At 49.0% G+C, this 220,213-nt stretch overlaps 3 protein-coding genes, 1 long non-coding RNA gene and 1 other non-coding gene across 8 annotated transcripts; 4 read left to right on the forward strand and 1 right to left on the reverse strand.

Annotated features, from left to right (window-relative positions):
- The first annotated feature begins 39,597 nt into the window (after positions 1-39,597).
- ERGIC1 (endoplasmic reticulum-golgi intermediate compartment 1) lies at positions 39,598-153,976 on the forward strand. Of its 3 annotated transcripts, none has more exons than XM_059878792.1 (10): positions 39,598-39,641; positions 94,380-94,441; positions 101,584-101,656; positions 112,062-112,156; positions 116,328-116,452; positions 128,749-128,853; positions 133,551-133,611; positions 138,302-138,402; positions 141,131-141,253; positions 152,097-153,976. In XM_059878792.1, exons 1-10 carry the CDS (start codon positions 39,613-39,615, stop codon positions 152,202-152,204), a joined length of 882 nt encoding a protein of 293 aa, XP_059734775.1. In that variant the 5' UTR covers positions 39,598-39,612; the 3' UTR covers positions 152,205-153,976.
- On the reverse strand, positions 71,835-71,907 carry TRNAG-CCC (transfer RNA glycine (anticodon CCC)). The gene has a single exon. It is a non-coding gene; the product is annotated as a tRNA-Gly (tRNA).
- Positions 101,663-104,920, forward strand: LOC112442979 (uncharacterized). Its single transcript, XR_009491907.1, has 2 exons — positions 101,663-104,154; positions 104,354-104,920. It is a non-coding gene; the product is annotated as an uncharacterized lncRNA (long non-coding RNA).
- A 7,522-nt stretch (positions 153,977-161,498) lies between the features above and the next one.
- Positions 161,499-168,167, forward strand: RPL26L1 (ribosomal protein L26 like 1). Of its 2 annotated transcripts, NM_001192837.2 has the most exons (4): positions 161,499-161,554; positions 161,943-162,119; positions 166,983-167,122; positions 167,841-168,167. In NM_001192837.2, exons 2-4 carry the CDS (start codon positions 161,952-161,954, stop codon positions 167,857-167,859), a joined length of 327 nt encoding a protein of 108 aa, NP_001179766.2. In that variant the 5' UTR covers positions 161,499-161,554; positions 161,943-161,951; the 3' UTR covers positions 167,860-168,167. The 2 variants fall into 2 exon arrangements, with proteins under 2 accessions (NP_001179766.2, XP_059734739.1); XM_059878756.1 differs by lacking the exon at positions 166,983-167,122 and having other exon boundaries at positions 161,516-161,554; positions 167,841-168,159.
- Positions 168,168-177,037: 8,870 nt separating this feature from the next.
- ATP6V0E1 (ATPase H+ transporting V0 subunit e1) lies at positions 177,038-207,051 on the forward strand. Its single transcript, NM_001034050.2, is given in 4 exon segments — positions 177,038-177,195; positions 183,923-183,970; positions 199,115-199,244; positions 206,565-207,051. Coding segments are annotated over 3 exon segments (246 nt in total). The 5' UTR covers positions 177,038-177,091; the 3' UTR covers positions 199,209-199,244; positions 206,565-207,051.
- Positions 207,052-220,213: the final 13,162 nt, after the last annotated feature.

The raw sequence follows: 220,213 nt of genomic DNA on the forward strand, positions 1-220,213 counted from the left end.
CCTCAAGTCTATCTGATGGAGATGGAAACCCACCCAAGGCTTGACTCTCTGGCCTCAAGTCGACTCTGCTGCAAAGACAGAGCAGAATAGGACCGCTTGACGTCCAGCTGTGGGCCCCCACCCACAAACGCCTAGACTGGGCCCTGGAATCACCCCCACCTAGCCCCTGTCCTAGTTCTGGGACAAGCTCCAGACAAGGGAAAGGGTGTAAAGAGATCCTATTCCTTAATCCCGTGTAGAGAGGGAATGTGTTTTCCTGGTCGCCAGGGGCAGAGGATGGTCTCCAAAGGGTCAGCGGCTGGAGGAGTCACTGGGCTCCCATCTCTAGTCTCCCCATCTCCTGAGTGCCCGAATTTTCTGTTCTGGTGAAATCAAGCTTCAGGTAGAACCCTTGTCTAAGTGAGGCCTTGTCTGAGTGTGGCTGGGGTGTTCAGGCAGGCATGGATATATATGAGCCTCCCTGGGTACCCCCACCCGCTGCCTCCTTAATATCTGTGTAGAGATCCTTCCCCTCCCAGCCACGAAGGGTGGGGCAGGAATGTGAGAGCCCCAGAGGCACGCTTTCTATACCTTCCTTCATCCCCCAGTGGCTGAGACCAACTCAGGCCCTCCTTCCAGGCACATTATTCCTTCTTGGAACTCTCAGGACCATCTTGAGAGGGGAGAGAGATAAAGTCTGAAACAGTCAGTGCTGTAGAGAAATATTGATACAAAGGAAGAAAAGGGTTAGAAGTAGGAGTGGGTTGGGGGAGGGGCTCAGTGTAAGTAGGGTGTTCCAAGAAGGCCTTGGCAAGAAGTTGACATTTGAGTTAAGACTTAAGGGGGTGAGGGAGTGAGCCATGGAGCATCTAGGGGAAGAACCATTCAGGCAGACACCCCCAAACAGAAACAAGCCTCGCAAGAACAGGAAACAGGCCAGAGGCATCCAGACTGGAAAGGAAGAAGGACACTGGCTTCATTCTCAGATGACGTAATCCCATACGGAGAAAATCCTATGGAATCTGAAAGAAAAGTTTGACACTATGAGAACTAGTAAACAAGGACAAGGTCACAGGATACAGGATCAATACATAGAAGTCAATTTTATTTCCACGTAGCAAACAATGAGCAAGCCAAAAATGAAATTAGGAGTATAATTCCAGGGAATTCCCTGGCAGTTCAGTGGTTGGGACTCTGCACTTCCACTGCAGGGGGAACAGGTTCAATCCCTAGTCAGGGAACTAGGATCTTGCAGGCTACGTGTGACACACCACCACCACCACTCCCACCCCAATTCCTAATAGTGTCAACTAGAATAAAATATTTAGGAATTAATTTAACAAAAGAAATACGAGACATACACTATTACAATATTTCACTGAGGGAAATTAAACTGTAAGTAATTGGAGAGACATTCCATGTTCTTAGATTGGAAGACAATGTCGGTCTTCCAAGTTGATATATAGATTCAACATCGCTCTCTCAGTCACTTCAGTTGTGTTCGATCTTTGCGAGCCTATGGACTGTAGCCTGCAAGACTCCTCTGTCCATGGGATTCTCCAGGCAAGAACACTGGAGGGGGTTGCCGTTTCCTCCTCCAGGGGATCTTCCCCAACCAGGGATTGAACACAGGTCTCCTACATCGCAGGTAGATTCTTTACCGCTGAGCCACTGGGGAAGCCCTTAGATTCAACATAATCACTATCAAAATTCCAGCAGGCATTTTTTTCCCAGAAATTTGCAAACTGATCCTAAAATTTATATGGTAATGAAAAATACCTAGAATAGCCAAAACATTCCTGAAAGAGAAGAACAAATTTGTAGGATCTTCACTTCCTGATTTCAAGACTCACTATAAAGTTACTGTCAAGATGTTGTGGTACTGGCATATGGGTCAATGGAACAGAATTGAGAGTTCAGAAATAAATCCTTACATTTGTGGTTGATTGATTTTTGACAACAATGCCAAGGCAGTTCATTGGAAGAAAGGATAGTCTGCTTAACAAATAGTGATGGAATAACCGGCTCTCTGTCCGCTTGCAAAAGGAAGAACTTACCCTTACCTCACACCACATACAAAAATTAACTCAAAATGGATCATTAACTTAAATGTAAGAACTAAAACTATACAACTTTTAAAAGGATACACGGGGGGGAAAATCTTATAAACTTCGTGTCAGGCAAAGCTTTCTTAGCTTGGTTTATAAAATAAAAAAAAAATCAATAAGCTGAAATTCATCAAGGTTCAAAATTTTTGTGCTTAAGAGCCACCACTAAGAAAATGAAAAGGTAAACAGTAAGCTAGGGCAAAATATTTGCAAAACCGAATCTCTTAAAGGACTCATGATCTGGTTTCTACAAAGAACTTCTGTGGCTCAACGATATGTCACACAACCCAATCAAAAGATAAGCAAGATGAACAGATATTTCTCCAAAGAAGACATACCCATAGGTGATAAGCACTTGAACAGATGCTCATTAGTCATTAAGGAAGCACAAATGTCAAATGAGATCTATATCATACCCACTAGAATGACTGTGATCAAAATGACATATAATAACAAATGCTGGCTAAGATGTGGAGAAACGGAACATTCATACCATGCAGGTAGAAACATAAAACGGGGCAACATCTTTGGAAAATAGTTTGATGGCTCCTCAAAAAGGTAAACATAAACCTCCCACGTGACCCAGCAATTCCACTCCTAGGTCTCCACCTTAGAGAAACAAAAACATATGTCCACACAAAGAGGTGTGAGTCAGTGTTCATAGAAGTGTTATTCATAATAGCCCCAAACTGGAAACAACCTAAATGTCCATCAACCGATAAATGAATGAATAGGCCAAATGTGGCCGATCCACACACCAGAACCGTCAGCAATAAAAAGGGACAGACAGATGACAGACACTGCCACACAGATAAACCTCAGAGATGTTATGATGAACGAACGAAGCCAGACATAAGGGACTAAACAGTGTATGACTCTGCTTTAATAAGATGTCCAGAAAAGGCGAATCGGCAGAGACAGGGAGCAGATTAGCAGTTGTGTAGGGCGGGGTGGGAACAGGGACTACCTGTAAATGGGCATGGAAAAGGCTTCTGACTGGGGACTATCCAAATGTTCTAAAAGTGATTTATGGTGATGGTTGTACCAGTGGGTGAAACTACCCCCAAAAGCACTGAATTGTACTCTTAAGTGTCAGGATATTTAAAGTATACCTCAATAAAGCAGTTTTTTTAAAAAGGCTCTGTTCAAGGTTCGGGTTGAGGTTGACTTTACACCTGGCCCAGGCGTCCTTCCTGGGCTGCGGTAGGCTGGGACAGCGATCACCCTGTGGCCTCGGAGTGCCGTGGGTCATAGCTCCATAGCACAGCCCCAGTGCAGCGTGACTACTGGTTTACACATCGGGCTCTTCACTTCCGTATAAGCTTCTTGAGAACAAATATTTAGTGTTTATTCTCAGAATCCTAGTAATCCTGGGGAGGGAGCTGGGGAAGAAGGAAGCAGAGTGGCCAGACCCTGCAGGGCTTCACAGCAGGACCTTGGAGGCTGTGGGCAGAGCAGTGACCAGGAGGGTGTGTGTCAACAGGGTAATAAGGACTCACTTCAGCTGGGAGTGTGAGGATGAGATGAGCTCACAGTGCAAAGTCATAGCACAGTGACACAGAGTACACACCAAACTCACTAGTTGGTGTCACGATCACCGTCTCATCCCCAGTACTGGGCCCAGGGAGATGAAGCACAGCTCATGGAGGTCACGACCGTCTGTCTCATGACCTGCAGGAAGCCAGGTTCAGCAAACGCCCGTCCCTCAGGGGAAGCCCCGGGGCTGGTGGTCAGCTCCCAGAGGGCGCGGTGCCATGCAGTGAAGACAGGCGGAGTACAGAGTAACCATGACCGTGTCACCCACCACCACCTCGGCTCCTAACCTGGAGATGGGCAAATAGCAGCAACACCTCCTACAGGAGTCATTGAGGGTAAGGCCCAGCCAGTGAAGTTGAAGTCCAGGGCCAGGAGTCAGCATCTCGCAAACAGCGCCACCTATTCAGAGGCCTTTATTTGGCAGATATTTACTGACACACCGCAGACCATGCCAGCCAGGACACAGGGTGAATGAGACATACTTCCCCAGACCACACACACACACACAGATGTACACAGACACACACAGAAGCACAAACACACACACACACATAGACATACACATACGTACATGGAGACACACATACATAGAGACACAAATACACAGATGTATACACACAGATGCACATGTGAACACACACAGACCCAGATACACATACCATTCACTTCAGTTCAGTCGCTCAGTCATGTCTGACTCTTTGCCTGTGGACTGCAGCACACCAGCTTTCCCTGTCCATCACCAACTCCCGGAGCTTGCTCAAACTCATGTCCATTGAGTTGGTGATGCCATCCAACCATCTCATCCTCTGTTGTTCCCTTCTCCTCCTGCCTTCAATCTTTCCCAGCATCAGGGTCTTTTTAAATTAGTCAGTTCTTCACATCAGGTGGCCAAAGTATTGGAGTTTCAGCTTCAGCATAAGTCCTTCCAATGAATATTCAGGACTGAGTTCCTTTAGGATGGACTGGTTGGATCTCCTTGCAGTCCAAGGGACTCTCAAAAGTCTTCTCCAACACCACAGTTCAAAAGCATCAATTACTAACATATACCATTCAGTTCAGTTCAGTTCAGTTCAGTCACTCAGTCGTGTCCGACTCTTTGCGACCCCATGAATTGCAGCACGCCAGGCCTCCCTGTCCATCACCAACTCCTGGAGTTCACTCAGACTCACATCCATCGAGTCAGTGATGCCATCCAGCCATCTCCTCCTCTGTTGTCCCCTTCTCCTCCTGCCCCCAATCCCTCCCAGCATCAGGGTCTTTTCCAATGAGTCAACTCTTCGCATGAGGTGGCCAAAGTACTGGAGTTTCAGCTTTAGCATCATTCCTCCCAAAGAAATCCCAGGGCTGATCTCCTTCACAATGGACTGGTTGGATCTCCTTGCAGTCCAAGGGACTCTCAAGAGTCTTCTCCAACACTACAGTTCAAAAGCATCAATTCTTTGGTGCTCAGCTTTCTTCACAGTCCAACTCTCACATCCATATATGACCACTGGAAAAACCATAGCCTTGATTAGACAGACCTTTGTTGGCAAAGTATGTCTCTGCTTTTCAATATGCTATCTAGGTTGGTCATAACTTTCCTTCCAAGGAGTAAGCGTCTTTTAATTTCATGGCTGCAGTCACCATCTGCAGTGATTTTGGAGCCCAAAAAAATAAAGTCTGACGCTGTTTCCAGTGTTTCCCCATCTATTTCCCATGAAATGATGGGATCAGATGCCATGATCTTCGTTTTCTGAATGTTGAGCTTTAAGCCAACTTTTTCACTCTCCACTTTCACTTTCATCAAGAGGCTTTTTAGTTCCTCTTCACTTTCTGCCATAAGGGTGGTACCACTAATAAGTTCCAATTGTCAAAGCATCAAATTCCAGAATAGGGGTAGTGTTTATAAAATGCCTTCTGTAGAAATGAACACAGTAGGTGTCCCATGGGGCTTACTTGGTCAAGGATAAGCTGGGTGGCTCTTCCAGGTCCTAACTGACAGGTTTCTTTGATGAAGAGGCAGGAGAACCTTCAACCCACTTGGTCCTAGCCCTGGCAAAGTAACCATCCCAAAGAGAAACAGAGACTACGACACTGGGGATATTTCTCTGACTTTATAAAATAAAAAATTTTTTTTCATTTTCCCAGACAGAACTCAGCACTGTCAGCTCTAAAAAGCAGAGAGTCCTGGAACTGCCCTGACAGTCCAGGTTAAGAATCCTCACTTCCAGTGCCGGGGGGCAGAGGTTCGATCCCTGGTCAAGGAACTAAGATCCCATAAATTGACTGGCTTGGCCTTAAATAAATAAATAAAATAAAATCAGAGAGTCCTGGTCACATTAGCTCCCACCCCACATACTGCGAGGCAGGTTGGTTCCTGTTCCCGGGTGCTGGCGGGGAGCCCAGAGCAGCGTTCTCAGTCCTGGCCACACACTGGAGTCCCTGGGTTCAAAGTCCTGATACCTGGGTCCTATCCCCAGTGCTTCTAATGTAACTCACTTAGAGTGGGGCCTCAGCGCTGAGACTTTCCATATCTGCCCAGGGGCTCTGAAGTCCAGCCAGGGCTGAAAACTACAGCCCTAAAGGATTATCTCTGAGGTCCAGCATCTGTTGCTGAGGGAAAAAGCAGATAGTGGTTTACTGCATGTTCATTCAGTGTGATATATTCATTCAGTATACTCAGTGTATATTTATTCAATGTCAGTGTTAGTTAGATGCTCAGTCGTGTCCGACTCTGCAATTCCATGGACTGTAGCCGGCCAGGCTCTTCTGCCCATGGAATTCTCCAGGCAAGAATACTGGAATGAGCAGGGGATCTTCCCGATTCAGAGATCGAACCCAGGTCTCCTGCATTGCAGGCAGATTCTCTACCATCTGAATCTCCAGGGAAGCCCCATATGTATACAGATTGTATGTAGATGTATATAGAGTGGCTTCCCTGCTTTTATTTTTTCAAAGATAGTGTATATGTGTGTGGGGTGTGGGATGGGGGCGCTACAATCAATCCCTCAGGACAGAGCTGGTGGGGCTCCAGCCAAACCGACACAACAAACCGACACCGTCCTTCTGGATGGGGAGGTGGGGCACTTTCAATTTTCAGAGTGTGTGCTTCTCAAGCAGTGACATTTTTCACTCCAAGCACGTGTCATTTTTAAAATTATTAATAAAGACAAAGCCACCATGCCTTGAGCTTCTCTCACTTCCCTTTTCTTTACCTATTCAGGGGACAGGAAACACCCATAAATAGCTGGTGAGAAGGAAAGGTCAAGGTGAGGATTGAGTCAGTGAGCCAAAGCCAGCTGGGCTGAGTTGTCTGGCTCAGCCCTCCAAAACCCCTTCCAAAGTGCCCGGGTCCCTTCCAAGGCCAGCAGGTTGGACACCGCAAAGGGTCAGGGCATCCCAGGAGCAGGGAGTTCCCGGAGCAGACCCCGAGAGCCAGGAAGGGGCCTGGGTTCCAGCTCTCGAGCCAGCTGGCCCTTGGAGACCGGGCTCGGGGCTCCACTGGGTCACGGTCCTGGGGCCAAGTCATCCTGGTGACCTCCCTCTGACACAGTCACCTGGCCCTGCCTCTGGTCATTTCAGAGGAAACTCCAGACAGGGCTGCAGAGAGCCCAGAAGGGCCGTATTATCTAATGAGACCTCCACACAGCCCGGGGCCAGAGCTCCAAGGGCTCCAGCAGGAGCCCCCCAGCTGCTGCTAGGGCACTGAGGCCAGGCTCAGGGTATCCGGGTGCTGGTCCTAAGCCACACAGGTCCCTGGTTTCAGGACCCACAGCACCTTGTGGCCCACAAAGGCTGGCTGAGGTCCGTTCCCCACTCACACTGTCCCAGGGACTCTGCCTGGTGGTCTCTCCACTGCTAGACAGAGAACAGGGGCCCTGGTAATGCGATCCCCTGGAGACCTAGAGCACTGAGAAACCCCAGGCCCAGCCCCAGGAATGCCAAGGCCCTATCACCTGTTGCCCGGCCTACAAGAACAGGAAATGACATCACTGAGTCACCTGCTCCAGGCCAGCTGCTTAGAGAAAGGAAAGCGTCACCTGCCTTCCGGGTGACAGTGCTATCATTTCCCCATTTACAGTCAAGAAAACTGGGGCTGTCATTTGGGTACATGACCTGTGTCCCCACAAACAGGGTGAAGCCAGACTGAGCTCAAGACCACTATGCTGAAGGGCAGGCCCTACAGTGCTCTCAGAGCGCCTGGATGCAGCAGGGGCAGAGGGCTTCCCTCCAGCCCTGGCCGCCTCCCCCCAGTCCTCAGCCTCAGGCATCCACCAGGAAGGCCAGGAGAAGGCGCTGGATGCGGGCAGATTGCAGCTGGCCTCAGCCTTGCAGAGCATGTGTGTGGGCTGAGCCAGACTGGACCGGAGGAAGGGCCCCTGGAGAGCCAGCCTCCGGGCCAGGAGCCAGGCGGACCTCTGGCTCTCAGGCCAGGACAAGGGCGTCCCTTCCCGCCTCCCTCTTTCTTAGAAGTCCTCTCAGTGCTGCGCTTCCTGAAGTTTCTGCTGTGATGCCAGCAGACTGCCTAAGCCCTCATCCCCTGGGCCTCCTTTCCAGAACCCAGAGGGGAGGGGACACAAGAGGCTGGTACCATGGGTTCAGGGGAAGAGAACATGCATCCAGGACCCTCCAGGGTTCTGTCTCAGCTTCACCTATTGGTTGGTGTAAAGCCACAGACTTGGCCCCTCAGAGCCTTGGTTTCTTCAGCTGTCAGTGGAGTTGGTGACAGCAGCTTTGCAATGCATGCTTGCAGACTGAATGATGACAGGCTTTGACAGGGAATCGAGCACCTTCCTTGAGCCACTTATTGTTGTAACTGCTGGGCATGGATGAGCATTTCCTAATGAATTCTTCCCAACAGCCAGATGGAGTAGAAATTGATATGTTCCCCATTTTATAGCCATGGCACAGAGATGCAGGGAGAGAAGGCAGTGGTCACAAGTGGAGTAGTGTCATTGGCAACAACATGGATGGGCCTAGAGGTTGTCATCCTAAGTGAAGTCAGACAGAGAAAGACAAATATCATGACATCGCTTATATGTAGAATCTAAAAAAATGTCACAAATGAACTTACAAAATAACAGGACTCACAGACTTTGAAGATAAACATGTGGTTAAAAGGGAAAGGTTGGGGGGTGCATAAACTAGGAGTTTGTGATTAACATATACACCCTACTGTATATAAGATAGATAACCAACAAGGCCCTCCTATACAGCACAGGGAACTCTCCTCAATAGTCTGTAATAACCTATGCGGGAAAAAACTTGAAAAAGAATAGATACATGTACATGTACAACTGAGTCACTTTGCTGTACATCTGAAACTAACACACATTGTAAATCGACTATATTCCAATATAAAATAAAAATTAAATTAAAAAAAAGTTTTAAAGGCTTGTGGTAGAGCTGGGAGGAGTTGAGCTGAGGGGACAGAGCTTTTTTTGCCTCCAACGAGTAATAACACTACCTCACAGACTTCTCGTGGACTGTGATCCACGCAGGGACAGACCTGGCCCATCACTGTACACCTGTCCCAGCACCCAGGAGGGCACGTATCACAGAGTAGGCACTCTGGATACAAGAAGGTTCTGGAGGGACAGTGCCGATGTTCGGAGAGGAGGTAACCTGGGCTGTGGAATGAAACACCCCCGTTTGCCAGCCCTGTCACTCCCAGCTCTGTGACTTCACATACCGCTCAGAGCCTCAGTCTCTGCACTGCAAAATGCAGTGATAATCACGATAATACCATGAAAGGGTCACTGTGAAGATTAGAGGCACATAGCAAGGCCCCTTTCATAAGGCTGAAGGGCTGCATGGGAGTTGACCGTGAGATCACAGAGGTGAAAACCCGGTGAAACGGTGTGAAGGGTGACACAGGTGTGAGTCATGGCACATCTGGGCTGCGTGCGGGCCACAGGCTCCAGGCCACAGGGCCTAGGCTTGAGTCCCCTCCACCATGGACCAGCAGGGGGGCCCTTGAACCAGTGTCCTCCCTCTCTGTGCCTCAGCTTGCTGGGTAAAAGAGTACTCGTCCCACGGAAGATCCGTGAGATGTACACACTTGGCCCAGGGCCCAGCCGACAGTCAGCATCACCAAGTCATGGCCATCATTATTGTCTAGAATAGTTGTCTCTGAGCCACACACTTGCACACGCACCCCACTCCTGGATTGCTTCTAGAAGCAGGGCTGTCACCTTGAGTCAACTGGGACAGAACTTTCTGGAAAGTCATCAGCATTTCCCTGCGCTACCGTTGATGCTCTCCAGTTCTTTCTGGCTGACTCCAGCCACCCTAAAGCCCTCCATTCCTTCCCTGGCCATGACACAGCAAATCCTAGGGAGAGACCAAGGCTCGTGAGTGTCTTCATTCCAAATGGCCCCAGCCTGTGGGGTTAAGTGGGATCTTCCAAGAGCTCTGATTGGGGAAAGTGAGCTTGCGGTAACCTCAGGCTGGGTGTTCCTCCTGCATGGGCCTCCTCATCCTCTGTGGTAAAATAAGAGATGATCTAAAATAAGATTGTAATCGCCCTCTGGTGTTGCTTTGACGGCTGATATGCTATTTTTTGTCTTCTCTGTTAATAGCATCATCATTGCCACAATAGCTAGCACTGATTGAACAGCTGGCATATGCCAGGAACTAAACGCAGTGATGGAGATAACAGCAACTATCAGGTATTGAATGCTGACATCCACCAGCTGTGGCCAGTCTACTGATTATCTCATTTAATCCCCACAGCAACCTGACCATCCCCACCAAAAGGATGAGCAAGTAGGTTCCATGCAGTAAGATGGCCTCATTCACCTGGGATCTGAATCCAAGAGCCAGGCTCCTGATCAGTCGGTCATGTCCAAGTCCCTACAGACCTAAGAGGTGAGAATTATTATCTGTCTCACTGATTTAAGAAAACCAAAAACCTGTGGCCCAGAAGGGAAGTGAGTCAGCCCACGTCATACTGTGTGAAATGATGGCCTCTGAGGATATCCTGCTTCTATCTTCTTTTACTCTGATCGACTCAGCTGAGGCTTTAAAGAAACACGCTTGGACTTTGTGACTCTCACTCCCGACTCAGAATTCCTGTCCTGTTACTCTGGGCCTGTAGCTGAGCTTCAGATAACCAAGGGCTCAGCCTCAGGCAGAAGGTCTGACCTCCAGATAAGCGGAGCCCTAGGGTGGAACAAAGACAGGAGTCACAGGAGAAGCTCACATCACACCCACTTCCTGGTTCCTCATTGAAACTGGGGAGGGGGGGAAGGGGGGCATTTATTCTACCAGGGCACACGCACCATGTTTCACGCTCATCATCTTCTTTTCGGTCCATGACAACTTTGTCAGCTCCATGTGGCAATCCTCATTTTGTGGGAAATGGAGCTCATGTGATTTACCGAAGCAGGGACCCAGTGACCAGTGTCCTCGGCAAACTATCATCTAGGATACTTGGAAATTCCAGCAGGTCGTAGCGGGCGGGTTGTTTTTCACTTTGAGGGAGAGAGTCTGGAGGTGGAGGCTGCAGGCCCTGCCTCCAGCCAGGCAGGAACGAGGTTGTGAGACACAGCAAGGCTGCACCTACAAGCTCCTTCCCGAGATGTGATCCCTTTCGGGGGCTGCCCTGGAACCAATGGCAGCTTAGTTCCTCTTGTCAGTCCTCCCTCTTTATACTCCTCTTATCCCCTCCAAAAGTCAAGAAAAGAGGAATTGGCTGTTTGATTTCTGAAGGCCCAGGCTAAGTGAAAATAGCAGCAGTCCTGAGGGGTGTGTGTGTGACTCACCCCTCGACCAAAGGACCAGGCTGACCAGAGCAGAGGGGCCCTTGTTGGGACCTGGGCTTTTGTTCCCTGTGGGCCCGAATGAATCACAGCTCCCAACAAGCCACACTGGCCAGTCCCAAACTTTCCCACACAGAATCGCAAATGAGTCCCAAGCATCACAAATGAGTCAGGGGGGCCCCATCAAGCGCAAAAAGGCTATGCTCTTCCTTACTCTTCACCTTCAACTTGGCCCCTGAAAGAAGCCAGACTGGACTTGGCGCTCTTTGGGGGCAAAGTGGAAACTGCAACCAGAAAAAGGTCGGCCACAAGGCCACTATGGAGACCAGCCACAAGGTGGTGACCCACCTCTCTGAGGTGGTTGTTTGGACATCACGCAAGCTTGCTCACTTGTTCACTGACTCGGGCAGGTCAGGAGCATTGATGGGGTGGCCAGCAGCCTCCAGGCTTTCTGCAGACTCCTGCTCCTGCAGACCCTGCCGAACGTGACGCTCCTGCGAGGATGCGGAAACCAAGACACTGGCCAGGGTCGCCTAGCCAGGAATTGGTTCCAGAGCCGTCTGACTCTGGTGCCTTGCTTCTTCTGATCCTGTGTCTATAGAAACCCAGTCTCCATCAGTGGGCAAAGAATGCCCCCTTTATAGGTCACCAGATGAGTTGGGCCAGGAGAGTCTAGAAAGCCCGAGACTTTTCTCCACCCAGCAGCCTGGGTTATTTCGGAGGAGGAGCCTGCCCCAAAGAGCAGCAAAACCCCAGGCCTGTCCCCTGGGGTCTCAGCATTCCAGAGGCCAGATGTGCGGGCCTGAGGCGATTCACCAGGTCATGGCCCGCTCCAGGCTGCGCTCCGCTGGCTTGTGACCTGCGTTCCTCCACGTTCCTCTCCTCCCTTTCCTCAGCATGAAGGAGACGGAGCTGCTGGCAGAGTCTCCTCAGCATCTGGCGGAACATTCTGGCCCACTGCTGAGCGCCTCTCACTCCCTAGCTGTCCCCGGGGATGGCCGGTGACTCATGTTTCCATTTTCAACACCGGGCCAGGGACCAGATTTTTCCATGACCACCAGGGTGGGCCATACGGCGTTGGAACCAAGGACAGGAGCTGTGACATCAGACAGGCCTGAGTTCAAATCCTCCTGGTGCTGGTGTGTGATTTCAGGCAACTGACTTACCAACCTTCTGAGCCTGCTTCCCCGTTCATAAACGGTGATTGCAGCAAATGACTCTAATATCTTTATTGAAAAAATCTCTTCCCTTTTGCTTGCAATTCTAAAAAATGAACCCTTCCCTTCTATCAGTTTTCTTTTTTATATACTTGCCATTCATAAGCCAAGGAGAGAGGAAATCGATATTCTTAAAATGGAACAGTAATATTTATCTACCATTTACTATGTGCGAGGAATCTATTATAACATGCTATCACCAACCCCATTTGATAGATGAGGCAACTAAGGCCCAGGGAGATAAAGTAACTTGCTTAAGCTCACACAGCCAGTAAGTGGCAAAGCTGAGATGCACACCCAGGCTGTCAGGCTGCAGAGTCTTGGCTCTTAATCATTATGCTGAGAAAAGTAAAGATGAAGCACATCAAGCGAGTGGCATGATGCTGGGCACATAGTGGATTCTGAATGCTTGCTGGCACTATTATTACCACTATTGCTTTTGCTTTGCCATCAACATGTCTGAGTCCATTTTTGTTTGTTTTTTTGGCCATGCCAAGTGGCGTGTGGGATCCTAGTTCCCTGACCAAGGGTGGAACCTGTGCCCGCTTTGTTGGAAGCACAGAGTTTTAACCACTGGACTTCCAGGGAAGTCCTTGAGTCTCATTCTTGACCATGAAAAGAAGTGAGCGAGAGCTCCTTGCCCTTCCAGCTAAATCTAAGAAGCTCAAAGACAGTCATTGGCTCACCCAAATGTGTAGGTCCCTGAGTAGGCCAAGTCAGCATTCCTGCTGGGTGGCCTCGAGCAACTGACTTCATGTCTCTGGGCCCCGGTGTCCTTATCTGTCGAGTGGAGATGCTCTGTTCTAACTCATCTTGGGTTGGGAACAGGTGAGACAGTGCTAGGAGTGCACTGCGTGCCCTGCTGAATATTGGCAGGCCATCGACAGGCCCTCCAGCCCAGCCCCTGCTGAATATTGGCAGGCCGTCAGCAGGCCCTCCAGCCCAGCAGCCCATGGTAGCCACTGGGCTCCGTTGCTTCCCAGGAAGAATGCTCCTGTCAAAAGACGAGGCTTGCAATTTGGCCCCCAAACCTCCAAATCAAATGACCAATGAAATGCTGGTAACAGAAGACTCACCAAGTCCAAGCATCCCTGGGAGGTTATAGCTGAAAGACATGATAATCAGGAAAAGATGAACAAAAGAAAGCAGGGCTGACAATGTTGATAACAGAGCATGATTTGAAGAAAAAAGCATTCAGTTGGATAGTAAGGGGAGCCTTAACTCTCTTTGCCGCCACGTGCTATCCTCAACTGGCTTTTTTAATTGATTTTTTTGGTTGCACCAGGTCTTGGTCGTGGCACACAGGATTTTTGATCTTCATTGCCTCATGTGGGATCTAGTTCCCCGACCAGGGATCAAGCCTGGACCCGCTGCATTGGGAATGCAGAGTCTTAGCCACGGGACCACCAGGGAAGTCCCGTGGCTTCTTATTTTTAATGTCCTTCCCAGACCTTTCAACCTCATCCAGGTCTTCATTATTGCTTCCTGGTCCAAAACCTGTCTTCATATTACTTGAAGCATGGAGCCAGTCTCCTCCAGGTCTCCACACTGCTGCTCACATCCACTTCTTGGAGGCTGTTGTCTTGTTGAGATCTTTCCTGCCTGGTTCCTCTTGGACCAGACAGAGCCACTGCCCATCTGTCCCCCTGTTTCCAAGGCCCCACCATTGCCTGATCTCAAGATAGTAGGGAGTTTGCATCGCAGAGGAGTGGAGGGGGAGTGGGCATCCAGAAGACCTCCACCTGGTGAGTTGCTCACAGAGCCAACTTCAGCACTTGTCTATGAGTGAGCATGGGGCCTGGCTGAGTAGACATCCATTAAAGATGGGTGGAGTGAGCTTAAATCGAACCCTTAGTCTGTTAAATGTTAGTTCAACCCGAAAAAGTGATGAGGAGGAGGTCTTGTCTGGCAGCATGGGTCCTGAGCTACAGAGAGAATTTTTTAAATTTCTGATTGAAATTTTTCAACTGGAAAATATGTCCACTGGACTCTTCCAAGCCCATGCCTTTCTCTTACTTCCTTCGGTCAATATGTATTGATTGTTTTGGCTACCAGGCTATTGATGTTGTAAGCATGCAAAGATTGTGTAAAGGTTGGAGCAGCTAACTCTATAGAAGGGACAGGAAGTCTCCTAGCCATTGGTCAACATCTATGGAACATCAGCTATTTATTGCAGATATTTACTGCGTACAATGCAATAGGGAACAAGGGCTTCACAGAGCTTACCGTCTGGGGAGCAGGGAGATGGTGGCGACAGGCATCGCAGTAAGAGGCAGGCACCCACACACAAAGAGTTACATTTCAAGACACTCCCTCTACAGTCGTGCTGGGCTTAGCATCTTGGCTTCGTCACTAATTTCATGTGACCTGGAGCAGGAGGCTTAGTAAGCTCCCTGAGGTTCAATTTCACTACATTTAGATGGAAATGATAATTACTTTCTTTCTAGAGTCACCATGAGAATGATAAGAAACAGTTCAAATAGCCGGCATATCATTTTTATTTTTAGGACAAGGATGATAGGGCAATATAATAAAGGCCAGATGAATGGTTCAGAAAGAGAGGGAGGGCAATATCTCTTCCTGGAGAGGGATGGTATAGATGAAGAGGGTTTTCATGAGAAGGGGGTGTTGGTGCTGAGTCTTAAAGGAGGGGTTGGATTTCTATACAAGGAAGTGGCCAGGAATGAATCAGTTCAAAAGAAGAAAAATGAATGATTCAGAAGGTCATTAAAATAAAACAACTAAAGAATCTAAACCAAATGACTAGGTTCCTTAAAAATAGGACATTGCATTGCCAAGTTAAGAGAGTGTTAGTCAGGCAGGGGAGGAGGTTACTGGGAAATTTCACCCAGTTCAGCATTATTGAGAAGTTGCGGGTTCTTGGAGCCCTTACAGAGTGTTGCACAATCTTGTGGGGTCAGGAGTACCCAAACTGTGGGCCAGAGATTGAGAGGGAAGTGTTTAGGACAGGACTGATGTTAGAAAAAAAAAGAAGCTACTTGTGAAGAGGAGCTGTCTCAACTCACAGACACTGAGAGCAGACTTGTGGTTGCCAGGGGACTGCAAGGAGATCCAACCAGTCCACCCTAAAGTAGATCAGTCCTGGGTGTTCACTGGAAGGACTGATGTTGAAGCTGAAACTCCAATACTTTGACCACCTGATACGAAGAACTGACTCCTTGGAAAATACCCTGATGCTGGGAAAGATTGAAGGCGGGAGGAGAAGGGGATGACAGAGGATGAGACAGTTGGATGGCATCACCGACTCGATGGACATGAGTTTGAGTAAACTCTGGGAGTTGGTGATGGACAGGGAGGCCTGGTGTGCTGCAGTCCATGGGGTCACAAAGAGTCGGACACGACGGAGCGACTGAACTGAACTGAACTGAACTGAAGTGTTAGGGGAGACGGAGGGATGGACTGGGAGTTGGGGATTGGCAGATGCAAACTATCGCATATAGAATGGATGGACAACAAAGTCCTACCGTATAGCACAGAGAATGCTCATTAATGTCCTGGGATAAACCAGAATGGAAAAGAATATGAAAAAGAATGTATATGTGTGTATACCTGAGTCACTTTGCTGCAGCAGAAATTAACACAACATTGTAAATCAACTGTACTTCAATTTTTTTTTTATAAAGAACTGTCTCAAGGGAAAGCGGTTAAATGTATTGGAGGAGTCTGGGTGGGTCCACAGGCCAGCAAATGTCTGTTCTGGGGAATTCAGGCAAGGACGATGCATACTCAGGAGTCTGGGTCTGACCCACAGGACAGACGTATCCCATTCCTTCTCCGCCAGAGTCCTGCAGGCCCTTCTCACTTTCCCCCACCCTCTCATACTTGAGGACCACCCAAACTTCTCCATCCAGCTGGTGGAACTAGGCAGGCAGATGGGCTCAAATCCCAGCTCTGCCACTTGCCAGCTGTGTGACCTTAGGCAGATCACTTCACCCCTTTGTGCCCTCGTTTTTTTGTCTATACAAAGGAGATTGTAATACTCACTTCACTGGATTACAGTGGAGAGTTAATGAAACACATCCCTGGCACCTTTAGGTGCTCAGAAAATGCTAGTTCAGTACTTTCTCCCATTCTCTTCCTTCTTCTGACTTCCTCTTTCCCTATCTATTCTGATGATTTCTTGCTAAAGGTAACCAAGCAGTCTACAGCAAAATAATTCAACACTTCCTATCTGGTACCCTGAAACAAGATCATAGTATCATTTATGTCATTCAACTTACATTTATAAATACCTAGGAAATGGCAACCCACTCCAGTATTCTTGCCTGGAGAATCCCAGGGATGGGGGAGCCTGGAGGGCTGCAGTCCATGGGGTTGCTAAGAGTCGGACACGACTGAAGCAACTTAACAGCAGCAGCAGCATCGTGTAATAAGCATTGTACTTGGAATAAAGACAAAGTGATGAGGGGCATACAAAGGACAGAGATGATGAGCCAAGGAATTGAAAAAGGAGGGACCAACATTTCCAGTGCCCCAGTTGGATGCGGAGGTGGACACGGAGGATAGGGAGGCGAACGTGGCAGCCCGTAGCATCTGGGGAGCCACACCTCAGGGGGAGAGAGACACACACACCCAGATGATGACTGTGGAGACCCACGGGAGGCTGGGACTTTATTGTCTCGGGCAAGCTAAGAAAGCTTCCAGCAGGAAGAGACAGAGAGTGCTGGGTGCTGAAGAGTGAGTATTCACCAGGCAGATAAAATGAGGAAGTGCCTTTCAAACCGAGGAACAGCCTGTGCCAAGGCCCAGATGCATCAAAGGACAGAATGTTTGGAGAACAGTTGGGTGTCTCTTTAGAGGAAATGAAATAAAATCTTTTTATTTAGTGTAGGACTTGGCACAGAGTAAGTGCTCCATTAAAGTTGGCCATTAGTATTGACAAATGGTCCACGAACTTGACCTTCAGAGGTTAGCTAAGACTCCAACAGAGAGCCCAATCATCTTCCAGGGTGAAGGCAGGCTCGGGGTCAGAGGAGGGAGGGAAGTAAGCTTCTGAGAGGGGCCGTGGTGAGAGACACTTCCTGCTTCAGGGGGCCTGCGCTCGTCGCTTCCCCACACAGAACCTCCAGATCAGCCTGCTGACAGAGAAGGCAGACCACGCTGGGTCCCAGTCATCGGCTTGTCCCGATGAGCCAGGCCCTGGGGATTCCTCGGCCCCTGGGAGCAGTTAGAAAAGTACCCTGCGAGTCATGTGCCCCAGGCAATCACTGCGTTGTCAGAGCTGCGCAGAGCAGCTGGGGAAATGGCAGATTGCAGCACCAAGAGCGGTGGGAACGAGTGCGGGGGCCCAGAGCTGACCCTGTTGCCGGAAGGCGGTTAGGTAACCCGCCTTTGACATCTGTGTGCTGAGTGCCCACTGTGTGCAAGGTGCTCTGGGAACACTGCAGAGGCAGACGTCCTATCCCCACTTCAGGGGGCTGCCGTTCTGGAGGAAAAATACACTCTAACCATGCCCTCCCGTGTTTGTTGAGGGTTTACTATTCATATATGCCAAGCCCAGTACCCCACATCGCGCCAGCAGGATCTCATCTCAACTCTTTAACTGCTTCACAAGACAAATCTTGCCCCGTGATTGTTATCCTATTTTACAGATGACATTCTCCCGCTTTAGAAACCTACCCACAGGACTTCTCTGGCAGTCCAGTGGCTAAGACTCAGCGCTTCCAATGCAGGCGACACTGGCTTGATCCATGGTCAGGGAAAATAAGATCCCACTTGCCAGTTAGGGGTGGCCAGTACTAATACTAATACTAAAACCTACCCACAGGGACCTTCTGCAAACCTGCCCATGATCGCCTTTCAAAAGAGGGTGAGGTAAGGCGAAGTGCAAACAATGACACGGAGCCTTGCTCTCAGCTCACAGTGACCTAGCGGGGCAGGAATGAGGGGTCTGGCATCTTCTGATAAGAGTCCAGCCCCGCCTGCCCAAACCACTCTCCTGAACTCTCCTGAAGAGCTTTCGAATGCTTTTGGAGCCATGTAATGATGCCTTTTCCCAGCATTCCTTAATCATCATTACTCCGTGCTCAGGCATTTGATTGCTCATCTGTTTCTCAATCCTTTCATGAGTGGAGACTTTCTTTCGTGATTGGATCAGGGCTAGAGCAGCCTTCAACCCAATGGTGCCAGAGGTGAGTCCCCCCCTGCTCACCCTCCCATCCCCTGTAATTGCCACTTCACTCTGCCTTTCACCCTCTCTCCCGGTACCCATGTACGACCCCTTCGGTGTGCCAGGCACTTGGGTCGGGAGCCCCTAGGGAGGCAGAGGAAGATGCAGGCCTCTGGGAGAAGGGTGACAGATAGGAACCAGAGAGGGGAGCCCAGGAGACTGCAGGAGCCCAGGGGTCCTATCACCTGGCCAGGGGAGAAAATACCCCCTGCAGGAGTGAGCATTTACAGCTGTGCCTGGAGGCCAGTAAAAGCTATCCAGGGTAGGGTAGAGATGCAGGACATCCAGCTCTGGGGGGCTGGATGCCAACCAGGGTGTACCATGGCATCTGGAGGATAAGTCCACGTAGCAAAAGGCCAGTGAAGACATGAGTGGTCGGAAGGCAAATTCATGAAGGGTCTTCAGAGCTGGGTTAAAGAAAGTGCTTCTTCCCTCTTCAGCAAGCAAGGATGCAGCACACCCACCGAAATCAACTTCCATATTGGATTCAATTCAACCAATATTTAGTGAGCATCTCTGATTAACCAGGTTTCTCAGGTGGTACTAGTGGTAAAGAACCTGCCTGCCAATGCAGGTTAATGTAAGAGATGTGGGTTTGATCCCTGGGTCAGAAAGGTCCCCATGGAGGAGGATCACACAGAGTCAGACACGACTGCAGCAACTTAGCTCGCACACACGCCACGACTGGCCTTGTTCTGGGAATGTGTGTGCGCCGGGTGGTTTCAGTCGTGTCTGATACTTTGCGACCTACGGACAGTAGCCCGCCAGGCTCTTCTGCCCATGGGATTCTCCAGGCAAGAATACTGGAGTGGGTTGCCATGCCCTCCTCCAGGGGATCTTCCCCACCCAGAGGTTGAACCTGCGTCTCTTATGTCTCCGGCACTGGGAGATAGGTTCTTTACCACTAACGCCACCTGGGAATAATAGAGACTAAAAAGCAGCACGTAATAGTGATTAAAATAATAGAGATTAAAAACGCACTCATGGAGCTGGCATTCTAGTGGGAGGAAGAGGGGGAGACAGCCAGTAAAGAAATAAGCAAAAGGCATGACGTGTCAGCTAGGGGTGGAAATAAAGCAGGGAAGGAGAGTGGAGGGCGCCTGGGGCAGACAGTGAGGACTTCAGTGTGAATGCGACGCTGGGGCACAGACCCCAGGAAGGTGAAGAAGGAGCTGCTGATGTTGGGGGCGAGCTGTCCCAAGCTCAGTACAGCACAAGTGCTCAGGCCAAGAGGTGCAGGCCGATCTGAAGAGCAGGGGCCGGTCAGGGAAGCTGAGTGAGACAGGAGGGAGGGTGAGAATGTGAAAGGGCCTTCTTCACCTATGAGCCCAGAGAGATGGGGGCTCTGGAAGCTTGGCTACGGTGAGAAGCCAATAAAGGCATCTGAGAAAATAGAATGGGTGAATGGCAGGCCCGCCAGCAGCAGAAGCTGGTGGAGGATATGATATCTCTTCCAGACAAGCTCTGGAAGACATGAGACCTCTCTAACCTTAGAGAATGTTGCTCCTAAAACTGACAGCCTTTGTATAAGACGATCATGGGCTGGCATAGCTGTCCACGAGATGGTACTGAATTTTTAAAAAGTAGTTTGCAGCAGAATATAATCCACTTTGTGTGGGAAAAGTGAGTAAATGATAAATAGACGATAAATTGATAGGTAGAGATAGATACAGTGAAAGGAGAGGAGGAAATGGCCAGAGAGAAAGAGGAAGAAAGGGAGGAAATTGCACAGACTTGTTACCCAGTGGGAACCAACCCTGCAGCTGCCCTGCTCTTGAACTGAGGCTAGACTCAGCATAGCCTGACTACCTCCCTCCACAAACCCAATCCTGAACTGTTACCAAGGGTGTACATTTTGCTTTTGATTTTCTTTACTTTCTTTTTTTGGCCACACTGCACAGCATATGGGATCTTAGTTCCCTGGCCAGGGATCGAACCTACGCCCCTTGCACTGGGAGTGCGGAGTCTTAGCCACTGGACCGCCAGGGAAGTCCCTGTTTTTTCACTTTCTTTATCATGAAATATATGAATAAAGAATATGCACAGTCTGGCCCACTGTATTGCCAGAAATGGAAGTTTCAATAATAGATTTTACTTCTGGTTTCCCATAGAGATAGAGAAGGGGGTTACAGGATGTAGGGCTTGTGGAGGCTTCTGGAAACTCCATATAAGTACCCTGCTCTTTTCCCAAAGCCCCTCTCTCCACCTCACCCCCAACTTTCCACTCAGCCTCCTTCTCCAAGCACCTTGGCTTCCTTTCCCTTCTTCTTGCTCTTCCTGGCATTTCCTGCTTGGCAAGACCAAAGCTCAGCGCCCTGAGCGCTTGACACCGCAAACAGTAGGCTGCTGGTCAGGCTGGGACCTGCTGCCCTTTGGCGTCCCGGGGTCCCACTTGAAACTGTTTAGAGTGGTCTCTTCTGTAGAGGCTTGGCATGCCATTTTCCACTCTTCTGAACAATTAAGTTCTTCTCTGAAAGTGAAAGTGTTGGCTGCTCAGTCATGTCCGACTCTTTGTGACCCCAAGGACTGTAGCCTGCCAGGCTCTTCTGTCCGTGGGATTCTCCAGGCAAGAACACTGGAGCGGGTTGCCATTTCCTTCTCCAGGAGATCTTCCTGACTCAGGGATCAAACCCGGGTCTCCTGCTTTGCAGGCGAATTCTTTACTGTCTGGGCCACCAGGGAAGCCCTTCTCTACACTAATTTTATGTTTTTTAAAAAATAATTATACTGCCATCTAGACCTGCCCTTATCATTACAGAGTTCAGATAAAGAGAGCAGAAAGAGGCTTCTGACCATTGCTTGCCCCTGCCCCTTCCCTTCCCATCCCAGATCCAGCCTCTGGGCAGCCGTGGGAGGACAGCCTAGCTCACATTTGCTCGGCTCACTCCCCACACTCGAAAGCAGATCCTTGGTCACTCCTCTGCACTAGGCCTACCCTTGTCAGGTAGGACCAGACACAGGCCTCTGCAGGCTCTGGAAGTGGACCTGGGAACGTTCAGGCTGGAATTGCACAGATCCGGCTGCCCAGACACGCAGGAAGTCTTAATACCGCATCCACCCAATGGCAGGATTACGACCGTCTTCCTCTGACATTCTTTGGTATTGCTGGAACCTTTACATCTAGCAAAACATGTATGATCTCTGTGGCCCCCAGAGTACTTGGCCACATTCTGGGGAATCTATTTGACTGCAGGATGGCACAGTGGAGGGCTGGGGCACCAGGCAGATCTGTAGGGTATTCTCGGTTTTTTCACTTTCTTGCTGAGAGACCTTGAGCAGGTTCTCTCAGCTGTCTGAGCTTCAGTTCCTACTCTGTAAAAAGGTAAGAGGAATGACCACTTTTCAGAGTCACTGAAAGGATTGAGTGGCCAGGCAAATGAGTGGCACATCTTAAAAATGTAACTATTACTATTTTTTAAATGCCATTTGATGCCAGGAATATTTTGACGATCTTCCTAGGGTGGTTTCAGAAAGCTTATTTCCTGGTCATAATCACTTCCTCCATCACCCCCTACGTCATTCTCAGTCCTTACTTCACTCACTGTCCCCGCCCTGCCTCTCCCACGAGCCACATCACCGCTCCCTGCCCCAGGCTTAGCCGACTCCCCACCCCACCACCAACTTCAAGGTTCAGCTTGAGAAAAAAAAGTGCCGAGAGGGCACACTTTCTCTTTTTCTTCAGGATGCTCTTTTGACCTTTTCCCTCTCCTTGACCCATTTCAGACCCTTTTACTCACTTCTGCAGAAACGCTGTGAGTGAGCAAAAATCAACCCTCCCAGGGTTATTTGCAGGTTATACTGGATAAGCTGAGGCTTTGCCACTCACTCAGGGGAAAAAAGCTGTCTGGGAGCCAGAGACTTGGATTCAAATTTTTGTGTCTGTGCTGCCTAGTTGTGGGGTCTCTGATGAGGTCATTTTTACCTCTCTGAGCCTCAGTGCTCTCACGTACAAAATGGAAGAAGGATTCCTACCCAGCAGTTTTGTAGCACAGATCACTGACATGTGTCAGGTACGGAGAAATAGGAGTTTGGTCAACATTAGCAGTTAGGTGGAGGTCAGATCATGCAGGGCCTTGAAAAGTAACTAATGGACTTGGGCTTCATCCTGAGGGCACTGGGGGAGCGATGATGACTCTCAGCATGTGGTGGTCATACTCGGTGCTGGAGCTGTGGCGGGGGACGTCTTGCTCAGTGTGACAAGACGGGGAGAGGCAAGAGGTAGCGGAGCAGCTGTGAGACCCGAACTCAGGCAGTGGCTGGAGAATGAAGAGGAGGAACAGATTCGAGAGCTGGCCTGGAATTGGCATTCCCTTGGGAGGAGGTGTCCTCTTTCTCCACTCCTGTCAACTAGAGGGTCTGAGAGCCTCCTTGCAGCACTGGTCTCCTGGATTTAACCCTGGACGGGGGGACAAGAGGAGCAGAAGGAGGGAGATCCTGAGAGGGGGGCAAGGTGAAGTCAGGGGACACCTGACTTTTTTCTTCCCCAATTTTTCAAACACTGATTTTTAGCTAGAACAGTCAAAACCTGGCAAAAAATGAAGGAAAACAAATATTTTACTGAGAAATAATCATATCTAATTTTCACTGAACTCTTACTGTATGCCAGGTTCCACGACAGTCATTTTACTCCATATGCTCACCTGGCGGCTCAGACCGTGAAACGTCTCCCTACAATGTGGGAGACCCGAATTCAATCCCAGGGTTGGGAAGATCTCCTGGAAAAGGAAATGGCAACCCACTCCAGTACTCTTGCCTGGAAAATCCCACGGACGGAGGAGCCTGGTAGGCCACAGTCTATGGGATCGCAAAGAATTGGACATGACTGAGCGACTTCACTTTCTTTCTTTCTCATATAATCATCACGATTAGCCCATGGAGCAGGTATCATCTGTGATCTCACTCTTAGAGATGAGGAACACAGGAACAGAGAGGTTGAGGATGTTTTCTAAGGTGAGAGAGGACAAGGACCGTGATTCAAGGTCGTCAGACCTCACACCTCCCAAGTGTATAGAGGACAGTAAACCATCTATTGAGACCAGAGCAAAAATAAAAGCAGAAGTCTGGCATGTTCGGTAACAGTGGGGTAGTCACTCTTCCCTACGAATAGTCAGCAACCCTTAGAAAAAATTGTGCAATATGATATAAGTGGGAAAAGCACATTATATGCAGTGTGACTACAAGTACATTTTATAAGTCCATGAACACAAAATACTATTCACAAAAGCAATAAAAAATATAAGGTACCTAGGATAAGCTGTGAAAGCCTTTTAAAGAAAGTTATAAAATTTCATCAGAGAAGGCAATGGAACCCCACTCCAGTACTCATGCCTGGAAAATCCCATGGACAGAGGGGCCTGGTGGGCTGCAGTCCATGGGGTCGCTAGGAGTCAGACACAACTGAGCGACTTCACTTTATTTTTTCACTTTCATGCATTGGAGAAGGAAATGGCAACCCACTCCAGTGTTCTTGCCAAGAGAATCCCAGGGATGGGGGAGCCTGGTGGGCTGCCATCTATGGGGTCGCACAGATTCGGACACGACTGAAGCGACGCAGCAGCAGCAGCAGCAGCAGCATAAAATTTCATTAAATGACCTTAAAGAAAACCTAAATGGAGACACATGCTATGTTGGTGGATAGGAAGGCAGTTTTCCTCAAAATATCCTAACACTATTTCAGGCAAAAACCCAGCTCAGTTTTTCGTATAACTTGGCATGCTGTACCTTCAAAATATACAGAAGAGCAAAGGGCCCAGAAAGGCTAAGACAATCCCAAGCAGATTTCTGGGCAGGGACTTAGCCTCCCAGATATCAAATTAGTAAAGCAACCACAAGTTCAACTGCGTGAAGTTGGTACAGTGATTGGCAAATAGATTAATGGGACAAAATGAGGGGCCCCTAAAAGGGATCCACACATATTAGAAAGCCTGATTTTGTTAATTATTGCTTTTTAATTTTATTTATTTACTTTTTAGAAAATTTGGATGGCAGATGCCCTAAAGCCCAGAGAGGAAATAAACATTGATTCCACAAATAAATCTGGGAAATTTGGCTATCCAGATGGGGAAAACAATGCCCTTAGCACATAAAAGATCAACTCCAGGTGGGCCAAGGCCTTAAATGTGAAAGAAAAACCTTAAAATTCTTAAAAGAATTATTCAGCCATGAAAAATAAGGAAATCCTGCCATTTGTGACATGGATGACCTTTGGGGGCATTATGCTAAGGGAAGTAAGCCAGACAGAGGAGGACAAATGCTATGTGATATCATGTATGTGTGGTATCTGGCGGCAGAGCTGGGGGGGTGGACGGGGCAATGTTGGTCAAAGGATATGAACTTCCAGTTACAGATGAATAAATGCTGAGGATCTAATGTACAACATGGTAACTGTGTTTACGATACTGTATTTTGTCCTTGAAATGTGCTGAGAGTAGATCCTAAATATTCTCATCACACACACACACAGATAGTAACTATGTGAGATGACGGATACATTAACTAACCTTATTGTGGTGATCATTTCACAATATGTGATACATACAGTAAATCATCATGTTGTAGACCTTAAACTTACACAATGTTACTTGTCAGTTATGTCTCAATATAGCTGGGGGCAAAAGCCTTAGAAGAAAATATAGAATATCTTTATGATCTCAGGTAGAGACAGATTCTGAATCAACAAAAGACAGAAAGTACAATCATAAAGAAAAAGATTTGAAAGAAAAACATTTAGCTAAATTAAAATAATTTCCTTTCCATCAAAAGACATCAAAAGAGATGAGATGACAAGCCATAAATTTGGAAAAGACATTTGTACTGTATACTCAATAAATATTTAGTATCTAAAAGAGATAAAGTCTTCCAATTCGTAAAACTAAGGCAAACAATTTAATAGGAAAATGGACAAAAGACTTAGATATTTTACATAAGAGGAAATAAATATGACCAAGAAACCCATGGCAAGATACTTAATATTGTTATTACTCATGAAAATGTAAAATAAAACCACATTGAAATATCATTTCACACCCACCAAACTGGCAAAAATGGTAAGTTTCACAATAGTGTGATGAAACGAGAACAATCATCTGTTCTCGATGATGAATATATTGACCCTGCCACAATGGAAAATAATACACATACATATATCTTCAGTTCAGTTCAGTTCAGTTCAGTCACTCAGTTGTGTCTGACTCTTTGCGACCCCATGAATCACAGCATGCCAGGCCTCCCTGTCCATCACCAACTCCCGGAGTTCATCCAGACTCAGTCCATCGAGTCGGTGATGCCATCCGGCCATCTCATCCTCTGTCGTCCCCTTCTCCTCCTGCCCCCAATCCCTCCCAGCATCAGGGTCTTTTCCAATGAGTCAACTCTTCGCATGAGGTGGCCAAAGGATTGGAGTTTCAGCTTCAGCATCAGTCCTTCCAATGAACACCCAGGACTGATCTCCTTTAGGATGGACTGGTTGGATCTCCTTGCAGTCCAAGGGACTCTCAAGAGTCTTCTCCAATACCACATTTCAAAAGCATCAGTTCTTCGGCACTCAGCTTTCTTCACAGTCCAACTCTCACATCCATACATGACCACAGGAAAAACCATAGCCTTGACTAGACAGACCTTTGTTGGCAAAGTAATGTCTCTGCTTTTGAATATGCTACTGAGATTGGTCATAACTTTCCTTCCAAGGAGTACGCATCTTTTAATTTCATGGCTGCAATCACCATCTGCAGTGGTTTTGGAGACCAAAAAAATAAAGTCTGACACTGTTTCCCCATCTATTTCCCATGAAGTGATGGGACCGGATGCCACGATCTTCATTTTCTGAATGTTGAGCTTTAAGCCAGGTTTTTCACTCTCCTCTTTCGCTTTCCTCAATACGCTTTTTAGTTCCTCTTCACTTTCTGCCATAAGGGTGGTGTCATCTGCATATCTGAGATTATTGATATTTCTCCCGCCAATCTTGATTCCAGCTTGTGCTTCTTCCAGCCCAGAGTTTCTCATGATGTACTCTGCATAGAAGTTAAATAAACAGGGTGACAATATACAGCCTTGACGTACTCCTTTTCCTATTTGGAACCAGTCTGTTGTTCCATGTGCAGTTCTAACTGTTGCTTCCTGCCCTGCATATAGTTTACTATCCAATAATTCAATTATCAACTGTCTAACTAGAAAAACTCTTGCATATATGTACCAGGGTATATGTACTAGCGTGGTCATGGCTGTTTTGTTTGTCAAAAATTCTGAAATCACTTTATATGCACATTAGAATGGCTATTACTAAAAGAAGAAAAAAAAGAAAGAACAAGTGTTGATAAGCATGTGGAGAAACTGTCATCCTTAGGAGCTGCTGGTAGGAATGTACCACGGTGCAGCCACTGTGGGGAACAGTGTAGCATTTCCTCACAAATGAAAAGTAGAATTAACACATGATCCAGCAATTCCACATCTGGATATACACCCAAAAGAACTGAAAGCAGGGCCTCCAACAGATATTTGTACACCTGTGTTCATAAACGCATTGTTCTCAGGATCCAAAGGTCAAAACAACCCAAGTGTCCATCAACAAATGAATGGATAAACAAAATGTGGTATATACACACAATGGAATATTATTCAGCCTTAAAAAAAAGGAAGTTCCGACACCTGGTCCAATGTGAGTGAATCTTTAGGACATTATTCTAAGTGAAATAAGCCAGACACAAAAAGACAAAGACTTTATGATTGTACTTACATGAGATATTTAGAGCAGTAAAACCTGATAGAGAGGGAAAGTAAAATGGTGGCTGTGAGACGTGGAGAGGAGAGAATGGAGAGTTACCGTTTAACTGTTACAGATTTCACCTTGGGAAGATGAAAAAAGTTCTTCAGATGGATGGTAGTGATGTTTGCATAACCATGTGAATCGCTTAATGCCATTGAACTATACACTTAAAAGTGGTTAAAAATGGTAAATTTTATGTTAATATATATTTTATCACAACAAAATATATCTTTAATCATTCCATTTAATAAAATGTTTAAAAGAAAAAAAATCCTGGAAGCTATCCACATGTCCAGCCGCAGGAGAATGGATAAATAAACGGGACTGCGACATACACGTACAAGGCGCCACCACGAAGGGCTGGAAGGAGTAGTTCACACTTGCCCACATCAGTGCGGCTGAATCCCGCAAAGATCATAAATGAAAGAAGCAAGCTGGAAAACAACGCACTTCAATTGTATCAAGGCAAAAAGCTTTACACTGTATGTTTACACAGCACAAATACAGTAAAACTAAAGACGAGCAAAGGACCGACACAAAATTCAAAATGGCGGCTCCCTCTGAGTGGGCTGGGAGACGGGGGCACGTGGGGGCTTGCTTTAAGCTACTGGTGAAGTTCTATTTCTTAAAACGGGTGATGGATACATGAGTCTTCACTCTGTAATTCTTTAAGTTATACATCTGCATTATATATACTTTGGGTGTATCTATATTACATACATTTTTTAAAACCTGACTGAACAACAGCAAATTACATAGAAAAAAAAAGACGGAAAGAACTCTCAATGTGATGGTATCTCAGGACTGGTACTCTTTTACTTTCTCTTTTTCTCTATTTTTAAAATATTCTTTCACCCTTTCATACTGAAAAGAGCACTAGACATACTAAGGAAAAAAAAAAATGAAGAGAGCTTTTACCTCGGATTTTCTCAGAGAAAAAGGAAATGAGAGAAAATGGGTGAAAGCTTTGGGCTTTCCCTAATTTTAGTAGTAACAGATGACTTTGGGATTTTGAGGCAAAGAGATAATGAATTTTAACTGTTATCTTGAGGAGGGGAACCATTCCTCCCAAAGCGAACTCCCCTGTCCCTCTTCTCAGGAAACCCCTGCCAGTTTCAAGAGTGGGCAGAGGTTTCAAGAGTGGGCAGAGGGCTCTGATGCCCTTTGGAAACAAGGGACATCAGTAAGGAGATGAAGCCTTGGTGGGATTGATTTCAGATCCCCTGAAATCAGGGCATGGATCCCTTTTCAAGAGCATGAAAGACCAGATGAAAGAGAAGAATAAGAGTAACATCACAGAGCTAAGAGAAACATTTGAGCTAGGAGATGGCTTGAGAAAATATGGTCCCATACAGTCGCCACACAATTGTATAGTATGATTGCGTTTGGGCAAATTTACTTCAAGAGATTATGGGTTTCTCTTCCCAGCACTATTATCTTGTGTATCTCCTCTCACATCAGTGAAATCTCAACACGAAGATTCTGTTCACTTAGGATGTGTGAAGATTCTCAAGATTGCCTCAAGATTCTGTTCACTCTCTTGAGGCATTCGTGTACTCCACAAACACTGTTTGGGACCTGGAGGTGCAGGTGAGTGAGACAGTGACCCTCACTTCAAGGACCTAACCCCTGTCAATGAAAAAGTTAATATTCAATCTAAGAAAGGAACTGAATATTTTATTGGAGCCAATTATAATCTGGGAGATAGTCTTTCAGAACGCTCTAAGGACTGCTCTGCCCATTAGAGGTCAAAACACGGTAATATAAATTTTTGAGACAAAGGTTATATGTCAATGACTCATTACTGACGGTTTACACAATCCAAATCTACGCATACAAAGAGTATTGCGTCATGGATCATCTTGGTCCCAAGCTGAGCCTGAAAAGGACTGTTATCTCCAAAGGACGTCTAGTTAACACAGCTGTACAATACTTACTAACAGGGTGGGAATGGGCCCAAACAGGCAAAGAAAAATTTTATGTTTACATTTTTCTTACCTTGCCATAAAATACGAGTTTTATGTCATCACCCTTAAGAAGAGGAAGGCAAATATAGTGGCAATTAGAATAGGAGGGGAAATGCTTTGATAACAATAAGTACAAGACATTGAGGGCACACAGGAGAAACAGCTAACTTAGCCTATGGGCGACAGGAGAGGCGCCCACGAGGGGATGACCCCTGTACCAAGGTGCACAGGACGAGTTACAGTGAACCAGGCACAGAGGGGCTAAGATGGGGAGCTGGTGTGCCACACGCAGAGCAGACTGCATGGGCAGGGATGAGGAGGAGAGAAACAACGGGCCTGAAGAGAACCCTAAGTACCTTGTTTTTTCTGGAATGTGATACTGTGATTTATAATAAGAAATATATATTTGGTCATTGTCCAGTTTCTGGTGCAGGGCTTCTAAAACCCTAGGAATTTCCTCAGTGATTAAAGTTGTCTTTTAATTTTTTTTAATAAGAATTTAAAAAAATTAATTTTAATTAATTTTTGATTTTTTTAAAGTCTTTGTTGAATTTGTTACAATACTGCTTCTGTTTTAGGCTTTGGTTTTTTTGTTGTGAGGCACTAGCTCCTGATCTGGGATCGAAGCCTGCATTGGAAGGGGAGGTCTTAACCGGTGGACAGCCAGTGAAAAGAAACTGCAAGTGAAAATCGCTCAGTCGTGTCTGATTCTTTGGGACCCCATGGAATATACAATGCAATGGAATTCTCCAGGCTAGCATACTGGAGTGGGAAGCCTATCCCTTCTCCAAGGGATCCTCCCAATCCAGGAACCAAAGCGGGGTCTTCTACATTACAGGCGGATTCTTTACCAACTGAGCTATCAGGAAAGCTGGACAGCCAGGGAAGCCCCTAAAGTTGTCTTTAGATATTCATGGCAAATTCCTTTCAACCATACCTGGGTTTGTGTTAATGAGGTGGCTTGGAAAGCCTCTAAGGATGAAAGCTGTTTGATAGGGGACCCAACTATGTAATTAGAGGGGTGTAACTTAGCTGTCTCCCTGAGCTCCAGGAAGGCGAGAGGGGCTGGAGATTGAGTTCAATTACAAATGGCCAATGATTTAATCCACAGTGCTTATGTAATTAATGAAGCCTCTGTAAGAACTCAAAACGATGAGGTTCAGAGAGTTTCCAGGTTGGTGAACATGTGGAGGTGCTGGCAGAGTGGTTCCTTGGAGAAGGCATGGAAGCCCCTTCCACATACCTCGTCCCAAGTACTTCATCTGACTCTCATCTGTATCCTTTATAATATCCTTTATAATAAACTGGTAAACCGAGAGCCACTCTAGTAAGTTAATTGAACCCAAGAGGGGCTCATGGGAACCTCCCCTTGCTGACCACTCAGAAGCACAGGTGACAACCTGGACTTGAGAATGGAATTGAAGTGGGCAGTGGGCACTTAGCCTGTGGGATTAAATGCTATCTCCAGGTAGACAGTGTCAGAATGGAGCGAACTGCTTGGAGGTGTCAGAAAACACACGCTGGATGGAGAACTGATGACAAGGTGGGGCCTGGCCACAGGGAGCTGGAGAAATGACAAGAAGCACTCTGTCCAAAAGATCTATTCTTACCCAGTCGAGGGACTTAGACCCAATCCTTTGCGAACTGGGGGGCCATGTAGGTATTTTAACAGGGAATGGAGGTAGTTGATTTGTCTTTTGCATTATGATTAATCTGCCATTAAAACAGATGATATCCTAAACCAGGAAACTTAGAGCATAAACCACAAGCAGATTGGGTAAAGGGCAGGTACAATCCAAACGCAGACAAATCCGCGTCTGAATCCTGCTCCCCTTCTCACCCGCTGGGGTGAGTCACCTGGCTCTCTGAGCCGTGCTTGATCTTCTGGAGTGGGGCTGACGTGAAACACCACCCATGGAAGCCCTGAGCATAGATCTGTATCCGCCTGAAAAGAAACCTCCCAGGTATATTATCAATCCAAAAGTGAAGTGGCAGAAGAATATGTATGAAACAAACACAAGCCAAAATGCAGAGAAAAATGTTAGCAAGATGCACACCAAACTGAAAATAGCGATTCCTTCTAGAGAGGTAGAAGAAAACCAAGACTGGAGTTAGAGATCAAAGGAAGATTTAGCCTTATCTGTAGTTTTCTTTTTTTTTTTACATGAAAAATGTATTCCTATACTACTTGTGTATTTAAAAATTAATTTTAAAATAACCTAAAAAAAGTCCTTGACAGTGAGAAGATGTTTGGTCAGCGTTCCCTCCTGCTTGCTCTCACAGTGAGATTTGGGGCCTTTCCAGCCCCATTTCCCAATTCCTACCCTAGGTGAAGGCCAGAAGGCCTGTCATAGTCACTCAACAAATATTTGTAGAAGATCTCTCTGATAAGGTGGTGGGTCTCTTGCAAGTGGGTTAAAGGTCTCCCTTGGTGAACCTGAGACCCCACAGTCTCCCCGAGAGACCACCTGAGGGACTCAATTCCATCCTCAGTGTCCCCACCCTGCCCAGGATACTGCCCTCCCTGTGGCCTTCTGGTAGACCCTCGGCTCCATGGGACGCTCCACTCTGCCTCCTCTCTCCTGGCCTCAGAGCTCCTGGCTGGCAAAGTAGAGAGATGCTGGCTTCCATTGCCTTCCCAAAAAAGGCTGCGGTCACCCCTGGCCACCAAAAGGCCCAGTCCACTGAAGAAAACCTTCAGAAGTGGGTGCCCTTGCTGGGGGCTGGGAAGGACAAGAGAGACTTCATTTTCCACTGTGAACCCCCTTTCCTGTTTGAATATCTTTTTAAATAGTTACTTTTTAAATTAAATTATCACTGTTTCTTTAAATAATTAATTTGAGAAAGCAAAAACATCTCACAAAAGCCAATCCTGTTTTGAAAACCCTGACTGAGGCCAGATTAGAGTCTTTGATCAATATAGACTTGAATGGAGTCAGGGCAGAAAAAGCAGTGGTCTTTTGATGACTCTAAGTGTGAATGATGAGTGGGGTGACTCTTCTGGAGTGGAAGCTAGAGTTAATGTCTCCTTCATCCAAAATACCTAAACACTAGGCTTCCCTGGTGATCCACTGGTGAAGACTATATGCTTCCATAACAGGGGTCTGGGTTCAATCCCTGGTTGGGGAACTAAGATCCCAGATACCATGGAGCACAGCCGAAAAAAAAAAAAAAAAAACAACAACAACCCACTGACTAGAGCTCAGTGAGGATTTCTTTCATTTATACTTATGTATTTATTTTATTTTATTTTTTAGGATTTCTTGAATTTAACTCACATAGGAAACCACGTCTCGGGTCTGCTAAAAATGTACTTGCTCTGGAAAGAAGGAGAAAAATGAGAGGATAGAATGAATTCACAGAGCAAGGAGAGGGCTTGGTTGTCCTTCAGATCTCTTCACTTCACCGATACAGCCATGAGACCGGAGGGGCGGATGGGATTTGGTATCCAGCTAAACCCAGATCCAAGGCAGGGGGAGTTCACATATGACCACTGGATAAACACTCACCTCCTCAACTTTCCCATGAAGTGAGCATTCTCTCCATTTTGCAGAGCAGGAAATGGAGATCATGGTGGGAAATTAGACAGCCCCAAGGTGACTCCAGGGACAATGGAGCCTGGTGGGCTGCCATCTATGGGGTCGCACAGAGTCAGACATGACTGAAGTGACTTAGCAGCAGCAGCAGCAGCAGCAAGGTGACTCAGACAGGTATCAACTGAACTAGGCTTGGGATTCTGACCTCTGACTTCAAAGCTTTCCCTTCCATCTTTGACCTCACCTCTCATCATGCAGCTCTTGGGGTTCCAGTGAGCCTGATTTTCATCTGATTTTTCTCCATTTGTAGGCACCTTGGAATACATGAACCTTGCCAGAGGCACATTATTATTGGGCTTCCCTATATTTACCACTATTTTGGGGGTGCTATACACTCCTGTGTGAGGGGAATTTCGGCCTTGTGCTCTAGCAAATTATCAGCTTGAGTGATGAGTGAACAACTGGAGATCCACGATTTACAGATGAAGAGGCTGAAGCTGAGAGCTGAAGGGATTTACTTCAGTTACATGGGAGTTGCACCCAGAGCCTTCCAGGGTTTCCTTTTCTGTTTCCTCCTCAGAGTCAAGGTTGGCTTAACACCCAGCCCGCCACCAGCCCACCATGAGGAAACACAGCTCCGCCCTCAGCCAGGAGAACAGCCCCATCTGCTCCCTGGGTGTCCCACACACCATGACACACACTCATGCCCGGGCCACACAAAGGCCTCCCCAAGGTCCCCAGGTTCAGCCAAGGGGCAGGGATGGAGGGAGGAGCCATGGGGGATGAAGCCGCTGGGAAGCCCCAAACCACACCACCGACTGCGGAGGAAAGGGTCCAGGTGACCTCCAGGCCAGAAAGAGATGAGGAAGATGCCCAGGTGATGCCGAGTCACCAAGCCAGCAGAGCTGACTGCTGCTGGCAGAAAGGAGCACCGAGTTGAGTGGGACCTCAGCCTGGTGAGCTTCTCAGGTCTTGAAAAACATGGGTGAAATGCCACAGCAGAGGCAGCCAGATATGCCCTGTCTAAAACTTGGCAGATGGCTGATGGGGGGCGTGCTTGCGTTCTCCTTTGATTTTCACGAGAAGGGGTTTCCCTCAACAATTGTGGGGTCCCCTCACCTACTGTGTGGGGAGATGGGTGAATTCTGATTGGCAAGTTGTCACCTGAGGTCTGTGACTATACTGTCCACCTCTTTGGGAAGGAGGCTGCGCACAGGGAACCGCGTTCTGCTCTGCCTTATCCCAGATCACCCCAGGGAGGCCTGACCTTTTCCTGCCCTTCCTGTGCCTGCCTGGGTCTGTATGCCACATTCAGAGATTCACTGTCAGGAAGCCCCCATGCAGATAGCAGTCCCATTTGTTCCAAGCACAGCTGGGAAAGAGAGGACATATACTGGGCTCCCACAAAGCCTTAAATCAAAATATTGTGACGCAACCCCGCTTTATATACTTCAGGGCCCCTAACTGTCTGTAGAAGAAAGTTCACGCTTTGAACACATCTCTCAAAGCCCTTCACAACCCAGTCCCCACCTACTTACTCTCCAGCTTGACGTAACCCACGGCCACAGCCTTGCCGCCTGCTCTCCCAGCACCATGCTTTTGTGTCCTTCCCAGGATGTATCCAGCCCCCAAGATGACCCCCACCTCCTGGTATTACACCCTTGTGAGATTCCCTCCCTTTGAGTGGAGGCTGGACTTACGAATAAAAGAAGGTGGAAATGACAGCATGCACTTTGGAGAGACTTCATAGAAGGTTGGACTCTCTTACTTGGCAGGGAGAAGCCATGTCATGACCAGTGTTAAGGACAGGTCCACGTGGGGAGGGCTAAACTCTCCTCCAACAGCCCCGTGGATGAGCCTGGATCCACCCGCTCCAGTCGTCTTGAGACTGCAGCCTTGGCCAACAGCTTGACTGCAGCTTCATCATGGATCCTGAGCTAGAACCACCCGGGTAGCTGCTCCTGGATTCCTGACCATCAGAAACTGCAAGGCAATAAATTGCTGTTTAAGTTTGGGATAATTTGTTACACAGAAATAGATAACTCACTCAATCTGCTTTTCTCCCTAAAATCTACTTATTCTTCAAGGTCTCCGCTCAGATTCTTCTTCTTCCTCGAAGCTTCTCCTAACTCCCCGTAGAAGATACCGGACAATTTTTCCTCCCAACATCCTCTCCTTCTTTGGCAATGCCGCCCTGACTTTCTTTCTTTTTAAAGGCCTTGCTCTGGGATCTTAGTTCCCCGACAAAGGATTAAATCTCAGCAGTGAAAGTACTGAGTCCTAACCACTGGACCACCAGGGAATTCCCACCCCTGACCTTTCTTTAGGAAACCACACTTCTTCCATCTGAATCTGTGTGTGTTGAATAAGGCTGATTCCACTCCAGGCTCGAGGGTGGGCATTCAGTCTAGGCTTGGCCTATCCCTGCTCCTGAGCCCACTATTCTGGTCTGCCACCAATGAGAACCCCTGAGGGTCAGCCCAGGAGCCTTTGCCTGAGGCAGCAGGAAAGAGCTTGCCTTCAGCTGCTGGAGTTGCAGAGCTGGAAAAACAGCCTGGAGCTCCAGGCAAGCATTTTGCCAGCACAAAAGGAAAGCCTCTCTAGAGACAAAGTCAGAATTTAAAAGATGAGCCTATGGGACTTCCCTGGTGGTCCAGTGGTTAAGACCCTGCACATCCAAGGCAGATCCCACATGTCTTACGGCACAGCAAAAGAAAAAAAAAAATTTTAAAAAGGTGGGCCTAGGGATGGGGAGAGAGATTCCTGATGCAATTATTGAAGTGCCTGAAACCAAATCTACATCTGGACTTATCTTTCTTCTTTCTTTTTTTTTTTCTCTTTGTTTCTCTCTCTCTGGCCCGAGGCAGGATATGTTAATTTGAGATGATCTCAGCCACCTTGAACTGAAAGTGTTGAGACCAATTTATGTCCATGCGTAGAATTAGGAACGCTGTACCAGCCTCCTAGAACCTCTGGTGCTGCCCCTAACACAGCACTTAGCATGAAACTGTACCTGCACAGGAGTTGGGGCCCCTGAGCTCGAGTCTTTGTCATAGCAGCACACTTCTGCTTACCTACTCCTTGCTTCCTAAACACAGGGACGTGTCGTGCTTCTTTCTGCAGCCAGAGGACCTGTCATAGAGAGGTGTCCACTGAATAACTTAAAATGGATGAGTGAATGAATGACAGTCTTTTAGCTGGCCAGGAGACTTTCCAGAGCAAGAAAGGAGAATTTGTTCAGAAGCCTGTTATGAGGCCCAAGTTACCCTCAACACCTCTTCAAGCTGACAAAGGACTATTATTTCTTAAGCTCTTCATCCAGGCCACAATTGAACCAGCCACACCCCTAGAACACAAACCAGGCTCCTATTACAGAAAAACAAATCTGACTTGGGCATTTCCCTGCCTCAAACAACTTTCCGTGATGTGTTTGGCAAGAGGGGGTAGAGACCAGTGAGCATTTGGAGCCAGGGAACTTTCTACATTATAGAATGTTCATGTGTTTATCAATTGATTCATTCAGCAAGCATTTAATTAACACCTGCTATATGCCTGGCCCTTGTACATGTTACTTCATTTTTACAGCAAGCTTTTAGGGCCATGTATTTGTTACCTGTTGCTGCCTAACAAATTGTCCCAAACTTAGTCTCTTAGAACAACAAACTTCTCATTTCATGGGATCCAGATGCAGCTCAGCCGAATGCCTCTGGGTCAGGGTCTTCTGGGAGGTTGCAGTCAAGTTGTGGGTCAGGGCTGCGGTCATCTCAAGGCTCAACGGAGGCTGAGGGATCTGCTCCAAGTTCAATCACATGGTTGCTGTCAGGTGCCAGAAGATTCACTAGTGAGCTCTCTCACAGGACCTCTCCACAGGGCTGCTGGCTTGCCCAGAATGGTTGATCTGAGAAACAGTGTTCAAGGCAGAAGCCACAGTCTTTCTGTATCTTAGTCTTAGGAGCGACATGCCACTGTTTCTGCCATATTCTGTTCATTCAAAGTGAATCACAAGTCCAGCCTACATTGTAAGGACGGAGATTATGAAAGCGTTTGGATACAAGGAGGTGGGTTTATTGGGATGGTGATTTTAGAGGTTACCTGCCACAGGAAAGGTATTTTTATCCTTCACTGCATACTCAGACAACCAGCTAGTTAAACTGTGTGTCCATGTCTCTCAGCTAGAGAGTCATCTGATTGCAGTGCTTTACCATTGCACTAAGCCTGTTGGGGGTGAGGCAGGAGAAGGCAGGGAGAAGGTGCTGGTAGAACAAGGACGTGGGGATGGAGTCTTTATTGACTGTCTACACTGTGTAACTGAATACCCACGAGTTAGTGGCTTACACTAAACATTTATTATCTCACAAAGTTTCTAAGACTCAGGAGGAATCCAGGAGCGACTCAGATGAGTGGCTCTGGATGAGGGCTTCTCCCTTGGCTGTAGTTAAGCTGTGGGCTGGAGCTGCAGCTCTGAAGACTTAGAGGCTAAGGATCCACTTCTAGGATGACTCGCTCACATGGCTGTTGGCAGGAGGCCTCAGTTCTTTGCCATCCAATCCCTCTCTAACCGTGCTTGAGTATCTTTATGACCTAGAAGCTGGTTTTCTCCAGAACAAGTGATTCAGGAAAGCCTAAGGAGAAGCCTCAATGCCCTTACTACCCAGCCTACAGAGTCATATGAGGTGATTTCTGCAATGCCCTGTTGGTTACCCAGCTTGGCACGTCACATTGTGGGAGGTGATTACACAAGGGCATGGGAATATCAGCCACTTGAGGCTGGCTACGATAGGGTCCTGAAAGATTAGCAATCCTAAAACTCAGTTTGTAGTAAGTTACTCCCTTGGTCAAGAGATGCAGGGTTTTCTCATTTACTGTAACACAACGTCTGATTTCCTTTGTCCCGTCTTACACTGTCTTCTGAGCACACAGGCCATCTGGAACTGGCTTACAGACCTCAAGAGTCCCCACAGAGATCTTTGTTGATGTGTCCCTTCCCCCTATTCTCTCTGGGAATTCTTACAGAAGGCCTGCCTCTCTGGGAAACTGCCATTCAGCCTTCAATACACAGTTATGGCCCCCTACCACCTGCCGAACCATGTGCAGGCTCTGGTTGGTTACTAGGATACAGTGATGCGCAAACAGATATCCACCCTCCACGGAGAACTTCCAGTCAACATAGGGAGGTAGACACTAGCCAGTTAATAATAATCTCATCACAAACTGTGACAATTTCTCCCCCTAAAAACCTATGGGTGCCATGTGACCATATAATGGGGGTCCTGGCCTATTCTGCATATGGTAGTTAAACCAAGTCAAGAAATTAACCAGGCTGGGCAGGTGTACTAGTATTAGGTTCAGGTGTTAGTGTCTGAAAATACAAAATAACCAGTAACTTAAACCAGACATGTGTGTTTCTCTTTGGCTTAGAAGTTTGGGGAGATGTTCGAGGACAGGTACTGTGTCATTCAAGGGCAGGGGCCCAGGCTCCCTCTATCTTGTTGCTCTGCTCTACATGGCCTTCACTGAATGGAGCAGGATGGTGGCATCCACACTCTGGGTAGCCAGAGGGAGAGAGGGACACAGTGGGTAACATCCACCGAGAATCCCTGAAGCAGCTACATCTCTTTACATCTCAGTGGCCAGAACTTAGTCACATGGCCACGCCTAGCTGCAAGGGAAGCTAGGAAATGTAACTTTCATTCTGAGCACCCATATGCCCAGCCAAAAATTGGGAGTTCCATCTTCATGCAAAAATAGCAACCATAGTCAAACCTCTCTTACATTTACTCTGTGCCAGGCACTCTCCTAAATCCTTGACATTCATTGACACATTTTATCCTTACAACACGTCTATGCGGGAGGTAGTATTATTGTCCTAATTTTACAGATGAGGAAACTGAGGTACAGAAGTAAGATAAATTAGTAAGTAGACAGACTAGAATGTGACACCACGCAGTTTGGCTGGAGCATGGTCTCTGTTACCATAGCTAAGAGTTATGAAGAAAGGGAGAATCTACTGGGAGGCATGCATAGTCTCTGTTCAATACAGCAGGGTGCAACACAGAGAGATGAACGTGCTCAAGGCAAAAGAAACAGCAAATGCAGAAGTCCCCTAACCCCCCAAAACGTGGTCCTTTATCACAGTGTCTCTAGGAATTAAATGTGCCAATGAATCTTTTGGAGACCGTGTGAAATGCACACTTAATTCAATAGGTCTGGGCTAGGGCTGAGAATGTGCCCCATGGCGCCTTTGCAGTTGGCTGGTGGACCAGCACCAGGCTGTGGACCAGACTTTGAGGGGGAGGACTCATTGTCAAATGTTCACCACTGTGTGACTCCCCTCCTATAGAGGGCCAGGCAAACAGTCTTTTGGGCTCAGTAGCTACTCAAGGCCCCTTTTATGTTTCTACTGCTCCTAGGACTCAAGTTCCAGCTGAGATTTCCTTCTCTCTCCCAAGGGTGCCAGGCCCCTTGCTGGCTGAATGAATGAATGAAAGAAAAGGGAAGAAGAGGCAACACTGTACAGGGTCCAGAGGAAGAGTGTGGTTCACAGCCCACACCCTACACCAGACAGGAACTGGCACCATGCATTCTGAATCCTCCCAAAGGAACAGGTACCACCATTTCCCTCTATTTATAGACAAGACATGGACTGCTGGCCCTGCTTTTTGAACATGAGCCCCACCGCCCCCCTTCCTCCCTTGGGATTTTTTAGGCTTCTGTGTTAGCAAAGCCTTGGAGGTGGGGCCAGTCATAGAAGGGGAAGTTCAAAATGAGTTTCCTCCACCTGGGTCTTGTATTACAACTACCAGCTCCTCTCATTCAGCAATCCTGAAAGGAGATGCTGATTACCTGTGAATTTCACAGAAGGAAACTGAGGCTCAGAGAGGTCCACCCTGGGCCAAGTCACACAACAGGTCTTGGTCTGCCGTCCACAATAGACTGGGCTCAGAGCCAGGCTCAGTGAATACCACTGAAATGAACCATGTACTGAAGATGCAAGCAGAGAAGTAGAGCTAGCAGGCCAAACACAACAGCTTCAGGTGACAAGCCTTTACTAGGTGCCAGGCATCACACTACGCACTTTCCCAACTTTCTCATTGGATCCCCAGGAAAAACCTCCTCTGGTAAGCATCATCAGCTTCTTCCTGCAGATGTGGAAAGGGGTGTGGGCTCAGAGAAGCCCAGCGTGTTTCCCAGAGAGGCTCAGCAGGGATGTGGTTGGGTCCACTTTACAAATCTAGGCCTGCCTGACCTCCACCTTTCTGTCACGGTATTAGGCCCTTTACTCAGAGTTAGATGCTGTGCATAGCCCAAATCTGTACCATGCCATTTAATTTGCACAACTCAAGAACGTGAACGTCGCTCAGTCGTGTCCAACTCTTTGGGACCCCGTGGACTGTACAGTTCATGGAATTCTCCAGGTCAGAATACTGGAGTGGGTAGCCTTTCTCTTCTCCAGGGGATGTTCCCAACCCAGGGAATCAAACCCAGGTCTCCCGCATTGCAGGCGGATTCGTTACTAGCTGAGCCACCAGGAAAGCCCAAGAATACTGGAGTGGGTAGCCTATCCCTTCTCCAGCGGATCTTCCCGACCCAGGAATGGAACCGGGGTCTCCTGCATTACAGGCGGATTCTTTACCAACAGAGCTATCAGGGAGGCCTCAACTCAGGAAAACTGGTTTGCAAATGCAAAATAACGGAGGCAGTGGGATTTGCTCAAGGCCACAGAGAATTGATGGAAAACAGTGGGGGGCGGGAGCTGGGAAGGCATGAATAACTGTATCTTTGGGCGCTCCCTCCCTCTCCAAGCCTCGAGCCCCACCGCGCGCCCCGCTAAGGCCCGCCCCTCCGTCCCGGCACCCAGCCCCCTACCCCAGCCCCCGGGCCCCTTTAACGGTGCGGCGGAAGGGGAGCCGGGGGCGGGGGCGGTGCCCAATGCGTTGAGCGGAGCGTCACTTCCCGGCGGCTGGAGGCAGCGGCCAGTGTCGGAGGCGGGGGGCGGCCGGCGGGGGCGGGGCGGCCGGAGGCGGCGTTGGCAGCGGGCTGGGACCCACGCGGCGCCGCGGCCCACCTGGCCTGCAGCGCTCCCATCCCTGGCGGCGGCGGCGACGGCACGATGCCCTTTGACTTCAGGAGGTGAGTGTGGCAACACCCGCGCGGGGCGTGCTCGGGCACGCTGCGGATCCCTCCCGCCTGAAACGCAAAAGCAGTCCCCCACCCTGTGCATGCCTCCGCCGGCCCTCGGGGACTCCAGGCGGGCCCCCTGCCGCACACAAAGCCAGCCGGAGGCTCGGAGGGCCTCCTCGTGCAGCGGGAAGCGAGGCCACCCACCTCTCGGGCCGCTCCACCCCTTCCCTCTCGGGGTCCCCCTCCCCAGGCTGCCCTGACACCTCGCAAAGTCGCATCCCTTTCCCCCCATACTGGGAAACAGGTTTCTTCCCTCCCCTAGATGGGCGCGAGAGAGCTAAGAAGGCATCTCCTTCCTCCCCTCTACAGAGCCTCTCCTGAACCCCACCCCAGTGACAGGTGCGGCCAGGGCACCTTGGATGAGCCCCCAGGGGTCCACAGGGCTCTGCAGCCCCCTCCCACCAGGCAGCTGCTGGAGGGTTTCAGGTTTCCGTAGGCTCAGCCTCTCCCCACTGGCTCCAGCTGGAGGCCTGTCCCTCCGCTGGTCCTACTCCTGTGCTCTGGGTCTGGGGGCTCCTTGGGGGAGATGAGGAGACCATATCAGGGACTTGTGGGCAGGGCTTTGCAGAGAGGGCCCAGCCGGGTCTGGCCTCGGCTTTCTGCAGTCACCACAGTGAGCCCTTTGTGGGGTCTGGCCGCCACCTGGTCCACGTTGTGCTAGACTAGGCCTTCTGGAAGCCTGACTGACAAGGGTCTCCACCAGACTTTCCCTTGAGGTATGGAGCCCCAGGGGCTGCCCTGGCCTGAGGCAACATTGCTGGATGTGTATACCAGGGAAAAAATAGCAGTGGGTTAGAATTTAGTGCGAGCTGAACTAGAATCCTGTCTCTCTCCCCTCCCCTGAGCAGGTTGGTATATTCTAGAAGTTGGGGCGAAGGCTCTGGGTACAGACCTCCCCTGAGCTGCTCAGCTGGATGACTTGGGCAAGTGTCTGAGCCCTCTCAGTATCTCTGTCACCACCTGCAGATTGGGGCTAAAAATAAAGTCCCACCTGGTAGGGCTGAGAGCCTGAGAGGCGCTTAATTCAGAGCCTGGTGGGGTGTGGAGTTCAGAAGTGGGATATTAGTGGACAAGCCGCCTCTCCATGAGGCCATTTCCTCACCCACAGACTAGGGCTTCTGGTCCCTCCCTGCAGGAGTGAACGAAGCCAGGGTAAAGTGCCAGCCTTCCTGCCAGAAAAGCCTGGCAGTGCCCCCCAGGCGTGTGGGCGTATTGGGGTGTCAGCCTGACGAGCACAGTGGCCTGGGAACTCTTGCACTGGCGGGCGGGCTCGGCCTGCAGTGGGCACTGTCTGCCCCTTCCACGCAGCCCTGGGGCTGCGAACAGGGTAGTTTTCACACAAGGAAAGGCTCCTTGGTGGAATTCAGGGGCAGACCTCATACCAACAGTTAACATTCAGGTCACGAGAGAGCTGTAGTTGGCCCTTCGATCCCTGGTTCCATAAAGCCTCCCCTTACCCAGGCTGATAATTCCTGCCCTCGCCTCTGTCTTCTGTGTGGTTCAGTAGGTTCTGGTGATTTTGACCTTATTGAAGAAGTCACTACTTTGGGGCATACAATTCATTCACTCTGCACCTAACCTCACATTTTAAGGGAAGGAAGTTGAGGGCTGAGGGTCTTGTCCTAGATTGAAGGGTGGGCCAGGGTCCCAGGTTGCACAGAATTCCTGACTTGGTGCCCCTTGAGTTGGAGATTGGGCGTGTCCAGGTGCCATGGGAGCCCCAGCTAAATGAGGTGTTTTAATCAATTTCCTTGAAAGCTTGTGCTACTCCAGAACAGTGAGAATGTATTCAACACTTTCCACTCGCACCTTGGAGGATGAGCCTAGTAACCTACATTTCTAAGATGTGCTCCTTTCAGGGCTCAGATTCAAAGGAAGGGTCCTCCGTCCCATGCACTTCAGTGTTCACTGATCAGACATTTACTGAGTGTCTGCTCTGTGCTCAGCCCTCCGCCCGATGCCCCACTGCAGAGCTGGGCGACATGTGACTTGTTTGCCCAGGGCCGGGCGGTAATGGAGCTGGGATTCAAACTGGGGACTGCTGGCTCCAAAGCCTTGGAGCTTGGTCTGTTAGCCGTGGGTGAAAAGGGAAGACTTGGAGGGTCCCCAGCCCTGTCAGATCTCTTAAAAACCATGGGGGAGAGAGAAGGACATGGCAACCCACTCGCCGTATTCTTGCCTCGGAAATCACATGGTCGGGGAGCCTGGTCATCTACAGTCTGTGTGGTCGCAAAAGAATCACTAAACAGTAACTACAGAGGATTCGCTCCACCAGCAATATGGGCTGCCCCAGCAACCCCAGAGACGACCTGCAGTTTTACACGTGTCTTTTTGTAGTCTCTTCTACGTGTACACGTAGGTGACGTTTGAAAAGTTGTCTTGCCACTTGCCACTTGACTCATCTCTTGTTCTGTAGTTTGTATAAACCTATTGAGAGTATAAAATCCAGCCACTGAATTGTGGTCACAACTGTATGGAAGTTTAAGAACGTATATCAGTTTTGTTATAGGTATATAGTGGTGCAATTTATGCTCAACTTATGTTGAGTGAAATGTACATACTGCAGTTAAATAACCCTTCATACAAAAGAAAAAAAGACCACGGGAGATGGAGAGGGACATAGTCTGGTTGAATTCCCCCTCTCCCAGTTCGAGGCCAGGGAGAAAACCAGGCTTCCTGCTCATTTTGCTCTCCTTAATACAGAATAAAATGAAGAAGGGGGAGAAAGGAATCTCTTGCCCTTTCTTATTAGCACTCCTTGCTTTCTTAGCGCCTGTGGGACCTCACCTCCTGTGTGCTTTCCTGTCTGTGAAATGGGGATGAAAACAGTACCCATTGTTGAGAAGATTAACTGAGCCACTGTGTGCAAAGCATTTAGATGCAGAGTAAGCACCCAGGAAATTTTGATCACTCTTTTCGTTATTGGTATTATTTCATCAAAGCACCTGTTGCCTAACACTATGTAATTCACTTCATTGTTTTGTGCTTATTTTCTTTCTGCCTCCCATGAAAACATGAGCTGCCTCAGGCAAAGACTTTTATCTGTTTCCTTCATTGTTGTAACTCCAGTGCCTAGAAAAAATTGCCAGGGCCACCCTTGCCCTGAGGACGTGTCTCTCAGAGTCTGTCAGGGAAGCCAATTATAATTTGATAATGCCATTTCTTCCTTTACTGGGCACCTTTTCAGATCTGGGTCGTTCATTTCCCCCCTTTCTTCCTTGAACATGTGCTTTTCTAAGTTGTACTCAGGGGTAGGGGAGTAGGCAGACCACAGAGGAGGGCCCCCGGGCTTTCAAAGGTGACTTGTGTTTGCCTTGCTCCCAGGGCTTTGTTTCGTTAGTCGCTGGACCTTGAAGTGGTGGAACTGGCCTGGTGACCCAGTTCCGTGGGTGTTGGCCCTGCCGGGACCCAGTTCCGGCTTGCAGGGGCCAGAACACCTGCTGTCTCTGCCTTGGCCCGAGGTGGGGGCAGGGGTGCAGTTCCCGTTGCCCAGGCCCAGAGGAGCCTAAGCAGGACGCTCAGGCATGCAGAGGTGGCCAGCTCCCCCACAGCGGCAGCCCCTGAGTTGAAACCCGAAGACGTGGGGTATGATGCTCCCCTGTCACTGACCATCGAGCCCTGGAAGAGTTAACTTAACCTTCTCTGAGCCTCAGTGTCTTCATTTTCAGGAGATGGCAACCTTTGTTGCCTTCCCCGGTAGGGTCGATGCAGGGGCAAATGAGCTGTCTCTGTAGGGTATGGTCAGCTACATAGTTTGTGGGGCCCAGTGCAAAATGAAAATGCAGAACCCCTTGTTGGAAAAGGTTGTCGGGACAGTGACAGCAGAATGTTAAGCCAGGTCTGAACGCAGCCCTCCGAGCGTGGGGCCCTGTGTGACCACACGGTTCTCAAGCCGGTGATGCCAGCTCTGCTGTTGGCATCTTGGTTCAGCCTCCATCGCCTCTCAGTCTCGCCTTCCGAGTGGTCGGGCATCTCCAAGAGGCCGTAGATCTCCTCAGAGCCCCAGGGGAACTTTCTGAAGTTGACATGATTTTTTTTCACATTCGGGTTTCAGCCGTTGAGTGGGGCCTGTGGCTCTGATCAAGGACAATTTCCTTAGCTCCCCATGTGGCCTTGCCCCAGGGGGTCCCTGCAGCCCCCCTCACTCCCTACACCAGTGTCAGCACTCTGAGGGCTCTGAGCACACAGTCAGCACTCGGCAGATAGCAGCTTACCTGAGTGCCTGCATTTCTGCCCTGCTTCGTCCCAGAAAGAACTTGGGTAAGCTGATGGAAACACATACTTTACAACAAGTGTAAAAAAATATAAATAGATTTAAAAATGAGGGCAAAAGGGAAATAAAGATCAGACCAGAGGAACATTTTAGGTGAAAATCAAGCCAGTATTTTGTGTTTATTGAGCACTTACTAGTGCCTGACTCTTGTAAGAATCCTTCCTGTGCTCATTTAATCCCTCAGTAACCCTGCAAGGCAGACACTGTTGTTATCCCAGTTTACAGACGAGCCAGTTGAGGTGCAGCGGAGGTAAGGGACATGATGGATCATGTCCTGGGGGTTGGAATGCTGCTCTCTGCCCCAGAGCCCCGCTTGTATCCTGTGGGCTCATCTCTAAAGCTTTCCCCTCCTACTCACCAAGTTCAGAGAGAACCAAATCCCCCTCTGGTTGGACTCATTGGTTTTCTCATCTCTGACCCTTTCCCAGAAGTGCTCATTAAGAAAGTCACCAACCCTTGTTTTTTTAAACTAGCCTCATGTGGTCTGACACCTGATTCTAAAATTGTCTTTAAAGACCCCCCGACCCCCTACTATGATCTCACGGTAATTTAGAGCAGTGGTCCCCACCCTTTTCAGCACTGGAGACTGGTTTCATGGAAGACTGTTTTTCCTCGGACGGGCAGGGAGGTGGGGAAGAATGGTTTCAAGATGATTCAAGCGCATTACGTTTGGGGTTCACGCTCCTATGGGAATCTAATACTGCCTCTGATCTGACGGGAGTTGGAGCTCAGGAGGTAAGGCGAGTGATGGGGAGCTGCTGTAAATACAGATGAAGCTCGCCCGCTGCTCACCTTCTGCTGTGTGGGCCCGTTTCCTAACAGGCCACGGACCAGTGTTGGTCTGTGGCCCAGGGGTTGAGGATCCTTGACTTAGAGCCTCTCACTCTGGAAGGTCTAGGTTTTCCTGCTCCAGCCCCTGGGGCTCTAGAGTGTAGGGCATACGTTTATGTGCTCATCCAGACATGGAAGGAGATGGAAAATCTCTCCTCCCGAGGCAGTTTGGATTCCTGACCTCGATACTGTAGTATCTTTAGCCAGCTGTGGATTCATTAAGTTCTGTTTCCCATCTGGTAATCTGTTCATTTTTTAAATTTTGGAACTGCTCCTGGGCGGTAGTGGAGAGGCAAGCAGGATGTGAGAAGGGTGTTTGGGTTGAAACTTACCCATACACACTCCCCTTGTATCAGTAACCCTCAGCTCTGGCGGAATGTTAAGACTCACTGGAGGAGTTTTAAAAATCCCCAAACTCAGGTGGCTCTCCAGACGCAGTACTCAGGACCTAAGGGTGGGAGGCTGAGGCATCAGTATTTTATAAAGGCCCCTGTGTGATCCCAGTGCACAGCTCAGACTGAGGAGATTCCTCTGTATCAGGAGAACCATCTTTAGTAGGCTGAGAGCACAGGGAAGGCCAGATGCTGGAGTGGGTCCCTGCAGGGGAAGTTGTGGGGCGGAGTCTGGTCCCACTGGTCAGCCCTGCTCATTCCCTCTTCTGGGTTGGTTCTTCACTAGTAAAGCCCATTCCCTCCCCTGGGTTGGTTCTTCACTAGTAAAGCTGTCAATATGGTAGGTCAGTGGTGGTGAGGGTTGGGGCGTTACCTTACCATTGATATCCTTACTTTTCACACTGTGGTCCCACACTAACAACTTCAGCATCACCTGGGAGCTTGCTTGCTGGAAAGGCAGCGTCACAGGGCCCACCCTGAATCTGCATCTGTAGTCTACCAGGGTTCCCAGGGGCTTTGGATGTACGTAAGGTTGACTAGCTCAGCATCTCCTGGTCTGTGCTGCTCCATAATGGGTTCCCTCCTGGGAGATCCGTAGCATGCGCATAGCTTACTAAAGACTGAGAAGTCCTGCACAAAAGGAACCCGAGTCACTTGATTCAGTCCAGCTTTTGCCATATGTACTCTGTAAGCCACCATGTGGTTCATAGGGCGGCCACTACCATTTCTCAAAATATTGTGTGGGAAACACAGCTCTAATTGATCCTTTAAGGAAGTGGTAATTAGCCTAATTGTTGTCAACTTTAACATTCAGGTCTGTTAACTTAATTACATTGGTCTGTGCAGGAAAAATAGGGCTTCCCTGGTGGCTCAGTGGGAAAGAAGAATCCACCTGCCAACGCAGGAGACCCAGGTTCTATCCCTGGGTTGGGAGGATCTCCTGGAGAAGGAAATGGCAACCCCCTCCAGTATTCTTGCCTGGGAAATCCCATGGACAGAGGAGCCTGGCAGGCTGCAGTCCGTGGGGTCTAAAAAGAGTCAGACACGACTTAGCGATTAAACAACAACAGCGTGCGGGGAAAGTACCAGCCAGGGAGAAAAGCCTGCCAACGCTTCTATGAGTTCATTTTTAAGAGAGGCAGGGGGGACTCAGGGTTCCCTGTGCTACCAAGAGCTAGGGGAATATGGAAGGTGCTTTACAAATCTCTCCACTCTCTGGACATTATTCCTATTTTACATCCAGGGAAATTGACCCCCAGAGATGCTGGGTCACACAGATGGTACTTCAAAGGGGCCCCAGGGGACCAGCTCAGCTCAGACACCTGAAAGCATAATCCTTTCCTTGAACGCTGCCTCTTGGAACCTTCCGGGCAGCACAGCTGGATAGGAAGCAAGATCCGTTCGAAATGGACTGAGTGTTCTGTTTATCCAGAAGGTGGAAACCCTATTTGAGATGAGTGGCCTGGCTGTTACCAAACTTTAGTCACAGGTCCCTGAACATCGGGTGCTGGCAATACTTTTCTCTTGAATTTTGGTCTGCGGCTTGCATTTCTCAGGGGGAAAGGGGGCAGTCCGCATCTTATCAGAGGTGCCTGACAGTTCCTGACAGTTCCTCAGCTGCTGATGTGTGTGCTCTGTGCTGGGCCTGTTATTGAACTGGAAAATCACACTGGTCACACGAGATAGATACGATTATAGTCACTTATTTTTCTGTGGTTTATCTTTTTAATTAACATGCAGTAAAAGTGGCCTTTTTTGGGTGTACTCTTCTATGGACTTCATGTCATGTGACCGCCCCACAATCTGGATATAGAACAGTTTCATCCCCCCAAGAAACTCTAATTCTATCACTTTATTAATTAAATTTTTAAAAATTGTGGTCAGAACACTTTAAAATGAGATCTGCCCTATTAACAGCTTTTTAAGTGCCCCATCTAGTATTGTTAATGACGGGCGCAGTGTGGTAGAGCAGATCTCTGGAACTTATTATTTGTCTTGCGTAACTGAAACTTTATACCTGTTGAATAGCAAATTCCCGTTTCCTTCTCCTCCTCCAGCCCCTGGCAACCACTGTTCTACTTCTCTGCTGTAGGTTTAACTATTTTAGATGCTTCCTATAAGCAGACATAGTAATTTGGTCTTCTGTGACTATGACTAACCACTTCGCTGGTGGCTCAGACAGTAAAGAATCTGCCTGCAATGCGAGAGACCTGGGTTCGATCCTCGGGTTGGGAAGATCTCTTGGAGGAGGGCATGGCAACCCACTCCAGTATTCTTGCCTGGAGAATCCCATGGATAGAACAGCCTGGCAGGCTACAGTCCATGGGGTTGCAAAGAATTGGACACGACTGAGCAACTAACACAGTTTCTGTGACTGGCTTATTTTACCTAACGCAGCGTTCACCACGTTCATCCATGTTGTCACACATGGCAGAGTTTTTCCTTTTCAAGTCTGAGTAACACCGCATTGCGGTATACACCACATTCTCCTTATCCACTCATCTGGCCATGGACACGCGGGTTATTTCCACATTTCGGCTGTTATGAATAATGCTGCGGTGGGCTGTATATACCTCTTTAAGACCCTGATTTCAGTTATTTTGGATAAATACCCTGATTACTGGTTTGGTATTTCTATTTTTAATTTTTTGAGGACCCTTCTTACTGTTTTCCGTAGTGGCTTCTCTGATTGACATTTCCACCAACAATATACAAGAATTCCAGTTTCTCCACATTGTCCCCAACACTGGTTATCTTTTATTTATTTGGGGGATGGCCATCCTGACAAAGTGTGAGGTGGTATCTCACTGTGGTTTTGATTTGCGCTTCCCTAATTGTTAGTGAAGTTAAAAAGCAGAGACATTACTTTGCCAACAAAGGTCGGTCTAGTCAAGGCTATGGTTTTTCCAGTGGTCATGTATGGATGTGAGAGTTGGACTGTGAAGAAAGCTGAGTGCCAAAGAATTGATGCTTTTGAACTGTGGTGTTGGAGAAGACTCCTGAGAGTCCCTTGGACTGCAAGGAGATCCAACTAGTCCATTCTAAAGGAGATCAGTCCTGGGTGTTCTTTGGAAGGAATGATGCTAAAGCTGAAACTCCAGTACTTTAGCCACCTCATGTGAAGAGTTGACTCATTGGAAAAGACTGATGCTGGGAGGGATTTGGGGGCAGGAGGAGAAGGGGACGACAGAGGATGAGATGGCTGGATGGCATCACCGACTCGATGGACATGAGTTTGGGTGAACTCTGGGAGTTGGTGATGAACAGGGAGGCCTGGCGTGCTGCAATTCATGGGGTCGCAAAGAGTCGGACACGACTGAGCGAGTGAATTGAACTGAAACTGAATTGTTAGTGATGTTGAGGATCTTTCCGTATACCTGTTGGCCATTTGTGTGTCTTACATGGAGAAGTGTCTATTCAGGTCCTCTGCCCAGTTTTAATTAGGTTGTTTGGTTGTGGGGTTGTTGTGTGTTTTGTGTGTGTGTAATTTGCTGTGGAGTTGAAGGAATTTCTTATGTATTTTGGATATTAACCACTTTTCAGATACATAGTTCACAAGTATTTTCTCCCAGTGAAAAAGGTGCCCTTTCACTCTGCTGATTGTTTCCTTTATTAATGTAGTTTGGAAACAGGAAGCCTAGGTTCAGAGCTGGGAAGTGACCCGGGTGCACAGCTGAGGAAGTGTGGGACCAGGACTTGAACTTGGGGTCTGAGTCAAGAGCCAGGTGCTTTGCCATGCACTCCCTGCCTCGCTGGCACCCAGACAGTGTTGATTTTTATGACTCCCCAGCAGGTTTGCACCGTCCTTTTCTCTCTTGCTTTCACACCAGGAGCCACTGTGACAGCAGAATTGAACTAAAATACCCCTTCCCCACTTTGGAAGGACCTGGTGACGCTTGCCTTGTTTGGGTGTTTTGCTGGCCCGAGCGCACCTGTATGACGTGGAGCAGGTGTCTTCAGGGGCAAGGGCTAGGTTGTGGGCCCCCTTAGGAGTGGCTTTCTTCCCTGCGAGTCCCTCCAGGGCTGCCTTCGGAGTGCCTCCCTTGGGAACAGACCCTCACACTCAGCCCATTTGGCAGATTGCCCTGGATACAAAGCCTTTCCCCGTGTGCACTGGGCTCCAGACCCTGAACAAGATGCCTGACTCTGAGCCTCCCTTTTCCTCATGTGCGTGTTGGGGTGCTCACACTTTCCCGGCAGGACTTCTGTGAGGATGGGATAAACCGTGTGGATTGCGGGACAAGTATGCTTAGAAAACAGGGTTTGTTTCTCTCATCCTGGCCTTGTCTGGCCGCTCTGTGCTGTGCCCCATGCTCGGCCCTGGTGGATCTGCTCAGAGGGGCACCTGATGGGCAGACATGGTAAGGCCAGGACTCCTGGGGTGTGCAGGGCAGAAATGTGCCCTGGTGAGGACACCTGGGGTGATTCAGCCGGGAGGTGGGCTCCCTTCTCTAAGTGGCACCCACATGGTGACTCCGGACACCGAGGCAGTAACCTCTAGCGGGAGACAAAGCGGTCACAGGGTCACACACGCAGATGCCCCCAGGATCCCAGAAGGTACCTTGGGGTGGGGGGTGCAGTTGGAAGCAGGGGCTGGAGCCCGTCAGAGACACGGGGTGGGAGGGCAGCTGGGTGCAGGGGCTGGAGTCTGTCAGAGAGTGACACTCTGTTGGGAAGGGGCAGCTCCCTGTGGCTTGTTGCCCTGCAGATCACCCTGTTTTTCAGGAAATGATGAAAATCTCATAAATTGCGTGAAAATGATTAGTAACTGCTTTCAATTTTATTTTTGTTGAACGTTATGCTGGGCCAAACCAAAGCCTTCTGAGGGCTGACGACGGCCTGTGGCTGGTGGCGGGCGGGCTGTGTGCCACATGTACCAGGGAGCCAGCACATGCTCGCCCGGTGGACAGGACTTGGGGTGGAGCCCTGGACTCAGGAGGGGGTCTGGTGGGTCTGGACTTGGAGCCGGAAGCAGAGGAGTAAGGGGCCCCCAGATTTGGGCAGAGGCGTCTCAGGGCACGATTCCTGGCCTGGGGCTTTCCTCCTGTGGATGGTGCTGGGGGTGCACGGCCAGCTCTGCCACCAGACCTGCCTTTCCTCCTCAGCAGTCTGGGGCTGGCCAAACATCAGTCGGAGTGGCACTCCCTTCTCCAAATCCCTGAATACCTTCAGCCCCCGGGGTGTCTCTCTCAGGTACCTTCCAGCGCTGTGCTGTGCCCACAGGGCCCACGATGGCCCCTGCTTATCCAGTGCCAGGCTGGAGGCCTTTCTTGGTTCAGGTCACCCTCAGGTCAGGTGGGAACCCAGGGTCATTCCCACTTGCCTGATGAGCATGCTGGGCAGAGGAGATGAGGCTTGGCCAAAGTCGCACAGACCACGGGCAAGTGGAGCACTCGTCTGTGATGCCAGAGCTGGTTTTCTTACCCAACTTGTAAGCCCCAGAGGGGAGTGTTATCACCTTGGTGTGGGGGCTGCTCCGTGGGCGCTCCCGATGCCAGCTGCTGTCTGCTCGGTTGTGTTTGCAGTTTGCTGCCATGGAAGCTGTGTTGGGGGAGTGGAGGCCGGGCCTCAGAGGCCGTTGCCAGTATTCAAATGTGTACACCTAGGCAGGGGACCAGCTGCAACCCGGGTGGGGCCGCCCAGCCCGCCCTGGCTCTGGTGGCCTCTGGAGCCCCAGTCAGCAGGCCAGCCCTGGGCTGCGGTGGTGGAGACATTGTCTGTTGAACATATTTCTTGGGTGCCTGCTGTGTGCCAGACACTGTGCTCAAAGCTGGGGATACAGCGCTGAGCCAGCCAGACAACTCCTGCCCCCCAGCCTCATTGGACATATGTTTTGTCGGGCTTCTCTGGGGGCCCAGACAGTAAAGAATCTGTCTGCAGTGCAGGAGACCTGGGTCCGATCCCTGGGTTGGGAAGGTCCCCTGGAGATCGGAGTGTCGCTTCTCTCTCTTTTTTTAATTAAAGACACTTTTAAATTTTAGAATAGTTTAGAGTGACAGGAGGGTTGTATAGGTGGTACAGAGCCCCGCCAGTGTTCCCCGTGGTTCACACATCTGTCCCAAGTAGGAAACTGACACGGGTGTGTTATTATTAAACTCCAGACTTTATTTGGATTTTGCCTCTTTTCTGCTAATGTCCTTTTTTTTGGGGGGGGGGTGTGTGGGTGGAGACAGGCTTTTTATTTCAAAAAGATAATCAATTTTCAGTATCCAAACAGTTATACTATTGGTTTTCCTTTCTCCCAACTGGCTCCCCAAGAGACCACACCGAAGGAGAAGGCACACACGTAGCAGACCTTTCTGGAGCCTCACCAGAAAGGGGAGATTGGGCAGGAAAGAAACGTTTTAAAAGATCGTACATTGCCAGCCCACAGACCATAGCTTTCACAGCCAGGTGGGGTAACCAGTGCACCCCAACCTGAAAGAAGCAAAGTTTCAGCACAAGATAAAACTTAAAAAAACACCTGTTTCACTAGTGCCCATTCATTGCTCCAGGACGTAATGCATTCAGTGATCACGTCTCCCCCAGCGCTGCCTGGGGACAGTTCCCTCGGTCTTTCTTGTTCTTCGTGACCTTGGCAGGCTTGAAGAACCCTGTCCAGGTGTCCTGCAGAATGTCCGCCACCCTGGGTTTGTCTGACGTTTTCTCAGGGTTAGGCTGGGTGGAGGGTGGAGTGCCTTTCTCAGCACGTCCTGTCAGGGTTACCTGACACCTGCGTGGCATCACGTTGGCATTGACCTTCAGCCGGATCCGACGGTGTTTGCCAGGCTGCCCCCGTGACACTCCTTATTGATCAGCAGTCTTTCCCCCCTTCACTCTCAAGTGGCCCTCCTGTGGGGAAGCAGAGCACCAGGTTCTGGGATCCTCGCGGAGTTTCACATGCTGTCAGCAGAGCCTCTTCCCGCTCCGCTGGTGCAGGACGTGCTGAAGCAGACACCTGTGTCACTTCTGAGTGGGTCGGAGGTGTCTCACCATGCCCGCTTCAGTTCTTTCTGTTACACCCCATGCCCTTTGAAAGAAGAGCCGGTAGCGAGGCCTGGAGGAGCCGTAAGAGGAACTTTGAAAGGACTAGGCGTGTTTCGTCCAGCTCAGGGAGGCGCTTGAAAGACTCGTCGCTCGTCCTCAGTCTTTCAGGCCCCTCCGTAGACAGAGTGGTGGACCTGGCCCCAGCCAAGCCCTGTGGCTCCAGGAGCTTGGCTTAGATGAGGCACATCTCCCCACTCATCTCTGCGGGCTGAACTCTCACCCACCCTCCTGGGCGGCCTCGAGCACCACGTCCTCCGAGAGACCCCCTGTTCTTTGGGGGGTGACGCGCCATGCTCGCTGCAGCCCTCCCTGACTGCGCCATCCTGTGTCCGTCCATCTCAGGGCCAGCCGCCTCCCTTCTCCTTTCCCGCCTGCTTGCGGGGCTCCAGGCCATGGCAGTGCCACTCATGCCATCTCCTGCAGGACCCTGCCCGGGGACTGACACATAGTCAGGGCGTGGCAGTCCCTGGGGGATGTGCTTAGCAGGGGCTACGAGGCATTGTGACTCTGACAGCCCTGGATTCAGGTCTCAGCTTCATGGCTTCCCAAACGTGTGACTTTGGGCAAGAAGCCCTCTGGGTCTCCATTACCTCATTGAGACATAATAAGCCCGCTACTCGGTAGTGCCTGGCTCCCCGTCCTGACATGAGGACTAACTGAGCTCATCTCAGTGAAACCCTCGGGACTGTGCCTGGCATCTGTTAGCTGCTCAGTGATGTCAGGCTGGTATAGAAGATTCCAGGTTGGCAGGAAACTGGACTAGAGATGCCCCCTTTGTATTAGCCTCAGTCAGCTAATTCTCATAAGCAGACTGAAAACCTCAGTGATTTAATGCACCAGACGTTCATCTCTCTTGAGAAGTCCCGAGGCGGCAGGGCCTCTGCCCCACACGGCGCCCAGAACCTCAGGTGTCTACCATCCTGTGGGTCTTTCTCAAGAGTGTGCTGGATGCCCTCTGCAGCCTGGCAGTGGGGAGAGAGGGAGGCAGTGGGGGCCTCACGGCAGGTCTGGGTGTGGCTGTCACTTCTGCCTTGACCTGGGGCCCTGGCCTCACCCAGCTCCAGAAGGGGTCAGGAGATCCGATTGGGCTGTGGGTCCCAAAAGAAGGGAAAAAGGACGGTCCTTGACACATATGTCACTAGCAGAGGTAGGAACTCAGTCAGCATTTTCAATCTCCCACCATCCTGGGACCATTTCCCTACTGTGGGGGTGTGTTCCTAAACAGCATATGTTATATATTCAGTAACTTTTATTGACGGAGAAGGCAATGGCACCCCACTCCGGTACTTTTGCCTGGAAAATCCCATGGACGGAGGAGCCTGGTAGGCTGCAGTCTATGGGGTCGTGAGGAGTCGGACACGACTGAGCAACTTCACTTTCACTTTTCACTTTCATGCATTGAAGAAGGAAATGGCAACGCACTCCAGTGTTCTTGCCTGGAGAATCCCAGGGATGGGGAAGCCTGGTGGACTGCCGTCTCTGGGGTCACACAGAGTCGGACACGACTGAAGTGACTTAGCAGCAGCAGCAACTTTTATTGAAAGTACTCAGCTTTCCAGGTGGTGCTAATGTAAAGAACCCCCCTGACAAATCAGGAGACATAAAAGACGTGGGTTCAGTCCATGGGTTGGGAAGATCCCCTGGAGGAGGGCATGGCAACCCACTCCAGTATTCTTGCCTGGAGAATCTCATGGACAGAGAAACTGACGGGCTGTGGTCCTTAGGGTCGCAAAGAATTGGATATGACTGAAGTGACTTAGCATGTCAACACTGGGTTTTTTCCTGTAACACGTTTACTTATTAAAGGTAACTTTATAACATCTTTGAAAATGGACAAAGGTATCTCCTACGGCAAGCAGATACAAATAAATAATTGCAAGTTTATTCCTTTCTATCCAGCTGGTGCCTGCTACAGTGGCTGGGTCTGTTTAAAAGGGGATGTTAGCAAGTGCTAGAGAAACAAGCAGGTGACGGCCAGATAGCTCTGCTTCAAGATGTTCTCTTTGATGTTCTCAGTGCCCTCAAGGGAGTTGGACGGGGCCTGGCCTTCTCACTGTGAAGTCGGATGCCATTTAACCACCAGGGCCCTGCCTGGCCTGAAATCACCGTGGGTCACTCGGGCGGCTTAGGTGCCCCACTTTGGGAAATGCTGGCTTGGGGGACAGAAAGCCCACAATTTGTGCACAGGCAGATCCAAAACTTGGTGCAGAGAGAGGTGGATGAAATCACCCTTTCACCTCCTAACACTCATCCCCTTACAGTTTTCACTGAGACTCAAGCTATTAACTAATGGTGTCACTTAACCAGTGGGGAAACTGAGGCCCGGAGCAGAGCATGACCCCTGGCTCCCACAGGACTCACGGCCGCCTTCTGTCCCTGGTTGCTGACTTTGGTCAGAGAAGGCTTCTTGCCATAGGTGTGACCATGCTGGGCAGGGGTTACGTGTCTTCCTGATGCTCTCCCACCTCCCTGCCGTGCTTACCATTGCCTGCCTGGGACACGTGACTGTATGTGCACAGGAATGCATATCTCCCAGGCCTGCTTCAGGGAGTCGGGAAATCAAGAGATGCCCCTCGGCGTGCTTGGGAACTTGTCACACGCTCACTGGCGCAGGAAGTGACACGAGATTTGTGTGGGGACTGCAACAGTGGGTGCTGTCCTTGGGGACTGCCTCCCTGCCTGCTCTTGAGGGGAGGGCTCCCTGTGTGCCCTGCCACGTCTTACTGAAGTTGTTTTACGTTCTTGACTTGGGGATGCTCCCCGAGTGGTTTGTTCTCAGGGTAGAGGAGCTCGGCTTCCTCTCCTGCTCCTAACTCCCCTCTCCTTTGTCCCACCCACTCCCTTGTTAGGCCAGCGCCAAGCCCACCCATTGAAAACAGGCAGTGTGCCCTGGATCTCCCAGCAACGTGGCCAAAAGTATTGTTACTCTCTCTCTCTGAGGAGATCGAAGCCCAGGGAAGCAGGGTTCATTCATTCATCCATTCGTGCACTCACTCAAAGGTTGATTGAGGAGGATTCCAGGGACAATAAGACTGACATCGTCTTTACCAGCATGGCATTTCCAGGGTAGTGGGAAGGGTAAGCAGAGTGACGGTGAACAAATAATTGCACAGATTATGGTGAGTACTGAGTACTGTGGTGAGGACTGAGAGGGAAGGATGATGGTGAGTACTGAGTACCGTGGTGGGGACTGAGAAGGAAGGATTATGGTGAGTACTGAGTACTGTGGCAGGGACTGAGAAAGAAGGATTATGGTGAGTACTGAGTACTGTGGCAGGGACTGAGAAAGAAGGATTATGGTGAGTACTGAGTACTGTGCCAGGGACTGAGAGGGAAGGATGATGGTGAGTACTGAGTACCGTGGTGGGGACTGAGAAGGAAGGATTATGGTGAGTACTGAGTACTGTGGCAGGGACTGAGAAAGAAGGATTATGGTGAGTACTGAGTACTGTGCCAGGGACTGAGAAGGAAGGATTATGGTGAGTACTGAGTACTGTGCCAGGGACTGAGAAGGAAGGATTATGGTGAGTACTGAGTACTGTGCCAGGGACTGAGAGGGAAGGAAAAGGAGGCAGGGTGAGAACGAGCTTGTGGAGGAGGAGCTCCCTGGATTAGCTTGGCCACCCAGTGCCCTTCCTCCAGAAGATCTCTCTCCAATTTGTGTCGACCCCTGTCCCTTCCCTGGCTGTGTCTTTGATCACACCTGGACGTGTCCATCAGCTCACCTAGCAAAATTGCAGTGATCTGTGTGCCATTTGTCACCTGACATCTGTCTGTCTTAGTGGGGTCTAAGCTCCGGAGGGCAGGGACCAAACCTCTCTGTCATCCCTGGATCCTGGTACTGAGTCTGGGGTCTGCACACAGCAGGTGCTCAGGATGGTTGTTATATGAAAGAAGGTCTAGGTAAGCTGGAATCAGATCCTTAATCTGTGGGAGGTGGGGCCCTGCTCTATGAAGTTCACATCTCCCACAGCTCAGAACCCAAAACAGATGAGACTCCCCAAGACCTGGCAGAGGGGTCCAGGTCCCCTGGAATTGGGGGCGGTCGTTGCCATATCTCTGTGTTTGGAAAAATGTTTTCAGTTTTCTTATAAGAGTCTGAGCGCATCAGAAAGGATTTATTTCTCTAGCAGTGGTAATGGGAAATGTTCTACTGTTACCATTACCATAGTGGGTAATGGTAACGGGAAATGAAGGTGTCCTGAGGAATTGGGAAACCCCTCATTACTCAGGGCCGCCCATACTGGGAGTGGGTGGCCAGCTGCCCGTCCTAACTGGAGGCTCCCAGGGTCCCCTCATCCCCGCTAGCTCCACTTGCTTGAAATGACCCGTGAGCCTCTGGAAGCTGAGGTGGGGAAGCTGGGAGGGAGCAGACACCTGACATTCCACAGTCACCCCAGCCAGGGGCCTCAGCCTAATTGTTTCCCATTTTGAGAAAACAGAGGCTCAGAGAGGTTGAGGGCCTGGCCCAGAGCCACACAGTTAGCCAAGTAACAGCCAGTCCCTAACGTCAAGACTTTCCAGCCCCCAGAAAACGAGACTTTCTGTTAGATCACCTGATTGTGGGCATCCTAAATGCCCCTTTTCAGTTTCAGTCCAGTAATTCTGTCCTCTCTAGATCTGGCTGTTTCTCTTACTCACCAGGGTGCTGTCCGGGCCCCACTCTCAAGTCCAGCCCATATAGGTCTGGGGGTCTGCATCTTTCAGAGTTTCCTCAGTGATTCTCAAGGTAAGCTGGGGAACCTGAGGAAGGGTCCCTGTTATTATTCAAGTGTACTTCTGAGACTGAGTACCACAAGTCTTAACTAACTTAATAATGATCATCACAGGAGCGTCACGTGGGGCTTCAGAGTTTAGAAAGCCTTTAGAAGATGCGTGGGGCCTGGGGATGATCATTTTTCTCTGCAGATGTGGAAACAGAGGTTCAGAGGGGCTATGGGAATACAGCTTTTCTGCACTTGGATCCTGTACCTTTTCTACTTTTCGTAGGAGGTGTTTGCGTCCTGGTGAGTGTTAGGTCCTCAGCTCCTGCATAACGACACATGGGTTTTGACCCCTCTTTGTTCCCAGTGCAGAGAACCAGTCCTGACCCGTCCTCTGCAGGCAGATGTTTCTGGAAGGAGGACAGAGAGAGGCTACAGGTGCTGGACGGTTGGAAGGGATGGTGATAGAGGTAAACATTTACTGAGCACTTCCCGGGCGTCCGGCACAGTGCTACGTGCTGGGAGTCTACCACTGTATTCAGTTCTCACAACAAACCAAAAGTGGGGGCTTTTATTTCCCCATTTTACAGAGAAGACTTATGGGTGTTCAGGTTCCAGGAGGCTGATTAGACTCTAAATACCGGAGCTGGGGAAGGCCGGGAGATGGGTGGAGCCAAACCCTTCCTTTTGGAGCGGAGGGCCCTGCCCCCAAGCCCCACAAGCCAGGTGGCCAGGCTGGTTCCCCTCTCAGGCCTGCCCACTTTCCCCAACTTGGCTTCGGGTGGCTGAGCTTCGAAACTAGGGCATTCTCAAAGCCAGGTGGTTTGTCAGAGCTGAGTTAACCCTGAGTCAAAGGAGGAATGAGAGGGCTCACTCACCTCCTCCCTGCCCCACCCCACCCGCCCCTTCCTGGGTCAGGCCCCTCACTGTGGGGCCGCACAGACGTCACCCGGCTTGGACTTCCGCCTGCCCCACACGCCCTGGAGCATGGAGAGTCAGCTGCCCAGGACTCAGCTTGTTCTTGAACCACTGTTAAGAGGTGCTAGACAGACGTGGGGCAGCTGGGCTTTGAAGACTGGTGCACCTGGGTCCCGATCCTGATGCTTCTGCCACTCGCTGTGTGTCCTTGGGCAGCTCACTTCACCTCTCTGAGTCTGCTCTCTGGGGATGTGCACCCTGACCTCACAGGATCACCAGTCTGAGTTGAGAGCGCCTCCCACAGCTACTGGCTCATTGTGGGGCCTAATTCACTGATAGGACCCTCTTCTCCCTTTCCCCATTTATGAAACTTCTGTCACATTTGATCCTAAAGCAGAGATTGTAAACTGGCAGCATTGGGCATCAAATTCTGCCCAATCACAGACGTGATTATTTGGTTCTCCCATCTAAAACCATCTAAAAAAAATTTTAAGGTAGATGCCAGCATTTCAGATAAGGAGATTTCACATAAACATCTGGATTTCCAGTGCCTGTAGAAGAATGGGGCTCCAGGCTTCACTGGCCAAAAGTGAACTGCCAAAGAATCAGAATCGGGTATATTGTCATCGTTTGGGAGGTGGCAGTACTGTATTTCTCGTGGCTCCACTTTGAGCCCCATGCTTAAAGGTTCTGTTAGGGCCACTCTCCAGGGAGGGAGTAGACTCAGAAATGATGTAATCGTCCACGACACTGTTGCAGTCTGGCATGTGCCACGTGTTGTGGCTGAGCCGGCAGGGCTTGGCTCCTGTTGGCCAGTGTCTCTAACCCAGCCCACCTCCTCACAGGGTCTTTCTGTAGGCCTCCTGCCCACCGTGGACATAGGGAACCCCGTCAGGGAGGTCTCCCTTTGGAAGGAGCCAGTGGAGACCAGGGCTGGGAGCTTGGTCTCTGAGTCTCCCACCTGGCTGCCAGTGGCTTGCTCTGCCTAGGTCCCCAGGGCCTAGGATAGTGACGGGCACACTGAAAAAGGTGTATTGAACTGCGGTCTCTCTGGCAGTGAGCCACAGCCCCGCTCCTTGCAGAGCTGGTTTGCCAGCACCTTACCCACGTCATCAGCAGGGTTGGTGATGGTACCTTTGTCCTGGGGGGCAGTGGAACTACAGTGAGGTAACTCGGTAAACCGCTCAGCATGGCAGCACCCACTGTGTTAAGTGCCCAGCACATGTGGCTGTGACGATTATTTAGTTGGCACAGATATTTCTGTGCTTGAACCTTGATACAGGCCACCACTTGGCACTCTGCCCCTGCAGGTAGGGGTTACAACTTTGGGATCTGCCTAAGCATGCTGGTGGTAATAGCCCGGAAGAGAGGGGGCACACGGGCTCGACCAGGGGTGCAGGTCCCCAGGGAGGACCAGCTGTTTGTTGGCCGGTGTCACTTCCTGGCATGGAGACGTGGGGCGCAGACGTGGTGTCCGCCCTCCCACAGGCTGAACTGGTTCGCCGCATGCTCTTGTTGCCTGAAGGTGTTGCACGGAAGACACGATGAGTAGGAATGTGCCCTGGGCCCAGCAGGCCCCATGACGTGTGAGCGGCTCCTGGGTCTGCTCCTGCCCCAGCTGGAAGCAGCTACAGCAGTCCAGCTGCAGCCCCCACAGCAGTGTGTGCTGGTCTTTAGAGACCCTTTCTAGCCCCCAGGGCTCCAGAAGTGGAAGGGCTGGTCAGGTGGCCCAGAGCGCCTTCTGCAGGGGGACCTTGTGCTCAGTACCTTGTGGCTGTCTCCAGCTCACATGCCCTGATCATCCGCCGTGGCTCTGTGGGGAAGGGGCCACCCCTTTCACAGATGGGAAAGTTGAGGTCCAGGGAGTTACAGTCTGCACAGTCAGCTGGGGCAGTTGCTGGTTCAAATGCAAATTTCCACCGCGAGAGTGTGGTATGGGGAAGCAGGGCCCCAGCCTCTGTATTTTTAAGAAACCTCTTTGGGACATTGTAATAATCAGGAGAGGAGGGGAAACCCCAGCACAATCAGGGCTTGAGCTCTGGCCCTGCTGTTTGCTCAGTCAGCCAAATCATTGACTTCTGCAGGCTTCCTCAGTGTCCCCCGCTGTGTGAGGTGAGGAGAGTAAGGGGTACTTACCGCACAGGGTGGTTGTGAGAATCCCATAAGCGGTCTGTCTAAGCCTGTTTGGCAGTTAGTCATGTAACATTCTTAGGATTCAGGGAGTATTCATTTGTTGCTATTATTCCAAATGCGATTTCTTGCAAAAGCGATTTAAGAAAGAAAAAAGATAACCTGTGCGTTACTTACAGCCGTGTCTTCTCTTCTCCCTTAAGTAGGAATCTCAGGACGCTGGGGTCAGGGTGGCTCCGCCCCACTTTATTTAGTTCTGTATTTGGTGCCGAAACCCAGGAATGTCTGCCACACCGTAGAGATGAAGCTGCTGAGGGACAGGCTGGATTTGGGCCTCCCGTGGGGGCGGGGTGGGCATGGCTGGCGGCCGCCCTGGGTGACCACAGCAGCGGGCTGGGATGGTCCCCCGCACCACACCCCGACCCCCGGCCCGGGTGGTGTTTCTCAGAATCCCGGGAAACACCTCCGGGCAGAGATGGTGATGCTGATTTCCAGGAGGGCCCTGGGCGTGGGAGAGGAAGCACAGCCACACCTGCTCTGGGTCCAGGGAACACGACCTCCTGCGTTCCCCCTCACTTCTCCACTGGTGGCTTGACTGGGCCGTAAGTTCCCCCAAAGCATGTCTGCGGAGATGGTCTCCGTCCAGCCAGCACCCTGCCTGCGTATTTGGCTGTTTGTTCATGTAACAGTTACCTGTTGAGCACCTGCTGTGTGCCATGTTCTGTGCCTGGCTCTAGGGTGCAGAGCTGAACACCATAGACATGGTGCCCACTCTCAGGGAGCTTCCATTCCCACAAGGAAGATGGACAATTAAACCATCAAGAGTTATCTGAGCAAAAATGTCCAGGGGTCTTTGGGGACCTTCTCATCTAACTTGGTGCAGGGCTCTGGGCAGCCTCCCCTTCATGCCACCTTGAGGCCTTGTGGAGAGCAGAGCTGGGTAGATGCCCGGGTGAGGGGTCCAGGCCTGTCCAGAGGCAGGGGCAGGAGTGAACCCTCAGCCTGCGGTGAACTGACCGGAGAATGCATCGTGGGCGTGATGAGGAGCGTGCCCTTGACCCTCAGCACAGCCAGGTAGGTTTGAGTGGGCAGCTGGCATCTGTTTGTGCCGTGGGCAGCCTGTAAGTCTCTGCTGCGGACTCGGGCCTGGGTGCAGCCGGCGGGGGCCAGGCCAGCAGCCGCTGGCTCTTGTGGTGTCCAACCTTCCTGCCAAGAGGCCTCTTTGATTCACATTTTCCACAAGGACTGGATGTTTTGGAAATGTTGACCTGCAACTAATCAAATGTCACTTATTAAATTGCAAGTCATATCCTTTTCAATTTACAGAAAGGACAGTGGATTGATGACTTAGTTCATGGCCTGCGGGCAGGAACTGGATAGCACTTGAGACCAGAGAACAAATAGGTGCCTGATCCGTGAACCCCCAGCCCCTGTCCCCAGGTTCCCCAGGGGGTGGCAGTGTCTTCTCTCTGAGAAACTGGGTTGAGAATGAGGCTGGGGTAGCAGCCAGGCTGGAGAAGTTGTGGCAAGGCTGGAATGCCAGGTCCAGGTGGGTGAACTTGAGCATCACTCGCAAGGAGCCGAGAATCTCCTTAGAAAGGTGAGGTCAGTTCATATGGGCTGGAGAGGAGTCAGTGCCACACCGGCAACAGCATGTGACTAGGAGAGAACATGAAAGGCAGGATGTGCACAGGCAGGGAATGGGTGGGTGGGGGCTTCCTGCAGGAGGGACCCTCGAGAGAAGAGTCAGGTCAGCATCAGGCTGGGGGCAACACTCCCCACGCGGAGCCATGGGGCTCCTTGGCTTGATGAGACTGGAGGCAGGGGCAGCAGTGTGGGAAAGGGCAAGGGATGCAGCGGGGCGGGAGGTGAGCCTGGAGTGTGGACCACCCAGAGGAACCTGGCGCGGGGCTTGTGTCTGCTGCATCAGGCACTGGGGAGCCATGGCAGGTTCTTGAGCAGGGATGGTTCTTAGGAAGGAGAAAGGGACCGAGTGAATGTAAAAGCTACTTGGGGCATGGGCAGAGGGGAGCTGAGAGCCATCGGCTTGTGTTAGGATGTTTCCCAAAACAGTGCGGGACCGTTCTTCCTGATGGAAGAATGCTCCTTCTTCACACCCTCAAGGAGACTGAAAACAGATTGTGGAGGCTTACCTGAGACCGAAGCCCTACATACAAAAGTGCCTCACATTGAAGACATGTGGGCCACTGTGGGAACTAGAGCCAAGGGTTGGAGCCTCTGAAAACCCCAGAGCAGGAAATTCACAGATGGAGAATCAGAAAGCATTTGGAACACAGCATTGGGGTCCCAAGGCCACTCGTGGGCTTGAGGAACATATTGATGTACGTTGAATTTCACTAGAATAATACACTAAAGAGAATATCTGCAGTGCACTAAGCATCTCAAATTAGGAATAACGGGAACTTGTAACTTCAGTTTCCTCATCTGTAAAATGGTCCTAAGGATAGTGCCTGCTTCCAAGGGCTGTTCTGAGGATTAAATGGATTGATGCAGATGAGACGCTTGGCATTGAACTTGGCTGGGGTAGGTTCTTCAGTTGATGGCCTGGAGAGTCCAGTTCATCCCCTCTTACCATCCTTTCCTGCTAAAAACCATGCGCATCTCTGTTCCAGCAGTTTCAGGGAGATACTAAGAAATTTGTTTCATTTTCTTGCAGGGATGCTTGGTGTAAGAGACTTCCCCCCTTGAGTCTAGAACTGGACTAGTGTCTGGACTCTTCCTTGTGTGCGGCAATGAATAGTCACAGCCCTGACTCCACCTCCTCCCAGCTGTGGGATCCCGGGCACGTCCTCCATCCCTGTGGGTCTCAGTTTCCTTATCTGTAACAATAGGCTAGTAACCCTCACTACTGCCCAGCGCCAGGCACTGTGTGAGGCAGAATGAAATAATGTGTGGATTGTCAGCAAGCACGCCATCATGGCCACCTGGCACCCAACCCCCTCCTCTTGGGGTCCCCTCAACCCCAGGACCCCAGGCAGCCCTCATGAGTTCCCAGCTCATGTTGCTTTCTGGTCCCTTTATAGCTCCTTTTGGGGGTAATAAAATCTGGGGCTCTCCATCTGCTCTTTGCTTTCCTTCCCATTTCATTTTTCTTTTCTTTTCTTTTTTTTTTTAACTCTACCCAGCCCAGAGAGAGCAGAAAACTCAAGCCTCTCCTCTGTCTGGGCGCCGGAAGTCCAACCTCCCTCCCCATTTCATTTTTCATACCCTGGGCTGTTTGTTCAGTCAGTCATTCGTCCATTCACTCACTCATTATGTACACGTACGGATGCTGGTGGTTGTGCTAGGCACTGGGGGTGGGGAGCAATGGTGAATGGGAGGGATATAGCTGCTTCTGTCATGGAGCCTCCATTTTCAGCAATTACATCAAGCATCCAATTAAATTTGTACTAATCAGCTGCTGTGAGACAGGAGGAACACAGGGGCTCTTCTGAGGTCAGGGGAAACCTCACAGCAGTGATGCTTGAGTGGCTTTCTGAAAGATGCTTCGGGATCACTCGGGGAGGCCCGGGTGGAGGGGTCAGCATGGGCCCGGGCCCTGCAGGGAGGGAACATTGTCCAGGTGCAGGTGGCCGCGGGGCAGAGCCCCGCAGACCCCGGATGGGAGGGCTCAGCCGGGCCAGGCCGCTAGGGCCTCACAGGGCACAGCTGGGGGGGTGACCTTTATCCTAGAGAAGTCTTTGCCCCTTGAAGCTTTCTAAGCAGGTCTTTGTGAACGGCTCACGTCAGAGCCTCCTTCAGTGTCCAGGTGAGGGTGGTGATGCGCTACGGCCTTTCATCACACGCTAGAGGAGCCACTCACGACTTGCCCTTGGCGCGACCAGAGTCCTTGTGTTGATACAGAAGAAAGTCACAGAGGGCAGGACTGTGTATCCCGGAAGCATGGGGTGGGGCCCAGGAGCCTTTGTCGAATCACCGCCTGTCACAGTGGTGATGCTGGTGGTGTCAAGGCAGCTCAGAGGAACCCAGGGAAAACCTAGTGTGTGCCCAGCAGGTCCAAGTTCATACGCTCAGCTGACCTTCTGAGTGCCCTGTGGACCAGGGGAGGAGTGCCCTGTTGTCCAAAGAAAGCAAAGAGGGTTGGGCGCTGGTGAGGGATCTGCCCAGGATCCCGAGGCTCCTACATGCCAGGTTTGGGGCAAGGTCCGTACTTCCTGCCTGTAGGTAACACCTGGGAGAGCACGTCTGTTTCCGAAGCACTTTGGACGGCAGCACCTGGTCAGGAGGTCCTGGCGCCAGGAGAACCTCCCTGAGATTGTGACTTCTTGAATCTCACATCGCCTGCTCATGCCACCTAGCCCAGGCCCTGTTCATTACTTCCCTCAGGCCCGGGGACAGCGGGTGACCTTATTAGGGACGGCTCTGCTCCCATGCATATCCCCTCTCTGTGTCTCCCCCCGCTCCACCCCACCCCCCCCCGACCTCCAGTTTATCTTTCAGGCCTTGGGTTGAGGCAGGGCTGTTCCCTGTAAATACCAGTGCCCTTACATGCGCATTTTTCCTCTATGATTTTTCCTGTTTTGATGAAACACTGCTCTTGGCTGTGCAGGTTCCCAAGAGGGAACTGGGGCCCTGACCCGGCCAGCCAGTCATTCAGGAACTTTGCTCCCAGGCCCAGCCCCACACCCAGCCCGCATTCCGCCGGGGCCAGAACCTTAACCTCCCTGCACTGTGTGAATGGGCCGTCCCTCCCCACTCCCAGTCCCCGGATTCCCATGGCCACCTCCTTATCGCCTTTCCCAGCTGACTGAAAAAGGCTGCATTCCAGCCCCCAATTAGCCTTGCCCTCTCTGCCTTTCTTCCCGACTGAGGGGTGGGCAAGTGTACTAGGGTTCATGGTCGAGCCCCCTGCATCCATCAGGGCCTGACTCACATACAGGCCACCTGTGGGGAAAGGGTCAGGTGGTGCCTTAGCCCGGTCACTCACTCGTGTGTTCAGCAGATGCACTAATTGTTCACTCGTGTGTTCAGTAGACACACTAATTGTCTACCGTGTGCCAGGCGTTGTTCTAGACCCTGGGCACAGAACGCGTGGAAATAAACGAGTGTCGCAGAGGTGACGGTGCCACCTGCCCGCATGGTGAGGCCCAGCAGCTCTCCTTGGCTCCACTTTGCAGGTGGGCACGGAGGTGTGGAGCACTGGGGCAGGTTTCCAGGGGCTCCTGGCCACCTCTCTGCCACCTCTAGGGGGAGTCATGTTAAAAGCCCCTTGGGTGGGGCCCCTGGAGCCTGATACAGCCCTGACACCTCTTCTGACCAAGTGCGGGCGAGACTCCAGCCCTCATGCCCTGCCTCGGTCAGGTGTCCTTGGGCAGGACAGCCTGCCCAGCTGGACATGGTGGCCTCGCCAGGACCACAGCACAGCCAGTAGGTGGTGGTTCCTGGACGTGGGAGCCTGATTCCTCTTACCCCAAAGCCAGTCCTTTGGGGTTCTTTACTGTTTGTTGGCTGTTCCCGCGGTGTTTCTGCCTTTCAGCAGTGCTGTGCCTCAGGCCTTGTCTTCCTCCCCCAGCTCTGCCAGAGGTGCTGTTCACAGTGTTTGTCCTGAGTAATTACAAGTTTTCAATCTTACCTTTGACGCACATTTACCCACCTCATTCTCCTACATGTTTGTTCATTACTTATTCATTCTTTCAACAAACAGCGTTTATTCAGGACCAGGCCCCTGCATGCCAGGGAGGGGAGAGACAGGTGAAGCGGACTCGTCTCTGTCCTCAGAGTGAGGACAAGGACAGGGTCCCCCTGCTCTGTGCGGCAGTGGGGCTGGTACTCTGAACGGGGGGCAGGCCGACCTACCTGGCCCTTCGTGCTGGTGACGGGCAGAGCTAACCCTGAACAGCGGTCTCAGGGCACCTGCATGGCCTTCTTGCATCTCTTAACTGATTTCATCACGACCGTTGCTGTAAAGTGGTACAGGGTCTGTTATTATGAACGCTGTATGTTTCAGGAGCTAGGCCTTCCCTGGTGGTCTAGTGGTTAAGAGTCCGTGCTCTCAGTGCAGAGGGTATGGGTTCTATCCTTGGTCAGGGTGCTAAGATCCTGCATGTTGCATAGCAAGGTCATAAAACCATAATAATAACAAATAAAATGAAACCCACCTGATTCTTAAAATACATTGGGAGCTAGCTAACTTACCCAGGGACACCTGGCTAGTGGCAGAGGCGGGATTGAACCCAGGCTTCCTGGCTCCCCAGTCTGGGCCCTAACTGTGCCAAGCTGCATGACTGTGAACTTGTTACAGAAAGAAATGGGAACAAGAGTGTGCAAATTGCAGAACTGCAAAAGAAGCAGACTGCCCCGAGGCTCGTGTGGCAGAATCGAGACCAGCTTGGGTGGGAGCTGGTGCCTCGTGTGCGTCCAGGGCTCAGGTCCTTCCAGACCGAGAGACCCAGAGTGATCTTGAGTGAGCACGGAGCCAGGGTGTCGGCCGCACCCGTGTGTCTCACTGAGCACAAAAACATACTCCAGAGCCAGACCCTGAGTTCCACAGTGTTTGGAGCCCTGCCTGAGGGCCTGGGCCGGTCCTGTGTGGAGGAGGAAGGGCCTGGCCGGGGCAGACGGAGGCCGGGCCAGCTTCAGCCGGAACCTGGCGCTGTCGCTGACCGCTGGGGTCACTCGGGGTAAGATGGGGTCCGCCCTCCTGGGCGCTCAGTGTGCCGCTGCACAGCCACTGCTGAGGACAGTAGAGGCCTTCCCCCGCCTGCCGGGGCCTGCGAGACCCGCCCTCCCCTGTCACCGCCGAGCTCATCCTGCACCATCCCTGCTCCCCATGCCCCAGTCGTGCGGGCACTGATGCTGGGTGAGCAGCTCAACCACGCTTCCCCCTTACCCTGCCACTTGGAGGCCCTTCCTGGTCTCGGCATGGCCGACTCGTCCTCTCCCCGCAGGTCTCTGCTCAGAGGTCCCGCCCTGACCACTCAGCCTTGCGGTGTCCCCGTGATCCTCCCCACGTCACCCTGTGTGCTCCTGTGTACACTTAGCACACTTCAAAACAGCCACGTCTCTGTTTTGTCCATCCCGTCCACGAGAACACCAGTTCCTCAGTTCATGGGCCTTGCCTGTCTTGTTCACTCTCCTTTCTCAAACACCATCAGTGGTACCTGGCACTTGTGGACACTAAATGTTTGTTAGCTAGACGAATGAGCCTCAGTTTCCTCATCTGTAAAATGGGAAGGCGCTTGCAGCTCTGATAAAGGTGGTGTAAAGATTAGAGTGTGTTTAGGTTAAGGTGCCTCATGCAGACCTCGCACTTAGAGTAGGCACTCAGGATTGGTAAACGAAGCATGTGCTACGACCTAGGAGTGAATGAATGTCCATCCTAGTTTAGACTTCATGGATGCTACACAGCTAGGTTTTTTTGACAATACCAGGCCAACCTGGTGCTCACCAGCTCTGAAAATCGAGGTGATGGGTGAGGCAGAAGCAGGTGAAGGAAGGAAAGAGAAACCATGGAAAGGAAGAAGGCCTGGGTTGTGGACTGTTTTCCAGTGGAAACGTAGAAAGAGATGATTTCTCTCAAGGCCAGCTTTGCCTCCTGGAAAGTTTGTAAATTTCTGCCAAGATATATATAATATATATATATTTTAAGACCACAAGAAAAGAGGGAAGGCACAGGTAATTTCAATTAGTAAATCTGGAAATGACAGAGTTTAAAAGTCACCATTAAAACCCCACAGTAATAATTGTTTCAGTTAAAGTCTGCTAATGGATGCTAAAATTAGTGGGTGAAAGTTTAAGTAGAGACAAAATACTTTTATAGTCTCAGAGTATCTCCCCCTAGATATTTAGTAATTACAAAGTAGGAAGTAGTAATGGCCGGGAGAATCTTGCAGACCTCATCTTAGCCAAGTGATCGAGGCTGACAACGGCCGGGAGAATCTTGCAGACCTCATCTTAGCCGAGTGATCGAGGCTGACAACGGCCGGGAGAATCTTGCAGACCTCATCTTAGCCGGGTGATCGAGGCTGACAGTGGCCGAGCGAATCCTGCAGAACTCATCTTAGCTGAGTGATCGAGGCTGACAATGGAAGGGAGAATCCTGCAGACCTCATCTTAGCCGAGTGATCTAGGCTGGCAGCACAAGTGATGAGACATACAGCCTCACGTGCCCAGTGTGGAGCTCTCAGGAGGGGACAGCCCTGGGGGATTCGTCCCCGAGATGCACAGCCTGGCTTGGATCACCGGAAGACGTCAGGCAGTCCTGGTTTGACAGGGATTCTACAGAGTAAGTGGCAAACCCTCTTCAAAAGCGTCACAGTCATGACAGACAAAGAGAGACCGGAGACTAGGGAGGATCCTGGATTGGGTCCTAGACCAGAAAAAAAGGACATTAGGGGAAACTGGTAAAATCCCAGGTAAGTTTGTCTTTTCCTTAATGGCATTGTACCAGGGTTCATCTCCTGGTTTCAAGAACTCTTCTGTGGTGTTCTCTGGTTCTGTATGATGTACCACGAGGGGACACTGCTGAGGACCGTGTGGGAACTTTCTCTACTGTCTCTGTGCTTCTGTTAAGACTCAGATCTCAAAAAGTTTAGAAGGGTGACTCAGTTAAAGGGGGAGAGTAAGAAGTATGGCAGGACAAATCTAATGGAGACTTCGTTACATGCTCAGGTGCTCAGTCGTGGTTTGTCTCTTTGCAACCCCAAGGACTGTAGCCCGCCAGGCTCCTCTGTCCATGGGATTTTTCAGGCTACAGTGCTGGAGTGGGTTGCCATTTCCCACTCCAGGGAATCTTCCCCACCCAGGAATCAAACTTGTGTCTCTCCCATCTCCTGCACTGGCAGGCAGGTTCTTTCCCTCTGTGCCACCCGGGAAGCCCAGAGACTTCGTTATTGCCGTGCAAAATGAGTGTGTATTTGCAGAAAGGCCTGGTGATGGTGACCTGAGTTCTAAGGCACAGAGGTAGAAACCATTCTATTGAAAAAATCCTGGGTCCATGAAGAGTTCTCCACAGCTGGTTGGCTGGCTGGCCTTGACTTTGCTCTTCCTTAAGGGTCTCTGATTCTTCTCTCCTGAGCTCTGTCACCCCTTACTCAGCAGAGGGTGTGTCCTTTAGTGACGCCCATTGATGTCAGGCTGTAGAAAGCCACGGTAGGACTCCACAGATTTCAGAAGATTTTAGCAGGTTTTATTAAATTTATACCATTCCCGGGACATTTTGACACCTTTTGCCATATCTACCTCTACCCATACTGTTACAAACTTTCTATTTTATTTATGTGGACTTACTTTAAAGATTTAAACAGATGAGTTAAAAACAAAAGGTAAGACCAACATCATCTGCTGTGAATGCGAAGTATCCATAAAATTCAAAGACGTGAATTTCAAAGAAAATTCGGCTGTTGCTGGTGGAAAGTTCAAAGCCTGAAGCCTGCTCTTGGATTTATTAAAAAGTGAGATTATGCGGTGTTAAAAAGATCCACGGACCCAAAGTGAGATTCTCTCCTAGTCTCGTTCAGGAGATTGGTGGAGAAGCGGAGTGCGGGGAGCTCCCTCACCGGGTGGTTTGCTGCCCTGTCTCGGTTCCACCTAAAACCATCTCACGCTCCCCTGGAGCCACCTCGCTCTTCCTGAAGGGCAGACACCCGGCCGAGCTGGCCACACCGTCAGGGTGTGCAGCCATGAGACCTCTTTCTTCCAGCCCCAGGGATTCAGGTCTGAGCATGAGTGCTCACGTCTGAAGCCATCTGCTCTGACCAGCTGTCCCTCATCTGCCCTCAGTGTCAGAGCATGTTGGCTTTAAAAAAAAAAGCAAACATCTGACTTTCTTGGAGATACTAGAATTATTCTCATATTACATTATTGTTCCTGTTTGATTCCAAGAACCAAGCTTTGTCATGTTGAGGTGGTACCTGCTGTGTCACAGAGCTGTGTGGAGTTCAGTGGAACAGGGCTCTTAATCACTTTTGACATCTACCCTATGTAAGAAATACAGTTTATAAGGACTTCCCTGGCATTCCAGTGGTTAAGACTGACGAGGGGACGAGGGTTCAATCCCTGGTTGGAGAACTGAGATCCCACATGTTGCAAGGCACTGCCAAGAAAAAGAAAGGCATTCTGTATCGAAGCCCAGTGGACAACATGTGAAACCTCAGCACGGCAGTGATTCCTTTATACAGGCAGTGCAGAAAGATGCCTTTTACTTTATTTTGTGTGCATGCTCAGTCACTTCAGTCCTGTCCAATTCTGCGATGGTGTGGACTGTAGCCCTCCAGGCTCAAGGCTCCAGCCCTCCAATTTTTAAATATTGTAGCATTTTTTAAAAATTGTATTTGTTTATTTGGCTGCACCAGATCCTTATTAGTTTTGGCATGTGGGGTCTAGTTCCCTGGCCAGGAATCGAACCCGGGCCCCCTGCATTGGGAGTGTGGAGTCTTAGCCACTGGACCACCAGGGAAGTCCCATGTAATATTTTTTAAAATGCTGGTCATAGCCCACTAAGTTGATTTCTCAGCTCCCTGTAAGAGTTGCTCAGTCGTGTCCGACTTTGCAACCCCATGGATTGCAGGCCAGAATACTGCAGTGGGTAGCTGTTCCCTTCTCCAGGGGATCTTCCCAGCCCAGGGATTGAACCCAGGTCTCCCACATTGCAGGCAGATTCTTCACCAGCTGAGCCACAAGGGAAGCCTAAGAATACTGGAGTGGGTAGCCTGTCCCTTCTCCAGCGTATCTTCCCAGCCCAGGAGTTGAACTGGGGTCTCCTGCATTGCAGGCGGATTCTTTACCAACTGAGCTATCAGGAAAGCCCACAAAAGTGAAAATGAAAGTTGCTCAGTTGTGTCCGACTCTTTGCGACCCCATGGACTGCAGGCCAGAATACTGGAGTGGGTAGCCTTTCCTTTCTCCCTGGGATCTTCCCAACCCAGGGATCAAACCCAGGTCTCCTACATTGCAGGTGGATTCTTTATCAGCTGAGCCACCAGGGAAGCCCCTCAATTCCCTAGTCAGTCTCAACTTGGAGTTGGTAAAACATTGCTCTGGAGGGCGAAAGCATGACCCATAGTAACGGGCCCCATTTTTTTTGAGTGCCTGGTATGTGCCCAGAACAGTGCTGAGCACTATCTCATTTAATCCTGACCATGTTTGCTCATCAGATCACTGAGTCTCAGAGAGGCGCGTCACTCAGCCCAGCTCACACAGCGAGTAAGGGCAGAATCAGGATTCCCACCTGGTTGCCCACGTCCTTTGGGCTTGGGAACACTTCCCCTGTGTATCTGCCTTTTGTACCTTTTTCAGATGGTCCGCAGAGGAGGTATGGGTGGATGTGTAAATGACGGAATCAAACATCAAGTTGGTATGGAAAGAAACTCAAAAAGAATCTCTTTAATTTTTACGCTAAGCCCATGTGGGGGTTCAATGGCCAATTATTTGATGTTCTTTCTTCTTAACTTTTAACTTCTTAGCTTTTTGATTACTTTTTAAATTGAAGTATAGCTCACCGTAAAGCGTATAGCTCAATGGCTTTTTATGTACATATGCCCACCCCCAGATCCAGACATAAAACATTGCCCGCTCCCGAGAGGGCTCTGTCACGTCCCATCCTGGTCAAGACCCCAACCAAAAGGGGACCCTTCTCCTGGCTTCCCTCGCCATGGGTTAGTTTTGTCCATCCTTCAAGGTCACAGAAATAGAACCCTGTGGTGTGTGGGTGCCGGCCTTCTTTCTTTCAGTCTGTGGGGTTCATGCGTGTTGTGTGCGTCAGTCATTCACTTTTGTGTTGTAGCATCTGATTTCTTTTTTGGTACCTGTAAGCTTTTTTTAGAACTTTTCATACACTATATTGGGCACATCAAATAGCATAGAGACTCTACCTATCTCCCATTTCCATCTTTGACGCACCCTCTCCACCCCACCGCTATCCCAGGATAACTACTCTCCCAGATGTGGTATTGATCCTTCCTGCATGGCTTGGCAAAGCTTTACTGTTTGTGTATGAAGATTCTTAATGGGTCTTTCATTTACGCGTGTGCGCATGTGCGCACATACTTTTTTTCTTTTTTGCATTGCTGAGCCCAGATAAAAAATATTTTAAAAATGTTCCAAGTCCTTCTGGAATTCAGAACCTCAGCTCTGTGCTATTGAGGTCAAGAGAGCCTGGGCATGGTCCAGAAGGAAAGGCCAGGCAGGGAGAGGTAAGCAGAGGGCAGAGTGGGGATGGGAGCCTGGGGCAGGAGAAGAGGGGGGTGGGCACTCCCTGCCATGTGAAGCAGCTGCAACCTTGGGGCCTGGGACCCTCCCTTCTGTCTCATTCTGGACCCATAGGGACCTCACTGTGCCCCTCTTTCTTTTTCAAAAAAATGTTTGGCCAGACCCCACGGCACGTGGGACCTAGTTCCCCCACCATGACTGAACCCATGTCCCCTTCATTGGAAGGTGGAGTTGTCCGCAGGGAAGTCCCACTGTGCTCTTCTTTCTGACCTGATTTCCTGGGTCCAGCGGTCCCATCTCTGCTGAGACCGCCCTCCCAGGGATTTGGTGAGGAGAGAATGAGATTCTCCTTTGGGAAGAAGAAAAGGCTTGTGGTCTTCTCTACCTTGCGCCCTGATGCCTGGTAGTAATAGGTGCAATGGTGAGCACTCACTCATGGGGCTAGGCGCTGTGCTAAATTAGCACTTTCCATGTGTTAACATGTGGACCGCCTCAGAGCCACGCAGGGAGGGGGGCATTGCTTGACAAACTGGGAAACTGAGGCACGAGGGGGTGGGGCAAATTCCCAAGGCCACTCCCAGCAAGTGGAGAATGTGGACTCACAGAGAAAGGCCAGCCCCTCTGGGACTGTGCACCCCACAGCCTCGGCTCTTCTACGGTGGGGAGGCCTTTTCCTGGTACTCATCTCCTCTGTGACTACACATTTGTTACAGACCTCTGCTTGACTGGCTTCAGGCAGGCAGGGGCTCCCTTTGTTTGGTTCACACTGGGTCTTGAGGTCCTAGCTCAGCCTCCAGCACAGAGTAGATGCTGCTGACAGCTGCAGAATGGATGCTGAGTGAATGAATGAATGGGAAGCCGTGCAGGAACAGAGCTGGGGAACTGTGAGGTGGATTCTGCACATGCCAGTCTTGCCTCTGGGCTTTGGGGAATCTGAGAGCCAGGGGTCTGGGTGCAGCTCCACGGTGCCCGAGCAGCACCACCTTGACCTTCCTCATTTGGAACATGGGGCTGGTGACAGTCCCTCCCTCCCAGGGTCACCGACACCGCACGGTTAGGTGTGCGGCATCACAGGCCATTCTGGGTGCATGTCGGGCAGCTGCGTCTCCCAGGCAGGTGGGTCCTGGGTAGACAAAAGATCAGGGTGATTTCGTGGGAGAGGAGTCCTGGCGCAGGCCCTGCAGTCGCATGGAACTTGCATGCACATGTGAGCTGTTTGATGGGTGCTGTCCTGTAACTGACCCTGTGTCCCCGTCCTGCCCCTCAGAAAGTGCAGGAACACTGCCTGGCTTTGGCCACTGCCTCTGAATTTCAGCCCTCTGCTGTCATTCGCTACCAAGAAGACAGCCAGCCAGCGAGGCTGCATAGGACTTACCACCCCCATTCCTGGCTGACGTCTGCTCCGTCCTGGCTGGGCAGGACAGCAGTTGCCTCTCCCCACAGGCACCCTGCTTTGAAGTCGCTCCTTCTGGTCCTAGTACTAACCAGCAGGCTTGCATCTCCATCCTCTAATACACCACTCTTTGCCTTGTCTGCGTCAGGAGCTCAGCCAGGCTGTTAACAGAAAATGCGGGATCTCTCCCTCATAGCATTGAACTCACCTTTTGTGATTGCCTATTGGGTGCTAAGGGCTCTTTCTGCATTCCAGTTAGCGGTCCCATTTGTTTCTCAACATCACACTAGAGTCAGGGTGTAATCCACAGGAGTTCAGAGAGGTCCGGCTAGTTGCTTAAACAGAGTCAGCATTAGAATGCCAGCTGGTGTGAGACAGAAGCCAGGGGTGTCTCCACTCGCCTTCAAGCAACCCGTGCCCCCCCACCCCGCCATGCTGCTCTGCAGAGAGAAGGCAAGAGTAAGCCCACGAGGGGCAATGACAGCCGCACCATTGTGGTGGTTTCATCAGTGATGAAAATTGCAGCTGACGTCTGTCATCTGCCGTGTGCTTGCTCCCTGCTGTGAACTGTCTTCAGTGCCTTACATGTCCTTCCGCTTACAGTCCTTACTCCCATGAGATCGTCAGTAATTTTATTCCCATTTTGCAGATGAAAAACACTGAAAGCTCAGGGGAAATTTTGTCCAAAGGCACACAGCTAATGAATGAGGCAGTAGAGCCCCTGGCTTTGCGGACCCACACCTCAGGGGTTGAAAAACCAGGAATGCTGTGGTTTACCCAGACACTGGATTATTATTCAGCACTAGAAAGAAATGATCCACCAAGCCATGAAAGGACATAGATGCTGCTGCTGCTGCTGCTGCTAAGTAGCTTCAGTCGTGTCTGACTCTGTGCGACCCCACAGATGGCAGCCCACCAGGCTCCCCCATCCCTGGGATTCTCCAGGCAAGAACAACGGAGTGGGTTGCCATTTCCTTCTCCAGTACATGAAAGTGAAAAGTGAAAGTGAAGTCGCTCAGTCGTGTCTGACTCTTAGCAACCTCATGGACTGCAGCCTACCATCCATCCATAGGATTTTCCAGGCAAGAGTACTGGAGTGGGGTGCCATTGCCTTCTCCGGGACATAGATGGGGGAAACTTAAATGCATATTGCTCAGCGAAAGAAGCCAATCTGAAAAGGTTATATACCTATGTAATCCAACTGTATGACATTCCGGAAAAGGCAAGAGTGTAGAAAAAAGAAAAAGGCAACAGTGGTTGCCTGAGGTGGTGGGGAGAGGGAGGGATTCTGTTATTCAGGCAAAGTAAGAGGATTTGTATAGTAAGCAGAACTTCTCTGCATGATACTGTGATGGTGCATGTATGTCATTTTCCATTTGTCAAAATCCATAGAGTGTTCAATGCCAAGAGTGAACCCTAATGCAGACTGTGGACTCTGGGTGATAATGGCGTGTCAATGCAGGTACCTGCATTGTAACCAATGCCCCACTCTGTGGGAGAGGTTGATAATGGGAGAGGCTCTATAGGTGTGGAAGCAGGGGACATGTGGACAAAATCTCTGTGCCTGCTGCTCCATTTTCCTGCGAACCTAAACCTGCTCTAAGCAGTGGTCTAGTTTTTAAAAAAGTAAACAGATACACAATGCACATGATGTTTGAGCCACTGCTAGCCTGACCTCCAGGCCGTGTTCTTCCAACCGCCCTCAGCAGTGATATGAGTGGGGTGGGTTGTAGAGTGTGGGGGCGTCCCTGGGTTACCTGTGAGATGGCAGGCATGCCAAGGGACTGTGCCTGGGGATGGACTGATCCTCCCGCTTGGGGAGGAGGAAGGAGGAGGTGAGGGAGGTGATAACCACATTCTTTGGTCTTCATTCCCTGGGACAGTGTGTGCTCAGGGAGGCTGGCCTTGCCCCTGCCAGGGCATTGCAAAACTCAAGTTCAGTTGAATCAGTGTCCTTTGGAAAAGTACATTCTGCTCAGGAGCCAAGTAAAACTGAAGGTCTTGCAGCCAGCACACTGGAGTCGAGCGCTGTGACTCACGCTGAGTGGGAGGGAGGCGGGCCGAACTCAAGGCAGGCCTCGGCTCCCAGGTGGGCCCAGGCTCGCTCTGGTGCCAGGCCTCTCTGCCAGCTCAAGGCCCTCAGCTGGGGCAGTGTGCGTGCTCTGGGGAGCATCGTCATGTGGCTTCGTCAGGGCTCAGACCCCCTTGCTGGTTAGAAAGGGTCCCGACAGAGCTATGGAGAAAATGAATCACTGTTAAAATCAGATTTTCTTATTAGCTTGCATTATTGACTTAGAGATGACTCCTCTCTAAGGTAAGCCTTTGGTAGATGTAGGGGCACCCTGGTGTCATGGGAAGAGCCCCAGATAGGATTCGCAGGTAGTTCTCATTTGTGACATTAGGGAATTCAGTGTTGCTTCCTGAACCTGCGTTTTTCTAACGTTAAAATGGTCTGAACTAAATCACTTTGTTGAATACCCAGGAAGCTTGTCACCAGTGCCCCCAGTTCCTCGGCCTTGGCAGACATTGCGAATCCATCCCAGCACACATGCACCACATCCAGTCCCAGCTGTTGCATCTGGGCAGCCACTAGAATCGATGCCTGAGAAGCCCTGGTTTGGCCACGCAGGGACTCGTGGTCTCAGTGTCCTAGCTCTAAGCGTCCAACTCCTGCTGCCCTCTCGCTATCTTTTCAGTCCTGCTGTGTATTCTGTAACAAAAATACTTCAAGATTGAAGGCCAAGTTCACCAACAGTCCCCGGGCTGAATCTGAGCCATAGGAATGTTTTCTTTGATGTGCATATTATTTTATTTAAAAAACAAAAAGCAAATTAAAAAACCCTGGAAATCCCAGTTGCCATCATATTTATTGTATTTATTTTTATTTTGGAGTTAGCTAGGTCTTCACTGCCGCACGGCTTTTTCCTGGTTGCAGAGGGCAGGATCTGCCCTGTAGTTGCGGTACAGAGGCTTCCCACTGCTGTGGCTTCTCTGTGGACATGGGCTCTGGAGCGCGTGAGCGTCAGTACTGGGCACATGGGCTTAGTTGCGCCACAGCATATGGAGGCTTCCTGGACCAGGAAGAGAACCTGTGCCTCCTGCACTGGCCGGTGGATTCTCTACCACTGATCCCCACCATCATGTTCAAATTGGTAATTTCATGTAAGACCCCAGATTTCTTTCTGGTTTCCTCTGATCTGGCTGCCCTTCTTCTGGCCACAGGCCGAGCTAGGAGGCTTTCTCCCCTCTTTAGGTGGGCTGTGGATCCTCTGGTTGCCACAGGCTCCACCGGCCCACCTCTCTCATCCAGTACCTGCCCAGCCTTGGTGGGCGTTTTCCACTGGGGAGCATATAATGCCTCGTTGCCCCTCCTTGGGCGCTGCGAGCAACTCGGGGATCAGTGTCTGGGCCCATTTGGGATGCTTGCTGTTTCCTGGATCATTTTCAAAGGGAAGAGTGTTCTCTCTCCGTGAATAATCACCCCCTGGTGAAGTGGTTTTAAATTTTTATTTTCCCATGTGGGCTTTTCTGAAAGCGAGGGCTCAGCTAAGCCGTGTGCTGGTGAGGGAAGCGCAGGTGGAGGCAGATGGGGAAATGGGGAGTGGGGAGGAGGCCCCCTGCCCGCCCACTGCCAGTCACGCACCCCGCTGCCTCCCGTAGGTCTCCTCTGTGATGTCTCATTGCTGGGGGCTGGTTAGGAAGCCACGAAGTTCTCTGAGGAGAGTCGCCTGCACATTTCAGGTGAGCTCTTGGCCCAGAAAGACCACCAGTCTTTTGAGACTCGGTGGATCTCTTATTGCTTAAAAATTATGCTCCCCACTCACGTGCCGGTACTGAGGCCCCCACAGTGTGTAAGACCAGCTCCTGCCCTTGAAGAGTTCGTATCTGTGAAAATAAGACGACACCAGTGTATTTTTTTAATGGATATGATGCTGCACTATAAAGGACAGAGGAAAAACGAGTGATAATAAAGTAACATAGGTTTGGTTTCTTACTGTTTTTGTATTCCCTAGTTGTATTTTTTAGATTCCGCACGTTGAATGACAGTAGGCACTGTCTCCTTCTCTAGCTGACTTATTTCCGTTAGTGTGGTACCTCAGGTCCATCCCTGTTGTCGCAAATGGCAAACCTTCATACTTTGTCATGACTGAGTTGTAGTCCTTTGTGTGTATATATCCCGTAAAGAATCCGCCTGGAACGCGGGAGACCTGGGTTCGATCCCTGGGTTGGGAAGATCCCCTGGAGAAGGGAACTGCTACCCACTCCAGTATTCTGGCCTGGAGAATTCCATGGACAAAGGAGCCTGGCAGGCTACGGTCCACGGGGTCACAAAGAGTCGGACATGGCTGAGCTTCTTTCACTTCACTTCACTTCGTGTGTGTGTGTGTGTATATCTATATATCCTTGGATAAATGGATATATACATATATAAGTGTGTGTATATATATATCCTTTATCCATTCACCTGTGGATGGAAGACACCAACAGTAGTAATGAGACAGAGTTAGCTGTGTTGTTCATTCATGATTGCACACACATGATGTGCCACACATGTATGACACACACATGTATGACACACACATGTATATTGTGTGCCGAATGATGAGAGAGAGCAGCTCAGGGGCCGTGGCAGCTGGAATAGGGTGCCTCAGCCAGCCTGATGCTGATTGGAGATGGCTTCTCAGAGGAAAGGGTGTGTGAGCTCAGTTTTAAGGAACTACCTGGGGCCTCTGACTTCATCTTCCATTCCAGCTGTATCTGCCTCCTTGCCATTTGGGAAACCTGCCAGATATGTTCCCTGCCTCAGGGACTTTGCACTTACCATCCCTTCAGCCTGGAGCTCTCACCTCTGGACAGCCAGATGGCTGCTGTCCCACTTGAATGAGATATCTGTGTGCATGTCACCTTGTCAGATGAGCCTTCTCTTACACCCACCTAAAGCAGCACCCACACGACATTCTGTTTCCCTAGCATGGCTTATTTTTCTGCATGGCACTGGCATATATGAGTTCATTATTGTTTGTGTCCCCTGGGATGTGAGCTAAGTGAAGGCAGAGAGTTTTATGTCTTGACCGCTGTTGTACTCCTAACACCAAGAACAGTGCTCTGTCCACAGTGGGCACTCGGCAATGGAGCGGAGTTGAGCTGGCAGAGAGAGGGATGCTGCAGATGAGAGCACAGTCTGTAGAAGGGACAGAGCTGGGCAGCAGGAGCCTTTCTGAAACCAAGAGTGGGGTCATGGGGTGAGGGGCCGATAATAGAGAGGCAGGGGTGGTGAGCCCACAACAAGTCTTGTGAAGACCCTGACTGCCGTTATTTTCCTGCTTGTAACCTGTTTATTATGGAATAACTGAAAAGTACCAGGATATGCCCAAGGGACCCTAAGCAAGCTCTCCCCCAGGCAAACAGGGGAATACTTTGATCTCTTTCCTGTGTCTTTTTGCCTGGGACTATCTGAACATCCCACCTTTTCACTTGTGAGCCAGACCTCTTTTCCTAAAGCACACAGCCACTCCCAAGCTTGGCGCCGTAACTTCATGTTTGGACAGATGGAGACACAAACCTCGGCCTTGCCACTTGCTGAGTGCGTGACCTCGGGCATCCAGAGCCGTGACCCTTGGCCAGAGCTGTCACTCTGTCCGGGGCTTCTCTCTCCCCACTGCCCTGGCCTCGTGTCCGCTCGTCTTCTTGCACTCAGGGACCCAGCCCAAAACTCAGCCTCTCGGCCCAGTCTTTTCTGAGCCTCAGTTCCTTTTCCTGTGAAAGTGGGGGCGAACCTCATTTTGAGACATTGAATGGTTTTGAGGCTGCGTTGGGGAGATGTGAGCTAAGAGACTGGCTCATGGGAGGTGCTCAGTGCATGCTCTTTCCCCTCCCATGACACCAGCTTTTTCTCTGTGATACTTCCTTGCCTGCGAATCTCTTCAAACCTTAATCCTGTCCTAGGCTTCTACCCCAGGACCAGCCAGAACTCAGCCTTCACTTCCCCAGTAGCTGAACTGTTGTCCAAAAGGAGGTCTCATGGCTGAGTGATTCTGAATCCCCCGAGCAGGTGGAGGTCAAAGGGCATTTGGGGTCCCTTGAAGGGGGCCCCTTCCACAGGTGTCTTGGCACAGTTGTCTTTCCCCCCAGTTCACTCCTAAACTTAAAAACCCCAATGCCAATGTTTTCTTCCTTTTAAATCTCTGTAGAAGGCCGTGCCCTGGCGGGGAGCCATGGCCATGAGAATCTAATCCCCGAATAGCTCCTGCTGCTCAGCATTTAAAGGCCGTCTGTATTTTTATCCGATGATGGGTCACTTCTAAAAAACTCCGCTCAGGTCCTGCCCCTCTAAGAATACATTTCCATTTATAGCGTCTGCGCTCGGGATGTTGTCGTGTCCTGGTGTGGAGCCGCCGGCTGCGTCCTGTTTCCAGTGATCTGGAAACACGCTGGGGGCCGTAGCTGTTTCCCCCAGCCCTGGCCCTCGTTCCATGGCCTGGACACATGGGAAGCTGACTCCCAGCCAAGCCCTGGCTGCCTGACGGCCTCGGGCCCAACATCAGGCCTTTCCTGTTGCTGGGGGAGCGTGGGCTCCTCGGGCTGTTGCTGGGCAGGGGAGGTCAGGGGGGTGAGGGACCCCTGTCCTGCTGTGCTCTGCTGGGGCCTCAGTGGCACCTCCCTGCAGTCTGTAGCTCCTCGGCACCCTTCCTCCTTCCCTCGCTCACCAAGTGCCCCCAGCCTGCTGTCGGCGCCAGGCTGTGCACAGATGGCCAAGGCCCCCAGCAGCTAGCATCGAGCTATGGGGAGGCCACAGAGGGTCAGTGTACAGCCTCCAACACTGACCCTGCTTCCTGCTGGCTGTGTGAGCTTCAGCCAGTGGCTAAGCCTCTCTGAGTGTCAGTTTCTACATTGGTTGATGGTACCTTGTGGGTGAGGGGGGAGGGGTTCAGTGGGATAAAGTAGGTCAAGGGTCTCAAGTAGTGCTTGGCCCACAGGGTAGGACCGGGAAATGCCAGTCCCTTTGCCTGTCCCTCTGTTGACCCGTGGTAATTCAGATGGGTACAAGCAGAATGTCTTAGGAAATACATTTGAAGTTGGAAATAAACATACGACTTAGACGTTAGCAGTCCTTGCACACCAAATGTCTCTTAAACTGCAGGTTTTTTGGCCATGCGACTCCTTGCCCTCCCCACCCCTGTGCTGGTTTAGTCCATTCTGCAGCAGAGCCCTGGAATCTGCACATTTAACCAGCCTCCTAGCGGGTTCTGAGGCAGTTCCATGGACCAGACTGAGAAACACTGCCTCCTTCATCCATTGCAAAGCACTTCTGTAGACCTACCGTGTGCTGGGTGCTTCTCTGGGCCCTGGGCATATAGTGGCAGGCAGGCTCCTGTTAGTGATGGAGTGGAGCAGTGAGCAGATACACATAACACAAGGTGGTGATTGCAAGTGTGGTGAAAAAACAGGCAGCAGAGTAAGGAGTGTGCAGAGTGCTGTGTTTTATTTGGTCGCCGGGACAGGTCTTTGAGGAGGTGACATTTGAATATAGACCTAGAAGAAGTGAAGGAGCAAGACAGGAAAAGATCTGAGGGAAAAACATCCCAGATACAAGAACTCAAGGGCAAAGGGTCTGAGATGAAAGCCCACTTGCCTGACTGTTCAAGGAACACAACACTACTGTGTTAGGATTTAGAGCTAATGCTGCTAAACATAAATTATAAGACCGGTGCCCCCTCCTTGCTATGTGTGAGTGTTATCCTCCCCTGATGAGCCTGGATCCAGGAGACAGGTAAGGGCATTGCCTAGCACAGTGAGGCCTCCGTCTTTTTGCTGATAGACCATCTAAAATACTCTGAGAATTCCTGGATGGTCGTCTTCCTCGTCAGTTGACTTGACTTTATTGCTCATCGTGGTGGCCCAGAACAGCACAGCTTACCACTTCTCAGATGTTTGGGAACCCGGAATACACAGGCTGTGTTCTTTTCTGATTCTTTGGAAAGAATCAGGGATCCTTATGTATGACACAAGATGTTAGACGTCTTGAAACACATCCTTCGCGTGTTTCATTGTGAGTGTCTGCAGATGTGCGTGTTTGGGCTCCATGACCCCTAAGGGAAGTTCCTCCTACCTTTTTTCAGATCGTAAGAGCAGGTTTTGTGTGAGGAGCTGCTGATTTCTGTTCTGTTTTGTTCCACGTCGAGTGTAAGAGGCAGGTGTGATGCCTCTGGGAACGGGGAAGCTCCTTGGGCGTTACCATGTGAGCGCCACAAGGATGGGGCCACTTCTGTCTTGTTGACTTTCTCCTGTCTCTCTTGAGCTTGGCACAGTAAATTAAGTCATAAGTTGAGGGTGGGAATTAAAAGAGAGGGGGCCTGAACACAGATGCTGGGGGTATACCTGGATATCGGGCAGGAGAAGGAAAAGGAACAGACAGAGAAGATGCTGAAGTGAGGATGCCATGGTGCTTCAGGCTGCCAAGAGAAGGGCGTGATCGGAGAGGGCAAGGGCAGTCAGCTGGATTGGTGCAGAGGCAGCACTGAGCGGAGCCAGTGGCATCTGGCCCGTCGTGACTCTTGGGTGATCTTAGCTACGGCAGGAAGAGAGAGTGGGTGAGGGGGGCAGGCTGCTACAGGATAAGGATCAGATGGAAGGTGAAGTGTGAGGTTATTCTAGGCGAGCCATTGAGAATGTACGGCATCGCACTGAGAGAGAGGTACAGAATAATGGGTTTTCTTTTTTTTTTTTTAAATACTAAGATCGGTCATTGGGTTCAGGTGATGGTAGCTGATCTGTCTGTTATGAAATTTAGGTAATAAATCCCTAAATCCAACATCTCATCAGAGGATGCACAGTGATGGTTTTTCCAATTCTATTAGTTCTTCCACATTATTCTTTGAATTTATTCTGTAAAATAGGACTTTGTCCTCATCAGCTATTTGGTTTCCTAGAAATACATTGTGTATACCAAACAAAAAAAAACCCAGAATACATGCTTTGCCATTATTTACCAATTTTCAGAATAATGACTTGTGTCTTCAAAGGTATCTAAAGAGGCTTTTTGTTTGTTTGTTTTTTGAAGTATTTTTATGAACTCATAGATTGCTTACTGTATTTGATGTGTTTCAGTCATGGCTATCATGAAAAAATTTTTTCTATTAATAGTTTTACTGAGGTATAATTGACATACAATAAACTTCACTTACGTAAAGTGTACAGTTTGAGCAAATTGATATATGCATACACCCGTGAGATGGACTCATACCACAATTGGTTTCATTGAGAATCATCCATATTGTTGCTTGTGTCAATGTTATTGCTTTTTGCTGCTGATAATATCCCATTGTGTGGATGTGCCATCTATCCATTTGCCTGTTGATAGATATTTGGGTTGTTTCCAGTTTGTGACTATTACAAATTAAGCTTCTATGAATATTCATATACGTGTCTTTGGGAATATACTTCCGTTTCTCTTGGGTAAATGCCTGGAATTTACCCAGGCATTTAGGAGTGGGATGGCTAGATCATATGGTAAGTATATATTTAACATTTTCAGAAACTGCCAAACTCTACTCCCTAATGGTTGTACTGTGCATTTCACCGGCAGTGTCAGAGAGTTCCAGTTGCTCCGTGTCCTCACCAACACTTGGTGTGACCAGTCTTTACAGTTTCAGCCATTCTGATAGGTATAGGCTGGTGTCTCTGTGGTTTTAATTGATATTTCCCCGGTAACTCTGATATTAGCATCGTTTTGTTTGGTTATTCACCATCAGTGAATCTCTGGTGAAATGCCTCTTTAAATGTTCAAATTTTTGCCCATAGTTTTAATGGGTTGTTTGTTTTCTTATTCCTGCGTTTTGAGTTCTTTATTTGGAATATAAATCCTTTCACAGATATGTGATTCACACATATTTTTCCTATGAGCTTATCTTTTCATTCTTTTAATAATGCCTTTTGAAGCGTGGAGGTTTTTCATCTTGATGAGGCCTTATTTACATTTTTTTTCTTTTATAGATCATGCTTTTGGTGTCTTATCTAAAGTCTTCGCCTAACCTAAGAGTGCTAAGATTTTCTCCCATGTTTTCTTTGTAACGTTTATAGTAAGTCTTGAAGTCAGAGTCAACTTTGTTCTTTTTCATCGTTGTTTTGCCTCTTGTAAGTCCGGTGATTTCTGTATGAATCTTAGAATCAATTTGCCAAATTCTACAAAAATGCCTGCTGGAATTTTTTTCTTGGAATTGAGTTGATTCCATATCAATTTGGGGAGAAATGCCGTCTTAACAATATTGAGTCTTCTGACCCTTTAACACAGTATATTACGCTATTTATTTACATCTTTAATTTTCTCAGCAGTATTTCATTGTGTTCATTCAGTATGTGGGTCTTGCACTTCTTTTGTCATATTTATCCCAAATATTTAATATATTTTATGCATCTCCTAAGAATAATAGAAGCAACCATTTTTTGTTAGCTTTTGGTTACAGCTTCTATTGTTTCTTTTTAAAGATAATAAGCAAGGATGTCGGTTTATTTTTATCACCAGCCTCCACCTTATGGATGGTTTGTAGTTTATGAACTGGTCCCACTGGATGGACATTTGAACGGTCTCCAGTTGTTTGCTGTGACAGACGGTGTAACGGTGAACCTGTGCCTATGTAATTTTATATTTTCACCTGGAATTTACTGAATGCCATTAATGGGCCAAGCCCTGCATGACCCACGGGAGATTCAAGAACAAATCTGACTGTCCCAGCTCAGCAGGAGCAGAAGACCCTGCAGCCACCTCGGAGCTGTGCCAAGAATGTATATGCCCTCAGAGCCCAAGGAAGATGGGTTGGGGGGGTGTTGGCGCCTTGAGAGGTGCCTTCTGGAAGCTCAGCTGTCAGATTTATCCCTCTTTTTCTTTGGCTAGGGCCTGGTGGTCAGAGAGGATATTCTGAGACAGGAGACATCACAGCTGGAGGCAGTTGGCACTAGGACGCCACCCTGCAGATAGGTAACCTCCACGTGGGCACTGAGATTGAGGGAGAGAGCCACAGTGGGCGGGCTGTGGATCTGTGTGTGTTTTAGTACTGCATACACAGAGCATCATCACCCAGCCATCCCGCACACACAGGCCTCTACCCCTCCTGTTCCCAGCCTGTTGCAGCCAGGCATGGGTTGCAGTGGACAGAGCAGAGGTCCTGGAGCCAGGCTGCAGCAGTTTGAATCCTGGCCCGGAATCTGGGGCCAGGAGAACGGGGAGAATGCTGGTGTCCACTGACCAGGGCTGTACAAAGGACGTGAGCTAATGCAGGCACAAGCCAAGGCCAGGTGCACAGCGATCGTCAAAACGGGGACGGTGGCAGCGTCGGTGTGACGGCTCTTGCTATTGTTATTCCCTGCTAAGCTCCTCCAGTGGGGCTGGAGAGGCAGACTTTTTCCCCTTCCTTTTGCCAGAGGGAGGTGTGGTGTGTGAGCTCAGAGTGGTATATAGTTTGAATGTCAAGGACAGGATCTGCGGACTGGCAGTCAGAGTGGTGAGAATGATTCTAGATGTCATTAGAACCAATGCTCGCACAGTTCTCTCCCACCGTGCTCAGCTCTGCTGTGTCCACGTACCTCTGTGTGCCCTTCAGCACACACATGGGGCACGCACATGCCAGTGGTTCTCAGTAAGGTGGAGGAGATGACTAAGTGAACCAATAAGCAGTTTTCACCCAGCTCCCTGAGCCTCACTGAGGGCTCTGATGAGCTGGTGGGCAAGGGTGAGCAGCCAAAGAACCCACTAAAAGCCTTGCTGCCTATTTTTGGGACTAGTGACCCACCACTTCCAATGACTTGCTCCTAAGTGGCATCTAATTTCATTAGGCCATGGAAACAGTGACATCACGAGCGCCTGCCTGGTGACCGCCCACACATGGCGAACCACAGGGCACTCTGAGATTCGTCTTCAGGAACAGGGGAGAAGTCAGGTCCCAAGCAGCAAAAGTTAAAATAGCAAGAGCTGAGGCATTCTGCTATGAAAAGAAATTACAGAAGAAATCCATTAGTCAGAGATTTCCAGTGGCTGTTTCCTTGCTTGGGAGCAGGAGAAGACTGATGCCTGTTTATTTTGGGTGAGGTTATACAGCCGTCCCTCACTCTGTAGGCTGGAGGTGGCCTGCACAGTGAATTTCCTGTTAAGTAAACCCTATATCCTCATCGACTTCTAGTTCTGATGTTGATGTGTGTTTTATTCCAAAGAATTTGTTTGATCCTAAAGTGTAATGAAGTTGGAGGCGTGGATCCAACAACTTTTGTTTTTGTCTTTTTGATTCACTTCATTGTTGTTCAGTTGCTAAGTCGTGTCCAACTCTTTGTAACCCCATGGGCTGTGGCACGCCAGGCTCCTCCGTCCCCCACTGTCTCCTGGAGTTTGCTTAAATTCATGTCCATTGAGTCGGTGATGCTATCTAACCATCTCATCCTCTGTCGTCCCCTTCTCCTCCTGCCCGCAATCTTTCCCAGCACCAGGGTCCTTTCCAGTGAGTTGGCTCTTTGCATCAGGTGGCCAAAGGATTGGAGCTTCAGCTTCAGCAACAGTCCTTCCAGTGAATCAGGATTGATTTCCTTTAGGATGGACTGGTTTGATCTTCTTGGCATCCACAGGATTCTTAAGAGTCTTCTCCACTTACTCTTACTGCACGTTTATAAGAAGTCACAAATCTAGGTGGACTTTATTTTTTCCCTGTGGTTTCCTTTGTCCATTTCTCTCCAAGTGTGCTTTCCCAGACACGGGGTAAAAAAGGACAGGGAAAGACTACTTAGTCCAGATTCCTGGTCTCCATGGAGGTGATCAAGGCCATGGCCATGACACCCAGCCGGAGCAGAGGCAACCGGAGGCGTCTCTGTGGAGAGAACCCAGGCCCAGTGGGAAATGAGCTTCCCACTGCCTGTTGCTCTGCCTACAAAAGGGTTTCTCAGCTTCAGCACCATGGACACTGGGGGACTGTATCCTTTGTTGTGGGCTTCCCAGGTGTGCTAGAGGTAAATAACCCACCTGCCATTGCAGGAGACATAAGAGACATAGGTTTGACCCCTGGGTTGAGAAGATCCCCTGGAGGAGGGCATGGCAAACCACTCCAGTATTCTTGCCTGGAGAATCTCATGCAGAGGAGCCTGGTGGGCTCCAGTCCATGGGGTCGCAAAGAGTCAGACACGACTGAAGCGACTTAGCGCTTAGGCATGCACATCCTTTGCTGTAGGGGGCCCCCTGTGCGTTGTAGGGCTGTAGGATGCATTAGCAATCCTGAGTTCTCCCCGCTGGGTACCACCCACTCCCCAGGGTGACAACCAAAAATATCTCCAGACATTGCTAAATGTCCCCTGGGGGGCCAAAATTGCACCCAAAATTGACTGGTTGAAAGTCACTAGCATATGACATTTCAAGAGCATGAGATAACAAGGATTTCACAAGCTTTTTATTAGCTTCTTTTTGTTTTAAATACTCTTGAGTTTAATTATACTTTAAATTGGGCAAGTCACTCCTTCTTGGAGCTTCTGCTTTCTCTCCTGTAAAATGAATGGGTTGGACACAATGATCTCAGCACACCCTCTAGACCCCACAGCGGAGTGTGGTGAAGCCATAGGGTTCCTGTGTTCGGGTCCTGTCCCAGCAGGTGACAGATCTAGTCTACCTGGCTCCAGGCACTGCTCCCATTCTCCTGGCACCTAAGCTTACTCGGTCTTAAGTCCAGTTGATTATTTTCTTGCTTTCATTTAAGCCCATTTTGCCTGATTTGTAAGTGAAATTTTCCAAATACAGTCCAAGGAACCCCTGAGGATGTATCCCCACCATCCATTTCATCTTAATCTTATTTGGAGGGCCAGCCAGTGTACCTTATCTTTGTGTAGACTCATCCATTGACTCATTCATTCAGGTCATTCCCCAAGGGCCTGCATTGGGCAGAGCTGAGCAGCAAGAGGCCCTGGTTTTTTCCTGGAGTTGGGGGAGAGCGGGGAAAGAGCATTTTTTTTTGTTGTTTTTTTTGATAAACATCAAGAATCCATCCTTGGGCTTTCTCCATTTAAGATTAAGCAATTCTAGTTCTTTAATCTTTCTTCCTAAGAAATATTTTCTACCCAAATGGTCCTAGTTATCCCCACATCATTGAGAAAAGCAGCAACAATGTAAATTAGGCCTGGATTCAGATCCGTGGCGTGACACTTTATAGACTTGAGAGCTTGGCCAAATCAGCGGCCTGTGACTCTCATCTGTAAAATGGGCTAACAGTCCCCAGCTCACAAGTGGGCTGAGGGAGTTAGATGAGAACATGCCAGTCCAGGGCCCAGCACGAGCCCAGCCCACACGAGGTGGGCACTAAGCATCTCTTCCCCTCTGCCCCTTTTTCTTTACTCTTTACTCTACATTCTCTTAACAGTGGGTGGCCACAGCTGATCACATCACCGCATTGCCCCAGAGAGGGACTGACTAGTGTGAGCCAGAGAGGACAGCTCACTTCCTGATCTGTCACATGCCTGGGTTCTCACCAGCCTCCCAGTGGCCCATTTTCTTAGTGGCATTCACTGCTGACTCACTTGGCTTGTGGTCAGCTCTGAACCCAGGGTCTTTTTCAGCTCTCTCTTTACCCTGCCACCACTCCCCAGCCTAGGATTTGTGGCGTGGGAATGGAATCATTATCAAAGAACATTCTGTTTAGTTGACCCTTCTCAGGGAGCCAGTAGCATTGCTAGACCGACAGTTTCACCAGGGCAGGGGCCACATCGACTTTGACCACTTTCATTTTCTACCAACTAGAGTGCTGCTGTTCTAGATCTAGTGACATTCACTCAGTTTGTGTCTGACTCTGCAACTCCATGGACTATACAGTCCATGGAATTCTCCAGGCCAGAATACTGGAGTGGGTAGCTGTTCTCTTTTCCAGGGGATCTTCCCAACCCAGGGATTGAACCCAGGTCTCTCGCATTGCAGCTGGATTCTTTACCAGCTGAGGTACCAGCGAAGTCCAAGAATACTGGGTGGGTAGCCTATCCCTTCTCCAGTGGATCTTCCCGACCCAGGAATCAAATCGGGGTCTCCTGCATTGCAGGCAGATTCTTTACCAGCTGAGCTACCCGGGAAGCCCTAGGTACTTAGTTGAACAAATGAATGTATTTTGAACTGTTCCCTGTCTTCCAGGAGATTGCCACCTGCTCTGGGACAGCATCTTTAGAAAAGCAAATAAGTGAAAACTTGAGAGTTTAAGTTGACCAATAAATGAGCTGTAAACTGAGTCCCACAAGCACAGGCAGTGGAAGGACAGTGGCCTGTGAACCTAGACTTGGGTTTGAATTCCAGCTCTGCTAATCATTAACTTAACTTGCTGCCTTTAATTAAGCAAGTTGCTTTTGGCTGAGCCTCGGTTTTCTTCCTGAAAAAATGAGATATCAGTATTTTAGAGTTATTGAGGATTAAATACAAGTATACGTGGGAACCCGCCAGCATGAGAAGCCCGTGATCTCGGTTTGTGTCATTCACTGTCTCTGAAGCGCCTCCGCCCTTTGACTGCCACTGCCTCCTGCAGTTTGATCCAAGTCTCACCCCTCCTCTTAGACCTTTGCTCACTCAGCCTTTGTCTCCCCTCCCTCCCCCAACAAAGCTGGACTCTACCTGACACCCAGCACACTTGTCCAACATTTGTTTAAGCCAGCATGACCAACCATACATGAAGAAAGCAGACTGAGTGGGAGTTTTACATGGAATCTCCCCCTTAAGCTTTAAATGTCTTTTTCATTAAATTTTTTTTAACTTTTCATTTTGAAATATTTGCAGACTTGCAAAAATAATACCAAGACTTCCCATATGCCCTTTACCCAAGCTTCCTTAAATGTTAACATCTTATATAACCAAACCATTTTCGAAACCAGGAAAGCACACTCCACCGTCCTGTTAACTAATCTACAGTTCCTATTCAAGTGCCATCAGTTGTCCCGCTGACGTCCTTTTTCTGACCCAGGGCATTCCGTGGGATTTAGCTGTCATGTCTCTTTGGTCTCCGCCTCTGACGGCTCCTCAGTCTTCACTTGCCTCCACGTCCTTGATACTTTAGACAGATGCTGCTGACCAGTCGTTTTGCATCGTGACCCTGAGTTTGGATTTGTCTTCTTGTAATTCATCTGAGTTGTGCATTTTGAGCAAGTTCCCCACGGGTGGAATGGGGTGCCCTCCCCAGTACGTCATATCAGGAGGCATATGACGTGTCTCTTTGCTGATGACACTCATTTTGGTCACTTGATTAAGATGATGGTCTGTTGAGTTTCTCCTCTTGTCAGGTTACTCTTTTCCCCTTGATGATTAATAGAGATTTTGTGGGGGAGGTACTTAGAAGGTATGTAAGTATCTTGTTCCTCATCAGACTTTTGATTTACTTATTTCTTTACATCTATGTAGATTTGGGGCTCATAGCATTTTACTACTAACATTGCCCCTTCTTTGGCCAGTGGGAGCCCCTTTAAGCTGGCTTCTTTTTTTTTTTTTAATTTATTTATTTTAATTGGAGGCTAATTACTTTACAATATTGTAGTGGTTTTTGCCTAAGCTGGCTTCTTGTCCTTTTATTGCATCTCATCATTCTTTCTTGCTTTCTGACATAAGAAGATACTCCCAAGTTCATCTTGCATTTTCCCTATCCAAATCAGCCATTTCTCCAAGGAGCTGATTCCTTTTGGTAAAGAGTGATATTTAGAAACCAAGATTTGAGGGCTTGATGTGCTCATTGCTATCTGGCTGTCACTTGTCACTCACTGTTCCTGTACCCTCTCTACAGAATGAGCTAGGAAAAAATATATATGTGGTGTGTATTTACACATGAATATCTCTCTGTGTATGCTGAAAACCATGAATTCACAGCAATACCTTCATTTCTACTGTGACACCGCAAGGTTTATTCTACGTTTTTCTCCAGATGTTATGTCCCTTCTCCAAAAGTGAGGCGCCTGGCCCCTGTTGTCCTTACTGTATGTATAAACTTGATCAGCTCCCCCACATGTAACGATCTCCCATCTCTCTCTCTCACCCCTCTCTGGTTCTGACAGTCTGCTCTAGACAACCTCCACCTCCTCACTCTGAGTGGCCTCCGACTTCCCATAAAACTCCCAGTTTTTTTTTTTTTTTTAGTTCTACCAGTTTATTGCAACCAACCCATCTCCCTCCACCCTCATGCTCAGTCATGTAGCCCCATGGACTGCAGCCCAGCAGGCTCCTCTGTCCGTGGACTTTTCCAGGCAAGAATACTGGAGTGGGTTGCCATTTCCTTCTCCAAAACTTCCAGTTTTGAAATGGTGCCTCATATATTATTTAAACCATGAGGCCTGTTTCTGACTGTGCCCTGGCATTAACTGAACCAGGAAGCTGGCTTCTAGGGCCCTCCTGCCTCTCCAGCACACTAGAGCCTGTCCTCTCCTCAGCCTCTGCTCTCGCTGTGATCACTGCCTGGACCGGCACCTGCCCTTTTCTCCCATCCTCCTGCTGTGTTCACACGTCACTTCTTGCAGGAAGCTTCAAGGTCGCCCTGGGTGCCCTCTGTGGGCTCCTCCACCCTGTGATGAAGCACCACTGTGTTCTCCTTCTGTGTCCTCCTTTGTCTCTGCTGCTTAACTGTAGGTGCGCAGAGCCAAGGGCCCGTTCTATCTCCATGTCCCTAGTAGGTGAAGGAGGGGTAGTGCACAGTAGGTATTCGTACGTGTGTGTCAAAGAAGCATTCATAGTCATAGCAAATACTCATAGAGCACTTTTAGATTCCAGGCATGCTCTAAATGCTTCATATTATGCACCAAGTCATTTGGTCCTAATCCCTATGCTGTGAGATGGTTACTCTTGTCCCCATTTTGCAGACAAGGAAACTGAGGCACAGAGAGGTTCTGTGAGGCACCCAAGGTCACACAGTCCTAGGGTCACCTTCGAGCGCAGGCAGGCTCACTCCCCAGTACATGCTCTCTCCCCTCTAACCTGCCTCCCAAAGTAAAAGGGGCAGCATTTTCAGAATGAGGGAGGTGATAGTTGAGTCACGTGAGGCTCCCCTCCCTCCTGACCATAGCAGCCCCACTTTTGTGCCCTCTGGGGCCTAAGCACCAGTGACTGGTGGCTGAGCAGGTAGGAGAGAAAGTGATACATTTCAGCTCTGCAGCTCACAGGAGTTTTTTCTCCCTCTAGGTCTTGGGAAACCAAGCACCTTTCACGTGTAATTAGAGTGAGTGCCCAGGAGTCAAGGATGCGGCCTTAAGCAAGATTTCTAAGTCATTGCAGTGGGATTGGCAGGGCACTAAGCTTGTTTCCCAATCACCCGAGAGAAACCACCCGAGCCCATCAGCCCTGGGGGATGGAGCAGCCAGCCTCTGCGCGCAGAAGCGGGGAAACTAAGTGCTCGAAGTGTGTTCCCTGGGAGTGCTGCATGTCAGCACCTCCGCAGACGTTTCTTTTCCTTATTCCTCTCGGTAGCTGAGCAGGGTCTCATGGTAGCAGCCCCATTTTTACAGAAAAGGAAACTGAGGCTAAGAGATCTGACATCATTTGCTTGACGTCACACAGCAAGGAAGAAGACCAGGCAAGATTTGAAACCAGGACACCTCAGATTCTAGGGCCTGAACTCTTAAAAACAACTGGCCATGTCTGCCTGACTCTAGAGTCCCCAGTTTCACCACCCCCCAGCTCCTGTCTGCTCTGGTGGGATCCCTATGAAAGAAAGGCATGTGCTTTGCCTCTGGGCAGAAACCCACAGTTGCGGGAGCCAGCGCTGTCACGAGCTGATGTCGGCCCGGACAGGATTTTCTGTTAGCCTCCTGCCTTTGAGTTCAGGAGACTCCACCACAAGGACCCCACAGGAGCCCGGAAAGAGGGGAGTGGGAACAGGAGAAGGTGGAGGCAGGAAGGGGAAGAGGGGGCGGGGAGCTGACGCCAGGCGAGAAGGCAGCGTCAGAGAACTCAGGAAAGACTGCATTCCCCTGTTCCCTTGGCGTCAGCACTCGAGCTCAGTTCACTCCCCCGACGCTTGCTGAGGACGTGCTGTGCCCCAGGCCCAGGCAAGAGGCTGGGGGTGCAGCTGGGATGACACCTAAGGAGTCCCAGCCCTGGTGGAGGACACACTCTGATGGGGGCAAGACCAGCCAGGAGCCATAGGCATCTGAGGGGTCCCGGGCATCTGCCTCGGGCTGATACGTTGTGACTAGGCAGGTGTGGGGCCCCGGGGGGTCCTTCAGGCCTCTTGGAGGAGCTGGCTCTGGGAAGGATGGCCGCTGCTGACCTGGGGGGGCCCCCAGCCAGCACTGTTCCCCCCACTGCCTGGCATCTGTGCCCTGTGCCCACCTCACCCCGTCCCCTCTGCTCTCCGCAGGTTTGACATCTACAGGAAGGTGCCCAAGGACCTCACACAGCCAACGTACACTGGCGCCATCAGTGAGTAGCCCCCTGCGTGCCCTCACGCTACCCTCCATACCTGTGCCCATCCACCCCCTGCAGAAACGCTGGGCCAGGGTGGGAGACGGGGAGACAGGCAGAGGGAAGAAAGGACGGGCATCCTGCCGGGCCCTGTGTCTAGTCAGTCCTTCAGCCCAGCCGTGTCCTTGCTGTAACCCCACAAAGCATAGCATCACCTGTTTCTGGAAGGAGACACCAGAAATCATCAAGGGTAGCTGCCCCTGGGAGGGGAAATGGGGCCTGGGGGTTGGAGGACGACTTTTCTCTCCACACCTTTCAGACTGTGTGAGTTTTTGGTGTAAGGATGTTTCTATCCCTTTAAAAAAGTAACCATCTCTCACAGATTTGGGTTTCTGACTGCCAGTCTTCACTAAAAGGATCCAGGCTCCCGGGAGAAATGGCTGAGAGCAGGGCTGGGGCAAGAAGTGTACAAAATAAACCTGGACTCCTTGTGCTGAAAAACAAAAAAGTGCACAGAGGGAAAAAAAGGGTGGGGGCATGTCACCAGGCCCCAGGAGCCAACCCGAAAGAGGGCAAAGCCCAAGCTGCGGCAGTTTGAGTAACACAGTAAATAATGGTATGGACTTCCCTGCTGATCCAGGGGTTAAGAATCTGCCTGCCAATGCAGGGGATATGGGCTCGATGCCTGGTCTGGGATAATTCCGCACGCTACGGAGCAACCAAGCCCATGCACCTCAACTACGGAGCCCGCGAGCCAAAGCTAAAGAGAAGGCACCTCATTGAGAAGCCTTTGCACTGCAACTAGAGAATAGCCACCACTCCCTGCAACAAGAGAAAGCCTGCGTGCAACAGTGAAGACCCAGCATAGCCATAAATAAGTGAAACAAAAATAATAGCACTATTGGCTTATTGCCAAAGAATTAAGAAAAAGGTCCGTGAGTCTGGAGTGATCTAAATAAATGGGGGAGAAAGGATGGATCTTCCTTATAGAGGAATTCTAAATGATATATATTAATATACCCACTTCCCGGAGGTACAAATCAACTCTCCTCTCCCGGAGTGTGGGCTAGTGACTCGCTATTAAAGAGGACAGAATGGAAAGGAAACAGTGACTATGGTGGAGACATCCAGAGGTGGCCCCGTGACTGAGTGACGAAGGTTAGCATCAGCCAGTGAGAGAGAGGTCACGTGGATGTCATCCATCCGGCCCCCACCGTGGGGTGTGATGGGAGGAGCACCTCACCTCCGTGGGATCTTCCCCCCAAAGCACAGCCCGGTGCAGTCATGGGAAAGCAGCAGACCCCCCCGCCAACCCAGCCTGGGGACCCTCTTCAGGACACCTGGCCAGCACCCTTCAAAAGTGGCAAGGTCTTGAAAACCAAGAAGAGACTTGAGGAACCGTCACAGATTTGAGACTAAGGACACAATGACGAATGGCAAAATGGGATCCCAGGCCAGGTCCTGGAACAGAAAATGGGCACCAGAGGGGAAATTAGCGATCTAATAAATCTGTAGCTTAGTCAGCAGTTGTAGTGTTAATTTCTTCAATTTGACCAATATACCAGCGTTATATAAGGTGTTAACAAAGGGGAAGCTGAGTGAAGAGTGTATGGGAACTGTCTGTGCTATTTTTGTGTTCTATTATTATTCCTCAATAAAGTTTATTTTAAATAAAAACAAACCAAAAGCAGCTTGCAAGCAGGAATGCTCTACCCACATTTTCCCAATGAGAAAATGGACTCAGAGAAGCGAAGCGACTTGTCTGAAGTTTCACAGCTTGCAAGTGGTGGGCCTCCCTGTACCCACCCTCGCCTCTCCAGCACTTCATGTGGGAGAGGGAACCTCCCCGTGGCCAGCCCCCTGAGCGGGGCCCTGGAGCAGGGCAGTCGGACAAGAGGCCACTGCTGCCTCCCAGAGCAGGCTGCTGTCAGGTCGGGGATGACGCTGGGGACTCCCTGCAGCCCAGCCAGCCCTGCCAAGCTCTCCCTCCTCCAGCTTCAGTCATCCAAGCTCCAGGTGCCTTCTGGAGCCTGGACCTCCACATGCCTGGAGAAGAGGACAGAGCAGCCTGGCAGCAGGCTTCAGGTCTGGCAGAGCTGGGTTCATTCTCCCGTTTAGCAGCTGGGTGACCTTCGGAAAGTTGGTGCACCTCTCTGAGCCTCAGTTTTCTGATCTGGGGATTAAATGTGATCACACCTGTCAAGCATAGGATACATGCCAAACCCTCCAAGCTCAGACCACACGCCTTTTCTCATTACTGTCCTCCTGGAGCCCACGGCCCATGAGGATCAGCGACTGCAGGAGCTGTGGCACTTCGTGCCTTGATCCCCAAGGAAAAGGTATTTGGGGGACATGAAGAAAGGGGCTTGTTCATCTGTCCATTCAATAAATTTGTGAACCTTGGTCACAAAATTCCAATGAGGTTTCCTGTCTTCTTCCTACAACCATCCAAGAGCCCAGACCATTTCTTTGCAGGCTCTGCAGTCCTCTCCCTTGTCAAATATGTTTAACAATCAGGTCTGTGTCCTAGAATTTAAAAAAAAAACATATTCAGGCTTTGCAATACCTGCGTCATCATTTTACCTGCTCTCTCCAGGCGGAGCGTGCCAGGCACACCATCGCTCCCTGCCCTTTTCCAGCTGATGTCTTGCACACCTTTCAGACCAGCATGTAGATGGCCACCACGTGCCTCTTTCCAGCTGTGTTGTGTTCCATTGTCCAGCCGCCCCAGTTTATGTAACCAGCCTCCTGAGGCTGGGCGTTTTGATCCCAGCTTATTGCTATTACAGACAGCCTTGTCCATATGTTTTTGTATCCTTGTATGGTTATTTCTGTAAGGTAACCTTCCTAGAAGAGGAATTACTGGGTCATAGGACATGTGCATTGTAAAATGTAGAAGGTACTGCCAAATGACCCTCCGGGGACATGGTCTGCTTTGCAGGCTTGAGCACAGTGTGCAAGAGGGCAAGTTCCCTTGCACAAAAGGAAAGGCGTAAGCATGGGAAGCCAGCCCTTACCGACCATTTAGTGAACAAATATTTATCCACCAGGTCTGAGGCCGGGCCCCGTGCCAAGTCCTGGGACCACGCTGATGAATGGGCTTCGGTCATTGTCCTTGAAGAGCGCATGGCTGAGCAGGAGGGCAGGCACAGAAACATGCCATTTCCTGACGTCACCCTTAGCGCTATTAATAACCAAAGGAAGCAGCAAGGGTGTTGGAGACTCAGAGGTCGAGGTTCGAATTTTGCCTCCTGCACTGAGGCGGCCGTGTGGCCTTGGACAAACCCCCCGACTTGCCAGCGTCTGGGGTCTTGGGTCCAGGGCCCCCTTTACTGGTTCCACCGGCCTCCCAGGAGCGAACGTGGGGTCACATTCCTACTGTCCCGTGCCCAAGTCAATTTCAGAAGGAGTCTGGAGTCAGCGTGCCTGAGCATCTTGCCCAAACATGGACTGAAAAACGCTTCAGTATCAGAAAGCTTTTTTGGTGGAAATGCTTCCTACCTGTCTTCACATTTCTCATTCATTCACTCACTTGACTCAGATGTTTATTTCCTGCCTTCTCTGAGCCAGGTGCTCTGCTAAGCCCTGAGGCCCCAGTGGTGCTGAGCTGTTGTCTGACCCCCAGTCTGGAAACAGTGTAGGAACAGTGGACCCGCAGCCTGGGCTGCTGGACGCTGCGACTCCGCTGAACAAACGCTGCGCTTACCCCACTGCTGGGTCCATGCCTGGGCCATCTGCAGGCTTGGGGCAAGGAAGGCAGCTAGAAAATTTGGATTCCTCTCAGTTGGCACTGACCTTCAAAATCACCTCCTAAGTCTGTGCCTGTTCATCCTTATAGCAACCAATTGTCTTCTGGGACTTGAAGGTGGGATGGGAGAGGTGAAAATGACTGAAATGTGAGTCAGAAAAGGTGTGAGATGCAGGTAAAGGGTGCTTTGCCCAGCTGGCTGTTTTTTTGTTTTTGTTTTTAATCAGGAGGCATCATAGCTGCAGTGGCTTATTTGCAGGTAAGAAGGGGAAGGCTGTGAGTCTGGGAAATTTGGATTGCCAGCCAGTCTTCTGCAGTGGATTTGTTCAGCAGCTGGAGAAGACATTTGACATTAATTTCTATGCCATGAGAACAAACCACATGGCCACTCTGTATAAACTGATGTGACTCCTGCCTGGACATAGGTTGCTGCATGAGCAAAGCATGTGGACACTGTTCTCTTTGCTTAGAGGAAAAACTCCTATGCTCATGGCAGGACACAAGACTGTAGGGGCAGTACCTCTGGGCAGGGGGCTCTGGGTCGGGAGTGAGAAGGAGACTTGCATGGTATGCCTTTTTATACAGATTGATGATTTTTCTTATCATTTAGAGTAAAACCCTTAAACTCTGCTCATACAGCTTTTCTCACAGTTTGGAAGAATGGGGGAGTCCCTCCAGCATGCCCCCTATCTGGGTGTGGGTTTGGAGGTTTGGTGGGGACTCTGGGGTGTCCCTGTGCCATCCTTCTCTTGGGCTCTGAGATCTCAGGGTCCTTTTCTTAGGGCATTGGCTGCAGAACGGTCAGGTTTCAGCCCCCTGCCCAGTGTGTTCTGGGGTCAGACCCTTCCCTTCTATGAGCTTTCATTTCTGCACCCTCCATGAGGGCTTGTGCCCTCTGCCACACGGCAGCGTGACGTGATCTGTATCTATGAACGTTCCCACAACAGGGCATGTTAGGTGCCCCTCAGACACTTGTTCTCCGCCTTCTTCCCTCCGAATACATCTTTGCCTGTTCGTTTTACCATGAACAGGTGATGCAGTAATAACGCTGCTGCTGCTGCTGAACACCTGGCTTCAGCATCTGTCAGGATGGCCTAGTCCCCCCGGTGCTGGCTGTCGAGAATGTAGCTGAATCAGTAGGTGGGACTGACTGAGAACTTTTTTCTTCATGGGAAACTGAGGGTCAACCCATTTGCTGCTTCCTGAAAGCAGCGAACCCACCAGGGTCTCCCTGATGACAATCCTAAAATGAGTTAATGCTTGCACCGTTATTACCTGTCAGGCACCGTTTCAAGCCCAGAGTCTGTGTTGTGGAAACTCTCAAGCAGTCCCGTAAGGCAGGTGTTACTATTGGTGCCATTTTGCAGATGAAGAAACAAGCAGAGAGAGGTTAATTAGCTTACCCAGAGACACACAGCATGTGAGTTAGCAGGGACACGCCTCTATGATATACCCGGATGAGGTGCGCTGAGCCCGTGTTCTGTATTTTGGGGCCTGGCTTCCTGTCTTCCACAAAGCCTATTATCATCTTCTACGTACCCAGTCCCAGGCCAGACGCTGGGGTTGTGGAGTTTTTGCCTTCCGGGTTATCCAGCTAGTGAAAGGCAGGGCTGCAGATAATCAATAACATGTGGAAGGTGTTCATATGGAGGCTGGTGGCACAGAAGAAAGAGGGACCGGTTCCACCTCTAAGGCCTGGAGGAGCTTCCCACCAGAAGGGGCATTTGAGTTGGGCCTCAACCTGGGAGGATGAGTAGGGGTTCACCAGGCAGAGATGGTGACGAAGGAGGAGGCGTGAAGACGGGGAGGTGCCTTCCAGACAGAGGATCCTCGCATTTAGGGACCAGCACATGGCCCGGGGTGGCTGGATAGTTAGATGTTGCGGGTGCTGTCGGGAGATGGGGCTGGAGAAGAATTGAGGGCCAGCCCCAGGGGTGCTTGTTATGCCCTGCCCCAAGAAATGACTCCAGGGTCACAAATCCCAGCCTCGCCAGGGGCCAGGCAGGCAAGACAAATATGAGTGACGTGGGATGACCCTGGAGCTCCGTTCCACTCTCTGTGTTTAGACTTGTAGGACCGTCAGTCCCTCCCACGGAGAGCCTTCTCTGGAAGCGCGGTTCTGGGTGTCCTCGGTTCTCACCTCTGATGTGGACTCGGGCACGTTGATGAGTCCACAGCACGTTGATGAGTCCACAGAGAGAGCCTTCTCTGGAAGCGCGGTTCTGGGTGTCCTCGGTTCTCACCTCAGATGGGGACTCGGGCACGTTGATGAGTCCACAGCACGTTGATGAGTCCACAGAGAGAGCCTTCTCTGGAAGCGTGGTTCTGGGTGTCCTCGGTTCTCACCTCTGATGGGGACTCGGGCATGTTGATGAGTCCACAGCACGTTGATGAGTCCACAGAGAGAGCCTTCTCTGGAAGCGTGGTTCTGGGTGTCCTCGGTTCTCACCTCTGATGGGGACTCGGGCACGTTGATGAGTCCACAGCAGGCGGGGAGAGATGGCAGTGGACACCCTGCCTCAGCCTTGGAATCTGGGTGGCAGGAGGGAATGCTGAGGCCTGAGGCAAACTGGTGAGCTCAGGCCACCCCCTCGTGGAAGCAGGGCTCGATTGTTCTGGAGCAGCCAGAAATCTGGGCTGTAATGTGGCATCTGCACATTGGTCGATGTCGATTCCAGGGTTTTCTCTTGCTTTGTGTTCATTTTGGCTGCGCTGGGTCTTCATTGGGGTGCACAGGCTTTCTCCTGTTACGGTGTGTGGGCTTGGTTTCCCCACATCATGTGGGGTCTTAGATCCTGGACCAGCTATCGAACCTGCGCCCCTGCATTGGAGGGTGGATTCTTCACCACTGAACCACCAGGGAAGTCCCTCCAAGTGTTAACATATATACCCACTGAGCGAAACAGAACACATCTGTGGGCCATTGAGGCAGATGTCCTTTTGTGACTGATGTCTGTGTTAAAAGGTTCTTGTGGGGAGAAGCGGGGCTGGCCCCTCCGAGGACTGGCACTGGGCCTTGGCCCGTAGGAAACCAGGCTGCACAGCAGGAAGGAAGCAGCGGGTGAGGAAGGAGGCGTCGTCCGCCGCCCCCCACCTCGCACATGACTGCCTGGCCCGTCTCTCCACTCCCACCCATCCCCCTCCATGGAAAAATTGTCTTCCGTGAAATCAGTCACTGGCGCCGGAAGGGTCCCGGGCCGCTGCCTTGAAGGATCTGACCAAACCTGGGGCTCTGTCCACATGGGCAGGTCAGGTCAGCCGGAGGTGGTCTCCCTTTGTGGGAGTGGGGCTGCTTCACGTGCAGGCCAAGAGGCGGAAGGGGCTTTGGGGGGGTCTGTCTGAGGGCGGGGGCCGGCCTCCTCCTGTCAGTGCCCACCACCCCTTAACTGGGCGTCTGTGTCGTTTCTTTCAGTCTCTGTCTGCTGCTGCCTCTTCATCCTCTTCCTCTTCCTCTCGGAGCTCACTGGATTCATAACGACAGAAATGTAAGTTATACCCCCCCCGGGGTGGGCCATTCCAGAGGTTCCGGGGACCCCAGACAAGAAGAGGGAGGGGCTTGACAGAGGAGAGAAACCTCCGAACCTTCCGCCTCCCAGTTTCAAAGCCTGTGGCATCACTTCTTCCTCTGTTTCCTAAAGGGTTTTAAAGCTAGAGTAAAAACTAATGTCGCTTTGTTGAAGCCGAAGAGAAAATTTTGGTTGCCTTCTGGGGTCCGGATGGCGCCTCCTGGGTCCGCAGAGGAGCAGAAATCATTTGCTCATGTTTGCCGTCTCTGTGTTTGGCCAGTGGGCTTTTTTCCCTCTGAGTCATCACAGGGTCATTTGATGTTAGAGCTGGAAGAATTCAGAGGAAAAAAAGAGGGCAGCTTTCTACCCAAGTGGAGGCGAGGTTCTGACATCAGAGGGCAGCCCCTCCACCGCGTCCCCTCCCCTGTCCTGAGCCCACACTGGGTGCGGAGTCCGCGTGGGCTTCCTGGCAGTGATTGACGCGTTGTGAATGCATCCCGGATTCCTAGAATCATCTGTTGTCTAGATAACCCAGTAAATCCTCTGGGGCCTGTGTAACATCGAATGCCACTGGAATTATTCAGTCACGGCCTCATCAGATGCCCCTCCAAGATGAATTAGACCCAGAAACTTCCTGCTTTCACCTCTGTCTTCCAGACCTCTTCATTTCCATGTTTACAACCCTGAAAGTCATCACGGGGCTGGGCTGTGGCCACCCACTCCCCTGTCCAACACTGGAATTCTCTTTTTCACTCATGGAATTTCTTGGTTTCCTGTGCCTCTCCGTCAGCCACAAGACAATAGGAAACGGGAAGCGTAGCTGTGCAGCCACCCCGCCTTTCATCTTCAGACGGCCCTGGGACGCAGTTGTCCCCTCTTTACAGAGGAGGAAACTGAGGCTCTGAGAGGCGGGGGGCCCTGCCCATGGTCCTGCCTCTCCCCCACCCAGCCGCCACAATTCGCTTCTGAAAATAACTTTCTGTCCTCCTCTGACGTGGGAGACTTTGTCTTCCTTGTTCCTTTGATCCTGTTTGTAGCCCTGATGATACCAAAGGCCACATGGAGCAGTAGAAAGAACACTGGACAAGGCCTTGGGAGATCCAGGGTCAGGCCTCTGCTCAGTTACTACCTGCTCTGTGACCTTGGACAAGGTGCCACCCCTCTCTGGGTCCCAGTGTTGCTGGCCAAACAAGGCAGGGTACACCAGAATCAAGGCGCCCTTCCAGGTCTGAGGAGGCTTGTCTGCTTCCTAAGACACAACCCCTTGACCAGGCAAGGGTCAGACAGAGGACTTTGTTCCCCCCAGAATGGACTCTCTCCTAGTCAAGTACGCACATTTGGGCCACTGGATATTTCACGGGTCATTGCATCGTGATTTGGAGGTAGAAGCAGGGAGAGCAGCCAGAAATTGAGACCTGCTGGTGTAACTAAGGACCTACTGTGTGCCAGGCACCTGGTGGTCTCTCCCAGGCACACCCCACTCCCTGGGAGGGGGGCTGCTGTGCAGACTACTCATGTTCTAGATGAGGTGAGAAGGGGTCCCCACGTGGCAGCTATGAGGAGGGAGCCCTGACCACGTCCCAGGTGCCAGGTGCAAGGCTTTACGTATTCCAGGCAGGGACGCTGGCAAGTGCAAAGGCCCCGAGGCAGGAGCTACCCAGTGTATGTATAGAGAGCTGGGGTGGATAGAGCAAAGTGAGCACACAGGGAGAGCAGAACGTGGAGCCAGTGGCCGCTGTGCACTGCCGTAGGTTCGTGCGGATCACCCTTGGTCCTGACCCCGGAAGTCGGGTCAGATCTGCCTGACTCACTCCTGTGCTGCACGCTCAAGAGGAGCCAAAGATGCACGCACTGACACAGACGGTCAGCAGGCAAAAAAAATGGAATGTGTCAGGCAGTGGTAGAGCTTTGAAGAAAAAGCAGGATGGGAGATAAGGAAGGTATGTGGTGTTCTGTGAGATTTTAACAAGATTATTTACCTACAAGGACCTTAACATAGAGCCTTATATACTTTAATATCAGTAGATCCATATCACTTCAGACCTTTATTCATTTCATATTTCTTCCCTGTGTAACAGAAAAAAGCAGTGTGTGTAACGAGTGCTCTTGTGAGTGTTCATTTCTTTGTCCTTTCCTGAGTTAAGAAGGGGCCTCCCTCGCCTTTTGCCGAAGTCCTGAGGGGCAGTTCCTTCAGCTGATCCTCGGCTTCACCCATAGTGAGGCAGGGCGCCGAGGGACCACCCAGCAGATGCGTTTGGACGTCAGAGCCAGTGACCGCGGCAGGAGGAGCCTGCGGCCGCGTGCAAACCAGCCAGCTCACCCGCTTACCAGGGCGGGGCCCACGCCTTCCCCAGGAGCACGGTGTGTCCCCGCCGCTCTGGCCCGTTCCCCTTTGCAGGACGTCCTCTTCTTGGCTCCTGGGGGCATTCTGGACACTCTGGCCCCACCACCTGCCTGGAGAGGAAGAAACTTGAGGGGTGAGGGGCAGAATCCAAACACAGGGGCCGTTCACTCGGTGCTTGCCTTGTGTCCGGCTCTGGGCTGATGAGCACTTCCCCGTGGGGAGAGAGGGCAGGGGGGTGAGAGGAGAGGCCTGTGGGGCCAGAGGCTCCGTCCACGATGATGCAGTGACCTTGATGCCTCCTTTCTCTCTGCGGCCTCGTGACCAAGGAGCAGGAGCTGCCCAGAGGGCGTCCTTAAGGGCGAGGACTCCACGGAACATTCCAGAGGAGTAGGAGTTGTGTCTCGGGGTCCTTCCTCTCTCAGAAGCTTCTCTGATCACCCCTGGCCCCCAGGAAGCGCTGCTGGTCCAGGAAGGACTGTGGGTCACAGTTGCTTTCCTTTTCGGGATGGCTGGCCCTCCCTGGCAATCTGGTGACCACCATGGATCGGCCTCCCCACTCCCCACCCTGAAATTGTAACCCGAGGAGATGAGGTCACTGCTGGTGGATCAACATCGCTCCAGCACTGGCCTGTGGTTCTCAGTGACATAATAGGCTATTCTGACCCAGGCGGGTGAGAGGGAGACCTGTTTGTCTGCGTGGTTGGACTTTGACCCGGCCGTCAATTATCCATGGGAAAGTGGCCCTGCAGGGTGCGCAGAGGCTCCGTGTTCGCAGGGGAATGGCACCCCATCCTCAGAGGACATTGCCACAGTACATTCCGGTCTTTGACTGCCCAGGCTCTGGCTCTTCTCTGTTATTAACTTGATGAAGATTTATAATTAAAAATATGATCACTGGATCTCTCCACTGATCATTTACAGCTTAATACAACACATTGTACTTTCCAGTTTTGATTTATAGTGGGTGACCATGTGCTGGTCACCTATGTCAGCACTTTACAGTGCTCGTCTCTTAATGGTCGCAGAACCCCTGGTGCCAGGTACTGCTGTTGGCATCAGCCTGACTTTATAGCTGTGGAAACTGAGGCACCAGGAGGCTAAAACCACAGCGAGGTTGGTTAGTGAGCTGTCTGAGCAAGAATCAGGCCTAAGCCTGTCTGAGGGCAGAGCCTAGACTTGGTACCAGGCCCCTCTATCCTGCCCTTTCCTGTTCAGAGCATTTTGGAGCCCCAGGGACACGGGAACTCCTGTTTTCTGGTAGGAATAGTTCCCTGAGAGACTTGGATGCACCATTCTAGGGGGAGGGGGCTGCACAGGCAGGAGGCCCTTGCCCACCAAGTTGGAGCTTGGGCATTCCCCTGAATTAATTGGGCATTATCCTCACACGCAGGCCCAGAGTGGGGTGGCCAGTAGCTTAGCCAGGAGGAGGGGCTGGACGGCTCCCTAGGAGCCCAGGTTACCCACTCTGACGTCTGGATTGGGAGCCCAAGCTGGGTAGAGAGCCATGGTGACCACGTGGAGGAGCAGCGGGAAGCCTGAAGGCTTCTGAGCAGACTGATGGGATCAGGTTCGTGCCTCGGAAAGATCACCTCTTGCAAAGATGGGTGTGGGATGAGGTGACCCTGGAGGCCAAGGCCTGGTGAGGGGAGGCTGGATGATGACCCAGGACAGAGGGGCTAAGGGTCCCAGGGCAGTGGCTGTGGGGAAAGGGGCGAGGGGCAGGACTAGGTGGCTGGAAAAAGATGCTTTCTGGACATCCGCCTAGTAGGTCATAGATGGACTCACTTGCCCCTGGAACTGTCAGGATTTCAAACTCCGTCCCAGAAAGCTTGCCTGCATAACCTCATCCCTCTCTTACCACTCCCACCTCAGGCCCTTACCACGAGCCTCACTGCTGTGTAAGTTTCCATTAAATCAAATGATTAAGCATGGAGGTCAGCGACTTTGGGCAGGAATCCGAAGTATTCAAGTACTCTTCTAAAAGCAAATAAAATTGCTTTCCGTAGATGTCATCGGACTCACGCCTCAGCCTAGAATTTCAAGGCCCCCTGTTACATTCCACCTACCCTCCCCTGCCCATACCTCCCCAATCCCTCTCTTCCTCTCTCCCTACGTGGCCGCTGCTCACTGACCCCCATGCTGTCTGGCGTCCTCCACCTGGAATGTGCCTCACCCCAACAGAGGTCGTGAGCATGCACTTTCTGTTACCGGTTCAGGGAGCCCTTGTCTGGGGTGGGGGCTGGGGGTGGGGAGCAGATGCTGCAGCCCACCAAGGGGTGCAGGGTAGAGATGACAAAGGGAGGGGCACAAAGGGAGTGGACCCCTTACACCTCCATGCCCAGTAGGTGCTTGGGCCAGGGGTGGGGTGAGGTGGGCTGGGCATCTGGAGTTCATCAGGAAGATGGTGGCCCCTGCATCACAGGCCTCCTGGGAGCCACCTGCCTCTCGGTATTTCACTGATCCTGTCCCATCCAGTGGAATGCGGTGGAAAGAGCATGGCTCTGGGCACCAGTGGCTCCAGCTTCAGATTCTGCCTGTCTGGTTTCCCAGCTGTGTGATCTTGGCCAGTCTTTTATCTGCCTCTGAGCCCAGTTTCATCCTTGTGAAAACAGAACAGTAACTAAACGGTGGTGTGCCGTGAGTATTAAACGAGCTAATATGTGTGAAAGGCCCCAGCATAGTGTCTGGCACCAGCTGGGTGCCCAGAACTGGGACGTCTCCTTGGATTAGCAAGGCCAGCTTTTGTGCGGGCCTTACAGTATACCAGGACTTCCCAGGTGTGTCAGTGGTAAAGAATCCACCCGCCAGGGTAGGAGATGTGGGTTAGATCCCTGGGTCGGGAAGATCCGCTCGGGTAGGACATGGCAACCCACTCTAGTATTCTTGTCTGGAAAATTTCATGGGCAGAGGGGCCTGGCGGGTTACAGTCCATGGGGTCTGAGAGTCGGACCCCACTGAGCGACTGAGCACCACAGAATGTACCAGGGACTGCCAAGCGTCTTGCACACACGTTTATTCCTCACAGCAAGGCTGTGAAGTAGACTCTGCCGCTGTTCCTGGGACTTTAAAAGAACTCAGTAAACGTTATGGTAATAACAGTAAGCGTAGCGGACAGTCAGTCACTGGGCGTGTATGATTTTCTGAGGTTGTGTCCCCGTCCTCCGTCTGGAAAAACAGCGGGTGAAGAAGGGAAAGCCCCCTGTAGGAGGTCAGCCAGCCCGTGGGTGGCAGAGCTAGGACCCTGGGAGCCTGGAGGTCTGTCGTGCAGTCTCGCTCTCTTGCCCCGGCAGGGCCTGTGCTTTGTGCTAGCCCCTGAGACACAGAGGAGTGACGCACACCCCTGGCCCAGGGCAGCCCGCAGCTTTGCACCGATCCTCACACACGCCTGTGAAGTCGCTGGAACCACCAGCCCCCTTTTTCTCCTTTTCTCCCTCCCCTTTCCTTTCCTCTCTCCTCCTTTTCTTCAGGTACATGTGTAACATACAGTGGGCCGATTTCTAGCCTCGGTTGGCCTGTCAGAGTCAGTCCAGCTGGTAGCGGTTAGCTCGGCTTGGCAGGTGCCTGTGAGTGGTGCTGGGGGCGGGCCCGCGGCACTGGAAGGCATGGCAGGAGCCCAGGGTCCCTGGAACATTTTCCCGGGACGTGGAAGGTAGCTGTGTTGACCTCATCGGGCGGGCGGACAGGTGATTGAACCGTGTTTATCTGCAGCCCCGGGCCCTTCCGAAAGGTGCCTGGGAGCAGCCAGCCCCAGCCTTATGTAACCAGGCTGGCCCCAGCTCTCAGCCCAGTGAGTTTCCCGGTCCCTCCCCAGTCCTTTGGCCGGTTTGTCCAGGGTCGGTACTTCAGCCCGGGAGAGGCCTTCCAGAGCCTCGGGGGTGAGCTCACCTTGGCGCCACACCTGGGCTGCACCTCACTCTGCACTGAGGTCACCTCCGGAGGATTGCCAGGGGGTGACATCATCCCACAGGCCCTCAGTGACGTGCAGGGGCCCCGCCTCCCAGGTAGGAGCGGGGAGTAGCTTCAAGAAAGAGTCTTACGCAGCTGGGAAGGGAAGCAGGGGGCTCTCCCTCTGTGACGTTCTCTTAATCACCCAGCGACCTTATTACTCAGCAACCCTGTGGGGCTGCGAATTATAGAAATGGGGCACTGAGGGCTTGAGAAGGAGCATTTGGCTCGTAAGCTCCTGTGGTCCTGATCGCTCCCCTGCCACTGGCTCACTTGTTGCTGCTGATCACTTATGCGGGCCAAGCCCAGCCCCATGCCCTCTCTCACACCCGGTGGCTTCAGAGGGCCAGGGCCCCCTTCAGTTTCGCCCTTGACCCTGGATGCTGAGGGTGGGAGGGAGGGGAGGCAGTGTGAGCCCTGGAGAGCCTGGCAGAAGGCAGGCCTGAGTTGGGGCTCCACCTTGACCGACTCACTGGGGAAGGGGCTCACCTTCTCTGAGCCTCAGTTTCCTGGTTCTGGAATGGAGATCAAGGACCCCCTGGTGGTCCAGTGGTTAGGACTCCACACTTCCACTTCAAGGGGCACGGGTCAGGAAACTAAGATCCCACATGCTGCGTGACATGGCCAAAAAAGAGAATGAAATGGAGATCAGAATATTTCCCAGGAGCAGATGGGATCACGTGAACGTGTATAGACCTGTTTGGGCCTTTCCTGGCTTAATGGGCTGCAGGCCCAGCCATCTGAAGGCTAAGCCAGGCCTGTTGCTGTCTCATCTCTGAGCACATCCTTGTGACTCCCAAGGAAACAGGCCCCAGGTATCTTTCCAAGCCTACCTTTTCTTGTTAATTGAACATCAGCGACATTGCACCAGGAGCTAGGGACACAAAGACAGGGTCTTAGTAAAAATGAAGTACCTTTGTCCCAGCCTGACTCATTCTTTCCCAAAGAAGTGATCATTCACAAGGCTTTAGAGTCCAGCTGTTTGGAGCCAACAGTCCTTTATGTTACAGCCTGTGGACAGGACCCACAGGACCTGACTTTATGTTTAAAATAACCACAGCCTGGCTGCCTCACGCACTGTCCATTAGGCTGGTCTCTGGATTTGGTGCTCTCTCCCTGTGGGGAGTGACCTGGGAATCAGAGGTGGGCTTCAGCCACAGCCGCCTGGTGTCCACTCAGGAGGTCATCGAGGATGTCTCCAATTCACCTTGAGCTCGGCACAGCCGTATGGAACTTGGTGTTTTTCCTTCCCCAGTAGTCCTGGGCTCTCTCTTTCAGGGGCTCCCAGCCTAACACATGGTTCCAGAAAGAAACACAGCCATCTGCTAACACGCCTCCGTCCACCCATCCCCACGCCCCGTCCATTGGCAAGTCCTGGCTGCTCTGCACCCTGTACGCTGCATCTCTCCCTCCTCTCCATCTTCCTGGACACCAGGTCCAGGCTGCCACCTCTGACCACAACAGCAGCCTCCCAGGTCTCCCTGGTGTACAGGGACCCCTTGGGCCATCCTTGAATCTGCCCGAGGGATCCTGTGCCAGCCAGACCACACTGCTGTGCTTGGGATCCAGTGTGAAGGCCTCCTGTAGCCTCGTGCCCGCTTAACCTGGCCTCTGCCCCTTCTCTGACTGCATCACGCCCATTTCCCTTTGCTTTGCAGCCATGGCGACCTTCATGCATTTCCCCAAATGACCCCTGCCCTCCCTGCTTCCAGGTTTCTGCACAGGTTGTCCCAACGACTCTCCCTCCCTCTTTGCCAGGACAGCCTCTTCATCCTTCAGACCTCATCTCTCATCTCCTCAGACACCTTCCCAACTCACTCTCCCCAGGGGTCCATCACCCTGTGAGTCCCTCCTGCAGCACCCCAAAGCTTTCCATCAAAGCAGTCATCATAGTTGGGGTGACGTGTTTATTTAGGAGGCAAACAGTGTCTCAGCTCAGTGAAGGCAGTTGTTGGTTATTCAGTTACTAAGTCGTGTCTGACTCTTTGCGACCCCACAGACTGCAGCATGCCAGTCTGTCCTTCACTGTCTCCTGAAATTTGCTCAAACTAATGTCCATTGAGTTGGTAATGCCATCCAACTATGCCATCCAGCCATCTCATCCTCTGTCACCCCCTTCTCCTCCTGCTCTCGATCTTTCCCAACATCCAGGGTCCTTTGGATCAGGTGGCCAAAGTATTGGAGTTTTAGCATCAGTTCTTCCAATGAATATTCAGGGTTGATTTCCTTTAGGATTGACTGGTTTGATCTCCTTGCTGTCCGAGGGACTCCCAAGAGTCTTCTCCAGCACCACAGTTTGAGAGCATCAGTTCTTCGGCACTCAGCCTTCTTTATGGTCCAACTCTCCCAACTGTACATGACTACTGGAAAAATCATAGCTTTGACTATGTGGGCTTTTGTTGGCAAATTGGCTTTTTAATACGCTGTCTAGGTTGTCATAGCTTTTCTTCCAGGGAGCAAATGTCATAAATGAAGGAAGGGACCTTGTCTATCCAATTCCTCACTCTCTCAGTACATGTTCAAAAAGTATCGGTTGAAGGATCTTCCTTAAGGGTTCAGTGGCTAAGACTTCATGCTTCCAATGCAGGGCACCCAGGTTCAACCCCTGGTCAGGGCACTAGATCCCACATCCTGCAACTAAGATTTCTCATGCCACAGATAAAGATCCCACATGCTGCAGCAAAGATCAGATATCCCAAGTGCTGCACCTAGGGCCTGGCACAGCCAAATCAACAAGTAAATACTTGTTAATAAAAGAACAGCTGGTGATCAAATAGGTCAGCGCACACTGAACACTTAGCATCTTGCCAGCAGGTCCCAATGTGATGCTGTTGTCCCCGACAGCAAGGTGGCCTAGCTGTCCATGGAGCTACCTGCCCCACACTGCCTCCCCGCCCCACCCAGAGATTCAGGTCCCTGTCCCCGAAAGCAGCAAGTATGTTACCTTACAAAGGTAAAAGGAACTTCACAGATGTGATTATGTCAAGGGTCTGGAGATGGGAGATGATCTTGGGTTATCGGGTGGATGGAATCACGAGAGTCCTCACAAGAGGGACAGAGGAGATCAGAGAGAAGAGCACCCCTGTGGCTGGCATGGAAGGTAGAGGAAGGAGCCAGGAGCCGAGGCCTCTGGAAGCTGGAAACGGGTTCTCCCTGGAAGGAGTACAGCCCCACAGACCCATCTCAGACTTCTGACCTCCAAAAGTAGAAGAGAATAAATGTGTGTTGTTTTAACCCATTAGGTTTGTGATAGTTTGTAACAGCAGACACAGGAGAGGGATCTATGTGCTAGTCATGTCTTGGACGTGATGCCTGGCCCAGGGCCTTGTGAGAGCTGGGGAGAGGATGGGCACCCAGAGACTGCCCCACTTGAGGGAGTCAGGGGAGCTCGAGGAGGAGGGAGTCTGGACCTGTGTGCCTGTCGGTGTCAGGCCCTGATCCCTAATATGGTCTGATTTCGCATTTAAGTTTTCAGGACACCCCATGAACAGTGGGTGGGGTACCCCCGTTTAATTGATGGGTTCACAGAGGTGAAGTTATCTACCTGAGTCCCATAAAGAAGTGGCAGGATCACAAGTGGAAAATGAGTCGTCTGACTCTGAAAACCATGCTCTTTCCACCATCCTGTCCAGTCCCCCTCCCCTCCTTCTGAGTGGTGAGGCCCGAATTTGGAGAATGCCATGGAGATGGGTTGTAATTCCCAAGGTGGTTCTCTCGGCAAATAATCCACCTGCAATGCAGGAGACTGCCTGCAGCACAGGAGACCCGGGTTTGGTCCCTGGGTCAGGAAAATCCCCTGGAGAAGGAAATGGCAATCCACTCCACTATTCTTGTCTGGAAAACCCCATGGACAGAGGAGCCTGGTGGGCTCTGATCCATGGGGTCACAAGAGTTGGACATGACTTTGCAACTAAGCCACAACCACATATGGAGATGGGAGCCCGGCTCCCCTGTGCCCGGGCAGGCCCAGGCTTCCCCCAGCTGGGAGTCCAGGTTATCAGAGCCATGGTCACCAAGTGAAGTGTCCCTGGCTGTCCCCTGCAGCCAGGATGGGTCCCCCCGTCTCATCAAGGCTCCCGTACTTGTCTCCCGCAGCGTGAATGAGCTGTACGTCGATGACCCGGACAAGGACAGCGGGGGCAAGATTGACGTCAGCCTGAACATCAGTCTCCCCAATTTGCACTGCGAATGTGAGTATTCCCAGGACCCTTCTGCTCCTCAAGACGCCACCTGTAGACAGTGCCGTGTGTGCAGAAGTGGTGAGATAAGTCAGGACATTAGGTGGATGGCAAGCTGCGAATAAGGAGCAGCAGGAATCTCTCCCTGCCTACTTTTCGTGGGGAGGATGTCGTGCACGGGGGAATTAAAAAACTATATCTAAGAAACTGCCAACACTTTACCTCTAGAGAGTAGCCAGGTTGAGGTAGGGGTAGGGTGTTTCTGAGGTCAAGTTCCCAAGAAGCAAAGCCTAGATGTTTCGTAAGTGATTGAGTGAGAGAGGGCTCCCAGGAGGAGCCTGTAAGGGCATGAGGGAGGCGAGACGACAGGCAGAGGTGTGTGTTCAGCAGACGTCTGATGGCAGCCTGATCCCACGGGGAGCTGTGGTGTGTGAATGACGTCGTGGTTTGTCCCTCCTGGCAGCAAGGGGGCTGGCCTGTTGTTATCCATGGTCTTGGCTGATGGCTACAGAGTAGTGTGCGGGGAGGGCCGGAGGCCACGTAACCTCCCAGGCAATCCCAGGCATGGAGACCTCCAGCTACCCAGGAGGAGTCACCTGGAACAGGGTGAGCGCAGAGTTATTAGCCATGGGAAAACCCCCTTTTACTGTGCACTCCTTTATGTGTCTGTGGTGGGTGGGAGGCACTTTTCTGGCTTTTGTTTGTTTCTTTAGTATATGTGCTGCCAAAGTGAGCACTTTAAAAAAAAATTTGTTTCAAAACCAAGAGAATGAATTACCTGTATAAAACAAAGCTCTTTGGGATTCTGGTTTAGGGGTCAGATTCTAGCTCCTTTGCTTACTGAAACCGTGTCGCCCTGGCTAAGATGACCCCTCCCGGCCTCATTTCGTCAACTGTAAAACAGGCAGAGTGCTATCTCTTTTAAAAAATCTATATTATGTATTTATGGCTGTGCTGGATCTTCACTGCAGCGCTCGGGCTCCGTCTGCTTGTGGCCAGCGGGGCTTCTTTCTAGCTGCGGTGCACAGGCTTCTTACTGCAGTGGCTTCTCCCGTTTTAGAGCACAGGCTCTAGGCGCACAGGCTCAGGAGTTGAGGCGCCCGGGCTCTGAAGCTCAGGCTCAGGAGTTGAGGCGCCCGGGCTCTGAAGCTCAGGCTCAGGAGTTGAGGCGCCCGGGCTCTGAAGCTCAGGCTCAGGAGTTGAGGCGCCCGGGCTCTGAAGCTCAGGCTCAGGAGTTGAGGCGCACGGGCTTTAACTGTCCCTCGGCGCGTGGGATCCTCCCAGACCAGGGACTGAACCCGCGTCCCCTGCGTTGGCAGGCAGATTCTTTACCACTCGCCCCCAGGGAAGCCCAGCGTGGTGCTGTCTCCGGCTTGTTGTTGGAGGCTCTGAGGAACTGGTTCCTAGATCTGTTCATGAGCAGGCTGGGTTCCCAGCTGCCCCTCTGCCCAGCCTGGCGCTGACCCTGTGCAGACCCTCCTTCTCCTCCCACTCCCTCCCTTCCTCCTGAAGGGCAGACCGTTGGGTGGGTCTGAGATAGGGAGAGATTCAACCCTGTTATTGCTTTTGGTGAGAATTACATCACAGTGTTGAATCCACAGTGGGCCCCAAGCCAGGGAACCTGTTGAAATGGGTTGGTTTTATTTTTATTTTTTCTCTTTCTCTTAGAAAAATACTTGGTCTGGCAGCTTCTCATTCGGGAGTTGGCCATGTCTCTGGAACAAGGAAATTCTTAGGCCGAGGACTGGGACCAGCAGGGCAGGGGTGGGAGGAGAGGTGGTTCTAGGCTGGGTTCCAGCCCAGGAGGGGCTGAGTGACCTCAAGCTGCTGGTTGAGCTGACCCACGGGGCCCTCCCCACCCCGCCAGAGCCCCACACTCAGACTTTCCTTTAAGGAACGTCAGATTTGTGTTATAGAAAAAAAAATGCACGCTCATCATTGTACCTTTGGAAAATCTGGAGCAGCAGAGAGAGAAGAAATCGCCCATAATTCCACTCCCGATGACAACATCAGTTGACATTTGACGCCGCTCCATCCTGCTGGCCTTCCGTCCCTGAGCTTCTAAACATGGCTGAGATCATGCTGCCTGTGCAATCTCATATCCTGCTTTCAGAAATAATATTTTTCTGTTACACAACTAATAACAGGGATACTTTTTTAAAAAAGGTAATGAGTTCAAAATACAGAAGTAACATTAAAAAAAAGTAAAAGAAGTAAGTTCATCCCACAAGCCAGCCACCTGGAGGAATCCTCTGTCAGCAGCTGGGACCCCTCCTCCCACCCCTGTGTGTCTGTCTGTCTGTCTGCAGACATAGGTCATGTTTGGTGGTGGTGGTTTTTTTTTTTTTTTAACATAATTGGGACCAGACTACAGGGGACCTTTCTGAGATTTCTTGTTTTTTCCGTTTGTATGTTGGGGCTCTTCTTATATTACTCATGATATTGGTAAAATAATAAGCACAGCTGCTGTTGATTCAGCCCTTACTCGGGGCCAGGCCGTGTCCCGAATCCCTTGGTTGTGTGAGTGCACTAAGATGAGGTGTTCTCGCAGAGAGGCCAGAGTCTGGATCCAGACTCTGTGGGTTTCTGTCTAAGTGCCATTGTTTGTTAGCTGTGAGATCTCAGGCGAGTTACTTAACCTCTCTGTGCCTCAGTGTCCCCCAGTGTAGCGTGGGTCTGATGTTAATATCTTCCCCACAGGGGTGTTCAGAGGGTGTCTTTTCATGGAAAAGGCACTTGGAAGAGGGTCTAGCCCATAGTCAGTTCTGTTTTAACTAGGATAGAGCAAGCAACGGAAGCACAGAGAGGTTAGCTAACTTGCTCAGGGTGCCGTGGCCAGTAGGGGCAGAGCCAGGAACCCCAGACAGGACAGGACACCCCCAGAGCTCAGGCTGCCTCTCCCCACATATGGATTGAGCTTTTCCCTCGCACCCTCTGCACAGTGTCCTAGAGGGGGCTGTGCCATTGACCAGTCCCCCGTTGGTGGGCAGTTGGGTTGCTTCCCATCATCATGATTTCCAACCAGGTTGGCTGGAGCCTTGCAACACGTCTCAATGCCTGTGTGTCTGGGGAATGAGCTCCCTGGGGGTGGAACTGCTGAATCAAACAGAGACCTGCTTGTGTTTCCTTTAATCTGAACATTATGACATCAGCATTTCCCACATACTACAGACCCGGGAGCATCATTTTTAATAGTGCGTCACACTCCCTTCTATGGATGAGCCCTCTTGTCCTTCCGTCCCCCACTGAGGAATGCAGGGTTCTTCCCATTTTTCCTTTTTATAGTCGTCAGCTCACTGAAAATTGCTTCCAGCAGCTCTTTCTCTGTATCACAATCTGCTTTCTTAGCTTTCCTCTCAAGGCGATCTCTGCATCTCCATAGTTTACACGGATCCTGCGCTTGCTACTTAGACCATCTCAGGGAATACAGTTGGCCTGAGCCTGCCCATTTTGCAGATTGGGAAGCTGAGTCATAGTAGGTGATGGAGAGTCACATTGGAGCCAGGACCAGGACTCCAGGCCCCAGATCTCCCCTTTAACCTGGGAACTCAGAAAAGTGCCCCTTCTCCTAGAGGGCAGGAACAGGCACTGGGTAAAGGAAGGTGTGAGTTGTGAATGAATGACTGCCTGACCCTGAATGATGCCCAGGGAACGCAGAGACTGTCTGAGACTTAGTAAGTGCTGACGTCCATTAGGTACTTGCCACCTACTGAGCACTAGGCCCCATTGTAAGCATTTTTAACACATACTAATTATCTGATCCTTGTGATTCTCCAAGGAAGCCTTAATTATTATCCCTCCCTCCCCCACTCCCCATTCACAGGGAAGGAAACCAAGACATGAGAGGTGAAGTGCCTTAGCCAAGGTTGCAAGCTGGGAAAAGACCAGACCAGGATTAAGACACCTTCTAAGCCTGGCCCTCCGCCGCCCCCCTGCAGCCTCGAAGCTAGCAGAGTCCTCACCCCTGCACCCCCTGACTCTCTCGCTTGCGGTGGTCGTGGCGGGGGACAGGAATGCTGTGTGCCGCCTCTCTCTGGCTCCAGCCGTCCCTGTCTCCTCCTCTCTGTGGCTCTAGACTGTGAGCTCCTGGATGGCTGGGGGCCCTGCCTGGCCATCTAGTGGATGCATGAGGGGTCCCTGTTTCTCTGGGTGTTCATGACTCTTTTCTCCTTGCCCCCTGCAGTGGTCGGGCTTGACATCCAGGATGAGATGGGCAGGCATGAAGTGGGGCACATCGACAACTCGATGAAGATCCCGCTGAACAACGGGGTGGGTTGCCGCTTCGAGGGGCAGTTCAGCATCAACAAGGTAGGAGACCCTGCCTGGTCCCCTCTCGCCTGTTCCCCATCCCACCATCCCCTTCCTCCCTGGAAACTGGATGGTGGAGCTGTGCACCCACTCGCCCTCCCTCCCCAGGCCCCTGGCAAGCTCAGGACCAGCATCAAGGTACCTGGCAGTTCTTGCTGAGAATCTTGAGTGGGGGTTTCAGGCTCCCTGAGGTTTGGAACCCCACCTGGCTGGTTGAGGAAGGAGCTACTCTTCTCCCCAGCGTGGAAGGAGTGGGTGGTGAGAAGACGGTGGGATTGGCAGCCCTGAACCCGAGTGTGCCTCCTTGTCCTACCCTCTCTTGGCCAAGCAAAGGTCTCCAGGTCACTCGAGCCATCTTAACCTCAGTTTTTAAATCTTTGGGCTGAGGGTGTGATGATAATCATATGACCCCATTCACTCCACAAAGTCTTTGTGATGATTAAATGAGCTGTTACACATTCATTCATTCAAAACACTTTCATGGAGCACCTGCTGTGTTCCGGGGTGGGCTGTCGGCTCTGGGCAGTGCCTGGACTAGGTGGGCAGTGTTCCTGCACTGGTGGGGCTTCCATTCTAGTGGAGGAGGGCAGACAGTGTGCAAACTAAAAAGCATTTCAGTGGGTGGTAAGTGCTGTGATGAGGGGTAAAGCTGGGGAGGCATGAGAGTGGATGGGTTTGAAAATACCTAGTCAGCTCCAAAGGGTCATTCAGGTATCGTTGTTGTTCTGTCACTAAAACCGGGAGCTTCAGGTCCTAAGTTAAAGTTGTCAGCACGGTGCATTTGGGAAAGCCGGGGAACCCTGGAGGCGGCCAGCATTCTCCTGGGCTTTTTGTGTGTTATTGCAGTGGAACAAGAGCTGTGAGGTGGCAGCTTTTTACACACGAGGAAACAGACCCAGAGAGGTTAACTGTCTCAGCCAAGGTTGCACAGCTGTCTCCATGTCCCCCAGCTCTCCTTCCCAGTCCCAGACAGACTGAGCCACTGGCTTTTTTTCCCATGGTGCTGTGTCCTCATAGTGGCACACGGACTTCTCTAGTTGTGTAGGCTCTAGTTGCACGGGCCTGCAGAGGCTCCAGAGTGCAGTGGCTCAGCAGTTACACTGCATTGGCTTAGTTGCCCCGAAGCACGTGGGATCTCAGTTTCCCGACCAGGGATCAAAGCCAAGTCCCCGGCCTTGGAAAGTGGGTTCTTAACCACTGGACCGCCAGGGAAGTTGTTGAGCCCCTGGTTTCTGCCTGCCCTCCTGCAGCCTCTGCTCAGATGCCCTTCTTCCTGCCATCTCAATTAGAGGTTGCAAACGCACTGACCACACCCAGCCCCAAAACAAGTTACATTTGCCCTGTAACAGCGTTCGGATCCATCAGAGCCAATATCAAAGACTGGGCGTCCAGATCTCTGGCTTTTATTTTTTTAATAAAGTTTTTATTATTAAAAAATTTCAAATATAGAAAAGGAGAAGGAAACTATAACCCCCATACACACATTCCCATCACCCTGCTTTGAGAACTGTCAACATCTGGACAATCTTGTTTTGTCCATGCCTCCTCCACTCTCCAACTCACTCACTCTAGATTATTTAATATAGACATTCATTATATCATTATATCTGTAAATAATTCAGTATTTATATAAATACTTCAGTGTGACTAAAACCAAGTATTCTTTTTAGCATAGTCCCAATGCCATTATTACGCCTAAAAAATAATCTCTTATTATCATCAAACATCCACTTGGTGTCCAAATTCCTCCAATTTTCTAAAAAAATGTATTTTTCTGTTATATGTTCAAAACAATAATGACAAGGTTCACATACTGCCTTGTGTTTGGTTTGGTTAATGTTTCTTAAATCTTTCTAATCTATACTCTGTATATATGTATGTCTTTACATTTACCTTTTTTCCAGCTTTATTGAGGTATAATTAACAAAGTTAAATTGTATATATTTAAGTGTACGGCATGATGTTTTCATTTAGTCCAGTTGTTTTTAAACATGGGTGCTCATTAGAAATGCTTCTGGAGCTTTGGAGAAGAATAGCAATACCTGGGCATTTGTGTTTTTAAAAAAATGTCAAAGTAATCCTGTTATGCATCTGGATTTTAAAAAGTAGACTCAGATTTTTCTATTAAATGGTAGTTTTAATCATAAAGAATTCTATTATTTTCTGTTGACCAATCATGATACAAATGGTATTAAGTGAATGATAGTTACATAATCACAATAGTAAAAGATGTTTATCGGTTTTCACAATCAATACCAAGACAAAAAACAAAAGATAATTATGATTGCAAGACATAATGGGATCATGATTAACCTAACAATATAAAATCATTACATACAGCTGGGAGGTTAAGTAGAGTGAAGTGGCAAGTGGCGGTGCATACGTGAACACGTTCTCATCCACTCAGCCAGTCTGTGATTTTGGTTGGTACACTAAATCCATTTACAGTTAAGATAATTATCAATACGTATGATTCTATTATCATTTTCTTAATTGTTTTGGGTTTATTTTGTGTAGGTCTTTTTCTTCTCTTGTGTTTCCTGCCTAGAGGAGTTCCTTTAGTATTTGTTGTAAAGCTATTTTTTTGGTGCTGAATTCTCTTAACTTTTGCTTGTCTGAAAAGTTTTTGATTTCTCATCAAATCTGAACAAGAGTCTTGTTGGGTAGAGTATTCGTGGTTGTAGGTTCTTCCCTTTCTTCACTTTAAATACACCATGCTATTCCCTTCTGGCTTGTTGGGTTTCTGTTGAGAAATCAACTGATAACCTGATGGGAGTTCCCTTGTATGTTATTTGTCATTTTTCACTTGTTGCTTTTAATATTTTGTCTTTGTCTCTAGTTTTCATCATTTTTGATTACTGTGTGTCTCTGTGTGTTCCTCCTTTGGTGTATCCTGCCCGAAACTCTCTGCTTCCTGGACTTGGTTTGCTATTTGCTTTCCCATATTAGGGAAGTTTTCAGCTGTCATTTCTTCATATATTTTCTCAGGTCCTTTCTCTGTTTCTTCTCCTTCCAGGATTCCTATAACGCAAATGTTGGTGCATTTAATGTTGTTCCAGAGGTCTCCTTGGCTGTCCTCATTTTTTTTTTTTTTCCATTCTTTTTTATATATTCTGTTCTGGGGCAGTGGTTTCCACCTTTCTGTTCTCCAGGTCACTTATCCGTTTTTGTGCCTCAGTTATTCTGCTATCGATTCCTTCCAGTATATTGTTAATCTCTGTTTGTTTGTTGTTCTTTAGTTCTTCTAGGTCTTTGGTAAACATTTCTTGCATCTTCTTAATCTTTGCCTCTATTCTTTTTTCAAGATCCTGGATTATCTTCACTATCATTATTCTGAATTCTTTTTCTGGAAGGTTGCATATCTTTACTTCATTTGGTTGTTTTTCTGGGGCTTTATTTTATCCCTTCATTTGGTACAAAACCCTTTGCTTTTTCATCCTGGTTTACTTTCTGTCATGTGGTTTTGTTTCTAGCCTCTGCGGGATTGTGGTTCTTGCTTCTTCTGTCTGCCCTCTGTTAGATGAGGCTAACAGGCTTGTATAAGCTTTTTGATGGGAGGAACTGGTGGTGAGAAAAACTAGGTCTTGTTCTGGTGGGCAGGGCCATGCTCAGTAAAACTTTAATTCAGTTGTCTGCTGATGGGTGGGTTGCTCTCCCTTCCTGGTGGTTGGCCTGAGGCACAGGCTCTATGGTAGGGTTAATGGCAACCTCCAAGAGGATCTACGCCAAGCGACCCCTTCCAGGACTGCTGCTGCCTGTGCCCTTGTCCCCTCGGCGAGCCATTGCCAACACACATCTCCACAGGAGACCCTCCAAAATTAGGGGGTGGGTCTGGTTCAGTCTCCTGTGAGGTCACTGCTCCTTTACCCCGAGTCTCGGTGCACAGAAGCTTTTGTCTGCTCTCTAAGACTGGAGTCTGTTTTCCCCAGTCCTGTGGAAATCCTGTAATCAAATCCCACTGGCCTGCAGAGTTAAACTCCCTGGGGATTCCCAGTCCCTTTGCAGATTCCCAGATTGGGAACCCTGACATGAGACTCAGAACCTTCACAACAGTGTAAGAACCTCTTTGGTATTATTGTTCTCCAGATTCTGAGTCTCCTACCCATTTGATTTTATTGTGATTGTACCCCTCCTCCCATCTTGTTGCGGCTGCTTCTTTGTCTTTGGACATGGGGTACCTATTTTTGGTGGGTTCTAGCACCCTCCTGTCAATGGTTGTTCAGATTTCTGGCTTTTAAAAGTCGCACTGAGCCTGAGTCTCATTGGAAACAACCACCTGGAGCTAGAGCCCCGCTTAGTGTGCCCCCTCGTGTGCCCCCTCGTGTGCCCCCTTCATGTGCCCCCCTTCATGTGCCCCCCTCGGCCCCTTCGTGTGCCCGGCTTAGTGTGTGCCCCCTTAGCATGCCCCCTTAGTGTGCCCCGCTTAGCGTGCCCCCCTTCGTGTGCCCCCCTTCATGTGCCCTCCTTTGTGTGCCCTCCTTGGTGTGCCCCCTTGGCGTGCCCTCCTTCCTGCAGTCCCGGCTGGATGACTGGGAGGCTCAGCTCAGATGCTGGGGATAATTGGACCTGTCTCTCTCTCCATGTGGTCTCTCCATGTGGATTTCTGGCATCACAGCTCAGGTCTCTTTAAATGCTAAAGCACAGACTATCACTTCTGCCACATTTTGTGGGTTAATGGGAGTTAGCTGCCAGCCCAGGTTCTGCAGTGGAAATACGGAAGGACTGGGAGAAATACTCAAGGGTGTGCGTGCTGGGAGGTGTGGCTCAGGGCTCCCTTTGTTGATCAGCTACCACACAGGGTCTTGGCTGTGCCCTGTGACTTGGATCTATGGTGCGTGTGTCGGGGCCCATTTGAAGGTTTTAAGCAGGAAAGCAGTGTAGTTGATTTATGCTTTAGAATTGCACTATCCAGTACAGTAGCCTACAGCTCCATTTAAATTAACTATTGTTAAATGGAGTAAAATTCAGTCCCCTGGTCTCCCTTGCCACATTGCAAGCGCTCCATAGCCACACGTGGCTAGTGGCTACCATATTAGTGCAGATATGAAACATTTCCATCATCAGGGAATGTTCTCCTGGACAGCAGACCTTTAGAAAGGTCACCTGGGCATCTACATGGAGGTAGACAGGAGGGGGCCAAGAGCAGAGGTCACAGGCGATGCTTGTGGCAGTGGTACTGGAGAGAAGGGTCCAGACCAGGGAGGTGGCATCAACAAGACTTACTGATCAATTGGTTGTGGGTGGTGAGGGCGAGAATGCAATCAAAGAAACCTCCTGGGCTTTTGTCTCGACAGCCAGGCGATCCCGTTTTCTATGTATGGAAGCATGGAAAAGCGTGGATTCTGTGGGAGTGGGGGCTGGGACTCAGTCCGTCAATTCTGGACACACGTCCTTTAGGATTCTCGCTGGAGACGTTAAATTGGAAGTGGAGGGGGTGCTTCTGGAGCTGGTTGGAGAGCTCTGGGCTGGAGATGTAAATGTGGGAGTCATCTGTAAACAGATGATGGCTGTTGTAGGTCTATGTCAGCGCCCCTCAAAGTGGGGTCCCCAAGTTACAACAGCATGGATGGATCCAGATAGTTATCATACCAAGGGAGGTAAGTCAGAAAGAGAAAGACAGGTACTGTATGATGTCGCTTATATGCAGAATCTAAAATATGACCCAAACTTATCTAAAAACAGAAGCAGGCTCACAGACAGAACAGACTTGTGCTTGCCAAGGGGGAGGGAGGGGTGGACTGGGAGTTTAGGGTTAGCAGTGAAAACTATTGCAGATAGAATGGATAAACAGCAAGGTCCTACTGGGTAGCACAGGGAACTATATTCAGTATCCTGTGATTAAACCATAAGGGAAGAGGATATGAAAAAGAATGTATGTATGTATAATTGAGTCACTTTGCGATGCAGCAGAAATTAATACAACATTGTTAATCAACTATATGTCAACAAATAAATAAAGTGGGTCCCCCAGCAAGAGCAGAGCAACCCGGAACCTGTCAGGAATGCAGATTCTCAGGCCCCACATCAGACCTACTGAATCTGTGTTGTAACAAGCCCTCCAGGGAGTCCTGATGCCACTCATGTTTGAGAATCGTTGGTCTAAGCTAGATCACCTAGGGAGAGGTGTAGAGTGTTCTAAACCTGGGGTCCACAGACGTCCCAGGAATGCAGATCAAATTTGAGGAGTCTGTGAACCTGGATGGAAGAAAAAAAATGACATGTTTACTTTTATAAGTGCTAAACTCCGATTCAGCACTCTCTTCTATGCTGAACGTAGGCAATAAGCCATAGTAGCATTAGCAGCACCCATGACCTGGTCACCAATAGAAATTACTATGCATATATCACATTAAAATTGTCACAGATCATTTTGAGATGCTGTTTACACTCATCACAGTTTTGAAATTACAGTCATTAGTTGGCCTGCGACCAGGTCTTGTTGTTTGCTGCATTAATAAAGAGGCATGTGCAAATGTTTGATCTATTTTTGTTACTGTTTAAAATATTATTTCTTTACTCTATGATTCTATATGTTTTATGCATTTGAAACACTTGAAGCAATTAAAATGTATATGTTGGCAGACTGACGAAGGGTTCATGGCACCAAAAATATAAAGATGCAGTTTGAGGACCGACTTCTGGTGCCCACCAGCGTTTAGAAGTGGGCAGGAAAGGCAGAAGGAGCGGCCAGATAGGCAGGAGGAAACCAGGGCTGAGTGGGCCCTGAAGTCTGAAAGAGAACATCAGCAAAGAGGGGGGCTGGTACTCCAGGGACGGGGTGGACACTGACCCATGTGCTGCAGGGAGAGCCCCCCATGAGAGAGGACAGGACCACTGACCCACATGCTGCAGGGAAAGTCCCCACACGAGAGAGAACAGGACCACTGACCCACGTGCTGCAGGGAGAGCCCCTGCGCGAGAGAGAACAGGACCACTGACCCACGTGCTGCAGGGAGAGCCCCTGCGCGAGAGAGAACAGGACCACTGACCCACGTGCTGCAGGGAGAGCCCCTGCGCGAGAGAGAACAGGACCACTGACCACGTGCTGCAGGGAGAGCCCCCGCACGAGAGAGAACAGGACCACTGACCCACGTGCTGCAGGGAGAGCCCCTGCGCGAGAGAGAACACGACCACTGCACAGCAGGGTTCTTGGGATGCTGGCTGCAGTGGAGGACAGGCCTCGGAGATGAGGGAAGGCCAGTGTGCGCACAGCACATGGAGGTGGGTGCATGAGTGGCGGGCCAGGTCCTTGTCCTTGTTCCGCCTCCAGCGCCCTCTCTCTGGCCCCCTCTCTGCCTGGAGAGCTGCCGCTCCCTCACAGGTCTTGGCACGGGTCCCTCGGGGCACCCTCCCTCCCCTTCCTCCACCATCATGGTCTGTATGTTGCTCCCGTCCTTTTCCCATTCTAACTCCTTTGGACCATTGCTTCCCCTCCCGCCCGCTCATTTGTTCACGCATCCTACTCTCCAGTGCCTGCTGTGTGCCTGGCTCCACGTTCGGCACTGGGATGTGGTGCCAAGAGAAGTGACTGAGGCCCCTGCTCTTGGTGGCACTCACGGTCTGTTACGGGGTGACAGGTAAACCCTCAAGCCAGTGTATAATTTAATGAAGCAGCTGGGGAGAGAATGGAGTGAGTGTTACAGTGGAGGAGACCCACTGAGACAGAGAAGGCCTATCTGTGGGGTGGAAAGATGGTTGGAGATGAACGAACAGCCCACACACACCTCCTTCTTGTGGGGTCTCCCTGGCGGGGGGTGTGATCACGTGGGCTAAGCAGATATGGACACCCCAGACGGTGAGCAGGAGGCACCCGTGAGAGACAGGAGGACCACCTGGGAAACAGCCCAGCGCCACACCCTCCCTGGCATGGCAGCCATGCCAAGGCTACAGGCGGCTCCCCGCAGCAGGCTCTGATGGGTCTCCTGCTGGGTCTGGCTGAACGAGAATTTGCTCTTTGGGGTCAGACAAAGAGCTTGAGAATCCTAGCAACGATGTTCACTGGTTAAAAGCCTAAGCAATTTTAGCCTCTCTGAGCCTCAATTTCCTCATCTATAAGATGGGGATAGTGATACTGCCCTCACAACTTGTGAGATGTGAACTAATTAAAATCTGTAAAGTGCGTGTCGCAGTGGGGACAGGACAAGTCTCGGTACCCTTCCCCAGCTGGCCTTACCTCCTGTCAGTGGGGTATCTCTGATCTCACCAGCTGGCACTTGCCAGCACTCCGGTGCAAGTGTGCTCACGAAGTGTGCAGGGATGATGTCCAAGAAGCGGGCTTTCTCTGGTCAAGGAGGGCTGGGATTCTAGAACAGGGTCACACCAGCCCTCACCTCCTGGTGGCTGCTTATTGGGTTCTCACCTGGCCCTTCCCCACTGTTAGCTTATTTAGTTCTTGCAGCAGGGCGTCGGAAACAGGCGCAGGGTATTACGTGACCTGCTAAAGGGCCAGGAGCCAGGATCTGGAGCCAGGCCACCCGACAGCCAGGGAGCTTCCTGCTGTGTCCCTGCACCCCTGCTCGCCGTGGCTTCCAGCCGGCATCTCGGTCACAGCTCAGGCCAGCCTCCTGTGCAGGGTTAAGGGTTATTGCCTCCCTGGAGCACCCCGTCAGGGGGTGCTTTGATCGGAAAGGCAGCTGCGATGACGGTGAGGTCTGCAGCCCCCCACCCCCCCTATCTCCCAGCAACAGGTTCACACTTGCCCTGTGACCCCCTTATCCATTCATCAGGAGGTCAGCCTGATCCCAGAGTGCGCGTGTTTTAAGCAGCCCCCAGCTGCGTGGACTCCTTGCTTAATCACCCAGTCCCCCAGGAGGAGGACAGGATGGCCAACCCAGCTCCGTCTATATGATTTTGAATGCCCATCAGAGACACTGACGTCGGTTCCTAAGTCACAGCTCTAAAAGTGTCGTCTCTGCTTTCTTCAGCCCAGCGTGTGTTGGCATGAGTCAGCCACCTGTGATGGATTCCGTGCCGAGGGGGAGTGGGTCACTGAGTCACAGCCTCGCGGGGCAGCCGCGGGTGGCAGATGCGCGGAGCCAGCCTCCTTGACTCACTTGACTCTGGCCGCGTGAGGCCCAGGCTCCAAGCCCAGTTCCGAACCCTGCCCACGGCCTTGTCCACAGGGGGCCCCATGTCACTGCCTAGAAAAACTCAGAAGGATGCACACCAGATGCTGTCAGCTTCTTACTTCTGGGGGCAGCAGGCAGTGGGACTTTAGTTCTAATTTCATCACGTGACATTTTCCATAGTGAAAAATATATTTCCTGGTGGCTCAGACAGTAAAGAATCTGCCTGCGATGCAGGAGACCCAGGTTCGATCCCTGGGTTGGGGAGCTCCCCTGGAGAAGGAAATGCCTATGCACTCTAATATTCTTGCCTGTAGAATTCCATGAACCGAGGAGCATGGCAGGCTACCATCCATAGAGTCGGCAGGCTACCATCCATAGAGTCGCAGAGAGTTGGACACGACTGAGCGACTTTCACTTTCACATGTAAATATTGTTCATTTAACTAACAATGAAGGTTAACTTACTTTTAGAATGCAGTAGGATCTCCACCCTGCACAAGTACATTTTTTCCCTCTTCCAGAAGGGTTGTTCTCTCTCTCGGCTCGAATGTGTTTGTGCCATGATGCCAACCCAGTAACACCTGCCGTCAGATTTGTATTCCTCATCTCATTTAACCCTCCCACAACCCTTTGTGGTTATTATTCCCATTTTCCTGATGGGGAAACCGAGGCACAGAGTGGTGGGTACTGACCTTGCCCAGGGGCCTCCAGCTAGGAAGTGAGGCCAGACCAGAACCTGTGTGTGGCCCTCGGCTGCTGCCCGACCATTGGGCCCCTGAAGTGGGCAGCGCTGTCCCGCCAGGGGATCTTGCCGAGCTGTTGTTCCTGTCGCCCCCCCGCAGCCAGGCCCAGCAGGTTGCCCCCTTCTCCGAGCAGCCCAGGGCACACTTGACTGTGACTCACTGAGGCCAGGCTGTTGGCCTGGTACCTCTCCCGTCAGTCCAAAGCTCAGGTCCCAGTGAAGACAGGAATATTGCTGCAGGAAGCCCACAGCTTTATGCTGGAAACAGGCGTGCTTATCAAATAAGCAGACTTTGATGGACTGGTGGGCTGGTGGATGCTAAGCCATAAGCCATATTCCTTCCTCCAGTACAGCTTTTTAAGGTTTTCTTGAGCTGGAATGAACTAAAGCCTAAGTTTTTCAGTGTGGCGTTCAGGGCCTTTGCTAAGCAGTCCCCCACCCCATCCCACCCCTGCCCTGTGTCTCTTTGTCTCCTGCCATAGCCACAGCCCCAGGTCTCTGCGGGTTCATTCATACCTGACTCTTCTTGTTCCTCACACGTGCCACTGACCCAGCAGCTTCTGACCTCCATACCTGTTCACGCCAGTCCCTCTGCCCAAATGCCCTTCCCCCTTGTTCCTGACTCATCTTCAGAGCCTTAGCACAGGGTCTTCTTTTCCCTGAGAACACCCCCAGATGAGTTGGGGGCCGTCCATCATCACTCCCACAGTCTTTGCTTCCCTCTGGACCAGTGTGGTCAGGCAGCTGCATTTTCTGTCCTGAGTCTGTGTCACAGCAGGCCAAGGGCTCATCCAGGGCCAGGCTCTCATCTGGGTCATCTCCCTGAGCCTGGCACCTCCTGAAGGACTGGTACCTCCTGAAGGGCTTGCCTCCACATGGCATCAGCCCAGGGCTGCTGAGGTCAGTCGCCCCAGTTTTGACGTGTGACAATAGCAAGTTTCTTCACTGCTCTGAGCCTCGGTTTCCTTTTCTGTAAAACAGAAATTGTTCAGTCACTCAGTTGTGTCTGACTCTTTGTGACCCCAGGGACTGCAGCATGCCAGGCTTCCCTGTCCTTAACCATCTCCCAAAGTTTGCTCAAACTCATGTCCATTGAGTCGGCGATACCATCCAACCATTTCATCCTCTGTTGTCCCCTTCTCCTCCTGCCCTCAATGTCTCCCTGCATCAGGATTTTTTCTAATGAGTTGGTTCATTGCATCAGGTGGCCAAAGTATTGGAGCTTCAGCTTCAGCATCAGTCCTTCCAGTGAATATTCAGGAGTTACCGGGTGCCAAAGCCAAAAGTGCGATTTTAAGGATTAATGTCATTTATTCATTCTTTCCTTCATTCAGTACATATTTATTAAGCACCTGCTCTGGGTCAGGGTCTGGGGAATACAGCATCAAGTCAGGCACAGACCCTACCAGTGGAGGGTTTCTGTTCTCGTGGGGGGACACAGATGAGAACAAGTTAGGGCAAGGTGGCACGTGATGCTGAGTGCTTTAGCAGCATCAGGGGCTTGGGGGATGGTGGAGGGGGGTTCCCGGAGCAGAGGCCAGAGGGTGAGCCATGTGGAAGAGGGTTCCAGCAGGGGGCGCAGCACAAAGGCCCAAGATGGTACCACACTGTTCCCGGGGCAGCAGGGAGGCCGGCGTGGCCAGAGGGAGGAAGCAGAGCAGGACGCGAGGATGTGGCTTCACCTTGAGAACAGAAGCCTTGGAGGGTCCTGAGCAGAGGCTTGCCGGGACCAAACCCAGGTTCAAAAGGTCCCCACTGGGCACCTTTGGGGAAGGGCCCGGGGGAGTAAAGGGTGGCAGCTGGGAACCCAGCAGGGACGCTGCCGCCACATCCAGTCCAGGAAGGTGGTGGAGGCTGGAGGGGTCAGATGCTGGGCATCTCGGGGGTGGAGCTGGCAGCATTTCCTGATGGGTGGGACGTCTGTTTGAGAGGAAGACAGGGCCAGGACGACACCACGGGCAGTGGTCTGAGCAGCGGTGGGGAGGGAGGCCCCAGGAGGCTCCGTGGCGGCCTCTCTGGTACCGCTCGCTTGAGCAGATGGTCATCCTGCAGTACCGTTCACAGGCTGTGCTCTGCAGGGTCTCAGCACCAGAGGGGAAAGGGGGCCCTGTGGTCTCGGCTTCAACGGCCCCAGTCTGCGGTGATGCGGTAGACGGGCTAGTGATGGTGTTTGGGGTGTGAGGACGCTTCCTGAGTCTTCACGGCTACCCGCCATGCAGGGAACAGCCAGGGGCTGATGATGGGCGGCTGCCTCTCTGAGCCTCGGTCCTTCACCAGGCGCCCAGCTGGGCCCTTCACATGCCTCCTCCACCCACAGCCTGGCAGCCCCCTCCAGTGGGTACTGTTAACACCCCCTTTCCACAGACGAGGAGTCTGAAGCTAAGAGAGAGCCATGTCCCACGGCTGGGAAATGGCCAAGCTCAGCCCAGGTGAGGCCCGGCACCCCGCCCGCTGGGGCTGCCCCTGAGCTCTCCATCTCTCCCCCAGGTCCCGGGCAACTTCCACGTGTCCACACACAGTGCCACAGCCCAGCCGCAGAACCCGGACATGACCCACATCATCCACAAGCTCTCCTTTGGGGACACGCTGCAGGTGAGCAGGCCACAGCTGGTGTGGGTGCAGGAGGGCATCACCACCTCTTCCGTCCTGCTCGGGCACTGAGAGAGGCCCTCCAGAGGGATCACGCCCTTCAGGCCTCTGCTCCACCAAATGCCCCCCACCTTCCTTCTGAGCGTGGCTGCCCTGTCCCCCACACTGCTCTCAGAGCCTCAGCTTGAGACTGGGGCCTGGGGAGGGGACCGACTTTCACGAGCAAGTCCTCAGTGCGGGCACTCTCTCTGCGCCAGGCTGGCCTCGGGAGGGAGCAGGGGGCACCGCATCTGACAGTGGGAGCCGGGCCCGGAGGAGCCACTTGTCCGGGTCCCCCCAGCGGGTGTCGGCCTCGAGTCCGGGGCCCTGTCCGCCGTGGTGTCGGTGCCCATGTCCATTCAGGAGGCGTGAAGGAAGTGTCCTGAGAGTCCTTGTGATTTTGATGGGAAGGGCCACATCCGGCCGGCCCAGCCTGACAGTTTCCTCCCCGGGATGGCGGACGCTGACTGCCTGGTCTCTGTTGGCCACAGGCAGCTCTGCTGCCGGCTCTCCTCCGCCCCCGGCACCGCAGTGCTGACGGGGAGGGCTGCTCTGCCCTGCGGGACAAGGGGGCATCGAGGCTCAGAACTGGACGTAACTGCTCCAGCCGCAGTGCTGATCTAGCTACCCCGGCTCCTTCCCCCAAGTCTGGCTTGATGGGAATCCCGTTTTGTGGGTGAGGTCGCTGCATTGGTCCCCTCCAGGCACGGTGATATGTGCACGGGGCCCAGGTCAGCACATGAGCGCATGCACACACACCATTCATGCCCATGTGCACACACGTCTGCTCACATGAGCAGACATACTCATCAGACACACACTGAAAGGTGTGCCCTGACATACATGTGCTCGTACGTACACCCTGAGCGCACACACTGAACACACATCACATAGGCACACACTTGGGTCTTACACAACACACACACTGGGGTGTACAAGCGTTCTTGTAGGCAACCCCCAAACCAGAGCAGTCATCCCTGGACACACACATATACTCACCATTCAGAGGTACACACACACATACACACACCACCCAGAGATATACACACACCACCCAGAGATACACACACCCCCTACCAGAGATACACACACACATATATACCACCCAGCGATACACACACCCCCTACCAGAGATACACACACACATATACACCACCCAGAGACACACACACCCACACCCCTGGACTGGAACGTCTTACACACGGATCCACAAACACACGCATGCCCCCACTGCCTGCCTCACACGTTCGTGCCACACATGCTGAGGCTTACTGAATCTTGTGTGTGCTGAGCACCTTCCTTCATAAGCATGGTCCTCTTTTACCTTCTCAGCAGCCCCAGAGACACTAGATGTTGTCCCAGAGAGGGCACAGCCTGGTGCAGAGCCCAGCTCTCTCCGGGGGCCACACCGCCGGCCGCCTCCCATGCACTGTCTCACTTCTTCCCCTCCACGTTGCCCCTGCTTCTGTCTTGACACCTTTGCCCCGCCACGTGATTGAGCACTGCCTTCTCAGGCTCTTTGGAAGCCCCAGAGGTTTTCCTCTTGGAGGTGAGGCTTTGGAACAGTGCGGGTGAGGTCTCTCTGGGCCAGACTCGCTGTCCACACACTCTGCAAAGCACAGCCTGTCCTAGGACTGTGGACCCTGCCTGAAGGTGAATTCACACAGGCTTCACACCCACAGCCTCCCATCTTTCTGTTCAAGGGACTGCTCTGCGATGGTTCCCCCGCCTGCCTTTCAGGGTTCAGATCCTGGCTTCACCACTTACAAGTTGTGTGACCATGGACAAATTATTTATTCTTGCTAACCCTCAGTGATCTCATCTGTAAAATGGGAACAGTAATGGTACCTTCCTCATAGAACTGTAGTGAAGATAAAATAAATTCATGCAGGTTAAGCTCTTGAACAGCTGCCTGGCTCAGAGTGAAATGAGCAGTGGCCTCATTCTGCACCAGGCCCTGCAGGGTGAGATGCCGCCGGCGCGCAGGGACTTCCACAGCCGTGGGGGAGATAGACGTGGGGTGCTCACCATCCAGCGGGACAGGAGCTGACCAACTGCAGGCAGGCAGAGGGCCCGGGTCCCTCCATCTGTGGGCGCTAGGCAGCATCCCAGCTGCCTGTGCGACCCACCAGGTCAGCAGACCCTTGGCACGGCAGGGGAGCTGGGCACTGTGAGCCCTGGTGTGCACAGGGAGACTGAGATCGGAGTCATGGCCCAGGGTCACGCAGCTCCCTGGAGGCGCCCCCAGAGTCCAAACCCCATCTTGGCAACAGACCACACTCCCTCGTGGGCACTGTTGACCCCTCAGCCTGCACCGCAGCCTGCACTTTCTCACTGGGGACCAGTGTTCAGATGAAGCCCGGTTGAACCATCACAAAAACCCCCTCAAGGATGCTGGGTGGCATTTATTTTTCCTGAAGAGGAAACAGGGTCAGAGAGGTTCAGTAACCTGCCCAGGGGTGCACAGCTTGAAAAGTAGGTGTGTCTGGCCCCAGGCCTTCCTTGACTGTGCCTCAGAGAGTTATGGATTCATCAGACCCCCTCAAAATCTCTGCTCTGCTCCAAGCTTTGCCTGAGGCCCTGGGGTAACAGCAGTGGATTCTTGCCCTCAAGTGAAGAAGAGACTAAGTGTAAATAAATGCAATTACAAGAGAGAAGAGGGGCATAGGATTCTGGGCAGTGATATGGAGATGAGGGCAGGGTACTCCCCAGCTTGGAAAGTCGGGGTGGGCTTCCCTGAGGAGGTGACATCCAAGGTGGCATCTAAGCCAAGGATGAAGGGTGAGAAGGACTTGGCCAAGCTCAGGACAGGGAAGTCTCATGGGCAGGGGCATCTTGCACCCTGCTCTATGGCACGTCCAATCAGTCATTTTCATATAAAAGACCCTCAAGATCACTTTCAGAAAAAAAAAAAAAGTGGACCAGCAAGAAGTATCCATGACATCAGAACTGTGTTCTGTGCATGAGATGCCAGAGGCTCATCAGAGTCAGCGCAGAGGGCTCAAAGTGTCACCTGGCGTGGGGAGCGGGGAGCTGGGTTTCAGGTAGAGAGAAACCCACATTAGATTTAGGAAGGTGGGGTCTGACACGGGCAGGGGGCTGTCATAGGAAGAGCACCCACCTGCCTTGTGGAAGGTGAGGCGAGGCTGCAGGTGGGGAGATGAGGAAAGGGCTGCAGCCAAGCCCAGGGGACAGGAGGAGAGAGAAGAGGGACGGGGGACAGGAGGAGAGAGGGGAGGGACGAGGAGGGGCAGGGCCGGTCTTGCATTGCCATCTGCTGCTGCAGGACACAAGGGCAGTAATAGCCTTCTACTTGTTTCTTATGATGGAAATAGGATTTTTTTTTTTTAATGTAAAATACTTAGCTGAGGATTTATCTACCTATTCATCATCCATCATCCATTCAACAAATATTTATTGAGCCCCTACTATGTGCTGGGTGTTCCACACATTGGTGAGGATGAGCCTGGTCCCTGCCTGTATGGAGTGTTGAATAGTCTAGAGAGGAGGACAGAAATTAATCAAATAATCATACAAACAAATGTCAGGTACGACCCCGACATGCGACGATGTGAGGGAACATTCTAGCACTCTGGCCTCCACAGCCACTGTCCTGGGGTTAGAAACCATGTCATTAGCTGGTCTCCAGGCACAAGGGACAAGCCTTCCCGTGGCCTTGTTGAGAGTATGCAGCTCTGTTAAGTGCTTGATGGACGTCAGTGGCCTGAGGCTGGGATCAGGGGGCGGGTCACCCACTGTCCCTGAGTGGCCCTTACTGTAGGAGCCTGTCCCCTCTGCCCTCTATGACCTCTTCCCTTCTCAGCCCTCATCCCATTCCTCTCTAGGGCCAAGCGAGCTCTGGTTCTCAGTCTCCAGGCCTACGTGTCTGCATGCGCTGCCTGCCTAGTAATTTCCCACTTTCCTACAAATCCTGCTGTCACTCCCCCCAGGAAGCCCTCCAGGAGGCCTACCCCGCCCACCCCCGTTAAGCATGCCCAGGAGGACAGAGTCCATGTACTGGGCACGCTTTGCCCTGCTTTCAGTTTTCCTGGAGGCTGACCTGGTTTCCCACTGGCCTCAGAGGAGAGTAGGAGGTGGCCTTCAGCCCCTGCCTGGGGGGACACAGCCAGGCCGGCCACCAGGAGGAGGCGTGTCTTCACAGCTCATGTGTGTTTCTCACTGCAGACAGGGTGGGCTCCTGCAGCCCTGGGCCCTCTCTGAAGGGGAGGTGGGGTCTCAGGAGGAGTGTGCTGACACCCACCTCTGCCCGTGCCTGAGTTTCCCATCTGCCTCCATGCTTGAGCCCTGGCTTGAGGTCAGACAGACCTGAGCTGGACTCAGCCACCTCTCAGCCGCAGGACAGTGGACAGGGTTCAGTGCTTCTCCAAACCTTGGTTTGCTCCTGTAATGAGCCTGTGGTCCATCCTTAAAGGCATTAAATGAGACGACCCTCAGGACCCTGGACTGAGCGTCTCGCAGCGAGGGCTCGGAAGCAAGCTTGTGCCTCCTCTGTGCCTTGTGCCCCAGGACTTTCCGAGACAGACCGTGCTGGGTGCTCCTTTTACACGCGGGCAAGGTCTCTAGACCAGCTGGCACCTGGCCTCTCCCCGTCCCCAGGCCCGAGCCTAGAGGTGCGGCATCCTCACTGTGCTTCTCCGCAGGTCCACAACGTCCACGGCGCTTTCAACGCTCTCGGGGGAGCAGACAGACTCACCTCCAACCGTACGTACTGCGCTCTCGCCCCGGGAACAGCTTTCTGCCCCAGCTCCCCAGGGCAGCGGGGAAGGAAGGGGGACGGGAGGGAGCGCTGACCAAGCCCTCGGTGCGAGCCACGCCGCTCAGGCTTCATTCCCCCGGTTGGCCTGTGAGGACGCGGAATTACCCCATCTGACTGAGAAGGGAGGAGGGTGACTTGTCCGGGCTGACGGGGGAGGGCAGCCGAGACACACCGTCAGCGCTCTGTGAATACCTGGCCGCCATTGTTATTGTTGCCATTTCATAAGTTATTGTTGTCCCATAATTGCTGTCGGTTGAGATGATCGCCCGAGATCCCCCAGGGAGTGCTGACACAGCCAGAGTTCGTCCTGGCTCCAGGTGGCACCGTGGGAACGCGGCTTTGGGGCGCTCAGCCTGGCCTCCTGGGCAGCCGCCCACCCCACCCCTCCTCCCGCTCGAGCCCCTCCCGGAGCCCCCTCCCTCCCAGGTTCCCCGGCACCTTGGCACAGATTAAAGAGTGTGCCACGTCTTTGCACACCAACAGACGAGCACACACACACACACCTACACACGTGTGTGCACACCCATGGGGCCTTGCCCAGAACGGGCCTGGAAGGCCTATCTGCTTATGTGGGTCTACCCACTGGGTCCTGCGAGACAGATTACCGGGACTGTTCTCATCTCCTCCCCTGAGTGCAGCTTTTCACCCGTATGTCTTTAATTATTTCTTGAGGTACATTTATAGGCAGACCTCGGAGATACTGTGAGTTTGGTTCCCGGTTAACCCAGTGAACTGAAGATCGCAATAGAGCAGGTCACATGAATTTTTTGGTTTACCAGTGCACAGAAAAGTTACATTTAAAAAAAAAAAAGAAAAGTTACATTTACAGTACACTGCAGTCTGTTAAGTGTGCAGTGGCATCATGTCTTCAAAAATAATGTAAATACCTTAGTTTAAAAATATTGCCAACAAGTGTTATCACCTGATAACACAGGGTTGCCACAAACCTTCAGATTTGTTAAAAAAAAAAAAAAAAAAAAGCACTATCTTTGAAGCACAATAAAGCAGAGCAATAAAATGAGGTGTGCCTGTACTCGCTGCCAAACCAAGCATGGAACTGGGATAATCCAAGCAAAAGAGAACTTCCCTCCATGACCCGCCCCAACAAATCAGGCTTCTCATTTCTCCGTGTCACTGGGCCCCCTTGTCCATGAGCAGAAGTCATTTTTCCCCAGCATAGAGCACAGTTTACTTTCTGATGTTTGGGCCTGGCATTGTAACCACAGTTAGTTTGCAGGTTTCCCACTGGTCATGGACACGGCCATCTAGCAACTCCACCACGGTCTATCTCGGTGGACCGTCTTTTCATGGAAAACGTCTATTGTTTCTACCACAGTAATGCCTCTGATATTTACGGGATTTGCTTTACGTCGGGATATTGCTTCCCGACTGGGTCCATGCCCACTCGTGCCACCTCCAGCAGCGTGTCAGTATATACCTGTACTTTCTGGTTTTCATGCAGATGTCTGGTTATAATGGAGGGCGATGATTCTTCATATGGTGGGGTCGTCATTGTGGTTCTGCGTGGGGGCAGCCTGCAAGGGGCCTGTCCGCCCCCACTTGCAGTTAGCCTGGACCCCTCAGCCACCCGATACTGGAGGAAGATCAGGCTAGGAAGGGTATGTGAGCCGTGGAGGGTGTGGGCAGGAAGCCTTTCCTCCTCCTGGGCTGCTGATGAAAGCAGGGGAGGAACCGCTGGGGTCCGCCAGGCTCTCATTTCCTCATTTCCCAAGCCCGGTCCCCAGCCACCCACCACGTGTCACTCTGCTCCCACGTCCCCATGGGGGCTGCTTGTTATCGTTCGGGTCTCAGCTCGAATGCCACCGCCTCAGAGAGAGCCTCTCTGACCACCTGTGTACAGGAGCCACCACGCCTGGCAGCACACGGCTCTCTGTCCCGAGAACAGACCACTGTGTGGAAGATGCTGGAGAGGGACTCTGTTGATGATCTAGCAGTGATGATGATGGCATTGTGGTGGCTTTCTTTGAAAGTGTCTCTGTCTTTTAGAGTGGCTGATGTGAGTTTTAGTTTTAGAGGAACTGATGTGAGGTCTGGGATTTGCTTACAAATAAAATGGGGGAAGAGGATAGAGATGACGCAGAATTGGACATGTGCTGTTCATGGCTGAAGCTGGAAGACGGGCGGGTACCTGGAGGTTCCTCCTATGCTTCCTTGTGATTTATGGTTGGATTTTTACAAAGATGTTTAGGGGGAGGAGGGGGCCAACAGGGCACAGGGTGTGCCTGGATCAGGTTGGAGCTGGCAGTCCCGAGGAGGGTCCTCTGACCAGGAGCCCATGCGGGTGTGATCAGGTGCAGTGTCTCCAGTGGACATTTGGCAAATTATACCAAAGACATTAAAACTGGTCACTTCCATTGAGTCATCAGTTCTACTCAAAGGAGAGTAAGCTAAGGAAACGAGAGTATGCAAGAATTTAGGAAAATAATAGTCATTAGATCATTGTTTATAAGAGTGAAAATGAGCCACAACATTGGTGCCTGGCCCCAGGGGCCTGGTCGAGCACATCGTAGGTGGTCTTTCCTGGGAGATGCGTGCAGCCGTGACAGTGATGTGTCAGAACCTTATTGGTGTTCAGGCAGCATGAGGTCCTTGAGCTCCTTCTACGTGGCCGGTGCTGCTTGAGGGGATATGGCGATGGATAAAACCAAGGCGGTAGACCTTATGCTGTGTCCCAGACTTGTCACAATGTCAGTGGTGTTCAGTTCTCAGAAGAAGGTTCTGTATGATCTGATTTTATATTTACGTTTGCTGCTGCTGCTGCTGCTAAGTCACTTCAGTCGTGTCCGACTGTGCGACCCCATAGATGGCAGCCCACCAGGCTTCCCCGTCCCTGGGATTCTCCAGGCAAGAACACTGGAGTGGGTTGCCATTTCCTTCTCCAGTGCATGAAAGTGAAAAGTGAAAGTGAAGTCGCTCTGTCGTGTCCGACTCATATTTAAACATAAATATATGTATAAACAGAAGTCTGGCAGTTTGTACGTGAGAGTACGAATATGATTTTCTGGGCAGGCTGGCTTTGTGGGTGATATTTATTTTTTTTCTTTACGATCATCTGTGTTTTGTACAGACTGAACAGCTGTGATTTTCATGGGGCATTTTTACTCTCATCCCTTCAGATGCTTTTCAGGGGCGATGGGGATTTGGAGCACGGTGTTTCAGGTGTGGTGCTGGGGCTCCTGGTTTAAAGTGCAAAGCCTGTGCCCCACCCCAGCCTCAGTGCGCAGAACCTTCAGGGGTGAGGCCCAGGTGTCTTCCTTTTAAATTCCGGGCGGCTCTGGTGCTCCAGACAATCTCAGTGCCAGCAGGATTGAGCAGAGGGATGTTGGGGTCTTCCTGGGCTTAGCCTAAGACTACAGAGCTTTTCCCAGAGTTTTAGAGGAGTCAGGTATCAAGACAGTTCAAGAAGCACTGCCGTTTCCTTACTAAGATGTCATATTGGCAGGAAGAGGCTGTGAACACCATCCACATCCTCTACCCATTTACAGAAGATGAGCCCGAGGACTCTGGACTGACTTAGCCAGGAGACCAGGATCAGAACCCACAAACCTAAATCTCTGTATTTGTTTCAGCTGCATGGGCCCTGACCGGAGATTCTAGAAGGCAGCAGTAGAGGGATCTTTGAGCTTCTCCTCACATCCCAGAAGGCCCAAGGGAATGTCATTTTTCCCGGATGGTATTTAGCGGCTTTGGGCCAGCATTCTCTCAGCCTAGTGTTTGATTCCGGTTACATCATGCTTATCAGAAGCTGATTCATCTCTTCTCCCATTCATGGGTCTGACCAGTCAGCTTTCCATCATTCATTCATTCAGTAGGCATTTGCCAGTGTCCACTCCGTACCAGGCCCTGCGCAGGATTCTAGGGACACTGAGATGAGGAAGGCTCAGTCCCTGCCCTCCACGGCCTTGCTCAACCAGCAGGGATGGCGTAAGAGTCTCCGTGGAACAGGACACAGGGCCAGATGGAGGAAGAACTCATCTCTCATTAATTGAAAATGGGGAAAGAAATTAATCAGTAATCTATAAATGTGGTTCTTCTGGTTGGTGGCTTTTTCTTTTTTAAAATCTTGAACCCATTTCGTTTCAAAAGTAACAAGTATTCAAACCGGACAAGAACATGCACGGTGAAGTGTGATTTTTATCAAATCCTGCCTCCCCTGCCCCAAGGGTAAAACTGCTCGTAGTTTCTTAGGTATCTTCTCAGGAAATTCTTCTGTGTATTCATGCATGTAGAGGAGTGAGTCCTCCTGTTCTTTTTGCTTAGCCATCCTCCCTTGGAGTCTTTTCACTTAACGGTAACCCCCCGGAGAGTGGCCTTTCCCAGCACCCCCCTCCTCAGCAGATGCCCTTTGGGGGACATTTGGACTGTTCTAGAATCTAGTCTCTGTGTCCAGTGCAGGAGTGCAGATCCTGACAGATGGAGCCTTGCAATCCCTGGTGCCCAAAGGGAGAATGAACGGGGGTTGTTTGGTGAAATCCTGCAGTCCCCTCTGACCCCTTCTCCTGCCCCCACCCCATCTCAGTACAGTTCCAAGCAGGTTTAGGATTGAAATGATGTGAAAAGACCTGCTGGCCGGGCCTTGCCCTTCGCCCGGCCTCATGCTGCTCTTTCCCACAGCCCTCGCCTCCCACGACTACATCCTGAAGATCGTGCCCACGGTTTACGAAGACAAGAGCGGCAAGCAGCAGTTCTCCTACCAGTACACCGTGGCCAACAAGGTAGCGCGGCAGCTGCGTGCACTTGCGCCCTCTGCTGGCCGAAAGCAGCGGTCCGGCGTGATTCCCTCTGATTCCTTTCAAGGGGCCTTTCCTGAAGGGGTCATTTGCCCTGGGTAAAGAAGGGAGGCAAGTCTCAGAGTCAAGGGGAGGAAATCTAACTGGGAGATAGGGTGTGATCTGGTTGAGAAAGGGTAGGCAGGTAGCCTTTCCCAAAGATCTAGGGTTTGCAAACATCACAGCCATGTATCTGGCTCTGGTCCTTCAGACATGGGACCCTGATTGGTTAGCACACAACAGATACTCTGGCTTGTGGGGCACAAGCTCTTTATCCAAAATCGTGAGGCTCTTGAATTACACCAGATGGCTGTTGGTTAACTGGTATGTCCCAGGACCCCAACACTCAATGTCGTGGGGAAGTGGGCGGGCCTTGGTGAGAAGCAAAGATTAGTCAGAGCCCTCAGAACAGGGTGACTGACAGTGGTTTCAAGCCAAGACAGCCTCAGCTTCCCTGGAGGTGACCCTACCATGGGACATGCATGCTTGAAGCCCATTGGTTGAAGTATCCCCAAAAGACCCCTTTACACTAGGTCCCTCCCTCTTTTTTTTTTTTTTTTCCTGTTCAAGGACCACCCAAACCCCTTAAAGTGATATATTGTTTGGTGCTAATAATAGTAATAGTAAGAGTGAAAGTGAAAGTATTAGTCACTCAGTCCTGTCAGACTCTTTGCGACCCCATGGACTGTAACCCGCCAGGCTTCTCTGTCCATGGGATTCTCCAGGCAAGAATACTGGAGCGGGTAGCCATTCCCTTCTCCAGAGGATCTTCCTGACCCAGGGATTGAACCTGGATCTCCCACAGTGCACGTGGAGTTTTTGCTGTCTGAGCCACCAGGGAAGCCCCAGGAGTAAGAGTAGTAGCTGTCATTTATGGGGAATCACCGTGGGCTGGACATCATGCTCAGCTCTCTACTCCACCGTTTTTTTTCAGTCATCACAACAGGTCTGACGTTGGGCCTCTTATTGCCCCCATTTTGCAGATTTGGCCACTGAGGCACTGAGAGGTGGTCCTGGAGCTATAAAGTGGATGAATGGGGATTAGAACCAGCTTCTCCAGCTCCAGAACCTGGTCTCTCGACCACATCACCTACTCAGTCTGAACGGGGGGCCCTCTGAGACTGCCAGGCTGGGAGCCTCTCTTTCCCAGGGGGCTTGGGGTCCCTCTGCTTGGCTCCACCTGCACTGATGTGCTGGGGTAACTGTCTGGGGCGGAGGCATCCTGTTTCTTGGCAGGCATCTCACTGGAACCCTCAAGTGCTGACAGCATCTAACAGATGGGGAAGGCGGATGCAATCTGAGCAGAAAGCGTGTGGGCTATGGAGCAAACTTCCGGCTCAAACCCAGCTCAGCCGCTCACTCGGGCTGTGACCTGGGACAAATCACACAACTACCCCGTGCCTCAGTTTACTCATGTGTAAAATGGGGATGGTCCCCACCTCAAAAGATCACTGTCACATGAGGCAGTGCTTTTAAAACCACTGAGCCCACAAAAAAGGCTTTGGCAAGTGGTACCTACCGCTGCTCTGTTTTATTATTTTCCTCTGTCCCTCAGCTCTGGGCCATGACCCAGACAGTCACCCTGCCCCATCAGCTCTCCCAGGAGAAAGCTGATCTTGTTTTGCCCAAGGCTTCTTCCCCTGAGGCTTTGGCAAGGGCCCAGCGGCCAGGACTGTGTGTTCAGCTCTCTGCAACCTCAGCCCCATTCTGCCCTGTGAGCGAGAGGGGCTGCACCCACGGGGACTGGTGGCGGTCCAACAGAGAGGGCCGGTTTCAAGGTTGTCCCTGAGAAGCTTGGCCCTTAGCGTTTGGAGTTGAGGCTTTAGTTTGGTTTCCAGTTGCTGTGGATGAACAAGTCCCCCCGAGGTTTTCAGCATCCTGAAGTGGATGCACTGTTAATTCAGCCCCTTGGTATCCTTGCAGTCCCAGCCAGTGCCTTCTCCAGGAGTCTGGTGGTGGGGCTTTGCCCTTTGGCTTTCCAGTTCGTTGTGTTCCTTCTTTGAAGAAGCCCCTTCCCCACATCTCTCTCACACACACAGTGCTCAGGAGGCCATGTGTAGCTTAGCCTGTGCCCTCCTCGCCAGGCCTTCCCACATCCCTGAGACACGGCCATTCACTGACGGGCCGCTCAGCACGCCATGTTCCTCAGTCACGGCACTTGCAGCGCTGCAGTGTGGCAGGTGTTTGTACATCTGCCTCCTTCTCCAGACTGTGGGCGCCTCTGGGGAGGGGGCAAGGTGTTCTCACCTGAGGTCCCCAGCACCCAGCGCGGGGCCAGCACACAGGAGGGATGCTTGGTGAACAGCCACTGGATAAGCCAGTAGATTCTGCATGGCCCAGGAGCTGCAGGGGGAAATAGACCTTTACTCAGCCCACGTTGCAGTGGTCCTTCAACAGCTCTGCTCTCAGACGCCTCTATTTTGATTCTGGTGCTGCTTCCAAGGTCATGCCATCCATTTCTAAGCAGTCAAAGGGGTCCCAAATGCCCCCAGTGAGTGGTGGCCCTCCGGACGCTGATGGCAGAGCTTTGGAAGAAAGGGTGTGGGAGGAGGGGTCCACGAAGCCTGGCTTTGTGTGGAGGAGTAGGCTGCTGGGGACCCTGTGCAGTTACCGCCCTGAGACACGGTTGGAGTCTGAGTCTCGCACCCCACCCTTTTCTCTCCTTCCGCCACAGGAGTACGTCGCCTACAGCCACACGGGCCGCATCATCCCCGCCATCTGGTTCCGCTACGACCTGAGCCCCATCACGGTCAAGTACACGGAGAGACGGCAGCCTCTGTACCGGTTCATCACCACGGTGAGTGGGCAGGCGCCGCCTCCGAGAAGCAGGACGCAGTCCGCAGTCCGCAGGGCGGGGTGCTCAGCCTGTCCACACAAGAGTGTTTAGAAATGTCCTCAGAGGTGCATCAATATCAATGGCATTTCATCAAGAAAATCTTTTCCAGAGGGGAATGCCACTCATTCATTTCCATCCCTTAAGCAATTCCATCTTTAGCTGTTCCTGTTCCTGATTTTCTCCATTGTTTTTCACTGTGGTGGAAATTATTCCTTAGCAGAGCTTATCCTTTCTGTGTAAGTTTTACAGTGAGGATTTCACTCATTCTTTTCAATGCTAGCTGCTGATAATGTCAGATTTTTTTTTCTTTCTTTCCTTCCGCCTATTCTCTTTTTTCTTTTTTGTCATTGTCTCCACTAAGTCCAGTTTTCTGTGGGGCAGTTTCAAGCTGATGTCAGCTTTCCTTGGTACTGACTATTTCTGTCAACTGTTCTATCCTGACTTCGCATTCAAAGTGTCCTTGGGGTCAGAACAGCAGGGTCACAGTGCCCTGCCCCGGCCAGGAGGCCTTGAGAAGTTTAGTAAGCCAGAGGTGGTGGAGGTGGATGAGATGGTGTGGTGTTCCCTCCTTCTTAGATTGGAAACTGCCTTTCTGCCTCTTTGTACTTTTAATAATGAGAGAATTTTAAAAGAAGAGAGTTAGCTGTCCAGTCTTGGCTCTTTAATTTCCTGCTCTGACGTGGTCTGTGTTAGGACCCTGTTATTGATCCAGAAGAGACAGGACCCCACAATATGCTGGCTTGAAGGATACATGGGCTTCAGGTATGGTTAGATCCAGGTACAGATGTCTGGAAAAGCCCTCTCATCGTCCTGCTCTCCTCAGTACTGGTTTCATTTTCAAATAGAATTTACCGGTAGAAAGTGCCTCTTTCTCAGTAATTCTACCCCAAGTACTGGATGGAATAGCATTGTCATTGGCCTGGCTCAGGTCCCATGCCATCCTTGTGGCCTGGAAAATGAATGGTGTGCTCCAGTGGGCCAGCCCCACCCAGACTGCAAGGACAAAGGCTGCGATGGAGTGGGGCTCCCCAGAGAAAAGTCAGAGGCCAGTCACTAGAAGAAGGAGGATGGGATGCGCGGAGGCCAAAGGCCGGATGGCCGCTACAGGCGCTCCGTCTCATCCTCTATGAGATAGGAATAACAGTCCCCACTCTTCCTGCCTCCCATGGCCTTGTGGGACTCAGAGCAGATCAGGAAAGGGCTGCTCTGCAGTTACAGAAAACCATGTGGATACAAAGGATGTTAAAAGTTTGGTGCTCATATGAGCCTCAAAATAGCCTTTTGCTGTTCTCTGACTCCATAAAAATTTGAAACTTCTCATTAGCCAAGGGTACTTAACATAAAGCTAAAATACCAGACACAGATTGGAAGAAGATATTTGCCCCACATACAAGAAAGATGTGGGGCTTCCTGAGTAGCTCAGCTGGTAGAAAATCTGCCTGCGATCCAGGAGACCCCAGATCCATTCCTGGGTCAGGAAGTTCCCCTGGAGAAGGGATAGGCTATCCACTCCAGTATTCTTGGGCTTCTTTGGTGGCTCAGATGGTAAAAAATCTGCCTGCAATGGGGGAGACCTGGGTTCAGTCCTTGAGTTGGGAAGACCCCTGGAGGAGGGCATGGCAACCCACCCCAGTATTCTTGCCTGGAGAATTCCCATGGACAGAGGAGCCTGGTGGATTATAGTCCATGGGGTCACAAAGAGTTGGACACGACTGAGCAGCTAAGCACAGCCCAAGAAAGAGGTATGCTTCAGAATTTATATATCAAAAAGTTCCTAAAGGGAATTCCCTGGTGGTCCAATGGTTAGGACTCAGTACGCTCACAGCTGTGGGCCCAGGTTCAATCCCTGACTGGGGAACAAGGATCCTGCAAACCACATGGTGTGGCCAAAAGAGATAAAATTCCTACAAGTCAATAAGACAAAGTCAAGTGATCAAAAAGAAAATAGGTAAGGACTTGACTGCTGACAGAAGAGACCACACTGAAAATGGAAAGATGCCAAGGTTCACTAGAAACCAGAGGAATGAGATTCAAAACAGCAAGACCCAATCGTATGCTATCAAACTGGTAGAAGGATGGGCCTGCCCCATAAGGACTGGGAGGACACGAAGCAGGAGGACCCACATATGTTCTCTGATGTGAATGGGCTCAGCCACTTGGATGGAGATGCACTAACCCTTTGGCTCCAAATTAGGGAATTTGAGCAGGTGATTCTACCCAAGGCCCCACGGGGTAGCAGCCCAAGTAGGTCGTGGCGCTGAGTCTTAGCCAGTACTCCTACTGCAGGCCCAGAATAGGACAGAAGCGAAGACGCAAGTTGGCACCCCTGTGTGGACGTGGTGTGCATCTCAGAGGCCCTGGGGTCTGCAGCCTGGACACTGGTGGAGAGATGACCGTGCCCACACCTCGCCATGGGGTCAGGAGGCTCTCCTGGCCTGCTTTCTGTTTGCTCCTGCATTCCTGACAGCTGAGGCTCTGAGTGTTGAAATTTCTTGCCAAGTGGCTGAGAAGTGAAGTGACTTCATTTATTTGCTAAATAATATTTGCTAGACTTTACCCTGTGCTGGGCAGCAGGAACAGTGAACTAGACACAGTCTCTGACCTTAGCTTGCTTCCTGGCAGGCCAGGGAGATGGCTGAGCCCACAGAGCTGCAGTCCGGATCAGCCAGGACTCTGATGTGGACCAGGCACCCCAGTGACAAAGACTCTTCTCTGTTGGGAAAGTTCAGAGAAGGACACCTCAGGATGGGTCTTGCAGGGTGAGGAGGCGTTTTCTAGGCTGGTGAGCAAAGCTGAGAGAGTCTCAGCAAAGGGAGTAGTGTGTGCTGAGGCGTACAGCACAGCGTGTCTTGTGGAGGCCTTGTAGCTTCTTTTGATGGGGAAGGACTTCTGAGAGCTGGAGGTCCCCCAGACCCCCAAGGCACAGGCCTGACCTGCATCGCCTGGAGGCCTTCTTCTCTTCCCTTTGGCCACCAGTCGCTCATCCACCCCTGCCCTGCCCACCTCCACCTGAATGGGGACCATTCTGCAGGGTACCTCCTGACATCATTAGCCTGCTGGGTTTTCTGAGGGCCCCATGCTGCCATCTTGGTTGCCATGGCAACTGTGGGGCTCAGTCCAGTGCGAGCCCGCCGGCTGTCCCTGGCAGATGGCGTCATTGTGGAGCTTCAAAGGCCCCTGTCACTGGGCGGCAGATGTGGGATGACGCTCACACGCAGACACACATGTACAGAGACCTCCAGGAGCCCTCGCTGGGCAGGGTGGGGCCAAGAGGGAAGTGGAGGCACCTGCTGTGACTTTTCTTTCTCTCTTTATAAAATCAGACACTTGTGTGCAAAGCCCCCGAACCCCCAAAGGGGGCCTCTGCAAATAGCGCCTCAGAGGGGCTGTTGAAGAGGGCACTTAAGCCAGGATGTCGTCATGTGGCGGCTGTGTGGAGGCAGCTGTGGGTGGGCTGGAATGAGGGGTGGGTGCAGTCCAGGGCGGCAGAGTGGGTGTGGAGCGGAGAGGCAGGTGGGACCTCCCCGAAGCATTCTAAGTAACAAAGCCCTGGCTTATTCAGGGCTGCCCCTCCAGGCTCTTATGGTCTACAAGACCTGTTCATTCTCAGCCTGAGCAGAGGAGGCATCCTCCTTCCGGAATTCTCTACCAGGCTGCCCGAGGGTCCTCTCTCTGGATACCTGGAGAACCTTGTTCAGACCGCTACCTTGTGTTGTTCCAGAAAATTCCACCACTGAGGGAATAAACAGATGGTGTTTAACAACATGCAAGCGATCCCCTTTAGAGTGCCCCCTCCCACATGCACACATTTGTTCCCTACCTCGCCACTTGCCAAAGCCCCTTTTTGGAGATGGCCTTCAAGTGGGCAGTGGTGACAGATTAGATGGCTTTGGAGGTGTCACATTGCTTTCCTTGTGTGTTTTATGCTACTTGGGGGGAGCAACCAGAAGTCACCAAGTATATACCAAACTGGGTCAGTATGGTCATGAGTTTTTGTCCACCGGAAAGTAGCAGCTGTGATGACACGTCCCCGTTGGCCAGCAGGGATGGCTGAGTTAGGTAGCATCCTTGACCTCGCGATGCTCCTTGCCAGTGAAATAATCCCCCAGTCTTTTGATTGCACTTCATAGCTGCCAGGCCTGAGTGTGAGGAGTTCCAGGTCTAATTCACCTCTTTGTTACCCACATCTAGCACGGGACTTGGCCTGGATACAGGTGCTCAGAAATATACAAGGGACAGCTGCTTAAAGGAGTGATCATAGAGCTGCACTTATAGCAGCTACTGGGTACCAGGTAATTTTACAGTCATCTCCTTTAATCCTACTAGGAGCCCTCCAAGATAGATGGTATCATTCCTGTTTTATTTGGAAATTAGCTGAGGCCCTGAGAGGTAAAGAAACTCTTCTAAGATCACACAGCCAGGATATGGCAAGGCCAGGACTTTGCCCTCCAAACATGCCTCTGCCATACCCTTCCCCACCAGCTTGGGAGCCTGCAGTTTCCAAAACAAAGACTCTCAAGGATGTCCCAGCTACAGAACCCCCAGAAGCCACGGAGCCCTTAATAAGACACCAGGATCATCTGATATAGTGACTTCTATCTTGGGACTCAAGAAGAAATATTGTAGCAGGAAACAAGCCAATATCACGAGCACGTGTGGGAAAGTCACAATCACGCCTGTGTAGACGCAAGCAAGCAGGCAAGCTGTCCGTCTGAGGCTGGTCAGCTGCTGATGTGCAGGTCTTCCTGCCTTTATCCAATTACTTCTCACTCATCTGTTGGGCACCTGCAAGGATTTTTCCATTGACAAAAGGCAGCAGGTGCATGGGGTGGGGGGCACATGGGATGGTAAAAGAACAGAAGCTGAGAGGAGAGAAAACTGAGGAGGTTTTCCATCTGAGACTGTGTGCTGGGGAAGGCCAGCTTGGCAGCTGCACTGCTGCAGCAGCCGTCTCAGAGCCTCGCTTCTCTCCCGCTCGGGTGTTCCTTGGTGCGTCTCTCTCCCCCGGAGGGTGGGCTCCATCACCATTCCTCCAGAGCGGGGCTAGCACAGCGAGTTATGAGGCGGTGTGAAACAGCGAGCCAACACGGGGAGGGCACACGCCTTGGCCCACAAGAGAGTTTCCGTTACTTGAGGAGCAGAGCAGAACCCCAAATTAGCTAGGTTATTCAGGTCTGGAAATGGGTTAAAAAACAAAAACAAAACCTTCAGTTCGGGTCCTTCCGGGCATTTGAGCCAAGTTCGTTCTTCCAGAAGGTTGTGCACCAGGCCCTAATTGCTCCAGCTGGGTCTGGAACAGAAGCGCCTGGCACTTATTTTCTAGGGCAGGTTCTGACACAAGGAAGGAGTATTAGAATGGCATGGGCTACGTTGTATAAACCACACTTATTTTTACAGCCCCACAGCTTCTTCATGAACTTCCCTGACAGAGACTTCTTACCTCAGGATATCTGATATGTAAGACTTAACAGAGCTGAGAAAACAAAATAGAAAGAAACCATCTATTAAAAAAAAAAGAAAGCCATCTGTACGTACAGATGAGGACTGAGGGGAGCCTTCAGGTCAGGGAGAAGCAGGTGGGAGAACTGAAGAAAAGCAGACCCCCTGTAGCCTCCCAGACCTGGGTGTTCCTCCTGCTTGCCCACTGGGTATAGCTGTGTGACTGTGGGCAAGTCATTCCGTCTCGGAGCCTCTGTTTCCTCACTATGAAAAGGCACTCAGCCTGTTTGCCCCACCACTTGCCACGATGGGGTGGGAAAGCAGAGGAAAAGTGCAGTCTCGGCGCTGGCACATAGTAGGTGCTGAACAGAGGGGGCAGTGACGGGGAGGGTTTGGGGTTCTTGTGTTTTTGGCTTTAGCACATGACGTGTGGGATCTTAGTTCCCTGACCCGGGCTTGAATCCACACCCCCTGCTTTGGAAGTCCCGAGTCTTAACCACTGGACTGCCAGGGAAGTCTCCAGGGTGCTGGGTATTTTGCAGCTGCAGCCACTGTAAAAATGGCAAGGAAAGGGCTCCACTCTCTCCCCCCAGCCCCCTGGAATAAGGGGCGCAAGTGGGAGGTTCGGCAGGCATGACCCCATGGCTGGAGATCACCACACCCTCTCCTCCCCGCCTCTACTCCCACCTCTCCCAGCTCCAGTCATCAGCTTCCCTTCCGCGACAGCCCCCACCTCTCTCAGCCACAGCCTCGGTGTTCTCATCTGAGGCTCCAGCCTGACTGCCGCCGCCAGCATTTGATGGGACTCTGATTCATTATTTATTTCCTCAGACTGTGCCTTTTCCCCGAGCCCTGCAAGCTGGGCTGCCTGCAGGAGCAAAGTGAACGAATGGTTCCCAGGCACTTCCAGTGGTACATCAGGCAGCTGGACAGAGCCTCCTAGTGGACCCCGTTCACAGATGAGAGAAACTGAGGCTCTGGGAGGTCCACTGGCTTTCCCAGCCAGGGTTGCAGAGCTGGGAGCTGCCCCCAGGAATGCTGACTCCGGAGCCTGGTGGAACAACAGAGGGATTCAGGCCACCAGCCAGTGTGGTTGGAACGTGTCCTCTTCATATTATAAGGCATCAAGAGCCATGAATAAAATGTCAAGGGAACACACACGCTCCTTCTTCTTAAGGTAGACGAGCTGACTTCATTCTCCCCACAGTGGAAGGGCGGGCAGCTGGGGGAGCCACAGGGAGGAAGCGTCAGCCTGAGAACAGAGGGGCATTATGGATGGCTTCTGATGGAAGCAAAGGAGCGTGCATCTCCCAGACTCACTGGGGCCTCCGTACTGAACTGTCCTCGTCTCCATTTCTGGAGCGGGCCTGCTGACCGGAGCGGGCCTGCTGACCAGAGCGGGCTCGCGTGTGCCTGCTGGGGTGGCCACTCCCAGTTCAGCAGCCCCACTCTCCCCTTCCCTACCCCCACCCCCGAGGTTGTTCCCCTGCCTAAAGGTGGGAGATGCAGGAAGCCAAGGGAACAGGCAGTCAAGGGGGGGTGTGTGACACAGGCAAGCCCATAGCAGTCCTGACATGGGGAGGGATGGGGATCAGCCTTCCTGTTTGTAAAAATTAGGAAACTGAGGCTCAGGGAGCGATAGGAGCGGCCTCCAACATCCTGAGTCTGTTCCTCCACCCACCAGCCCCTGGCCCACACCTGGAAGAGCAAGTTTTCTTTGCCCCCTGCCTGGGCCGTGGAGTCCTCCTCCTCCTCTCCTTGGGACATTGATTTATTCATTCATTCTCTCACTCCTCCTCTGCTCTTTCTCTCTCACTCCCTCCTTTATTCAGTGAACATGTCCTGAGCCTATGTAGCTCCGGCTCTTCTGCTGACTTCTCTCCCTGGGGCGTTCAGGACAGCGAGCTTTAAGCCATAGAGTTGGGGTAGGGCATGGGGAGTTAAGGGGCGCTCCTTGCCTGGCCCAGGCCTGGAAACAACCTCTGTGGTCTGCGGTGCTTTGCCTCCAGGCGTGTTCTTTGTGACATATGCTTCTTGCAAACCTGTTTGCATCTGTAGAATGGACCTTCAGAGGGCTTGGGACCTGAGCAACTATAAAGAACCTGCCTGCAGTACCTGGGACATCCTCACTGCCCTGTCCTTCCATAAATTGCCTTGTCCTTTGCTTAAAGAGTCAGGTAGAGAATGGAAATTTAGCCCCAAAGACCTGCTCTGGGGAATAAGTGATATTTTATATGTTGTTCTTCTTAGACTGGGTCGCACAGTCGGACATGACTGACGTGACTTAGCAGCAGCAGCAGCAGGCTTAGAAAAATCTCAGATCTTAGCAACAAGGTCGGAGCCTTCCAGTCAATTGGAAGGTGAGATGAGGTCCCATTTACTGAGCACTTACTAAGTGCTAGGCATTCCAGAGGCATTGCCTACAATACAATCATTGGCAAAGTAGGAATGGTTTGCCCATTTTGCAGATCAAAAAACTGGGGCCCGGGAAGGCGCTCTCGTGCCGAGTTAAAAGGTGACAGCCATGAGACAACTCGGCTTCCAAAGGCCAAGCTCTTCCCGCTGCCATAGCCAGGAAGGCTGCTGCGGGCTCCTCAGTCCTTATCTCCCCACCTTGGCTGTGTACCGTGAGGAGGCTCACACCTCCCAGACTCTGCACTCAGAGGCCCGGCTCTCCCAGCTCTGCAGAGCAGCAGGCAGGGGAATGAGTGTCGTGGACATGATTCGCTTCGTTTTCCTTCGTGTTCATCTTGGGCCCTGTCCCCGCTCCTTGGTTAGGGAGATGCCAAGTCACCATGCTCCCTTCCGTGAGGCCTTTATCTCAAGAGCTGGATCCGCCTGCTAACACGTGTGGTTGGTCATTCCCCCCAACCATCAGCCAGATCTGGTGAAGCCGTCATCTTACCACCAGCAAGGGAGGGCCCAAGTTTGAAGGCAGACAAACCATCTGGTACAGCCTCATGGCCGCATTTGCATTTCAGACATAGAGACCTCCTGGGGATGAGGGTCACGGCCACGCCTGACCACCCTCTAGGACGAGTGCAGACGTGGCAGGCTCCTGGTGCTGGGGCTTTCTGTGGCCACCATCTGTTGAAGTCCAGGGAGCCCTTCAGCCTGGGAGCACCCCAAGACCCTCTCCTCATGACCCCTGCCTCATCTCACCCCCTGTGGATGTGCAGAGGTGGGGCGCTCCAGCAGACCAGAGGCAGAATGAGGAAAGCGGGGGGCGGTGGCCACGTCAGGCGGCAGCTAGATCCTCTCAGCCCCTGAGGACCTTCCCCCTGAAGACGCCAGAGCTCCCCCTCAGTTGACTGGTGGCCAGCGCCTGAGTGCACGCAGGGTAATGGGGCACAGGGCTGCAGCAGCAGTGGATGCCCACAGAGCCTGCCGCGCTCCCAGGCCTCAGTTTCCCCCAGCTCTGCGTTTGCTCCCGTGCCTCGGTGCATGTGTTGTCTCTGCTCTGGGCCAGCCCCGTGAAAGCAGCTCAGTCTGGGTGCCAGGTGTGTGTGAATCATCACACACACAGGCTCCAGAGTGTGCAGATGAATATAGATATGTGTGTGTGGTTATTTTTTATTTTTTTATTATTTGCTCCATTGCACTTAAGTCACATTTTCCTATCCTCTGATCCAAGCTCTAAAAGCTTTTTGTGGTATAAAATTGCCCATCATCTGATCCACTCTACCGAAATAACCCAGCTTCCCTGCCGTCATCTTCCTTGAAAAGGGGCCCTGCGTCATGCTCTGAGGCGGGCGGGGAGAGGCCTTGCCCGCTGAAAACACTTCATAATAATCCCCCCAGCACCCCCATCCTCCTCTCTCCCTGGGGGGCTGCTCCGGTTTCTGGGGCTGTTATTACTGGAATGCCAGCTGCTTGCTTACAGCTCATCCATACAGACCCGCTCTGTCTGTCTGGGCCTCACAGGCCTCCGCTTAGCTCATCTGGTGGAAATATAATTTCAAAAATAAATGCTGGTGCGATGCACACTTCCCTCTTGCCTCCACTGTGTCTCCTGGCCTCGTCCACGTGGCACCGAGGACCCAGGAAGGCGCTGCTGTCTCCCAGAATCCTCCAGTGCTCAGCGCCAGGGGCCTGCGGGGCGGCCCAGCGTGGCTTCTCCTGAGCCCCGTGGTCATTTCCCTGCTTAAATGTGGCATGGGGGGAGAAGTGAGAGCTCGGGAGGCAGAGACTCGGCTCTGGCATACCGTTGCTATGTGACCTTGGACAAACTCTTTCCCTCTCTGGACCCCATGTGTACATGAGAGAAGAGGTGCCTCCCTCCAGGGCATACGGCGTGGTGGGTAACACTGGTTTTTATGAATGGTTTAAGTATGTCTTTAGGGAAAAAGTACATTTAAAGTTTCCTTACAAATCTTTTAGGCACTTTGGTTTCTTTGATAGCCCCAGAAAGCACTCATAGGTAAGCCAGAACATTTTGAGGAGAATGTAGCATTATGTTGATGCGTCACAAGTAGGAGTCCTGTCAAATTCAAAGCAAAGTTGAGTAATTCTGTGAGGTGGGCTGTTCATACCTGGGAAGCAGCCAAGGGCCATGTTTTGAACTCCAGTTTGATTCAGATGGTAAAGAATCTGCCTGCCATGCAGGAGACCGGGGTTCAAGCCCTAGGTCGGGGAGATCCCCTGGAGGAGGGCATGGCAACCCACTCCAGTATTCTTGCCGGGAGAATCCCACGGACAGAGGAGCCTGGAGGACTACAGTCCGTGGGGTCACAAAAGGAGTTGTACACAACCGAGCGACTAATACTTGTGACTTTCACTTTTCAGCCACTAAATGCTGTGTCATTGGGCGAGTGACTGAGTGGCCCTGTGCCTCAGTCTCCGCGGCTGCACTATGGTTGTAAGAGTAGTCCTTCCCTCTAGAGCTGGCTGGGGGTTCAGCGAGGTGGGCACATCAGCATTCCAGGCCTGGCACAGAAGGGTGTGTGAGTGCTGTCTGCTTTGCTGTAGTTCTTACCTTACTATGTGAATTGAGGAAGTACAGACATACAGGTGACATTCATAACCAGCCCCTTATGACAGCAGTTGTTTTTTTTTTTAATTATTTATTTGGCTGTTCTGGGTTTTAGTTGCTGCGTGTGGCATCTAGTTCCCTGACCAGGGATTGAACCCCCACATTGCAAGGAAGGCAGATTCTTAACCACTGGGCCACCAGGGAAGTCCAATAATTATTTTTATTATTGTTTTTACTTGAGCCCTGGATGTGTTCCACATCCCACTGGTTACCACGGGGTGGACATAACGGGTCAGAGCGTCAGTACTTGCTGAGCTCTTCATCTTGTGATTTAGGGAGGTCTGGCCATTGCTCCCTTCCCCACTGACCTCTGACCATTCCCCCCACTTTCAGATCTGTGCCATCATTGGTGGGACCTTCACTGTGGCCGGCATTCTGGACTCGTGTATCTTTACAGCCTCGGAGGCCTGGAAGAAGATCCAGCTGGGCAAGATGCATTGATGACCTGCCCGGCCCCACGGCCAAGGACCCGGGAGACCACCAGCCCTGCCCTGCACCCCATCTCCTCCTGCCCTCTGTCTGGCCCAAAACCTGGCTGTGTCCCAAAGTGGGGGTGAGGGGAGGGAGGGGGTGGCTCCTGGGTTCGACGCTACCTCTTTTCCCCAAGTTTAATTTTAGATAAATTACACTGCCTGAAGTTGGGGCACCCCTTTCTTTCCCTGAGGAGCCCCAAGACCAGAGACAAGGCCAGGACAGCTTGGGGACACACTCCTGGGAGAGGTGCAGTCCCTTCCCTGTTGGGGGGAAGCCCAGACCCATGCCGATCAGCTCGCAGCCAGGCTTTGACAATCTCGCAGCCCTCACGATTTGGTCCCACTGGCCACTTGGGTTCTCTCCTGGGCAGGCAGCCTGCAGACCTGGGCTCCAGGTTCTGGACAAGGCTGCCCAAGGGCACCTCCCACCTGGCTCCTTCAACAAAGTACGGTACTTCCCAGGCAGGGCCCTGAAATGTGGCGCTGTAGATGGAGCCCTTGCCTCTGCTCCATCCCTTCCTGCCTGACCTAGAGCCCAGGCCTCAAGGCCCTCTCTCCCACGCCTTTCCTTTCCTACCCAGAAGTAGAAGCCCAGTGGCAGGGCAGCAGCCTGCATAGACTCAAGTCTGCCCACTGGTCACTGGGCGCTTGGCGACTTCCCCTTCCTCTCTTCATCTCATTCCTCTGCACCCCCTGCCAACGTGCCTCAGCCCCCATGCTGTGTGGCCCCAGCATGGCTTGGTGGAGGGGCAGGCTGTGACTGGGAAGTCATCCTTTGAGAACTAGACATGGTTTGTACATCGATGTCCAGATGGGAAGCATCATTTTCTGCGACCCTAAAGTAATCATGTCTTGGCCTTTCCCAGATGGCTGCCAGCCATCTCAAAGCCTTAGGTGGGAGAAGCCAAGTGGACCAGCCCGTCTCCCATCTTAGCACGTCCACCTTGGGCTCCCAAGGGTGCACAGTGCTTGGACCTCTCTGAACCCAGCTGTGGCCCGCCTGCCCCACCAAGCTCCCCATTAGCTGGCCACACAGCAACTCAGTCCTGGTTCCTGGGGTGGCTCCACTGTTTCCTCATTGGCTCCTGGGTGGGCCCCCACCCCACTGCTCCCCCTTCTGCTTCCCCTTTAGTCCTGGAAGGGAGGGGCCGTGGTCCAGGCACGAATCCCACCCAGGGAATTTTAGGTATGCCCCTCTGTCCCAGTGAGAGAGCTGCCCACTGTTTTCCATTTATATCAAGATTGTTTGCATACTTTTGTAATTAAGGGGAGTGTCCAGTAGAAGGCATTTTTAAATTATCTCTATGGATGGTTCAAGTCTCTGCCTTTTGTGATTTTTGGCTCTAGATTCCAATTAGAGAAGCTTCCCTTTGCATTTGAGTTGATGGAAGTAAATGTAAACTGTATTTGGTTATTTCTGGTATCTGTGGCCACTCAGATGGATTTTTTTTTTTTTTTTGCATTCACTTCCCCCATTACAAAAGGAGTCCCTTGGGTGTGTGAATATGTGTGCCTGTGCAGAGTGGGCAGGGCAGGGTGGGGAAGTGTGTGGCATGCACGTGAATTGAAATCCCACGTTGATGCATTAAAAAAAAAAATCCTTGAGGACATAGGGGATGTCAGTTTCCTATGGAAGAGACACCTCTGACTCATAAGGAAAATCTCAAGGGAAAAAAAATGTTTTAGTTCTTTCCCCACTCATTGGGTTCAAATAGATTAAAAGGCTGATTTTCAGAAACATTGCTGTGTGTTACTTTTGACTTGCTTATGGCTGGGTAGCCTGGAGCCTGGGATCGTAGTCAGAATGGAATTTCATTCTAGAGGAGAGAAGCTGGGAAATATGGGGAATATCTGTGAGCATGATCAGAAAGTCAGGAACCCTTGGATTCAATCTTCCTTTATTGAATCCCTACAGAATGTTCCGCAATCGGCTACTTTCTTTCCTCTTCTTTTTTTGAAAAATTTATTTTATTGAGGTATTTGAGCTTGATTTACTACGCTGTGTTAACCTGATCTACTTACTTTCCAGTTGCATAGCCTCAGTTCAGGTCCTTAACCTCAAGGCACTGTTGCAGAAATTAAATCTATAGTTTGTGCAAATAAATTATACTGGATCAGAACGAGCTCATGTATGCAGGGAGTGGTACATGGTAAATTTTCAAAAACAGTACTTGTTCCACGTAGGTATTCCCAGATCAAGTAAGGGAGACCCCTCACCAGCTGTAAAAAAGGGACTTGCATGGACATTTGCCCTTCTGCTGCCCAGTGCTTCAAAGCCTTCTCTGCACAGACATGGATGAACATATCAGAGATGAGTGTGAGAGCACACCAGTCTGCAAGAGACTCTTCACTGACCCTCTCTATTCTCTCTTTAACACTCTGTGTGACATTTGAGTTATTGTGACACTCAAAGCTAGTGACCAGGAGTATATGCCCACCGGTAGTCAGAGGTATGGGCTTCCCAGATGGCACTAGTGGTAAAGAATCGGCCGCCAGTGCAGGGGTCTCAAGAGACGCAGGTTCGATCCCTGGTTCAAGAAGATGCCCTGGAGTAGGAAATGGCAACTCACTGTAGTATTCTTGCCTGAAAAATTCCACAGACAGAGGAGCCTGGCGGGCTATAGTCCATGGCTGCAAAGAGTCAGACACGACCAAGTGTACACACAGACAGAGATGTGTTCCCAAACCTGTTTGTGCCAGTTGGGCTTTGTGCTGTAGTGATGTGACTTAGTTAACCAGTGAAATACGATCAAAAAATGAAAGGATCGAGGAAAACTAAGTTGAATACTTTGGAGAGATCTGGCAAAGGTGAGTTGCCACCCCCTCCTCAAAATGCCTCTGAACTCAGGGAATACCCTGGCAGTCAAGTGGTTAGGACTCCATGCTCCTACTTCAGGGGTCGTGCAACTACCCTCTCCCCCCCAAAAAAGACCCCACCAAATTCAATGTGAAGAAGATGACTGAAAAGGGTTGGGGGAGGACAGTCCTTGAGGATTCTGCATCCACATTGAAAATCTGTAAATTCGTATTCCATGGTAAAGAAAATGAAACCTGGAACCCTGGGATTGGTTTTTGTAAGGACGTAGTTTACAAAAGGAGGATAAAGGAGAACTCCAACAGAGGAAATGCAAAGCTCAGTGAAAAGCTTTGCTTAGAGTCAAAAGATGGGCCCAATGTTTTGTGTTATTTTTAGCTTTTTATTTTATATTGGGGCTTTCCTGGTGGCTCAGATGGTAAAGAATCTGCCTGCAATGCAGGAGACCTGGGTTCGATCCCTGGGTTGGGAAGATCCCCTGGAGAAGGGAATGGCAACCCACTCCAGTATTCTTGCCTGGGAAGTCCCAAGGACAAAGGAGCCTCTTGGGCTACAGTCCATGGGGTTGTGAAGAGTCGGACACGACTGAGCAACTAACACACGGCCAGTTAACAATCTTGTGACAGTTTTAGCACAGCAGAGCGACTCTGCCATATGTATACATGTATCCATTATCCCCCAAACTTCCCTCCTGTCCAGGCCTCAATGTTGAGCAGGGTTCCCTGTGCTACACAGTAATTCCTTGTTGGTTGTCCATTTTAAATATAGCAGTGTGTACATGTCATCCCAAACACCCTAACTATCCCCTGCTGCTGCCAAGTTGCTTCAGTCGTGTCCAACTCTGTGCGACCGCATAGACGGCAGCCCACCAGGCTCCCCTGTCCCTGGGATTCTCCAGGCAAGAACACTGGAGTGGGTTGCCATTTCCTTCTCCGATGCACGGAAGTGAAAAGTGAAAGGAAGTCGCTCAGTCGTGTCCGACCCTTAGTGACCCCATGGACTGCAGCCCACCAGGCTCCTCCGCCATGGGATTTTCCAGGCAAGAGGACTGGAGTGGGTCACCAGGGCCTTCTCCGAACTATCCCCTAGTAACCATAAATTCATTCTCTAAATCTGTGAGTCTGTTTCTGTTTTGTAAATAAGTTCATTTGTATCATTTCTTTTTAGATTCTGCATATAAGGGATATCATATGATATTTCTTGTTCTCTGACTTCACTCAGCATGACAGTCTGTGGTCCATCCATGGACATGTTGCTGCAAATGTCATTATTGCATTTGAGTAATATTCCATTGTATATATGTACCGCATCTTTTCCCACTCCTCTGTCAATGGACACTTAGGTTGCTACTGTGTCTTGGCTGCCGATGTGTTTTACATTGATGTAAAAAAACCTTTAAGGTAATGTGTGTGTGTGTGTGTGTGTGTGTGTTTAAGCTGCTTGGCATGCTGGATCTTAGTTCCACAACCAGGGATCAAACCCATTGCCCTCTGCAGTGGAAGCATGGAGTCTTCACCACTGGACTGCCAGGGAAGTGCCTGGTGTCGTTTTTATGATTTCTGAACCAGTTCTTTCTGTTACCTAACCAAGTGCAGACTATAGTGTATTCATGGGAGAGGATTTCTCAATCAGGGCTTATGATACAAACCCAGAGTGGGCTAGGTGATGGGTTGGGGGCTGTGCTGGTTCCGGCAGAAATGGATTCTCCTGGGGAGGTGTTGCAGCTGCAGCAGAGGCGAAGTCGCAGAGGTGCTTCAGTGAGGAGCTCAGGAGAGCTCTCGTGCTGAGTTCATGCTGCTTGCGGGCGGGGTGGTGCTGGGAAGCTTGGGGAGAAGTAGGCTGAAGCCGTGGGGCTTAGAAGTGGCAGCTGTGTAGTTAGGTTCTATAGCTAAACGTCACAAGCTTGTTTTTGGTTCTTGCCCAAAACAAATGGCAGGCCACTGGCAAGCCTGATCCCTTCTTAGGAAGCTGGTCCCTTAGCCGCTCCAGCAGACAGAAGCCAATGTGAGGGGCCTGTGTGGAGATCTTTCACCCAAGATGCTCCCCTGCCCTGCCCCTCCCAGCAGTTGTCCTCCATCAGTTTTGTGTGATGAGGTCATGCACTGTATTCCGACCAAAATGAGTAATTTTTATCTCAACTCTTATAGTAATAGCTACCAATGGTTCAGGCCTTGTCTTTCTTAATCCTCACAGCAGTCCTACAAGGTGGCAGCTGCCTCCTTTTTAAAGGAGGACACTGAACTTAGTAACTCATCTGGGGCACACAGCTAGCACGTGGTGAAGCTGGCATTCAGACCCAGGCTCGCACGCCACCAGGGTTATGGAGGATTGTGCGGGTCTGCCTTTCTACCCATAATCCCTGTCGAAAGAGTAAACTGACTCCTCCCCCTAAAGAGGGGCTGGGAATTGAAAGTGGGAGGGTACTTTTGCTTTTCTATTTTCTCCCTTTTAAACAGCCTGCAAAGGAAAGCTCAATTGAACACTGGGGGACTTGATTTTTTTTTTTTTTTAATAGTTTGTATTAGAGCTGAGGTTTTTTGTTTATTTGGCAGCGGTGGATCTCAGCTGTAGCACACTAAATCTTCGATCCTTTAGGTGCATCATGCGGGATCTAGTTCTCTGATCAAAGGTGGAACCCAGGCCTCCTGCATTGGGAGCATGGAGTCTTAGCTACTGGATCACCAGGGAAATCCCGTAGGTGGATCTTCTTCAGCAAAAATTTTAAACCCTTACAACATGATTTTAATTACACAGATAATACATGCTCATAGCCCCACTAGAGGGAAAGCAGAGAAGAGCAAAAAGGGAAAAAAGTAAAATTAAAGTCACCCATTATACCTGAAACTAACACAACATTGTAAATAAACTATAACCCAATACATTTTTTAAAGATCAAGAGTGAATGAAAGTAGGATTAAAAATAAAGTCACCCATAATCCCACTCACTAATCAGGGATCATCATTTTTAATACTTTTGTGATATTCTTCCATAAACAAAATGGAATCATGCTGTTAACATTATTTTGTAGTTTGCGTTTTTCCTCATGTAATAGATACCTTCCTGTGTTAGTAACAGTAGATATTCTCATTATCTTATTGGCTGCAAGATAGCAATAATGATTAGGTATCTGATAGTGAATCATGCTCCCATCTCATTCAGAACCTGTTTTCTCACCTGTAAAAGGGACACTTTAAAGGATTGTTTACTAAATTAAATAAGGTAATGTTTATAAAGCACAATGTCTGACAGTAAATGCTCAACCTAATACAAGCTGTAATAATTCACTCATTTAAGAAATAATAGTTTCTTGGAATTTCCTGGCAGACCAGTGGTTAAGACTCCACACTTTAACTGCTGAAGGCTTGGGTTTGATCCCTTGTCAGGGAACTACAATCCCATGAGCCACATAAAGTGGCAAAAAAAAAAAAAAGCAAATTATTTCTACCATGTGTTAAGTGGTTACTTTGTGCCAGACATTGTGCTAAAGATTCACGGAATCCTGACACCAGACTCAGGAGGTGGGGACTGTTGTTATTCCCATTTGACAGATGAGGAAAGTGAGTGACCAAGAGGCTAAATATGTCACCCAAAGCTCCCAGGCCAGTAAGTGGTGGAGATCCAAACCCAGGCAGTCAGAATCCAGGGCTCTCACACGTCCCCACCACATTACTCTCTGCCTCGGAGGCATAAAAATGTTCCCCTGGCATTCCTTCTGAGCCAGGCACTATGCTAGATCCTAGGGCTTTATGCCAGTCTCTGTGCGCGTTTCCAAGGTAGGCATGTGGCAGGGTAGTAACCTTCTATCTATTAAATCTATTAAATCCTGTTAGAACGGCAGAACCTCTGTCTTCTGTCATTTTATCTAGTGATGTCCCTTAATTCTTTTGAGCCATAGGAGGCAGAGGCTTCCCAGATGGCGCTACTGGCCAATGCAAGAGACATAAATGAGATGCCAGTTCAATCCCTGGGTGGGGAAGATCCCCTGGAGGAGGAAATGGCAACCCACTTCAGTATTCTTGCCTGGGAAATCCCTTGGACGGGGAAGCCTGGTGGGCTACAGTCCATGGGGTTGAAAAGGATCAGACATGACTAAAGCAGAGGGCAGAGGGTGGGGATGAAGAAATGGCTGTCCTCTCCAGTTGATGGTGACTATATCTTGATAATCTTGGGTTGTAAGGATCTACCCTCACATGGTTGCCCCTTACCAGTGAGGCCCTGCTCTCCTTGGGAGCAGGGACCAGATTTCACTCCTTCCCATATCTCTTTGCTCTAGCCCTAAACTTGTGCCACCACGTAGGTACCACATACATGGCAAATAAATTAATGAGCAAATGGATGCATGTGTGGGTAAATGAATGAATGTGATAGGGAAACAATGAATGAGCCAAGAAGGGGCCACTGAGCAAGTGAATGAATGAATGTATGAATGAACAACTTATTGGGTGCTTGGGTCTGATGAACGCTGTAAGGGCTGCTCTGAAAACTCTATGACCATCTATGTGCACTCAGTCATAATGGCATTTGCTCCCACCTTGCCCATTGGAAGTGACTTCCTTTTTACCCCCAGCTTTATTGAGATATAATTGAACTATAACATTCTGAATTTAAGACGTACTGTGTGTTAACTTGATATACCTACATATTGCATCATGATTACCACAGCATCAGTTAACACCTCCAACACCACACATAATGGTGTGTGTGTGTGTTTGTGTGTGTGTGTGTGTGTGTGTGTGTGTGTGTGTCTGTCTGTCTGTCTACCTGGAGTGGAAGGAGGAGCTCTGGCACGACCAGGCAGGGTGAGGTGGGGACAAGGTGGGCAAGGGTGGGCGGGCCCAGGGTGAGTCGGGCAGGGCAATGCCTCCAAACCCGCAGGGTCGCTAGTCGGAAGAATCCCAGCTGTGCTACCAAGTTTTTAAAGACTCACAGAATTTAAAAAGGGAGAGTGAGCACAGCTTCAGTTGGCACGAGCACACTGCACGTGTTAGATCAAACACAGAAAGCTTACAGTTTGCGTCTTTGGGAGTTAATGGCCAAAGTGTGATTCTGGTGTGGCCTGCCCTTAGGGCCATTGTGGAGCAAGGCCCACAAAGAGGCCTCTGCTCTCTACGACTAATCTCTCTGCCTGCATGCTCAGTCATATCTGACTCTTCGCGACCCCATGGACTGTAGTCCACCAGGCTCCTCTGTCCACTGGATTCTCCAGGCAAAATACTGGAATGGGTTGCCATTTCCTCCTCCAGGGGAATCTTCCTGACCCAGGGATCAAACCACATTGGCAGGCAGATTATTTTACCACTGAGCTACCTGAGAAGCCCTTAGGAATAATGAAGTGAAGTGAAGTCGCTCAGTCGTGTCTGACTCTTTGCGACCCCATGGACTGTAGCCTACCAGGCTCCCCCGTCCATGGAATTTTCCAGGCAAGAGTACTGGAGTGGGCTGCCATTAATAGCTGGTTATAATTGAGTGCTATGTGCCAGATACTGTTCTAAACACACAAAACCAGATTAAGACACTTAGTCTTCATTAACAATTCAACGAGTCATCTACTTTAGATCACCCATTTCACAGATAAGTAAACAGGCTCAGAAACATGGAGGCATCTCCCCAAGGCTCAGCAACTTGAAGAGCCACTTGAGTTCATGTGTCATTCTACAACCCCAGCTTTTCTAAAAGACTGGGGGAAAGTTTTGCAAAAGACAAATGGTTGGTTTGTAATGTCCCTCAAACATTGGTGCACCTCAAAGTCTTTGGTGTGCTTGCTCTAAATTCAGAGCCCCTGACCCCAACCTAATACTGTCTGATTTTGTAGGGCTGTAGTGGAACATGAAAATTTGCATTTGAACAGATTTCTCAGTGATTGTGAAGAAGCAAGTCAGCCAATTGCATTTAAAGCACCACGATGTATAATCACCCCGATCATTTGCCTAAACAACCTCTGAGGAGGGTAACAGGGGCAAAGAGTTTTGAGTAGGAAAGAGACTATTAATAATGTACCTTTAAAAAGAACAGGTGGCTTCCATGGTTGCTAAGACTATACAAAATCTGCCCGCAATGCGGAAGACCCAGGTTCAGTCCCTGGGTCGGGAAGATCCCCTGGAGAAAGGCGTGGCAACTTATTCCTGTATTCTTGCCTAGAGAATCCCCACGGACAGAGGAGCCTGGTGAGCTACAGTCCATGGGGTCACAAAGATTAAGACACGACTGAGCGACCAACACACACATAAAGAGAACATCAACAAGGCTTTATTGCAAGCCCTACAAATCTGCCCTTTCTCCCGGGCGGCACCAAGTCACTGGGTTCCGGGCGTGATCCCCGGAGCCGCCTAAGCCATCCAGGGTCCCTGGAAACGAGCCACTGCGATCCCACCCCAAGCCTCAGGGGGCGCTATTCAGTTTCCTTCTGATGGGAATGGAGCATTGTTTTCTTTCTGCGCTTGCGCAGCAAGGAAGCCTCGCTTCCGTCCCTACGCGCGCATCCTCTGAACTGGGCGGTCGCTCGGTAAGTGAGTGGAGCCGGTGAATTCTCCGGCCGGGAAGCCCTCCGCTCCACTGGACTCAATCCTGCCTGCCCGGGGGTCTGCCCGCCTCCCCAGAGATCTCTCTGCGTGACCCCCAACCGTGCATTCTTTTGCAGTCTGAGCGCTCGTCCCTCAGCCTCAAGGCCCCAGTGCCGCCCCCTGCCCACCCCCGTTTAGTTCAGCATGCGCCCTCCACGCTTGTCTTAACACGCAGACCCTTCATATCCTTCGTTTTCCTCCCTCAGTCTCCTTCCGAGGCCACCTCCCTAGAACCCCTGGGCGGGGATGGAGAGAAGTGTCCCGGATGGAGAGAAAGCCCTGGTACCCCACCCAGCGTCCCTTCGCTCCTTCCCTTGTCTCTGTTTGCAGACGAACACGATGAAGTTCAACCCCTTCGTGACCTCGGACCGCAGCAAAAACCGCAAACGTCATTTCAATGCCCCCTCCCACGTGCGCAGGAAAATCATGTCGTCTCCACTCTCCAAGGAGCTGCGACAGAAGTACAACGTCCGCTCCATGCCCATCCGCAAGGACGACGAGGTCCAGGTAATTGTCTCCCGGGCTCTAGTTACCCACGTGCGTGGCGCTCGGGCGCTGCCTTTGCCGGAGAGTGTCGACAGTGCTTGGACGTGGAGGAGTCAAGAGACTCACACGCCCTCAGGACCGGGGCAGATGATGTGACCCTGCAGGTGACGGGAGTTGGGGCACAGAGTCACCAGAGAGCGCCTGCCAGCTTAATGTAGAGCATTCCAACTCAATTCTTTAATAATAAAAATTTGAGAAGTTTTGCTTTGCTTTGCCAGCCAAGCAAAACAATGCTTTGTTTTTTAGTCCAGAGGTTGCTAGTTCCCAGACACTGCTTGGGGGAAGTGCGTTGGATCTTTGCAGGGGAAGGTGTTGGAATAAGAGTAAGATTTTGGCATCATTGGGTTTAGTGGAAGCTGAACGTTTGATGGTGCTGGATTTGGCAGGGAGAATGGGGAAGCAAATCAGAGGCGTGAAATTTTGAGAAAGTATAAGTTGTCTGTTCTCTGACTGGAGCTTAGAATGTTTAGTAGGGAAGGGAAGTGAAGGTGAGTAAGACAGAGCAGAGCTATATTCACAACTTGAAGGAATATATATTGAGCATTTACCAGACCAGGCACCGTTCCCTAGAACTCCAGTGGTGAACATCATCCACAGGGTCCCTGTTGCAGTAGGGCTCGCATTTGAGAGCGGATTTCCGGCCTCCGCACTGGTGACTTCTTGGGCTGGGTAATGCTTTGTTGTGGTGAGCTCTCCTGTGCACTGTGGGGTGTTTAGCAGCATCCCTGGCTTCTCCCCACTAGATGCCAGTAGCGCCTTCTCACAGTTAGGATAAGCAGAGCTATCAGTATTTCCAGGTATTGTCCCTGGGGAGCAAAATTCACCCCTGACAACCTCCCCCAATTGAGAACCATTATTTTAGAGAATGAAGTAAGGAATTTGGTGTATCTGTAAGGGACGGGGACTTGGAAGGTTTGAGGAGGAAAAGGTTGGAAGCAGGAGAGAAGTGAGGTTGAGAATGTGACAGGAATAGAGTGGAAAAAAGAATTTGGAAGTATGGCCCAGCCTCTTGTCTTCTGGACCCTTCCCATCAGACATGCTCTGGAACCAGGGATTGCAAGTGCCTGTAGGTGCCAGTCAGGGATGCGCAGGAACGCCTGTAGGTGCCAGTCAGGGATGTGCAGGAACGCCTGTAGGTGCCAGTCAGGGACGCGCAGGAACACCTGTAGGTGCCAGTCAGGGACGTGCAGAAACGCCTGTAGGTACCATTTAGGGGTATGCAGGCTCTTCAGTTGTCAGATTCTCCAGTTTTGTGAGACCTGGAAAACCTGGATTCTTTGTTTTATAGAAACTGCTTTTGGCTGAGACCATCAAAAACCTCTTTATGACTAAATTCAACAGTCCCTCTTCGTCTGACTGTCCTTGACTTTTTCAACAGCATTTGGCATGGGTGGCATCACCTTACTCTTGAAATTGTCTCCCTTTTTAGCTTCTGTGACACTTCAAGCTCACAGTTTACTTCCAGCTTCTCAGCCCCTATTGCTGGCTAGTTCTCCTCTGTCTGATCCCTAAATACTTTTTTTCAGGGCCTGCACCTGCTCTTCCATTGGCTGGCCTACATTGTCTACCTAGGTGGTAATACTTACACCTAGAATTTTAAATATCTGCTCTAGGCTAACACCTTCCTACTTTATATCCTGGTTCAAACCACTTTTCTGACCACGGACCTAAGATCTAACTGCCTGCTGAACGTCTTTATTTGGATATCTCACAGACATCTCAAGCTTCTTATGCATGAGATCCTGACATTCCCACTGCCTCTAAAATCTGATTCTCCTCCCATCTTTCACACCTCAATAAGTGATGCTTCTATCTCCCCACCTGTATATACCATAAACCTTTAAGTTATTCTTAACTTTCCCTAACCCCTTTCTTCTGTCACTATGTCCTGTTGATTTTACGTTCAAAATAAGTCTTAAATCTGACACTTCTTTATGTATTTCCATTTTAGTTCAAAGCATCTTCAGCTTCCACTGTTACCCTAGTCCATTCTCTACAGACAAATTATTTGCAAATCAGAGCCTACTTAAAACCTATCAGTGGTGCTTGATGTGCTAACTGTAACATCTAAATCATTGATAAGGCTCCAGTGATCCAGTCCAGGCCTAATTCTCCAACCTCATCTCATTTTACAAGCCCCCCACTTGCACTGTACATCAAACACATCTTTTCAGGTCCTTAGAATGCTCAGAGTCTTTGTCCAGAATGCTCCCTCTGCCTGGAGTGTTCTTCTCCCCTTTACTTAACTCCTCATTTTGCAGGTCTTACCATCTCAGTATCTTCCCATGTGCCCTGTTCATGGATCATATATCTGTATGTTTACCTGTTAGCTGCTTACTACTCATCAGACCAAGCTCCCTGAGGCCAGAGAACTTCTCTGACCTCAGTGCAAAGCCTGGCACACAGCAGGGGCACAATCTGGATGGAATTGGAACGTGAGATAAAGAAAAGGGGGCATGAACTGTTTCCTTTTTAGATATGAAGACAGTGAAACTCAGGTAAAATAATAAAGAGTAATATAGAAAATGAGTGTCCAGGCCAGGAATACAGGTCTCTTAACTCCAGAGGTCATTTGGGGTAAGCACGTCTCCAGCCAGGAAAGTAAAATAGTCCAATTAGGTTTGTTAAAACTGCCTTTTCTCTCTTGGTATCTTCTAAGTCTCACCTGCCTCTTTCTCTGAGTAGTTGGGTCTTCCTCCTACTTTACAGAGGGAATTAAAACTGTTATCCAGGAACTTCCAGAGCTCCTGGCTCCACACCCTCTGGCTTAATACCTGCATTTCCACCCCTCCTGTCTTCCTTCTCTCCTGTTATAAATCCTGTTTCTATCTGAAGCGTTCCCTCTGCCACTGAATGTGACACCCACCACTCTCTTCTCCCCTCTTCAGATCCTTCTATCCATTATCTCCTTTCTCTACAGCTTCCTGTACCTTTTCCTCCATACTTGTTCATTTAAACACATTAATGTTTCCCCTTCTTAAATAATAAAAAATTATCCCTTAACTTCACATCCCCATAGAGCACATGTCCTCTTTCCAGTCCTCTTCAGATCCAGGCTTCTTGGGCCAGGCTTTTTTCATCTTCGTCTTTCCACCTCTGGTGAATTCACAGCCTTACCATAAACGACTTTCGTCCCTCTGCTCCACCAAAAGCACTGTAGCCATGACCACCAGTGACCAGCTTGTTGTCATCTGTTACTTAATCCTTTCTCTTCTTGGCCACTCCACAGCATCTGACCTTCTTCTCGTCGTTCCTGTAACACAATACTCCCTGGTTTCCCTTTTATTTATTTATTTATGGTTGTGCTGGGTCTTCATTGCTATGTGGGCTTTTCTCTAGCTGTGGCAAGCGGGAACTGCTCTCTGGTTTCATAGGTGGGCCTCACTGTGGTGACTTCTCTTGTTGCAGAGTGCAGGCTCCAGGAGCACGGGCTTCAGTGGTGGTGGCCTACAGGCGCAGTAGTCGCTGCAGACAGGCTTAATGGCTCCGTGGCATGTGGGATCTTCCCACATCAGGGGTTGAACCTGTGTCTCTCGCGTTGCCAGGCGGATTCTTCACCCCTGAGCCACCAGGGAAACTCCCTGGTTTCCCATTCTTTCAGGCCACTTCAGTGTCTTGTAAACCCTTCCAAAATGTTGGCTTTTCTTAGATTTCTACATTCTGCCCTTGTGTCATACCAGCAGTTCCCTGAGTAAACTCAGGCTTTGAGTTGCCATGTCTGGATGACTCTCACGTCTTTGTTGCCGGCCCAGTTGGCCTTCCCTGTGTATGGAATCACCCCATTGCATGCCTCTGGGAAAGGCAGGCCCGTACATCCAGGTGCCCAGCTGGACTCTGGATGACCTCCTCGCCACGCCCCTACCCTCTCAGTCCATTGACCTAGTCTTTTCCCGTCTGCTTCCTCACTGGGTGTAGTGTTTAATCTACTTTTTATCACAGGTGTGTTGACTCCTTTTTAACATCTGTCTGTAGTCTTGATGAGAGTATTGAGACTCCGTTTCTTTACATGTGGCATTTTCTCTGCTCATGTGGCTGCTGTGTAATAGGCTTGTGCCTTTAGGAAAACCATAATCTAGTTGATTTTTAGAGTAGAATTACAGTATGAACAGATGTTTAATGTGTGAAAATAGCCCACAGTGTTTTGACATTTTAATTTTTTTCTGATGATAAAATGTTTGTATTAACTGAAAAATCTTGAAATGTGGACTAATATAAATTAAGAATTCTACTTCCTGTCTAATGGCAAGCATTAGATATATAACATTAGATAACATTGGATAGATAACATTAGATAACATTGGGATTTATTTTCATCTTGTGTATCCCATATGTATGAAGCATATACACACAAGATTCAGACTGTACTGTTTTTAGCTTTGTATTCTTTTTTCTTTAAAGGTCATATCTTGAAAATTTCCCTAGGTCATAAATTGTTTTTTGAAAACATGGGCTTTAGATGGTTACGTGAGAATGTCAATATAATTTCTTTCTTTCTTTTTAAATTGAAGTGTAGTTGATTTACAGTGTTGCGTTAGTTTTATTCTCAGGACTAGTTGTGTGATGACCGACCTACTTCAAGGAATGTTTTGTTCAGGTAAGAGAAGGAAAAAATCCAGGTGAAGAACCTCCACCTGACTTAGAATAACACAGAGCAGATTTATACCAGGGGAGGGGGGAAAAAAGGCTGAATTTGACTGCCAAGATTAATCTGTTTTTTGTGCAGAAAGTTTCATTGTTAGCCATTATGTTGCTGATCATTAGTTTCCTTACTGTGATATTCAGGCATTAGCAATGGGGAGAATTCAGTTTTGTATTTTCTCTCAGGTGGTTCGAGGGCACTACAAAGGTCAGCAAATTGGCAAGGTAGTCCAGGTGTATAGGAAGAAGTACGTCATCCACATTGAACGGGTGCAGCGTGAGAAGGCTGACGGCACGACTGTCCACGTGGGCCTTCACCCCAGCAGGTATGGCCCGGGCCACACAGTGGCAGCGGCTGCGTGTCCCAGCATTCCTGCTGAAGTTGCTGGGCATCAGTATTGCCCACACAGGCAGATGTGATAAGGACTTCAGAGGGAGGTCAGGCAGGCTTGGTTGGTTCACTGGCTAGTGGCAGCATCAAGGATCCAGATTCTTCTCTTGTGTGCTCTGTCATCCTTGGTGACAGCCCGTCTGCAAGCTGGTAGCAAGAGTGTTGCAGGCATGACTTCCCCACGAGGGAGTGTGCAGAGGGACTAGAGAGAACACCTCTTCCTTCAGCCCTCACTCCCAGCTAGTGAAATTGACCGTTCCTCTCTTAAACTCCCAGCTTGTACGCTGTAGAGTCTCTCCTCCAGAGTTTCAGATCCTTTAAGGGCAGAATGGTTGTGTCTCACTCATCTGTGTGATCTCTATATCGCCCAGTAGCTGGTGGGAATGCAGTATTTTTAAAAACAATGTATTTTGCCAGCCAGGGGATGACAGACAAACCATCCATGTTGGTAGTATAATCTTCAATCTTTGTATCACTAAACTACATAAATGGTCCCTAGACCCACAGGAGTTAGGGATTGGAGATTGGGTAGCAGAAGAAGGAACCCAAGCTGCTATCATTGAGGGACAATCTGCTGTATGAGATAATTATGCTTTTAAGTCCTTTCCCCTTGAAAAAGAAATCAAGATCTATTTGTTTTCTCATCCTAACAGGTGGTCATCACCAGGCTAAAACTGGACAAAGATCGGAAAAAAATTCTTGAACGCAAAGCCAAATCTCGACAGGTTGGGAAAGAGAAAGGAAAATATAAGGAGGAACTTATTGAGAAAATGCAGGAATGAATATACCCTGTTGCACAACCATGGTTTATCTGTAGGTTTTTTACCTGGCATGTAGGCCTTTAAGACTTTTCAAGATGTCTCTCTCTCGAGTATTTTATTTCCTTCCTGTTTTGTTATTATTGTTTATGTGGTTCTGTAAATCCACTTTCTGTTTTGATTAATAATTTTATGAATAAAAGTTGGAAATGTTTTCTTGTTCCGAATGGTATTTATTGCTTTATAGGTAAAATCCATCTTAATTCTCAGTTCCCCATTGGGAGTCTTTCATAATCTACAGAGAGCAGCACAGTAGTAGCTGTGAGATTAAGACAGCCCTGCTGCTGCTTAGACCCTCATGCTGACAGGGTGGACAGGACAGGGCTCTGGTTCCTGATGCAGAGGTCTGCCCTGCTCGACGGAAGTCATCCTGTGCCTGGCAGGCACAAGGCCCCACCGAGAGCAGTGCCGCTCAGCACTCCCTCTCTGGCCTGCCGCACTGCCCTCTGGCCAGCTTCCTCTCCTCCACACCCTAACCGACCCAGGGACGTGGAGCTCCCTGACCCGGCTGCCCGGCCCAAGTCTTGACATTGCTAGCGCTATCTGGTGTGACTGAAATGCCCTCTCCTAAAGACGGTTCAGGAAACTGATGCCCTACAGGCAAGACTTGACTTGGTTCACAGGTTTTTGTGTTTTTTTTGGTCCTATTGTTTTCATAACTTTAAAAATTAATTTCCAACATATGAAATGTAACGAGAGCACAGAGAAATCCAGACCTTTTGCTTCATCTGGCTGCGTGAGGCCCTCAGCTGCGCAGCATCAGTGTGTGGAGACAGGGGACTCTTCCTGTCCTCAGTGGACTCCAATCTAACTTCTAATCATTCCTTAAGATTAGCTTCAGAGCCACATCTAAAATCCTCCCTTGCCCCTGTGGTAAACAATCTATTGATTAATACATCAAACTGAGCCTTTTTTGGCTCTCAGAGGAACTCAAAAGCCTCTTGATGAAAGTGAAAGTGGAGAGTGAAAAAGTTGGCTTAAAGCTCAACATTCAGAAGATGAAGATCATGGCATCCGGTCCCATCACTTCATGGGAAATAGATGGGGAAACAGTGGAAACAGTGTCAGACTTTATTTTTTGGGGCTCCAAAATCACTGCAGATGGTGACTGCAGCCATGAAATTAAAAGATGCTTACTCCTTGGAAGGAAAGTTATGACCAACCTAGATAGCATATTGAAAAGCAGAGACATTACTTTGCCAACAAAGGTCCGTCTAGTCAAGGCTATGGTTTTTCCTCTGGTCATGTATGGATGTGAGAGTTGGACTGTGAAGAAGGCTGAGCGCCGAAGTATTGATGCTTTTGAACTGTGGTGTTGGAGAAGACTCTTGAGAGTCCCTTGGACTGCAAGGAGATCCAACCAGTCCATTCTAAAGGAGATCAGTCCTGGGGGTTCTTTGGAAGGAGTGATGCTAAAGCTGAAACTCCAGTACTTCGGCCACCTCATGCGAAGAGTTGACTCATTGGAAAAGACTCTGATACTGGGAGGGATTGGGGGCAGGAGGAGAAGGGGACGACAGAGGCTGAGATGGCTGGATGGCATCACTGACTCGATGGACGTGAGTCTGAGTGAACTCTGGGAGCTGGTGATGGACAGGGAGGCCTGGCGTGCTGCGATTCATGGGGTCGCAGAGTCGGACACAACTGAGCGACTGATCTGATCTGATCTGAGTAACACAGGGTTTATCTGACACTGATGTTTCTTAATACATGTTGACTGATTCCATTATTTTCCATTTTGACTGCTGAAGAAAATGAGTTTAGTTTAAGTGCCCAAATCCCAGAGAGCATAAGAGAGCTAGGATTTGAACCCAGACCTCGGTGCATCAAAGGACATTCAGCTCCCGCATCAGCCCCCTCTGGTATTCCTCCCTCTACTCTTAGCAACCCTTTATTCGAGTCTGATAAGAGCCTAGACGTCTGGAACAGAAGAACTTGTGTTTGCAGCAATAGTGCTGTAGTGGGGAGAGCACTGTCACCAGCCAGCAAGTGCCAGTCGCGGCTCTGCCACTGGGTGGTCAGAGGTCTTCAAGCAAGCTGCTCATCTCAGCTTCCATTTTCTCGGTAGAAGACGTCAGTCGCTCAGTTGTGTCCAACTCTGTGACCCCATGGACTGTCGCCTGCCAGGTTCCTCTGTCCATGGGATTCTCCAGGCAAGAATACAGTGGGTAGCCATTCCCTTCTCCAGGGGATCCTCCCCACCCAGGGGTCAAATCCAGGTCTCCTGCACTGCAGGCGGATTCTTTACTGTCAGAGCCAAAAGAAAATAATACTTGCACTGCCTTCCTGTCTCATGGAAAATGCAGAAATAAAATGCCAGGATCAAATGGGCTATTACTGAGCACACTTTGAAAGTATGAGTGTATAAATTCTAATATTGCTATTATTATTCAGTATTTCCAGTTCTAACATTCACCTTGCACTCAAGTAATGATTTTTCACAGAAGATGGATAAGATCACAAACCACAGAACTCAATATGCATGTTCTGACTGCAGCGTTGATTTAACAGTGAGCAGAATGGTACCAGCTCTGGAGTCAGATGAATCTTGAATCAAGTCCTGTTCTGGTCGTTGGTCAGCCCTTTTTATGAGCCTCTGTTTCCCTATTTTATGTAAGAAGCTAGAAACACTGATCTTCAAGACTGAAAATTAAAGTAGCAGTCCACCAGACCCTCCTGATTTTAGGAGTCAATGTGGGTGCTTGCTAACAGTCTCTACCTCCTTGCCTGGAGATTCTGTGATGCAGTAGGTCTGAAGAGAGAGGTCTATTCAGACCTCTTCACATGGCCCTTGTATGATACTTATGACTAGGTAAATTTGGGAAATTGTGGATCAGGATGTCTACAAATCACAGCACATAAAATACAGTAGGTGCCCAAAACATGGCAACTGTATCAGCGCACTGAGCTGTGTGTCTAGCAGGTGTAATGAACAGGTCAACCAGTGAGGGCTGGAGTTTGTTCTTTTTGTCTTCACTCTTGATAACACATGTTTTAGGCCCCCAAATCTGAATAAAAGATTTCAAACTAGGTTAAATTTATAGTAAGATAGTATCTTCTGATTCCTGGTCTCGGCCCTAGGCTCCAACCGTTACTCTCACCATTACACTTAAATGATGATTATTTCCTAGGAATCAGATCTGGTTTCTTTTCAGCAACATGATCAAGTGATAGGTAAGTTTTGAGAACTGTCATCTCCCCCAAATCACACCAGACTTCTTATCATCAGTCACGTGAATAGTAGTGCATGATCAAGAGCAGAAATTCGGCATCAACTGAGAGCTAACCCCAGCTCTGTCATCTTCTAGCTGTGTGACCCTGGGCAAATGGCCTAACCTCTCTGGGCCTGTATGGTTATAAAATGGAGATGAAATGAGTACCTACCAAATAGAGTTGTCAAGACTTACTACTTGAGATACCGTGTGTAGAGCATAGAGAACTCAGCAAGTGATAGCTACTGTCTTTCTGAGGAGATTGCAGTGGCTTTGTCTGCAGGAATACAGGGAAAAGTTTTTCTCCAGGGAGTTTGGATAAATGCTGGTTCTTGACCAAAGCGGGAGGGTTTAAAGGCAGCAGTATTGTGCTTGGGCTGCTGCAGGAAATTGGGGCTGTAGAATGCCAGCTGGATGGGCCTGCTTATCAAGGTTCAGGGTGGGGAGCGGGGTTTAGCATGTTTCCTGGAATGAGTTTGAATTAAGTAGTTTCCTACTGACCTTTTCATCAAATTTGTAGATGTCCACTTACGTGAGTGAGTCCCCCTGTGTTATTTTGGAAAGACTCCAAACTTTCACACTTCAGATAACTCCTTCTGAGTGTCTGCTTTCACAGTGCACTGGGGTTTGAGATGTTTAGCTACAGGGCTTTCCACGTGAGCTGGGTAAGCAAGGAAGTAATCAGATCTGGGAACCAGGCAGGACTTTAGTCCTCTGTACTCTGCTGATGCTATAGACTATAGAGTTGAGCAGTTCCAATCTGGTAATGGCTTGGGTCTTTGTTCATTGTTCTTTTTAATTAGTTTTTTTCTTTTAAAGAAAAAAACTGAACAGAGGAGAGTGGCAAGCTACAGTCCATAGGGTTGCAAAGAGTTGGACACAACTGAAGCGATTAGTATGCACACATGCATATACAGTACAACATAAAAAAGTACAAAAGGTATACAGTGAAAAGTAGGTTTCCTTGTCATGTTGACTCTTAAGTCACTCAGTTCTCCCCAGAAGCAGTCACTGTTTCCAGTCTTTGGTATCTTTCTAGAAATATTCTATACATACATGATTGGGTTTTTACTAAAGTCTGGTCCATGAATAAGTCTTCATGAGAATGGCAGGTCATCCAAATGTAAATAGCTATATGAGGTTGATTTATTTCCTGAACACCATAATTACAATACAAATACACATCAATATAAGTAAAATATTATTTGTCCATCAGAAATAACTAAATCAACCACATCCTAGCCTATCCCTAATATGAGGGCAGCTAATTCTGCAACAGGTTTTCAAAGGTCTCATCTTATGTGTTAGATGTCTCTATCTTTTAAAGTAGTATATAATTTAAGGGGTTTTTTCTTTTGATGATTTACTATTTGAGATAGAAGAGGGAGCATGGTTTACTAGGAAGAACACGAGCTACAAAGACTTACATACCGATTCCAGTTTTATCTCTTAAAACAGCTAGTCTTTGAGCAAGTTACAAATCTGAGCCTCTTTTTCTTAATATGTAGAATGAATTTAATAACACCTACTTAGGTGTTGTGAGCACTGAGACAGGTAATTCAGAGCACCTTGTTTAATGACTGATGAGTGGCCATCAAAAAATGGTAGCTGCCATAATCGGTGGCGTCAGCCCACAGTACACTTTCCCTATATATGAGCAGAGCAAACAGCAGTGAATTATGCTGGAGTTTCTGCTTCTCCACTAACTTCTAACCTTCTCAATCAACTTGGAAAGGAGCTTTCCGACTGTGGCTTTGTAACCCCGTATTCCTGTTTAGGAGCTCCTTGGGGTTTGCACTGTAATGTTTCAATCCACTCCTGTTTACTCTATCCTACTGAAGTTGCCTCTGAGACTTTTCCTCTAATTTAAAAATTACTGAGCAACTTCCCTGTGGTCCAGTGGTGGAGAATCCCTGCCAATGCAGAGGACACGGGTTCAATTCGTGGTCCAGGAAGATTCCACAAGGTGCAGAGCAACTAAGCCCAAGCGCCAGAGCTACTGAATGAAGCCCATGCGCCTTAAAGCCCATGCTCCGTGTAAGAGAAGCCACTGCTATGAGAAGCCCGCACACCGCTACTGGAGAGCAGCTCCCACTTACTTCAACTAGAGAAAGCCCACTCGCAACAACAAAGACCCAGATCAGTCAAAAATAAAATAAATGAAAGTTACTGAGGACCCAAAGACCTTTATTATGTGGATTACATCTATCAAAATAACTCACCATGTTAGACATTAACATTGTAAGATTTTAATTCATTAAAAAAAAAAAACCCAAAACATGTTAATGTTTTTATAGAAAATAACTCCCTTTTCCAAAACAAAACCAAAAAATGTAGCCAAAAGAGTGACATTGTGCACAGTTCCTTTATGTCTGGCTTCAGTTCAGTCGCTCAGTTGTGTCCGACACTTTGCGACCCCATGAATCACATCACGCCAGGCCTCCCTGTCCATCACCAACTCCCGGAGTTCACTCAGACTCATGTCCATCGAGTCGGTGATGCCATCCAGCCATCTCATCCTCTGTCGTCCCCTTCTCCTCCTGCCCCCAATCCCTCCCAGCATCAGAGTCTTTTCCAGTGAGTCAACTCTTTGCATGAGGCGCCAAAGTACTGGAGTTTCAGCTTTAGCATCATTCCTTCCAAAGAAATCCCAGGGCTGATCTCCTTTAGGATGGACTGGTTGGATCTCCTTGCAGTCCAAGGGACTCTCAAGAGTCTTCTCCAACACCACAGTTCAAAAGCATCAATTCTTCGGCGCTCAGCCTTCTTCACAGTCCAACTCTCACATCCATACATGACCAGAGGAAAAACCATAGCCTTGACTAGACGGACCTTTGTTGGCAAAGTAATGTCTCTGCTTTTCAATATGCTATCTAGGTTGGTCATAACTTTCCTTCCAAGGAGTAAGCATCTTTTAATTTCATGGCTGCAGTCACCATCTGCAGTGATTTTGGAGCCCCAAAAAATAAAGTCTGACACTGTTTCCACTGTTTCCCCATCTATTTCCCATGAAGTGATGGGACCGGATGCCATGATCTTCGTTTTCTGAATGTTGAGCTTTAAGCCAACTTTTTTACTCTCCACTTTCGCTTTCATCAAGAGGCTTTTTAGTTCCTCTTCACTTTCTGCCATAAGGGTGGTGTCATCTGCATATCTGAGGTTATCGATATTTCTCCTGGCAATCTTGATTCCAGCTTGTGCTTCTTCCAGTCCAGCGTTTCTCATGATATACTCTGCATAGAAGTTAAATAAGCAGGGTGACAATATACAGCCTTGATGTACTCCTTTTCCTATTTGGAGCCAGTCTGTTGTTCCATGTCCAATTCTAACTGTTGCTTCCTGACCTGCATACAGATTTTCATGTCTGGCTTAGTAGAAAACAAATGGATTCTTATAATGCTTCTGCAATCAACCTGTTGCAATGATGTTCTTGGTGAAGAGAAGGAAGAAAATTCAGTGTCAAATTCAGCGTCACATCGATTGGTGGTTAGAAAAGAGAGGACCTGGCCGACCCACTGGGAGAGTCTCTAGGACTCTCCAGCAGTCCTGGGACCATGCTGCCCAAAGTCTCATTTTTTTCTTGCAGGAGACCTGAAACCAGAGAATATTTCTTCATCACACAATCCTAGCTCTTGGCCTTCTCCACAGCTTTCACTTGGAATGTGTGATAAAATGTTTTTGACAGACTGACTGATAGAGGGTGCTATTGGCCAATACTAGCCCACATATTTAATACCCAGATTAAAGTGTTTTCTCTTTCACAACGGCTGAAACAGATTTCAGCCCGGTGTCTGAACAGAACCAGTGTCTGAAGAGCTACATGCCTGTGCTCCTGACATCTGCTTCTCAGAGAGGCTGCCAGGAAGGCAAGGCAAAAGGTAGACTTACCAAGATCAACTTAAAACACCTGCATTAATTTAAGAAAGGGGGAAATTTTTTACAATAGCCAAAAAAGTGGAAGGAACTCAACTATCCAATCACGGATGAATGGAAAAACAAAATGTGGTGTGTACATACAGTGGAATATTATTCAGCCTTAAGAAGGATGGAAATTCTGATATATGCTACCACACGGATGAATCTCAAGGACATTATGCTCAGTGACACATAAGCCAGTCACAAAAAGACGAATGTTCTATGATTTTACTTACATCAGGTATCTTGAGTAGTCAAGCTTATAGAAACAATTAAGTAGAATGATGGTTGCCAGGAACCAGGGGAGGGAAGAATTGGGGACTTGTTTAGTGGGTATAAAATAGTTCTGGAGATCTGGTGCACAACTGTGTTTTAAGATACTTAACACTACCGGACCGTACACTTAACAATGGTTAAGAAGGTATGTTTCATGTTATGTATATTTGTATGCCACAATTAGAAATAAGCTTTTAAAAAAAGAAATGGAAAGAAAGACCAAGCTTTTTTCTCTAATTTAGATCTGGCTGATGTCACCCTTTCTTAACTATTCATTGCAGCTGTACAAACGTTTATTGAGCACATTCTAGGCATAAAATGCTTCTAAGGAAGACAGATCAGGTAAACAGCACCCATTCTCAAGGAGTTTGCCTTTTACTAAAGGGTTGGTTGATTTATACACACAAACAAGTACAAGGCCACAAGACATGTATTAACAGAATGAAACAGGTCTTGTGAAGGTGGTGCCGGGAATGGAACTTAAGAACAACAGAATTTCTGCTGAGACTGAGTTGTTGGGAAGGGGCAGGATGAGCACACAAGAGACCAACTGGTTTCCTACCTTGTCCTTCAGGTAAAGGTTTGAAATTATGTTTGAAGAGATGTCAAAGATCTTTGGTCCAACTTCCCATTTAATCCAAAAATTCATTCTAGTTGAATGAGGAAAGAAATCAGGAGGTAATTCAAGGGAGGGAAATGTGACTGTCACAGGGAAATCATGGTCCAGGGTAAAGCACACTGGGTTGGTTTATAGATTCGCTTTCCATCTTGCTTTTGCCTGAAAGCTCTATCAACTTCTCTGAGAATTACGTTCTTCCTTTGTTACAAGGCTGTCACATACACTGAACATGTGTGCAAATCCTTGGCAAGCATCAGAAGTTCCTTGTTAACTTCTTCTTACTACCCTAGCTAATCCCTACCCCTCTTTCAAGGCTCAGCTCAAGACTGGCTTGGGGTGGAAAAGTCATGCATTGTGGTCCAACCTACCTTCACACTGCATTCAGTGGCCTGCTCAATGTCCGTCTTTTCACCAGCCTGTGAACTCCCTGTGGGTAGGTGTGTCTGATTCCTGTAACCCTCCGAACCTGGCACAATCCACGTCATTCAGTAGGGCAGTAGTTAAGAGCACTGGCCTTGAAAATCACACCAACAAAGGTTGAATCTTGGTTTTGCTACTTAGTAGCTATGTGACCCTGAGCAAGATCCTTAACCTCCTTTCTGGGCCTCAGTTTCTTCACCTGCAAAGTGGGGATAATAATTAAACGGCGTCATAGGCTGTCGTGAGGTGTTCAAAACGAAACTCAAGCACTTAAAGCTCATGACCCAGTGGCTACCACACAGAATTCTGAACAGAAACTTACGATGAAGTTCTCTAAATATGCTTCTTGCATAAGAAGATAAGGCTGTAAACAACTACATTTTTCTTATAAGGGCCGCCTTCTTATCTGAAAACTTTGCTGAGCCCCTGATGACACACATCTCTAGCTCTGGGGCTCTACAGTGTCTTACACAGCAGGAGCCCGGCGGTTTCCCAGCGGAGGGCGGGGCGGAGTCCCGCGCGCGGTCACGTGGAGACGCAGGGGGCGGGCCTTTGCGCGCGCAGGTCCCGCGGCCGGAGTTGACACTTCCGGGTGGGACCCGAGTGCGGCGGCGGGTCCGGGGCTGGCGCTTCCCGCAGCAACCATGGCGTATACCGGCCTCACCGTCCCTCTCATCGTGATGAGCGTGTTCTGGGGCATCGTCGGCTTCCTGGTGCCCTGGTTCATCCCTAAGGGTCCCAACCGGGGGTAAGTGCGCCAGGCCTGCCTGGGGAGGGAAGCGCAGTGAGAACCCGCCGGGCCGGGCGGGGAAAGGGGCGACGGCGCGGGTCGGAGACCTTGCCCGGGTGATCCCGCCCTGCAGTCAGGCCTCGGCCCCCGACCCCCCGGCCGCCCCCCGACTTCCTTGTCGCGGCAGCCGCAGTGTCTCCTAGCCCGAACTGAGGAGGGTGGCCTCCGGCGGATCCTCCTTAGGAAGAAGCTTTAGGGAAATTTTTTCTCCGCACGTCCGTGTGTGGGGACGTTGCCGTCGAAAATGGATGTATCCCTCCTCGAGGAGAAGTTGGGGCTCGTCACCAGACGGCTGTCGCCTTAGCCCCGCTGTCTACCCAAATGAGGCCTCGTTTGCCTACACTTTAAAGGGACGGATCAAATAAATAAAACAGAAATTGACCTCTCTGCCTCACAGGCTGTCGCAGTTGCACAGCACACCCTTGTGCCGCAGCGTGAACCCAGGCCTTGCATCTAGTGGGAGCCAGGAGCTAGTTGGGGCCTGATCTGGAGCGAGGTTAATTACCGAAGATCAGGAGGTATTGTTAAGAAACCCCTGCGTCATACCTTTCGAAGGGCGCTCCCGCACTTGTGTATGAGTGTAACAAGCTCTTAAAATGATTGGTTAAGAAAGACTCCCCCCGCCCCCCCGCTCCCCCGACTTCTTGGTTAAATAGAGCTTTATCTGTTTTGTAAGTAAACTTTATTATGGTATGAAATAGTCTTATCTTCAAAGGAGCTTTGGAAACCCTCTTTCTGGTTCCTCTTTGCCTTTTAGTCATTTTTTCTCAGCGGCAAGATCATGTGGGGTGAAGCTTATTATGAATCACAGATTTTGGGGAACACCATCTCTTGTTTTAGTCTTTGAAACTAATTGGTGACTTCACAGTGCTCTGCATGCATAGTAGGCATTCAGTAAAGGGTTGTTGAGTGATCTGTTGCCTTTATTAAAGGAAAGAAAATGCTCTTAATAGTTTGTGACCTGAACCTCTTTTACTGTCTGGAATAAACTTGTGTTAGACCCGTTCCTTTCATCTAGCTTACAAGTAAATCATAATTTGTTTAAAAAGTAAACATTGTAGGTGAATTTATCATCTGGTTGCATTAGGTCCACCCATTCTGCTCCTCTCTACTCCCCGCCTTGGATGGCATCAGTTATGTAGGGTCATCTTTACAGCCTGTAATAGATGAGAATTCTCAGGTTAGTAAAACAATTTGTGTTAACCAAATTTAATTCCTTGGGCTTGTTTCTCCTGCTAGATTTAGAGAACAAAAGTGCTCTTTTGTTGTGTTTCTGTCTTCAGCTCTTTCGTTGCCCACTGTCTTTCCAGCCTCCATGCTCAGAAAGCGTTTATTAATGTGCTGGTAGCGTTGACCACTTCTTTCTTGAAGTTCCCCATTTGGGGCCCGCTGTGCCCAGCCTTGGGTCTTGATGCCATTGCTCTAACCCAGAGTAATGAAATGCCTCCTGTGGTCCATGGGTTACTCAATTTGTAGTCTTAGGGTTACGATTCACGTTCGACCTGCTAGTAATATGTTATCTGGATTTGATTCATAGCCTCCACCCCAGCCCTTGTTATTTCCTGCTCTTGGCAGGATCGAACAGGTCTTAAAACACAAGGTGTCTCCTAGGAGTTACTGTATTATAGTTTGAGAAACACTGCTCCCAGTTGGATGATCCCTATGACCTTGGATAATTTAACTTTTCCATGTTCCTGTTTCCTCACTGTAAAATGGAAATATTAGTAGTAAATTATTATCGGTTCTGTTTTACCTCCTGAAAAGACACATTAACGGAAGAGCTGAATTGCTTCAAGGACTCTGGTGAATTTTTAATGCAGGAGAGCATTTCTGATTTGAGAATTGAAAACATCTTCATTAAGGAGATAAGGTGATGTGTAAGAAGGAGAGAAAGGAGTTTTTGCTGTTAAATTTTCTTCTCTGAGATCCCTGCATGTCAAAATGCAGAACTTGGGTGATTAGGATTTCAGGACCTCGTGAAACTGGGGGAAAATGGGGGCAAAAGGGAAAAAGGTCTTCTGAATCTGTGTGTAACCTAAAGCAAGCCCCTTACTGTCATCTTTTCTGCACCGGAAAAAGGGCGGAATACAATGAAGTCTGTACCTGGAATGCTGGTTCCTGACCGATCCTATTCTTTATGATTTTCCACTCTCCTCTTGGAATCCAGAGATTCTCTAAAAACTTGTGGAGGAGGGGGAGGGGGTGGTGACAGAGCGCGGGGATTAGTGTGCCAAGGGTTCACAGCTCCAGTTTTTTCAGACATAACATTGTTAAACATACAGAAAGAGAGAGTAGTGTAAGTGTTACGTAACACCACCTAGATTCAATAATGTTAGCATTCATATCTGCTTTGTATTTGCTTTGTCTCTGAATCCAGGTGTGCATACATACATACATAATTTTGCTGAACCATTTGAGCACACATTGCAGTCATTGTGACACTTTACCCCTAAACACTTAAGCAGACCATAACTCAGAAAAAAAGCACACCAGGAACTGATATTTTCGTGCTTTTTGGCCATGTCACACCTCTGAGCTTGCGAGATCTTAGTTCCCCAGCACATTGGGCACTCGGAGTCCTAATCACTGGACCAGCAGGGAATTCCCACGAGGGACCTTTGCTCTCCAGTGTCAAATGAATAGTGCAAAGGGGCCTCAGCTGTTCCCATTCTCTGAGATGGCCTTTTGGGGAAGAGGAAGATGGAGGGAGGGGTTCTGGATTGGGGCAGGGGAATGGAAGGAGATGAACAGGAGCTCGGGATGGAGGATAAACAAACATGATGCATTTGGGGACACTAGGGCGCCCACGTTCAGGAGCGAAATGCTGTTTGAAAGTAGAGGGGTGAGGAGGAGGAATGGAGCGAACTGATGACAGGTGAGAAGCTGGACTTGATTTTATAGATCTCCAAACATTTTTATTATGAAACTATCAAAATTTGGTAGTGCAACCCTTAAAGCCTATTTATCTATGTATTATATCATAAGCTTCATGTGTGAGGTACATATTTTGCTGAAGAATGTGCCTTCAGGATACATCCAGAGTCTGACCAGTTCTCACGACCCATACTGCTACCAGGCTGGTCCATAGTGCAACTCTCCTCTAACTGGATTTTCTGCTTTTCACCTTGCTTCCTTTTCCCAAGTCTGTTTTCACCCCGCAGAGAGATCCTATTACAGTTTGGATCAGATTTTGTCAGTGTTGTTCGTTGTTTCGTCGGATCTTACTCTTTGCGACCCCATGGACTGTAGCCCACCAGGCTCCTTTGTCCGTGGAATTCTCTAGGCAAGAATACTGGAGTGGGTTGCCATTCCCTTCTCCAGGGGATCTTTCCAATCCAGGGATCAAACCCGGGTCTCCTGCATTGCAGGCAGATTCTGTACCATCTGAGCCACCAGGGAAGCCCCATTTTGTCAGTCCTCTCCTCAAATCCCTCCAAAATAGCTTCCCTTTTCCTTTCAGAGGCTGTAAGATACCTCTGACCTCACTTCCTGCCAGGCTCTCCTTGCTGTGCTCAGCCACCCAGGCCTCTGTCCTCTTTGAACCTGATACCCTCTCACCAGGAGCCTTTTCTTTGCTAAACTTCATCCCTTTTGTTTTCTCCTCTCTCTCCAGAGCCTGGTACATGCAGGACACTGAGTCTGTTGAATGAGTGAATGGACAAGCCAATGTATTAACCACAGGGGGGAAAAATATATATGTGTGTGTCTATATGTATGTATATACACACACACAGGGGGGGAAAATATATATGTGTGTGTCTATATGTATGTATACACACACGGGGGGGGAAATATATATGTGTGTGTCTATATGTATGTATACACACACACAGGGGGGAAAATATATATGTGTGTGTCTATATATATGTATACACACACATACAGGGGGGAAAATATATATGTGTGTGTCTATATGTATGTATACACACACACACGCATGCATACACACACACATGCACAGAATTTCTAAAGGATAAGTTAAACTCATCACATGTAGGAGTTGTGATATTTGCTCCCTTCCTTCTAGGAGATAGTCTTGCGTATTCTGTGGGGTGTGGAGATGCCATAATTGGAAATCATTCTTACAGATGATGGGCGTGCCTTAAAGGTGTTAAGGACTTCCTTGGTGTTCCAGTGGCTAACACTCCATGTTCCCAATGCAGGCTACCCAGTTCAATCCCTGGTCAGGGAACTAGATTCCACATACCGCAATTAAGACCGAGAACAGCCAAAAAACAAAGAACTAATCCTTGTCGGTTGGTGACTGCAGGTGCAGGGGCGGTATGAGCAAGGAGATGACGAATCTGAGAGATGGAAGTGGTGGAACTTTTCGGGAGTAGGAGATTTCAAAGGGGAGCCTTTAGAAAGAGAAAGTGAAAAGAATATCACAAGTTGGGTTTTTTAAAATGTCAGAGTTCAACTGCTCAAAGATCCAGGTTTAACTGTTTTTCGGAAAGAAATGGACATGGGGAGAGATCAAGGCTAAAAAGCATAGTATCATTTCATTGCAGAGAATACTACCAGGTAGGGCGGTTACTTGGGGATCAAAGCTAATTACTGCTGCAGCCTTGTGTGTTCAGTTTTAGATGGGTTTGGAATAGACCTGTAAACTGTGGCATCAGTACCATTCAGTTCAGCTCAGTTCAGTCGCTCAGTCGTGTCCGACTCTTGCCACCCCATGAATCACAGCACACCAGGCCTCCCTGTCCATCACCAACTCCCGGAGTTCACTCAGATTCACGTCCATCGAGTCGGTGATGCCATCCAGCCATCTCATCCTCTGTCGTCCCCTTCTCCTCCTGCCCCCAATCCCTCCCAGCATCAGAGTCTTTTCCAATGAGTCAACTCTTCGCATGAGGTGGCCAAAGTACTGGAGTTTCAGCTTTAGCATCACTCCTTCCAAAGAACCCCCAGGACTGATCTCCTTTAGAATGGACTGGTTGGATCTCCTTGCAGTCCAAGGGACTCTCAAGAGTCTTCTCCAACACCACAGTTCAAAAGCATCAATACTTCGGCGCTCAGCCTTCTTCACAGTCCAACTCTCACATCCATACATGACCAGAGGAAAAACCATAGCCTTGACTAGACGGACCTTTGTTGGCAAAGTAATGTCTCTGCTTTTCAATATGCTATCTAGGTTGGTCATAACTTTCCTTCCAAGGAGTAAGCATCTTTTAATTTCATGGCTGCAGTCACCATCTGCAGTGATTTTGGAGCCCCCAAAAATAAAGTCTGACACTGTTTCCACTGTTTGCCCATCTATTTCCCATGAAGTGATGGGACCGGATGCCATGATCTTCGTTTTCTGAATGTTGAGCTTTGAGCCAACTTTTTCACTCTTCACTTTCGCTTTCATCAAGAGGCTTTTTAGTTCCTCTTCACTTTCTGCCATAAGGGTGGTGTCATCTGCGTATCTGGGGTTATTGATATTTCTCCCGGCAATCTTGATTCCAGCTTGTGCTTCTTCCAGCCCAGCGTTTCTCATGATGTACTCTGCATATAAGTTAAATAAGCAGGGTGGCAATATACAGCCTTGACATACTCCTTTTCCTATTTGGAGCCAGTCTGTTGTTCCGTGTCCAGTTCTAACCATTGCTTCCTGACCTGCATATAGGTTTTTCAAGAGGCCAATCAGGTGGTCTGGTACTCCCATCTCTTTCAGAATTTCCCGCAGTTTATTGTGATCCACACAGTCAAAGGCTTTGGCATAGTCAGTAAAGCAGAAATAGATGTTTTTCTGGAACTCTCTTGCTTTTTCCATCATCCAGCGAATGTTGGCAATTTGACCTCTGGTTCTTCTGCCTTTTCTAAAACCAGCTTGAACATCTGGAAGTTCACTATTGCTGAAGCCTGGCTTGGAGAATTTTGAGCATTACTTTACTAGCGTGTGAGATGAGTGCAATTGTGCTGTAGTTTGAGCATTCTTTCGCATTGCCTTTCCTTGGGATTGGAATGAAAACTGACCTTTTCCAGTCCTATGGCCACTGCTGAGTTTTCCAAATTTGCTGGCATATTGAGTGCAGCACTTTCACAGCATCATCTTTCAGGATTTGAAATAGCTCAACTGGAATTCCATCACCTCCTCTAGCTTTGTTCGTAGTGATGCTTTCTAAGGCCCACTTAACTTCACATTCCAGGATGTCTGGCTCTAGGTGAGTGATCACACCATTGTGAGTATCTTGGTCGTGAAGATCTTTTTTGTGTAGTTCTTCTGTGTATTCTTGCCACCTCTTCTTAATATCTTCTGCTTCTGTTAGGTCCATACCACTTCTGTCGTTTATCGAGCCCATCTTTGCATGAAATGTTCCCTTGGTATCTCTAATTTTCTTGAAGAGATCTCTAGTCTTTCCCATTCTGTTGTTTTCCTCTATTTCTTTGCATTGATTGCTGAGGAAGGCTTTCTTATCTCTTCTTGCTATTCTTTGGAACTCTCATTCAAATGCTTATATCTTTCCTTTTCTCCTTTGCTTTTCGCTTCTCTTCACATTCCCTTATATACAAATGTTAATGACTTACGTAGAATTCTGCCGATTGCGCGCAGGGCACACTGATGTCTACTGGTTTAGCAGATCAGAGCCATTTTCCTAGAGTGCAGTCCTTGCCAGCTTGATCACCTGGGAAGGGAGCTTAAACCCCTACAACTTTTGCAGAGTTATCTAATGATTGCACTGTTTTTTTCCCCCAGAGTTATCATCACTATGTTGGTGACCTGTTCAGTTTGCTGCTATCTCTTGTAAGTAGTTTATTTCTAAAATAATAATCGGTTATTTCTGGTATTTATCATATGTGTGATTAAAAGTTAAGTAAGTGGTTATCAAGTTAAGTTTCATTGTTATCAAGTTAAGTTTGGTTAAGTTAAGGTTATCAAGAAACTTAACCAAGTTAAATTTCATGGTTATCATGAAACTTTATACTTTTGTTTAATTGGGGTTTGTTCTTGGTGTAACATCCAGAAATAGTAACTTAAGATTGGAAAGAAGATATTTTCCTATGTTCAGTATGTTACCTAAGAATTGTGCGGATGCCCAGTTCTGGCAATACAGGTGTAATTTATTTGGCACTTATTTCAATCATGTAATTAGCTGGAAATTGTCTTCATACGGCTTTAGATTTTACTTCCGTGAAGTATCTGAGCCTATTCTTTTCACTTAAATATCGTGTTATGAAGCCAGTAAAGCCATTCTTTACTATGACTTTTGTTTATCTCATGAATAGACATTAAACTGGAATTGTAATCCAGAGAAAGGGTAATCTTTTAAAGTAATTAACTTTGCACTATATCAAAGTATGATAATAATTGGCTTCTGATTTGAATAGATGGTATCAACTGTTGAGTGAAAGCTTTAGGATATATGAAGTCATTTCTCAACATATATTTTTGAAATACTGTTAGAAATGGCAAAACAGCATTTGAAGTATTCTGTTGTTGTTTTTTTAAATTTTATTTGTGTATTTATTTATTTATTCTTTCGGCCACACTGAGTAGCCTGTGGGATCTTAGTTCCCCAACCAGGGATTGAACCCATGCTCCCTGTGTTGGGAGCTTGGAGTCTTAACCACTGAACTGCCAAGGATGTCCCTCTTTTTTAAAACTGAGATATATTTCACATACCATAAAATTTATCCTTTTAGGGATTGATTGGTTTAAAACCAGCAGTTCTTTTTCATGAAAGAGAGCTTGCTGGTTTCCTGAGACTTCCTTGTATGGAAAAGTGTTGGTGATGGCCGGCTGCTGTTTAGTGCTCACATATGGTGGGAGCAGCTCTTCTGATCCTATGACGAAAAGCTGTGGTTCTCTGTGGCTCTGAATCTGAATTTCTTATATCCTGGGGCTTTTGCATCGAGGTTTTTCAAAGAGGTTTGTGGGTAGGAGCCAATGCTAGTTATTGGCATACATCAAAATCTGCCCCTGTCAAAGAGTTAAATTACCATGAATTTTGGCTGTCTGGCCATTAGATTACTTGCTTAAGTGCAGCTTGCGGTGTTTAAAGCTGAATCATATAGCATGATGGAAGTGTGGCTGAGGGTGATGTTTAACTGCCTTGACACGCGGGCTTAGATGATGAGACTTTGTGCGGTTGCCTTGTTTTAGTCTTTTCTTTTTAGAAAGGTGAAGAGGCTTTTTTGGGTCTTCCCCGAAAGACCTGAAGTGTGAAACATTTCACACTTCCCCAGAATGGAAGTCTGACAGGTAGTGAATAGAGGACGTTCTTATTCTAGCTGTGTTTAGCTCTAAAGAGTAAATGAGAAGTACTTGCATCAACAATTCCTCATCTAAGTAGGGGTGATTGAGTACCAGCCTGTCCTACCTAATCAAATGCCCTCTAGAAATTCCAGCAAGGGAGCTCTTTATCAATCCAGGAGCCAAGGAGTGGTCCTGTGATTGAAAAAGCTTTTTTTTCATTCCTTTGATCTCTGCTGCATGAGCAGTAAGGTTGGTGGTAGGATCTTAAAAGAGAGAGAAAATTATTGTACAGAGGAATGACTTGAGATTAAACAAAAATGAGGCAAAAGTGTTCTGTGACTTTCTGGTCCTCCACGATCTTTGAAATCTGGTTAATTTCCTGGATATTCTCTTTAAAACAGGCAGGAGACCTTTCCAATTAGTCTCATGCCTCATGTCTTCATTTTCAAGTATAAAATACAATAACTGGACTTGGTTGGAAATTATGTTACTTTGAGTCTTGGTGACTTAGTTGAGAACTGGTTGAGCCTTGCCTCTTGCTGTCTAGGTTTTCCTTTGTCCCAGTGTGCTGGCGGCGGCTTTGTTGCCAGTGGGTCAGTACTGTCATCAGTGTGTTAATAAAGGTAGTTAGTACACAGTGTCGCAACATTGAATGCTTCCAGAGGCCATTTTATGGGGAAATGAGCTGGGTGGTATAGACTTCATGCAATTTCTTTTTAAGGTTCTCTTTTTTTCTTTTTAAATTTTATTTATTTTTGGCTGTGCTCGGTCTTGTTGCTGTGAGGGCTTTTCTCCAGTTGTGGTGAGCAGTCTCCTCTCAGGCTGCAGTCAGTGGGCTTCTCGTTTCGATGGTTTGTCTGATTGGGGAGCACAGGCTGTAGGTGCAGGGGCTTCGGTAGCCGTGGCGGCAGGCTCAGTACTTGGGGCTCCGGGGCTCTGGAGCACTGGCGTGGTAGCTGTGGCCCACGGGCTTAGTCGCTCTGCGGCGTGTGAAACCTTCCCAGAGCAGGGAGTGACTCTGTGTCTCCTGCGTGAGCAGGCGGTTCTTCACCAGTGAGCCACCAGGGAAGCCTGTATGCAACTGTGTTTTTCTTGTTTCTTTGAAATTTGATCATTTATCCTATTTACAAAATATCTGCCTGAAACCTGCAGACGGAATTCAAATTCCAAATAGTTTACATACCTTATTCTACACAGGGGTGTGATTCTGTAATACATTTAATTTGAAATTCAAAGGGACCTTTACTGTTTGGCACTATACATATAGTTTCTTGAACATACCTCGTTTATAGTAAGACATGCCCAAAGAAACTAGATTTCCTAAACAAAGCTATGTTTTGAAATAGTCATAGGCTTTTGAATTGCCTTCTGTTTGTGGCATTCTTCCCTCTTTCCAGTTTGTTCTAGTCCAAGGTTAGATTCCATGGGGTGTACCTTGTTTGAGTTCTGAATAAATCAGGATCTCTGCCAGAACAGCCAGCTTGTGTTACTAGTTCAGCAGAGGAAAGCCTGAATGCTCTAAATACGGTTCCCTCTCTGAGGCGCAAGATCACTTTTGTTTCTTAAGCAGACAGGCCTTTTAGTTACTACTCTATACCTTCTCTTGGTCTTAGATTAGTTGTTAATTTGAGTTATGTTGTAGCTTACCCTAAGTCACAGAACTCACATCTTCAGAGTAAATTAGAAATTTAGTATTATATTGTGAAGGTGCAAGCACTTGACTAATTGTAAATCTTACCTGCAGAGTGACAGAGAAAAAGAAATGTTGACCAGGAGACCAGAAGACCTTAATTCTGCTACGTTGAGTAATATTTGACCTGATTATGTTATAGTATGGTTTGCTGAATTTTTGAATATGATGATGCTGTGTGTGAAAATTTGCAATGAAGAATAAGAAAAATGTATTATTATCAGTGATTTTTAAAAATTATTTTTTTAAATAACTGTATTTGTGTATTTATTTTTGACGGTGCTGGGTCTTCATGACTGTCCTAGGGCTCTGGTTGCAGCGGGCGGGGCTGCTCTTCTTTGAGGCTAGAGGGCTTCTCACTGCGGAGGCTGCTCTTGTTGCGGAGCACAGGCTCTAAGGCGCTATAATCATGGGTTTTTCTATTTCTCTTTAAAAGAAAGATCCTTGTTTGTTTCATATGTTTTACAGCTCTGTTATTAGAAGGATGCATATATATGATTGTCATATGTCTTCTGATGAATTAACATTTCTAACATTATCAGATATCTTTATCCTTGGTAATACTCGTTAACTCAATTTTTACTCCGTCTTATTTGTATCAGTAATTGTACTGCTTTTCCTGTGTTCATTATATCTGTCTCTTTATATTTAGAACATGCCCTTTTGAAGACGGTATACTGCTTGGGTTTACTATTTCTTCTATTTTGACTGTCTTTGCCTTTTGGCAAAGGGATATTCCTTACACAATTAATGTAAGTAATGTATCGATTATAGCTAGGTTTGGGTTCACTGTTCATTGTTTTCTGTTTGGCTCAACTCATTTGTGCTCCTCTGTCCTTTTATGCATTCCTTTAAGTTAAGGGAATATTTTGAGTATTCTGTTTTAATTCCTCCAGGACATTTAGCTATTCTTTTGTATTTTTCTCCCCCTCCCCTTTATTTTATGTATTTATTTTTATTTTTAAAATTTTTTCTGTGCTGGATCTTCACTGCAAGTAGACTGTCTCTAGCTGTGGGCTTTGTGGGGGCTTCTCTTGCTGTGGCGCTCAGGGTTAGCAGTTGTGGCATGGAGGCTCTCTGGGCAGGCTCTCTAGTTACTGGATGTGGGATCTTAGTTGCTGGACCAGGGATCAAGCCCATGTCCCTTGCTTTGGAAGGTGGATTTTTAACCACTGGGCGTCCAGGGAAGTCCCCATTCTCATTTTTGAAGGATTTTTTTTTTCTTTCAGCCAGTTTTAAAGGTGCTCTTCCATTATCATCTGTCCTCCATTATCTGCTGAGAACTCAGCTGTAATTTGAATAATTGTTCCTTATGCATTCTTTGTGCTCTGAATGTTATCAAGATTTTCTCTTTATTTTTGCTTTTCAGTATAAATTCTGCTATGATGTGCATAGGTGTGGTTTTGTTTGAATTTATTCTGGTTGGGTTTGCTGAGCTATTGGATCTTAACTGTTTTCCACCAAATTTGAGAAAATTTCAGTCTATATTCTTTTTTTTTTTTTTTTTGCTCTATTCATTCTCCTTCTGAGACTACAATTCCACATATGGTAGACTTTGATTTTCTTTTCAATGTTTTTTCCTGTTTCTCCAGATTGGATAAGTTCTGTTGATTTTTCATCAGGTTCACTATTTCTCCTATCGTCTCCAACCTATGGTAAACCCATCCAAATATTCTTCAGTTCATATAGTAAACTTTTTTGTTCTAGAATTTTTATTTGGTTCTTTATTGATGTTTTAATTTAGTTGCTGAGATTCTCAATCTGTTCATTCTTTATAGCCAATTTGTCTTCTAAGTCTTTAAACATATTTATAATGCTGTTTTGTTTTGTGTTTATTCTAGAACAATAAACGCCTTTATTACATGAGCTAGCATAGGAAGGAGGAGGATTTATTTGCCTTTCTGTGCCTTGATTTCCCTCACATAGAACTCTAGCTCCTTGCCCTCTAGCACGCAGCCATTTGTAGGCCAGATTTGGGCTTTCCTCATCTGCAATGCAGGAGACCCTGGTTCGATTCCTGAGTCAGGAAGATCTGTTGGAGAAGAGATAGGCTACCCACTCCAATAATCTTGGGTGGGTAAATCCCAGGTGGCTCAGCTGGTAAAGAATCCACCTGCAATTGGGAGACCTGAGTTTGATCCCTGGGCCAGAAAGATCCCCCTGGAGAAGGGAAAGGCTACCCACTCCAATATTCTGGCCTGGAGAATTCCATGAACTGTATAGTCCATGGGGTCCCAAAGAGTTGGACATGACTGAACGACTTTCACTTTCACTTTCTGCTTAAGAGACATTACCTTTTGGAGGGGTGCACCTCATATGCATTTGGCATGGGGAAGTTTCCTGACTAGGGATCGAACCTGTGCCCCCTGCTGTGGAAGCACAGAGTCTTAACCACTGGACTGCCAGGGAAGTCAGAGAAACATTACCTTTTAACTGCAGCTTCTATATAATTTTGGACTCAGCTTCTGTCGATTCCTTTGTCCTTGACTGTTGATTATATTTCTTGGGTTCTTTTGCCTGTGTATTTTTTACTAAATGCTAGATATTGAATCTAGCTAGATATTTACTAAAGCTAGATACAGATCACTGGGAAAGACCCAATGCTGGGAAAGATTGAGGGCAAAAGGAGAACGGGGCAGCCGAGGATGAGATGGTTAGATAGCATCACGGACATGAATCTGAGCAAACTCTGGGAGATTGTGAAGGACAGGGGAGCCTGGTTGCAAAGAGTCAGACATGACTTAACGACTGAGCAACAACAAGATATTGTAGAATTCTGGATTCTACTTAAATTATTAATTGATCACCTTAAACCTGTGGAAGGTTGGTTTTACCCTTTGTTGGGGTAGATCTATTTCAGTTTTGCCCTTAGAGTGAGTTCTCCATTAAGATGTGGCCCTTCTGGGGTTTCAGTGGAAAGTTTGAGGTGTTTCAAGCCCCTCTAACTTCAGACTCCAAGTTCTCTTTCTCTGTCACACACAGCAGCAGCAGTTTCTGCTCTGTCTTTTCGGCCCTCAGGGTGTTTTCCACCAGCACTTGGCATTTGCATGCTTGCTTCCGGGATGAGCCAAGGAGTTAAGGGGAATTTAAACATGTTTTGGGACCCTTGTGACATCTTTTTTGAGGTTTCCCCTCTTAATTTCCAACTGCTCTGCCAGCTCTGAACTTACCTTTTGATACCTCAAGTCAAGAAGACTGCAGTGTTTTGCTTGAGCGTCACATAGACTGGACAGTGTCCTCTGGGGAAATGCTGTATAAAAGTTCCTTGTTTCTTTCAAGGATTGAATCTCTTCAGACTCTACCTGCTTTGGACACTCTCTAGTACCATCAATTAGTTATTTTTTTGTATTTTGTTCAGAGTTTATAATTACTGTCTATAGAATGAGTCTGATACCAGCTGCTGCTGCTAAGTCGCTTCAGTCGTGTCCGACTCTGTGTGACCCCATAGACGGCAGCCCACCAGGCTCCCCCGTCCCTGGGATTCTCCAGGCAAGAACACTGGAGTGGGTTGCCATTTCCTTCTCCAGTGCATGCGAATGAAAAGTGAAAGTGAAGTTGCTCAGTTGTTTCCGACTCTTAGCGACCCCATGGACTGTAGCCACCAGGCTCCTCCATCCATGGGATTTTCAAGGCAAGAGCACTGGAGTGGGGTGCCACTGCCTTCTCCGCTGATATAAGCTACTTATTACCAAAACCAGAACATTACCTATTGACTTTTTTTTCTGTTCAAGTATTATAGTTTTTCATTTCTGTAGAAGTTCTTTTTGCTGTTATTATAGTTCGTTTTCCTTTCCTGTCTTCCCCTTTCTTTCGCCTCTTCCTTTCTTTTCCCTGCATATATTTTAAGTGTATCTTATTTCTTAAAAAATAGTAGGCAGTTTATTTATAGTCTGTATCTGATAATTCCATTATCTGAAGTCCTCGCAGGTTTATATCTGCTTTTGCTGTCTCTCACTCATGGTGCCTTGTTTCCATATGCATTTAGTTATATTTGACTGTCATGTGTTCATTTTCCCTATAGATGTTTGTTTGCTTTTTGGCTGCGCCTTGTGGCTTGCAGGATCTTAGTTCCCTTACCAGAGGTTGAACCTGGGCTCTGGGCAGTGAAAAAAGCACGGAGTCTAACCACCAGACCACCAAGGAATCCCCTGTTTTCTCTAGTTTTATTTGTTTGACTTCTTTGAGGCCTGGTATGAAGGTGGGCTCCTCCAGAAAGGATTTACATTGCTTCTACCAGGTGCCTAAGGCCATCAGCAGAGTGTCATTAAATTAAATAAAATTCTCAGTATATTCTTTTTTAAAACCATTGGCTTCTCTGGTGGCTCAGCAGTAAAGAATCCCCCTGCCAGTGCAGGAGATGCAGGTTTGATTCCTGGGTCAGGAAGATTCCCCTGGAGAAGGAAATGGCAAACTGCTCCAGTATTCTTATCTGGAGAATCCCGTAGACAGAGGAGCCTAGTGAGCTACAGTCCAGGGGCTCACAAAAGAGTTGGACACAACTTAGTGACTAAACAAACAAAAAAACAGCAAGTATGAATTTGAGCTGGCAGACTTTCATGAAGACTAATTCTCTGGGCAGTGTTTTTCTCCCTCCTGCTTGGTATTGGTCTCTGAGACAGTGTATTTTCCTAGCATTCTACTCAGGGGTGTTCTTTGATTTATTTATCCTTCCCTTCAGACAGAGAGAACGCTTTGGGGTCTTAGCTTTTTAGGGGGTATGCATGAAACTTTTGTTAGACCCTCTACCTTGAATGGGCCCTGAGCTTTGTCTACCGTTTTTCATGTCCTGTGAGGTCTGAAAACAGAAGCACAAGTTAATCTGGGTTAGTATATGCTCTCAGAGTATGGAAAGCAACCTGTAGTCACTTTATTTCCCTCTGAGGAGTATTTGCCTTCGCTTAGTTTTTTTGGTCTGAGACTTGCTTACATTTCTCTCGTGGATGTGTGTGAAGTATTAGGATGTCTTGACTTGTTGATAGTGGAAAGGAAATCTAGGTATCTGGCCCAGCATATTATTATTATGTACTTTATGAGAAAATCTGTTTATCTTATTCTGACCATATAATCTTTTTATTTATAATTTGGCAGATAAGAGAATTTGAACTGAAAGGCCTAGTATAGAAAGTATGGAAGTAAAAAGGAAAGATAATTCAAATTCAGAGCTGTCAAAAATAGGGCATATTCCTATTTTGCCCTGTAGTAGTGAAAGGGCCGTAGCAGAGATAGTTGGCTTCAGACTAATGGAAACTAAGTTTGTAGCTTCTCTGGATCTTGGGGTCCTCTTCCAGACTCCCATGACTGTGGAAGAATAGCGTTCTGTTTCCTTGGCTGGGTTTCAGTTTGGGGCTGCCCTCAGCTCATGGATGCCATCCACATTCCTTGCCCTTCCATTGTCAAAGCTAGCAAGAGAGAATCTTCCTTTCTGCCCGGTCCTTCTCATCCTCTAGCAGCCTGGGTTCAGTAGGAGGTAGAAACCATACAGTAGATTAAACACAGGAAGTTTACTGTAACTGTGCACAGTGGCAGAAGAGCAACCATAAGAGAGAAGGGAACTCTGCCTGGCACCTGAGGGCTCAGGGGAGACAAGGACGGGCACAGACAACTGGGAGAGGGTCCAGACCTTGTTGGAGAAGGCATAGTTCAGCCCACCAGAGAGCGGAGAAATTCATTGGTTTGGCCAGGCTGGAGTTGGCCTGGAGTTGCTGGGCAAACACTTGGCCACGCTCCAGAGTACAGGCAGGAGAGCGGGCATGGGAGATCAGTGACCTGGGTGTGTGTTGGGAATCCTTGCGACCCTATGAGCAGAAGGACCTTGAAGCATGTAGTCCAAGCAGGGGCTCTGGTTTCCATGTTGAGAGGGCTGCAGAAAGGTTATTTCCAGGCCTCGCCTCTACCTCGAAGAATGACCGTGCCCTGGGCTAGAGCCTTGCAGGTTCCACCAGGTGGCCTCACACCCACTCCCCCAGCTTCTGGCCCTTGCCTGCCGTGCCCCTCCAGCGCCGTCTGCTGAGGAAGCTTGACATCATGCTCACTTTAAAGGAGAAAAAGGAACTCATTTGTTTACTACAGAGCTCTTATTACAGGGTGCATTACAAGATAACTGGCAATAAATTAATAAATGGTATATGCACTCCATATGTCCTTGGTCAGGAAGACTCCTGTCTCTTTTAGGAGCTCACCTGATTAGGTCAAGCCCACTCAGTAATTTCTCTTCCTTTTCTCTTTTTTTAATCGAAATACGGGCTTCCCAGGTGGCTCAACGGTGAAGAATACCCCTGCCAGTGCAGGAGATGCAGGTTCGATCTCTGGGTCAGGAAGATCCTCTGGAGCAGGAAATGGCAACCCAGTCCAGTATTCTTGCCTGGAAGATCCCCTGGCAGACTATAGTTCATGAGGTCACAAAAAGTCAGACACAGCTGAGCACACATACAGTTGATTTCTAGTGTTTTAGGTGTACGGCAAAGTGACTCAGTTATACCTGCACGTACATATATTCTTTTTCAGATTATTTTGCATTGTAAGTTACTACAAGATGTTGACTATAGTTTCCTGTGCTATGTATTAATAGTAGTTCCTTGCTGATTATCTATTTTACATATAATAGTGTGTATCTGTTAAGCTCTTAATTTATCCCTCTCCTCCTTTCCCCTTTGGTAACCATACGCTTGTTTTCTGTTTATGAGTTTATTTCTGTTTTGCAAAGCAGTTCCTGCGTATAAACTTTTAGATTCCTGTGTATCATACTAAGTAAGTCTGACTGACTTAGTATGATAACTTCCAGGTCCCTCCACGTTGCTGCACATGGCATCATTTCATTCTTTTTTATGGCCGAATAATATTTGTGTGTGTGTGTACCACATCTTCTTTATCCATTTATCTGTTGATGGAAATTTCCCTTTCTTAAAGCGAGCTATATATATATTTTTTTTGAGGTATAGTGGATGTATAATATTATGTTTCAGGTGTACAGCATGGTGATTCATAATGTTTAAAGGTTACATTTCATTTATAGTTATTATCAAATGCTGGCCATATTCCCTGTGTTGTAGAGTACATCCCTGTAGCTAATTTTGTACATAATGGTTTGTATGTCTTAATTCCCTACCTTTGTAATGCCCCTCCCCTCCCCTCTCCCCACTGGTAACCACTGTTTTGTTCTCTGTATCTGTGAGTCTGTTTCTGTTTTATATTCACTAGTTCGTTTTATTTTTTAAATTCCACCTGTAAGTGATGCCCAGTATTTGTCTCTCCCTGTCAAGGCAGCTGTATCTTACAGCATAATCTAATCATGGCGGTGTTCTCCCATCATATCCGCCACCCCCTGTTTATACAGGTGTATATGCAAGGGGATGGGAATTTGGGGGCACTGTCTTAGACTTCTGCCTCATGCAGGCTGGGTGGGGGTGGGAGAGGAGGTGGAGATGAGCATGACTCAGTGCTGCCTGAGAAACTCCTCAGTAGAGTAAAATAGGTTGTATTTCATTCTGTGGCTTGAATACAGTTTTAGCTGTCTCACAGAGAAAGAGAAGAAATGACTAGTATTTATTGAACATCTATTTGTCAGCTACTACAAGAGCACTTTCGTTTATTATTCCTTTGGTTCTTAACATCTTAGGGCAGGGATTATTATCTTCGTTTTACACAGAGGAAAACTGAGGCTCGGGGTTGAAGGTCAGGTACATAGAGTCACTCCACTTATTTTTATTAATATTTATTTATTTGGCCACACCAGGTCTTAGTTGCAACATACAGGATCTTTATTTGTGGCCCGCGAACTCTTAGTTGCAGGCGTGTGGCATCTAGTTCCCTGACCATCCACTAATTTTTGATGTAGTTAAAATTGAATCTAACCCTATCTAATACTGAATTCCATGCTTTCTAATAGTATCTAATAACATCACTGCCCTTGAAAGAATTTGCGTCACTGGACTGGAATGAGGGTGTTTGACAGAAGTCATCTCAGTAGAGACAGGGCAAGTCACGTCTCTGCTGCCTCTTAAGGGGCCCTTGCTGCAGGGAACGCGGAAGGGAAGCCCTAGCCCGGCTCCCCTTTTCCGACAGGGAAGCTGAGCCGCTGTCTGCTTGACCTGAGCGTCACCGGGAAATAGCCATGCCTCTGTTCCCTGTTCTCTTATCTGAATGTGGAACAGAAGAACAAAGCAGGATTTTGAGCGAGCTCGGTATAGCCTTTTCTGTGGGGAGGAGGTATTTTGTGCTTGAAGAATTCTAATGACCAAGAGTTGAGCTCATGATCAGTGGCCAGGAGTGTTTGTAGATGAATACCCTATTCCTCTCTCTTCCAAAAGCAGGCTCCCACCACTCTTGGTTTCTCTCTCATAAGCTCCTGAACCCCGGGGTGGGGGTGGGGGCGGGGCCCCTCGACCGAGATTCCTTTTGGCACCCTTCGGGCCGACATTGGAGCGTGGCATTCATAAAGAATTGTGGGATAAAAGAGGAACTCTAAGCTGCCCGATGTGTTTCGTCTGTAATGCCCCATGGAAGCAACCCAGTATCATGGGACTCAAGTCCTGAGTTCCCTTTCCAGCTCTTTCCCTGTTCGCCATGGGAGTATTAAGCTCCCTAGGACATAGTTTCTTTATTGTTAAAATGAGGGAGGTGAACTTGACCTCTGGTCCATTCCAGCGCCACTGTTGTCTGAAAGATGTTACTGCTGTCGCTTCCCCGGTAGTTTGAATAAGCTCAGAAGGTTAGTTATTAGGCTGGACTTCAGGTTGTGGAGACATGTGGTACAGTTTGGGCAAATATGAAGAGTACATTTAGTTCTCTTTTCTTGGACACATGAAGTAATAGATTCATTGGAATATGAGCTCTTTCTCCACCCACTTCCATCAATTCAGAGTGGGGTTTTTGTTGTTGTTGTTTTTTTTTTTTAAATCCTTCGAGTTCTCCACTGTGTTTATGAGCTTGAAAGAAAAATCTGAAGTCAGGCAGTAACCAGAAGGGCAGGCACAGAACTCAGCTGGTTACAAGGGAGAAAAATTCCACCACGAAATTTCAAATGAACTGACCTGGGCTGTTTCCCAAGGAATTTTCTTGAACTTTGGTTTGTTGTGGTGGTGATTGTTTTAAGTAAGCTGTTTTGCTTGACTTGAAACATTAAAAATAGTCTGTAAAATTAAATTCAAAAAAGTTTCTGAATACTGATCTGAGCAAGCAGAGGGGACTTCATTCTTGCTTCTGGATATTTCTTTTTCACCTCAGGTACCAAAGGCTCAGTGGTGGACCTCACCAATAGATAGCAGATGGATTCTGTTTCCTTAACTCCCAGACAGTTTAGATTTAGCTAAACTGATGCCTTCTGAACTGCTGTCAGGTAAAGTATTTCAGAAGGTAACTTTTGTAGTAGGAACATTCATCCCGACCTGATGATGAGTTCAGGAGCTGCTACCACTTAATTAGTATCAACCACAGGCGAATGTCTCATCTCTCTCTTCTCAGTTTCCTTAACCATGTTGTGGGAAAATTAAAGGTCATTTGTGAAGTAGAACATGATTTTTTTCTTTAAAGCTCTCTGGCTGTTTATAACATTCAGTCAGAATCAAGAGGCATTGCTGTCCTTCATCGTACAAAGTGCTGGGAGATGGTTGTTTTTATTAAGTATTATACATTTTTGGTAAAGAGAAGAGACAGAGGCGAGGCTCTAACATGTTTTTATTTAGCATTTCTAAGCATTGGCCAGTATTTCAGTCTGAAAGGACGGACACTGTTTGTACTGCTTCCATTGCCTGCTGGGATCGGGAAAGCCCTGGGTCTGTGTGGAATTTTCCATGACTGTCAGCTCCGCGTCGTTCGTGCTCTCTGTGGCCACAGCTCTCCAGTGTGTCTGCCTTTGTGCCCTCCTCTCTCTTTTTCTCAGAGAGATGGTAAACCTCAGCTACAAGGCCGCATGTTTTGTTTGTGTCAAATACTGGAGTTCTAAGGACAGATGAGAGAATCTCCTCTGAATTAACTTTTTGTTTATAAAGTGAGTCAGCTTGAGGTAGCTCTCTTGGCCCAGTGTCCTCAGGTGTCACATTTCCTGTCACAGAACCGCTTTCTGTTGGGGTAGGGTTGGGAGGGCTGGTACCTTCTTTCTTTCTGTAGGTAAAGCTGCTAGAGCTGGTGTGTGTAGACTCTTCAGCAGTCTGATGGTCAGGGATCAGCATCAGCTTATTGATCCTTTGATTGGGAGAGTTCTAAAAATTACAGCAAATGGAAGAAAAGAGATCTAACCAGACTGTGGCCTGGTTGCGTTTGGCTACTTCCTCTCTTCTAGGGGAATTTAAAGTCCTAAAATAGCAGAAAGAGACTACTGTAGCAGGTTATCTACTTTCCTTAGAAAGCAATTCCTAGGATCCCATGCAGACAGGACAGTGATGTCAGATTAGGATGCTGAAATCCATCCTCTAGGATCTGTAGCAGATAGAGTCTGGGCTTGGGTACCAGACACCCTCCCCGTAAATGAGAGCAATTTATTTCTAATTTAAACAAAAACTCATGTATTTTGAAAAGGAATTAAAGGCACTGTGTGTTCTGCTTCATTCTGGGCTCCCCTGTAGCAGTACCTTCCTGGAAAGGCCTTCCTGCGCACCCCATCACAGGAGTACTGCCTCCATCATTCTCTACTCCTTCGCCTCACCATATTTCCTTCCTGATGCTGTATTCTGTAAGCTTTGCGAGGGCGGTGCCATTTCATTTTCTTCTTGTGTGTGCTGAGGCCACCGTAAATATTTATTTAATGAAGTAAACCATGGAATGGTTTGAATGGCCAGACGTTAGCCTGCTCTCTTTCTGTTGAGTCGTATGAGTTCTTTATATATTTTCAATATTAGCCCCTTATCAGATGTATGATTTACTCTTTATTTTTGTTCTTTGCTTTGGTCTGAGTTCAGTGATTTTCACATTTCACTGGGTATGTGGGTTCCTGTATCAGATAGAAGAGCACTTATTCAGAACTTTGTGAATGGTAGAAGAAAACTTTAAAGTTGGTTTGGGGCTATGTGTTGTTTTTCACTTCTAACCCTGAAGTAAGGACGTAACACCATCATACGTCCTCCGTAATCGAGTCTGATACAGGGGAATACCTTATTACTTCAGATCTGAAGTAAGCAAGGGCAGTTAGAAGCCCATTTGGTTCAGCTCCACTGGGGCCCCACAGATATGTAACACATTTTAGTGGTGATGATAATGAGAAAAGGGGTGCTCAAGTGGCACATTGGAATTGGGAGATGGTGGGCTGAGGTTTAACCCTGGCTGTACCAGTAAAAATGGGTGTGTTGTACTTCCCTGACAGTCCAATGGTTAAGAAGCGCCTGCCAATGCAGGGGACACAGGTTCGATCCCTGGTTTGGGCAGATCCCACATGCCACGGGGCCGCTAAGCCCGTGAGCTGCAACCACTGAAGCCCTTGTGCCTGCGAGCACAAGTCGAGAAGCCACTGCGATGAGAGGCCTGTGCGCCACAACTGGAGAGCAATCTCCACTCACAGCAGCGAAGATCCAGGGCAGTCAGTAAATAAATAGATAAAAGATTTTTAAAGTATGGGTGTGTCATATTGGTTGTGGGTCTTAGCATTTGGAGAATGGATAAAGTAAACTGATTTTTCCTGAACCCAGAAGTTATGATTTTGACAAACTGAGATTAGGCAAAAACACTCTTGAATGACAGTGTCATATGAATTCAGGAGATCTTGAATACTTGGAAAGGGAATTAAGAATATGAGTGAAAAGATCAGAGGCATGCTATGATGAAGCTTCATTGGTGTGTCAATAATGTATCAAAATGAAGACAGGATTTGGTCTGTGAAGCCTTTTTTTTTTTTAATAAGGTATTCTCCCATTAAACATGATGTGTTTTATGAACTTTAAATGTATTGAAAATATGGTCTGAACAGAATAGATTTAAATTCTACCAAAGCACTCTCCTCGTCCTAACTTATAATGGTCCTATTCCAGCATGACTTCACCACTTTTTGTTGTGCTTCCTTCCCCGTTATTTTTTAGTTGGCTGATTGCAATTCTGGCCCAACTCAACCCTCTCTTTGGACCACAGTTGAAAAATGAAACCATCTGGTACCTCAAGTATCATTGGCCTTGAGGAAGAAGACCTGCTCACTGGTACTCAGTCATTGAGGTGACTATGCCCTTGACCTTTTCCCATCAGTGTTGTCAGTCGGTCAGCTAGAGTCTGCCTGGACTTTTCCTTCTTTTAACACTTGGCAAGGGCAGGCTGCTCAGAAAGCAAACACAACTGAATAGCAGAAATAGAACTTAGGCCATTCACTCTACCAAAGGATTTATCCACAAGATTTTTAAAAATTGTATTCTTACCCAGAATATTTTTGAATTACTTTTGCATGTGGTCTTTCGGGCACAGATCAAGAACATGACTATTTATACTTGGTATTTCGAGATTCAGCAACTTGAAGTGGCAGACAGATTTTAGATGAAGGGTATCTGTGAATGCTTTGGCAGAGAGAGACAGATACGTTTTGAAAATTGGTCTTAAAATTGCAGGTTTCCTGAGCATCAGAGAAGTGAGGAGTGGTGTAGTGGAAAGATTTATTCACTGGCCAAGAGTCAGAAAACTTCTCATGTCATTTGTTCCTCTATCTCCATTTTGTTAAATGGAGGTTAGTGCTAAATGCTTCCCTAGATTCAGGTTCAGCTTTTTTGGCAAGCATACTTAAATGGTTCTGTGAACTTCATATTGCCTTATATCAGGAGGCACACAGTGCTTGGCTCTCTGGTCTTTGCCAAGGTGCTGGATTCTGATCCCTCCAGGTGAAGAGGTCTCTGTCAACCTTTATCCAGTGATTTTTATCCATTGATGATCTTAGCCTGCATTGCAGTAGAAATTGCAAAATGGAAATTTTTTACTTCTTTTATTACTCACATATTTGATTAGGTGAAAGATTTCTGTGGAAACAAACTTTTCTTCATCGACTAGGGTTATTTAGTAACCTTGACATATAGATCAGATAAGAAAAGCAGGATATATATTTAATTTTTTCTTTTAATTTTCAGAGTAAGATATTGGTGCCCAAGTTACTTCCAGGGAGTCCAATGGGGTTTTCTATTCTTTGCTTTTCAGTTGTAATCAGTACACATTTATCACCCTGTTTAGGTTCAGCTCTGTCTTGGGCCCCACGGGCACCTGTCTGGACCAGCGTCCGTGTCCTCGCGCTGTTAGTCTTTGGTAGTTCTGCTTCTGGCAACATCAAGGTGTCCTAGACCTCTCTTCTGTGTTTCTTCACCTGGAATCAGCTTTCCCTCCAGTTGCTTTCTAAATTTCTGACTGAAAGGATCCCTGGTTCATGAGTCAGTCCTCAAGCTTAGTTGACCCTTTTCTCCCCCTAGTGGAAGCAGTATTTTAAAACCATCTGATTGCTGGGTGCATTCATTTCTGGTAGGGTGGGTTGTTACTTCTAAGTCTTTACCATGGACAAAGCCAGAAAGTACACATTTTTATTAAAAAAAAAAAAAATCACACGTTTATGTCGGTATTTCTAATTCACGTGTAACAGTACAGGGTTTTTATTTGACTTCTTTGGTTTTATACTTGAATTTCATTCACATATGCTGAAAATCTTGGTTCCTGAAGACTAGCTTACTGACTTTGATTATCCAGATGTTATAGGATATATAGGATTATCCTGTGTTTTATAGGACATATTAAACTATATATTATAGGGTAATCAAAGTGGTAATTAAGTAATATAAAGTATTTTAAAAATAACACCAATATATCTACTAATTATAAGGTTATCAAATGCAGTGTAGAATTTCTTTGCTGCTTTGTTTGAAAAACAAAATACTATTTTCTGAGGTTACTTGAAATAATTAGTTCATCTGGTGGTTATCATTTTGATATACAATTAGATTTAAATGATTTATTTTGTGTTCGGTTTATAGTAATTTTTTCTTTTTTATTTGCTACTTTTTTGGGAATATGTAGAACATTTCCAGAGTCAAAATTATAAATAAGATACATTCGTAGAAGTCTCTATCCTTGCAGTATTTCATTGTGCAGAGATAGCACATACATATGTATATGTCGGCATGCATGTCCATCCTCCCTTGACATACACAGGTGTTACAGGGGAGATGTCATATTACATTTGCTATTCTGTACCTTGCTGTCTTCACTGAAAAATATATCCCAGAGATGGCTCCTCCTATCCATGTATAGAGATCTTCCTCCATTCTTTGTATAGGCATTAATACCCCTTTGGATTATTTCCAGTCTTTTTGTTATTATTGATGATAAAGCCACAGTGCCATCCTGCATGTATTTCGTATTTTTGTGTTTTTACCAGTAATCTTTGGATTAGAGTCCTTGAAAATAGAATCTCTGAGTTAAAGGTATAAATTCTTCCTCTAGATCTTACTACATTCCCTTCTGTTGGGACTGTACTATTTTTACATTCCCACCAACAGTGTGTGAGAGTGCCCATTTCCTCATAGCTTGAATTTTTGGCATTCTGATAGGTAGGCAACTTTTTTTTTCTTAAAGTTTTGTCTGCCCAAAGGGGTTTTAATTCCCTTTTAATTAGATTTTCTTTTAATCTGATTCGTATGTGAGAGTGTGTGTGTGTGTAACTGCCTTTTTTGTTTTTTCCATCAAGTTGTATTTTCTGTCCTTCCTCTTAGCTATACTGACTATGAGGATATTGATTGGGTTTAAAGCTGAGAACCTCAGGCCTCAGAGTGGGATCTCGTTCTAGTGGAGACAGTCACTTACCTTCCTTTGAGCCTCATTTCCACCTTTTACCATAAGTAAATTGGGCCCTTCTACCCTGAATCATACTGTGTGGGGGGATCTGTTTCATTTGCCCATTCTTTTCATTTTCACATGTTTGTAACCCGGTGGATGAATTCCTAACACTTATACTCTGGTTCACAGCACAGACTAAGACCGCTTGAAACCCTTAGGTTACAGTTTGTTCCTTTGAAAGCAGAATGCCAGGAAACAGAGCTCGCCAGGCAGCCGTGGCCATGAGCGTCAGGTCGTGCTGATCCCACGTCTAAGGGAGTGATTGTGATAGCACCACAGCTCTAGGCATTTGGAATTATCACATCAGGAGATCTGATCTCTGCCTAACATTGGAGCAAACAAAACCCTTAAGATAGAACCTCACTTTTCTCTGGTAAAATTCAAAGAATGAGCTAAATAAAACCCTTTTAGAACTTTGAAGACATCTGGGATGATAAAAGAGTGCAGAAACCAGATTTAGACTTGTCCTCACCTGGTAAGGAAAAGTATTCAGTTCTGCACGTGACTCTTAAGAGGCCAGATTTGGACAGTAGGAGGTGTAAGCCAGGCATGGTATTCAGTGAGAAAAATGAGGAACAGTTATGGAAGCTATGGAATACTTTTATACAGATGAAATTGCGTTGATCTCAGACAGGACACTTACAGCTAGCCAGTCCTTTGTTACTTTAAACACTTTAATTGCCGTAGTTTGCTTTGATATGTTGATAGACTGAGCTATACCACATTATGTTTATTGGCTGGAAATTTTACCCAGTACTTCGAAGAACAATCCTCAGTCCATCTCTGCCCCCTGCCAGTCGAGGCTCTGCCTCTAGAGCCTCGATCCATGAGATACTTATGGGAACTATCACATCAAGTTTGCTATGTTTCCAATGTCCTATTTTCCTACAAAACTGTGGTGTTGGAGAAGACGTTTGAGAGTCCCTTGGACAGCAAGGAGATCAAACCAGTCCACCCTAAAGGAAATCAACCCTGAGTACTCACTGGAAGAACTGATGATGAAGCTGAAGCTCCAATACTTTGGCCACCTGATGCGAAAAGCTGACTTGACTCACTGGAAAAGATCCTGATGCTGAGAAAGACTAAAGGCAGGATGTGAAGAGGGCAACAGAGGATGAGATGGTTGGATGGCATCACCGACTCAATGGACATAAGTTTGAGCAAGCTCTGGGAGATGGTGAGGGACAGGGAAGCCTGACGTGTCCATGGGGTCACAGAGTCAGGCATGACTTATGACTGAACAGCATTTTCCTGCAGCTTTGGGGATGTGATACTTGTGTAGAGTCTACTCAGAGTGGCTTCAGACCACTGTTCTATAAGTTAGTTAGTTAACTACATCATGGTAATAGATTTAGATGAGTCTATATAGTTTACCACAGTCCTAAAAGGGCAGGCATTCTATTTTATTACAAAGTCTGGACCAGAGAGGAACAGAGTATTGGTTATTAGGCCTCTGCCCTGAGGGAGCTGCTTTCTTATACATTCCAAAAATATTTGCATGTCACGAGATGGATAGCACTGTGATCCACCATGAGTGGGGATTTCAGAAGAATCTGTGGGCTCTAAAGGGGTTTGCGATCTATTGAGAGGTTGGAATTAAGCCATACTTGTGAGAAGTTTAAATAGTTCAAGGTGCTTTATGGTTAAGCCTGTCATAGTCTTCCCTGTCACTTAGGGTCAGAACCCATTCGATGGCTTCTTTCTCCTTTCTCTCCGTTGAATCCATTTGAGCCTGTTTTACCACTTGTCTGCCTGTCTATTCATTGTTTCTCTTTCTGGGACCCTAATTTCTGAACTGATCCCTGCAACTCTGAATTACTGCAGTGGCTACCTCTGTACTCGGGGTATCTACTAACCACTACCTTGTTTATCTTCCTGATACAGCACTTCCTGGAACACATCACTGCTTGCCCCAGAAACTCAGTAGTTCTGTATGAGCTACCGTAGGGCTTTTTTGTAGATCATGAGGTCTCTGATTCTAATGGGTACATGCTGTTTGGAATGCTGTATGTTACGTGTTGTAAGCACAACTTGTCAGGGTCACGAAGGTCCCATGCACCACAGAAGATAAGAATGACTGATCTGCAGATTCTGTCTCATTTTCTCACTCAGCGGTTGAGGCCTGCCACATCTGCCCTCAAACCACCTTCGCAGCCTCTCTTTTCACAACTTTCCTCAGTGACCTGCTGGTTCTAGCCACACTGTTTTTGTTTTCTCAAGCTAATTAGCTTTCCTTAGCTTTTCTTGCCTCTTACTATGCCCTTCACTAATTCAGAAGGCAAGTTAGTAAACACGCGACTCGGTGAGCATTGTCCTGGTGTCTGGTCCCCACTCACCCGTTCTCTTCGTTCTTTCTGATGTTTTCTCTTTGAATGTCCAGCTTGCAGATCCCTGCACTGTGTTTCCTGGCCACAGTGGCTTCACGGTGCTCTCTTCTGTCCTAAGAGTATTTGGCTCTGGAGGTTTTGCCATCCGTTCAGTGCATTGCCTGGAATTGTGAGGCACTCATGCCTTTAGTTTGATTAAATCCCTCTTGTAGTCAATCTCCTACAATAAATATATGCATTACACATTACAGTAAAGAAGGAATTATTTTGTGAATTTATCCGAAATGAAAAATTAAGGATAAAAATGATATCTATTCTTTGTTTAAAAAAATATATCCACTCCTTCTTCTCTGAGCAAATTTCTTGGTTCTAGCCTTAATATTTTTCTGTTGTTTTCATTCTCAATCTTAGCTGAAAGTAGCCTTGTGATTCCTTTATTTTACAAAATGAGAACATGGACCCTTTGGTCGAGTTCCCCAAAATGGCTATTTCATATCAGAGAGACGATTAGAATATATGCTTCTTTAATTCACTCCAAAATCAGACCACAAGTCTGTGCCACTGGACATAATGCTCACTCACATTGATCTTAAACTGGTATCACTGAGCTTGAGGGAAAATCATCCCCTCTCTCTACGTGGTTTTTCAGAAGTGAAGACTCGTTTTCCTCTTTTGTGGTTGTTCATTTGCCCAGAAGGCTCTAAACAATGAGGAAGTTTCACAGTATGCTCTTCATAGAAATTAACACACACGCACAATCTGATTTCACTACTTCAAATATTCTCAAGAAAAATTAATAATCTGCCTGAAACTCAGATCTATGAAGAGGGCTGTTCCGCTGGCTTAAGTAGGAGAAGAGAAAATGATATCAGTTCAGAGGAAAGTTTTTCTGAAGGGCTTCCCTCATGACTCAGCGGTAAATCCACCTGCCCACTGCAGGAGATGTCGGTTCGATCCCTGGATCAGCAAGATCCCCTGGAGGAGGAAATGGCAACCCACTCCAGTATTCTTGTCTGGGAAGTCACATGGACAAAGGAGCCTGGCTGCTACAGTTCATGGGTTTGCAGAGTTGGACACTACTGGGTGGCCGAGCACGCACCCAAGGTTTTATGAAGCCGAGGAAGAAACTGGTAGCTCTGGCCATTACCCTACCTGGCCTGCTCTGGTGTTTTCCTTAATACATGGTAAAAAAAAAGCCCTCTAATGACATCTTCAGTTAACTGTCTCCAGTGTCCTGCCCTGGCGGGCCCCCAGCAGTCTAGTGCTTCCCACCATCCAGGAAAACTGGCCCACCCGGTTTGCTCCAGGAGGACTTAGCAGCAGTCTCCTGTCTGCTTCCAGGCACCTTGGCCCCGGGGCCTTGGGAAACCTATCATTTAATCACCCTGCACTGTGGATTCTCTTGGATGTGCCACTGGTTTGGAAAATCTCAAGAGTCCATCTGGTCTACCTATGGGTTTTTCAGCCTTCAATCTTTGTCAGATTTGCCTGCCACAACCACACCTCATCTGAATTTTAACTAGCCCTTCACTCCACCTGCACCTAAATAAACCTCTTGTTTTAGGTTTATCTAAATAAACAGCTTGTTTTCCCACTAACTCAGTGCTTGTGTGGAAATTACCTCTTAAAGACACTATTTGTTTAATTTTCTTTTCCTTTTTTTTTAATTTCAAAAGTAAGCATATGTGACTTTATAAAACATCAAATCAGCTTTACATGAAGGAGTTCATGAGACCACTGTGTGAAGATACCTATTTTAAATGCTTGCTAGCTCTGCAAAGGTGGTGTTGCAGCTTTAAACTTGTAGAAAAGTTCTCCTTTGTCACCTACACTTGGGGTGGCAAGAATGGTGAGCCATCTCGAGTACCAAGCAGCCTGCTGTTGAGGAGTTTGACATAGGGAAAGCCTGCCCGCCTGTGGGAGCCTGGCTTCCTTGTTGGAGGAAAAGTGCATATACAGGTTCTTGAAGGCCAAGTGAACTTGTCAGACCCCAGTGCGATTGGTTTCAGTCCCCTCCACTCTTCCTGCTTTCCGTAACACTGTCAACCAGGACTTGGGCTCCTCGGTTTAGCGTTGTCCTTGGTAGCTGGACTTCTTGTCACAGTCCTGCCGGAACCTTGCGTTTTAACTAAGCCCACTTTCATTCAGACATTTATGGAGCACCTGTATATAGGGTTGGCCAAAAAGTCTGTTTGGATTTTTCCACACCATCTTACAGAAAAACACGAACAGACCTTTTGGCCAATACAATATTTGAAATGATTAGCCTGGTTGACTTTCTTGGTGTTACCCTTTTGCTCTCCTGAGGATGGTGGAAAGGCCCAGTTACTGGAATGGTTTTGTTTTGCAGGTCACGGAGAGAACTCCTCTAGATGTAAAATCACCTCAGTACCCAGACCACCTCCTTGACGTGCCCACTGTGGCCACCAGCTGCCTTAAACGTTCACCCACATTTGAGTGCCTTTTTCTACAATGCTGTGTTTTTTCCTGTCACCTTTTTTACACTTTGAATGATGTGCCTCTTTGAGCTAAACTGTGCTGCCTCTGTAAAATCTTTATGTACTCTTCCGAGATGGAAAGTGCTGGTCTTCTGAGAAATACTGTTACTCTCTCCTTGGAACCGAAGGATTGGAAGATGGCTCCTGCCTGCTCACAACACGAGAATCAGCGGAGTGTTTAAAAAACTGTTACATGACAATAAGTCTCCAGTGGGGCAGTCAGTAGGAGAACACGTTTTCCAGGGAAAATCTGACCCACAGAATTATACCAAAGTATTTTCGGGTTGAATTTCTTATTTCTGCCATCTGTTGGAATAAATTATTTTTCTGCTTTCTGTGGAAACCTGGTTTTTGTGTTTGTTAAATAAGCTCATTTCTATCTCTAGATAAGGCCTTTCTGAAAAGTGATTTTGTACTTCCAATTTAGCTTGGATGGATCAACCTGGTTGTGTAGTTTGAGATGACTGAGGAATCTGGTAAGTACATTTCTAACCATCCAATAAACATCTCAGTGCTTGCTGTAGCCACTGGAGGAGTCAAAGAAGTGGATATTGGGTCCCTGCAAATTCAAGAGCTGGAAGGCTACTGGGAGGTAAGGTTGGTCTACATAGAACTAGAGATCAAGGCCGCGTTTCACCACTGTCCATAAACACGTAGTCGAGATGCTGAGCAGGTAGAGGGGCAGTACCAGCCACAGGGACAAACCAGAACCAGCAGCTCCTTGTACCATTCCCTGTCGGAAATGGGACGGAACAGTCACGTGGTTAAGGAGCCTGGGACGGGGACAGCGTTGTGTATTTTAGCAGTGGGCATCTCAATACTTCAGTAACTTGGGGACTATATTAGATTTAAGAAATTAAAAATGAAAATGGATCTAAATTTTCACCGACTCATGGCTCTTTGACAGCCAGCCAAGAATGGATTTCCTGTTTTGCAGTTTGTACTTTTCTTTTCCTCCAAAACTATCTGAACTCATTGCTTTGCTATTCTTATGACCAAAGAGAGTTTCAAGTTGATGTGACCCTCCTGCTTTCATTTCTTTCTTTTCCTTCTTTTCTTTCGTTTTGAACAGTTTTCCCTAAGAGGCAACTCCATCCTTTACATTTGCAGCAAACAGGCTTCTTTAGGTAATTTCATGGCATCCAGAAAACACTGAAGATTTGATGTCGAAGGACCATAGTAATACCTGCTACCCCGTCATTTTATTATAAATAAGGAATCTCAGCCCAGACAAGGAGGGTTGCCTGCCTGGTTTAAGGGAGCCGGTCAGCGGCAGACAAAGGAGGAGATGCGTGTTTTCTCATTTCCACTCTAGAGCACTGTTTCCTTGCTCCCGGCCTCTCTCATTGCTCCACTGGCCAGGAGCCGACTCTGGGGCTTGGGTGGGAGGGAAGAATTCTGCCTTTGTGGATGACCAAGCTGTCTCCCATCAGAGCAACTTATTTGACCCTTCATTGTTATTTGTCATCTAAGAAAGCAATGCTGGTGGTTACTGTGGGTACATAAAAGGATGCCACAGTCTTGGAGCCCCGATCATGGTTGGGGGCGTGTGACCTGCGAGCAGCTGTGTAACCATTCTTTTGAGTCAGGCCCTACTGCCCAGCATTACTGGTGGTCATTCTGAAACCTTTCGAGCTCCCACCCCGGCCTGCTTCTCAGCAGACCACCATGAGTTTGAAGCTGAGCCTCCCGTTGTCCCTGGCGTGATGCTTTCGTTGAGTGGTGCCTTTGCCGTCCTGACTTGGGCACGGCGTGACCTGTAGGAGCCTCCATGGGTCCAGCACAGCAGCCCTGGGCTGTAGCGTCCGTGCAGCTCTTGGGGGGATCTTCTCATTCACAATCATGGTTGGACACATTTCCGATTTAATGGCATAATTGAAGCAGAGGTCATGACCCTGGCTGATCAAGGTCCCTGAGTTCTGCCTTGTTCTGTCACTTTGTATAAATCCATTTTTGTACTTCTGGAGGTTAGACATTAATGGGGCAAGCTGGATTACATTGCTGTTTGCGTTCGGGCTTGCTTGCCATTTGGTGTGATTCAATTCCTACCGAGAGAGGTAAGGAAGATTCGTGTGTTGCTTGCACTCACAGCAGGGATGTGAGCACTGAAGGGACTGCAGTGTGCCAGGGAGGTTTGGAAAATCCTGCTCAGAAAGCTCTCAGGGAAGGTAAGGGCCCTAATAAGGCAGCAGCTCAGGCCTGAACCTAGAGGATTTTCTCCAAACCAAAACCCTACTGAAGCCTCAGCATAAAGCCTATGATGAAGAAAGGAACTCACTTCCTAGCCAAATTGGGGATCAGAGACACCTCCTTCCCACACCCTACCCCATCTCAAATCTACCCCCACCTCCCACTGAAAGACAGATTTTAAGCCCTTAACAGCCAGGTTCTGTGACTCTGTCACCACCGAGATGCATTACTGTCATTGAAATGAAGGAATGATGAGACCCACTCGGATTTCATGGGCAAAATTCAGTAGGTTGTCTGGGTCCAACTAGTCACTTAACCTTTGAGTCTATTTCGTCATGTATGAAATTCTCAAGAATATTAACTGCAGTTAAGGTATAAACTCAGATACATGTTTTCTCTTCATCTCCTCCCTAATAATTGAACCATTTTGTTACAGCAACTCAGGCAGAATCTGAGATGAACACCTGCGAACACTTTTTCCCTTGAGAGTGCCCTTGATCCAGTGCCTGCCAGGGCCCAGGTTGGAAGGAGCACCATCCAGCCCTTTGAGAGGATACTGAAGTGTTTCTTTCCTCCAAAGTCTGGCCCGGTGAACATGGTGGGCCTGGGATGATCATTAGACTAGGAGAGGGCCTAGCTTTGCAATTACTCCATCGCTTTCTAGTAATGTGGCTTTGGGAAAATCATTTAATATCCAAGCCTCAGTTTTTTTAATCTATAAAATGGTGATAATACCTGCCCTTTTCTGCTATATGAGGTTGTTACCATATGAGGTATTGGTGGTACAGATCATTTGTAAATTATGATAATACACAAAGGATATTTTTTGAAGAAATGATGAAATCCCTAGGACCCACTGATTATATTTTTCAATGAAGATAGGCCCCAGTGGGGCAGCTGACTTTCTTTTTTTAACATATGGTTTCCCTTTTGTTTGGGCTTCCCTTGTGGCTCAGCTGGTAAAGAGTCTGCCTGCAATACGCGAGACCTGGGTTCGATCCCTGGGTTGGGAAGATCCCCTGGAGAAGGGAAGGGCTACCCACTCCAGGATTCTGGCCTGGAGAATTCCATGGACTATACAGTCCAAGGGGTCACAAAGAATTGGACACGACTGAGTGACTTTCGCTTTCCCTTTTGTTTAGTCATTTGTACTTGGGTTACATAAAAATAAAAGGCACACACCAGGCTCCAAGCCTGATCTCTGAGCAGGGCGATGGATTTCTTCGAAATAATCATAGCGTAAGTGTCTAGACCACATCCTTCCTGCCTTTCCAGGCTCTACCAGGTCGTATACCAGAACGGGAGAATTTCTGGCATGCTTATGTAGATGTCATCTGAGGGTCCTTGGTTTCTTTTAACACTGTTTTTGTTGTCCTTAAACATGTAATGATGTCTATACCCTTATCACTGACCCAACAATTTTTTATTATATATTCCTTGGGTATTGCTGTAATATTTGAATAAACTTGGTTGTTTATTTCTTCTGGCCAGTTTTTTTGTTTTGTTTTGTTTTTCTGTTGTGTTTTGTTTGGGTTTTCTTTTTCATTTTAAGAGTGGTAGATATTCTGACATGTGGATGCAAAATTATTTTAAGCTGTTGCTCAGACTCAAAGATTTGGCCCTGGATTTTGTCTTTCAAAAATTTGAAATCAACTGCAGAGAGGGCAATGGCACCCCACTCCAGTACTCTTGCCTGGAAAATCCCATGGATGGAGGAGCCTGGAAGGCTGCAGTCCATGGGGTTGCTAAGAGTCGGACATGACTGAGCAACTTCACTTTCACTTTTCACTTTCCTGCATTGGAGAAGGAAATGGCAACCCACTCCAGTGTTCTTGCCTGGAGAATCTCAGGGATGGGGGAGCCTGGTGGGCTGCCGCCTATGGGGTCACACAGAGTCGGACATAACTGAAGTGACTCAGCAGCAGCAGCTTTTAAAATTATATTTAAATTATATTTTAAAATATATGTCTGGCATTTTAGAATAGTTTTGTCCCCATTCCTCTATGTTAGAGTTCTCTTCTGTTTGAAGAACAGATGTATTTAAAATGGCGATGGACTCTTAAGCAAAAATTACGTATTGCTTTTTCCCCTGTTCCTTCATTTCAGTTTTCTCTCTTAAGAATTGAATGTATGAAATTAATTGTAGAAATAATTTTTCTAAGGAAAAAAAACAATGTAAAGTGCTATTGTGAAGAACACTTATCATACCAGAATTGATCGAAAGCAACCTTAATGCTCAGCAAAAGAAGATGCTCACATAAGTCATGCTGCATCCAATAAAGGAATATCCTGGTGCATTTAATAGTCTTTTCCCCAAAATACATACCTAGAAAAGAAATTGAAAAGACAAATAACAAACTATTAACATTGCCTCTGGATGGTAATTGCAAATGATTTTAATTTGCTTTTTCCTTTTCAGCATTTTCTCCAGTGAAGCTGTAATATTTGAATAAAGAGAAAAAATAAGTTTCTTTAATAACGAAAGATAATAGGATATTACGTTAAGGGTCGGGGGCAGGGGAAGCCCACAGGATTTCAAACTTATGTGCATAGCAAGAAACCTGATAAGAAATAGACCAAATTGTTGCTTGTGATTATTTCTTTTACAGCTTTGTGTACTTCCAGATTTTCCACAAAGAGCATGTATTTTATAATTGGAAGAAAATGGTGTTTTGTGGGGGAACGTTGTCAGAATAGTGTTAGTACTTCTTCAAACATTATATAACACACGCGCCTGCTCACACGCACAAACACACACATACATTTTTTTCTTTAGAGTAATTCAGGGTGAAGGGACATGAACTCAGCTAGGTTTATTAAAACACTAAAGCTCTTCTGAACCAGTGAAATCCGCGCGTTCACACAGCACTTCTGGTTACGTGTCTGCACCGAGCAGGACGGAGTGCGGAGCACTCAGCCGAGGAGACGCCAGCCTCCCTTTGTGTAGGTGCTCACAGTGACAGCGTGGGAGATGAACGGGGAGCATTGATTTTGATTCTGCCCACATAGAAAAGGGGAAGCCTGGGGTATGAATGCTCTGGGGTCCCACACGGGTTAGAAAAAGCCCCACTGTTCCTCCACTCCCAACCACTCCAAGCAAGCCTTTCATTCAGACTGTGGTGCTGTTTTTGTCCAAACCCCCTCCTTGTGAAATGTATTGGCTCTTTCTTCCCCAACTCCCACTACTTCCCAGCCAGCTCCCAAACAGGAGTATTCGGCTGAGGATGCTCAGCACCGAAGATGGCTACCCACCTGAATCCAACCAGGCTTCTATTTAAATTGCCGTCAGGATTTTGAAACGGTTTCCATGGTTTTTCCCCACTGTCCAAAGTGTGGTGCTGTTGTGGGTGCCATCCGGAGCAGATGTTTTGTAGAAGCGCTGTGTCTGGGGAAATATGAGTTAAGAAGCTAAGTGTGACTTTGCAAACCACGTAAGGTTTTTGGCAATGTTCAGCAGGCATTTTCAGCTTCTGGTCTTTATTCTGCTCTTAGCTGCTCAAGACAGTGGTAAACAGAAGAAACTCAGTCCCTGACCTCCTAGAACTTAAGAGGTTAGCAGTGGACCTCAGTAGAGGTACAGGACCTTAGCAAGTACAGGTTGCTGCTTAAGTCGACTAGAAATGCTCAGTGAGTGGTGGAGGAAGGCTTTTTAAAGGAAGTGACCTTTAAGGAGAAACCCAAAGGATGAGTAAGAGCTAGGCAAGCAGGAGTGAGTGAAGTCTTCTAGGCTGACGAGTGATGAAGTTGTTGCCAGAGTCTAGGAGAGGAGAGGTGTCCTGGATTTGTGGAAACGAGTGAAAGGACTTCAGAGAAGTAGCTGTACTGGGGCCATATTTATTAGCACAAGCACATGGCTGATGGATGTTGGGGGGCGGCAGAATCAGAGATCACACTCTGGTTTCTGCTGGGTGGACCATGGAAACTTTCACTGAGATTCGGGGCCATGATGAGTTCAGTCACAGACAGAGTTTGCAGGTGCCTGAGGTATCCATATGGAGATACCTAGTGGGCACTTTCTACATGGGCCTGGAGGTTGAGAAGGAGGACCAGGCTCAAGGTGGGAGCATGAGGCACCAGCATGGAGAGACCTGAAGGTGTGGGTATGGGTGCCGAGAAGAGTGTGTAGAGTGTAGGCTGGAGACCTGAGAAGCACCCCCTCTTTAGAGGTGGGGAGAGGAGTAAGTGGACATAGTATTCCTTCTTTACAGTTGGAGAAATTGAGGTCAACAAAGGTTGTATGATTTAAGCGGTTCCGCCCAGAAGTCCCATCAAAGGTCCTCTCATTCCAAAGTTCTTGCCCTTTGAGAGGGTGTGGTTACAGTGCCTCCAACTTTCGCTTCCTCATTTACCCACACCCAAGCCTATTCCCATCTCTGAGATCTGGGACCCTTCAGCAATTGCTTCCCCACCCCCACCCCCATTTTTTCCATCATTGTTATCAGTCCTATTGCTGACGATAATAGCTAGCATTTATGTAGCAGTTGCATAAACGAGGTTGTTCTAAATGCTTCACGTATGTTAATGCATTCAATACCCACAATAACCCAGCTAGATAAATACTCCGATTATCCCTATTCTACGGATGAAAACATTGAGGCACAAGGCCACAAGCTACTACTTAGAGGTAATGGGATTCAGTCCCAGAGGCGCCTGATGGCAGGGTCTCGCCTGCCACTGAGTCTCCATGGCATTTTGTCCCAGGGTAAATTTCCTTACATGACCTCCTTGAGGTCTTTCAGTTTTAGCTTCTTCACCATGGTTTGTTTCTACAGCACCTGTGGTAAAGGAACAGCCTTCACCCACACCTGAGTGTCCAAGGGAGGGGGCACACAGCCTGCTGTTTGCTGACATTTCTGAAAAGCAGGGGCAGAAATGGGATTTTTCAGGCATGACATCTCATTTGCACGAGAGTGCTGGTCTGGGCACAGCATCGCCCCTTCTCTCGCCTTCCTCTGCCTGGAACACCTAGCACCTGTTAATCTCAGTGTGCTCACCCCAGAGTCAGCCCCTGGGGGTGCTCTCCTCCCTAAAGTATGGCCACTCTCGGTGTCCACAGCAACTGTGGCTGGTTCCTGTCATCACAGCTGTTAGAATTTACGGGTCTTTCCCCCCAGGCTGCAAAGGCTTTGCTGGGCAGGATCTCTGGCATTCAAGTATTTGATGTCTACAAGCTTGCTCAGTAAGAGTCCTATGGGCAGCCAGCTTTCAAATGCATTTTTTTGTAAGTTCCATTCTTGAGATACTGCATTTGCTTAAAGCAAAGGTACAGCTGTCTGCCCTAGAGCTCTGAGGTCTTGGTGAGCCAGCTGGGTGGGTGTGGGACCTGTGCAGTCATGCCATGCCATGCGGAGAAGGGTCCAGCACTTGGTTTACTGTTGTGCTCTTGTCGTCACGAAATTCTTAATTTTTGAGCAAGGGGTCACTACATTCTCATTTTGCACTTGGACCTGCAAATTATGCAGGTCTATTGGTTGGAGTAGCATCCCTCTGACCTCAAGGGGTCCTAATCAGAGTGTTATACAAATAGCTGCACATTCCCTGAAATCACCAGCAAAATTAGATTTGTGTATACTTGGGTGAGTTTTTCTGGGGAGCAAGTCTGTGGCTTTCATCAGAGCCCCAGAAAAGTTCAGAACCATTGTTACTAATAATAACAACTAACCTTCACTTAGGTTTGTTGGGTGCCAGACCCTAAGGACTTTATCGTGTTGCCTTACACCTCACCCGAGTGTGACTGGGTTGGGGTAAGGCAGAGAGCAGTATAGTACATTTCCCTCTTTTCTAATACTTACTCCCTACTTCTCTGTTCCCCAACCAGAGGAGAGAAGAAAACCACTGACCTGGTCCTCTCTTCTCCTGTGGAGTTGGCAGGAGCCTGAATCTTTTTATTACTTCCTTTGCTAGGAGGAAAGAGGAACTGCCCCAGACTTTGTCCTGATCCCCATTTGGTTTCATCTGCTACTCCCAAGTTCCCCAAAGGCGACTTCTGCTTTTCTCAGATTGGAAAGAGGTGATTGGGCAACATGGGCAGGAGGCGTCCTCTTGTTGAGGTGACAGGTTGTCAGGGCGTAGGGGAGCAGTGGTAGCCAGCTCACCAGGACTCCTGCAGTCAGAATCCTGGCTGAATCCTGGCCTGAGTGATGGGTGTACCACCTAGGTTGCAGGGAACCAGTGCTCTGAGGGTCTGTATAGAAAGGCAGGCAGCCCTGCAGGAGCCTAGAAGGGCATTGAGTTATGGGGGTAGATTAATGAGGCTTCCTCCTGGCACAGGATAGAGCCCACAGCTGGCATTCAGGTTTGTTAATGTGCTCTGTGCATGGTGTGGCTCGAGTGTGAATGCAGGTGCATCACACCCATTTATCTTGTGCACCCACTCTTGGGCTGGACCTTGTGAAAACAGGCTGAAAACTAAAAACTGATGGCACCATCCCTGGTTTCGCTGTAGCATGAAGGAAATTTACAACCTTGTGAATTTGTGCCTGCGTGTGCATTCAGTTGTGTCCGAGTCTTTTCGACCCCATGGACTGTAGCCTGCCAGGCTCCTCTGTCCATGGGATTCTCCAGGCAAGAACACGAGTGGGTTGCCATGCCCTCCTCCAGGGGATCTTCCCTACCCAGGGATCGAACTCAGGGCTCTTACACGGCTTCTTTATCACTAGTGCCACCTGGGAAGCCCTGTGAATTTGTAGGGGGAAAAAACCTTGGATATACAGGACCCCCTAAATTCACCATCAATTCTCTGAGCTTTTTATTACTTTTCTTTAGCGACCTCTCTGGACTGTTTACTTCCTGTGTTTCAAATCCAGCTTCACAGTTTTATGCCCGATTGGGCCTTTTGGAATGCGCCTCTGTTTGTAGTTCAGCAAACTGCTATCTGGCTACAGGTCTTGGTTCCTGCTTCTTATCAGTCTGTTCCTCCGCTTTGTTTTTATCCTCCTACTTCTGGCCTCCCCAACAAGAAGGTCTTACTGTACCTGGCCTGTGGGAGTCTTTCCTACAACAAATGCTAGATTGTTCTCATTCCCTCGCTTCCTGGTTTGCTATCAGTAACAGTGGCTGATACTAAGTGTATGTTCAGCTCAGCGCTGGCAAAAAAAACAAAAAACAAAATCAAAGCAAAAAAAACAAGAACCCCACAGGAATTATTACATGTCCTAGAAATTTTCAGTCTTAGTGAAACAGACAAAACAATTTTGATGGAAATGCTGCCGTGGAAGATAATGGTGTCCCCAAACAGTCTGAGTTGTGTGCTGCGCTCTCCAGCCATGCCACTTTCTTTCCCTTCTCTCCTGCTGCTTCTCTTCCCAGAAACTTCCAGTCATGTTTCTCCCTGGAAGGTGGAGGAGGGGGAGACCAACACTGTTGAGTACCTATGAGACATCAGGCCCCGCATTTCATCCTCAAAATCAACCTGTGAGGCAGGTGGTGACAGAAACCAAGGCATAGATAGATTAGGAACTTGCCCAAATCATTCAGCAAGCAAGTGGCCCTGAAACACTTATGTATCATGTTCTTAACCAGCAGGTCAGGGCTTCCCCTCATAAACTCTACTGAATTGTCAGCTTCCCGAGTCAAGTCTTCACCGCTTTCTGAGTTCCTCCAGGGTAGAGACTGTGTCTTCCTGTACACCTTAGGCACTCAACAAATGTCAGGTTTTTTGTTTTTTTTTGTTTTTTCTCTTCCTTTATCCATCACTAAGCAAGCTTGAATCTGCTGTCTAAGCTTTCTCCATAATTCAAGGATGTATTAGTGTTTATGCCCCTTGATTTAATAGAATAACAACAACAGACATATTACAAATAATGCAAAGCAGTGAGTATATTAAGTTCTCAGTTGGGTGGTAGAAGGAAGAAGATGAATGAAGGCCAGAATAGATATGGTAGGGACTTCCCTGGCCATCCAGCGGGTAGGCCTTCATCTCCCAGTACAGCTCTCCCTGACGGGGAGCTATGATCCCACATGCCAGAAGCGGTATTCTCACAAATTCAAGAAAGACTTAAAATGGTTCACATTAAAAAAAAAAAAAAAAACCTCTTATTTTTTAAAAAAGGGAGATATGATAGAAACAGACTTCATAAAAGATACGGGCTCTTAAGCCGTGGAGGTTGACTAGAATTTGGAGATTAATTTGTACCTTCTGACCACAAGTTCCTATCCTTTGGCAGACGTGTTCTGGGATTTGGAGGACGAGGAATTAGGGGAAACAAGTAAATGGTCGATGTACGGAAGTGCATTTGGGACTGAACTTTTCGTGTAAGAAACCGAAGCTCAGAACTGTCACATAAAGAACACTGCGTTCTATTGAGAGGCTTAGGCAATGGGAAGAACTGATCTTTCCTCTTCCCTTAAAGAATATTTTTTAGGAGAGATGAAAGAGGAATGGGTGTCAATTCCCAAGCATCAATTAATATCTCTTTTAGATTCTCCCTCAGCAACACTCCAGCTTTCTCAGGAAGAAAATTGGTTTTCAAAAGTGTCCGAAGGACACAGCTTTTCCTGAAGATCTTCCAGTGTTGAGTTAATTAATCTCACTTCCGAAGCTGTGAAATCTTAACGTATCATATAGGTCTGGAGGGGTCTGGAAAGAAAACACAGATTCAAAAGAATAACACTCATTTAGAAGATGTATGCGGCGTGATCAGCAGGCCGGGCTCAGTCTGTGCTCTAATGAAAAATTAAGAGTGCAAACTTTAGATCAAAAGGAAAGTTAGGGCTTATAGCAGTTATTTTAACTCCTTAGGAGGACTCAGAGAAGGAACATAAAGAACATCTGGTTCTAATCCAGTTTCTCCTGGTGAAGAAATTAGAATCCGGAGAGGTCGAGCCCCTCACTCTGGGTCTCATAGTTGGTGGTAAAACTCCAGTTGGGGTCTTGGCACCAAGAATAGTGGTTCAAATACATCAGGGTGTAAAGTGGATGAAACATTTGCATTCACAGTGTCTCTGGAAGGATACAGAGAATGTGGGTAACTGGTTGGTTCTGAGAAGGAGACATGAGGGGCCAGGGAACAGGGGTGGGAGAGAGATTTAACATTCACTTAATACTTTTTGTACCTTTTGAATTTATCATGGTGTATATATGTTACCTAATCACAAAATAAAAATTATTTTTAAGAATTCAGTGGAGTCTTAAGTATTACTTTTTTACCTCATTGTCTCATATTTGGTAAAACATATTTTTCTGATTCAGCTATCCCAGTATGAAATGATTCTGCCAGTATCAAGGTCAAGCATGTTGGAAGTGGTGATGGCCTTTTGTTACCACTTGTGACTAGAACAAGAAGAGCCTTCTGAAACTCAAAGCAATGCTATTCCAGAGTCCTAACTCCCTGCCAACTTTGACTGTGGCACAATCTGGCAGGATAAAACTCAGAGAAACAAATCAATTAGGAGTCAGTGATTTCATTCACTTCAGAGCAGGATACAGCCATTAATAAACCTTGATGGAAAGGTCTCTGTTAGCCAAAAGTCTGTCCTTTCCAAGACAACAGAAGATGCAAAGGCGGGAATACAACGTAATTCACTAGTAAGAGCTTTCAGTGGGCAGAGCCTCCTGCTGTGAAAAGAATCTGGGTCCTCCTTGAGCTCAAGAAACTGCTGCCCAGGAGAGGAGGTGAAAATACCTATATTCAAAGGGCAGTAACAGTGGAAGAGCTAACCATCTGCTGCAGTTTTTCCAAACGTGGTATTACAAGTGAGGATCATCTGTAATGTATTCCATGGAGATTTAATGCATGAATCTCATGAATGAGTGAGAGGAACCTGGCTCATACTTCGCAAGCTAGTTTTTCTATTGGGGTTTCGTTTTTAAACTCCAGTTGATATGGAAAATTAGAAGGTGGTATCTTAGCCCTGGAGCTTCCCCCAGGGACTCGGTAAAGAGCCTACCTGCCAGTGCAAGAGACTCGGGTTTGATCCCTGTGTCGGGAAGATCTCCTGGAGAAGGAAATGGCAACCCAATCCACTATTCTCACCTGGGAAATCCCATAAACAGAGGAGCCCGGTGGCTACAATCCATGGGGTCGCAAAGAGTTGGACATGACTTAGTGACTAACAAACTGTTGGCCTCAAGAAAATAATTAAAATCCTGCTACCAGTGGCGCTAGTGGTAAAGAATCCACCTGCCACTGCAGGAGACATGAGACACCAGTTCAATCCCTGGGTGGGGAAGATGCCCTGGAGAAGGGCATGGCAACCCACTCCAGTATTCTTGCCTGGAGAATCCCCATGGACAGAGGAGCCTGGTGGGCTACAGCCCATAGGGTTGCACAGAGTCAGACACAACTGAAGTGACTTAGCATGCATGCACGCATCTCCTGTGCAATAGGGAAAGTATTCATTCCCTCACTTCATTTTGAAGGATACAGAGGGAAGATTTAATTTCCTCTTTGGTACCTACATAGCCTTACCTATTAACATTGTGTACAAAAGTATTTTAGTAGCTGCTAAACTACACAGGCACCCCACTCCAGTACTCTTGCCTGGAAAATCCCATGGATGGAGGAGCCTGGTAGGCTGCAGTCCATGGGGTGGCGAAGAGTCAAGACACTGCTGAGCGACTTCACTTTCACTTCTCACTTTTGGGCATTGGAGAAAGAAATGGCAACCCACTCCAGTGTTCTTGCCTAGAGAATCCCAGGGACGGGGGAGCCTGGTGGGCTGCCGTCTATGGGGTCTCACAGAGTCGAACATGACTGAAGCGACTTAGCAGCAAACTACTAAAAGTAAGCCTAGAGCTATCTTTTCTTGCTATTTAGTCTGCTGTGGATCTTCTAAATGATGTACTTGAAACAGTCTAATCATACTGTCATTCATTAAGTGCTCACTTTATGTGAAACACTATGGTAAGTGCTTTATATGAATTTTTTCACTCAGTTCTTATATCAACCCCATGAGGTACTTACAGAGGAGCCGCACAGAGGTTAAATAATTTGTTCTGGTTCACATACAGTAGAACAAGGTTTCAAACCCAGGTTGCTGTTCAACCAGTACTTAATGACCATGTGCCAGGCATGAAAGGTAGAAGATGAACAATATAGGCTGGCCCTTGTCCTTTTGAAGCTTATGGTCTATGAAAGTCTGATTCAAAAGTGTGGTTTTGACACTCACATGATTACTTCCCTACATGTGTGCAAAGAGAAGCCACCTTTTTTTTCAAAGACAATTACTCCTAAGAGAAAACTGGCATCCTAAAGGAATCTGGCCAAGGATTTCTGTTCCCACATCCTCCTTTCCTTTTGCTTACTAAAATCATATTTCTGTACTGTGCTCAGAAGACGAATTCTGGGCCCTTAAGAAACATAAAGAGCAG

The sequence above is a fragment of the Bos taurus genome, chromosome 20 (genome assembly GCF_002263795.3).
Source record: "Bos taurus isolate L1 Dominette 01449 registration number 42190680 breed Hereford chromosome 20, ARS-UCD2.0, whole genome shotgun sequence".
Classification (NCBI taxonomy): domain Eukaryota; kingdom Metazoa; phylum Chordata; class Mammalia; order Artiodactyla; family Bovidae; genus Bos; species Bos taurus.

Coding starts and splice junctions, on each gene's coding strand:
- ERGIC1 (XM_005221420.2), top strand. CDS start 73,611: ATGGTCCAGAAGGAAAGGCCAGGCAGGGAGAG. Junction 133,612..138,301: donor AGACAGACTCACCTCCAACC/GTACGTACTGCG, acceptor TCTTTCCCACAG/CCCTCGCCTCCCACGACTAC. Junction 141,254..152,096: donor TGTACCGGTTCATCACCACG/GTGAGTGGGCAG, acceptor CCCCACTTTCAG/ATCTGTGCCATCATTGGTGG.
- RPL26L1 (NM_001192837.2), top strand. CDS start 161,952: ATGAAGTTCAACCCCTTCGTGACCTCGGACCGCAGCAAAAACCGCAAA. Junction 162,120..166,982: donor GCAAGGACGACGAGGTCCAG/GTAATTGTCTCC, acceptor ATTTTCTCTCAG/GTGGTTCGAGGGCACTACAA.